General features: G+C 41.5%; 17 protein-coding genes and 2 long non-coding RNA genes across 25 annotated transcripts; 7 read left to right on the forward strand and 12 right to left on the reverse strand.

The window, feature by feature from the left end:
• Nucleotides 1-10425: 10425 nt before the first annotated feature.
• LOC143102368 (complement C1q tumor necrosis factor-related protein 6-like) lies at nt 10426-16279 on the reverse strand. Its single transcript, XM_076265906.1, has 3 exons — nt 16182-16279; nt 13168-13341; nt 10426-12221 (listed from the first exon to the last, which is right to left on the reverse strand). Exons 1-3 carry the CDS (start codon nt 16201-16203, stop codon nt 11674-11676), a joined length of 744 nt encoding a protein of 247 aa, XP_076122021.1. The 5' UTR covers nt 16204-16279; the 3' UTR covers nt 10426-11673.
• Nucleotides 16280-33396: 17117 nt separating this feature from the next.
• On the reverse strand, nt 33397-43566 carry il2rb (interleukin 2 receptor, beta). 4 transcript variants are annotated; one of them, XM_076265909.1, is made up of 11 exons: nt 41364-42517; nt 41029-41149; nt 40301-40434; nt 39850-39970; nt 39262-39337; nt 38984-39071; nt 38741-38874; nt 37783-37987; nt 37450-37552; nt 37243-37333; nt 33397-36625 (listed from the first exon to the last, which is right to left on the reverse strand). In XM_076265909.1, the coding sequence occupies exons 3-11, from the start codon at nt 40410-40412 to the stop codon at nt 35876-35878; spliced, it is 1680 nt and encodes a 559-aa protein (XP_076122024.1). In that variant the 5' UTR covers nt 40413-40434; nt 41029-41149; nt 41364-42517; the 3' UTR covers nt 33397-35875. The 4 variants fall into 4 exon arrangements, with proteins under 4 accessions (XP_076122024.1, XP_076122022.1, XP_076122026.1 ...); XM_076265907.1 differs by lacking the exons at nt 41029-41149; nt 41364-42517 and adding an exon at nt 43120-43566; XM_076265911.1 differs by lacking the exon at nt 41029-41149.
• An 8502-nt stretch (nt 43567-52068) lies between these two features.
• Nucleotides 52069-53838, reverse strand: LOC143102542 (uncharacterized). Its single transcript, XR_012982604.1, has 3 exons — nt 53720-53838; nt 52785-52895; nt 52069-52331 (listed from the first exon to the last, which is right to left on the reverse strand). It is a non-coding gene; the product is annotated as an uncharacterized LOC143102542 (long non-coding RNA).
• Nucleotides 53839-55133: 1295 nt separating this feature from the next.
• LOC143102371 (SUMO-conjugating enzyme UBC9-like) lies at nt 55134-57663 on the reverse strand. Its single transcript, XM_076265914.1, has 7 exons — nt 57410-57663; nt 57147-57232; nt 56842-56925; nt 56558-56630; nt 55984-56093; nt 55688-55767; nt 55134-55541 (listed from the first exon to the last, which is right to left on the reverse strand). The coding sequence occupies exons 2-7, from the start codon at nt 57210-57212 to the stop codon at nt 55478-55480; spliced, it is 477 nt and encodes a 158-aa protein (XP_076122029.1). The 5' UTR covers nt 57213-57232; nt 57410-57663; the 3' UTR covers nt 55134-55477.
• A 950-nt stretch (nt 57664-58613) lies between these two features.
• On the reverse strand, nt 58614-60883 carry mpst (mercaptopyruvate sulfurtransferase). The gene is made up of 2 exons (XM_076265912.1): nt 60260-60883; nt 58614-59738 (listed from the first exon to the last, which is right to left on the reverse strand). Exons 1-2 carry the CDS (start codon nt 60849-60851, stop codon nt 59440-59442), a joined length of 891 nt encoding a protein of 296 aa, XP_076122027.1. The 5' UTR covers nt 60852-60883; the 3' UTR covers nt 58614-59439.
• Nucleotides 60884-62386: 1503 nt separating this feature from the next.
• On the reverse strand, nt 62387-66339 carry LOC143103191 (uncharacterized). The gene has a single exon (XM_076267008.1). It carries the CDS (start codon nt 66291-66293, stop codon nt 62463-62465), a length of 3831 nt encoding a protein of 1276 aa, XP_076123123.1. The 5' UTR covers nt 66294-66339; the 3' UTR covers nt 62387-62462.
• A 1448-nt stretch (nt 66340-67787) lies between these two features.
• Nucleotides 67788-69651, reverse strand: LOC143102906 (peroxisomal carnitine O-octanoyltransferase-like). The gene is made up of 2 exons (XM_076266700.1): nt 69205-69651; nt 67788-68264 (listed from the first exon to the last, which is right to left on the reverse strand). Exons 1-2 carry the CDS (start codon nt 69649-69651, stop codon nt 67788-67790), a joined length of 924 nt encoding a protein of 307 aa, XP_076122815.1.
• Nucleotides 69652-73750: 4099 nt separating this feature from the next.
• LOC143102373 (mitochondrial ribosome and complex I assembly factor AltMIEF1-like) lies at nt 73751-78411 on the forward strand. Its single transcript, XM_076265916.1, has 3 exons — nt 73751-73842; nt 75198-75486; nt 78273-78411. The coding sequence occupies exon 2, from the start codon at nt 75245-75247 to the stop codon at nt 75455-75457; it is 213 nt and encodes a 70-aa protein (XP_076122031.1). The 5' UTR covers nt 73751-73842; nt 75198-75244; the 3' UTR covers nt 75458-75486; nt 78273-78411.
• Nucleotides 78290-84758, forward strand: mief1 (mitochondrial elongation factor 1). The gene is made up of 4 exons (XM_076265915.1): nt 78290-78436; nt 78971-79151; nt 80100-80356; nt 80962-84758. Exons 1-4 carry the CDS (start codon nt 78290-78292, stop codon nt 81799-81801), a joined length of 1425 nt encoding a protein of 474 aa, XP_076122030.1. The 3' UTR covers nt 81802-84758.
• Nucleotides 84759-85793: 1035 nt separating this feature from the next.
• Nucleotides 85794-93467, reverse strand: LOC143102374 (cathepsin D-like). The gene is made up of 9 exons (XM_076265917.1): nt 93285-93467; nt 92698-92872; nt 92355-92478; nt 91907-92025; nt 91127-91326; nt 89612-89734; nt 89223-89367; nt 88759-88857; nt 85794-86515 (listed from the first exon to the last, which is right to left on the reverse strand). Exons 1-9 carry the CDS (start codon nt 93350-93352, stop codon nt 86354-86356), a joined length of 1215 nt encoding a protein of 404 aa, XP_076122032.1. The 5' UTR covers nt 93353-93467; the 3' UTR covers nt 85794-86353.
• A 1696-nt stretch (nt 93468-95163) lies between these two features.
• On the reverse strand, nt 95164-96612 carry LOC143101734 (cathepsin D-like). Its single transcript, XM_076264905.1, has 3 exons — nt 96508-96612; nt 96102-96200; nt 95164-95479 (listed from the first exon to the last, which is right to left on the reverse strand). Exons 2-3 carry the CDS (start codon nt 96177-96179, stop codon nt 95228-95230), a joined length of 330 nt encoding a protein of 109 aa, XP_076121020.1. The 5' UTR covers nt 96180-96200; nt 96508-96612; the 3' UTR covers nt 95164-95227.
• Nucleotides 96613-102012: 5400 nt separating this feature from the next.
• On the forward strand, nt 102013-110935 carry LOC143102376 (uncharacterized). 4 transcript variants are annotated; one of them, XM_076265918.1, is made up of 11 exons: nt 102013-102149; nt 103189-103314; nt 103487-103585; nt 103871-104134; nt 104384-104566; nt 104944-105081; nt 106795-106962; nt 107640-107735; nt 107834-107873; nt 108818-108875; nt 109258-110935. In XM_076265918.1, the coding sequence occupies exons 1-11, from the start codon at nt 102120-102122 to the stop codon at nt 109988-109990; spliced, it is 1935 nt and encodes a 644-aa protein (XP_076122033.1). In that variant the 5' UTR covers nt 102013-102119; the 3' UTR covers nt 109991-110935. The 4 variants fall into 4 exon arrangements, with proteins under 4 accessions (XP_076122033.1, XP_076122036.1, XP_076122035.1 ...); XM_076265921.1 differs by lacking the exon at nt 106795-106962; XM_076265920.1 differs by lacking the exon at nt 104944-105081.
• Nucleotides 110936-111723: 788 nt separating this feature from the next.
• Nucleotides 111724-114521, forward strand: atf4b (activating transcription factor 4b). The gene is made up of 3 exons (XM_076265924.1): nt 111724-111900; nt 112740-113153; nt 113254-114521. Exons 2-3 carry the CDS (start codon nt 112844-112846, stop codon nt 114126-114128), a joined length of 1185 nt encoding a protein of 394 aa, XP_076122039.1. The 5' UTR covers nt 111724-111900; nt 112740-112843; the 3' UTR covers nt 114129-114521.
• A 73-nt stretch (nt 114522-114594) lies between these two features.
• Nucleotides 114595-123571, reverse strand: LOC143102377 (GTPase IMAP family member 8). The gene is made up of 6 exons (XM_076265923.1): nt 122668-123571; nt 122097-122468; nt 121808-121934; nt 121481-121722; nt 120573-121160; nt 114595-116495 (listed from the first exon to the last, which is right to left on the reverse strand). The coding sequence occupies exons 1-6, from the start codon at nt 122696-122698 to the stop codon at nt 116428-116430; spliced, it is 1428 nt and encodes a 475-aa protein (XP_076122038.1). The 5' UTR covers nt 122699-123571; the 3' UTR covers nt 114595-116427.
• Nucleotides 117860-118888, reverse strand: LOC143102379 (uncharacterized). The gene is made up of 3 exons (XR_012982581.1): nt 118828-118888; nt 118467-118641; nt 117860-118086 (listed from the first exon to the last, which is right to left on the reverse strand). It is a non-coding gene; the product is annotated as an uncharacterized LOC143102379 (long non-coding RNA).
• A 6035-nt stretch (nt 123572-129606) lies between the features above and the next one.
• On the forward strand, nt 129607-136905 carry adsl (adenylosuccinate lyase). The gene is made up of 13 exons (XM_076267009.1): nt 129607-129881; nt 132328-132531; nt 132733-132777; nt 132872-132951; nt 133220-133391; nt 133533-133579; nt 134419-134509; nt 134837-134906; nt 135055-135202; nt 135366-135456; nt 135574-135663; nt 136443-136619; nt 136742-136905. The coding sequence occupies exons 1-13, from the start codon at nt 129735-129737 to the stop codon at nt 136826-136828; spliced, it is 1449 nt and encodes a 482-aa protein (XP_076123124.1). The 5' UTR covers nt 129607-129734; the 3' UTR covers nt 136829-136905.
• A 2269-nt stretch (nt 136906-139174) lies between these two features.
• Nucleotides 139175-162264, forward strand: tmem150b (transmembrane protein 150B). The gene is made up of 6 exons (XM_076265925.1): nt 139175-139276; nt 141449-141508; nt 144402-144469; nt 153305-153432; nt 155629-155806; nt 156649-162264. Exons 1-6 carry the CDS (start codon nt 139212-139214, stop codon nt 156843-156845), a joined length of 696 nt encoding a protein of 231 aa, XP_076122040.1. The 5' UTR covers nt 139175-139211; the 3' UTR covers nt 156846-162264.
• Nucleotides 162265-185464: 23200 nt separating this feature from the next.
• LOC143103194 (modulator of macroautophagy TMEM150B-like) lies at nt 185465-188445 on the forward strand. The gene is made up of 4 exons (XM_076267010.1): nt 185465-185718; nt 186049-186108; nt 186736-186803; nt 187602-188445. Exons 1-4 carry the CDS (start codon nt 185654-185656, stop codon nt 187823-187825), a joined length of 417 nt encoding a protein of 138 aa, XP_076123125.1. The 5' UTR covers nt 185465-185653; the 3' UTR covers nt 187826-188445.
• Nucleotides 188446-198693: 10248 nt separating this feature from the next.
• Nucleotides 198694-268923, reverse strand: LOC143102381 (thyroid hormone receptor alpha-like). The gene is made up of 9 exons (XM_076265926.1): nt 268667-268923; nt 234790-235036; nt 225219-225280; nt 224901-225022; nt 223797-223944; nt 222380-222585; nt 221101-221247; nt 205104-205362; nt 198694-198983 (listed from the first exon to the last, which is right to left on the reverse strand). Exons 2-9 carry the CDS (start codon nt 234843-234845, stop codon nt 198733-198735), a joined length of 1251 nt encoding a protein of 416 aa, XP_076122041.1. The 5' UTR covers nt 234846-235036; nt 268667-268923; the 3' UTR covers nt 198694-198732.
• Nucleotides 268924-288358: the final 19435 nt, after the last annotated feature.

The raw sequence follows: 288358 nt of genomic DNA on the forward strand, positions 1-288358 counted from the left end.
ACATAAGAAAGGGGTGTGGCATGTTTTTTTTTATATTTTACCTGAGGCAGTTCAGTTGCAGGGCAGTCTATTTGAGTGAGCAGTATATTGGCCAGTATACTGTATGTCAACACTGCCTCTCTCAAACACATTTTTTAAAACCCACACCTTTTCATAATTGTGGGCTGTATAGTTTATACAGTGTGTGTTTTATGAAAAGACACTGTCTTCCTGGTTTTGTCATTTAGATGTCTTATTTAGAAGAATATGCCACCATTTTGAGAAAATAGAGTTAAGAGAATACATACCCATCTCTTCTCTGTGCATGCAATAAGTCTGAAACACAATGGTTAGAACTCTTGAGTAAATGGCAAATAAGCTAATTTTCCAAAAAGTTTCAGTGTTGAAGGAACATGCTATTTCATACACTTGCAGTTATTTACTGGATGCATAATGAATGTTTACTGTGAAAAGATTCAAAGAGCAGTAATTGAAACATGGATGCCTTGCACTATAGGACTATAAGCCATGGTAACACAATGTAATGAAAGAAACACTATAACAGGGATTCTTCTTGAATTTTCTAAACAAAACATATATTATTAATGTATGTGGTTGTGTGAAAGAATACCTCTAATAATTGGGGGCTTATCGTAAAATCTCTAAAATGTTAAAGATTTCAAAATGTTCTGATGCTACTGTTTATACTTATGTTGGTATTGTGAATGCGAGACCATTTGTGGGATTGTATGAGGGTGTGTATGTGTGTGAGTGTATGTTTTGACAGACAATAAAATGTTGTGTTAAAAAGTTTCACTCTATAGTGACTATATCTTTTTGTGAGTATTATGATAGTGATAGTGGCATTACGCCAATGGCATGGTTTTAAAGACTTTTAAATGAGTGAATTGAAATCATAGGCTACCATAAACATAAGAATAGCTTGTCGCTGGTCACCACATTGAATGTAGTTTTCTGTGACATAATAAGGTAATTTTTAACAAACTGCAGTTAATACTTTTACAGTACAATACACACAATAGTAAAATAGTCTGTACAATTCTGTTAGATTATTTGTCATATAATAAAATGGGCACTTGAGAATAGGAAAACTAGTAAAATTTCAAAAACATGACTTGAATTGTTAAGGATAAAGCGTTACCATGTAAAAACACTATAATTATGCCTGCATAGCCCAAAAGGTGAGAAGAAGATCAGAAAAACTACTTGAAAGTATAGCCTAATATAAGGCTTCCCAGCAACATCAGTCTGCTACATCCCACAGAAGGTTGGCCTGGATTCAAAACTTCTGAAGAAAGCCACCACGGAGATATGGCAGCCGAGACCAGTTCAAGATGGAAGTGGCTAAAGAGAGCCCGCAGTTAGACCCTTCTGCAGGCGAAGGCTAACTGCTCTTTGCTGCCCCACTCAGGCGAAGTGTACAGGTTAAGGGGCAAAATGCAGATTGCACATTGCAGACATTGCAGAATGGTCCTCAACAATTTGGCCGCTCCGACCATCCACTCACAATGGAATACCACCACAAGGATAATCTTGCAACATCATATCTTAGTAGCTCCTGCAGTTTTTGCTCGTAGTAAAGCATCTTTGATGTTTATCTCAACCTTAGCCCAGATGGTGAAAGGAAGCAGATTCAGAAAAACTACTTGAAGGTTTAGCCTATGGTCACTTGTTGGTCAACAGTAGTAGTAGCCTACAGCACCAACTTGATAACAGGCTAATTAAGCTGGAGAGAACAGTAATATTCTAACAAATAAATTAGATTTTTATTTGATTTGATTCGATTTGACTTTGGCTTTGTTTTGAATTGTCTTTTTGACTAGCATGTAAACTTTAGGGAAATCACACATGCATGTATTGGAGCAAAAGTTTATTTGTTTATATTTCTGTAAGATACAACAGACAATGCCTATCAAAATGAACATAGTCTTAACACGCCCATGACTAAGGAAAGTTGAACCGCGGTGTACTACTTACACTTGGTGGTTGACGTGTTAAGTTCACTGGTTGTTGTTACCTATAGCACAAGGAATTGTGGCCGTCACTATCACCTTTCCTTTCAAACAATGCTTCAGTGTACCCTATGCTAAAGGACTTTTGAAAGGAAGCAGCACCTTTCCTAAACATGTAGAGAGTCCAAACAGTTATAGAAACAGCGATAGAAACCTTCCTAAACAAATAGGCTGGAGTTCCCAACAGTGCCCTCCATGGTCATTAGCTACGAAAAAGGGCCTAGAAGAAACATTGGCAGCTGTGAGAGTTGACAAAGAATAGAACTCTTCATGTGTGATTGCATCAATGTTTGATGAGGGAAAGAAAGCCCCATCTTCACAGTTTTTTCTGATTGCTTAAGCACATTTTTTGTAACTATGGCTTTTTTTGCAAAACTCTACACACAAATGGCAAAACCTCTCACCCAATCAGCAAAACATTGTAGTTCTCTTGCAAAAGCTAACACACCTTGCTTAAGTCTTCACACCTTCGTAAAAATGGTGTTTTCGTATCTAACAGTAAACACAAGCCATCACAATAGTAAGCACACAATGTGCCAACTACACACTGATGGTATGAATAAAAAACACATCTGGCTTTTGCTTTCTCTGTGCACAAGGTAGACTATGTCAGTTTGAGGTCATACTTTTGTCATAGTTCTGTAAACATACAGGGATCCAAACTTCAAGTATTAGTGTTTATTTACACACATCAAAACAAACACAAGTGTGTTTTTCCAAGTCAAAACACAAAATAGCATTTCACTGAGACAAAACAAATCAGTCTACATCGGGTCGTCTCTCTCAAAATTCTGTCTACATCACATGCAATGTCCTAGTCCAAGGCACCGGGAAAAATATATTCTGGAATGACGTATCCAGACCTGACATGACAATATCCCCACATGTAGACTGTTTTTTTGTCTGTAAAAGGCCTATTTCTTTCTCTTCTCACTCTTCCTGCTCACTCCATTGTACCCATTGTACATTACCTGTGGCTTATTTATAGTGCTTAGGCTGATTGCAAAGTGAACTAATTATCTAAAACAGTTTTCACATGAGAAAGTGTGCCAGAGAGTTGGCAAAATAGTGTAAACTAGATGTACCGCGTAGCGGTACAAAATATGACCGCCGCTCAGTCCTGCACATCCATTCCGCGAAAATAAATCATATTAATGAATTTGTCTCCATCTTCTACTCCATCCCCCACTCTTGAAACTTTTGTGTATGCTTGTTTGGAATGTGTGTTTGCACACATTCCGCACACAAAGTAGCCTACTGGCGCTGCAAAGGTGAATAGATTTGTTTCTGGGCCAAAAAATCTGTAACATTGTTATAAAACCTTTAAAATCTCTAAACAATCACAAGTAGGGCAGTTCATCATAGTCCATCCATTGCAACTGGACTGATGAAAGGTACACCTGTAGGCTACATTGTATTTGGGAAAAGCAGAAGGTAGCAGCATAATGTATTTATTTATTTATTATTAAACTAAAACAATCCCTGTCAGTTCCATGCAGTTTTCAACAGCTATCAAGAAGAGAGGTCATGTCATGGATTTTTGTGAATGTTTCTTCTTCTACATATGCATAGGTTTAGTCATCTAGTTCAAATTATATTCAGCTTTATTGTCAATGCACAAATTAAATACCAGTAGTCTAAAACAAAATGCCGTTTTACCCAGTGGTGCAAATAACTGACATGTCCAAAAGGGCCTTCATGAAATGCGTTGCGAGACTGTTCATACACATTTTAACGGGCAAAGTTGAAGAGCTACTCTCCGTTATTGTTTGTGCAAATAATATGCTGATTCATGTTCCCTTGCATTTTGCAACCATGAGGTCCATGGTTAAGCTCAATCTTTTGACGCAATCTTTTGATTTTCACCCAGCCTAGTCCATGGTAGGCGCCCGATAGAAATATTGTTTAATTTTGCGATTGAGATATCCACGCACTGGCGCCCCCCCTGCGACGTGTTCGCCCCCCGGTTTTAGAGCTATTCTAAATGCAAAAATGCATAGACATTGCATGACAAAACCGTGACTGTTAACAAACTATAAGCTATATAAGGTAGGCCCTATGCTAGGCCTATTACACAACACAAATTGTCACCAGGCTATGCTGGCGACCCAAATAAAATCTCCGTTGGAACCAATGGCTTACACCTTACAGTATCAAGCTGCCACCTCTTGGCGAAAAGTTAATAGTTTTGCATATCAGTAGTAATACATTTCACGTAGCTGTGAATCACGGAAAGGGCGAATGAAGTGGACACTTCTAAATGGAACCCAACCCACTGTACAGTAACTCAAGGTCTGTGGCTAAAGCAGCCATAATGAAAGCGTTATCATTGTTTGGATACTTCACACACACGTGTTTTTTAATCGCATAGACTACAACTACCAAGCTGGAATCAAAGCACATCGACTCCCCTCTCACACCCTAAACACGCACTTCGAACAAACAAAAAGCGCCTCAGTCTCACGGAATAGCCATAGGCAAAACTGTATCTGACCGGTGTAACGTTGGTACTAAATCATCCATCGCAAAGAATGATTTTTGTAGCACGTGCAACAAATATGTGTAGGTACAGCCCTGCCCTGAATACATCTCAACGTGCGCTCTAAAACATCTGGTTTAAATGGAGATGTAGATCATCACGGGATCATAGACAGGTTATCTTTCAGGTAGCCTAGGCCTATATATTTTCCATTAAAAAACCATCACGTAGCGAACGTGTTGTGGCTAACTCACTTAGCTCCTGTTAGTAGCCTAGGTTATGGTCATAAGCAAATGAGATGACAGTCGAAAGATACAATTAGTGTTGTTATCGATTTGCTTGGTAGCCTATAAACGCATTTATGGTTTTCTACAAATACATCAATAATCAAATTGGCCTCCATCACTCAACCATGCTAACGGTAACATTATTTTACCTACGTTCTGCTATTGATAGGATTAACGTAGCCTACCTGCAGTAAAAAACAAGCATGTCCGATAAACATTCTCAGATTTATTTCGGCTTCAAGAGGAAATGGGAATTACATTTCATGCAGAAATCATCCTACCCTTAGACGTTCTCTGCGGTAAACTACTGTAGCCTACAGTCTTGTCCTTGTAGGAAGCATAGTGTCTTTCTAACCCACTTTAGATTAACTTCCAACAAAATTACGTCTCACTGCAACGATGCGCCATCTAGTGGACAAACGACTACTTATCGCCAATACTGGAAATGCAGCCATGATGATGATGATGAATATTTATTTTGGCTTTCTTTTAATCCTACTGAATTTGTAATTATGTATCAGCCGTTCTAATACCGATAGTATGTGGGTGCCTGTGTGTGTGTGTGCATGTGTATATGTGTGCACCACCATCTACAGGCCAATGAGTGTAGAGTCACTAAATGTACACATAACTTAATTTTTTAGACCCCCCCCATGGATGAAATTCTACGAAACTTGGCATACCCCCAGAGAATGTCAGGTTAATCATACACATAAAATTTGGTGCAGTTCTGAACGTCTTTACTGAAGAGAGGGGCGATTAAAGCAGAATGATATTGCATTTTCATTTTTTACCGGGGGGGTGCAAATCACAAATGAGTGATTATGGGCTAAGTTGATGTGGGCCCTTGAGACTAACATACCATAAAAATTTCTTCATCCTCGGTGCCACGGTTCAGGTAGTTATTTAGGAAAAACTGCATTTTTTGGGTTTCGGGGGGCCCAGCGCGGAGGGGGAGTGGCCCCCGGGACCAAACGAAATTTTTCCGTAAAAGTCTAGTGGGGCTACATACCCACCAAATTTCATGTGCCCCGGTGTTTCGGTGCCCCGGGTATCGTTGACCAAAATTTCAGGAAGTAGATGACGGGAAAAAAAAAAAAAAAAAAAAAAACTTTGACAATCCCTATATGACCGCTTCGCTAGCTTCGCTAGCGGCGGTCATAATAATAGCCATTGTGCCTACAGTTGTGCAAAGTGTGTGTTACAAAATTGCAAACTGAGTGCAAAGCAGTGTTTGTGCTTTTAGTTTTGCGAACTCAGTGAGTGGTTTTGCCATTTGTGTGTAGAGTTTTGCAAAAAAAGCCATAGTTACAAAAAATGTGTTTAAGCATTCAGAAAAAACTGTAATAGACACTCTACATTATTGCTATTGGTTTATTTATCTGGATCTGCAATTTATCTGGATCTTTAACAACAATTCCTATAAATTTAGTTTGAAAGATGATCAAGAACACACAGTGCTTCTTCAAAAGATAACACTACTTTGAGTTGGTGAGTTTTCATTATCTAAATGTTTTGATTTTCTGAATGTCTGTTTAGGCTAATGGTAAAGACCAAAGGAATGACCTTTAATGACATTCCACAATTCCAATCACTCCTCAGAATATATGTTTATTGCTAAGCCATCAAGGTCATGGTCATAAAAAGGCTACACTACAGTGTTCCACTCCACGAGCACCACTATGCTGTTTAAAATCAGATCAGTCACTTCAGAAACTACAGATTGTTCCTTTACAGAATTCTGTATGCCACTGTAAGTCCTGGATGAATAATGAGATGCTATATCCCACTGAAACACCCTGATGTTTAAGATCAAATGCCAAACACTAAAACAAGTTATTAGTCTTGTAGTACTACTGTGATACAGATTAAAGTAACACTTGTCATATTGTCTGTTAACTAAATATCGCCCTCTGCTGGAATTGCAACACTTTTGTAAATGAGCACTCACACTGACCTGTAGGCATTCGTTGGCAATTAAGCATAACATGTTTTTGTAAGTCCTGACAAAACTATAAACATAGGCCTGCGAAGTTAAGGCTGCAAAAGATGAACTGTTCTCAACCACATTAAGTCAAGTCAATAGGACAACAGACTTCTTTTTTGGTTCTGTAGCAAGAGAGACAGATAGAGACAACAATGTAAACAGAACAGACTAACTAAACTGTACAAAGACAGCTAAAAAAAACTACATATACAGGTGCTGGTCATATAATTAGAATATCATGAAAAAGTTGAAAATTCATTCCACACAGACTGGGGGGTATTCCAAGTACGTAGTTTAGTGACAAACCTGAGTAAGTTAACTCAGTGTAAGGGGTAAACCTCCTAATAGAAGAGCTGCATGGCTTCATTCTCCTTACAAAACAATCCCATAGGGCTCTTGTTGTAGGAGGTTTACCACTTACTCTGAGTTAACTTACCCAGGTTTTTTACTAAACCACGTACTTGGAATACCCCTCTGATATATTTCAAGTGTTTATTTCTTTTAATTTTGATGAGTATAACTGACAAGTAATGAAAACCCCAAATTCAGTATCTCAGAAAATTAGAATATTGTGAAAAGGTTCATTATTGAAGACACCTGGTGCCACACTCTAATTCACTAATTAACTCAAAACACCTTCAAAGGCCTTTAAATGGTCTCTCAGTCTAGTTCTGTAGGCTACACAATCATGGGGAAGACTGCTGACTTGACAGTTGTCCAAAAGACGACCACTGACACCTTGCACAAGGAGGGCAAGACACAAAAGGTCATTGCTAAAGAGACTGGCTGTTCACAGAGCTCTGTGTCCAAGCACATTAATAGAGAGGCGAAGGGAAGGAAAATATGTGGTAGAAAAAAGTGTACAAGCAATAGGGATAACCGTACCCTGGAGAGGATTGTGAAACAAAACCCATTCCTTTGGAAATCAAGGTCCCAGAGTCTGGAGGAAGAGAGGAGAGGCACAGAATCCACGTTGCTTGAAGTCTAGTGTAAAGTTTCCACAGTCAGTGATAGTTTGGGGTGCCATGTCATCTGCTGGTGTTGGCCCACTGTGTTTTCTGAGGTCCAGGGTCAACGCAGCCATCTACCAGGAAGTTTTAGAGGACTTCAAGCTTCCTGCTGCTGACCAACTTTATGGAGATGCAGATTTCATTTTCCAACATGACTTGGCACCTGCACACAGTGCCAAAGCTACCAGTACCTTAAGGACCATGGTATCCCTGTTCTTAATTGGCCAGCAAACTCGCCTGACCTTAACCTATGGGGTATTGTGAAGAGGAAGATGCGATACGCCAGACCCAACAATGCAGAAGAGCTGAAGGCCACTATCAGCAACCTGGGCTCTCATAACACCTGAGCAGTGCCACAGACTGATCGACTCCATGCCACAACGCATTGCTGCAGTAATTCAGGCAAAAGGAGCCCCCAAGTATTGAGTGCTGTACATGCTCATACTTTTCATGTTCATACTTAGCCGGTTAGCCGACATTTCTAAAAAACCTTTTTTTGTATTGGTCTTAAGTAATATTCTAATTTTCTGAGATACTGAATTTGGGATTTTCATTAGTTGTCAGTTATAATCATCAAAATGAAAAGAAATAAACATTTGAAATATATCAGTCTGTGTGTAGTGAATGAATATAATATCCTCCTGAGAACCAAGAAAAAAAAGTGTCCAACAATTTCTTTTTTGTTTTGATTTTCTTTCTATTTAGGATTAAAAAAACATCTTACAATTTTTATTTTTTAAAATGTATTTTTATTTAAAATTTTATAGCATGTCCAGTCCCCTGTGGTGGACAAAAGGACCGTTTTAGTATGAAAAGGTAGCCATGAAAATAGACAAAAATGGACAAATTATGCTTTTAGTGGTATTAAATTAAGGGTAACCTTAACCAAATATAAGGGAAAAGGTTATTTATCCTTCTAGACTACTTTATTTGCCTTTTTGGACAGTTGTATTTCTTTTTTCTGGATTGTTCATTTCATTTTCATGTTTTTCTTTCATCTGCGATAATTAATTTTTTAGTCTTACTCTTCCTCGCTATCTTCTTGAGGCACAGGATCATAGTCCTCATCTCTGTTTCACTCACTCATCACCTGAGCGCTCCAAATCTGACCCCCCCCCCCCCCCCCCCCCCATTCATCCTTTACAAATTATCTCCTAAATTTCCCAAAAAATCAAAATATTTTGGTCCTGGTGTCCATTATAATGGACATTCATAAAGTCCACATTATTTCAAAATGTAAATAACTTAACTTCTTTCAAAATGAATCATATGATTCCTGACATTTTCATTAACAAGACCATATATTGCCATCATAATGAATGCTTAATAAGAAGACACTATTTAACTTATCTCTCCTCCTTCCATAAAATGTGTTTGTTTTGATGTCAACCATTTTTGAGAACCAGGAAGAGGAGGTTCCCAGCAACCCAACCAATCACATGATATATCATTAGAAAGCCCAGGATGTCCTCTTTAAAAGACCACAGTCTTTTAGAATAGCTCAAAGGGGTAAAGGGGTATGCATCTAGAACTTATGTCCACTACAGAGCACATAGGTCTGTGGATTGGGTCTTTTGAATGGAATTACTGACATAAATCAACCTTTTGATGATATTCTAATTATATGACCAGAACCTGTATATAAAGTTTTACAACATGGAGTAACAGGCATGATAAGCTTATAAACAGTTATCTATTAACTAGTTACTAAGCTTTTTCTGTGTTTTTGCTCTTTGTTCTTCATTCTTTGCTCTGTGTCTGGGTGTGAAGTGATGTGGCCGGGGCTTGTTGCAACTATAAGAGGAAATCCACAAGTTTCTCTCACTTCCTGGTTTGCATATGTGCAAAGACGTTAGGGCCCAGACTCTTTCATACTGCGCAGAGGTCTAGGGCCTGTGGTAGACAGCTTTTTTTCTACACCAGCTCTCTACCTGTGTGAAAATCCCCCACAAGCTTTCACATGTTCACCCATGTGTATACACACGCACATAGAACCATACACTCACTTCTCACACACTCATAGACATGCACAGATATAGACACATTTAAACATAGCCAAAGACACATAGAACAAGCTTAGTAAGTCACGGCAGGTAGCGAAGTTGTTGGTCACTTGGTATCTTTAGCGTTGCCATATAGAATGTTTTTTTTTATCTTTTGCTTGTGTGTCCAGGGAGATCATCATGCAAAGTTACAGCGCTATAATCAATATGTCGGTAATGTAGCACACTCAGATAGCCCTGTGGCAGCTAACTTTAAATGCAAACGTGCATACTGAACTCTATGAGGGTTACACCTTGTACGTGATAACAAACTCTTGACACTTGGCCAAATTAGACTGAACAATTTATGGCTGTATGAATCAATCATGGCTGTATGAAATGTATTTGTATCAGAAAAAAAGAGTGAACCTGTCTTGTTTTATGCTGAATACCTATGTGAATGTCTATGTGATATCCTAGATGAAGGGTTAAAACATTTGCATTAAAATAAACATTAAATTCCACTTTCAAGTTGAAGCTGCAGGCCATCTAATCATTTTCCATAGAGCATGAATGGTATAATTTTACAAATTTCAAAATACAAAGTAAATATCAAGTAAACTTGTGTATTTATCCTGTTATATGCAAAAACTTTGAGAAACCCTGAGTGACTTAAAGTGAGTTTTAATTGGAATCACCCTATTCATTGCATGCTATACATTACAAGTGCCCAAATAATAACAGAAGAAGATCTTTAAAACAATATGTGACTCTGTGTGTGTCTACTGTACGTGTATGGGTGCATGTATACTGTATGCACAAGTGCATGTATTTATGTACAACATGTTACCTGGTTTCTGCTTTTGCTGAGCAGTCTGCAGAACTGCGATCACAGTGGTTTTGATGCTATCTTGTTTTTGCATAAGCATGAAGTTGTGACATGTACTGTAGGTGTCGGGGTTAATCCCTGTGATAATCAGCCGTGTTTGAACGGGGCTCTGTGGTTCGACTGATGTGGCCGATTTCTTCTCTTGACCAAGATATGAATCAAAAGGGTAGCAAACCAGACGGGAAGTGACTGAGCCAGTTCTGCTGGCCCAGAGCTGGCTAGGATCTGGCACAATGGTTCAGAGCAAGTGTAAAAATCAGAAATTGAAAAGATTAGTTGTGGTTGCGGAAGTTGATTGTAAGAGATCTGTGGGACAGGTGCAGCTGTATAGTTGCTTAATGAATGCAGATTACAGGGAGATGAAAATACCTCTTGGATCATGCTTTGAAAAAGAGGGAAATTGCGATCAAAAAGCTAGACCTACAGCTTGCAATAGCACCAAAGATTTGGTTCTGAGCAGACATGCTGTGCACACTGCTTTTGATGACCCACTATAGCACCAACTCATCTTTTTAAAAACAAATATAATCTAAACATCTGACGTAAGATGGAACTGTTATATAAAATTATTCTTTTTTAAAAACGCAAAAACATCCTGTCACTGACACACATTCAGTTTTGATGGAGTCAGTCTCACACACACACACACACACACACACACACACACACACACACACACACACACAAATTCAGGTTTAACGACACTATGAGGATATACAGAGACAAGGGTTTAGTTGCATCTTGATAAGTGCTTGTACACTTGTACACGTCTCCACAGCTCTGGTACGTTCTCACAGAGTCTGTACGTAAACAGGTCAAATGTCCTCACAGGGGGGACAAACCAATGCACACATACACCCACATATACACACACCCACACACACATACACACACACACACACATATATATCCTTCCTGACTCCTGGCTTTATGAGACATCACACATCACACACACACACACACACACACACACACACACACACACACACACACACATACACACACACACACACACACAGAAGCCCGCTTACTCCTCATCAGATTTGATGAGGTGGCCGTTGAAGGTGACGTAGATGTCGGTGTCATCACTGTAGATGGCGTTCTCCCTCTCCCGTTTGAAGAGCCGCAGCCACACCTGGTCCCCGCGCCCCATCGGCAGCATGAGGCTCTGACTCTGCATGATGGAGCGCTCGCTGGGCTGCGCGTACACGATGGCGCGCTCCGTGTCGTTCTGCATCACGTGCAGGTACGTCTCCTTGAAGTTCCACGTGTGCACGTTCACGTTGAAGAAGTAGATGCCGGGCACGCGGCAGCGGAAGCGGCCCGAGAACATGTCGAAGTCGTCGTCCAGGTTGACGAAGGTGACGTCGAAGAGCAGCGTCTGGTAGTGCTCCTCGCTGTGCAGGGCCTTGCGGCGGCCCACGGAGAAAGCCGCATGCTGCCGCTGGCAGGGGGCTCCTGGGGGCCCAGACCCACCTTTGGAGCCCTTGGGGCCCTCGGGGCCTGCTCTGCCTGGCTGGCCCTCCACTCCCTGTATGCCTGGAGTCCCTCTCTCTCCACGATCACCCTTATCACCTGGGAAGAGAGAGATGGTGAGTGAGAAACAGAGAGAGAGAGAGAGAGAGAGAGAGAGAGAGAGAGAGAGAGAGAGGAAGATGAAAGAATGTCTCCATGTGCATAAGGGTAAAACAAAGTGTGATGTAAAGAACACATATGATGCAATGATGTAAAGAACACATACACACATTCATACACCATGCATTCACTGCCACATTACAGCGTTTGATGTCAATGGAGCTGCATGGGAAAGTATGGAGATCCAATCAGTGTGTTCTCCAAATACCTCTCCAACCATTTCTCCAAACACAACTCCAGCACATTCTCCAAATACCTATCTGACAGTCTGTCCAAAGTACGCAGATAAATTCACACCGCCGCCTCCACTGGCCTGAAGGATGCCAGGAATCACACTGTTTTGATGATTCACTGCTTCGACTGCCCTTTGATTATCCAACACAGAGGCCTAATGAACAAATTGCCTCACACAAGAAGCCAGAGAGGAGATTTGCATCCTATTACCCATCCTATGACACAGTCCAATTCAGACTCTAAATCTGTTAAGCAGGTGTTAAGCTATATATTGCAATGGGATTCTGCATGCCTCTAGATTCTTCTTCTGCAGGTTCCATATTATACTGCCAGTTGCTGTATTTGGAACACAGTGCTGAAAGAGAACAAGGTCTAACTAAAACTGATTTACTATTTATGCAAAATATCTGGACAGTCTGTACAGTCAGGTTTTGTTTGTCTCCTGTTATGAGCTGTAGTTGGGAGCTTTTCCTTAATCCCAAAAATATGTAATAATAAAAAAAACAAAGAAATAAGACAACCCAGCTATTCTTCTAATAGCTAATAAGACAACCCAGCTAATCTCGGATTTCCTACATAAATGGCGAGAGGCTCTAAGCAAACCATGGCCATGGTCAGTATGGTGGTGGATCCCAAAAACCAAGAAGCCAACCTTTCAGGATTGTCATGTCAATGTGTGTGCGAATCTCTGGCATGTGTGCCACGTCGCCCTCTGGTGGCTCCAGATGGTCACAGCAGCGCTGGCAGGGTGTGGGGGTAGGGGGGACAGGGGTCACCCACGGCAAGAAGAGCAGAGTTGACAGAAGAGCCTCAAACATGACTGCGCCTGATGGATGAACATAACAAAGTGTAGATGTCAGTGGTCAAAGTTTTACGCTATCACATAACCCGAGCCATCCAAGCTTTTGAATGTTGTGTGTTGATCTGGAAACTCTCTGATGCGTACACTCTGATTGACTCTCCTTATTTGACTCATCCTTCCTTGAAATATGTAATCTAAAACATTTATGTATCTTCTAGGTAACCAAAGCCACACTTTCATCTTTATTGTTATAGACTGCCCTCATAAATAAGTCTGCTCATGGTTATAATGTTTTTAAGATATTCTAACATAGTCTTAAAGGCCCCCTAAAGAGTTTTTAACCTTAAAATAACGTTTCCAAAATCATGTCCATAGCACATAAACTCTTAATAGGGCGAACGGCACTTCTGCCGAACTCTAAGCAGGTCTTATCACTTGTAAAACAGCCATAGGAAGTTTGGTGTTAGGGTAGGAACATTGACCCCCCATTCCACCCCCCCAACCCGAAATCGAAAGGGAAAAGATCTGCTTTACTACAGGCATTCGGAGATCTCTTTCTACAGACTGCTGTTGGTTCCCTCCCTCTATATTGTATCAGAGTTATGTTCATACTTTGTTACCAAAGACGCATATTTAGTTTGTTTATTATAGACCCTTTCAAGAGAGTTCCATTATCAGCATCATTGGGCCCACAAGACTTCCTTTTTAACATTCCATATGTTATCTTAATGCAGAGGAAGTAGATTGGGAATCAAATAGAATGCTCAAGCATTGTTTTTGTTTTTATTGTTGAAAGGGTCTATAGTACTTCTCAACTGTAGGGGGACCCCGAGAGAAAATCTTCTTTAGTGTTGCTTTAAGTCGTTCACTCGTGGGGTTTTTTCTTGAATAAACAATTTTAGGGCTTGATGGCAAAATGGCATAGCAAATAGAGAGAATACGAATAAAGGTTTGTCTTCGAATATGTGTGCCTGACCGCATTTATCTTGTATGCATATGAGTTTTTGTGCGTGCGTGCATGCGTGCGTGCGTGCGTGCGTGTGTGGGTGGGCCGGAGAGAATAACTCATTGGCAAGTGAAACTGACCTACTCTCCCCATGCTCTGGTGGACGACTGCTTTTCTTGGCTCTGTGCCTGTCTGGCCATTAGGTCAGCTCTGAACTTGGACAAAGCGACTTCCTCTGCATCTGTGCCCCCTTATAACTCAAAGCAGTTCAAGCACTCTCTCTGTATTTGGCTAACTTGAGGTTTGATTCACATAACCCATACCCACATTGACCCATTATTGAGAAATAAATCTGGAAGATACAAGTACAAGAAAAGACAGAACCACATTTTATTCCACCTGTCCACCAACTGAGTGTCTCTGAGATAAACTCCATCCACACCGTGGATACTGTGACATCAGCAGACCTGAGGGAGATACTAAACAGGGGTGATGACTGGGGTTAGATACAGGTTGAATTAAAAGTGACTCACAACCAAGAGAGACTACCCATTGAATTTGTGATTCGGACAAGGTATATTTTCCTAGCCAGTCCAGAACTATTGCAGCGTGTGAGGCTTTTGCGTGATTGGAGTTTATTGGTTGAAGGTTGATTGTTTCCAGGCAAGTGAAGTCACTTACAACACAGGCCAGAGTTTGAAAGAAAGCAGACAGGTTTAAGCTATTTGTCTGCCCAACTTTAGTTTGCTGTTGCACTAAAAGCCTGGCAGTGTATTCAGTGTGTGTAAATGTAGTCCTGGAGTCTTTTGGGAGTCTCTCCCAAATATAAGTTCTTCCTCTTGGCGATGGTCTAATTGAACTTTATTTGAAGAAATTAATCAATAGTTCTTTTGTTTTGTAGCCACAATACCTTAAGCCGAAGAGCTGAAAGCCACAAACTGCCAGTGGCCTTTTGTAAAGCACTGGATTTCATTGTATTACTAAGGCTTTGTTGTTTTTGGATACATGTTCTCATGAAACAAATGTAGAACATCTGTAATATGCCAGTAGTTCACATACAGTACAAGAGAACTGCGGGCAAAGCATTACAGAAAGTCTTTCCTTTATATTTTCATACGGGATCCCAGAGTTCAGAAGGTAATTCCCTCCATAGGGAGTTTTCCTAGAAATTTTCTTAGAGGAAATTCCGATGGCATTTAAACCATTAACACATGTAAGTGCACTGGTGATACTGTTTCTTTTGTGTGCGGAATTCCATTGCAATTTATAAGGCGCTTATTTTTGCAAATATTGGCTATTTTCACAAAACCCTACACTCTAACCACAATGAATTAATGTCTTGTAAAATCATACAATTCTTAACTCTTTTTAAAAATAGTGTTTTTGTATCAAAACAGTTCACAGTTTTGCTAGAAGTGTAATATTGAATTGCAAACTAATTATAAGGCAGTGAGTTGCTTTAACAGTTTTGCAAAAGGTTTTGTGCTACAAAATTACAAACTGTGAGTAAAGCAGTGGATATGTGTTTGTTTGGTAAAAGGATTGCCCACAACTGTTAATAGTTTCGGAAATTGCACTTGAAGAGTCATTTTGTTTAAGAAATTAGAGAAAAACTTTAAATATAATGAACATAAAATGTAAAAGATGAACTAGAACTTGTGGGGTATATAAAGCTGTAATCATAATGCAAACACTGGAATAAATGCTGGAGGTCACATACAGAAAAGTTCAAAGCAATATCCTGTGAAGGAGTTTGTGTTGGTGTGTGTGTGTGTTTGTGTGTGTGTGTGTGTGTGTGTGTGTCTCTGTCCTGTATTAAACCTGCTTGCACTTCTGCTGCTTAAACAGAATACTGAGTCATACATTCACAGACATTCACACGGTTTTGGGCAGAGAGGCTTGGTGGCGGCACACTAACCTCTGTCCCTGCTGCGTGCCATCCGCTTGCTGTCGTCTGGACCGTCAGAAGAGGAGAGAGAAGAGGAGCTAACTCTTCTAAAGTCTCCCTCCCCTCCATCTCTCTCTCTCCCTCTCTCTCTCTCTCCCCCCCTCCCTCCTTCTGTACTCCCTTCTCTCTTCTCAGTTCCCTGCCCCCTCTTGACTTTCCCACAAACACAATATCCGCCCCATCTTCTCCCTAATTTCTCAGTCACTTCCCTCTCTCTCTCTCTCACTGGTATGGTATACTATTTCTCTCTTTCATTCCCAACATCCCACAACCCTTTCATCTCTCTCTCTCTCTCTCTCTGTGTGTGTGTGTGTGTGTGTGTTAGTGGTTCCCTCATAATTAGAGGAGTTATTGCATCAGCTGTGGACTAATTTTGGCAACACTTTACTTGACAGTATCGACATAAGAGTGACATGACACTGTCGTGAACACATGACACTGTCATGACACATAAAACCTAACCCTAACCCTAACCCTAACTCTAACCCTAACCCTAAACCTAACCCTAATCGTAACTTGTTATGACAAAAACCGAATGTCACTTAATAACAGAAGTGTTACGTCATAAACGTTTATGACTTGTTTATGACACGTTCATAAGAGTGTCATGTCACTTTTATGTCGACACTGTCGAGTAAAGTGTAACCCTAATTTTTGAATAGTGATAGCTTGAATAGTTGTGAAGACAGTAGGATATTCTGTCATTCATCTTCATTAACCCCACCCCCACACATTTTTCATGGCACAATTTCATGGCCCCCAAACTCCTGTCTGCAATGTTATTGCATTTGCAATATTATGCTCTTCCCCATGGGTCTGAATAAACTCGGTGGGAGGTGATGCCAGACATCCTCAGTGACTTCACTGTACAAGACATTAATCAGACGCCAGACTGTTCTCCCTAACCCATCCAAGCGTGCATGATGTGTCTACTGTTTTAGGAAGTCCGTCCAAGGCTCTGGCATTTTGTGTATTTTGGATCACGCCTTTACACATGAATCAGTCTCAGACTTTGTTGTAGCCTATTTCATAAATAAGACATGACAGTTATGGCTTGAAAAAACAAGCTATGAAACTAAATCATTTGTAAATAGGTCTCTTCCTGGAGTGGAGTGAAAAAAAATATTTTGTTATTTTTTCTGTGGCTGCAATTGAATTATGCAATTTTATTTATGCAAAGGAATGCCACTGTGTGTATTATAGCAACCAGCTGGTTTATGAATAAAATAAATAATACCTACTTCCTTAGCCTGTGTCTGAATGTCACTTTTCAATCCCTGAGTCCCAGACACAAAGCTGAGTTGGTAATTTGAGGTCATTTTCAGATCTTGGTCATAAGGACTTTTTCTGCTCTTGGCATCTGGAGTGCATGTGAGTGCGGCTGACATTCCTGACCACGTCCTCTGAAGGCTGTTCGCCGACAGAGGAATGTCCTCTGGCTCTCTGCTATCTAGGCCAGGTCACTGAGTTGGAGTAAGCACTTGCTGGTCACATAATCATGACTTTTTAACACATTCTCTCTCTCTCTGTCTCTCTCGCTCTCTCTCTGTCTTTGTCTCTCGTTTACAGACACACACAGAAACACATTTCCTTTTTATATCCCTTGACACTGGACCACAAATGAAAGTTGTCTTTACTTTTCCTCTCAGGGAGTTTACCACCACCGATAGCACTTCCTGTTTTATCAGAAACTACTTTCCTTGATCTAAGCCCTTAGAGAACCTGCAGAACATGACCTGGTTCTCAAAACTCACTCAGAGAACACACAGAACATGTCTTGGCTTCTTAAAGAAACAAAAATAAACACTGACACACTGACATTGTTAGAAAGTTGAGTGTGACAGACCTTTCTGGCTCGCATTCCAGAAAAGCCATCTTCAGAGCATTCTACATGGTATCTTTGAAAGTTCCTCTTTAAAGAAGAGTGGAGATGGATGTGAGCATATCCTTTTATTCACCTTGCTCCCTGTAATTATAAACTGAAAGGAATATGCTGAAAAACATTTGCCTTGCATCCCGCTGCTGCAAGAGCATTATAAAAATATGACAAATATCAACAGCATTGTGAGTTGGAATGCACAGAAATGCAGTAAAACATTTATTTGTATAGTCAAAATTAGTTATGACCATGTGGTGATATGCAATGCCATTATTGACATTATTGAAAAATCATGTGTGTCCTGAAATCTTCAGTTTATACTCATTCTAGTCCACCATATCCACTCAAAACGCTTCAGAGCAAAAGCCTTATCACTTCCCTTCCCTGATGTGTTATCCATACAGTACATCTCTGAGATGAAGCTTCATCTTGTGAAGTTCCTTGACTGCAGAGAGAGCATGCATCTGAAGGCGCCATGCAAGGAAGTGAAGTGACCATGACAATATGCATATTCAAAGGATCAGGAGGTTTGAGTTTGCATGCAGCCCTTAGACACATCTGGTAGACATTACTCCTAATGTGTTTCTGGTTAATACACCATAGGGTTTTATGCAACCATGGCAATGTTTTCTCTCTTTAAATGTGGACTCTCTGGGACTGGTCTGGACTTTTTCACATTTGACACAAACATGCCCCTTATTGAACTGTATATTTTGTCGTTGCAAGAAGGCTTTAAGGAGTTCCTGTCTAAAACTAGTATAGCCCTTGTCTTGATATCACTACAAGACCTTTACCTGAGTTCTGTATTGCTTTGCCACCTGAATATGTTTAATGAAGCTACCAGTTAGTGGAGACCATAAACAATTAGAATTATTTACTTGAATTATTGGTAACACTTTATAATAACTACACACAATTCATCATTTGTTAAGCCTTTGTTATTTATTAGTTAATGGTTTGTTCATCATTAATAATTTCTTGTTCATACATTACATTAATACACAGGATTAGATGTTAAAATCCCTTGTGCCAAAATCCAAGGTAAAAACACATTCAGAAGCCCCTGCTCAAGTTTAACTTTAAAAAGCACACTACCCACAAATCCGCCAACAAATGGTCACAAGCACAATGCAAATGGCCTATCCAACAGCAGTAGCCTATATAGTATGCGGCATGTCATTGGGGTTATCAAGTGGGCACCCTCATTCACCGATGTTTCGTTAAGTTAGGCCCACGACACCTCATGAAGGCTTAACAGTGAAACCAGCATCCTGGAGACACTCCCCTCCATGCTACCACCATATTACCACATTGAAATATCCAATACTCAAAATACTCTTAACCAGCCCAGGCATGGTCTAAGTTGGCTAGGTCGGTCCGTCCCGTTGATGTGGACTGAACCATAAACCATAAAGAACCTTAGCCAAGTACCATCACCCTAGGCACAGCCCATCACAAACACAAAACAAATTAGCCAGTTAGCTTAGCCCATTATCTTAGGCCCCATCCCAAACACAAAACAAATTAGCCAGCAGTTAGCAGTTAGCTTACGCCCCATGCTGCCCCATATTACCACAACAAGCATCCAAATACCTTTAACCAACCTAGGCATGGTTTAAGTTGGCTAGGTCGGTCCGTCCCGTTGATGTGGACTAGGGTTCGACCGATATGGATTTTTTAGTGCCGATACCGATACCGATTTTTTTCCCTCAGCCTTAGCCGATGACCGATACAGGCTGCCGATTTTCTTGAGCCGATATTTGGAGCCGATACTGCTTTTATTTTGCTCCCTCAATTTACATCATAAAAACGAAACATAATTACACAAATTATGATAACAAATGTTATAAGTCTCAATTTAAAAAAGGAACATTTATTGAACTTATGGATGGGTGCACTGGATATGGTTAACTGTGCAAAATGCTTTCATCAACATCTTACAGCCTTAATGATGCATTTCTTGCTGACTATAAGACATAATTCAGGTCATCACAAACACATTTGTCAACACATTTAAATACTTTAAGAAAACAATAAGCCTGAAAAGCTATTGAAATAAAGTGCTTGATTTGTAATTTAAGACTGCATGGTTTCATTTTTTCTATGTCTATATTTTTTTTTAAAAAGCTGCAAGATTTGTCAATCACAGAACATAAATCAGCCGAAGAAAATAACGTGGTGTCAGATGTTTCTGTTCTAAACGGCATCAACGTCAAAAGGTATAAAACATATCTCTCAAAGTTTTAAAATATCTTCTTCCGGTAGCGCAGCACTCTCATATCGCTGTGATGCGTGTGTCTCACAGATGCACACACAAACGTCTGTTTGGTAGCTGACGAACAACTATTGAACTGGATTGATAATGATAACGTTAGCAAACGGCTCTAAACAAGTAAGGCATACACGGTATGTCTGGTACATGGTAAACGTTAACACGAATTAATAGTTAACTAACACGTCTCTCATTATTAAAGCTTTTATCACTGTGATGGCAACTCCGCCCAGCTCGAACGGAGAAGTCCAAAACTCAGCCAGGTGGTCGCTGAATAAAACTACCACAAATATCACGGAACAACGTCGGCATTACTTAATCATATGATTGACCAGTGTTCGTAACAGCTACCGCTACCATACGGATAGCCTACAACTTAGCTATTTACAGCTCCCTAAATACAATGGCAAGCAGTTTTATAGAAGAGGCATTCAGGGAGGGAGACACACACACACCACACGCGTCCAAAACTCAGCCAGGTGGTCGCTGAATAAAACTCCCACAAATACCACGGAACAACGTTGGCATTACTTAATGACCAGTGTTTGAAACAGCTACCGCTAGCCTAGCCTACAACTTAGCTATTTGCAGCTCCCTAAATACAATGGCAAGCAGTTCTATAAACGAGGCATTAAGCATTAAATAAAGTACCTATCTATCTATCATTCGTGTTTTCCATTTGGACCCACAAACTTGCTTCCACCTTCAAAGTGTATGGCAATATTTAGCTAAGTCAAACAGTTAAAAGATGCTTTGAAAGTTAAAATTTTACTGTTGTCTTGAAGAGCAGGCTTTCAGCACTTGTGGGGGAGGGGCAGTCTGCATGTAAATTGCAGCTTCTCCAGCAACACACAGCTGCCTGTGGACGCCTGTATGTAAATAATGTGGGGGAAAAACTATCGGCGAACACAGCCGCTTATCGGCCGATGCCGATACACGTAAAAAACGTAAATATCGGCCCGATATATCGGCCGGCCGATATATCGGTCGATCCCTAATGTGGACTGAACCATAAACCATAAAGAACCTTAGCCAAGTACCATCAACCTAGGCACAGTCCATCACAAACACAAAACAAATGAGCCAGTTAGCTTACCTTAGCTTGCGCCCCAGGCCCCATAGCTTGCGCCCCAGGAAGGGTAACTTCTCCTTACCCACCACCAAAACAAATGAGCCAGTTAGCTTACCTTAGCTTGCGCCCCAGGAAGGGTAACTTCTCCTTACCCACGACCAAAACAAATGAGCCAGTTAGCTTACCTTAGCTTGCGCCCCAGGAAGGGTAACTTCTCCTTACCCACAACCATTCGCTTGCCCGTTCTGCTGCTAAGGACATGTTACTAACCACCTGCCTTAGACTTCGACCACAAATGCCCAATTCAGACAGCAAGCCAATAGCAGATCTGGCCACAAACCCACGTGCACCGATTTCAATAGGCCTTAATCGTGCACTCCAACCTCGCTTAGCTGCCTCCTCTGCTATTTCAGTATATTTAGCTCTCTTCAGCTCATTGGCCACTTCCACTCTGTCTTCCCAAGGAACAGTGAGTTCAATGAAGTAAACTATCTTCTCTGAATCCGACCATAGAATTACGTCAGGACGTAGCTTAGTACTCACTATATGTGGAGGTACCGCCATCTGCTGGCCAAGATCAACCTTCATTTCCCAGCCCGCCCCATTTTTCAACTGGCCGGTTTTGCACCTGGCCTTCGCGGAACAAGGTTTATCCCCCTGACGTACAAAGTTAATTTGCCTTACCCCTTTACTAGCTGCTAATGAATTGACTTCTCTTCTTTTATCCTCTATTGCCGCTGCCACACATTTCAATACCTGGTTATGACGCCACGTATACCGCCCCTGGGTGAGACTTACCTTGCATCCTGATAGGATATGGTGGAGACTGCCCACACACGGGCAAAGTATGCATTTATCATCCTCACCAAACCATTGACTTAAATTCTTGGGAGATGGGAGCACATCATATGTAGCACCTAACATAAATCTGATCGATCTTTCCATTTAATCTGTCTTTTTTCCACCCCTTCCCAGTTCACCCACTGCCCTTGTTTTGCCTGCGACACTGCCTTAGTACATCTTACAGCCTCCTCCTGTCTATGCATTTCCTCCACTACCATTTTCCTCTTTTCTCCTGCAGAAGCCTTACTCCACAAGGGTTTACTTGCACCCACCCCTAGACCCCCCCGCCCGTGCTGCACATGGCCCATTATATCTCTATGCTTCAATGCTGATTGAGCTTGCTTAACTGCCTGCTCTGGGTTCCACTTCCTCCCTGCATTAACTGAGGGTGCAACTTTCCTCACCACTGGGTCCTTGGACTGAGTAAGAGTCAATTCCAATCTAGCCTTAGCACACTTAAATTCCTCTGTCAGACTAGATATTGGCAACTCTACAATACCCTTCCCATACAAGGCTACACTGCTTAAGCAGCGTGGGACTCCGAGCCATTTTCTGACAAAGGAGTTGATCATTTTTTCCAACCTCTCTACCTTTGACAGAGGAACTTCATAAACTGTCAATGGCCACATTAGCCGAGGCAACAAACCAAACTGCAAACACCACAGCTTGAGCTTACCTGGCAGCCCCGACTTGTCAATTTTTGCAATACCTTGCCTAGTGACCTGTCTCAAGTCTTCAACCTGTGATTTATCACTAAGGCTTGCATCATACCACCTTCCCAGGCTCTTCACTGGTTTCTCCAGAACTGTGGGAATCACCTCCTTATTTATAGCAAACTTCTTATCTGTTACCTTCCCTTTAATAATTGAGAGACTCCTAGACTTACTTGGTTTCACCTTCATTCTGGCCCATTGCAGATTACTATTTAACTTACCCAGCAACCTGTTGGTGCATGGAACGGTTGTCGTCAAGGTTGTCATGTCGTCCATGAAAGCCCGAATCGGGGGGAGGCGTGGCCCTCCCTGCAACTTCTCCCCGCCCACTACCCATTTTGAGGCCCTAATAATGACCTCCATTGCCATTGTAAAAGCAAGTGGGGAGATGGTACATCCGGCCATGATTCCTATCTCAAGTTGTTGCCAACCTGTGGTGTAATCAGCTGTAGTAAAACATAATTGAATATCCAGAAAGTATGCTTTTACTAGGCTTTTAATGCTACCTGGGATTCTGAAATAATCAAAGGCCTCCCACAACAGACTATGCGGCACAGACCCAAAAGCATTAGCCAAATCCAAGAACACAACGTGCAGGTCTCTCTTCTCACGCTTTGCTAATTGAATTTGGTGCCAAATCATGCTGGTATGCTCTAAGCACCCGGAGAAGCCAGGAATTCCAGCTTTTTGCACCGTGGTATCAATTAGTTTATTCCTTTCAAGGTAATTTGTCAGTCTCCGTGCCACCACACTAAAGAAAACCTTCCCTTCAACATTCAGTAGACTAATTGGCCTAAATTGATTAATCTCCACTGCGTCCTTTTCTTTGGGAATAAATATTCCCCCAGCCCTCCGCCAAGCCTTGGGAATACTCTGCTTTTTCCAAACTATCTTCATTAATTGCCATAAAAATCTTAAAACATCTGGTGCACTCTTATACAACCGGTAGGGCACTCCATTAGGTCCCGGGGCTGAAGAGGCCCTTGCACGTTTTATTACTTCTTGCACCTCTTTCCACCTTGGTGGACTATCGTCGCATTGGCTACTTAATTCACCAATAGGTGGGATATCAGCAGGAAGTACCATCTCCCTGAACCTCTCCCTATCTTTGTGCACTCCCTCTAAATACTCCTCAAGCTTCTGCTTAGGTTCCAAAAGACTACCACTCTTCTGCATTACGAATAAAGACTTAACAAACTTAAATGGGTCTTTATAGAATGCTAGTCGGGCTCGTGATTTCTTCTTCCTATTTTTCCTAATATTTTCAGCTCTTCTTAGCACTACTAACCGCTCCCTCACATCTGCCTGTAGACAGTCAATACCTTCCTTCTCATCATCTGTAGCTTTTCTCCACTGCTTCTTAAGCTGCCTCCTCTCCTTGATAAGTTTATCTATCTCCTGCTGGCGCCTAGATTTAACTACCTCATGTAGCCGTTTTGTCCTTCTCTCAATAGTCCCAAATCTTTCCTTACCATAGCTATAAATAATGTCTCCCATTTTCTCTAATTTGCTTTCAGCCGTCCCCTTGAGCTGACCCAGGATACTGACCAAATCACTATTAACATCTTCCCACATTCTACATTCTGCTGCGCCTGGCCATCTAACCCCAGGCCTATGACCATTAATCTTCTCCCTCCTTGGCTGACTGGCCTCTCTCTCTGCCTCAGTGCTAGAACTTACCTCAACAACAGGGGTACTGATGTCCTGCGAACTGTGGGTTTCTTCCTGTCGCTGGACTTCAACCGACTGACTTGATGCACTTCTTAAGAAATAGCTATCAATGCGGGGACCCTGTGTTCCCTCTACCTTTAATTTATCATCAGTAAAGCATTGGTTCACACAGCTATAAATGGTTTGTTCATAGTAAATAAGCCTATCCAAAAAATATGTTTGTAAGTACATGATTTATACTTAATAAATAATGAAACAACCGCTTATAAATGAAATCATTTTCCCATTAAAAACCAGTTGCAAACTATTACAAAATGCTTTGTTCATCATTTGTAAAGCATTGCTTCTATGTTAATTCTCAAAGATAAAGTATTTGTACACACAGTTATAAATGGTTTGTAAATGTGTTGCAAGGCATAAAACATCCTCACTTTAGATGATCTCACAAAATATAATTAACTAACCACTTGTAACTCCTGAGTTAATCATGAATTATAGTATTAGGAAGTGATTTATAAAATATGTATCCTCACCCTAACTAATCATTAGTGCATGTGTATGTAACAACTGTTAAATAATGGAAATATTACTTCATCAAAAACATATCATTGCATCATTTATTAAGCATCAACAATAATGTATAAACATATTTTAGATATAGGCTTATTTACTATGAACAAACCATTTATAACTGTGTGAACAAATGCTTTACTGATGATAAATTATGTATGAACAACAAATTACTAGGCTTAATAAATGATGAATTGTGTGTAGGTATTATAAAGTGTTACCGAATTATTTATTAATGTATTTGATTCATAGGTTATATTCACTATACAGTGATAAATGAATGTAATGAAAAGTGTAGAAGATGAGATAAGATACGACAAGTATGTTGCAGTAATGCTACTGTGTAAGATGAGTACTGTACTGTATGTATGTTACAGCAAGGGCTTCAATTAGGCCTACTAACTTCCAGAGGTCAACATACTTTCTTTGCAAATATCACCAATACAGTTGACAATGATAAAAGCTAATTATCTCACTAGTTGATGTACTTTGGCACTATTTGGGATGTGAACAATTTAAAAGCTATTTCTTCATTTGTGCAGGTTTCCTGATCCAGAGCACAAGAACAGTCAGAATGATAACAGCATCTGTTCTTTACATGATAGTTTGCCATCAAAATGGATGATATAAAACTAGATCACAAAAAAACGGCCTTACATTTTTTTTTTTTTAAATGTGATGAGTTTTTATTTTACTATTACCGCCACCATATAGTACAAATAGAAGTACACAGAACAGGTATGACAACTCATTCAAGTAACTTCACATGGTTATGTTTGTGTCCAGCTTTTACCACACTTGGTTTCTGTTTCTACTTTTGTTTGTGTCCTATTCAGTATGGATGTTATAGTGACAGTGAGAGACACACACATGCACTTACTGTACATTATGTGCATGCAAGCACACAATGTAAATGAACATAATATGCATGCACTCAGTAACAGAAACACTATGTTTTTATACCACATCTGTACCTTTTTTCAGTAGTCAGTGTTGCAAGATGTTGCCTTATCTCTCTTTTGCACTCTCTCTCTCTACCGCCCACCCCCCTTCTCTCACACACACACACACACACACACACACACACACACACACAAACACACATACACATACACATACACATGCACACACACTCACACACACACTCACACACAAAGAGAGACTTCATCTACATGTGAGCCCCAAGAGTATACATCAAACCACCAGATATGCTGACGAGGCACTCTTAAGTATCGGCACATTTGAGCATTGAGACATGCTTTGAACAAAGTATTTTGTGTTGTGTTTTTTTGAAAGTGCAGTTGTCTTGCGTATCGGTAACGGCTGAAACAGCAACACAGTGTTTTGGGTTCAGTAACAATAGGTAACAGACCTTGGGAAATAGTTTTCTGAAGGAAAAGTCGTTAAGTTTCATTGCCAAGATGCTAATGCAATTGTCTGAGAAGTTGTTGGTATACAACCAAGCAAACATTAGATTGTGGTCCTCTTTGTGGTGTAAGCCACAAACCCCAGCCTTCCCAAAACCCAAGCACACACAGAAGAAAGAAAGAAAAAGAAAGAAAGAAAGAAAGAACGAAAGAAAGAAAGAAAGAAAGAAAGAAAGTGTTATATTTCATCTCAGGTGCAGTTCACCTCATTGAATATCGGGATCCATGTTGAGTGGTGCTGACACAATACATTTAAATGAAACACACAGTCAAAGTAGATGGAAATATTCTTCTGAAGTAGAATGCACCTGAACATCTGGAAACTTGATTGCTCTGCTTTGTGACGTCAAGAAGAGTAGAATTCAGTCATGTTGCTGGCATAGGCAGAAAAGGCGCTGTTTGTGGGGTTTTTTCTCCACAGCTGTTCTTAACCCATGCATCTCTGTCATTTTTCCAGTGAAGTTTCCAGTCAGTGTTGCAATATGTTGTCACACACACAAAGATACCTCATCTACTCCTCTTGTCAGCCTAACCAGCAGAAATGCAAAGGAGGCACTCTTGTGCATGTGGGCTTTGTGACATATAATGTATGCAAGCTTTGAGCAAAACATTTTATCTGTAATGACTAAAAAAAACTCTTCATAGTGTTCTGTACCAACCATATTTGTCCATAATTAATCATTAACATTTCAAACACAGGGGTAATTCAGTGTGATTTATGGTCTTAATGTTAATGTAAATGTTTTTGTGTCTTTATGCTTCTTCTTTTCTTTTATTTTTGCTTTCTTTCTATCTTGGCATGACATCTCTTAACAAAGAAAACCAACGGAAGCTGGTTGGCAGTAGGACTCTCACATATAAATGTCAGACCACACATTAATACACGTAACATACTCACTGAGGTCCAGGCTTTCTCATCCCCCCCGCCCCCCCCGCCCACAAACAAACACACACACGCACACACACCTCCACCAACCACACACACACACACACACACACACACAACAACAACAACACCCGCGACAAAAGCCCACACAGATACACACACAAGGACACAACACACACACTCCCAAACACACACACACACACACACACATCCACGGTGACACACACACACACACCGACAGAAGCACACACAAATACACCCACAAGAACACATAGCATACACACATTCCCAAACACACACACACACAATAACACCCACTGACAAAAGCACACATATATTCACCCATAAGACGCGTGTAACACGCGCGCACACACACACACACACGCATGCACACACACACACACACACACACACAGAGCAAATAAAAGAGGTGGGGGGATAGCCACAATTTTCAAGAACTCTTTTCACTGCAATCAGTCGTCATTCGGTGACTTTACTTCATTTGAATATCTCTCTTCTCCTCAGATTTTATTACTGACAATTTACAGTCCTCCAAAACATTCAGCTAAAGTTTTTCTTGAAGAGCGAAAAAAGGTGAACTGCTATCAGTCATTTGCATAGAGTTTGACTGTCTTATTATATCAGGCGATCTAAACTTGCATGTGGATAATCCTGAAAACAATTATGCCAAGGAATTCATTGCACTAATCGATACTTTCTCCCTAACACAGCAAGTACAAGGGCCAATACACTCTCTCGGCCATACCCTCGACCTTGTTATCACAAAGGGTCTCGATGTCTCTACAGCTGTTAAAGACCTGGCCTTATCTGATCATTTCTGCGTGTTCTTTGATGTGTCTATGTCCCCACACACTCAAAACACAGCTATGATGGTAAAAAGGAGAATCATAAATGATCAGACAAGTGTTCTCTTTGAGCAAGCACTTTCACAAGTCAAGTCAACTGTCAGACTCTGTAGAAGACTTATTTGATCACTTTAATGCAAAAATGGCAAACATTATGGATGACATTGCTCCATTACAATTCAAGAAAGTTAAGGACAGACAGAAAGCACCATGGAGGCAAAATCCAGCAGTTAAATTTCTAAAAAGAGAGTGTAGGAAGACTGAAAGAAAATGGCGTAAATACAAACTTCAGATCCACTATGAAATCCATAAAGAGATGCTCCGCACATATAACTGAAATATGCAAAGCAAGACAGTCTTTCTTTTCTAACATTATCAATAGAAGTTCAAATAACACTCGTACTCTATTTTCAACTGTTGATAAGTTAACAAATCCCCCCTCACAATTAGCGCCTGAACTTCTCTCAACTAATAAATACAATGAGTTTTCATCTTTTTTTAAAGGTAAAATTGACAAAATCAGACTCAACATATCTGCTCAATTACTAATTCAACAACCTGAACTTCAAGCAACAAACAGAGGGAAACTTAACTTGATGTCAGAGTTCAGCTTGATAGACTACAAAACACTTGAAAAAACGGTACAGAATCTCAGCTCTTCCACATGTGTATTAGACACTCTGCCTACCAATTTCTTTAAAACTGTTTTTAGGCAGATATCCTTCAAATTGTAAATGTATCACTGCTGTCTGGCACTTTTCCTAAGTCACTGAAAACAGCTGTTGTAAAGCCACTTCTCAAGAAGAATAACCTGGATGCCTCCATGCTAAACAATTACAGGCCCATATCCAATCTACTTTTTATTGGCAAAATTATTGAAAAAGTAGTCTTTAATCAATTAACCACCTTCCTAACTTTAAATGGGTATTTTGATTACTTTCAGTCTGGTTTTCGGGCAAATCACAGCACTGAAACAGCTTTCATTTAAGTTTCCAATGAAATACGCCTCAACACAGATTCAGGTAAAACATCAGTCCTAGTGCTACTGGACCTTAGTGCAGCATTTGACACTGTTGATCACAATATTTTACTACACAGACTAGAACACTGGGTTGGATTTACAGGCATAGTTATCAGCTGGCTAAAATCATATCTACAAGAAAGGAGCTTCTTTGTTGCCATCGGAAACTGTACCTCAACACTAACGTCCTTGACCTGTGGTGTTCCCCAGGGGTCGATCTTGGGGCCACTATTATTCAACCTCTATATGCTTCCACTTGGACAAATCATCCAAAATAATTTGATTTCATATCATAGCTATGCAGATGACACACAAATTTACTTAGCTCTGTCACCAAACGACTATGGTCCTCTTGAATCTATGTGTCAGTGTATAGAACAAATCAACACCTGAATGTCTCAAAATTTTCTTCAGCTAAACAAAGACTGAAGTAATTATATTTGGTAAAAAGGAGGAAAGACTTAGGGTTGCCACTCTCCTTGACTCTCCTACACACCTTCTCGTCCTCTCAGGTCCCAGGTGAAAAACCTGTTAGTAAAACCTACTGTTAGAACTAAACATGGTGAAGCAGCTTTTAACTGCTATGCGGCTCAGCTCTGGAACCAACTTTCGGATTACATCAAAAAGGCCCCAACTGTAGCCAGTTTTAAATCTAGTCTTAATACCAAACTGTTCTCAGATGCTTTCTGCTAACTGCGCCGAATTACAAATTCTGAATCTGCCTTGATAATTATTCTACCTTGTCTTTTATTACTTGTTTACTACTTTTGCCTTTGTTTTTGCTTATTAATTATTATTTATTTTTACATTATTTTACCTTGTGTTTTATGTTTTCTTTTTTTATGATCTTTACCTTTTAACTATTCTTTGACCATATTGCCCTTTATGCTTTTATTTGTTATTATTGTTTGGTTTTGTTTAAAGCACATTGAATGAGATCTGTGTATAAAATGCGCTATATAAATAAACTTGACTTGACTTGACTTGACTTGACACACACGCACACACAAAATGTCAAATCCCTTCCTGTCTTTCTAAGGGGTCTGGGAACTACACATTCATTTTCTCGTATTTGAAACGTGGTTTACGAATGCCCAGAGCCTTTTATTGGGCTTTATTGTAGCGAATGTCTATCAAATGCGTCTGTACGTAGCTCATAACTGCTTCGGTGTGTCGTCATCGTCTTGCTGTCCCCCCTCCGTTCTGTGATTGGTTCCTTCGTTGAGGTGAAAACGAAGTCCATGGAATCCAGGCTGCCTAGAAAACCCAGGCTAGCTGAAATTAGCATTTCATTTAAGTTAATATTATGGCTGTGGGCGTGCGTGCGCGTGTGTGCAACTGAAAATGTAACTGATAAGTTAAATCATCATTAATGGTAAGGTAGGGTAGAAGTTATTTTGCATGTGTAGATCTCAATGAGATGAAGTTTGGCGTTAGCCAGGCTAAATTTCAGCTGAAATGCTAGCTCTTAAGTAGTAGTTTATATGTTATTTTAAAAGCGCATTGACAACAGTCATATTGGCGGGTGCACAACGCACCATCCTTCTATTATCCATGAACGCACACCAGCACCATCCTTCTATCATCCATGAATGCACACCAGCGCACGTCCATGCAAAACATTACAAATTGCACAATTACAATGGGAAACATAATTACAATAAAGATATTACGAAATACTGTACATCTCTATTTACCATCATTTGCAAATTGGTAATGACGGTTAAAAGTGATTAGGGTATTGGCCCCAGCTGTGGCGCAACTGGCTGGGGCACCTGCACCGTACGCCGGCGACCCGGGTTCGATTCCCGCCCCGTGGTCCTTTCCGGATCCCACCCTGCTCTCTCTCCCATTCGCTTCCTGTCACTCTCCACTGTCCTATAATTAAAGGCATAAAAAGCCCAAAAAATATACTAAAAAAAAAAAAAAAAAGTGATTAGGGTATGGAGCACAGCTGAAGACGCACTGTCAGGAGATATAAGTAACTCCTCTGCAGGATAAATGTTGTTTTATTCAGTCATTTGAACAATATTAGGGTAAGTGTTGCTTTTTCCAGCCTATGTTTTCGATGGTAACCCATTGTCAGACATTGGTAGTATTTTAATTATGTATTTAATTACTTTAACATATTTTGTAATTTGTTTTTTGCAGGATTGGAGCACATTTAATGTAAATACTTTGAGGGATTGTATGTAAAGTATTTCAAATACTTAAATACTTCTGTAATTTTTGTAATTTTTGTCTAATAAGCCACAATTGCATCACTCAGTTAAATATACCTATAACCATGACAGCTATGCTTATCATAGTCTAGGAGCAAAAGGCGAGAATCTTGGTGAACCTGTTTTTGTCGGTTAAAGTTTTTTTTTCTTTGCTGTTTCTTGTTGCCTAGGGGTTTCTCCACAAGAATAGGGTGGGTGCCCAATGATATCCCTTGGGTAATTCCCTATATTCAGCTGAAAGGAAAGTCAAATGAGGGAGCCAAAATGGTCAACATGGGTTGTAAACCCAATTTTTTTATTTGTGCCACCAATTTTATGTCACCCTGTAGACAACATAAAAGCATTAATATCTGTCTTTTCTGTTTCATCATCTCCTTAGAACATTGAAAGTTGAAAAAAACTTCAGGAGCTTGAATTGTCAGGTGTGTCAAATGCTACAAGACTAAAATGTAATTTTGTATATTGGGACACCTTGTCCGCCATGTTGCGTGTCATGTATGTAGGCAATATAGGCATGCATTCATAGCACAAAAAGGGAAATGCAGTTCAGTTTAAAAACAGGCCAACCTGTTAAATTTGTCGTACATTCATTGGTTAAGGAAATGATGGTGGGTAGTTTGGTATGTTACAGTTGATTCCACTGTTTCAAAGTCTGCTTCTTGTCAGTTCAATCATTGTTTACATTGATATGGGACGCTGATTATATTTTTTAACAGATCTACTTCATACCTGACTCTCGCCAGATGAATTTCGTTCCGCCTAGCTCCACTCATCCATCTGGGATCAATCCATTGGAGAGGTGTTTCAGAAGGCTGGGCCTTATCAAAAATCCTTGCATATGTTTGGATAAGCCACTTGTCCGTCATCTATTGACGTGCTACTTCAACCACTCACATTTAAGCCAACCCGTGGCGCTGAGAACAGTCTCACAGTCGCTTCTACGCTACATCACATCTATGAAACTCCCGCCCTGCGTCCTGATTGGCTCTACCATAAAATCTGGTGCCGAAATCACTCTCAACGGAAGCGATCCCAGATGGATTTTTCACATCAGTATTTTGTATTTTATGTTGTTACATTTTATGAGCCAGCATTTGTAGTTTGTAACAAAATAGTTTTTGATATATTTGTGCCCACCTCTGCCCATTGTCAGTCAATAGTGAAAGTAACTTACTGCGAATAACTGTCATGTTGTTGACTGACACCATGGTGAAGTTAGTTTCACTTTGCCAATGAGTTCAAATAAAATACGAGTGCAAATGTGTGAAGGCTATGCTAGGTTTTAGTAAAGCACGGTTTAGGGGTCTCGCAAGCAGCCTCCTTAAAATGCACCGTTGACTGTCAAAATACCGATGCATTCTTTGACGACACGCTTCGCACCGTTAAAGGGAATGACATATGTCATTCTCATTGGATTAAATGATGTTACGCCCCAAACACACCCATGACTGATTAAGAAACCTAGGAACGCCTTGTTGCGCCATCCGCTCGATGTTTGATCACGGAAACACTCCCAATGTTGACTGAAATTTGAATAAGCTTTTGACTAGTGACCATGTGCTTTAGAGTGTCATGATAGGGCCCTGTAAGGCTCTAGAATGAGGGTCAGAGTGCTTTACTGTTCATTCTTCGATTATAAATGCAATGTTACATTAATTTCCCCTTGGGGAAGTATCTATCTATCTATCTATCTACATACATTTTATTTGACCATCCCAATGACACATTGACCACACATGAAGGTATTATCACTTTAAAGCTTTACTCAGCATAAAAATATATGTCAATGACAAAAGGATTACTACAGTCATACTGAAGTTATACAATTTAAAGGAACCATATGTAAGATTGTGGCCAAAACTGGTACGGCAATCACTTTCAAATTACTGTAGAGCGGTGTATCCCCCCCGACTCGAGGTTGCCAACACGGATGCCGAAACACTACTGACTTTGTGATTACTGGATAGGTGGAGGGTGGCACATCAGGCCAAAACACAACATTAAATGACAAAACACAACATCAACATCAGTTGAGGGCTGCAACTTCACTTTTTAAATGACAATATCCTGGCCGGACTACTGTTGTCAGTGATATAAGTATTTGAAATGAACATGATTCCTTAATGTCTAGTGACATATTAGGGCCATTTTATGATTAATTGAAATACATTTCTTACATATGGTTCCTTTAACTTTCATGAATAGTATACAGACTGAGTTATCACAAATAATGTTCAATATGGAAAAAAGGGTACATTTCACCAAGATAACAAAGGAAGTAAGAGATAATTTTTCATTGAGCAATAAATCTTCTGTTCTACTACATTTCTTGTTTCTCTAAACATACTGTACACAAACATAAACACTTGTCTTCTGTAGCATTGGATTAAAGCGCAGTGTTATCAGTCTTTGAGCAGAGCTTATTTAGAGCCTGTGCAGTGACTGATACTTAAATTCAGCAGCTATTTAAAGTATTTAAAACTTTCACAATTGCTTAACAGTTTAGTAGCCTTTATTAATATTGTATTTGTACAAGTCAGCTCATGGCATAATACTATGACATTACATTATGAATCATAGTCAGTATTTACAAGAAATTGTGACATTATTAAAAAAAAAAAAAAAATCAACATAATACTGATTATTGCTGTGTGTTTTTTGATGTTTTTTGAAAATACAAAACCCTCTTTTAAAAGCAAACATCAAACCCCATATTATTTGTTTTTTTAATGTATTTGTTAGTTTTCTTTTAAATAATTATTTTTATGCATTCTTAACACAGCAGGCAATGTACGCTGAAGCCTGAAGGTGCATGACGGTTAAGGCTCAAGTTGATTTAATTAGTAAGCAAAATCATTTTGCTAATTTAATACCTTGTGCACAACCACACAACCACACAAACTGCAGCTATATAAACACCCATAAATCTGAGGAGAGGCTGGAAAACCAGTTGTCACTAAATCATAGAATTCACTATAGGTGCATATTTACATTACAGAGCCTACTTGAGTGTCTTACTGTAATGGAGCATAAAACCTATGGGAACTTCCCTATCTTTTAGGAGACTTGGCCATGTGGCTGTCACAGCCACAGCTTGTCTATGAACAAGCAAGGTAAAAGTCGAGGTGAAAAGGGCATCAAATGCATTCCACTACAGAATACAGAATATCCTTGTGTCAAAGAACCTACAAAAGAGATGCTTGTCTGCACAAAGGCTACCAAATCTCAAACAAAGTATACACATATTTTGTTTAAATGAATTTTAACAGCACAAGGGGAGTTACATGCCTTTTTGCAGAACACTATCAAGAAATCACTGCAAAAAATCCTAGAATTCAAAATCTAAGTGAGATAAATAAGCTTAAATCAAGTGAATATGTACTTATTTTTCTAATATTAGCTTATTACAATACATTTTTGCACTTGATTTAAGTTTTCTTTGCCTTGTACTAAGTGAAAATCTTCTTGTTCTATTGTTCTTGTACTACCTTATTTTAAGGTAGTACAAGAAACTTTCACATTGCAAGATTTGCCAACAGAACAAGAAGATTTTCACTTATAACAAGGTCGGTAAGGTATAATAACAGTGTAAAAAAAGTGAAAAAATGTGTTGTTATAAGCAAATATTAGAAAGATAAGTATATATTCCCTAACCTGACTCTCGCCAGATGAATTTCGTTCCACCTAGCTCCACTCACATCCATCTGGGATCGGTTCCGTTGAGAGTGATTTCAGCACAATATTGTATGGTAGAGCCAATCAGGACGCAGGGCGGGAGTTTCATAGATGTGACATAGCGTAGAAGCGACTGTGAGACTGTTCTCAGCGTCACGGGTTGGCTTCGATGTGAGTGGTTGAAGTAGCACGTCAATAGATGACGGACAAGTGGCTTATCCAATCTTATGCAAGGATTTTTTTAATAAGGCCCAGCCTTCTGAAGCACCACTCCAATGGATCGATCCCAGATGGATGAGTGGAGCTAGGCGGAACGAAATTCATCTGGCGAGAGTCAGGTTATATATTCCCTTGATTTAAGCTTATTTATCTCACTTAGATTTTGAATTCTAGGATTTTTTGTAGTGAACGAGAACTTATAATAGCTTAAAACATGCTGGCTCAATGTAGGCATTCCTTCAATGTAGCATTCCTTGACACTAACTAGCTAAAGATAATGTTCCGACGCCTGTAATGCCATTGCTTCAATGCCTGTGATGTAATGCTCCTAGATGGACTTGTTACTATAGGTATTTTGCATTTCTTTTACTGTCAGATACCCACTGCCACAAGGCTGAATTACCATGGAGGCAGATCTGGCCAGGCTGGCCTCTGGTGGTGAAGGGGTGTAATTGCTTGTTGTTACAGGAGCAGTATCTTCACACTCCATGATGGTTGACATCAACTCAGGGGGTCTCAAAGGGGAGCTTAAAGGGGCCTGAATGGGGATGGGAATTCCTAAGCTTTGGAGACGCGCAGTGAAGCTGTGCTCCTCTTTCTGCCTCCTCCACTCCTCCTCCTCCTCCTCATTCATCCCCCCTCCCTCACTCACCTCCACCCCAAATCCCGAATCTGGACTCAATGGTTCCCCCTGGGGATTGTGGAGGTCTGGAGCTTCTGTGAAATGGAACTGCTGAATCTGCTCCAGTCGCTCGTACGATGTACCGGAGGTTCCGGACGTGTCGGCTTTGGGTATGTTCCCGCCAGCCTCAGGCGGGTACGTGAAGTAGATGGGGCAGGACTCGATGTGCAGTAGGCCGGGCTGGGACTCGGAGTAGAAGTAACCCATGTTGGAGTAGCAGGAGGACTGACCACTGCCTATATAGTCCTCGCCGCTCTTGCCCCCCAGAGGCATGAAAGTGCCTAGGGCCAAGTAGGGCTCTGTAAACAGCATCGGGGTCACCTCCACTGGAGAAATGCTGTCTGGGGGCTGGGTAGCAGCAAATGACTCGGGGCCAATCATGGGGTTCAGCCACTTCTGTGGAATAAGAGATGATAAAAAAAATGTATAAAAATAAAAACTACTCGATAATACATGAGGAAAGGAGGGAAATGAGACACAATCATATGGAGAGACAGTGAGAGAGCAGGATGGGTGGTGGTTTTCAATGATGAACAGATGAAAAAGAAAAAAAGAACAGATGAGAGAAAAAAAGGAAGAAGAAAAAAAGATGAGAGGTTTCGAAAATGGACTCGAAAATTAGGTGTGAAGTGTAAGTGTGTCTCGCCAAACACCTGACCCACCTAAACAGCCAACCGCAAGAGTTTCTTGGAATGGAATATATGTTTTAGTGGGTGCTTGTCTGCAGGTGAATGTGTGTGTGTGTGTGTGTGTGCATCCGTTACTGGGTAAAGTTGGAAGGTACAGACAAACCACATAGCTTTCATTTCTTAGCAAGACAAGAATTCTATCTGTGGTAAAATACACGCACGCACGCACACACACACACACACACACACTCAAATGACACACACCATTAATTCTTCTTGGATTGATATTAACACATTGCATTGTACACTGTGACTCATGCAAATTAGAGCCCCAGGTGTTTTTTCTGAGAGCCGAGCGACTTGCTGCAGATGGCGTCAGCCTACCTGAAAGTCCCCTCCGTGAACAGTGTGGAGTGGCTGGAAGTATCTGGACGGGTCTGGGATGTGTTGGCTCTTCATCTTGAATCTGTTACAGCTGTAGAATTTTTTTATTTAAGGCACTGTCTTCAGCTCGAGGTCGACTTTATTAAGTTTGATGGATTTGTTGGGGCAAGGGCAGGGGAGGGGGAAATCAGAGGGAGAGGGACTCACCAGCTTAATGTGCGGACTTTTTTGTTGCAACACAATGTCATCGCTACAACCAAGCAAAGTCCTCCACACACTAGACTAATTTTCTTGACCGGGAGAGGCAGACCTAAGATGGGCAAACACACCAAATAGTGTCACTAAGTTTTACTATTAGCATTTGTAAAGCTCCAGCACATCTTGTTATACACACTAATACCAAATAAATTATTATTATTAATAATAATAATATTATTATTAATAATAATAATAATAATAATAATAATAATTGTAGCAGTAGTAGTATTAGTACTAAGTAAAGTGCTGGTAATAATGTTAGTGCAGTAGTGGCTGTTTTACGTTGGAGAGGTGGGGTTGGAGGTGGAACTCCCACATCAGATGTCCAGGTGAGTACAGGACCCCAGTCACTCCATGTGCCCCTGTAGGAGCTCCTTTCCGCAGTGATGAAGGGCATCACCCTTACCCTGGCCTGGTACCTCACCCCCAGGTGCAGCAGCGGCCCCAGCTGTTCCGTTGTCTCCGTATGGTTCCGGACCCGGGCAGCCTGGAAGAGGGAAGAGACGAAGAGGAGGAGGAAAAAGAGAAGGGGGAGGAAGAGCTTAGCAACACAGCAGGTTGATGTCTGGGGAGAAAGGATGATGATGATGGAAATGATGAAGATCATTAGATAGAAATAGAGAGCAACATACATATGTATTCTGCATTGTGTTGACTGTGTAGTTCAGCTCCACACTAGCCTGTGTTTGAACCCATAAACCTGAGTGGCAGCTGCGCCAGCAAGGAGGCTAAATCCAATGGCTGTTAGTGTCTAACACTGACAAGCCCCTTTAAAGCAACCCAATGCAGAACTTTTACCTTAAAATAATTCATTAATGCTAAACTGACTTATAATATGGAGAATGAATGAAGTCTCTGACATAGCCAATGTGCACCCAGAATTCTTGCACTGTGTAAGGTTGTTGATCGGGTAGGATCATGACCCTTTTAGTTGGTTTTTGACTAAATGGGTACCTTCTCATCACTTAAATTGTGTTGAATATGTACGCCTCCAAACCCCACTCCCATCTGGGTCACAGTACCAGTGTAACCTGCGTTGGTGTTGACTGTGCGGTTCAGCCTGCACCAGCCTGGACTCAAACCCATTAACCTGCTGCACCATGGATTGGGAGGTTAAAACGCATGCTTGCTAGTGTCTTGCTAAATTTTTAAGCTGGAGAGACATATTCACTGCGTAGTACCTGCTGACTACCGTCTCTCTCTCTCTATCACACACACACACACACACACACACACACACCTCCCATGGCTCATCTGCCTTTTTGAACTGTCGCTCAAAGATGAATTTTTCCATTGTCCTGGGCTTTTTGGGTCCAGGGCTCCACGATAAGTTACCCCGGGCAACACTCGGGATGTCAGGAGGCCGCAGCTTGACTGTAACACAGCAAGATAAGACGACTTTTTGTTATTATTGAATAGATATGTGTGTGTGAGAGAGAGAGAGGAAGAGAGAGAGAGAGGGAGAGAGAGAGAGAGTACTTACTATTCTTTGAAAAAGTGTAGTTGGAAGATTTCTCAACTTTGCCTTTACACTTAACTTCAAGGGCTGCTATGTGTGTAACACTGTAATCCTGTTTCAAAATTATACACATGAAACAACAATTTACAGAATTATTCTCAAACAAACAATGTTTTTGCACAGTGACTCAACCAAAGTATTCTACTAAAGCTAGTTTTATTGGAAGACACCACAAAAAGTATATAGTATATATACTCTTTTGATCCCGTGAGGGAAAAAGTGTCAATAGAAGACCCGCTTGCCTTGTTGTTAAACTGAAGATGGCAGCCTTTGTAGCAATGATCTTGACCCAGAGACATCAATTCACATGAAACACTTCTGATATAAATAAATAAAAAGAAAACATTTGAGACAAACCCTGAAGTCACTCAAGTGTCTTGCATTTTCACACATCATTGTGGTGGTGAGGTAAGAAATAGCATCCGTTGATGTGTCGCCATATTGTTTGACAAAATAACTTCACAACACGAAGCGGAGCTACTCACTATTGTAGATTCATACACATTGTTATGTTTACTATTTACAGTTTCTTGATAGCATATTGATAAAGACTAGTCACTATGTCTATTGGGACAGAAATATTAACCTTAACGCCAATCAGAAAAGAGTGTATTTTCAATTGAGAAACCAGTCTCAGATATCCTTTTCATCTCAGGCACACATTTTTTATATTTGGCTAAACATCACACTATACAGTACCTATGTCTCTGTTGACATCACTTGCTAAAACACCCAGTGCTATCATTGTTTTGGGATCAAAAGCACATTGTTTGAATCCAGTTAATTTGATTGCATAAACATTTGGAGTCTGAAGTGAAAGTCAGTCTTACTCTTTGCCTCGTTTGGTCGTTTTGGCCCAGAGGATGCATTGATCTTTGACTTTCTCTGATTTGTTTAAACAGTTCCACACACAGCTGACATTTCCCAAGTAGTCGTTCAGACAAGAGAGATCTGCGCAATGATAGAGAGAAAGAGAGAGAGAACAATAATGGAGGGGCTCATTTTCCATTTCAAGGACTACACCCTTGTGATGACAAGTGTCATGATTCAAATGGACAGAAATTAGACTAAGCATGAGATTAGTCTGGACGTACGGTACCATGCTGAAGTGTTAGGCACTTGTAAAAAATTTTTTTGTGAGAATGCTTGATAATGATGCTTGGCAATACACGTTCACATACAAGTTATCAAGGCAAAGCAACAAAATGACATGTTTGATTGGTTTTGCTAGTTCTGCCTGATAGACTATGTTTTTTCTCTGGGTTACTTCACTTCACTCACCCTCCTGTTGATGTTGTGCCTGATGAGTCATCCTTGCCAAGAGAAGAAGCTGCAGGAGGAGGAAGAGGAGATGAAGAGGAGGAGAGAGGGAGGGCTGCCAGGTGCCTCCCATCAAGACGCTTTCTGGATGTTTACTGTGAGAAATGGAGAGAATCATCTGGTTTTAAACACACTCACAGAAGCCTTTAATCAGCAAAGAGACTTGGAGATTTGTTGTCGTAACAGTGGATGCAAGGAATGCTCCTGTTGCCATTATCAGATTTATGATTTCAGTGGTTTTGCTATATTTTGCAGGACTTAAACTTGTAAATAAATAATGGTGTGATTCATTGCAGAATTTAATGCAGTCCGTGTGAATGTGCGCCCACCGCAAAAAACATTTCACACCATGACAAGTACACCAGTGTTACTTAATTTTAAAGCCTTGTTAATATGATAAACTTCAGAGATCCCTATCACTATCACAACCGCTGCTGCTGCGGTTAGAATTAGACATTCTCAGAATTAGCTCGGACAGATAGTGCATGGGTTTGGGTAGGATTTTTTGGGCCTGATCTCAGCTAGTTAGAACACATGTCATATTCTCCTGATAGAAACAGAGGACAGATTAACATCGACATGACATCAGATAAGGCTGTGGAGAAGGATATGCATAACCACTTCCCCAGCCGGCCTTCTGATCAGAATTTATTTGTTAAATTGTTTGTTTATGTCCTATGCGTATGCACAAATCCAGCTAGTAATCCAGTCTCCAAGTGATGCTGGTTTAGGTCTCCAGGTGTAATTGCCGGTGCGTCAGGATACTGAAGTTGGAGGTCATGAACACATTCAGCTATATACTCCTCCAAGCTGCAACGCATCACAGGCAGCACACACAAAGGGTAAAATACACCCACATTCTCTCGGCAAATAAAAAGGTCTACTCTAACAGATATCAATTAAGGAAATGCTCATTGAGAGTTAAAATTAATACACATAAAAAGATAAACCTAGGATCTAAAAGACAACACATGTTGAACATCAACAAATAGACTGGTTGCTCAAGACAAGCTAAACGTTCTACCTGTGTGTTGAAGGAATCGTTTTGTTTCTCTATCCAATCATGAGCAGTGCTACCTTGATGTGTGATGTGGAGCGAAATGCTAAGAGACAACTCATTGTTCCTGTCAAAAGTCACACCTCACTCCCCTCTGGCATGCGCAGGGTCAGCCCCAGTCGTCATGGAGATAAAAAGAACTGATGATGACCTCAAACACCGCTGGCTTACCTGTGGTTTAGTGGGGCGACTCACTCTCATGCACAGAAAAAGACTACAACCTGCAGCAACAGACACATGAGGGGCCCTGTATTGGGAAGCAGCTAACTAACACTCTCCCCTCAAATGAACAGATCTTGGAGCTGTCTGTCCGAACAGAGTCCATGTGTGTTGTGAAGGTTCACTAAACAGTAGCGCTAGTGTGGAGTCAGCTGGACCCTGTGAAACTGAGCTCTAGCCTATCAGGTGTACAGCGATGTGCTGAGTTCAAGTCATGGGTTTGACAACGAGGATGTCTGTACAGCACTATGAGATGTTTTGGAGAGGGGGTCAGCTTGATGATTTAGGCTATTTATTTTGTATAGTATCCTCAGGAGCAGTGGACATCCCGGTTCCAGAAAGTAAATTCCTGCCATAAAGTCTTTCTACCTGTGCACTTAACACAGGTGATATCACTAATTATCTGATCTATGGCTGCTAATTAGGATGAGCTGGTTTACTAAATAATTGGATCAAATACTTGGCAACTTGGAATTTTACTTTCTGAACCCGGGACGTCCGCCAGGAACAATACTGTCAAATCTCCCAGGACAAAAATCTTTGAACTGTCAGATAGGCGTTAAAAAGGAATTCTGTCAACCAGCCCAAACCTTGGTGTCCGAAATCAAGTAGTAAAACCAGAGAGGGTTAAAGCGGAGCAGTAATCAATATCTTTATATAACTGAGTGAGAAGCCATTTTCCTTACTCTTGACTAATCTTACACATCTAAATTCTAAATGAACACAAAATCAGGCAAAATGGAGGGGAGATGTGGAAAAACAACTAAGTAACTACGTTTCTATTTTAAACTGTTGAGACATCTACATGTCTATATGTGACATCAGGAGTACACAACATACATACATTTTCTTTGCGTAAACTTTGAGGCCTCTACCCTCTGGTCTACAGAAAGCGTGCTTAAGTCAGCTGTGAACACTCCCTCACACTGTGCATAGAGTTCATTATAACATGTTGTGAGACAGTTTTCACGGTGTATTATCGACAGCACTAATTTAGCAATGACTGCTGGCTTACACACACAGATGGTCATGTGTGGGCGGGTGAAACTCTCAAGAGTTTCGAAAGGGTGGCAGTGGTGGGGCGGGGGGCAACAGGGGGGCACATCTGAGCAATTATTTCACCTAACTTCTTACACACATCTGTGGATCATGATGGTGCAACCTTGATGATAGATCAATCGACACAAAGACACACACACACACACACACATATACACTCACAGACACACAGACACAGAGTGACAGCAAGCGCTCATCTTCTTTATGCTAAGAGACTAATGCCGTACGTCACTGGCGATTAACCTGAGTAAACATAAGCAAAACAGAACACACTTGACGCAAACCACCTAATTGAGAAGCCTGTGTTGCCAGTAGGTTTTTTCCAATTAGTCAGACGTGTCTTACAGCATCACCATCTGAAGTCATGTCTTCTCTTGTTAAAGACGTCGGAGATGTATTATGTCTGACCTGAGTCAGCTATGCTGTACAGGGTATAAACACTCACCCTTCATGCGCAGGTTAGATCAAGCACTGCCCATCGCAACCGTCCAGGACACTGTTGTTCAGGTGGTCGCTGTTCGTCTCTCTCCCTCCCTCTTTCTTTGTTCTCTCTTTCACTCACTCTATCTTTCTTTCTCCCTCTCTCTGTCTCACTGTCCCCTTTCTCTCACTGACACTCTTCCTCTCTCTCTCTCTCTCTCTCACTCTTTCTCTCTCTGCAGTGAGGCTCTTCCTTTTCTGTTTCAGTCTCCCCGTTTAAGCATCACTTCTACACTATGTGGCAACACAGCTGCCTGTCAGTCTGAGCCCCTTAGTCCAGGTCTGCACTCCCCTCGGTCTCAGGAGTGTGTGTGCTTCTTTGACCAGTACTGTGGTGATATTTCTGTGACTTGGTCACACCACATGCTTTCACAGGGGGGACAGTTGCAGGCAGGAAGAAGAAAAAAGCATGAAACAAACAAACAAAAGTCACACTCACAAAAAACACACAAATACACACACACACACACACACACACACACACACACACACACACACACACACGCACACGCACAGCTGAGAGTGAAGAACCATTAGATGCCTGGCCCCACGCAGTGTAGAAGACCTGACAACTAGTAGCATGATTAAAAAAAGAGATACGATGAAGACCACATCCTGTTTCAGTCAAGCCCAAAACATCAGCTTATTCTATCACATTAAGAGGCCCGCCCACCATACCTAGTGACTCCAGAAATACTGCTTTCACAATGAGCAATATTGGTTGAAATATTATAAGATGTCATAAGATGTGGTTGGCGACAACAATGCCAAAGAAATCCACATGCAAAGCCATCACTCAGTGCTGCAAAGGTGGCAAATACATTTTATTAGTGGCTTTCTGTCAGACAGATCATATCTATTTATACTTAGAACATAAAAAAATGCTTTTAGACGTGATAATTGTTGTCTTTCTGTGAAATGGCACAGCTAGAATCTATTTCTTGACTAAAGGTGACTGGGTGCTTAGAGATAGGTGAGTGTAGTTGAGACTATAAATACATGTAGTTCAGATTATATTTCTCTATCTACACCCTTGTACAAATTAATTGAAACAAATGAATTACCAATCATTTCATAAGATAAAAGGCCCCTTGAAAGGAAACATTTCCCATTCTTTTCTTTACAGGAAAGTGATAAATCAATTTATTTAAAGTAAATTTGAGTGGTCTGGTCTCAAGCCTGGTTCATTTCAGGTGCAATTTCAACAATTATTGCATCAGCCAGAGCCAGTCTTACGGAGCCCCAGAGATGTCATTGCAAGATATTTTTGCATCGTGAGAATGTGCACACGTTTTACTAAATCGTGCACATGTTTTACTAAACAGTGGTCTCATTTTACTAGATTGTGTGCACAATTTAGTATACTGTATTGTGTGCTCATATCTTGCAATGACGCCTCCAGGGTTATGTACTGTCTGACTTTCAGATGATCACATGATTAGCTTTCACACAGCCATCATCTGTGATGGACATGACTCTTAGGAATACAGTATATAATGCTACAGACTGTGAAGAACACACAAAAAAAGACCTATAGAGACATTGCAGTATTGCAACTGTCAGCCATGTGGCCAATCTGAAGGAAACAAAATCCATTTTTCCAAACTGCAAAGAAGATTATGGTTGAATCAGGAAGACAGCACCATCCTGATTTTACTCCAGAAAAGCAAAAAATGACCCTTCCAAAACAAGTTGCATAACAAGTTAATTGGAATTTAAATGGGACAGGAATTGATATTTGTTTATGCAACACTTGCAGATCTTAGAAGCAGGCAGAAAAGCATGAAAAAGCAAATCCCAACAAAGCCAATGACAGAAAGATGACATAACCACAAGAAAAGGAGAAAAGTGATATTCAGTAAATTAATTTTTTTGCCCAGGATGAGGGAAGAGCAGGGATGGATTACTGCACGGGCCTACCGGGCCCAGGCCCAGGGGCCCAAGGGGTCAGGGGGCCCTGAAGCCCAAGCCTTTGCATGGAATCATTGCCTCAATATCAACAAATCAGGATGTAGGCTATGAATCTGATTGAATTTAGTATTGGCCATCCCCAAAATGCACCAGAATACAGGAAATCACATCAAACAAATTAAAAAAATTCTGGGGGAGGACCCCCAACCCCCCCCTCCCACATATACGACAATAAGTGGGGGGCCCTTAATACATCTGGGCCCAGGGGCCCAAAAGTTCATAATCCCCCCATGGGGAAGAGAGAAATCTCCCACGCACACACAAGAAGATGCTTTGATGATGTTTCCGTTACAGCATCAGAACCTTAGTCAGTTAGTGAGTATCACAACAGAAACCTAAAGTCTGGTCCTAGCCAAGCGTCAAAGATGGTAAACAACGTCATGATCCAAAATAACATAATTCTCCAGATCTCAACATTATTTGGAATCTTTGGTCAATTAGCAAATGTCACCTTAGTTGAATGGACTGTACGCTTAAGAATAAGCTTATTTAGACACTGCTTCAAGTCTGGTACAAAAATCATCAGTGATACCATATTATACCGTCCAGTTTATATAATATACGAATTGATCGTCATAATGTATGATTGATCGTCATTCATGGAGAGATTTACCCTGGAAATCCAGAGTTCTCGCGAGAGCACAATGGAATTGCCTTCTGCGAGACACTGAGCAATGATGCATGTTACTTTTACCCCTTGCATCCCGGGGAACCAATCAAATCGGCGTATCTGATATATGCGGGCCAGAGGCAAGTTTAACTGATGACAACAGCGCTGCAACGTTGGAGGTCAGTAAACATTGGTCGTAGTGTTATCCAATTGTGTTGAAGTCTGAAATCATTCAGAGTAAACATTGGTCTAGTGTTATCCAATTGCGTGCAGTGAGTTTTTCAAATGCATGCTTGGTGCCGCCCCTCGAGTTGGGCCATTACATTGTTCGTGGCCAGACCCTTAATCTTTCTAGATTAACAGGGTATGAATTTTCCAGGCTAGGAGAGATTTGCATTCAAAGACATATTGTTGTAGCCTGGCGGGCCATCCGATATCATTGAAATGTATAGTCTGGAATCGAACAATTTACCTCGCTTAATCCAAGGGGCGGGCAGAGAATTGTCTTTCAAACTGCCTAGGCATGCAATAGGCCAGCGCTACGACCATATCCGTATCCGGTTGGCAAAACGGCAAATACATCCTTCTTCGAAAGGAATGACTTAAGTGCATTGTGTTGCTCAACTTTCAAAGAAAAGCACAAGTCCAACTCCTCCAAAGTTGACGCCAACGCCGATTTAAACAACGGCTCTTCGTTCGCCATAGCCACCTTCCTTGTTGTTCACAGTCGCAGGACTGTCGTTATCCTGTTAAGCCCGCCTTAAGACTCTCTAACAAAATAGAGCGCTGTGATTGGATGACGTCCACGGCGTCAGCCAATAGAAATCCCTATGGTTTGATACTAGACGTACAGGCTGAGCAAATTAATTTGCCGCCGCTAGGGTGCATCTAGATTTCTAGGCTAATATTGTTGATAAATAGGGATATCCATCCTGTGGCCACCATCAACCACCTCTTTGACTGTTTTTGCAATGACGGTTGGCATGTGTTTCAGTGGGGGTGCTTGCATAGGCATCATTTTGAAGGTGTTTTGTGTGTGTGTGTGTGGGTGTGTGTAAGGTGAAGGGGATGTGTCTATGTTGTGACACAGTATTTCAAAGGTCAGAGGCACTGAGGGGGCGAAAGAAAGCATGTTGTGCAGCTCTGGAAAGCCAGTCAAGAGACCCAGAGCTTCAACTACTACCATCAGGGTTGTTAAAAGGGCGAATATGTGTATACGTGTGCATGTGTGAGTGTGTGTGTGTGTGTGTGTGTGGGGGGGGGGGGGGGGGCTTTTCCACACCTCCAGGTTATCTTGGGTCTACCTCTCCTGTGCCTCCCCTCGGCTGTCCAAAAGAGGCTGGTTTTGGTGATATCATCAGGGTCCTTACAAAGAACCTAATAGGTCCTAATTATAAATAATGTACTTTGTGGCCAGAATACTTATTATCCTCCTCACACTTTAAGGGTAGAAGGAAGAAGGAAGTTTTCCGCATTTTGTTATGTCTCAGACTCATCTTAAAATGGATTCAATTAATTTTTTTCCTCATCAATCTACACACAATACTCCAACACTCCATAAAAAAGCAGGTGTTTGGAGTGTTTTGTAAATTTATAAAAAAAATAAAAGACTGAAATATCTATTTACATAAGTATTCAGACCCTTTGTTATGACACGCTCTGGTGCATCTTACTTCTATCATTGGTCCTTGAGATGCTTCTACAACTTGATTGGAGTCCACCTGTGCCTAAATGAATTCACTGGACATTATTAGGAAAGGCACACATTTCTTTAAATAAAGTCTCAGTTGATGGTGTATGTCTGAGTGAAAACCAAGCCATGAGGTCGAGAGAATTGTCCGTAGACCTGCGAGATAGGGTTCTGTGAAAACACAGAACTGGGGAAGGATACAAGAAAATTTCTGCAGCATTGAAAGTGCCCAAGAGCATGGTAGCCTCCATCATTCTCAAATGGAAAAGTTTGGATCAACCAACAGTCTTCCTAGATCTGGCCGCTCAGCCAAACTGAGTAATCCGGGATGAAGGGCCTTGGTCAGATATGTAACCATGGACCCAATGGTCACTATGAATGACATCCAGAATTCCTTTGAAAGGATGAGAGAAGCGTAAAGAAGGACTAACATCAGTGCAGCTCAGTGCCTGGTTTCTTCCACATATGCCATTGGGAGTTGTGGCCAAATAGTTTAGTCTTCGTTTCATCAGACCAGATGATTTTACTTTTACATCTGCCGTTTTATCAGACCAGATGATTACTTTTACATCTGCCTAGGGTCAGATACAGGACAGTAAGGTCTGTATACATGACAAATGCATATGATAGTCAGGTGTAGAGAATAGGACATGGTGTTTAAAGCCACCTGAGGTGAAAGAGGTGGGATGATTACATATCCGGTATGATAATGCATTAATCCTAATTTAGTCTCAGAAAGTTCAAATAGTCCAGCGTTGGAATTGTCCAGGCCAAGAGGGAATAAGAGTTGTCAAAGGGCATGTGGTGGTTCGGCAGTACGGGCCAGGAATCCGGGCAGAGTTGTCATAGGGAGGTGATGGGTCGCTAGGCTGTACGGGCCAGGTATCCAGGTAGGGGGACAGTAATAGGCGATGATAGGGCAGTCATGGGACTTCAGGTTGAGATGGGTGAGAAGAGGGCCAAGCACCCGGATGGCCAGTCACACAAGGACTCAGCAGGGTAGTCCATTCCAAAAATCCCTTAAGTGGGTGAAGTTCCACACCGCACCATACCTATGGGAGGCAGTAAAGAGGTATGTTTTAAGTCTAGACTTAAAAATAGGGAGGGTGTCTGCTAGTCGAATTGAGGAAGGGAGATTATTCAAGAGGAGGGGTGCGCGATAGCTGAAAGCTCTGCCTCCTACTGTAGTTTTTGAGATTTTTGGAATTACAAGAATGGAATTGTCAGTCAATAATGAAAGTAATTTACTGTGTAGAACTGTTTTGCCGTGGACTATGACAACATGGTTAAGTTAGTTTCCCTTTGCCAATGAGTTCAAATAATAAATGAGTGCAGATGCGTGTAGGCTATACTCTGTTAGGTTTTAGTAAAGCATGGTTCAGTGGAATACCTGTTCCATACGGTCTCACGTGCAAGCAGATTCCTTCAACTGTGCCTCTGACTATCAAAACACAGATGCACTGTTTTGTTACACTGCTTGCTGTTAAAGGCAGGGCTTTACACAAACATTTTTTTCCAGGAGCACTTGTGCACCTTGTTTGTTGGTGCAAACAAGCATGCATGGAAGTCTGGAGTTGCAGCGTTCTACCCTTGAAAAAAAGAGGAGTATTACGGGAGGTTTTGTCCCTGTTAGCTACAGCAATATTTTGCATATTGCAGCCAATCTGTCAACTGGGCTAAAAGGCATGTTACCTTTCCTTCTCTAAGTGCATTCTCAGAATCTCATCCTTTTCCTCCTATATCTGTTGAATTTGGTGGATTGAAGAAATTACTTTGCATCTTGGCTGGCTAGTTTAACTTTCCGCTTTTTCTGTGCGCCCTTGAATTTGATAGAAGTCACTAGCGGGAGGTGATGGGAGGTCGATGTTGCTGTGTATTTGGTAGACAAACATTGACGGTCTTTCGCACAAGTGCGCCAGATATTTTTTTGCACTTGCACGCCATCATTTTTACTCGCATGTGCCAGTGAAATGGCGCACTGTGGAGCCCTGGTTAAAAGGAATGACAGATGTCATTTTCATTGGTTTAAAGGATGTTACGCCCAAAACACACCCATGACTGATTAAGAACAAGACCAACCTTTTTGCGCCAGTTTGATAACAAAACCACCCCCATGTGGACGGGACAAACCCCGAAATTTGTTTAAGCTATTCGCCAGTGACCATGTGTTTTAGATCACCAAAATATAGCCCTCTGTTTTTATTTACAATTTACACACCTGCAACATTATATATATATATATATATATACATATATATAAATAAAACTCACCCTATACATAAACTACCCGCTGCCTCAAGCCACTTGTACAGATACAATGACTTTAAGTTGAAGGGATGAATAAGACAGAAAAACAGAGAGAAAGAGAAAGAGAAAGAGTTTCAAGTAGACAAAGCATAAGAGTAGGCCTATTTGTGTGTACGTACGTGTGTAGCAGATAAAAAGAGGCCTGCTTGTGGCTTTGATCTCTGAAGTTATTTCTGGCCAAGGTTAAGTTCATGACAATATCAGCCCTGGTGATGGTTTACACTGTGGTGTGTGGTTATGGAATGAGCTGTCATTGCACGTCAAGATCACTAAGCATCACAGTACACCCTATAGACACTCATCTCAGTAACACTGTGTAAAAACTTAAGAAACACTGGTTTTAATACAAGCCAAATTGAAATGTTGAGTATATTTTTGTGAGGTAAGCTTGGCACTAAGTGGTAGTAACAAAGAAATAACACAACACAACATGCTGTGAAATGAACAAATTCTCCATACATAGTTATTCATCATACATTTCATTATTTTTGACAACAAGGATCCAGACAATAGTGTGCAGTCATTATTATGACCGCCGCGCAGCGAAGCGGCGGTCATATAGGTTTAGTCAGATTTTAATTTTTTTTATTTTTCGCATGTCCAAATTTCCGTCAAGGATTCCCGGGACACTGAAAGACCGGGGTAGACGAAACTTGGTGGGCATGTAACCCCATATGGATAGCATGGAACCATCGTTTTTCGTTTTGATCTGTAGCCCCCCCGCTGTACTGGACCCCCCGAAAGGAGGATAGGGCAGACACAGTTTTCTGTGAATATCTTGAGAACCGTATGGCCTAGGATGACCAATTTTTTCTGTATGTTTGCCTCCAGGGGTCATGTTAACCCATTCCATGTGCACACATGTGCATAAACAGATACACACGCACACACATACATTCACAGTAATCATACGTATGACACATACTCACACAGTAGACATATGTACGCATGCATGCACATGCACAAACACACATACGCAAGCAAACACACAAGCACACACACACACACACACATAAACATAAACGTGTACACGCACACATGCTCACAATTCAAGAATTTCTCAGAATTATGAACAGGCAAGATGGGGGTGGGGTTGTATAACATGAATTTTACATGTGAAATCTATGAACTAATCATGTTTTGGTACTTGTTGTCTAGCAGATACCAGTGAGAATTTAGTGTGGATAATGCAATTTAGTGAGACAGTTAAAATCATAAAGGCCTTTCAGCGTGATTTATTTTTGTGGAAAAAATGTGCTGGACTGGGCGGCGGTCATATTTTGTACCGCTCTGCGGTACATCTAGTTCTAAAGAGTTTTCATAGCTCTGAAATAAGAAAAAATAGCCATGTGAGATACTGTATATGAATGTTTAGTACCAGCTCAAGAATCATCTGATTGCTATCATAACTCATGTTGATATTCATAACAGGCCAAACATTGTCAACTGGACTGAGATCACAGACCTTTGGCAAGAAAACGGGAGAAGGGTGAGCTGGAACATTTCTCTCCATTCTAAACTGTCAGTTGCACTTTCATAACCACATCTTAAAGAGTTTCCGGATAGGCCACCACAAAGAGTCAAGGGCTAAAAACCCCCATTGCCCTTCATCTATGTTAGCAGTAAGAGGTGACATTTTGACTCATCGCATTTCTAAAGAAACGTTGCAATGAGTTCTGTCAGCTCATGCCTCTGATGCTAGATTAGGCTGAGGGTTATTTCACATCCCCTCTCTGGTTAGTGCAAAACTCAGCTCAACAGTTAACTGATTGTACATTTTCCATTCTTTTGTAAATGCATCAGGGTTGTGAAATATTACTTAAAGGGCATACATGCATTGTTATGTGCTGCTAAACATTTTAAAGATATTTTAAGTAAAATAGTGTAATCAGAAATATTGTAAACAGTGACAATTCATTTCTAAATACATTCAAAATTATTTCTAAATATTTTGGAAAATATTTTACTTTTGACAGTATGTTTAAACGTATGAAATTGATATATTAATGCTCGCCTGTCATATCCTGAATATAATGTCATTATTTAAGATGGTATTTTCACTCTCTCACCCCAATCACTGAAATCATCAAATAATGTAGCTTGTTTGAATTTTCTGTTATTTCCAAATGAGATTGGTTTTATGTTACCTTTTGATGTCTGGGCATGAGGTGCCAACACAATGTATTAAATATGGCAAGCTGTTTAATACAGCAGTAATTCACGCAAGTGACACTGTCCTAAGCTAGAATTGACATTTATTTTGGTCTAGGTTGTGAAAGGAGTGAGGTGTTGTGAGATCACTTGTTTGAGAGTAGAATGTTTGCATATGTGTGTGTACATGGGTGGATGGCTAGGTGTGTAGGTGAAGTGTTGTATATATGTGGGTATGTGTATTTATATAGGTGTGTAGGTGGAGTTTTGTATATATATGCGGTGGGACCAGAAGGAAATGCTTGCATGCAGAAAGTGTAAAACATAACTTCTGCGGTGAGCAAGGCGTGAAAAGCACAAGCAGCTTAGGTGCCTCCACCCTTCTTGTCCATTGCCATCAGAGCCTTCTTTAGTCGCTGGTTCACAATGTTTCTCTCTGTCCACCTCACTGATAGGGGTGGGGGGCAAGGATAGCCAAAGAGGGGGCAAGACAAAGAGAGAGAGAAAGAAAACAGACACAGATAAAAGTAAATTGTAGTAAGAAATCATCAGCATAAACAAAAAGCATAGTCTATTTATAGATTTATAGTGGTGGAGGTAGCGTAGTGGTTAAGGAACTGAGCTAGCATGAAGTAGCCTGAAAAAGTTGTGGGTTAAATACCCTGATTCCACCATTGCACCCTTGAGCAAGGCACTTAACCCCAAGTTGCTCCCGGGACAGTGGCCCTTGTAATATAATTGACGTATGCAAGTCGTTACGTTTGGATGAAAAGCATCTGTTACATAAATGTAATATCCCTAAAATATTGGTCCAGAACAAGACTGAAATCCCTACCATAAATAGCTCACATCAGTGAGAAGTGGCATGTATGGAAGGAAGGGTGGAGGAGAATCATCATACCCATGTCGTCAGTCTTTCGGCCATACCACTTCTGGGGGTCAATGGGGGCGGGGGGCAAAGGGTGACTCATGTAGGAGTCCTTCACAAGGGATGACCACTCCGACGGTGCCCCTGCAAAAATCAAGTTCACAAGAACAGCCAAAAATGACAACAAAAACCCACACATGGATGATAGCCCAAGCTCGCTTCACAAAATGTTGTTTTTGTTTTAAAAATTGTGTTGACATTTTAATCTTCATAAATTCCAGGAAGCAACTGTATAAACTGTAGGCCTACTGATAGTTATCAGAATATGTTATCAGTTGCTACAAGTTATCAGTTGCTAGTTTTTAGCAATGCTGCTGCTGATGGTGTCAGCCAACACAACTGGCTGACAATATTTTGAAAGTATCCTAAGATCAAACTAATTGCATGTGCCTGCAGAGTTTTTGAAGACTTGTCAATGGGTTTACTACCACCAAGAGTAATTTAAAAAAATAATCTCTTTCTAAATGCACACATATGGTTTCAAAATGCATCTATTTGAGGCCATTGTAAGGAATAGATACTTCTATTGATAAATAGATACTTTAATGATCCCGAAGGAAAATTCAGGCATTCCAAAGGAGCAGAGCTCCTGGATAGGCCGTCACTCACATCCAGGCATGGAGCTACATCAGGGCTAGGGGAGATTATAGCCCCAGAAATCGGCATAGCCCCGCCTCAGCCCCCTTGTCTGTGGCGGAGGCACATTTATGCATTATCATGAAAATTGGTTATTTTCTGAGCACCCCAGCACATATAAGTCAAGCCCCCCAACCCCCTTAGCCTCGGTATAGAAAAAAATCCTGGTGCTGTGCCTGCTCACACCAATGCCAAAATGAATGAATGAATCAATGAATGGATGGATGGATGGATGGATGGATGGATGAATGAATGATATTTGCTGGTGATACCTGGGAAGATGTTGGTGCGCATGCAGTGGCTCAGGCTGTGGTAGGAGTTGTGGGAGTCTGCAAATACAGCACTAGTGCCTGCGTAGTGAGGAGCCTTCAGAGGAGGCACCTGTGGAGCAACCAACTTTCTCATCTAGTGCACACATGCGCACGCACACACACAGGCACAAACACACATGGGTTGCACTCTGTGCATACAAAAAATGTGCTATATAAATAAAAGTGACTTGACACACAAAAATGCATCCCCAAAAACGAATTACAGAAATGTGTACACATAGACATACCATGTACCCTATATCATGACTGAAAACCAAAGAAAGCTATAGTTCATTGACTATGTTGCCTAAAAAAGTATCTTTATTTTTTGTATTCTGTCTTGACCTTCACCACAACCAGTTTGAGCTCACCTTTGATTTTCCTTCGTCCATTTCACCCGAGTTACTACTTATTCCCGTAGGCTACACCACTTAAAAACAACAGGGCATAATAGAATGACGAATAGTTAAATTACGAGACATGGGTTAGGCTTCAGTGACTACACAAAAGGCACAAACACACTAGGCTAATAGCCCACCGACCAAGACAGAGAGAGATGGATGTGCAGAGTGAACAGTCTTTGCTGACTGCAGAGCTGATATTGTTTGCTTGGACTCAAGCCAAGGTAGGCTACACCACATAATTGTTTTATTAGGCTATTCTCGTAGACCTACCTGGGCGAGGTGCGAATTAATCGAACCAAAACATATCTGGATAGCAAACTAGTACCGCCTACAATGGCATGTGAATAACATGTAGGCTAGCATGTATAGAATGTCATACATTTAACGCTTACCTTCGTGAGACCACATCAATTAGCTTATCAAGAAAATTAACAAGAAAAGACACGCCCTCTTTAGTTATTTGAACTATGTCCGTATACAGTTCAATGTGGGCATTCAGTACCACCCGATTAACAATACTGAATACTTTATGGCAAATGATCCTCAAAAGCACAAAATGAACGTCCTTGTTATACTTACATTGATAACTTCTCACGCCGTGTAGACTCTTTGCTGACACCTAAGCTATCTTGTGTGTAGTTTATAAATGAATGATTTACCTCAGCCGACCCCCTGCTTGGATTTCCATGCGGATAGGGTTGCTGTGATGTCATAATTGAGGATTGCATGGCCTTTCAGATGTTACGTCTGCTATCTGATCCCCTGCAAATTCTTCGGCGCAGTAACAACACTTACGCAAAACACCATTAAACTTTTATTTCGGAATGTACTCGACTATTAATTACTTTCTGGTAGATGTTGAACGCACGTGTACACGTGTGCTTCCGTGACTATGCTTACCTTTTCAGATTCGGCCATGCATTTTTTCACCCAACATCATCACTACACAAATATTTGGAATACTTTAATTTTATTTATTTTACATTCAGTTAACAAAAACATCAAGTTGTGAACAAAAGCAAAAAGTTCAAATTTCCTCCACTGTTCATTTTGTTGGTTTGTTTATTTTTTTCTGTTGTTGGTTGATTTGATTTGATTTGGTTACACCACACATTGTCAAAACATGGCTACCATGACAACACACAACATCAACTAATAATAATAATAATAATAATAATAATAATAATAATAATAATAATACAAAAGTTGTCATATTTATATATTTACACACCCTCCCACCCTTAGAAATGGGTTGGTGTTTAGTGCCTCCTCCCTTCTCAGGGCAGAAACTCCTCAGTGGCTGTTCAGTGTCATCTTAAGTGGGAGCAAACTTCTTGGCTTGTGCCCTCACACGCTTTTCATAGTCCATTCTGTTCTGACTGAAAAGTAAGAAGAACACCCACATTCATAAAATGTTTGACAGATGGGTGCAGGGGGGGTCATTAGGTACACACACATGCACACACACACACATACCTATATTAAACTGTAAACTCAAAAATTCAACTTCAATGGGCCCTCATACCAGTATATTGTGTAGGCCTCTGCCTGTGCTGGATCTTGGATGTTGGGTTCATTCAGCAGCTCCTGAATGCCTAGCAAGATCTGCAAAGGTCGACAAATACTTGTTCAGTCTTGACCTTAAGAATTGTATGTGGGTGGAGAGTCAGATAATAAATAAAACTGAAATGGGGGAACAGGGGCAGTTTAAGAGAATGTTTGCATGTGTGTTTGGGGGCATGCATGCTCAGGTGTGTGTGTGTGTGTGTTTGCTCAGGCTACGTGTGTCTGTGTTGATGCATTAGTGCTCTTAGCTCTTGCCTGTTTAATTGTAATGGCTGGCCTCCAGTCCTTTTCCTCCTCCAGGATGGACAGACACACAGTGCCTGAGGGGTACACGTTGGGATGGAAGATCGGTGGCTCAAACTTACCTGCCAGTAGGAACACACATAAGAAATCATCATCTAATAAATTACACAAGATTACAAAAATAGACTATGGGCCCTAATTTAAATATCAGGCAGAGTGCAAAGTTGAGAAACGAGTATGTGTGCCGTGCATGAACTAAAGCTGTCATGTGATGAGTGGGAATGGAGCTGACCCACTGACCTTTGTGCTTAGGATCTTGCTACATTTTTACAAAAGGATTTTGCCAAGTTACTAAATTAGCCTTTGTTAGCCTTCAGATTTAGCACTTTGCCTGACATTTATATTAGGGCTCTATGAATTACTTTGTGGTAAGGTTTGCTGCGCACAAGTGTTGGCCTTAGTTCCCTGTTTTATAGTATTTTTATAGTATTTAAAGCATCATGATACTAAAATACTAACTCTTGAGTCCTCTGGCCAGTGATGCCACTACAGGGCAGGAGTAACCAATGGCTTGTTATGTACTCACATTTGGGTGGTGAAGAAGGGTAATCATCCTTAAAGAGCATGCGAAGCTTATACAGACCTCCCTCCCACAACGTCTGCAGAAGAACACACACAGAACAACACACTGTCTGATCTGGAGTAATTCAATGAGTTCACAAAAAATACATCAGTCAATGACAGAGTGAGAGGAAAGCTGTTATATGTGCTACTTAATTCCTCAAAAACATACTCTGGTTCTGCTCATTCTACTCAAAATATGACCCAAGACCAAGTTTCAGATCACCTCGCATCCAGACGTCTACTTACCCCTTTCTTCCCAGGGATGGCACATTCCCAGTTCATCAGATTCATGGTGCCATCAGGGTTCTTGGTTGGCACAGCAACAAATCCCTGATTGTGTTAAAGAGGTACAGAAATTCTTTCATATGTAGTCTATGAAAGTAGTCAAGATAAATACGCCCACTTATACATGCATTACAAGGGTCAGTGCTAGTAGGGCATAATCGTTATGTAAAATCTATCTGCAGCCAAAATATTCAAGGACACATAATATGACATAACATATATAGGACAGTCAAATCGCAATAAAAGAACGATGGATTGTTGCTTACAAATGGATGGTCTTTTCTCCAAGCTTTGCGCTCCTGCGACAATCTACTGAGGGCTATGCCAGACATGGCGTGGCATTAACACCGTCCTATGGACAGAAGCGGGATTGCATGTGATTACAGATAGCGATCTAACAGTTATTTCATCAGTCTAGCTGCTACCTGAGTTCCCGCGTCAAACTTTTATTTCTTCGGTTTGGAAAAAAGGATGTGTTAAACCAAACAAGGCCAGAAAATGACATTTACCAAATGTAGTCAAGGCTTACCCTAGATTTCTGCTGTTTCTAGTCAACGATGCCGTTTACTTAGTTATTCTAGCTAGCTAGCGATAGTAAGCTAGCTAGCTCCAAACACCCTACAGGAGCGAGTAGCTATCTAGTTTATTTGAAAAGACAAACAAGTTGCCTTTGCAGTGTTAAGCAGTAAGTACGTCTTCATGAGATACTACAAAGAACGTTAAACTTCGTTTGTTAAGCCTGAACCGACTTACAGTCGCTTTTAATGTAAACAACTGGTTAGAGGGAAAACACGAATCTGCTGTCAACTACAGGACCCCAATTTGTTTTTACTTTCAGGACCCTCAGGCATTATCACGGATGACCTCCTTCGTACTCCATGATCCGCCATGGTTAGTGTGTCGTCATGAGCGAAAACCTCGAAATCCACAATACATATGACATTTAAGAAAGGAAACAATTGCACGAGTAGCAGCTAGTATTTCTTGACTAGAGCTGTTATCAAATGGTAAATTGGTAAAATGATTGTACCCAGAGTATGTCTATATTTTGAAATATTGGCTAAGCCAATTAAATAGCCCAGTTAAGATGATTCATTAGGCCTACATATTGGGTCACCCTGGTAGTATCCAGGGCACCCATACTGATTTAAGACGAAAGTATCAGTTAGTGGATGTTGGTATTACATTTAAAACATGTTATTGGTCATGAACATGCCCCGCTCATCATGGCCGTCATGGTGGCTACACATCGTCGACTTCTCTTTAAATAGCCTACACGCCCCTTTTCGCGCTTCTTTCAAAATGTAGTAAAGTAATTTGTGTTAATACCTGGAAAAGTGTTATCGGCTTTGTTAAATAACTTACAACTACGTTGCTATTAAGTAAAATAAAAAGCTCAGTCAACTGTGACCGATGACTATAAATCTGTCAGGCTTATTAAGGGACTCCTAAAATATCATTGAAACCGGATTGTACCGGCTTTTCATTGCGCCCTGCTATGTCAGTAACTTTGATTCATCAGCCTCTTGGTAGCCTATGCTCTTGTTGGCCTTTACTTAACTTAAGGAATAGAATGGGACATCACTGAACGTCTAAACACACTTGAAAGTTAGCTATCAACTGTGAGAAAGTCTGATTAATATGTTTTTTTGGAGGTTATATCGTCATGCTCTAACAAGTCAGTTCATTTCAGGGTCATAACATTTTAATAATAATAATAATAAAAAAACATATTTGAAAATAGAGTTTGTTTATTATTATATTTCAATTACATTGGCGGAAATATTTGATACACTATGCCTTTTTTGTACTGTACAGTGATAATTAATAGACTTCTTATAAACAAGGTTAAATCAGTAGGCCTATTCAAAAGTGCACGTTATTTTCACATATACCTACCTACCTTACCCCAAGCCTAAAACAGGGCTTAGGCTATTCTTTATTGTTAAACTTGCCATATCCATCAACACAACATAATTTCTGAACATTCATAGTCTATTCACATAGGCCTACCAGGATTAGTGACTGGCAAACAAATACAAGGCAAATACAATACAAAAACAAGGTATTGCCCAATTCCTCTTTAAAACATTGCCATTATAACAAAGTAACTTAACTCTGAAAAAGGATTTATGAGCATCAGATTAGGGCCAATCAAAGGGTCTGCATCTGATTAAAGCAGAGACCTTACTCAGGGGTCCCTCATCAACAGTTTCTGCTGAGAGGCAATAGACAGACTCACCAGTCTTACACAGCACCTTTAAAGTATACAGGCACTAAATCTTCTTAATGCCACACCTTTAATTTAATGTTAATATCCTGAAGTTTGTGTATGCACAATGTAAGAGTAAATTCTGAGGGTCAGACAGCTGGAGTACAGTGCATCATCATAGGTTGTGGGAACACTTTGTAGCCTTGGCCATGTAATTTGAACTTTGCACTGGAGTGTATCGCACTGATGTTGCAAACCTCTCTGATGCACTGTATTCTACCAAACACTAAACATTTCAAAACCTACAGTTATCATAGGTATGTGCTCTTCAGACCACACTGGTGGCCTCACGCCTGTTTTCCTTTTCCCTCTGAGACGACGTGCTCCGGTGCCGCCCTGGCAAACCACTCTGACCAAGAACCATCGTACAGGCATACACCTGGATGCCCACACAGGTGCGCTGCCAGAGCAATGTGGCACGCTGTCACACCCGAGCCACAAGTGACCCAAAAGGGCTTCTTCAGGTCCACTCCAGCCTCGTGGAACATCTGGGCCAGCTCCTCAGGGTCCTTCTCCAACCCCGCGGAATCCATGAAGTTAGGGAACGGCATGTTGATGGTACCTGGGATGTGCCCTGGCTCAGTGGCTATTTGATGGGGAGGGGAGTAAAGTGTGTGTGACAGAGAGATGTAATGTGTGTGTGTGTGCAGAAGAGAGTGAAAGAGATATAGAGAGAGAAACCAAGAGAACAAATATCAGTAAGAGAAAGAGAGAGTGTGAGTGTTGTCACTTAGGCCAAAATGTTTTTGTTTGTTTTTGTCTGATTATTCATTTTTAACTAGGGGCTGTGTTTATTTTATGTTATTTTTATAGCCCAACTCAGCTTGGCAGCACCAACATGCAGGCTATGTAGTCAGATTGCGCAACCTGTTGTAAATTAACTACTGTTTTTTCCAACAACTGATAACCTATTAACCTGCAGCTACTGTACAGATAGGCCTAATGCAACTATATAGCATGCCCTGACCCTGAGTAGATGGCAGAAAATGTCAGCCTGTAGGCCTATTCAAATTGTCAATCAAAATGCATTTTGTGTCATGCCCAACTGTGTCATTTGAATTAAGCGTAGCCTACAGCTAGAACTGAACAGAACCGAATGCAGCTTACTTGGTCTTGGCTCTGGTTCAATGCCACGAAATCTTCCACTAGCCCTTGCGTCAACGACTTGGAACTGTTTAGTTGTTAAATTTTCTAGTACGTCTTCGTAGGTCTTCACCCAAGAGCTGTTGGTAGTAGTTGAATGAAACTCTGCTCGTTCCGGTTCGGAGTACTCTGAAGAAACGGGGTGACCCTCATTCAGCCAGTTTTTCATTCCCCCGCTTAGCACAGATACCGATTCGTGGCCGAAGAACCTGAACATCCACCAAACCCGTGGTGCTGCGAATCCCCCGAAGTCGCTGGTATCATAAACGACTACATGTGTGTCATTACTGATTCCTAAATTTCCCACGTATGCAGCAAACTCGGTGTCGGTAGGTAGCATGTGATCGAAGGTGGAAGTTTTATCGCAGCATTCGTCGATGTCGAAGAAGGAGGCACCGGGTATATGTCTCTGGTTGAATTCTTCTAGAACATTACGATTAAATTTAGGGAGATACCAAGAGGAGTCGAGAATTCGGAGCTTAGGTCCCACTTTGTTGTTTTTAATTGCTTCGGCAAGCCACTTTGCAGCGACTAGCGCACGAACCTGGCCTGCCATTATACTTGCTTCACCCCCTATGTTGGTTTGTTATTAACAGTCCCCTCTTGTGGTGGATGCACAAACCGCAAGTGCTTTAAGCGGCATGGCGCCATCATAACTTCCCCAAAAAAATCAACATTCCTTGATGTTGGTAAGCCATGTGTAGCCTATATTTTAATGCCAGGAGGATCAATGTAGAAATGTAAAATCCATTATTAGGGCATCTGTCATTTTCTGGTGTTTTTGTTTGTCCAAATCCTCTGATTCATGTGTGCATATAACAAAATTGGAGGCGTATATTGACTGAATAAGTCTGCCATCTTATAATTATGATTAATAACAGACGACTCATGCTGACACTACCACTTCAGGTTCACCAAAGTAGATTAACATTTAGTGAGAAGTAAGCCTAGCCTACTGTAAATCATCTGATCTCTCTATATGCCATCATCACCCATACCAAATTTTCAGTGAGCCATTAGCTGGAATTCTCCTAAAACTGTTTGGCTCTTATGTGTTTACGATTGAGTATGAGTTTTTGTGGATGAAAGAAGCCTCTTTTCTTTGTCTATTGTGTCGTGCCACACTTACCTCAGAGACCCAGCTGTGGTTTGGCCTTGTGGTGTCCTGCTGGAACGAGCACCATATCACGCGGCCTAGGGAGCGGTAGCATGGCGTCCATCCTAATGTGTGTGTGTGTGTCATGGGGATACACTTATCCTGTCAATGCATGTCTTGTGTATCAGGTTGTTTGGGGCTGTCGGTGTGGAGACCTGTGATAATTGGCATCTGGGGCTAACTTGACGCCTGCTTCTGTTTGAGCAGGACATAACTGATTTCCTGAGGTAATTTACCTGTTGTGATAGAATCCTGACATGGAAAGAAGGCTGAGTGAGTGAGATGTTTTTTAAGCAGTACATGCTGACTTTAATTCCAGCTATCAAACTGTGTGTGTGTGTTTCTTATGTACATATTATATAAACTGTATTTCTAATATTCAATTGTAGTAATTATTCAATAACTAAATAAATCTAAAACCAACACTTGCTAAAAGGTAAAAAGAACAATAAATGTTTTGTTAATAATCTTTATTCATTGATATGTTGAAAAGCAATAATAGTGTAAGGTTTAGAAACTGAGTAGCCTATCAGCTGGTTCTGGAAATAATTCATTTTTCAGACTAATAATTGAAGTATTACATCAAGTCTCAATCACTTCATAGGTACATGATAATCCGCAAATTAGAAATAAATGAATCAGATACAATGAAATGAAAAACTGTGAAAAAACATGAGTGGCAATACAGATAAAAAATAGTTAGATGGAAAAATCAAAAGCATAAAATGACATTAAAATGTATTTTTAAAAGGATATTTTGTGCTAAGATCATAGCATGCTCTAAAATAATAAAATCGTATAAAATCACTATTAGCAGATCCACTTAAAATGCCTCCTAAACATCCTTTATGACAAACAATCAAATATCAAAAGGCTGAAACATCACAATGCCTAAAAATCGGATTCTTTGATTAAAAAATATTTGTGTAAGTAGTGTAATTGACATTTGAAATAACTATCATATCACTCATGTTGTCCACAAACTCTGAATTTTCTGAATGGGAACAATGTTTAAGGCATGTATTTCTTGGCTTTCATTCGTGGTATGATGTGCATGTCTCTGACATCATTATGCTGAAGAAGCCAACATAAGTAGCGCTCAGTGCCCATGCCCCACCCACTGGTGCGTAAAGGGATGACCTGTCTCATGTTAATGTACCATTTGTATGATTCTTCGGGAACAGCATGGTGCCTCAAGGCCTCTTGCACTGTCTCTGGGTTAGGGTGGCGCTCTCCCAGGCCTACAGTCTCACCCAGTCCCAGCAGGAGATCGGCGGCCTTGGCTTTAGATCGGCCCGAGCCTTCTACATATGCCTGATAGAATGGCACTCCAAGGTGATCCATTTCTGTCAGCCAAACGACACCACCGTACTTCTCGATCATGACCCGCTCACCTTTCCGAGTGAGCTTTCTGCCAAACTGAGGCTGGCCCTCTTGAACCCACTCCAGACAGTCAGGGGATGGCATCATAGGGATGGCTTGTTCCAAGGTGACCCTTGGGAGGGGTTTCCCCCCTTCAAGCTTTTTCAGCAGGTCCTGTGCATGGGACAGAGTACCAGCTGTCCTCAGGATGATCTGAGAGTGTTTCTTTAGCATTTGTTGCGTTATGTGGGCCACAAAGCTCTCGGCCACAGATATGGCGGCATCCATATTGCCCAGAAGTTCACATTCAATGTGGTAGAACTGGTTCAGATGTGTGGCATCAGGATCTTCTCCCCGAAAACTGGGTGAGACGTAGTAGGCTCCGGGTAGACCTTCCTGGAACCGCAGGAAATATTCAAGGACAAACTGCATGGAGTCAGCCAAGTAGACATCTTGTCCCAGCATGTTGACAAACACAGGCTCTGAGTCAGACCCAAGACCCATTGGGGATGAGATAGTGTCAGTGGTGATGGGGGTCAAAGCATAAGCATAATGACAGATGTTATGGAAATACTCTACAGTGCTGTGGAAGAGGGTGCTCTGGATCTGGAAGAGATTTTTGTACCATTGGTTGGTTATCGCTAATGTGGCATGGCTTTGAGGATTCTCCCATGACCTTGGGGCTTTGTTCTGTGTGATCTGAGTGTGGACCTTTTTGAGTTCTTCTGGTGATGCGGGTGGGCCATTGGCCGAGGTGACAAACCCTGGGTAGGTTTGAGAAAACTGTGGTGGCACAGCAGTGACCTCTGGACAGGATAAAGCCACTAAGGGAATCAACTTTGCATGGGCATAATCGATTTCAAAGCCCTCGAAAATGAGAGCCACTCCCTGGGCCCTCATACCTTCCTGCAAGAGCTGTGCAACTTTTCGGGCAGCTAGGATGAGGGCTGTGTAGTCTGCTTCTTCTAGACGGAAGATGTCACTGGAGAATGGTTTGCGGGGCACCAGAACTGTGAGTCCAGGTGTGTTGGGGAAGGGAGTTAGAAAGGCTACATGACTGTTGTCCTCCCACACTCGCCACTGTTTCTCTTCGCCACGTACAATTCGTGAGAAAAGATTGTTATGTGATGGGTCTCCCAGGAAGTCATAGCAGGATGGAGCATTAGGTGTTGGAAGCTTAGCTCGTATCTTGGCTTGGATGCTATCAAGGTAAGCATCTTCACAACGTGGGCCACTCTTAGAGCAGCAGTAGCCTGGATCATTGGGGTTAAACTCTTCTTCCCCAGCAAGGTGTGGTCTCCAGCTAGGTTCCAGGCCATGCAGAGGCAGTACTTTGATCTGGACAGGCTGGTCTTCCTGGGGATGGACTACAAGGGCACAACGGTGAACCCCAAGTCGTTCACAAAGCAGATTTGCAACTCTTCGGGCCCCCAGTAGCATCGTTATGAAGTCATGAACAGTAAGCTGGAAAATGCTACAAGGACCATTGAAAGATTTGCGGGTTAGTACAGTGGCTCCGGGAGTCCATGGGTCAGGTTGTAAGTAAGCAACCAGTTCATTAGTCTCCCAGATTGTGTTGGAGAAGGTGATTGCTGGTTTGAAGACTTCTGCACGAATTGTGTTGTTGACCATTGATGCGACAAACATGACAGCTGCATTTGTCTCGATCACAGCTTGGCCTTTGTGATCCACTGCAATGATTCCAGCCTGGCAGCCTTTCAGGTTCTCAGAGATCACCTCCCGACAGGCCTGTTGGAGTGTGTAGCCTTTGTGACTGTACAGACTAGCAACTCTTTGAGCAACGGTTTGCCTGAGGAAAACATCACCGTCACCGGAACATGTCACTGCCACTTTCTCGTCAGCGTATACTCCTGCACCCACCACAGCAGTGTCGCCCACTCTGCCTTTCCATTTGCCCACAAGCCCACCAGTTGAGGTTGCAGCTGCCAGTTTACCCCATCTATCCAGGGCAACTGCGCCAACAGTTTGTGGGTGATTGTTTTTGGTGGACTGGATACTGTTGAGTTTGGCATCCAACTCTCTATGGCGCACATCGGTGTCAAAATACTCAGCTCCCACTGGCTTGTCTTTTTCTGGTAATCCCTGTAGAAACTCTTCAGCCCCATCCCCAACCAGCAGAGAGTGCACACTTTTCTCCATGACTTGTCTGGCTGCCTTCACTGGATTTTTCACAGTACGCAAGCAGGCCACTGATCCTGAGTTACTGCCATTACCATCCACTATGGAAGCCTCTAGCTCATGTTGGCCATCTTTGTTGTAGACAGCACCTTTGCCAGCATTGAAGAGAAAGCAGTCCTCCAGGGCTACCACACTCCTCTCCACTGCGTCTAAGCTGCTCCCTCCATTTCTCAGTACTTGTGCTCCAAGGCTTAGGGCAGTTTCCAGGGCAAACTCAAGGACCTCCACCACCTTTTGGTTTAATGACACATCTTCACCAGCTCCACCATGAATCACCAATGTGAAATCCGGTTTCATTTCCGATGACTGTGGTAGTTTGCTGCACACATTAGGACCTTTGTGAATTCGAGCTTCAGTGTTTACATTCATTCTGAACTCATCTCCCCCCTGCAGAATACACTCAAGTGCCCCCATCTGCCCAGCAACGGCATATCTAAGTGCCAGGAGCATAATTAGCTTCAGTGTCACTTGCAGGTTTGTGTGAAGTTTGTCCAATATACTTGCAAAGCTACCTTTTCCATTCAGGACAATACGAACCCGGTCTTTTCTTCCAAGGTAGGTGACTGCTAGCTGGTCACGCGCATACACATTTCCAACTGCACATTCCACACCTTCCATCAGGTCTTTTCCTGTGAGGTACACAGACGGACATCCAAAAGGATCCAGAAACTTTTTCAAGGGATTGTTTGAGGACATGGAATGACGCAAGACTGCCAAGTGAGGCCCTACACCTTGTCCACTCTTTGTGGCTTTAATTAGATTTTTGTGCTCAAAAAGTGCTAAATGGAACAAGCCTATGAGTTCCTTGGTGTACCGAGGATTCCCATCTGGACCAATGCAAGTAGCAAGTGTGCTAATTAACTGCCGAGATCTGGACGTAAGGGAGTATGTGGGATCACAGCGACCATGTTTGAAATGGCGCATGTGTGTAGGAGTGACAAGGATGTATTTTGCAGCTGATTCCCCAAGTGTTTGTCTCAAGGCTAGCTGCAGGGAAAAGTTGACCCAAGCATCATAAACCCCTCGTTGGCTCCTCAGGATGGTGAAAACATCAGGATAAGACGACATTTCAAAAGTGAGAATAGGGTGGGTTTCTGGGGTAGATATTTCAGCAGGTTGACTTGGCATGGCTATACCTTCCAATTGAAATGTTAAGGGTTTGGGTTTTGTCAAGCTAGTGTCAAGAGCTACAGATTTATTCTCTGTCTGGGCATGGATGAAGTTTCTATTCTGTGACTCTGACAGATAAAAGACACTTTCAGCCACAAGCCCAGCCACCATTCCATCCACAGCACTATGTTCAAACAGCAAGCCTGCTGCACTGTCTTTGAACACCACCATGTTAACCACCTGTAAAGAATAAAAGAGTTTTTTACCCTAAAATCATTTTCTTCAGTCCACTTGATTAAAGGAATGTTCCGGAGCAAAAACAACTTAGGATCTATTTCCACAAGCTAACAGGTTCTAACCTCAGTTGTTTGAGAGTATAATTATGTTAATCGGTGCAGTTTTGAGCAAGACAGTCGTTTGCATAACACCAAATTGTCTTACAATGCAAGCAAAGGGCATAGACACACGTCAAAAACAAACTCTATTTTTCACCACTGACAAGGTTCAAAATACAGTAGAATGACACTTCTGTGGTAGTGTGGTGAGGTTCTCCACACACAAATTTAAGTATTGTAAACGTTGTAAGTGTTTCAAAAGGTTATAAAAAAAATTATTTTCTGAATATTTTAGCCTACCTTAGCTGTCTTCTTGTCGCTGCCATCTTGGATGAAAGGCCTAACAAGTCGATTAACAAATGCAGCGCAGACGACAGTCAATGAACGCTATAGGAGAGTAGCTGTCTGCGTTCAAACAAATGCATGAATACTTAGCTGTTTGTGACAATATAGGCTAGTATCGATATTAACATTGAAAAGGAGTGTCGTGGAAAAGTCCACTTCCAAATCCTGTTAGTCAATTAGCAATTTTCAGCTAACACTTAGCTATTAGCACTCTAGATCAAGCATCCAAACGAGACAATGTAGACGGAAGACTCTGAAGATTGTTGATCATTATTCACCGTATTGCAGTGAGAATTGAGCCCAAACAATGTCCAGACCGAACTGTCAAGCAATAGGGTGAAGGTGATGTTACCAGCTGGTACCCTTGATGAGATCTGATCTACGGATGGCTGTGGCCTGCCTTTTATGCTCCTCAGCCCTCGAGAAGCGCCTCCTTCTCGAGCCATCCCCAAAAACGCTTTTTAGCCAATCATCGTCGAACAGGATCAGTTATATTGGTTACAACGTTTACAATACTTCGATGTGTCTGTAGAGAACCTCACCACACTACCACAAAAGTGTCATTCTATTTTGAACATTGTCAGTGGTGATAAATGGAGTTTGTTTTTGATGTGTGTTTATGCCCTTTGCACTTGCATTGTAGGACAATTTGGTGTTAATGCTGTCTTGCTCAAAACTGCACCAATTAACATAATTATGCTCTCAAACAACTGTTTGAACCTGTTAGCTTCTGGAAATAGACCCTAAGTTGATTTTGCTCCGGAACATTCCTTTAAGTCAGACATTAATTTCACTTTTAAATCTGATTATTATAATGTGTGCCTATATGACACAATCTACAATCTGATTTAATATCACAGTATTACTGAAGGAATATGCTGTGATTACTCATCTAAACAGAATCCAAACTTGAGGATTCTAATAAATTAGCAAATCAACAAGGCATCCTCCATGTAACAAGATAATAGCTTTATTTTAAGCCACACTAAAGTGGCTCTGATTTTTCCTCACTGTCTCTCTGTCTCTTTCTGTTAGGGTTCTTAAAAGGGAATCGTTTACCAACCTTGTCATAAAACCTCAAGCAGTTCCAACCTCTGCCCCCAAGTCGGATAGCATTGAGGGTGCTTGCCACGTCAGGTGGTGCTGGCCCATCCTCCAGAGAGACAGCCAGGATGGCACTTTCCATAAGGTCCAGGGATGCCGCGGTGGGCCCTCCTTTCTTCAGGATCCTTTCCCTCACGCTATGCCAGTCTCTACGAGGCTGCGAGGAGAGGGCACAGATGGCTGAGGCATCCTGCTCTGTGCCAGCAGCAGGCAGGTTACTGATGTGTTCTATTTGATCATATATGTCCCCCAGAGACAAGGCGGTGAAAGGACCCTCTGCACTGGGCCTGTGCAGGATCTGTATGGGAAATGCTCCGGCTCGGCTGGTGAGGATGGCATGAACACTGTCTGGGTAGAGCTGGAATGGAAAAGACACACTCAGTTCTGAATTATTGTATATCCCCTTAATGCTAAAAGTAGCTACCTGTATAACCTGTATCACGACGGGGAAAACATCCCTTAAATCTGCTGTAAGCAGTATTTGAGCCCAACAGCCAATCAAATTATACCCCACCCTCTGAGCTCCTGAAGTAATGTGTTGATTAACTGGAATAGTGCATGGATTGATCCAAGCCACTTTGTTTCACATTTACAGAGCCAGGACTGTGTACACATCACAACAGTTCTTTTGAGCGCGCGCGCACACACACACACACACACACAGTTCAGACAGAGGATCATAAGGAGCAACAGAAATTGTTTGATTGTTGTTGATATATTGTTGACTGCTCCTTCAAGTAAACACATCTTATCAGAAGGCATGTGTTTGTGTGTATCAGTGTATTACAAAATAATAACTGAACTGCAGAAATTATTGTTGTGTTGAAGATTAATGCTAATATAGATTAAATGCTGTTAATAATCTTTAAAACAATGAAAGGAGGCTGAACATCATTACTAGTTGTGTTATACAACCTCTTGTAATTTGGTGCACATTATATCTACTTCCAGTCTTTGTCTCTGTCTCTGACTGTCACCCTGTCTATCTCCCCCTCCACTCCAACCCATGACCACAGTTTTGTTGTCCTCCTTGTGGTATTTCACATGAAGACAACACATCTTATAAACAATATCATGCAGTGAACATATGTTGCAGTCTCCCCACCCTCTTTTAGCCCTTATGCTAATCAAAATAGTCGTTTATATGGTTGTTTGGGATTCTTATAGTTAATTAAAATGACACTTCAATCACAATCAAATCGAATCTCACCTTAAACCCGACATGAATATGAAATATGCTATATTTCCCCCTCATGCTATGTAAATCAGTATGCATATGCCCTATCACCAAAGTTCACCTTAATTTCATCCTGTTTCTTTCCAGGAAGTCGGCTGGCAGCAAACACTTCTGACTGCTGCGTACGTTCCATTGGCACATCTCCCTCGACCAGCCAGGGTTCACTGTAGAGCTTGGCCATGGCCCACACCAGTGCTGCTGCCCTCCCCAGTTGAGTGTCATTCTTCCAGGCCTTCGACTGCGGCAGGACTGTGGGGATGGCAGTGGAGGTGGGCAGCGCATCGCCACAGGACAGCAGGCGGCTTTTGAACTGCTCCGTCACCCAGTTCTCTCGACCCGAACCCGCTTCAGACAGCTTCCTCTGGGCCTCCTGGAGGATCTCTCTCTGCTGGGAGAGGGCATTTTTGTACTGCATGTACAGGTCAGGGCTCAGGGTGAGTTGGAGGACCCGGCCTGCTTCCTGCAAGGTTATGTCAAGGTCTGGTATGGGGTAGTCATGTAGCGCCATCCTGTGGAGGGGAGGACCCGAGACACCAACCAAACAAAGTTACCTGGCAAGAGAAGCATAGTGTGTCAATAACAGGATGTCCAGGATTATAACATTGTACTGTGTGCCTGCAACTTCGAAAATCGTATTGATTTATGTAGACTATTGGTTCTACTGTAAGTTTATGTTATGTTTAAATGTCTCAACATAACTCACATGGTAGTGCAGCCTGTGGCTTATTTAGTTTAAAAAGCAACTTACATAATGTGTGTCTTCCTACAGTATGTGCATATACTGAACTCATGGCCAATTTAATTGAACCACAAACAAGTTATGTAACATCAAAGTTGTCCAGAAAAACAAATCTACAGCTCTACTCTTTACCAGCATGAGTATACAGTACCTTGAATACCAAACCAATAAGTCATTTTAATGTCATAAGGCCATCAGAAAAGTATCCATAGGAGAAAACATTAGAACTAGAACTAGAAATGGGACACACAAGCAACATGGGGAACATATTATTCAATCATCAACTGGACCATAATAATGCCATTAAGAGTGTTCTCTCGTGCTGCACGAGTTTCTCTACTTTATTGTTGTGGCTTAAATTCAATCACTTCATTACTGTCCCCTAGAAGAAAAGTCTGTCAGGGCTAACAACAGATCCATTGTGCCACAACGGGAGCTGCGCTGGTGAAATGCCCTCAAGTTCTATCTCAGGAATTTTCTATAGTGAAATATCTCAAAGGTTAATTACTGTTACGATAAACTATTATGTGCCCTGACACACGTGACTTCTGAGGTTGCCGTCAATCCTGATTGTTTTCCCCCTCCCTACCAAAGACTGTAAAAAATACATCCTATGATGACTATAGAATGGTTGTTTGCATTCTGTTGTCATGGGAACTTGTCTCATGGTGCGTGACTGAGTGGTAATTTGATTTGAGCTGATTGGTTGAGGCCTCAGTTTTTCATAATACTTGCTCTTAGACTTTTCTTTTCTTTCTCAAGCACTCTCACCACCAGACCAGGTTAAGGTTCAAGCTGACCACTGACCAGGCAATAGACTATACCCTATAGTTACACTGCACATTTTCAACACTTCACACGCCTACAAAAGTTATCAGCAAACTTAGTTCACACACAATCACATCATAGTTCAGGCAAAATGATACATTCAGTATTTAGTCTTGCCAGATTCTGCCTTCAGACATAAATGAATATTTGTACAGAAATATACAAAATCATAAAATGCACAAATTTTGAACAAAATGCAGAAAACGTGTAATATCAGTGAATGCCAATTTCAATACAGCCATAATCTTAACATGTATTGTTAAGTTATGTATTGACTCTGACCAAACCAATATGACTTAATAAAATACAAAGGTCTCCAGTACGAAATTTAACAAATATAATTCAGGGATTTGAAGAGAAGAAGTCTCATGAATTATGGTGTCTAATCTATGATATTCAACCACCCATGAACAAAAAAAAGTTTCAAATGACGAGGTGAGGAGCAACGGCCAAATAGCACAAGCATCCACTGAATCGTCAAGGTCCATCCACATCAGTTACGCTAACAATGCGCTGAAGTATTTTCAGTCTGACTAGAGCACATAAAGACTGTGTCTAGAGGTACAGGAATTTTGCTCAATAATGAATTCACAAAACCCGCACAAAATCCATGCCCTGCACATAAAATTGGAAAGTAATCTACAAACTAAAACAAATTCACCTGGCTTGTAGATGTATTTTAGATATCATCCTTCTGAATAAAAGAGAAGAATATAACCCAGCATTGTCTTACCTCAGTCTTTTGCTTGCTCAAAAATAAATGGCAGCACAACGCGGAGCTGGTCGCTGCACAACAAGTTTTGTTGCATTCAACACAAGGGATAGTAGTAATAGGTACCTAGTGACTTCAATTAAGGAATTCAATTTCCTGTCTTGGGGCAGTTGGGTGTGCTCTAAAAATTCTCTCTTCAGTGGAACTGGAGGAAAGTATTTTTGAAGTGACCTTGTAATATAGAGAGGGGGGGAACGTGCCTGATTATACTTAAACGATGACTGGTTGAAGCATGCTGGTGACACGTCACACTTAACCAAGAGTTTGGCTTCTGTGGAAGAAGGACACTGTATATTGGATTATGGCCTATAGTGAACAGTGGTTATAGTGAGTATACTGTAGTTACTAACAAGAGGGAGCTCATCATGTACACAGAAAGAGGGCTTTAGTCTCAAAGATAATGAAGGATCAGGAAACAGGTGTACGGGACACCCATTACAAGATGGTGAGAGACAGATGAGGGGGCAAATATGCAAATTCAGGAGTTTTTTTTTTTTTTTTTTGCCTGGATACTTGAGATTGAGATTTGGAAGACCATGGCTAAAAGGTTTCAGCTCGGGCTTTTTTTGTCCAATTGATGAAAGGTGCTGTCATTTGCAGTTTAAAAAGGTTACTCAAAGTAAAAGTCTGGTCAGATATCCAAGTTTATTCACACAGAATTTTAATTTTGTTAAGGATGTTTTCTTTGGCATGTTGAATTGAGGCAGATTATGAAGGTTAATACTCCATAACAGCAATAGCAGAACAGCAAATTCTGTGGTTAAAAACCTTTTTTCCTGCTTTTATGATTGATTTTGGATAATTATAGGCCTACTGACACTATAGTGTAGGGTAATCTAAAAATACTGAGGCTATGAAAACTGTGGCTTAATGGACTCGTGTGGCATCAAAACTAGCCTACTGTTGTTTCTTTACTGTTCCTATTTTTTTTCTTCCTAGAGAAAAGCCTGTACTACCTATGTAGGCCTACCCCTGTACAATGTGAGTGTATTGTATTACATTATAGCAGAGCCCGTTTACGGAGAGCCGGATCACTCCCTATTAACTCCATTGTACCTGCAATCTGCTGCAGTTCCGCTAGGGGCGATCACGAATAAGTGCAAAAACAATGGGGGTCTATGGAGCTAGACGGCTAAATGCGTCTCTTTCACCTGGTTGTCGTTGAAAAATCGAAGATTGGATTGTGGTTTCTGCAAGATCAATATGGATTATAGGTCAAAAGTTGAATGAACGAGTACTTACGTCCTTTTGATTTCTTACAGGTTGGGTCGTTGTTGCCCACAACACACTAGCTTTCTGCTAATGAATGACGTCATTGACGCATTTGAAAGGCTTTTTAGAACAAATAAGTGACTCAAAAATATAATACTCAGCGGTGTGTATTTTCTCTGCCCCCTCTTTTGCATGCAACATTCAAATTTCTGGGCAAAAAATTATATCACGAGAAAGGTGGATTTGAGGGGTAAAGCTCCATAGACCTCAATTCATTCTGCACTTATTCATGAGCGCCCTCATGTGGAACCAGAACAGTAACTGCAACCAGTTCAGAAACCGGAAGTTTCCCGAGAGTGGTGGTTCTCCCCTTATTAGACATTCTCTGATTATAGGCACAAATCTGGCTAAACGTAATGCATGCTGGACCTTTGCACAATGTAAACAAGCATTGTGTTAATGGCTCCCACACACAGCTGCATTCCGTCAATGCATGCCAGTGGGTGTTCCCGACGGTAGCTATGCAAATGACTTGAAGTAAAACCGTAATGTGATTGGTTGGTGCCGTCCGTAGATTGGCTTGATTGGCCGGTGCCGTCTGTCGGTGCAGCAACAGCTGAACTCCTCAACGCGAGCGGCGGGAGAAACGCGACGCGACGGACCCACAATTCAGTTCGGCAACGGATCACGTGAGCCCATGTAAAGTGAACTGGATGCGTCTCCAGCAACGCGAAGCACGCAACTGTGTGTGGGAGCCGTAAGTACAGCATGCATCATGTTCAGCCAGCAGCCCAGTCTCATTCGACAGACGAGCAGGTTGCACGTAGTACCAGCTAGGTTCCTCAGAAGGTGCGACCATAGACACTAGTAAAGCGTGCAACAGGCAAATCGCTATCGGCTATTACCAGAACATGTCTAAACGGGCTCTGCTATTACCATAGGGCAGGCCATTGCCAGCCAGATCTGCGCAGCGCTCCATGTACTCGAATGAGCCCAATAAAAACACCGGATGTGATCTGTGCTCTGCGAAAATCAGGCCGCCATCATCTTCCGGTCTGAGTCTTCTTATGACCCCGGTGTGAGGGAGAGCCTTATTTTTGTGGAACAGTAACAGTGCAAGGACATTTTCTTTAAGGTGTTTCTTAAACGTACGTATCAGTATGTATAGCATTGCATCTGCGGAACTGTAATTCCTTAAATCTGGTGGTTGATGTATGTATATTCATTTAAACTTGAGGTCACTGATGATGCTACGAATGTAGCTTTCAGCTAATGTTAGCTGGCCAACGTCAACGCTGTCTTCCTATCCAACATCGCCAGCCTTGACTAACCAACTGTAGCTGTCTTTTCTACCAGTGTTCGTGGGTCACCCCACGTAAGCTTGCAGTAGTTGTTATTTACCATCTATAGCTACACGGCATGATAATCAGAAAACACCGCAAGCTAATTCGCATAGCTACGTATGGTTTGTCAGACACAGGAGTCAGAGAATTCTGATTAGCCAGACGCTCACACCACTATTTTCAAGCTTGCGTGCTAGCTCTGTAATTTCTGAATACCATTAACTTGTTTGTTGCGGTCATCCTCGGTCTCCTCTGGTAACATTAGTTAGTGTCTGGCACTGGCACGCCTTGACGTTACTCAACCAGTCGCTGGGCCTAAAATCTTGGAGTCCAAGATTGATTATTAGTTTGCTTTTTGAGCTGAGTTAGATAACGACAGCTTCATATTGATACTTATATCAATATTTGATATTTACGACATGGTGAAAGTGAAAGCGTTTTAAAGTTCTAGTTATTTTGGACTGGCACCAGAGGTCCCTCATACAGACTAACTAATGGCTTTAGCAATGCTAGGCAAAATTGGGAAGTCACCTATTTCTCAGCATTGACAAGCTCAGCTATTCGAGTTGTTGCAAAACTGTGGCTACTGATAGCTGGGTTATGTCATCTGTCAATCCACCTCAGTCTTTCTTTCATCATGGTAGTTTGCTGTTGCCATAGGCTAAACCATTTGCTCTCTATGGTTTTCTGTTCTGGTGCAGTTTGGTGGGGCTGTGTTGTTAAAAGTTATTCTATCACTGAGGAAACCACAAAAATATCAGCAGAGTCCATCACTTTATGGCATTCATGTATTCATGTTTTTGACATAAAGAATAATTATGCCTGTAATCTGCCAGCAGTCAGCCTTATATTAAATCTTAATTTCACATGTTGTCATGCACTTTTCATTACGTATGTACATTGAATTTGAGTCTAAATGGATTGGATGAGTTATTCTGGAGCTTATTTGTATGTGTCCAGTATGGCTTAATGATATGACCTATGACTTCCTTTAGTGAGTTGTAGTCCTTCATTATGATGTATTCTCATATTTATCAAAAATCTGAGATTTCTCTTTGTCAGATAGTATGCTTCAACTAAACTTTCTCCAATCATCATTTCTCACTCCCATATGTCGTCTCACCCCCTCCTCTCCCTGTCTCCCTCCATCTGTGCATCAGGGGCCTGCGTGTGTGTGTCTGTGGGCCGTGCCGTAGCGTTGTCCCTGATGGGCGGCTGGTCTCGCAGTGCCGTGCTGGAGCTGTACAGAGCGCTGCTGCGCGCAGGGCGCCACTTGCAGTACACTGACCGCAACTACTACCGCCGCGCCGTGGCCCGTGAGTTCCGCCGTTGCCAAGCGCTGTCCGCCCCACAGGAGAAGGAGGACGCGCTGAAGAGGGGCCAGTTCTTCCTCAACAGCCGTCTGGGGGGGCTGGTGTAAAGAGAGAGGGGGGGCCAGTGCGTGACCAGGTAGGCATGGTCAATTATTATTCACCCTTTGTTCCTTTTATCACTTCACCTATTTAGGGAACAGTTTGTCCAAAGGAACGTAAAGTATAAAACAGATCTTTTTGTACATACTGTGTGTGTTTGTGTGTGTGTGTGTTTGTGTGTGTGTTTGTGTGTGTGTTTGTGTGTGTGTTTGTGTGTGTGTGTGTGTGTGTGTGCTCTTTGATTAATGAAGCCATTACTGTTGTGTCGGCACCATGCTTTCCAAGTTGGACTTGGAGTTGATAGCACTCTGATCTACTGGTGGAGCTATACGTTTTTCATTTTGTCAGTGTCTAAGTTCTCTGTGCGGTTCATTAGTTTGGGCTTGGGATCGTTGATTTGTGGATCATATGCATTTGTGGACTTCATAAAACAGTAGATGGAATGGTCACATCATGCTCTACCAATTTGAGTTACAGTTTGAGTTGTGAATCTTTGTAGTGCATAAAAGGACTGTATGTAAAATGGACTAGCAGTCAGTTAGTGTGCTAAATTACTTCAGACTCCCCACCCCAAGAAGATTGGTAGCAGTGTTTTATGTTTTATGTTTACCTTAGGTCTGCTTATGGCAAAAATCATAATCGATTATTTGGTCAATATGGAGATAACGATTATTTAACACATTTTGTAAAGGTAAATATACAACAGTTACCACTGTAAAGCTAAGGGTGTGCTCGACAAAATGTTGTTACAAAACAGAATACTGCAGAAATGATCATTCTACCTCAATTTTGTTGTTTTCATAATCGTTGGAAATCATAAATGAAATTGACATTTCATTTTTATGATGGAAAGATATTATAAGTTACCATTAGTGTCTCCATGAACATCAGTTGAGGAATAACATATTACTGGCTGATAGTCTAACTAACCAATGAGCACGTTTTCATGCCAGGAATAAACCGGTTTGAATCAGTTTATTGTATATTATTCCTATTATTATAGATGTCAATATTCCGTTTAAAATAGGCATATGCCAGGGTGTTCAAACAGTGTTAGTAAGCCGAATATGGCCTTTTTCGGTTTATTTCAATCAGAATAAGGTGTTTACAAGACAAACGCATATTCGGTTTATTCCCAATAAACTGATTTGAAACTGTTTATTGGCTGCATGGAACCACACTCAGTGTTTATCGATGGATTTGCTACTGAGCTACTTATTGGTACAAGATAGCCATACATACTCAGGCCAATACAACACACTGAACAACTTAAAAACTTCACTTGAGCTTTGGCATTTAGAACCTATAGAATGACAACAGTGGTTAATGACCCCACCCTGTTGAGTAAGCACTGCAAGGTGTGGGGTTTTGTTGTTATATTATTCTTGTCTGAAGGAACTTATCTGTCACCCTTCCATGTGAAAGGCTTATTTTTCAAGTTTGTAAGAATGGGGCTCTTGCTCAACTTCACTCATAAGGTTCCTGGGTAAAGTGGGTATTAAGAAAGATTGTAAATTCAGCAACACTTGTAAAAATACACTATGACAGATGTTTTATCCAGTACAATGACATTCATCAGGACTACCGATCAGCTTTTTTTCTGGAGATTCCTATACATTTTTTCTCACAGCAACACCTCTGTTGATGGTCTTATTTGTCTTATCATGTAAACAGTAATACAGTAAACAGTAAAATGCAGTGCTCCTTTCCCAAGCGCTCAGAAAACCTAAGTAAAAAGTTAAACTCTAATTTCAGTCTAAGAAGCTTAAAGCAGTGTGTTGCCCAGAGCTTGGTAGAGATGACGACATTAGCGAAATATAGACTTAGGGCCCGTCCCAATACCTCCCCTACCCCTAGATTTTTGCCCTAACCCTCGTTTTTGCGCGTGCACGTGTAGGGCTAGGGTGTCCCATTACTATAGGGAGCAAGGGGAAGTGCTATTTTGCCCTTAAAATCAACCCTCAAAACATAGCCAGGACCGATGCAGGCTTAAAACGAAGTGGGAGATGAAATTACCCTGGATACCGTGCGAGCTCAGAGAGCCGGCCAAATTTATCATATATTTTCGCAAATAAGCATATTAAAATTTCGGAATATGTTGGAATATGTTAGCTGGATGCACATCTGATGGACTGTTGAGTTTTGAACACTAATGTTAGAAAATATCTCACGAAGCTATCTGACGATGTTCATGATATCTGCTGAGTGCTTTGAGAGAGTCTGCCCATTAAATAACGTTATATATCTGATCTGGGTAGTTTCGTCAATATTTAAGGTGGGTGTTCTGGCGTTCACATGAACACGAATATCTTTGTTGATTAACTAGACGTAGATAAACCAGCACAGCCCACACAACAACGACCGCTGGAATGGGCATGTTCCTGAATGAAAATAGTAGCAGGCTACTACCGGTAGACACGTCGGCGCTGCGCGTGACGTAGGTGAGCACGTTCGCTACGCTAATTTGCATTTAGCGGTGTCCCAATTTATAGGGAAAGATCTTCACCTCCACTTCCCTTGTCAAGGGGGCTTTAATGTTGAGGGCAATCAAAACCAAGTGGAAGTTTTAAGGGGGGAGAAATGGGACGGGCCCTTAGTGTTAATTAACTTTCTTCTTTAAACTACTCTTGGTTTTATCTGGTTGACCGCCTTAACTATATGTCGTCATCCATTGATGACTGATATCTATCACTGGCTTAATCTTTCCCTTAATCTTTTCCCTTTTGCTCTGCCTCATTCTCTCTCATACTTCTCCCCCTCGCTCTCTCTTACCACTTTCTTTTATTTTCTTTCTATCAATCTATCTTTCTATTTTTCACGTAGAGAGGGGTGAGTAAGGTATGGCAGGAGTGAACGGGGATCGGAAAGGCAAGAAAGATGACAATGGCCTGGGCACTGCCATCGACTTTGTCCTCTCCAATGCTAAGCTGGTGCTCGGAGTGGGCGGGGCAGCCATGTTGGGCATTGCAACGCTGGCAGTCAAACGAGTGAGTGCCCCCTCCCCACACCAGTGCACACAACATTACATGGCACAACACAACATTCTTAAACTGCCATGCCCGGTTATCTGGATTATTTAATTCAATTTAATCTTTATTTCAGACTCACAGGAGGGTCCCCAGCTTATAAGACAATTACATAAATAGAGTAAAATAAAATAATAATTTCATAGCACTAGTAAAAGTGAAACATACATGATCAATGTATCAAACAATCAATCAATCAATGTTCAGTATAGCTTCTCCTGCCAGTGTTTCATTATCCAAGTCATTTTACGCAACAGGGTTGACCCAAAGTTCTTTACAAATGATTACCTATGAATAATAGCAAAATACCAAATAATAATACAACAGAGTACAAAATGCCTACATAAGAAATAAAATACATAGTACATAAAATAATAATAAAGCAGTGGTAATAATAATAAAAACACCAAACACATGTATGTATACCCCTCCTCCATCTTCTTGTTCCTGTTGTAAAACCCGTCCCCCCACCCTTGGCTTCTGCTCCCTCTGCAGATGTATGACCGGGCCATCAGTGCCCCATCCAGCCCCACGAAGCTGGAGCCGTCGGGGAAACGCAGCTGGGAGGAGCCCAGCTGGCTGGGGTCCTCTCCACGCACCCTCAACCGCGACATGAAGTCCACGGTCAGCCGCTCGCTGCAGACGCTGCCCACCTCTGCCAACTCCTTTGAGCCAGGTGAGCTTCTAGGCGAACCAGGGGAAGGTCATAGGTGAGCTGCCAGGCAGGTGAACCAGGTGGATGACCGCTGCATAATCATATCAGCTTGATATTGTTTTTGACATCTGAATGGGTGGTGTAATGGGTGATTGTCTTGTCACTGACAGGGGGATGGCTGTACTACCTCTATGGTGGGTGATCCTTTGACTATTTTCTGGTTGCTATAGAAATAGCCCTTTTTTTTGTAGTATCCTCACCATTGTAAGCATCTGAAGTAGCCTCAATCCCACAGACTTTGGTTTGAGCACTTATGGTAGTATGTTTATTATAGCTTATCTTTAATAGTGTCCTCATGTGATAGTTTGTAGTTTGTTCATGTATTTAAATTGAACAGCAGAAGCTGATGTAGTGGTCTTCCTTTAATAGTATTGAACAAGCTTAGAAAGTACCCTTTGGCTTCATTCCAGTAGACAAGTATTAGTTGTATTAATGAGACTTAGACAAGTTTTTGGCCTCGCCTTACTAATTGTGAAACATGTTTACTACGGCCGTTGTCCTGTGGTTTTTAACTTCATTTGACATTTGATGTGGCTGTGTGACTGACTAATGTCATCCCAAGAGCAGGTGTGTGTGTGTGTGTGTGTGTGTGAGAGAGAGAAAGTGAGTTCACTGCAGTTTACTGGTTAATGCAACAGTCTGTTATCATGACCTAGAATAGGTGATGGCCTAGCTGATCTCAGAATGGCCTCCAAGGTTTGATCATAATTAGCTACTAAATAAAGGCCAGTAACATCAACTGTTTCTTCTCTCTGAATTCTACTCCAAGATTAACATGCTGGTGTAGCGAAGGTGTTGATCATTCCTCAATGTCTCAGTTACCAATGTACTTTGTACATAATATGACTTCCTGTCCTCTGTTCCCCTCCCACACCTGCATGGTTCCTCTCACCATCCCGCGGTGTCCAGACCTGATGCGTCGTGCTGCGGGTCGCAATGCCCATGAGCAGGTGGGCCTGGCGCGGGCACGGATGCGACTCTCGCTGCAGGAGCACCTGTGGGCGTTCTTCCGCGAGCGCGTGGCCATCCCCGCCGAGGAGCAGGCCGTGGCTCGCCGCGCCGCACTGGACATCTGCTCCGAGCTCCGCGTCTTCCTGCACGCCAAGCTGCCCGACATGCCGCTCCGCGAGATGTACCTGAGCGGCAGCCTCTACGACGACCTCCAGGTGAGTCTGTGGAGATTGGGGCACGCCAGGAGAGGGCTGGTGACCACACGCTGAAGAGGAAGTGTTGAATTCACTCACTACGTCTGTTTTGTTCACAGGAAACTCCAATATGATCAAAAATGTAATTACAATACACTGGAATTGCGATTTTGCATTGTAGCCAGCCACTCCCATGTAGAATTGTAGAAACAAAATATTGTTCTCACTTTTGTGTCCGTCCACTTCTGTGTCCCACTGCTATTGCTACTATGCTGTTTTGAACTTTATGCTTCTCTTTTACGCTGCGGACTGCGGTTACATTTGGAGATTTCTGTAAATGGAGCCGTTTATTTCCATTACATTGTTTGGTAGATATGTAGCCATAACCTGTCAGTACTGTAGAGCACCTGTCAAACTCTTACCTGTCTTACCTATCTTCAGTAGCAATGCTTGTATTACTACTATGCTTTTATGAACTCTATGCTTCTCTTTTATGTCATGGTTACATTTGGAGATTTCTGGAGAGTTTAATTTCATTACATTGACTGTTAAGTTCACATTATACCCTTTTTATATGCAGCCCAAACCAGTCCATAGAGCACTTGTCTAATTTTTATCTGTCTCAGGTGGTGACCGCTGACCACGCCCAGCTGATGGTGCCCATGATCCTGGAGAAGAACCTGTGGTCGTCGGTGCCAGGCGAGGACACCATCATGAACGTCCCCGGCTTCTGGCTGGTGCGGCGGGAGAACCTGGAGTACTTCCCCAGGGGCAGCAGCTACTGGGACCGCTGCATGGTGGGCGGCTACCTCTCCCCCAAGAGCGTCCTGGAGGTGTTTGAGAAGCTGGTGGCCGGCACCATCAACTGGCCGGCCATCGGCAGCGTGCTGGACTACGTGATCCGGCCCGTGGTGCCGTCGGAGACGCTGACGCTGGAGGTCCAGTACGAGACGGACCGGCGCCTCTACGTGGACTTCCTGCCGCTGCTGGTGATGGACGACGGCGCGTCGCTCATCGCCAAGCCCCACCGGCTGGCGGCCGAGCGGCACGAGAACCTGTGGCGGCAGAGCTTCCGCGTGGCCGAGACGGCCCGGCTGCGCGCGCTGGACCAGGAGGACGGCGGCTGCCGCTGCGCCTGCCTGAAGGTGGCCAAGGCCGTGTGCAAGCTCAACCCGGCGCTGGGCAGGCTCAACGCCAGCCAGCTGACCAACGCGCTGCTGCTGCTGAGCGAGCACGAGGGCGACTGGACGCAGGAGGCGCTGGCCGACCGCTTCATCAGCCTGCTGCGCTCGCTGGTGGGACACCTGGAGGCCGGCCGGCTGCCCTGCGCTCTCTACCCCCGGGTCAACCTCTTCTGCGAGCTCACGCCCCTGGAAGTGGACGAGCTGGGCTACACGCTCTACTGTGCCCTCTCCGACCCCGAGAGCCTGCTTAGGACTGGCCTACAGGAGACTGACCAACCATAGCATGGCGTCTGAGGTGCTGCTGGTGCGTACGTCTGTTGCCATGGAAACGGGCCGTGAAGGTGCCAGCCTTAAAGCTTAAAAACATCGGACTCATTTACTCTGTGGTTGGCTTGCGCCCTGGTACAGCTCACTCTAAAAGCAGCCATCTGCAGTAAGAGAGAGGCAGCATCTGTGTAAAGCCCATGTAAATGTCTATGGGAGTCATCACAGTGCCCTCTTGTGTATTCTAAAGGTAATGCAATAGAATCATACTCTCTTGTAAGAACCATATAAAAGAATAAAATGCCCCTCAGCCAACTGAGAAAGTAGCAGAGGCCCCTTTGTGTCCACAGAAAACACCGTTCTGAGGCTAATCAGAATCTCATGGACCACTTTTTCTTTTCTACATGTGTCACCATCTATATTTTGTACTGATGTTTTAAAGATCTGCAGTAGAAGCAATCACAGCTAAACCATGCAATGAGAGACTATGGGGGACACGCTGCCTAATTTGTATGACCTCTTGACTTCCTTGCGCCCTCATATCAGTTACACACACACACACACACACACACGGCAGACACACACTGTGATGAGTGAGTGTTTTGTGCACTGTTTCTGTCAGAGCTACTGGAGATGTTAAGCACTATGTGAGATCAAATATTTAATCTATGGCAAATTCCTAATTGATTGGTGGGTGTGAGTTTGCTGCACGGCAGATGGGGCTCTCGTATTCTAGCAGTGGTCTACAGTGGGTCGAACAAGCTCATGTTTTGGTATGTCTTTCTGGTCCTGCATGGGCTTAGAAGAGATGCTATTTTAAACTGTTCCATGTTTTGTCCGTGTCTTTCAAAGCGCGTCAGCGCCTATATGAGATGACAGTGGAAGCTGCATGGATATGAACGATGTTGTCACCGTTCTCACGTGACAGGCTGCCTTCTCTCTTACCCACAGGCGTTTGATTAGTCAAATTCCTTTCGGTGACCCGGGAGGCTCAAGAAGTCAGGAGGAGAGGACTTGCTTGTTTACAAGCTCTGAGACGGGTCCTTGTTTCCCAGAAAGGGAACTAGTGTTGAGTGTCAGTGGGCTTTTGGGTCGGACTCAGGCTCTTTAGCCTGGTCTTTCTGTTGGCCTGAACCACCACAGCTGTCTAATGACTTGATTTTTTTTTTCTGTTTCTTTGCTTTTTTTTGTCCAATTTTTTTCCTCCCTTTTTTTTCTGAAGTCATCGTTTTAGAGCTCGTCTCTTAAAATGAATAAACTGATGTTGATTACACCAGTCTCTTGACATTCTTGAGGGCAGAGGCATCACCTCACACTCTCTCATTACTCAGTGTTCTACATTATGTAGCACTTTGTAGCTTGTATTCATCTTTACTTTTTCCTTTCTTTTTTATATACTAGTGTGCAGAATTGCCCTGTTTTACTTTTTTTAATATCAAATGTTTCTCAAAGATTATAACACCCAACAGAATGCAAGTTGCTTTCCTTTTACCTGCAACGGGACAAAAGATTTGCAGTAGCAAACAGCCTTTTCTCCTTTATTGCATCAAAACTGAATAAGAAAATTGAGTGAGTGATCGGTCCCAAGCTCCCCCTAATCTCTAAACAGCAAGTCATTTTTTACGACCCTCCGTCTAATCAGATTTGTGGAGAATGTGAGATGACAATGTGACACTGGCGCCCTTTCCCTGGTCGGGTGATAAGAACGCCTTGTGAGTTGGATGTGAATCATTAGGATCATGTGAGTTTACAGGGCATGGGGGAAGAAGCTGCCTCTAGCTTTTCTGCTGGATTGTGTAGAGGTCACTGAAGAGTAACATTGCAAACAAACGTAGATCTCTTCCGTGCGTAAAAACAAGCAGACAACTTTTCATTTGTCCGCTGATGTCCGTTTCTTTTCTTTCTTCGAATAACTTACTTGTGGTTCAGCGTATGTAAAATGTTTTGTCTTGCATATGTCAGGGGTTACGGGAAGGCTAGGGTCTGAACTTAGGGACTTTGTTGTGCATCTGTAAACATGCCAAGAAAGAACTGAAGTGCATACTACAAAACAAGATAGTATGTCGATCCTAAAGCCTAAGTTGTGTTAATTGACAAGCCAAGACAAAAGTTTGTGGCTATTGCCTTGTTGCTGGCCATTTTCTTTACAGATTATAGCAAACAATTGACAATTTTTACACAAAAAAAAACAGGAATGTCTGTCTGTGAAATGAACACATTTCAGGCTTTATGCTGAACATACTATCTCACATATCTCACTTCCTAGTATACCTCCCTGGGTACTGATATTATCATCCCTGCTCTGTCACACATTGACACTAAAAAAGACAGTTTATATATTTGTCTTCCTTCTCTGGTTATGCATGGGAAATAATCATTACAGACGTGACTGGGTCTGATTTGTTTCAGCTGGAATCCTCATGCTCAGAATTGTCACAAGACTAACTGCTTTGTCCACTTTTTGTATTTAGCCTTTGTTCAGTAGCAGAATGTTTGCATTCAGTGTAGAACCTGTGTGGTAGAACCACTCTGTTACTCCTCCTTTATGCTTTAGAACAAAAAGAACTCAGTTGCCTTCCATTCGTGACCTCATTTGCCCACAAGCATTGTGTTGAACACCTGAAAAGGAATACAGCTTTTTTTTTCTTTTATTATGAAAACAAAAGCCACTTCTCACAGTGGCCCTTCAGGACCAGGTTTCTGTTATGGAGATGTTGCACATCAGGGGTGGTAGATAGATTTTTGGATGAACTAAATGGTTTATGAGCCACCTAAGACAAGGGTTGCCTTAGTGCAGGGTGCTGGGACATTTCTCTCGATATACTCCAGTAGTCAGCCATTTCAGATAAGGTGTGTGGGATCTGCTTTTTGCCATAGAAAAAAAAAAACACAATAAAACAGTAATACAGATGTACATGATGTGTGTGAGGAGTTTTAGTATTTTTGTATTTATTGTATACTTGTAACCAAAAACATGACTCACTGAGTAAGAACAGTCCTGTGAGAAACTACTATGTCTTTATGTGCTAACGAGTTAAAGCCTCATGTGCATGTACATAGTGCACACTGGGACACATAGTCAGCAGGGGGGTTGTCTGTTAATAGAAGAAGAGTGCCCATAATGTGTATGTGTGTGAGTTACAGGAAGCCTTTTGTCTCTTGTGAGCTACAGTGTGTGGCAGTATTGTGTACAGGTTACTCTACGTTTTAAAGGTGCAGGAAGTCGTTTTTGTTGGCCAAAAATGAAAATGCTTCTAGACTCTTGATGTAACTTTGACAGCATGATGAAGTGTTCCCTAATATTATTGTGCACTTTAAACATTTTGTTTCGATTCCAGCCCTATTCTGTTCTTTTAATTTCCAGACCATTAAAAAAATCGTACAAAAGAATAATGTACTTCAGAGATTAAGAGATTAGTCATTACTGTGGGTGTAGAAGCTTTTTCAACAATACAAAAGCCACTGACTGCACCTTTGACCAACGTTCATTTCTCTTGCATTTATCTGGCCCAAAGCAAGGCATCTACCTCTGCCTGGTGCATCTTAGCGTGGCCAAGGACATGCATGCAATGTGTCTGTTGTCTTACTTTCTGATGTTTTTGGGGGTTTTATTTGTACATCTTTTTTTTGTTGTTTTTGAATTTCTAATTTCTGAATTGAATGAAACACCAAGCACTTTGTATATCCAAATAAATGGGATGGCAGATAGCAAAAAAAACCTGAGAAGAATGTGACTTTCTTCTAGACCTGTCTGCTTGGACAAGACTGACATTTACAATTATGTCTCAGGGACTTGTTTAACCTGGGATGCTATGAATGCACAATAGCTATCAATTATATATCTAATCTAATACATCTAATCCAATATTAGAAATCACGTTTTTAAAGCAATCGATTACACAAAGCTTTTGTTAACTGTACGAGTAGTCCGTTGTCATGTTCCTACCATAGGTCAATCTTTCAGTTATAAGTTTTCACTCAGACTCAGCAACAACAAAAAACGCCTCATAGATGTGTAGGGATTTTGTTTATTAAAGCCTGAAGCAGATTATTGCAACAATCACCCATCTGACAGAATGGGAATAAGAGAAGTAGTCGGTGTTCATTCATTCACATTTGTTCAGTGCTCTTTGGTTGATTCATTACTTCACAAAAAGACCCAGCAAGCAGAGCAAGAAGTTAAGCTTCATTAACAAAAATCTCATGGTTTAATCCACCCCAGTGACAGCCCATTCATATATACACACACACACAACAAAATTAGACACAAAGTACTTTACTGAAATAAACTTATTTAAAACTTATCCAGTACCCCTCATTCAGTATTTCATTATTGTAAATCTATGCAACGCTATACTGGTTTTAAAAAACAAGAATAAACCTTTTCCAAACAGCTGGTGACTTTAAAAGTGGATCCATCCCTGATTTGAAGTGAAATGGCTAGATCGCTTCCTAGGTCTGTTTCTCCTTTGGTTGGGAGAGAATCCAAGAGACCAGTTCTAGACTTAAGGCCTCTCGTTTTGGTCTGTGCTATGTGGCCCTTCAAAACGTGGAGTTATTTCCCCGCCGGTCACTTGGCAGGAGCGAAGCCCACACGGTCGTGGTCGCGGTCAAACACGCTGTAGTAACGGCCGATGAACACGTCTCCGAGAATCCACAGAGGGCCAGCAGGGGGCGGTATGTCCATGGCCATGAAGCCAGACAGGCAGATCTTAGCCCCCATCTGAGACTCCTGGGGAGGGGACAGACAGACCAAGGAGAACATGTGAAAATCATTTGCAGTACTGTCGATTCAGCTGAAACTGAACAGACAGTTGTGCTGGTAAAAAAATTAAATAAATAATAATAATAATAATAATAATAAATATAGCTGCAAGCAGCAATGTGGGGGCCAAGCAGTGCGCTATAGCAGGAATGGCGTTGCCATGGCATGAGCAAGCACTCACAGCAAGAAGCCAAATTACACCAATGTCCTTGTGCATTCTCACAATCAGCTACCATGTCCCTCTACCAAGTTTGGACTTAATACACCAAAGTGTTGCTGAGATGTGAGCTCACTTTCTTTATTACAGCACCCCTAGAGGCCAAATGAGACCACTTTCCTTCATGTCCTCACAATCAGCTAATATGTCCCTGTACCAAGTTTGGACTTCATACACCGAAGTGTTGCTGAGATACAAGCTCACTTCCTGTATTACAGCGCCCCCTATGGAGGCCAAATGATGCCAATTTCTTCCCGTGTCCTCACAATCAGATACAAAGTCCCTGTACCAAGTTTGGACTTCATACATGAAAGCGTCTCCGAGATGTTAGCCCACTTCCTGTTTTGCGGCTTTATCGCCATATTTGATTGGCTGTCATGGGCCAATAAAGTGGAATTTGAAAAATCTGACAAGTATGGTTTGTGCGGCTCGGTCTGAAGATCATCTCCGCCAAGTTCCGTGAAAATCAGATGAAATTTGTAACCGCTGAAACTTTTCGTAGAGTTTGGACTAAATCCAATATGGCGGAGGTCCAATATGATGGAAAGTGACGGGATAGGGGTCGATGAACTCGGGATCGTCCAAGGATTCAGACGCTACCTCAATTGTGAAAATCAGACAAAAGAGTCAAGAATCACGCGCATGAACGCATGTCCAACATTGAACTGCAGGTGGCGCTAGAGCGTTCAATGTATATGCATAAGAATTGCTGTGAGTGATTGGGACAGTGTCCTGACTAATAGTATCGAGTTTTGTTATATTAACTCAAAGCGTCTTCGATATGTTAGTCCACTTCCTGTTTGGCGGCTTCGTCACCATATTTGATTGGCTGTCACGGGCAAACAAACTTGAAATTGAAAAATCTGGCAAGTATCGTTTGTGTGGCTCGGTCAGAAAATCATCTCCGCCAAGTTCCTTGAAAATCGGATGAAATTTGTAACCGCTGAATATTTTCATAGAGTTTGTATTAAATCCAATATGGCGGAGGTCCAATATGGCGGAAAGTGATGGGATAGGGGTCGATGAACTCGGGATGGTCCAAGGATTCAGATGCTACCTCAATTGTGAAAATCAGACAAAAGAGTCAAGGATCACACGCATGATTGCATGTCCAACATTGAACTGGTGGTGGGGCTATAGCGTTCAATGTATATACATAAAAATTTCTGTGAGTGATTGAGAAAGTGTCCTGACTAATGTTATCGAGTTTTGCTGTGTTAACTCAAAGTGTCACCTAGATGTTTGTCCACTTCCTGTTTGGCGGCTTCATCACCATATTTGATTGGCTGTCGGGCAAACAAAAATGAAATTGAAAAATCTGACAAGTATCGTTTGTGCGGCTCGGGCAGAAGATCATCTCCGCCAAGTTCCGTGAAAATCGGATAAAATTTGTGAACGCTGAAACTTTTCGTAGAGTTTGGACTAAATCCAATATGGCAGTGGTCCAATATGGCAGAAAGTGACGTAATAGGAGTCATTGAACTCAGGTCGGTCCAGGGATTACAGCAGTGCCTGATTTGTGAAAATCGGACCCACCGTTCAATGGTCACATGCGTGAATGCAATCCAGGTTCGACCCATTGGTGGCGCTAGAGTGTTGGGCATAGAGTTCTGTAAATTGGTGAGAGTGATCATGGGACGGTTCTGAATCAGTGTGCCGAATTTCATAACTTTAGACCCAGCGGTTCTATTTTTGGCCAAATTTTGACCCGTTGGTGGCGCAAGACGGCTGGGTTTAGATATCCGTAAATGAGCGTGAGTGGTCAGTGGAGTGTCCCGAAACTTTCTGCCAAAAAATCTGCACTTTTTAGCCAGGCGTTCTATGGGCTGCCATAGACTCCAATGGCAGATGTGTAATAATAATAATAGGAAAAGCTAGTAACTCAATGGGTGCCTTCGCAGCTTCGCTGCTTGGCCCCCAATAATGAAATGGCAAGATGGGTTGACGTGCCTATTAGTCACAAAAGATTACATTAAAACCTAGTCCTTGTTACCTGTAGGATGTAATCTTCTCCAGTGAGATTGAAAAGTTTTCCTCCCAGGTTAAATGAGATGACTGGCAGAGTTGGGATCTTGCTGCACTCGATCCAGTACTGCAACAAAGAGAACCTTCATAAGTAAAACCCACCAGTAAAGTTTCTTTCTTTGGTAAGACATTTTGTTCATGCCTCATGCCTTCATGCAAGTGTAACATGACCCATGTTATTGATAATTTTAAAACTGGAATGGGGGGGGGGGTAGCTATACTATTCTGGAAGTGGATTAAGTGATTGAATGATTGCCAGTGCCTATGATGGGCAATCTAAATTACACATGTGAACATGAAAAAAAGATCTGAATATTTACATGAAGATTAATTACGGGTGAAGGTTTACATTAGGTTATAATCTGCATTTAAACGTATTATTTTGGGGAATACCGTTAACCCCACAACAAGACCCCTCCCTCTCCCTCCTACCTCGCCCATCAGCAGGGGCAGAGCCCCAATGGCTCTGTGCAGAGCCCGGACTTCCCGAGTGGGCCCAACCATCAGGGACGTTCCCGTGTCAACAATAGCTTGGCAACTATCCTTACAGAGAGTCAGCTGATTGCCGACATCAACCCTGGAGGACATCACAAAAACATATGACTCATCAGGTAGAGAGGTTTGGCTCTTGGGCCATAGAACTGTACTTATGCATTATAGCCTTGCATCTAAACAATTCGTTTTACACCCCAGACCAGAGGGAGAAAAACTCAGATTGGGTTTTAATCAAAGTTATATTTCGTCTGTCCACATTTTTTCATGGCAATTAGAAAAACGCAACACATACAAAGCCAAAGGTTATCATTTGCTGTACTACTCACGCATCCATCTTAATCTGCCAGTAGGCCTTGCGTGTGACGTTGACGTAGTGCAGCTCACCATCATAGTACTGCTTGTCTGTGCCTCCAAGCATCAGCTCTCCCCCAACTGGGGCCTTGGGGTTTCTACAGGGTGAGAGGGAGAGGGAGAGAACAGGCAGGCCATTACTTCCTTATAACAGGAGGGTCAAGACGACTACCACTGAAAAAAATTACTTGTATTCAGGTCAGATCATAGTCATGTGAAAACACCCAAGTCATCATGGTCATCAACAGTGTTCAACGACACAACACAGCCCAAGCTTAAACAGGAACTCCTCGATAAACCACATGCTACTTCCTTTTTCACGCAGTCAAAGTTGGGCCATTTTAAACTTCCTGTAAAGGAGGCTAGGAGCATGCAACCTCTGAGATGGAGATCAGTAATCTTAAATTGTTGGCACATGGACATTGTTTTGAAATCAAGGCAAATGAATCACAACTGTCTGTTAGGTCTCTAAGAGTAAATAAGCAAGTGTGCTTTTGAACTGTGATAGTCATGTGAATGGTTTGCTTTTCCCGGACAAATGTTAAAGTTAGTTCACCAAACAGGGTATTGATTGTTTTTAAGTTATATTTCATGTAGTCTTCAAGGTAAACAGCCAAACACCCTCAGCCTAACAAGTAATTGTGTGAAGTCAGTTGAGGTGTCCAGATAATATGCACACATTAGCCCAAAAATATCAGCGCAACATGAGTTTAAAGTAAAAGATCTAAGGATTCTTCCATAAGGGTTATTTCAGTCATATCTTAGTCAGAAATTTGGTAAAATCCAAAACTGCATTCCTGCAGTCAGCATGCAAAATTGCAGTCCCCCAAACTTGTGCCATTAGTGGCAAAGAAATAATTTTTTTTTTTAAAAAGCACATCTTACATTGTATCCTAACTGCACGCGAGCCAGTGTCATTTAGCACTGAATGCCCTCTGTCTACATTAAATCCGATAAACATGCAGTTCTATAGAGTCATATTTCTTGTTTATAATAGTAGACAATGTGAGTGACAAAGAAAATAGAAAGGGGGCATCTGACAAAATCTTGACTAATGAAAACATAATTAAACTTATTTTAACAGCATTGCATGTACCGGTAGTTAAGAGAGGCCCTCTATTGTGACCAAAGTCTGTGCAATAATCATACTTTATAATCAGCATCTTCAGATAAGCCACACCGGTCACGTGCTGTATTACCTTGGCAAAAGCTGAAGAGCCCACTAACACGGATTTTAACAAATTTGTGTATGAAATTTGAGATGAGCCTTTTGTGTGCATAGAACAAATCGTACCCATCCCGCTACAATTTATGAGAAATTAGAGCAAAAACATAGCTCCTGCATTTATATTTTTGTTCAGTATAAATTGGCAAGCATTTTAGATCAAATTAAATACCTGTATAGCAAACCATGTTTGTCGACGCATCAGTCATGCAAATATTTACATGTAAATGAAGTGACACACACACACACACGTGACAACACTCACCTGTTCAGGTAGAAGGAGAAGACGTTTTGAGGAATCAGCTTTTTGGCCATGATCTGGTCAAATACAGGGGTGACCTTCTCCACAGAGATGGTGGGATAACCCATACCAAAAACGCCATCGAAACGAGCCACTGCAAATGTAATGCCAGGCTGCTGCACTGCCTCTCCGAACTGCTGCCCTGGCACATCCACACCTGCCAACTGGGACACACAGAAAATACAATCATAGACATGAAAAACACCTGTTACTGGGGAGTGTGCATCTATACACTCACACTCACTATATTGGCCAAAGAGACTTAATTATGTCGAATGAGAAATGTGTGCATGCAACTGGACACATTATTAGTTATAGTTACTAACCCACTCCTCAAAGATTCCAAAAAAATAATTTAATGCTTCGGGAAGCTGGTCACATACCGAATGTTTGAGGATATGTTTTAGCCTAAGTGTACGCCTCCTTTAAATGTGCCACATATGGGTTGGCTCAACTTAGGGGTCAAATAAGATTAAGGAAATGGAGAGAAGTGACAAGACATGCCCTCAGTCTGCTGCTAACCAGGAGGTCCTCCTCTGAAGAAGCATTGACACTTCTAGAGTCTCTTTCAGAGCTGGAAAAATGTCACCACCCCAAGTACTACCCATCTGCAACTTAACAATGGTGTGTTCTTTATTCTCCTTGGAGTCCACCATTATTGGCAGCAGTCATATCCAGAGAAGGCCCCCCATCTTGTACTCTCCATTTGTGTGCATGCTTACAGCCCCCTGTGAAGTCACTCACATTGACCACATCCTCACTGATGAAACCGGACAGGCTGCCTCTGCCGTACTTGATGGCAAACTTGGTGCCGTTCTTCGCATACGTGCTGGACTTCTTGGAGTTGTAGCGGTGGTGCATCCCTAGAGGAAGTTGGATCATTTTAACTTATGGATATGTTGCCGGTGTGTGTTCACATGTTTGGGTCACAAGACTGCTCGTCATTAGTCATATATTCATGCAGTCACAGGGAGCTAATGTCATCTGCAAAGGATCAATGTGACTATAGGTTCTCAGTTGAACTGCCTAAACATAGATCCTCCTGAGTCCACTCATTTTAATCAACTAATGTCACTCTCAAAGTGATTGATTGAACTGATTTCTATCAGGTGTACTGCTGGGCTCCTGAAACTAAAAACAAAACAGCCACACAGAGGCTGAGAAGGAAACTGCTGTTGGAGTTTCTACTTACAGCAGGCGATATCCAGGAAGGAGCAGTGGATAGAGGGCACCCAAAGGTTTGAGGAGCCTGTGTCAAAGAGCACTTTGAAATCTTGAGGTGGGGTTCCAATGCTTATCTCTCCAAAGTATTGAGCCTGAAGGAGGAAGAGAAAGATAATGACCACAGCATTCATTTCGTATCAGTATCATCAGAGATTGGTCAGGTCTCCATTTTGAGCAAATAACTGAAAAATAAAAACGCATACCAGGCAAACCTCGCTGTAGCCTTCAGTTCCTGTACACGAACACCTAGCTAGGACTCACCCCACACTCATTCCACCATACCATACAGAGTACAAACGCAGATTACTTACATCCATAAAGTTCGTGAGCTTCTCTGCGGGCGTGGGGGCGGAGGTAGGTGCGACTGTCGCTGGGGCTGACTGTTTCGCTAGATCGCTGTTGGCCTTGCCCAATGCCAAAAGTTGCTCGACCGTCATTCGATCACTCATAGTGCGCCTTGCCGTGCGCATCTTGTGTAAAGGAACCCTGAAATAAGTGATCAGGCACCATGGTTTCATTGCTTGGACATGCTTAGCCTGGATAACCACGCACGCTTTTTAAATCATTTAGGTCATAACATAGTCCGTTATCGGGCAAGCAAAAGGGATGACATCTTCGTTTGTCGTAAGCCTTATAAGCATTTTGCAAAAATGAAATTGATATGCCTTTAAAAAGATGACCAGTCAAGTCAACGACATAATGTTAATATTGGAACAAACAACGCATGTAACATTAATGACGCATCAGAAAATACCAAATTAAAAGTGTCATATAGAACTATTCACGCACATTTTAAGCAGTCGCTACACAAACAGCCACCCATGTTTAAAATGTTTCCACGAACGTTAGTAGACCTGACATTTTCTAACGTGACATAATATATTCAACATTAGCCTACCTGATAATGCCATGACTTTGAATTACTAACACCGACACAACGATGAAAAGTTCTTTCGAACAAAACATTTCTGCGTTTAGTTTCGGACAGGGTTTGTGTAACTTCCACTTCTCGACTTCGCGTGTCCAACTCAGTGTTCAAAACCTATCAACACCCCCTGCCTCGCATTCAGCAGTTTATGCCCCAAATTGCATTCGTGCACTTTCGGGATATCTCGCTTTTCTTCGCTCTCCCCTATCTCGATTGGTCAGAGCTCTCCATTTTGACACTCTGATTTGCCAAGTGAAATGTCAATCACTCTGAAATTAGCATAGGGCCTACAGTTTTAGTCACGAGTTGGCATGGTCCACTGAAACCCAAGTGTATTTCAGTGTAGCCTATGTGTAAGTGGTCAGAATGTAGGCTAAGCCTGCTTTCTGTCTGAAATTTTATGTCAGAGAGCCAGGGAATTGATGATGACCGAATGCGGGAAAAGGAAGGCTACGTTCCAACCCAAACCAAATGTAGGCCTAACCGACCAAATGTCAACTCATACCACCATGCTCGCATACTTAATCTTTGTTTACTGCCTTTACATAGGGCATCAATCTTGATGTCTCTGTTTATAAATGTTATGTTTATATGTTAATCCACTCTCTTGCAATGTGGTCCTGCCATTGTTAATTGATAACTGAAGACACTGAGTTTTCCATTGTATTATTTTATTTTATATATATTTTTTAAATATGTTAATGTTGTGTGAGTAGGCTATTACAGTGAGGTCTAGTGTCATGTGATGACTTGCCTCAAGTAGACAGATGTAAATTGGCTTTGCTTGCCTGCATCTGACAGAAAACCCTCATCAACTTTGGTAAGAAATCCATATTGTGTTGCTAATGCTGGTGTCATGATTATATAATAATAATAATATAATAATACATTTAAATTAAAAAGTTCATTTCATGTCACCCAAGGTCACTTGTAAACTCTTAGATCAGTTCCAGAATCTCTTAGAAACAGGTCATGGTCATCCCAATGGCCCTATGATTTACAACTGTTTATTGCAGCCAGAGAACTAGAAAAATAGAAAAATGTATGACAAGGACTTATAGTATACAAAAGTGGAAGCCCGTTTGCTTTCGCATGTGGTTTAGCTTTTGAAATGGCTGTTGCACATATGCCACACACATCAGACAAAAAATGGCCAAAAAAGTGCATGATGGGCCACACACACACACACTATGAATGTACTTTCCCACTTCTGCATTTGTTACTGCCCTTACTGTTACTGTTTTTTAATTTGACCTTTGTTGCCCTTGTTGGTTATATGTGTATCACGTTGACATTTCTGTAGGATTTCCTGGTAGGTTTGTAGTCCAAGTTAATTAAAACCCTTTTCTCTTTGTAGCCTGCATAAAATGGCTGAATTGACGAATGAATATGTTTTGCAGAGGCTTTTACAGCTGGGGCTTTTACAAGCCTGTATTGCCCTATATTGTAAAGTACAGGACAATACACACACACACACACACACACACACGTCTATTTATTCCCCCTTGAATTAGATAATGAAGAATCATTTCACCTTTCTGTCACCAGATGGTGCTGTTTAACCAGAGTGTTATGCAAAGAAAAAGGGGGAGTCAAATTTTTACTCTGGATATACACGGGAACACAGTTCATTATAAAAGTGATGTATTTAGTGTACTGGGTGTATATTTTCACCCAGGTAAAAGTTTTTCAGCTACACATTTCTCCCTTGGAGTCAATAAAAAACAACCAGTATGCATTTAAACTAGTCTACTTTATTAGCTTTGAAGCATTATTAAGGAAACCAGAAACAGGTTTGCAAACAGCATTTGCTAACAGCAGCTCTGCACTTGGATCATAAAGCCTCTTACTGCCCAAAGCGACAGCCTGTCATCTCTGCCCTAGAGGCTTCTGGGGCAGATTTCCCCACAGCCTTAACCCACCAGCAGTGACTCCGGGAGACCATCAGCGGCACTGCCAGGGGGCAAGTGGGGCTTGGGTCCAGAGTTGTGCATCTTCAGAGGGGCGAAGCCCACGCGGTCCTGGTCGCGGTCGAACACGGTGTAGAGGTGGTGCAGGAAGGTCTCTCCCAGAACCCACTGCTCCCCATGCAGGCTGCGTCTGTGTGCATGGAAACGTGACACACACACGTGAAGCTGGCGCTGGTGTCTGGGGGTGACCTCTACCTGTGGAAGCAGGACGCTGAGGGTTAATGCCAACAATAAAACTGTGAGCAGATCACCCCACAGGACACACGAGATGGTTAACCTCTCATATAGTTAGAATTATGACATCCACCACAGACCAATAAGAAGAGCATATATGTACACATACACACACACACACACACATACACACATACACACACACACACACACAAATGCATGTTATATTGTATGAGTGGTCTCCTTTCATTTCCCTCTACAGGGGCACAGAGGAAATATGACTCCTCCAAGTCAAGCACGTATGTGAACAACGGCACTAAGGCCTCAGTCCACATGGGCAACTTAACAGTGAAAGCCATTGTCAGCCAGGACGTGGTTCATGTGAGTAACACTCACTCAAACACACACAGACATACATCCAGACACACACACACAAACACACACACACACCTAGCTACACACTTTAATTGCACACTGTTCTGGTCACTATAACAACATTTATGTTAGTGCTAAGTAATATTAAAATCTCATGACATTTGTACACATAACGGTATGGGTGTGTATGTGAGAGCATGTGTTACATACAGTACAGTACAAAGGCACAACATAATCATGAGTAAATGTGTGCGGGTGTATAGTTTACCCTTTTGATGTAGTCAAGGGGAGAGAGAATAAACACCTTTCCTCCAAGGTTGAAGGAGATTATAGGCAGGCGTAACATTCCATGACACTCCACCGTGTGCTGGGGGAAAAAAGAATCATTCTGCATGATACAACTTTTTAACATGGATATTATGAGTTAATGTTAATGCTGTGCTATTCCAGGTTGGCTTCTAAAGGTTGTAATATATTTCTGTAATTATAACATGCACAATATCTAATGTCACTTATATTAAATGATCCCCCCTTGATTAGCCTTCTATATCTGTTCAAGGGAGTTTATAATTGCACTGATTCTCAGCAGGAACAGGTAGATAGATCAAGGTGCAGGGAGGAGCAAGACTGTGCACCCATGTCCTAGTTCATGGGCAACCAGAGACACTTCTTACCGCGCCGTATCTCCCACTGGGCTTCGCCCCAATAGCTGTGTGAAGAGCATTAACGTTTGTAACGATGCCCGGCACCCCTCCTCACACAGGGTGAGGTTCCTCCCAACGGAAATTCTTTCAGAAACACACAGAGAAACAGACTGTCGTGTCGTTGTGTCTTTGAAATTATATAATGATGACATGACTGACGGTCACCCGACGGGCCCAAGCACCTATTTGGCTTGCTTGCCCTCTAGCACTACCTCAGATGTGAGCATGACCCTGAATAGTCCTGGACTCCTGGACTATCATGATGGCTGAGGTATGCTGCACTCACCTCTCCAGCGGTATCTGCCAGTTGGACTTGTCAGCCACAGGCACGTAGTGTAGCTCTCCCTCGCAGTGATCCGGATTCGTTCCTCCTAGCATCAGCTCACCCAGGCCAATGTGACTGTTTTAACACACACACAAACACACACATTTTAAGTCACACACACATATTTATTCATTCATTCAACCTTTATTTATTATCGGAGGTTCACTGAGGGTAGTCCTCATTTTCAGTGAAGCCGAGATTACAATATGAAACAACAAAAGAAATAGTAGACAATAATTGTAGTGAAAAGTATAGGCCTACAAATAAAACCAAAATAATTAAATACAATAAGATACATGAATATGAAAATACATACAAATAATAATAGTAATTAATTATGAATATAATAATAATAATAATAATAATAATATATACATTTAATTAAAATAGGTACAAATTGACGTAGGAAGGTTTGTGATTACAGATCATCCAGGAAGTAGGGGCATTACAGCAAAAGGCTGAACTCAGACCAACTCAGAATGGATATTGGATATGAGGAACCATGGAGACCAGAATTCCAAACAAGCATATTGGAAACATAACATGGTATTCCCAACAATATCTTTGTAGATAAATAAATACCAATGTGTATTTCCCCTTTCTGCTAAAGATGGCAATCCACTTTATAATAGAGGACACAAATTGTCATTGAATGATGAGTACTAAAGCCATCACCAGTAATAACTCTAAGGGCAGAGTGATAGACTTCGTCCAGGGCTTTGAGTGAAGAAGCAGCTGCATTTCCATTTATAAATCACATCTCAATAGTCTAACACTGACATAAAAATTGCTTCAACAATTTGTTTTCTACTATATATAGGGAGGCTGGTTTTGTTTCTGTAGAAGAAACCAATGTTCGTCATACAGTAGTTTCATTGCAAGGTTGGCTGTGTGGTGATTAAATGTAAGTTCCCCATCCAGCCAAATGGCAAGATATGTATATGCAGAGACTCACACTGTTGCATTTCTGTGTCTCAATTGGGAATCACTAGCTATACTACCTGTATTCCTGATTGTCATGACATGACTATTCCATGATAAATGGTGGAATGATTATTAATTATTGCTAAAGTTTAAGTTGACTGATATTTGCAGACACTTTTCCCCAAAGCGACACAAACTCGCAACGGCAGGAATTGAACCTGGATCAACCGGTTGTCAGTCAGTGATGCTGCCGATGCTATTGTACGTCAGCAATTTTTGCAGTCTGACCTGTTATAGTAATGAGAGATGATGTTCAATGGCAGCAGCTTCAGGGCCATGATGCGGTCGAACACTGGAAGGTCACCGAGGTGAGGGATGGAGGGGTAGGCCAGACCTAACACCCCATCAATATGGGACGCCACAACTGAAGGTTCATCCACAATTTCCGCAAACTGTTGGGCTGGCACTTGCACGCCTGCAAACTACAAATGATGGATAGATTCTAATATTGGATGGATGGATTCTAATATTGAGATTTTATTTATTACTTAGCACTAACATAAATGTTGTTGTAGTGACCAGAACAGTGTGCAAATAAAGTGTGTAGGTGTGTGTATGTGTGTGTGTGTGTGTGTGTTTGTGAGTGAGTGAGTTAGCTGTTATTAGATGTGTAAAAGTGTAGATGTACTGTATGTCTGTGTGTCTTTGATTATATGATATGTTAGTTAGTTAGTTAGTTTAGTTAGTTAGTTTATTTATCCTTACATAGGAAATTTGTTTTCACCTACCATACAATACAAGCCTCACAGACATGAAATACATAGATACACACAGTTACGGTTCTTCACCCACCACCCTGTTACCACATACCCCACCCACATAGATGTTAACAGCACATATACAGCACATATATGTGTGAGTGTTACTCACATGAACCACGTCCTGGCTGACGATGGCTTTCACTGTTAAGTTGCCCATGTGGACTGAGGCCTTAGTGCCGTTGTTCACATACGTGCTTGACTTGGAGGAGTCATATTTCCTCTGTGCCCCTGTAGAGGGAAATGAAAGGAGACCACTCGTACATTATAACGTGTGTGTGTGTGTGTGTGTGTGTGTGTGTGTGTGTGTGTGTGTGTGTGTGTGTGTGTGTGTGTGTCTGCGGATTTGCGTGGACTCACGGCAGGCATGCCCTTTGTGCGAGCAGTTGGCTGATGGGATGTGTAGGCCCGCGGAGGCTGTGCTGAACTCCACCTTGAACACCTGTGGGGGGGTTCCGATGCTGACCAGCCCATACAAGCTCTGGATGAGGGACAAGAAGAGGGATCACTACATAAAATAGGCCTACTGATAAAGTTTAGAAAATACCTTTCCCCTTGACTGCAGATTGATTGGAATGTTGAAATGGAGGCGGTGTAAGTCTAATTGCTCTGCGTCTTTCTGTCCACCATCGGAGTATGCTGAGGTATTCTTGGTTAATTTCTTCTCTTAAGAGTCTCAGTAGAGATAGGTGGAAGAATTCCAGGTGAATTCTGAGTTCTAATTTCCTCCTCAACTTATTCCTGTATAACTGGCTCATTGCTGTTTGAAGTACAGTAAGTATGCCGCTGTCAGGTTCCAGTGCATAGTAGTACAATTCTTTGCAGTATTCTGTCCATCTGATTAGGATGCTTCCTATTGGGGCAGCCGTGGCCTACTGGTTAGCACTTCGGACCTGTAACCGGAGGGTTGCCGGTTCGAACCCCGACCAATAGGCACGGCTGAAGTGCCCTAACCCCTCACTGCTCCCCGAGCACCGCTGTTGATGCAGGCAGCTCACTGCGCCGGGATTAGTGTGTGCTTCACCTCACTGTGTGTACACTGTGTGCTGTGTGTTTTTCACTAATTCACGGATTGGGATAAATGCAGAGACCAAATTTCCCTCATGGGATCAAAAGAGTATATATACTTATTGTGGAGTTTTTAACCTGGCTTCCTCTCATTAGTGTAGCAAATTTCCCTCATATTTTGTTGTCGCATTCTATATTATTCATGTTTCGAGGAATTCTTCGTCAGGGATTTCCCTGTTCGTCACACAGCGTCGACTTTCGAACACGGTGTCGAAGTCAAACACAAAGGCAAACTTTGTGGCTTTTATATCCAGTATTGGTATTGTTTCTCCCAAACCAGTCTATCTGGTTGGCCAGTCCAAGATGTCCAATATGTACAGTATTTAAACTTGTTAACTTTTTCCTGCTGACATAGCCTGACCCTGATTGCCCTGACTGGTGTTATCACCCCAGAGGAAGAGAGGGGTGTAAAAGATAAGGAACAGTGCAACAGGAGCAGTGGTATAAAAAAAATAAAACTGGAGGAAAACTAGATGCAAAAGTAATACAAGACATTACCTCTATGTGTAGCTGCACCTATAACTGAACTACAGTTCTGCCATCATGTTGTATAGTTCAAAATGTCTGCAAAAAAAAACAAAAACATCATTAACTGCTTACCTCCTTGTGGTGCAGGATGAGTGTTTTAAACGGTGATGCTGAGTTATCTGGATGCGTTTCTCCCAGCACCGTCGTTTTATAGATGTCAGCAACTGCCTCTTCGTCATCCTCCTCTTCCTCCTCTCCCTCCTCTTCCTCCAACTCCTTGAGTATCCACTCCTCATCCAGTCCCTGATCCTGTAAGTCCATGTCGGCCTCCACCTCTACGCTGAGTACCTCACGCTTCAGAGGGATCCTGCAACAGACAATGAGAGCGTGGAGGAAAATGGCCACATACACACTTTAATAATAATGAGTGTGGAGCTTATGTTTGTAAGCTGAAAAAGAGCAAAGAGTATGTAAGTTACACTTTATTTGTCCTAGAAAAATTAGTTCTCTGCATTTTACCCACCTGGGGGTAGTGTACACACACAGTGTTGGGAGTAATGCGTTACAAAGTAACGCGTTACTGTAATTCCACTACTTTTAGTGGTAACGAGCATGTAACGAAGTATTTTTGTAAATTCAGTAACGCAATTACAATTACTGAAATTTCAAAGAGTTCGTTACTTGCATTACTCTGTTGATCTTGAATGAACGACTGCAGACAAGATGCATATTTGCTGCTTGTCTCCCGACCTTAGCTGTGTTTCCAGCGATTGTGTTTCATGTTTAGATTGCAGATGCAATTTGAAAATAGGCCATTTAACATTGTTTCACATTACATCCCATTGAACTCATTCCATGTAGCCTACAGAAGGATTGCAATAATAATGATAAAAATAACTTATTACTATATTGCAGAATTCAGTGTCAGTGCACCACCATGCATACTACTACTACTACTACTACTACTAGTAGTAGTAGTAGTAGTAGAAGGCAAGCAGTAGGCAGTGTACTGTACATATCTATCAAAGCAACTAGATGGTGAGGGTGGCGCAAAACAAGGTCAGGGAGGCCTTAATGCATTGTAGAATGTTTTGGGGTCGGAAAAAGTTTGAGAACTCATGCACAAGGCTATTGATTTGAAGGCCCGTTGAAACTACAATAAATAGGTCCAAAAATTAGGTTTATTGTGTGTGTGACTGTTCAGTACTGTTCATATTGACATTTTAAAAGCAGACTTAAAAGTAACTCAAACTAATTACTTTTAATATACAGTAATTGGTAACGTAATTGAATTACTTTTGAAAGAAGTAACTAGTAACTGTAACTAATTACTAATTTTCAGTAACTTGCCCAACACTGTACACACACACATTCACACACATACTTGGAGCCCACACACACTAGTGCACATATACCCCAGGAGCTGTGGGCAGCCCTTAATTTGGCACCCAGGGGGCAGTTGGGGGTTAGGTGCCTTACACTTTGTTATACTGATGCCACCAGTTTGAGAAAGTAATATTGTCTTACAATTATAACACAATGAATAATCATAATAAAGTCACCATGACGCCAAGGGCCAAAGCCTCTAAAATGGTCATGGTTTTTTGACTGATGCAAAGCACTGGTGAAATCAAAACTATCCTATGTGTAGCCTACATTCTCAGAATTGCGCAATTGTTCTTTGACGTGTGTTAAACTCAGTAATTTTCCCATGTATGAAAATCCCCTATATTTGAGAGAGAGAGGCAACAGTAGGGCATTGAACCAGAGGAATGAGGAAGACATCCTGACTACTTGATTGGCTGTTTTGGTTAAGCACCACCTCTGGAACACCGTGGTACTTTTTACACTTGTAGTGTGGGAGACACTGTTCAGTGTCAGTGTCAGACAACATCCTCCTGACCAAAACACCAGGTTGTCAGTGACTGGCTCTATTTGCACTTGCGAGGATGTAATGTTGAGTGTTGAATGAATGTTTAATGAAAAGGTGGGATTCAAAAGAGAACATGGTAAGTCGGGCAATTCTCTTATTCTACATTTTACCTTTATTTGGGTTTTAACATCGTATTGACCCAACAGTGCAGAAGGTGTGAGTGGAAGTGGGTAAGCTAGGAAAACGATGCATCGGGCAGTGGGGTCAAGAGATGACTTTAGACAGGACTCAAACCTTGGCCTTTGTGGACTCATACTATCCTGGAGCTATAGCCCACCCAGGCTGAGTAATTACAGAGTTTCACAGAATGTGAAGCCACTGTCAAACGTGTGTGCAGGATTTTAAAGGATGTGGCATGGCAATACTGTACTTGCAGGTTGGCTTGTGATGCAGGGAGATGTTCAAAGTCCGAAGTTAAAACTTTTTAAAAAGAGTTTAAAAACGTATCAATGGATTTATCAGTGGATTTTCATTTCATTTTACAAGAGTAAAAGAGAGCAAAAAATAAGTATTGTGTTCTTGTGGATTAGGCCTATTGATGTGAATCCCTAGGGCAAAGCCAGTCTGAATAAGACCTAATTAAGTTCTTAAAATGTGAATGCAAACACTACCTGTAATACCGGCACCCATTTCTGTTTATTGTTTGGCTGCAGTGACTGTGGCTTGCTACCAAAACTCAGGGGCAAATTACATAACTCATACTGACAGATAAGAGAATACCTAACCCCTCACCGCCATGAAAGTCACTCGACAGGTTAAACCAGTGGATATCGCCAGCCACCAGATAACAATGCCGAACGTTCAGAAATAGTACCCTTCCTGCATCACATGAGACGTCACCTCCTTGATTGAAGTGATTTGAATCTTGATTATGTAAAAATAGCAACCATTTTACATGGATCTGCACAGTATAATCCTGGAATAACTTAAAACAACTCCTTCCTCAATGACTTTAAAAGAAATGTAAGACTCAGATGTGTTGGCTTTCAGGCTTGTGTGTAAGTCCTGAATTTGGAAAGGCAATATAACTTTAAGGATCAGTGACCTGTAATCCATTAAAAAACACTGAGATGACTGAAGAAGATGCTGATGCACACTTTCTTTGTTCCACACAGGGAGTGGACTTTTACCAAGAAGAGTCGAGACCCATTAAACCTCCTGCAGTCCCTCCTAAAAAAACGTCTCTGTACCAGACACCTAGAGGCCCTGAAACTCCCAGCAGGCCTCCAGTCAGTCCCAAGGTAAATCCAATGTGAATCATGACTTCTTTTTTCTTTGAAGAAGACATCAACAGTGTTCAAAAGTCATGATGGTCTCTGTGTGTTTGTTTGTTTAATGTGTGTGCGTGCATGCGTATGCATGTGTGTCTGTATGTGCGTGCGTGTGCGTGTGTGTGTGTTTTCTATTCAACAGCCCTTTCTACGATCACCAGCATCACTTACATCATCACCCACACCACAACATTTATTTCCGAATCAAAGTGCTACTCATGATTCACCCAACATTGATCATGTAAATGTCACGCTGAACTGATGGGTGTTCTTAATTGATTGAGCAATTATTTCTCAATCAGACTACATCTCCAAAATCACAGATATGTATTTGCTATGCTTAAAGCACAATGCCTTAATTTACACGCCTAGCCACTCAACTGTGAGTGATTCAAAGCTAATTATAAATTAGGATGCATAAACCGTACACGCTGAGTTTGGATTGCATACATTGGCAGCAGTGGACTAAGCCTATTTACTGAACTTTTCTTTACTCATCTTGATTCACTGCATGCAACTCTTTCAGGGTTCTGCGGATTTGGAACACCCTGTCTCCCCTCGTCCTGGCTGCCCCACTGTCGTGCCCCCCAAGAGCAACATCTACCGGCACCCCAATGTTCTGACCTCGAGCGACACCAGCCATGGCGGACAGACTCCATCTCCTGTTTCATTCTCCACCACTGAGAGGGAGCTAGAACCCTCGCCCCGGACTGCCCTGAGGCCTCCACATTCACCATCCGTGCCCAGCAGATCACCGGGGCCACACAAGACCCAGTCACAGGACTCTGAGGTGAGAGGAGGAGAACCCACATGGGCAGCATGACACCACTCCATGGAAGCAAATATGGAAAAACCTTTACAGCATGCAACTCTATCACCAAACACTATTTAGCATATGTACAAGCTGTTCTCGGTGTAAACGATGCTCCTATTGGAGTTTGCAAAGTTTCTGCATGACTTTTAGGTAGTACGCACACTCTAGTTTTAGACCAAAATTCTTTAATGTGGCTTTAACATTGGCACCAATGTTCACTTTCAGGGCGTTGTTGCCGTGGAGAGCACCCTGACCTCCCCATCTCCGAAGCCTATTCCTACCCCGAGAACCAGAGGCATCTACAGTGCAGGAACACAGAACCCTACCTCAGCGACACCCAACACCTCAACTGAGGAAATACCTCTACTATCAGAACAGGTGTCAAGAGTACACGTGACATCCCAACAGGTATGTCCACCTGTGCAAGAGGATGTCCACCTTACAGCCGACTACCGTGCTTTTAGATAACTTAGTTTTTAAAAAATCAAATAAATAACCATAAATAATCTAATAAACAACATTTTTTTGTTAGCAAAACCCTTCCATTCAACAAAACAAAATTACATGTCAACTGCAAAAACAGCAGAATGCATAGGTGCTCGGCCAGTCATGGATTTTTTCTTTTGTTGAATCAGGTCAAAAAATAAATCGAGTACTTGCTGAAAGATTGGGGTGAATTAGGCCTGTGTCTGTGTTTTGGTCAGAATGTGAATATGTGAGAGTGGCCAAACTGGCCCCATCTGTCTGATAACCTTTATGAGGACGTGTCCTATTTGCCCTGACAGCCTGTTGAATACAACACACTGCGGTCAGAGAATCAGACAGTCCCCACCCCACCTCCGATCCCCCCAAAACTCAAGACCTTGGACAGACTGCAACCCCCCATGACCCAGGGAAATTATGATAGACTCTCACGTCCAGAGGTAACTGGAAATTGCAGTATTTTCATTGTGAAAAGTTACAGCTACTGTATCATATTATATTTTCATTACATTATTTTACAATTATTTAGAGGTTCCACGGAAGACTGTAGAATCTTACAGGATAGTTTTATATATGTGCTGTATTTTATTACATAATCAGCACACTAATGTTCTGTTGCATCTATATGTTCTGTTTAAAGTCCCTGTAAACCAAAATAAATATGTGCTCTGAGTTTGTCACACCAAGGCTTGTAGTAGTACTCGAGCTCAACTCAAGCCCTAATTTTAAGGATTTGTGACTTGATTTGAAGTTGAGCACTGATGATTCAGACAATTGTGAAAAATTGAGTAGTATGGGGGATATTGTGGCCACTTCCGGTTTGGGACAACAAATTTATGGACAACTGATGTGAATTGAAAAATGAATGACACTGAATATTTGGCTATTTACTTGGGTCATTTTTTCAGCTGGTAGTTTGTACGTGCACACACTCAATCCAGCTGTCGTCAAACTTCAGACTGAAACGCTTATGCCATTTTATCTAAATCATAAGAGTGAACAAATACAACCACTTGGTTTTGTTTTCACCGTGTGTAGGCCATAGGCTGTCATTTGCACCACTGGGTAAAACGGCATTTTGTTTTAGACTACTGGTATTTAATTTGTGCATTGACAATAAAGCTGAATATCATTTGAACTAGATGACTAAACTTATGCATATGTAGAAGAAGAAACATTCACAAAAATCCATGACATGACCTCTCTTCTTGATAGCTGTTGAAAACTGCATGGAACTGACAGGGATTGTTTTGTTTAATAATAAATAAATAAATACATTATGCTGCTACTTTCTGCTTTTCCCAAATACAATGTAGCCTACAGGTGTACCTTTCATCAGTCCAGTTGCAATGGATGGACTGTGATGAACTGCCCTACTTGTGATTGTTTACAGATTTTAAAGGTTTTATAACAATGTTACAGATTTTTTGGCCCAGAAACAAATATATTCACCTTTGCAGCGCCAGTAGGCTACTTTGTGTGCGGAATGTGTGCAAACACACATCCCAAACAAGCATACACAAAAGTTTCAAGAGTGGGGGATGGAGTAGAAGATGGAGACAAATTCATTAATATGATTTATTTTCGCGGAATGGATGTGCAGGACTGAGCGGCGGTCATATTTTGTACCGCTACGCGGTACATCTAGTTGCTTGTTAGCCTGCCCTACTTGAATATGGAGATCATAGCCTATGCTCCATGCCTACCTCTGATCAGTCAGAGAGATAACCAATGAGGCCTACATCACTTTCCATGACAGTTGAAAATATATGCATATTTATTAATCTTATTATTATAAGATTTTGAATTTAATTAGGTGTGCCCGACCGATTTGAGGGCCGCTTGGGCCAAATATGCCAGGGCCGATTTTTGGTCCCAGTCCGCCCCTGTTAAGCATTTTAACATTTAAACGTTTAAACTACAGAGTTATAGCTACATGACATTTGGTACAAGGCCTGTGAAATGCAGTTAACAGTATTATACATATTACTGTATATTAAATATGTTCTGCATAGAGGTAAAGTGAGAGTTGTAAAGGGAAGACAAATAGACAAAGTAGGCCTATGTATAGTCTACAGCTGGTTGTACAGTATAAGAGAGGTTAAGCCTGATTTGACAACATGGTGGTCATCTCTTCTCTTTTATCTTACTAGCCATCAGCAACCAGTAGAGGTAATGCCCCCGCCCGGCCGCCACCACCCACCTTCTCACCTCCACCACCTCCAACACCCTCGACGATCTCTCCCCTCTCCTCTCATGGAAGGAAATCAGAGTACAGCAGGCCCTATCTTCAGGTGCTTCCCGGGGACTCTGGCTATGAGGTAGAATAAACATGTACAGCAACAACACAGTGAGCCCTTTAGACACTCTTCTTGTACATTTACATTTAGGCTTTAATTCAGTTAGCTACACTCTTGAAACAAATGTGTTGAAAACAACACACCTTGTTTTTAACACATCTCTGTGTCCAGATAGGGAAGACACAGTTTGTGTTGTTTCCAACACATTCATTTTAAGAGTGTAATGAGCCACAAGAGTAAAACACCATTGCATCACTGCTCATGCAAATATACTCCCTTCCCAAAGATTTTTTTTATTATATAGCTTCTACCATTTTTTTGGTATCATGTCCACCATTATGTCAATTTCAACTGAAGATTGAACTGAACTGAACTGAAACTGATGGGGTTATGTGGGGCAAAGATGAATATGTTCAACACACCTAAACATGTTCAATCACCAATAATACATGTCATGTGGTAAGATGAAAGCCACACTTTTTTCTTTAGGGCCATGATATGAATGAGTTGCTGACTGATCTGATGTGAGCTGGCTGCTAATAAAGTATGATAGAATGAAAGGTGACATGAGGTTCATGACATGTATAACGGAGAGAAGGGTTCAGACTGCTGCAATCTTGAATCATTTTTTGTTGGAAAAACAGACCAAGCTGTTAGATGTCGTTCTCACACATGTCCGTGCTTGGATGTTAACACAGGGAACTATATATGAGCCAGCACCTCGACTTGGGACATTGCCAAGGACACTGCCAAGATCCTCATCAGAGCCACTTCTTGATAAGAGGGAGGGGGAGGTAAGTGTCTAAACATGATTGGTGTCAACAGTACATACATATCACCTATTCTTCATTGAAAGTGGCACTCATCATATGTGTTCCCGTTTTATTCACAGCAGGAACAACATCTGTCAAAATGGACAAAGACAATGGAAAGTGAGTTGCATTATGAATTAAAATATACAACAATATTTTACTTAAATCTCAGTACCTTTTATTGAGGAGAAAACTTACTCAAGTAGACACTACTCAGTCTTAAAACAAATGTGTTGAAAACAACACAACTTGCGTTGTTAGGGACAACAGTTTGTGTTGTTTCCTTTTTTTATTTGTTTAACACAACTTCTGTTGAAAACAACACAATTTGCTTTTTTTTTAACACACCTCTGTGTCCAGATAGGGACAACACATTTTAAACATTGTTTTAAGAGTACCTGATTAATTTAACTTGGTGCCTTTTAATAACCATCACATAGTAAACAGGGTTACAGTCACACAGCAATATTTGTTGCCGGGGTATCACTTCCAGGGGTAAATCATGGTGGACCGAACGCTTACACTTTCCTCGCTGTTAATAGATTTACGTTCTAAGTTGCAACTTACTTGTGAAGACTGTGTGTGCATTCATTATAGATGACAATTGTGGAGGGGTGAATCGATGGAAACAAGCAAGGAGAAATCTTCTGAAAAAGATACTATCAATATTGTCTGTTATATTCCTTTTGTTTACTGCCATTATATGTAACTGGCTACTGTCTGAAATGGGGAAAATTCATTTCATTCTCAGACATGGGAATTATACAAATGTATTTGTTTTGGGGCCTCTATCCTATGTCCACTATTATTATGTGTTAGTCTTTCAGTGTTTTGAAGCAAGAAATGTGTGTAGGTGCAAGGAACAAGGTAGCCTACCTGGAAAGGCAGAACCCCATGTGTGTACAGGGATAACAATTTGCTTTTTTTTTTTTTTTTTTTAACACACTTCTGTGTCCAGATAGGGACAACACATTTTAAACATTGTTTTGCCTGATTAATTTAACATACATAATAATTTGTGATGAATATTTAATCTATGACATGTTGTGATAATTGTGTTTCAGTGCACCCCGCACCTTTCACACGCTACAGCAGACCTATGACTGTAGAGGAAAAAACCCGGTAAGAAACATCCCCACGGATCAAATGAGTCAGTCACTGTGTGAATAGATCTAACTAAAAACTGCAACTGTTTGTATGTCTATATCATGAAACTCCATCATTGTGTTGACTGAGGCAAATTCAACAGTGAAATCTGAGTTTAATTTTCCATGTCAAATTGACATAGTGGAAAGAAGATGGATTGATAACCATTTGTTGATAATCCACTGTGTGCATGTGTGTGTGTGTGTGTGTGTGTGTATGTACATACATCTGAATGTGAGGATGTAGGTTTGAGTGAAAATGCTCTCCTGTGCCAGAATGCATGAGCTCATAGGCTACCTACAAATGTGTCTGAGTGTGTTCTAAGCATGCTTTTGTGTTGCTGTGCGCATTCCTGCAGGTGGTTAAACCAGACAGCGCAACGGGTATGCAAGAGTTTAACGTATTTCCAGTTCATGCTGCCCGGACGCAGGGACACGCTTCGTTGGCACATCTCAGAGCTCAGGGAAATTGCGGACAAAGTAGAAAAGTCTAGCCAGAAGCACCGGATGATGGGCATCGGCGGAGGCACGGGAAGCGCCATCGGAGGGGTGACGGCCGTGGTGGGCATTGCCTTGGCACCTGTCACCATGGGGGTCTCACTGATTGCCACGGCGGTCGGGGCAGGAGTGGCAGTTGCCGGTGGCATGGGCGCAAGTTCGGCAGTGAAGAAGAAGAAGTATAAGGGCGCAGACCGAAAAAGAGGCGAGGATATCATGAAGGCGTACAGAGACCAGGTGACCGATTTGGAAGAGAGTCTGACGATAGTGCGAACTGGCATGGAAGAGCTCATGCGACATGATCTGACTGGTGCCAGTGAAGAGGCGGCGTGGATGGCACAAGTAGCAGAAGCGGCGAGCCGCTATGGAAAGCCTGGCAGTGCCAAGCCAACAGTCTTGAGCACGGACAACATCCTGAAGGAGTTCAATGTTTTCCCAGAGGTGTATTCTACCAGTGATGGTGAAAAGCAGAAGAAGACCACAGACAAGAAGTTTGCCTCAAAGGTCCGCACAGCAGCCGAGCAACTGCAGGAGGGACTGAATGACATGAACTGTGCTTGTGAAACATTCTCATTGGCCACAGCCAGGGTCTGAGATGGGGAATCTCTTCTGTTGGCGACAGCATGCAGGGGCGTCGAACAGGGGGTAAAAGTGGGACTGATTAACAGGGCCCCAAGGGGGGAGAGGGCCCTTGAAAATTCTGGAATATATGCATGGGGGGGGGGGGGCATGGGGGCCCATCAGGACTGCCTATGCATAGGGCCCAGGATATTGTGCTACGCCCCTGACAGCATGTGTGAGATTTGGGGAAACATGCTCATTGGCCATTGAAAGTTTTTAACAAATTAGAGGCAGATTCCTATTGGCCACAGCCAAGACTACCAAAACTGACCATTCTCACTTAGAGACCAATCTGTGGACAAGTAGGTGCTGATGCCGAAACAGCTCTGCCTTGGTGCCTTTTAAGAACCGTCACATAGTAAACAGGGTTACAGTCACAAAGCAATATTTGTTGCCGAGGTATCACTTCCAGGGGGAAATCATGGTGGACCGAACTCTCACACTTTCCTCGCTGTTAATAGATTTACGTTCTAAGTTGCTGCTTGAAGACTGTGTGTGCATTCATTATAGATGCCAATTGTGGAGGAGTGAATCAATGGAAACAAGCAAGGATAAATCTTCTGAAAAAGATACTATCAATATTGTCTGTTATATTCCTTTTGTTTACTGCCATTATATGTAACTGGCTACTGTCTGAAATGGGGAAAATTCATTTCATTCTCAGACATGGGAATTATACAAATGTATTTGTTTTGGGGCCTCTATCCTATGTCCACTATTATTATGTGTTAGCCTTTCAGTGTTTTGAAGCAAGAAATGTGTGTAGGTGCAAGGAACAAGGTAGCCTATCTGGAAAGGCAGAACCCCATGTGTGTGTGTGTGTGTGTGTGTGTGTGTGTGTGTGTGTGTGTGTGTGTGTGTGTGTGTGTGTGTTGCATGTATGTTTGCCTAATAAACTGTCTTAAAATATGTTAATAATAGCACTTTGAATTGTGTTGTTGCTGGGTACCATTGAGAACAAATTTGACACAAAATCACAAAATAAAATAACTCATATTTCTCATAATTTTTAGCACTCATAGACAGCATAGCCTATACCAACAGTAAGGACCGAAAACTCACACGTGTTAAGAATAAAACTTGCCATTAAGGGCTGATCTTGGATGATAAAACTCGATGGCTAAGCGGGTGAATATAATGCTTTATGCATGCCCACATGAAATTATGACATGATCAGTCGGCAAGTCGAGTTATTGACATGTAGGCCTACAGTGAATGATTAACCCTACAATTCATGTGCACCAATTAACTAATTTAACCAAATGAGATTTTGTTTTTACAAGATCAAGCTATCCTAATCAACAAACATTATTGTCTCCTGCTATTTTCTACCCTATGCTAGGCTGAAGTGTGGCAGGGCCAAGTTGCCCTTGAATTCAACCGAGGATCAATTATTTCGTTGATTCCACTAGAGGGCGAAATTGGTCGCAAAGCGTCAGAGCCATGTCAAGAGCTGTTGTTTGGGAAGCATCAGATCAGTGTTTTAAATTCAGTTCCATTGTCAAGTTTACCTAACCGTGACAAGATTTTGGAGTTTGAATATTATAAACCACAAGTACATGTAATAGAATGAAATAGTTTTTGTTTTATATGCATAGACTGTAAAAAATAGTTTATATGAGGAACTATGTGATGGACTTAGGCGGAGGTGTACAAAAAAAGGTCCGGGTGTAAGGCGGTCATATAAATCCAGAGCATTGACATGCGCCCTTCGTTTTCCACTCTCTCTTCTCCAACATTTCAGGTCTATTTTCTGGAAGCCCGAGCGACAACGCTCTGAAGCCACGATGGCCGCGTAATTGTTTGCAGCAGACAGACAGCAGCAAACACCGCAGTGCATAACGCAGTGCACTGATTTACAACAATATTTCTAGAAAAATGGCGTAAGTACAATCAAATGTTGTGTGGCAGTAGTTGTATTTCTGATATTCGCTGTATCCAATGCAACATTTATTTTATATTCAAGTATATACTGTATTATATATATTCCATTCAATTGTTATATTGTAGCCTATTTTGTATTCAATTGAAATTAATGGAAGTCTCAACAAGACGTTTTGAGGACACTGTTAGGCTATGGGATGGCATAAGTGAATTACCTCAAATATAATCACATCCGCTTGACATTTGAGTTCGTTATGTATTTTGTTTTGTTTTATAGTATAATCTGAGGGCTATTATGATGAACATGAGCCTTTGACCTCTTCAAATACATACCAGACGAGTGTCGAAGTGTACCGTCTGGCTTCATTAAAATGGCGACCTCACTCTCTTAACAAAGAATCTGGCTTGAGCTGGTCAACAAAATGGCGACAACCTTCGTTGTCTTTTCAAAACTATGACGATTTTGAATATAATGCAGGGTTTGCTTTTTTTTTTAAATGTTAGGCAGAGTAGTTATTAAACACTGTCTTTGGCTGCCATGTTTATTCGTTTAAACGACAATCTCATTAGAGATTTTTCTTTGATTCCACATGATCTGGAAAACATCCTGCCATTTCATCCTGCCATGTCGTGTTAGTGGGTGGAGTTACTGCTTGACATTATGTTCTTATATGGAGTGGGCGGTAGTTTTTGTGTTAAATATCAGTAACACGACTGCAATGCAACTCCATATTTATTATACTTTAAATCTTCATGTATAATACTAATGTTGGATAATATTCTTCTGTTGTTTTGTGGCAATATGAAATACTTACCAATTCTCCACCTTCTGTTGCAGGTCCTTTGTGACTTTCCCCAGCACTGCTGTAGTAGACAGCATAGAGAAAACATTCGACTTCCACCAGATCCGAGATCTCCTGATCCTGCGCGTGACCCACAGCCATGTCACTAATGAGCTCACAGTTTGGCCCAGACGATATGGAGGCCCTATTTTGGGGGCCTTCGATTCTGACGGCTGACCCTTTTCGGTCTCTACTGGACCCTGATGAAATGATGGCCTCCCAACCAGAGGAACCATCTTCGCCCCTCTCTTCTCTTTCTTCACCTTCCTCTCAGTTCTCTTCCCTCTCTCCTCCATCCTCCCCTTCTCCTCCATTGCCAGACGATAAAGTGGGCAGGGGCTTGTTGCCCCTCCCCTGGGTGGCTGCAAACCAGTTGAACCACACCCACTTGGGTTCAGGTGAAGCGAAAGGTAAATTGTTATGCTTCTGCACCAGTGAGAGCCTTTTTTTTTAAACCCTATGTTTTAATTTTTAAATATTAATAATAAATGTTTTATTCTGTATCTACAGAGGACGCCTTCTCCGGAATGGACTGGATGGCCGAGACAATGGATTTGAATGATTTTGATCTGGACTCCTTCATCAGCTCCTGTGACCCTGAAAATTCTCCCAGCTCTCCCGAGGAGCTTGTCTCCTCCCTAGACTCCCTCGAAACCCTCCCAGACCCCATCCTTGATGCTGCTGTTCCAACTCTTGATGCCAGCACACTGCCTGCCCTGGTCCCAGAGGTTCAGACAGAGCTAGAAATCAAAACGGAGCCCCCTTCTCCAGTTCCATCCCCATCTCCGCTCCCCCTGCCGTCCCCAGTCTTCACCCTGGAGCTGGGCAGTGAGGTGGACGTCTCAGAAGTGGTGAAGCCCGTCCCAGTGGAGACCCCTCAGGTTTCTAGGATCGTGTTGTCCCTCTCCCCGACTCGTATCGTTTTGCTGCTCACCCCCCCAAAACAGGAGGTGGGCATCACCCCAGCTCCTTCCTGCGCTGTGGACCGCCCCAACAGTGGCACAGACACGTCTTTGTCCCCAAAAGCCTGCCAGACCAACTCCAGCCGAACCCGTCCCTACCCCACTAGGCCCAAATCCAGCCCAGAGATGGTGGCAGTTCCGGCAGCCCCCGGAGGGTCCAAACCCCGATCCAGGGTCCTGGAGAAGAGGCAGCGGAAGATGGAGCAGAACAAGACAGCGGCAACGCGGTACCGCCTGAAGAAGCGTGCCGAACAGGAGGTGCTGCAGACAGAGTGTGACCAGCTTGAAGAGAGGAACCAGGAACTGACTGAAAAATGTAATTCTATCACCAAGGAGATCCAGTATCTGAAGGAGCTTATGGAAGAGGTGCGGCTTGCCAAGCAACGGAAGACCCTTGTCGAAGGAAATGGCAGCAAGTTGTAGTGTGGTGTGAAATGTAGGAGTAGGATGGCAGACTGTTGGTAGAAACTAAAGACTGGTAACAGAAAGGTTTCAAAGTGTTGACTGATGAGAAAGATGGGCAGTTGAGTAAGGTGTCCTAACGTCATGATGCATATTATTATTTTTATAGGCTTTGTGAAGATGTGCATCCCATACCCTAATGCATGTCAGTCTCAGCAGTGATCAGTATGCTCTTAGTAGTACCGTCTATAATCAGTATGAATTTATCCAAGTATCTTGAGTCCCTACTTATTGTCTTGACAAGTATTATTGCGTATTGTATTGCATTTACTTACCTTCATGTATCCTGAAACTACTTTTGTCTTATCTTGTACTGTTGAAATTAATCCTAAATAAACTTATTTTAGTCTACTGTTTCAGTATCCAGGTTCTTGTGTGACTAGTCAACTGTAAACTATTCTCTTATACCTACTACATACATACACACACACAGGTTGTTTCCGCAATAATACATGGCACAACTTTACAGCTTTATTATGACATTATAAATAATGCTCAGTAATTCAGGGATCCATAGCCAAGCACATTCAGTACATGGCAAATGCCCTCCAGTGTCTAATCTCAATTGGTGTAGATTATTAATTTGCTAACAACTTGAAAATAGAAGATGGACTGGGTTTTCTGACTACCATGCAGAAAAAAGCAATAAATGAACGCAATCATTTGTACGTTTTCCTTTTTTTTTTAAAATAGCTGCTTTTGTTTCATTGAATGACTCCCTTCATTACAAAAAGACTGAGTGGTATTTTTTTGTATTGGATGATTAATGTGTATAATGCCATATATTTCCTCATGTAAGTCTATATTTGTCCAATTCTAAAAAAATATGAAACAGGAACACAACCATAATGTAAGTGCCTAAAGATACCAACAAATATACAATATGACTGCCACTGAAGCACAAAACTGCACTGATACCCCAGTAGTCATTAACAGATGCATATTTATATTGACACATTCTATTTTCTATAACAGATGTGGGCTATATGTAGCCAAAGTCCTGTTTCACAAGACACTTAAACAGCTTTACAAATGTTTTTTTTCTATGACAAAGCATGTACCATCACCTGCTGTTTTACTTTAAAGGCATAGTTTATAGATAGTTTGTTAACAATACATTTATCATGACAGTAATCACAAACCAGATAAAAGATTGTGAGAGTGGCATACCATTTCATTTGCTAGTTTTAATTGACGAGAAGGACTCCACGTCCCAATTATACAGGACAAAGTAAACAGTAATACGAATGTGCAAATTTTGCATCTACCATGCATGGCTAGCCTACTCCAGAATAGAGCACGAATAATCAGGGACATAATCCCAAATCCATACGGTTTCTGGGCCTGGGAATAGCCAAGGATTGTTACCTATCCTGGATGGATAGGAGGAATCCTTTTGTAACCGTGTTGGTCTAGGGAAGTGTGATCCCCTTACACAGTTACAATACTGACAAAACTGACAATATCAGCAGCATATGGATAAATGTTTAAATCTTGACTATGTCCACATCTGTGCAGAGCCCCCTGGCACTTTTAACTGTACCAGTGGACACAATTACTAAATGTATGGTCATGTGTGAACCTGACAGAAATTAGTTAATGAGTTCTTGAACATGAAGAAAATCGGTGTGAATAAGTAATAATAATAAGTGTTATAGCTACCATATATAGGCTTGCATAAAATATCCATTGTTGAGGACTTTGTCAAAACAATTTTCAACAGTAACTTATAAACAGCTTTAAATGCAGCTAAATAGCGCGTACAATTATCTCAATCAGGCAAGGCATAATAAGTTCCAATTCATATCTTTCAAAAGTGCAAGGGAGGCATAAAAGAGCTAGTATCAATAATAGCTCTCTATATACCAAAAAAATGCAAGAGAAGCCAGTTAAATAAATGAATACAGTAGGGGGTTTGTGGAAGACAAGGGAAAAGTGAGGGTGAACAGGGGAGAAATATGTGGTTCTTCAGAGTTATTTCTGTAAACGTATAAGGGTAATCACCGAGTGCAAGAGTAAGGTGTGGTGCATTACAAGTGAAGGAATGGCAATGATAGTACATTGGAAACCTAAACTAGATTTGGACAGAAACACAATCATATACATCAGAAAGAAGAAATCAGAGGAACATGTTTCTCCAAAGGTGTACAAATAAACCTGAATGATTATATGACTTCTGTCAAAACTGCGTTTAAACAAACTGCCATGCACAACAGTTTGGTTGAAAAGTCCAAGCTTAACATTGTGTGCATCCTGTTCTTCACTGGAGATTACATGTTGCACATCCTGGAGACTCTGTCATTCCCACGGAATCTTCATTATGATCCCCTGTGATCAAAAAGATATACATTATGAGAGTGGTATCACCTGATATGTGTGAACTCCTGGTTATAGTTAACTACATATAAACAACCAAAAAGATGCAATGTTATCCAATCACTGAAACCCCATACTAATGTGGCATGGGACACATTTGACTAACTACTTTTCGTAATCTAAACTGACTGGGAGTACATTTCCAAGTAGGGGGTTAAGTGACAGACATGGATAAATTAACCCAAAGGAAGTGGTTAACCTAGAGGTTTGCCTTTTGCTAAGTTTGGAGATTGAAGCCCCCCGAGCAGTACTATTTTCAGGTTGTCAACTTCCTCTGGGTTATCTTAACTAGGTTTGTTAGGAAGTAACAAATCTAAAAACAAGTAGCAACTGTACACTGTAAGAAATTTTCCCGTAAAAAAACAGGAATCAACTGGCAGCAGAGTTTCCAGGAGATTCCTGTTATTTAACGGTGCCCTGGTTTAACATTAAGTTAATGTAAAATAACAACATTAATTTCCTGTAAATTAACAGGAAACAACTGGCAGGATTTCCAGGAGCTTCCCGTTGTTTAACGGCAGACTACCATAACATTAAATTCCTGTATAACATAATTTTCATGTTGGGTAACAAGAAAAAAATGTGATCTTCGCGTTAGTTACACAACAGGTCTTTATTTTTTTACAATTACAGGAAACAAGTGCCATATATTGAGTTCATCCACTCTCAAATCAACATTTTAAAGATAAAAATCCATGTTTTCACATCAGTTACTTATTTGTAATTTAACAGATATTTTATTTCACAGCACTTACTTGACAGTCTAACAGTAAAGTAATCTTTTTGAAAGATGAAGGGACATGAAGCAAGATAGTAATTTTGGAAAATGTAGACTGACTATAATCATATTTCAGGATCAGGGAATAAGACACAGAAGAATGATCATGGAAAATAAAAACATCGCATTAGGCTCGTGTATCATGTATGAATGTAAAATGTAGATACATAGTAGTATTTTGAAAATCGGATTTCAAAGAACAGGCAATAAGACACAGAGGAATTACAATGGAAAACAAAAACATTTCATTAGGCCCGTTTAAAATGTAGACACGCTATCTAGTTGTATTTTGAAAATCGTATTTCAAAAAACAAGGAATAAGGTACAAAAGAATTATCATGAAAAACAAAAACATCGCATTAGGCTCGTGTATCACGTATGAATGTAAACACGTGATCTAGTTGAATTTCAAAAATCGGGAATAAGGTACAAAAGAATTATCATGGAAAATAAAAACATCGCATTAGGCTTGTGAATCACATATGTATGTAAAATGTAGACATGTTATCTACAGTAGTACTATTTCAAAATGAAATAAGATACAGAATAATTATCACAGATAATTATCAATATCATTGCATCGCATTGGGCTTGTGTACATGTGAGAATGAATAAACTGACAGATTATGTCCAGAAGAATTTAAAGTACAGAGATGAGTATAAATGATAATCAGGGAGGAAATCAAGTAACATTCATGAGAAATCAAGTATAACATTCACTTTACTTATTAGTGATTGTTCTTAGGCTTCTTCTGGGCCTTTTTTCTGTGAGAGAGAGAAAGAGAGAGAGAGAAAGAGAGAGTGTTACAAAAACTGATAGGGTACACTAGGATTCATGTAGAGGAAAATTGTGCCAAAGTGAATGAATCGGATGTGAATTTGTAACGTTAACACACTTTCTCACAATGAAATTAACTGACATTTATTACTTACTGTAACTGCATTTATATTTGATTTAATCAGTTGTATGAAGTAGAAGTAGTGTTCTGTGGTTATTACAGCAGTACTATGCATGATTGCTCTCTACAGAGGGTGTAATCCTGCATAGTAGTGCTTATAACTACATAGTAGACTACTACACAACCCCCCCCAATACATACCACACATAAAACAAATTCTGGTTTGAAAGTGTGACATGAACTTACCTCTGGATGAATTCAAGGGTGCACGCTGCCTCCTCCTGATACTGCAGATTCAGAATGTAGAAGGTGGAGAAACATGTCGCAAGGCCTGTTAGAAATGTGGCGAGGTTGGACCCTTCACAAACGATTAAGGATTCAATGCTGACCATCCACTTTTGATGATTACCTTGTAGTTCACCTGAAAAAAATAATTTATCATATTCAATTTAAGATATAGATCCACATGTCAACTATGATTAGATTCATTTTAGGATTTTGTCCAAACAAAATTCAATACAGAAAAAAAAACATTTAGTGTTCAAAAGTTCATTTAAATATGTAATATGTTGATCATTATTACTCTAGTGAATGAAAACAAACATACCTAGTAATATCAGGCGAGGCGTCACAGGTAGGCTTGGAAGACTCAACATCAGCTACAGTTGCACATCCCTTAGCAAAAGAAAAGAAAGGCACTCAACAACTCTTCGTGATGTGTGTGTGTGTGTGTGAGTGAGAAAGTGAATGTAATCTCTGAGTGTGTGTGTGTGTGTATGTATGTAAGGAGTGAGTGAATGTGAGTTGTCTGCAAGGTGAGTATGAAAGGTGTGTGTGTGTGTGTGTGTCTGCCGTTGAATGATTAAAAGTGATGAGGCGGGTGTGATAAGATGTTTGTGTGAGGAATGTGTGTGCAAAGTAAGGGGGCTTGCTTTTGAAATAGTGTCCGTCTTATCAAAACCACATTGTTTATGGTTTCTATACATGTGCGTCTAAAGACCTAGATAGATAAATAGATAGATAGATAGATACTTTATTGATCCCCAGGGGAAATCCAAGACCTGCATGTCTCTTAAATTTTATTTGGCAATCTGGAACACAGGATGGAAGGTCTATATTGGGTATATTGTCATGAATTTAGGTATGGCTCACATAAATAGACGCAGTGGACTGATGCCCACATATCTGACATGTAAACATCTTCCTGTTGCATGCCGCTAGCTCAAATGAACTCGGGAGGAATACCATACGCGTGTCATGCAACCACCTCTGCTATGGAGAGCTAGCTAGGCTACTATCATTAGCTTTATAAACTGAAGGACTTAACACAACTTTAAGTAATTACCAGCACGGGCGAAATCCATGCATACAAGTAAACACTGAAAGCAGCAGTCAACACTGATCAGTTTGTGTCATATTGTTTATTTGGCCACTGGTTTAATAAACTGATGATGCTAAGCAGACTTAGCTAGCAAGCACGTGTTATAGCAGGTAAATCCCGCGAGTTAAACTTTCAAAAACTACGCATACCCTACACATACCAATACATTTAGATGGCTCCAGATTGCAATGAAGAAACGTAAAATTTGATCGACAAGTGTAGTGATAACGATAACGCATGGCTTAAGAAGGGCGAAAGCGCGGTCTTGGCTAGCTGAATAGCACTGCTACTAACTTCGTTTCAGCAGGTTAACATTCAGAGATGTTGTATTATACAACTTAATATAAACATGACCAGTGTGCTTTCAAACGTTGTATTTCTGGTCAAAGGTGACAGATAAACTCACCTTATTGTGTTGATAGCTTTCGATGGGTTTGGGTATGATTCCAACGTATCGTCTTCTCTCAGCAGACAGCTTCCCATCACCAGAACGAAGGTAACGTTAATAGATAACAGGAAGTACGTGTGTTCCAGAATAAACATTACGGGCGTGGTAAATAACAGTGTTGGAGCCTGATTTTACATATTTGTCTTACTAATGACCGGAAAGTCCTGTTTATTAAAGAAAACCGGTGAATAATGTTGGAATCTGGGTGTAAATTTACAGAAACTTTTTACAGTGTAAAAATAAGTGTGTGTGTGTGTGTGTGTGTGTGTGCATGTCTCAATGTCTCAGCTGTCCTCTTCTGATCCGTTAGCCCAAGACGCATAAACCAGGTGTAAACAGTTGAGTCTATATCTACAATGGCGAATATGACCAAGAGTAAGAAGGCCTATTCATGGGTTTCATCAGGTCCCTTTCCACAGGTGTATACAATCATGCAACTTGATTATGAATGCAGACTGCATGGTGCTTGATTAATACACCTGTGTAAAGGGACCTGATGAAACCCATGAATATCAATACTTACTGTCTATGTATAGGTAAGGCTCTGTTGTATTATGTGCAATGATCTCTTCTACTTTGTTGAGCAGTTCAGGGATTTGTCTGTGGCCTTCAGGGCTCTTGTTGTCCAGGACGTGGTAGTAATTCCCACAGGTCTCCAGCAGCCTGACCAACTCCTTCCCGCCTCTCTGGATGTGCTCCTCGATGGAGTAGCCAAGGCCTCGGAGCCAGTCCCCGCAGGTAAACAGCACCAGAGTGTACTGGGGCCACTCCTGGCCAAATATCTTCTCCATGTGGTCCTCCAGAACGAATCTCTTCCGGGATGTGAGGGTGGACACAATGGGAATGACCAGGAGCAGGGCATGCGGCCCCGGGCGGAGGAGCTCGCCGGCCCTCTGTGCCTCACGCTTCGCCTGTTTGGGTGTTTGCTTCACGGACCACCAGCCCCACCCCGGGGTGTCCACCAAGGTGACCCGACGCCCTGACACCTGAGATTGTCTCCTGAGGCTGACCTCTGTCTGCTTGCCCACCTCGAAGCCCTGGAAACCCAGGATGGTGTTCCCTGCCATGCTCTTCCCCGCACCCTTCCAACCCAGCAGGATAATCCTGAGCTCTGAGACGTACGGAAGCGAGAGAGGAGAGGAGAGGAGAGGAGGGAAAGGACATCAGATGATACAAGTTCTAAGGAAATATAAACTACTTCCAAAAGAGGCTTCCTTTGCATAGGCCCAATAAACTGTGAATTGCTCTATAAGACATCATATTTTGGCTTACCACTAGATGGTACCAAAGCTGCACTCCCAACAGAGCAGTTAGACTGACAACAATTATGCCTATTGCCTAAGCGACTACAATTGAGACCAATCATAATACTTTTGATATTTCAGTGAAATATTTATTTTGATGGAAATACATAAGAGTAACCCTCCCAACCTCTCGGGGGTGATACATCCATCCCCTCCTGGAGGTTCCATGACTCCGTCGCTCTCCTTTCTGCCTGTACCACCACATTCCACATCAGGTTGTTCTTGGCTCTGTAGTCTCGCAGGAGGTCCCAGGAACCATCCACCTCTAGGAACCATCCTTGGTTCTGCTCAACCACCTCTTCCATCTTCAGTAATAGTTCCTGAACCTGAGTCCTCTCATTTAGCTGAGTGTTGTCCAAGCTGTGGTACCTGTAGGAGATATATTTGTTAAAATAAAAAAACTTGAGTGAATGTCATGATTCAACACTAAATAGCTATAGTTGCCCAACAGTACCTGTTACCACACCTCTCCACAAGGCGCTGGAGAGGCTTTCCTCCCTCGATGATGTGGCTTTCCAAGCATTCATCTGCACCAAGTCTATCAATACCTGTGAATAACACAATGGTGTACCTCCAGACACCTGTGAAGAGTATCCAGTCACAACTTAGTTTCATGACCACTGATACTGCACATAAATTGCAAGAGAGACAGGAAGAGAGGGAGGGACAGAAGGTGGCATACTGTGACCCCCATGTGATGTAAGTATCAGAAATATGAAATGTTTACATTTTTTATCACGCACCTCTTCCCATTCCCTCCAGGTGAGTTTCCAGTGTTTTCCTGTGGTTCTCAGTTAGGGGTTGGGAAACGGACAGCACCAAGAGAATGACATGAGGCCCCGGAGAGCAGAGCAGTACACCCGAGCTCAGGTTCCAGGTGTCAGCTGACTCCAGCGGCTGACCACCATCCATTACTCCATCCTCACTCCAGCCTAACCCAGGCGTGTCCACCACAGTGACCATCTGCCCAAACACTTCCACTCGGAATGCGCCACTCTCTGATGTCACTTTCTCTGTTGGGAACACCTGCTTCCCCAGGATGGTGTTGCCTGCAGAGCTTTTCCCAGTCTGCAGCCCACCTATGAGCAAAATACGTCGCGCAGGCAAGGCAGGCTCTTCATAAAACCAGAGATAGAGAGAAAGATATTATCACAGCAGCTGACCTGGCTCCATGTAGCCTATTTGTGTATTATGATGCGTTTGACACAGACTAAACAGACATGACAATTTAATGGCAGGGTGTAGGGTTGGCAAGCAGTGGGTTTGACTGGAATGAAGAATTCAAGCAAGGTGGTCTGCAACACAGTGACTTACCAGCGCATCTGCCGGTGAAGTGGCCGGCCATCTTGTCTCATCGGCCGGTTTAATATCTCACCCCTTCGTTCTTTCTTTTCTCTGCTGTAGGCTATCCTTGCGACCGATCTGAAAGCTTATGCACGCGCACAGTGCCAAACGCTTGCTGCGTCTTTCACGTTCTCTTCCAAATGAGTGCTATCCTCTTTTTCATTTCTTCTCACCCTTCGCAAGCATTTTATAATTATCATTCTCAGTTGCTCGACTCCGATATATTCTTTATTTAGACTGACCGTGACCAATTCATAGCCTACATTATGATCAAAATTCACAGCATGAGGCTATTTGCTGGGTCGTTATTGCGCAGCCACCGTCGGAGAGAGGAATGCTTTCGTTTTAACCCAAATACGCTTCAGGAAATTCTCAAATTTCTATCAACAGTTCACACTGCCTGCATTTTCCGAGAAGCTGGACCAAAAAAAAAAAGCTTGTACAGGAAACGGATTGTTTATGTTCAGTGTGGGTCTGCTTGTAGTTTACGCCTACTGCAAAAGTTAATAGGCTAGTCTACATTGAATGCAAATGTAGCCTATTAGGATCACGCGTTTTTTGTCACATAGCAAACAGCTCCTCATTCCGCTAGCTGCCTGTCCCCTGAACAACACCCTGTGAAAAATGCGGTCTCTAGACAGCCCAGGCTCCGCAAACAGCAACACAAACTCGTGCAACCAGGGGCCTGTACTACGAAGCGGGGTTTCTGGCTTATCTGGGTAACTTCGAGAGTAACTTGATCACGTGTGGCGTAACTTCCCGATTAACCCGTACTACGAAAGGTGGATAGGTTTTAACCGAGGTATGCTGCCATGGCAATTTACGCTGCATCTCAAACCTGCTCCGACCAGGTTATGTTCTTGGTTAACCCGAGGTTTCCGTTAACCACACCCTTTATAAGTACCACCCCTCCACTAACAATTTCTCCCGAGACATGTCGGCGTACCTGGATGATCCATACGACATTGGAGCGCAAATCGTGAGGGACTCTCTTCGCAGGGCGAGGGGTTTTAGAGACCGCCAGAAAATATATAGCCTACCCGGACGATATTCTCTATGAAGATAGATTGTCAGCCGAGGGAATTCGTTATCTTTGTCAGATGATCTAGGAAGACGTCTCATAGCAATGCCCGTACGTGGACATTCATGTATTCAATCGGTGATGCAAGAATACTGTATGTCCTAAAATAAATCGGACATAGGCCTACAGTATGCTGAACATCTGAGCAAGAATAGCCTAAAATAAATCGGACATAGCCTACAGTAGGCCTAATAAATAAAAATCACCATTTTAACAAACTTGTTGAATTGAATGTCATATTACTGTACCCTGCACATAAAGGCTACACATTTCCACAGCACCAGAATCCGACCGAATGCCTCCCTCAACCCCCTCCATAATCGGCCTTCCACTATTATTTGCGATGGCCAACTCCTCTGCTACTGTAAAACACTCTGGTGCCTTACAGTAGTGTTCAAAGACACCTTTTTCTTGTTAGTTGTAAAACAGAGGCCAAGTGAAGGCTATAAGCATAGGCCTACATGTTTTCATAATTAAGAAATATTAATGCAAGCTATGACTATATAAACCACTATTCTGAATAATGTGTTTGTGTTTCATTTTCACCTGCTGCCATGTGCGCTTGGCAATGGTGTTTCATCTGAAATGTTCACAGGATTAGGCATACACTAAATCAGTCAATGGGGCTACTTAAACATTCAATTATCCTTAGTTCTGTAATCTATATGCCCACTTCTAAATTGTGTTGCATCTGTAGGCATTTCTATGAACTCAAAATAAGTCATTTAATTATTTCAACTCATTACATTCCGCAAGCTATTAGCCTACTCCTCCGTATTTGAAGAACATGTGGAAATAAAACTTTACTTTTAGGCATTTAGGATCTGCAATACGTTGCCAACAGCCTTGCCAGCATGCTTTGTTCACTGCCGACGTATTTGTCATAATAATTGGCATTCCTCATCCGTAAAATAAGGTGAACGCGTCATCACTGAAAGTGGTGATTTGCGCTGCAACCCGCCCCTTTTATGTGAACGCGCACAAACTCCAATGAGGTTAACCCCAGCTCAACAAATCAACTTCATAATCAGCGTCGTAGTACCGATTAACACCACTAAAGATAACCAGGTTTTGTCAACCCCGGTTTAACAAAGTAATCTTGGGTTACATCTGGTTAAGCTCCCTTAGTACAGGCCCCTGCACCACGAAACATAACAAACATGCGGCTATAGGAACCACAAAGTCGCAATAAATTGTCTGATCACGCTCCAGATAGCGTATGGGGTAGGGTGAATTTAGATATGTTGGGACAGGTACAGTAGGCAAATGTGGGACAGGATACGATGGCATGCATAGATACATGGATAATGTAGGCTAAGTGTACAAAAATGTATAGCTAGGCTACTGTTTTGAAAGCATGTTTCCATTTTTAGAATCATTGGACATTTTCTTGTTGTTTCAGATTAGGCTATAGTACTAAATTGGGACAACATTTCCAGTATTTTGACATGTTTTTTTACATAATTCCAATCCTTGAGCCATATGGTTTATGCTACCATCTGAGGGAATTTCATGATGTTTTATTTTTGGCAAGGTAGGCCTCCCACCAGAGTTAGAAAATAGGCCTAAGACATCCATTGGTTGTAGACAGGTCATCTGCTGGAAACATTAGGCCTATTTTTTGGTCAAAGTTTTCTCCATGGATTCCTGGTCAGAACCCCTTTTGGAACAGATTATAACTTGGGGCATGTTGAATTTTGTCCAAAAATCCAATATGGCCGCCGTATTCCAAAATGGCACATTTTTACACACTTTTTCCTATGCTATGGGGACATTTCCAGTAAAATGTTTTTTTAACAAAAAACTCCTTTTCTATCAAATACATATTTACAGAGGTTAACTGATGATTTTAAAACCCTAAGTATTTTTCTAACAAATTTAAATCATTAAAAAAATCAGAATTTTGACAGATATTTGTTAAATATCAGAAATCATCAAATTCCCTTCAAACATAAACCTCTCACAGGTTAAATAGTTCAAATAAATTGGGTACCTTAAACAGATTAAAACATATGGCATTTAGACATTTTCCCAAAAACTCAATATAAATTCAATAATATCCCCAAAATGGTGAATTTTTGGGTCTACACTTTTGGCTAAGCTAGAGGGGTTTTTTTTTCTATTAAAAACATTTTGACAAATGTTAATTGATATAAGAAACAAATAGTTCCATAAAGGTGATGGAATTACAAAAAATACTATTTTATCACTCGGTTAGATATATTGTTCAATTGAATTTCCTCTTCCTTGAATTTCCCCTCGGGGATCAATAAAGTATCTATCTATCTATCTATCTATCTATCTATCTATCAATTACTATATTAATAGTAATACTTAGAGCTGCTGAGAGAAAATTACGTAAATCCAGAGATGGAAATGATCTTAACTACCAGTCTTTGCTATCATCTTTTTCATTCACTGTTACACTTGCAAAAAATACATTCTATCAGAGCAAGATTGAGAGCACAACTGACAGTAGAAAACTTTTTTCAACTTTCAAGCCTCTTCTCAATCCTCCACCACTGCCATCAGCTACTTCACTGTCAGCAGATGACCTTGCAACATTTTCACAGAAAGTTGCATTCGTTTTATGTTTACTAGTTTTGTGCCGCAAACACAACAGGATAAGTGCTCAGTTTGATGAGCCCATTAGGAGAGCTTTGCCCTGTGACTTGTTGGGCTCTTTCTCTCCTCTTGAAGAGGTTTCTCTACTGCTTCAGCAAAGTCATCCAACAACATGCCCTTTGGATCCCGTCCCGTCTATTCTTCTGCAGTCTACTACACTCAGTTCTGGAATAGTTCCTTCTTCTTTTAAACAGGCAAGGGTTATGTCTTTGCTAAAATAAAATGTACACTTCATACAATTGATGAAAAACTGCAGACCTGTCTCCCTTCTTCCTTTCTTGTTGGCTTTGGACGAAGTGTTTTTCAAGCAAGTTTATGACTTCCTGTATCAGAACAAACTGCTAGACCGTATGCAGTCTGGTTCCAAGAGTGGTCATTCTACTGAAATTGCTCTGTCTGTGACTGAAGCATTGAGAGTAGCTAATAATGTAAACCTATTTACATTTACTGTTACTGTTTAACCTGCGTGGTTCAGCCCTGCACACACCCGGACTCAAACCCGTAAACAGCAGCACCTCAGGAGTCTGCTCAGTCATCAGTATTAATTCTATACCTGCAGCCTTTGATACTGTAAACCAGGGGTGTCCAAACTTTTTGACTCAAGGCCCACATCATGGGTTTTGAAAATTGGCCTGCGGGCCACACAACAAAAAATAATGTGTGTAATATACTGTATATAGTTTTACATCATTTAAATGACAAAATAATTTTGTTGTAGAAAATTAATTTCTTAAGAAATACTGTTCATTTGATGTTGTTTAATTCATTTGTAAATGGTGCACTGTCACTTTAAGATTCTTGCCAGCTCCACTGAAATATAGCCTACGGGTATGCTGTGCCTATGGCTTGTGCCCTCTCACAGTTTATAAGTGGTCAGTAGTGGGATTTCCTTTTAAAAGTTTCTTATTTAAATAGGTAGGCCTATCAATTATCAACAATGACAAGCCAGCTGGAACCTGCCGCGCTCTCTCCCTCTCGTGCATACATGCATTCCCATAGCATAATGTAGTTAGATCTGCTGCAAAAGAGATACAAGCTAATTTTGACATTGACATTGTAATCGCTCTCTAAGAAGAGTGTAAAGCAGTTTGCAGTCAGAGGTGGGCACAAACCTACATCAAAAACTATTTTGTTACAAATTAAAAATACTGGATCATAAAATGTAACAAAATAAAATACAAAATACTGATGTGAAAAATGTCAGAATACAGAATTACAGAATAACTTCCTGTAAGGTGTCCCGATATACAGAATTAATTAACTTGGTGGAGAAAACTCTTTTCACATCGGGGAGGTCTTTGCGTCCGTCTCCTTCATTATTTTGGCATACCTCGACGGAAGTTATCCCTGGCATAAATCCTCATGTCAAAACTATTAAGTGGTTTTAATACTGTCTTGTAGTGAGAGGGAACATCAGCTATTAGGTACAGTACTCAAGGTCATGGGGTCAGAGGTCATCTAGTCCATGTCCTAATGTTCTCCCTCGGTATCTTATCTGTATCGTTTTGACACACCTGACAATTCAAGCTCCTGAAGTTTTTTTCAACTTTCAATGTTCTAAGGCAGTGGTCCCCAAACTACGGCCCGCCACCTTATTTTGGGTGGCCCCCCAAAACATGTCCGTGGTATAGCAACCGGCCCGCACGGGAGTACGACATCGTCAAACTATAACCTCCGCAATTTCCCCCATTCATTCTCTATGGCGAGTCTTAACAGTACACATGTAATACTCTTTTTGTCCACTGGTGGTTGTTTTGGCGCTGTTTCGCGTTTGCCATCAAAAACGGAATGAAATGTAGGCCTATCTGCAAACAATGTAAGAGGCCTATGCTGACTGCATCAGTGCTCAAAGTATTCTAAAAGTTTATCAATGAATTGTTAATAACTAACTAACTTATATTCAAGTCATTTTTCTGGGACTTTCTGGGATAATTATTTTTATTTGTTCAAATGTTGAATGGTGGCCATTTCAGATCACTTCAGCACTTCATAAAATTCTCATAGTTTGAGAACTTTACATTTTCAGAGTTCAGAGTTCACACATTTTTAATGAAATATACTTTTGGAACTACCTGCTAATACTTTTGGGAATGCAAAAGTCCTTTTATTAGTATTATTTAATTTGAGTTACATTTTACACTGATATGGCATGATGGCAATATAAACACAGCTAACAATGGCATTAAATTGCAAATTGCAAAAGCCTATAGATTAAATGTAATGGAATATTCAACTAAGGTAGACTGCTGTTGTTCACAGCACTAAGCTATTTATGGTTACTGATATACTCCGAGTCTCTGGCCCTCTCTTACAGCCAGGCATAGTAAGCTGGCCCTCGGAAGAAAAAGTTTGGGGACCACTGTTCTAAGGAGATGATGAAACAGAAAAGACAGACATAATGCTTTTAAGTTGTCTACAGGGTGACATAAAATTTGCGGCACAAACAAAAAATTGGGTTTACAACCCATGTTGACCATTTTGGCTCCCTCATTTGACTTTCCTTTGAGCTGAATATAGGGAATTGCTTAAGGGATATCATTGGGCACCCACCCTATTCTTATGGAGTAACCCCTAGGCAACAAAAAAAAACTTTAACCGACAAAACCAGGTTCACCAAGATTCTGGCCTTTGACTCCCAGACTATGATAAGCATATTGTCATGGTTATAGGTATATCTGACTGAGTGGTGAAATTTTGGCTTATTAGACAAAAAATAACAAAAATTACAGAAGTATTTAAGTATTTGAAATAAATATTTTGTTACAAACTACATTAAATTTGCTCCAATCCTGCAAAATACAAATGACAAAATACGTTAAAGTAATTAAAATACATATAATTAAAATTCTGCCCATGTTCAATAGCCTAAAGTTCAACGTCGTCTATCGCTGGAAAAAAATAGCGAGCGGCCTATGATAACCTAATTAAATGCTCGGCAGGCCGGATTAAAGTGCGTGGCGGGCCGGATCTATGATAAACTAAATGCTCGGCGGGCCAGATTAAAGTGCTCCGCTTCGCGTCGGGGCCGTTTTACAACGTCGACCGTGCATGTGCATTAATTTCTGTGAACAGACCACATCCCCACTGATCTGTGATTATCCCAGAGCCCGTCTACGGACATTCTCTGCTTACATATTGACCTTCTGCCGTTGAGTGATATTTTTGACGCAAAAACGACCTTATGTCGTAGTAGGCTACACTTGAACTGCCGTAATCACATATCCATGTGAGGACTGGAGGCTCAAACTGTCTGATGAGAGCAGCAGGCTTGGGCTGGAGTGCGTGTTGTGTCCACAATTTTTGACGGTTTATATTGTTTAACTTCGCAGTCATGGATGCATCTTCAGACGAGTTTATGAAATACCGGTCGCCTCTGGTGTCACGATATGCTAGTAAAGAGATGGCTTATAACTTCAGTGACAGGAAGAAATTCACTACCTGGAGGAAGCTCTGGATCTACCTCGCCAAAGCTGAAAAGGTTTGATAACCTACTTTGGTCCTATGCTTGCATGCTTAATGCTTTTATGATTGTGAAGTCGTCGAAACGTTTTCTAGTCTACTGCGACTATCATCAGCTTATTTGCGCTATAGGTAGAGCTATATTTTGTCTTATTGGGAGTCATGCAGTCTGCGATCATTGGGAAAAGTGTCCAAAGTTTTCGACCTTGAACAAATCATCTCAAGTTCCAATCTTCTAAAAATAGTTTAAAGGAGGTCCTTTTTGCACGAGTAGCATTATCGTTGTCCTATGAAGCGACACAGTACGAATACAGCAGGCTAATATGCTGCAGTTTCATCATAATCACGGGCATTTGCACATTTGGATAGAGTACAATGTTACGTTTCACAGCCGTATCCACCAACAATAACAAATCATGTTAGGGTAGGCGTTGCGTCGATCTGCTCAGATACGTCTTGTGTCAGGCTGGCTTTTCGTTTTTATGTGCAATTTCAAAGAACCCAAAGGTGGCATTTTGGTCATCACCACCGTCATTGACTGGGTGAGCAGGTCCTGCGTAAATGCAGATACAATTTACAAAGTTCAGCAACGTGAAAGTTGTTTCACGTTGTACTGTTAATTTATCTTATCAGGAATACACATGACTGTCATTGATTAAAAGATTGAACAAACCTAAGTAAAGCCACGTGTTTTGCCATTCATCAACACACTCACGAGGAAAATAATTGGTGTGGGTTCACCAGTCACATGCCCATCCTCCTCACCCTGTCTTTTAGTAGAGGGGGATGTATAATAAGCTACATAGTGTCCTGCACAGATCTGAGCTGAGGGACACTGGTTCATGTCATCAAAGGTCACTCCTGTCAGGGTAATTGGAGAGTGACCCTAGAGAGGTGACCTTTACCCTTTGGAAATATACGTCTCTTGGCATGATTAAACTAACCCTTGTTAGAACTAAATAAATGGCCTACTGATGAAACCCAGACAATCAAGTGTATAAGGCCTAGGCCTAGAGCAGAGGTTCTCAACCTTTTTGGGGCTAAGGCTAACCAAAGGTCAACCTAAAATGCCAAGGCACACAGACGTATGCATACTGATTATGATGAAAGTCATACACATTATTATAGGCTATAACAGCTGGGTGTTCATTCTCACATGGCCATATTTCCCCCATACATACAAGTACACTATTGTGGTGACGTTGAGATGTTATCAGCTTCATGAAATCAAACAAAAACAACTTTGTTCGCAACTCTCTCTCTCTTGATTATCAGCAATGTCTCAAATAAAAGTAAAAAAAAAAAAACACCCATGAGAAATATTCTCACCTTATGTCCTTACTCTCTCTGTCAGTGTCTTTCACTTAAAGTGGAAAAATCCTAGTAGAATTTCAGAATGTGATTATTAAGAATTGAATGAAAAAAAATAGATTAATTAAAGATCCGAAAGAGAGGCTTGGAGAGTTTGGTGATCTCTTAAACTGCCCTCTCTCTGCTCTTTGATGAGTGAACAACATTATGTTCTTATTATGTTATCATGCACTCATATCACTCCCACCTACCTCAGACGTCATATCACAGCTTTTTGTTTTGATCCTGTTTCCGCCTTCAAGTAGTGTACATTCACATATTCTCATATTCAGAATCACTTAATTTGCTAGGCTGAATGTAAGCCTAAGTATTCTTGTTACTTATCCCTGTAACATTACCTAGAATTGTACACTGAAATACACATTTTTGTTATGTAGATAACAGTCAGTATGTAACATCATGGGGCAGCCGTGGCCTACTGGTTAGCGATTCGGACTTGTAACCGTCGGGTTGCCGGTTCGAACCCCGACCAGTAAGCACGGCTGAAGTGCCCTTGAGCAAGGCACATAACCTCTCACTGCTCCCCAAGCGCCGCTGTTGTTGCAGGCAGCTCACTGCGCCGGGATTAGTGTGTGCTTCACCTCACTGTGTGTACACTGTGCTGAGTGTGTTTCACTAATTCACGGATTGGGATAAATGCAGAGACCAAATTTCCCTCACGGTATCAAAAGAGATATATATTACTACTTAAGTGTAGGCCAGAAAGTGTATGCCAGATGCAAGGTGTTACGAGGCAGGAAAGCCCCAAGCTCTAAATGTCTAGGGGTTAACTAAACTAATGCCTTCCGCAACGTACAACACAAAAACACAAGCCTAGACAGCCCTACGTGTGGTGCAGAACTTGGTAGTAGGTCCTAACCTTGTGTGAATGCATGTGTGGGTGTCAGCTTGGTCATCAGAGCGGTCATCATCATCATCATCCCCATCCCCATCCCCTGCCCTCCTCACCCCACTCCCCATTTAAATATTCCAATACCCCTGCATCCTTAACGTTTTTTCTCTTCTATCTTTACATTCCCTTTCTTATCCTCCTCCCCTCATTCTCTCTCTCTCTCTCTCTCTCTCTCTCTCTCTCTGTCCCTCTTTTCGTGCAGGCTCTGGGCCTGCCTATCACAGATGCCCAGGTGGCAGAGATGGAGAGCCACGCAAACGACATTGACTTCGCCATGGCTGCGGAGGAGGAGAAGAAGCTCCGTCACGACGTCATGGCTCACGTGCACACCTTCGCCCACTGCTGCCCAGCCGCTGCTCCCATCATCCACCTGGGCGCCACCTCCTGCTACGTCGGAGACAACACGGTCAGTAACAGAATCACACTGGAGTTTGAACTCCATGAATAGAACTATCGGATAGCTCGGGAATAAAACTATTGGAGAACTCAGGAATAATACAGAGACTGGATTAGATCTGTCTGTAATTCTTTAAATGACAAAGCAAGCCAGGAAACATGAATGAATGAACATGATTTTTTTTCTGTTTTGTTTACATTTTTCTCTTAGGACCTAATTATGCTTAGGGATGGCTTTGACATCCTCCTCCCCAAGGTAAGCACATCTGTTATTAGCCGTCAGCTGTTTGCTGAGTGCAGTACAGTTGTTTGTTGTTTACCTAACATTATCTCTCATCTCCATGTGTCAGCTGGCTCGTGTTATTGATCGACTTGCCAACTTTTCAGAGAAGTATGCCAATCTACCCACCCTGGGCTTCACCCATTACCAGTAAGTATGTTTATAAAGGGCTGCTATAGGGATATGTATATTTTTCCTGTGCTATTTTGTCACGTCTCTCTCTCTCTCTCTCTCTCTCTCTCTCTTTTTTTTTTCTATTCACTTTCTTACTTCTCTCTCTCTCTCTCATTATGCTATTCTGCATGCTCAGTACTGTTTCCTTACTCTTGTGAGACGTCTTGTGATCGTGTGTGATCGTGTGTGTCTTTATGGGTCTACTTCTCATGTCATCCCTGTCTTTCTTCTCTTTCTCCTCCAGGCCTGCCCAGCTGACCACTGTGGGTAAGCGAGCGTGCCTCTGGCTGCAGGATCTCACCATGGACATGCGGAACCTTCAGCGCGCTCGCGATGACATTCGTTTCCGGGGGGTCAAAGGCACTACAGGCACCCAGGCCAGCTTCCTCCAGCTCTTTCAGGGGGACCATGACAAGGTGAGGACTTTTGTTGATTGTGTTTGTTCTGTGACTATGAATGGTACTCTTGCACATACGTATATCTAGCAATGTAAATGTTTAACTTTAGATTTGCCTGTATATAAAGCAAATACATTTTATCTAAAATTCCGTTTTTAGGTAGAGGATCTGGACAGAATGGTTACAGAAATGGCTGGCTTTCAAAAGTAAGTACTTGTAAAACAATAAGAAAAGTTACATCTAGCTGAGTATAATTGTAGCTTTTTTTATATATTCATCAGCAATCTCACAATTATTTTTATATTAGACCTACACAATGCTGTCTTTTACATATTTTTAACGTGGCTTATATAGCAAGCTGTTTTGTATATTTGTAGATATCTATTGATAGTAAATTTGATACCAAAGATGAAGACCCAGTCAGGCCAATGGTACGAAAAATCAGGAAATCAGGTTTTATTTAAAATGATGCGCATCAAAGGAGAGACAGCATGACTTTGCATAAAGATCCACCAACTGCTCTAACTAAGGAAATAGTTAGGGTTTAAGTATCCTTCCAGGCTGATGGGAGATATAGTTGGTCATCGCATCTTACATGGACCACACTGAATCAGACTCTTGACTAGTGCCAACCTGCCAATCCTGAGCAGATAGCTACTGACGCAGGGGATGCACCCATGCAGAACAGCAAAACACTGCAAAACCATAATATTCCCCGTTATTTCTAAATACATAATCACACACAGATATACTGTACACAGGGATAGTACAACACCAGAATGAAATAAAAACAGTCATCTCATATGTGGAAGAAGAACACATAACAGAAACATCAGGACATAAACTAATAATGAATATAAGTTCTGAATCCAATACTCTCAGTATTCTATTATGGAAACCACACCATAAGCAAATGAGCCATAATTATAAAGATATAATTCACCTACATCAAGCATCACCTACATCAAAGAGAATATTAGGTATACACTTTCTCCTGATAACATGAAATGATGTCATCTAACCAAATGTGTGTGTCTTGGTGCAGGGCCTACCTGGTGACTGGGCAGACCTATAGCCGCAAGGTGGACATAGACTCTGTTGTTGTGCTGGCCAGTATGGGGGCTTCCATTCACAAGGTAAGCTGGACATACTTATTGTGGCTTCTCGGGGGTCTTGCAGTTCATCTGTGAATCACAGGATGGTAGTAGAGGGCTTCTCATTTTGTCAAGACAGTCATTCACAGTGAGGAAACCAGGCAGTTCCGTAGAGTGTACAGACACACTGATTTAAGAAGGCTTAATTTGTTTTTCTTTAAATCCCATCTTAGAAATAAAAACAAAACTCTGAATGTGGCTTTGGAACTACAGTGAGAATTTTCATCACAACTACACAGGGATTGTTGTAATGCCTGTGTTATAATGCAAAACTTTCAAGTAGAATGTTATGCTTTTTGGGCTCTATAGATCTGCACTGACATTCGTCTGCTGGCTAACCTGAAAGAGATCGAGGAGCCTTTTGAGAAGGAGCAGATCGGTGAGTTTCATTGTTGTGATGTCAAGTCATGGCTTTTTAAAATCAACTCCACTTCTGCTTAATGCATTTCTTACCAACCTCTCTTTTCTCTGTTTCTGTCTGTCTGTCTGTCTGTCTGTCACTCACTCACTCATTCGGTCTCTGTCAGGCTCCAGTGCAATGCCATATAAGAGGAACCCAATGCGTGCTGAGCGTTGCTGTAGTTTGGCCCGCCACCTGATGGCGCTAGTGTCTGACCCTCTGCAGACCTGTGCTGTTCAGTGGCTGGAGAGAACGCTGGATGACAGTGCCAACAGGTACATAAACGCACACGCACACACACACACACACACACACACAAACATGAACTGGCACACACACATAAATGCATACATACACTTGCACTCACTCAAACAAACATGCACAAATATCCTTCTTTTTAGGAGTACTTTGACACTCTGACATTCTCCTCTGTCACAGGCGAATCTCACTGCCTGAGTCCTTCCTCACGGCAGACATCATCCTCAGCACCCTTCAGAACATTACTGAAGGACTGGTGGTCTATCCTAAGGTACAGCAATAACCAAGAGTTGTGAGTTTATTCAAAAGTGGTGTGTATATATATATTAAGATTGTTGAGCATTGTTTAAATGGTCTTTCTTCATTCCCGTCTCCCTTTCTTTGTTAGGTGATCGAGAGACACATTCGTCATGAGCTGCCCTTTATGGCCACAGAGAACATCATCATGGCCATCGTGAAGGCCGGCGGAAACAGACAGGTATGGAGGAGCTGAGCCGATGTCACATCTTGAAACACACAGACACACACACACACACACACACACACACACACACACAGACACACACGCACGCAAACAGACACACACACACTGCTTCGTGCACACATATACATACACCACATACGGTAAAATATATCCTTAGCGTCTCTCTGTGTGTTCTACACGTTTTGAGGTGTTAGTTATTTACTTCACTTCATGTATGGCTTGTAGCCAGAATTTAATAAAGGCTTTTTAACTTTAGTAAGGAGTGCCTCAAAAGTTGTCTTTATCTTTTCATGGTGTTAGTTATTTACTTGTCATACCAAGCTACATGTTTTGAGGTGTTAGTTATTTACTTGTCATACCAAGCTACATGTTTTGAGGTGTTTGTTATTTACTTGTCATACCAAGCTACACGTTTTGAGGTGTTAGTTATTTACTTGTCATACCAAGCTACATGTTTTGAGGTGTTAGTTATTTACTTGTCATACCAAGCTACATGTTTTGAGGTGTTAGTTATTTACTTGTCATACCAAGCTACATGTTTTGAGGTGTTAGTTATTTACTTGTCATACCAAGCTACATGTTTTGAGGTGTCAGTTATTTACTTGTCATACCAAGCTACATGTTTTGAGGTTTTATTTACTTGTTTTTAGTGTTCATCATTAACAATAACTGATTCTAATGTAAGTCTTGTCTTGATTCTCTCTCTCTCTTCCTCTCTCTTTCTCACACACACACACACACACACACACACACACACTCACACTCACATACAGGATTGCCATGAGAAGATCCGTGTGCTGTCGCAGCAGGCTGCAGCAGTGGTAAAACAGGAAGGGGGTGACAATGACCTGTTGGCTCGGGTCAAAGCTGACCCCTACTTCGCCCCAATTCTTGGCCAGCTGGACGCCCTGCTGGACCCCAAGACCTTCATTGGCCGTGCACCCCAACAGGTGTGGACAGACACACAGAGACACGCACAAATGCACACAAAGACACGTGGCTACATGCTCATACAGTCAAACGTACCTACAACGCGTGGATGCAAACATTTCTCTCTGTCCCTCTCTTCTAGGTTACCAGATTCCTGGCAGAGGAAGTGCACCCCATTCTTGAACCATACAAGAGCAAGATGGATGTAAAGATCGAGTTGGAGCTTTGAAGACAGTCACATACACACAAATCATAAACAAACATATGATCAAACCTCAACCAATAAATACTAAAACAAACCTCCCATGATTTGTCTTTGAGTTATTGTCATGAACTGCTGTGTAAGGCTTCACTAATTAATTCCTTACTAATTAATTGTTACTGAATGGCATAGCACCTTCATATATCTCTGAGTTTTTAATATCTTATCAACCACAAAGGATCTTCTAATGCTAATTTTTTTAATTGTAGGCTACCCAAAGTGCTCCACAAGCAAAGTGGAGCTTGAATTTCCCCTTGGGGATCAATAAAGTATCTATCTATCTATCAATCTAAGTGGAGAAGCTGCTTTTATCCATTATGCCCCAAAGCTATGGAACACCCTGCCTCTGTACATCAAACAGGCGAGTTCAGTGAATATCTTAAAAAAAAGACCTGAAAACACTGTATGAGAGCCTTTAGTTAACATCCTTTCTTGCAGACTACTTTTTCAGATTATTCTACAGTTATACGGAATTAATGGACTCCGCTGTGCGTCGGGGAGTTCTTTGCCCCTTGCCCTCGTCCATTAATTCCGTATACAGGACACCTCGGCTGCCGTTATCCCTTACATACTGCATACTGCAAAGTAGTTCTGATATGTTGCTGATTGGATCATAAACGGCCACAGCAATGAAGAGGAATGACTGATAATAACTGACTCTTATTAATTATTGTTTTACATGTTCCAAATGTAAATCACTTTGAGCAGCATGTGTATGAAAGGCGCATTACAAATAAAGATTATTATTATTATTATTATTATTATTATTACCGGTACTAGCTTTGGTCAGCGGCCACATAACTAGGCATGTGTTTTATGGTACCATTGCTGGTCAGCCTAGAAATCTAGACGCGCCCCTGGCTGTATTGAAGATGATAAAGAGAGGATGAATCATTAAACCATAATCACAATTTACTCCTACCTATTTTTATAGCACAGCTAATATCCATAGCTGATTAGTCAACAGTCAGATTTTAGATGTGTTCAAAGAAGGTGAGTTCCCCTTTTATATCCTAGATCATTGCAGCTAAAGACTACCATCTACTTTCTGTGTCATATGTAGGCCTACATCTGTGTCTGTGCATGGGTGGTTATGTGTTGGGGGTGGTTGTCTTCTCAATGTTAATGCCAAGCACAAAGTTCACTCAAAATGAAGGGGAAGTTGTGAAAAAATAACTTTGAGTAGATGATCCAAAGAAATGTTTTTCATTAGTTTGTCTCGAGTTTTTGTGACAATCCAACATATTTTAGATTTCTATGTTTATCTTCTAAGTTCTTATTTTGCAAACTGTACTCATTTTTCACAACTTAATGTTGTGATATCACTACTGCTGATTATCAGTGCTTCATGTATGTATCTTAGAACATTTTAGATGTATGATTAGTTAATTGCTTGGATAGGTAGGCATTCTCTCTTGTCCATTATGTGATTCTGATGAATAGGCATTAGTCTAATATTAGTCAGTTTAGTTTAGTAAGTTCAAAGCACATCCCCTTTACGTCCTGTTGTTTTATTTCTGATTTCAGCAACCCAGTGCAGAGTGTTGTGCATTAGATCAGGTTTGATTTCATTACAAATTTGTACTGATTCAGTTCATATCAGGACTAATAATGCTTAAGCTTTAGAATTAGAATGAACTTATGTAATTAAGACATTTCATGTATTCTGAACTGAAAAAAATAATACGAAGGAATATATTCATGGCATAAATCACACCTAACACAGTAATTAACAGGTCATGTTATGAAGGTTAGTTTCCTACCAGAAACAAATGAAAGACAGAGATCAAAGTACACTCAGATAAGGAGTTGGTCTAATCTAGACAATATTGTAACATTACTTTCTTTGAGCAAGGAGGGGCTTGGGTTTAGACAAAAGTTGGGACTGCTGTGGTTTGTACTTACACTAGGCATTTCAAGGTTGTCTCTCATGGATAGGTGTTGACCAATTGCATTGGTATGTAATGTTCTTTTATTTGTTATCAACTTAGATGTTGCTCTCAGTATGCTTTAAAAGAATGTTTTTATTTAAACCCCAATAGCTTACAGTTACTAAGAGTTACTGTTGTCATACTAGCCTATTACTCATTCATGTGGATTCTGGGATTCAAAGTTTTAACTTTTAATGTTTTCACGACTCAAGGCAAATAGGAGATATCCCTCATTATGTTATGATAGCTTTGTTTATTAATAGAAAATACATTTATATTCTATATTTGCCTCTGAAACAAAAGGTAAACATTTGGTGTCATACAGTATATAAAATATTTTGCTTTTGAGGACTGACTGTGATGCTTGAGTTGATGATCCCTGTCATGTGAACTACGTACAGATAATCTGATGGTCTATAATGTGGGCCTGGGCATTACTTCCTGTTATCCTGGCAGTAGGAGGCACAGCTGGTATCTGGGCAGTGTGAGTATACATATTTCTTTACCTTGTTTTACACCTGACGTGGTCCTTTGTCTATCCCTGTTCTATCCTGTTCTAAACCATTGAACACGTATCTTTTCATCCCCTTAGTATTTTTCTTTAGTAACTTGATGTGTCTTGGAAATTGGAAAGAGAATAATACCATTTTTCTAAGTCACTTTGCATTTTGAATCATAATGAAGGCCACGCTTCCCTCGGATTAGGGCTTTATGGACGACATGACCAACCGTTCCATGCACCAACAGGTTGCTGGATAAGTTAAATAGCAATTTGCAATGGGCCAGAATAAAGGTGAAGTCAAATAAGTCTAGGAGTCTCTCAATTGTTAAAGGGAAGGTAATAGATAAGAAGTTTGCTATAAATAAAGAAGTGATTCCCACAGTTCTGGAGAAACCAGTGAAGAGTCTGGGAAGGTGGTATGATGCAAGCCTTAGTGATAAATCACAGGTTGAAGACTTGAGACAGGTCACTAAGCAAGGTATTGCAAAAATTGACAAGTCAGGGCTGCCAGGTAAGCTCAAGCTGTGGTGTTTGCAGTTTGGTTTATTGCCTCGGCTAATGTGGCCATTGACAGTTTATGAAGTTCCTTTGTCAAAGGTAGAGGGACAGACCAACCTAGCCAACCTAGACCATGCCTAGGTTGGTTAAGGGTATTTGGATGTGTATTGTGGTAATATGGTGGCAACATGGGGCGTAAGCTAACTGACTAATTTGTTTTGTGCTTGTGATGGGCTGTGCCTAGGTTGATGGTGGTTGGCTACAGTTTTTATGGTTATGGTTCAGTCCACGTCAACGGGACGGACCAACCTAGCCAACCTAGACCATGCCTAGGCTGGTTAAGAGTATGTTGGGTATTGGATATTTTAATGTGGTAATATGGTGGCAGCATGGAGGGGAGTGTCTCCAGGACGCTGGTTTCACTGTTAAGCCTTCATGAGGTGTCATGGGCCTAACTTAACGAAACATCAGTGAATGAGGGTGCCCACTTGGTAACCCCAATGATATGCCGCATACTATATACTGCTGTTGGATGGGCCATTTGTCTTGTGTTTGTGACCATTTGTTGGCGGATTTGTGGGTAGCGTGCTTTTTAAAGTTAATTTGAGTAGGGGCTTCTGAATGTGTTTTTACCTTGGATTTTGGCACAAGGGATTTTAACATCTAATCCTGTGTATTAATGTAATTGCACAACATGCATTTCTCAAAACAATTAGTGCAAACTGCACCACATAGTGGATAACCTCCAAAAGTGTGTATCTTGCTCAAAATGCTTAGTTTATGCCTCAAAACAAAATATGCCAATGAAACGGTAAGTGCACTTAATATGACAGGTCATGATGTCATTGTTTATGTCAAGATAGTCAAACAGTTTTGTCTTGTTGTCCATATGACAGTTTACTCTGTAAGTATTTTCTAATGAACAATGCGCAAGGCAGCATTATTTTCTATTTAAAAACTAAAAAGTTACACATTATTGTGTGTGGCAGGGGTTGATTGCAAGACAGCGAATATGTTTCAAAGTGTTTTTCTGTTGACAGACATTGTGACATTATAATGAAAACAAAGCTTTTACAGCATTATGCAAATAGCAATGACCAATATACAGTAAAACAACACCCCTTGGTCAGAGCTGTGCACCACTGTACATCTTTCTATACATCCTGACAGGTCTGTCAGATCATATATATATATATATATATATATATATGAAGGGTTCAGATGCAAAAGCCTCTAAATGCCACCTATGTCAAAAATGAGATAAAGATGGTGAGGGGATATATATACATGCTAGACAGACTACGACAACGTCAACACATTTGTATGTAATGACACAAGCAATGAAATAAGGTCAATTTGTTTGATGGGCTAGGACTATTCAGCAAGGAACCAGTATAGTGCATTTTGACCAACATGACATAAGCCATTGAAAAAAAAAAAGTAGACATTTGTATAAAATCAGTTGCATGGATGTACAAAAACATTGCTATTTGTTCAAAGTGGGGAAAAATGCTTCAATGATGTGCACAACTGATAAGATGATATGGAGTTTGAACAAAGTTTTGAGAATCTGATCTGAGAAATGCGCCAAAGCAACTGAGAAAAACTGTAATATAACTCCCAAGAAACACCATCACATATTCTTATATTTCCCAGGTATGGAGTTGCAGTATCCAATGAATCTGTTAATCTGACTGCAGGATTCCCATACATCAGGTAAACACCGCACTGCAAGTGCATGTAATTATGTTCACACCTAAAAGTGAAGCAGAACTACAACCCCAAGTCAGAAAAAGTTGGGACATTGTGTAAAATGAAAATAAAAACAGAATGTGATTTACAAATCTTGTCAACACATATTTAGCTGCAAAAATGAGATAGACTAGTCAACATATCAAATGCTGAAAATGACAAATTTGACTATTTCATGGAAATATGTTTGTTTTGAATTTGATGCCAACAACACATTTCAAAAAAGTTATGATAGGGACCACTGTTCTGCTCCACCTCTTCATTTAACAACTTTCTGTAAATGTTTAAGAAACTGAGGAGACCAGTTGCTAGTTTTGAGAATAAATGTTGTCCCATTCCTGCACTATATATAGGATTTCAGCTGCTCAACAGTATGGGGTCTTCTTTACCATCTTTTTTATTCCGTGATGCACCCAATTTGACAGGTCGGGACTGCAGACAGGCCATTTTAGCACCTGGACTCTTCTTCTGTGAAGAAATACTGTTTAAATATGTGCAGAATTAATTTTGCATTGTTTTCCTGAAATATTCAAGGATGTGCAAGATGCCCTAATGTGCAAGAGGCACTAATGTACTTCCACACTGTCATAAATGCTGGGTTTTGAACTGAGCACTATGACAACTTGGATATGTTGGATAGTTGGATAATCCCTCTCCTCTTTAGCCCAGAGGACTCCATGATGGCATCCAGTCCATTGTAAATAAGATCAGGCCCAGATAAGATGATGGCATTTAATCATGTCTAAATACAATTTATTCTTTTGCATGTAAAGTTATTGGAAGTTTTCCCTGAGCCCATACAATGATTTTCTTTACAGAAACAGGTCTGGTGTTAATGCAGTGCCATCTGAGGTCCAAAAGACCATGGCAAATATTGTTTTTCAGCTCTGTCCCGACTCCCTTGTTTGCAAAGATTTCTCTGGATTCTCTCAATATTTTAATGATATACTATACTGTAGATGAAATCCCTAAATATTTAGCAATTTCGTGTTAAGAAGCATTAACTAATTGTTTCATCATTTGCCCACACATTTACACAGAGTGATGAATACCTCCACTTCTAAGAGACTCTGCCTCTCTGTGATGTTCTTTTTATATCCAGTCATGGCAGTTACCCTAATTCAGTGGTCCCCAAACTTTTTCTTCCGAGGGCCAACTCACTATGCCTGGCTCCAAGAGAGGGCCAGAGACTCGGAGTAGTTCTATATCAGTAACCATAAATTGAATATTCTATTACATTTAATCATAGGCTATTGCAATTTAATACCATTGTTAGCTGTGTTTATATTGTCATCATGCCATATCAGTGTAAAATTAAATAATACTAATAAAAAACGTTTGCATTCCCAAAAGTATTAGCAGGGAGTCCCAAAAGTATATTTTGTTAAAAAATGTGTGAACTCTGAATTCTGTGTCTTTGCATACACAGCTAAAGTTGTGAATATCCTACAAATAATTTAAAGTTCTCAAACTATGAGAATTTTATGAAGTGCTGAAGTGGTCTGAAATGACCACCATTCTAACTTTCAGTCACCTGATGAGAACTTTGTGAACTCTTTGTATGAACATTTGAACGAGTGAATAAAAAATAGAAATAATTATTCCAGAAAGTCCCAGAAATATGACTTGAATAGAAGTTAGTTAGTTATTAACAATTAATTGATAAACTTTTAAAATACTTTGAGCAATGATGCAGTTAGCATAGACATCTTGCATTGCAGGTAGGCCTACATTTCATTTAGTTTTCGATGGCAAACACAAAACAGCGCAAAAACAACCACCGGTGGACAAAAAGAGTATTAGAATGAATGAGGGAAATTGCGGAGGTTTTAGTTTGATGATGTTGTACTCCCGTGCGGGCCGGATGCTATACTACGGACATGTTTTGGGGGGCCACCCAAAATGAGGTGGCGGGCCGTAGTTTGGGGACCACTGCCCTAATTACTTGTGAAATATTCCTCCTTTTGTTTTCTTTATCATTACAAACATTTTGTTGCCCCCATCCCAACTTTTTTCTAAATGTGTTGCTGGTTTAAATTCAAAACTAACATATATGTTCCATGAAATAGTCAAATTTGTCATTTTTAACATTTGATATGTTGTCTATGTCCTTTTTGAAGCTATAAATATGGGTTTACGAGATTTGCAGATTATCAAATTCTGTTTTTATTTGCATTTGACACAACGTCTCAACTTTTTCTGATTTGGGGTTGTATACTGTATGACTGAAGAAAACCCTTCAATGCGTGTGTGTGTGTGTGTGTGTGTGTGTGTGTTTGTGTGTGTGTGTCCATGTTCATATGTGTGTGTGTGTGTGTGTGTGTGTGTCCATGTTCATATGTGTGTGTGTGTGTGTGTGTGTCCATGTTCATATGGGTGTGTGTGCAATAAAAGGAAGGAAACCGAAGGGTCAATTCTGAAGCTGATAAAAAACATTTCACAAACACTACATCCTTGACACCCAGAACCTCAATATTTCCTGAGTCTTTATATGTAGTTTTCTTCTGAGAATACATAATTTTACCAAAGTACAGAACATCATCACGACTGCAATTCCGCATCAGGTGTCTTAGGGTCACTTTTATGCAATGCATGAAGCCTGTCTGATGACCGCACTCCTGTATTTCTCCGGTAAAACTTTACTTGACAGTATCGACATAAGAGTGACACTGTCATGACACATGAAACCTAACCCTAACCCTTGCCTAACCCTAGTGCCTTCCATGCAGCGCTGCGTTGGGGGCTTAAAACACCATCGTGCTAAAATACCTCTAGACAAATGAGAGACGTGCTCCTCCTTCAAATATAGCTCGTTGACTGTGAGTGCTAACCATAAAATTCTTCTTTTTTTTAATAGCGCATGTGGTGCCTACAACCCCCAGAGCTGCTGGTTCTCACAGATCTGCAATGTGAGCAGTTTTCTGAGTGAGTGATATTTTCAAATTCAAAAGAAAAAGTCTTCTGTGGTCTCAGTAATAGAATACTCCCTTCATTTTTTCTTATTACGGCTCTGTTTTTGTCTGACTGTATAAAAGCTTATCTTTGCTGATATAGACCAGCGGTTTTAACATTCAAGCCTTTCGTCACTTTGTGTCCTGCTCAGTCTGTGGTGTCTCTTTCTCCAGTCATATGGATTGTGGTGATCCGCTATCAGCAGGTGCGTGACCTGGGTTACCAGTGTCGCCGTACCAACCTGGCAGCCCTGGTTCTCGGCTTCATATCCTCTATAGCAGGGGTCTCCAACCTTTTTGGGAATGAGGGCTACCTGAAGACCCGAAATCATATGGAGGGCTACTCATTTAAAACAAACATACCCTCACCCCTTTTTTGCGAGGGTAGTCCTCCTAAATAATAGGCCTATGTGATTTTTACTTTTAAATGATCATTATTTGTGCAGGCCTATACGTCTTTATATATTAAGCAACTGTATTTTCAAATTTAATATCAATAACCTATGCAACACTACCAACATTTTTGTTCAGTTTGTTCATTTCAAAGTTTGCATGGGGAATCTAATCTATTTTTTTTTTTTTTTTTTTACAAAAAAACTTTCTTTTTGTGCAATTAATAATTTGGGTTACAATTTGTACCCAATTTATACCAACCCACCATTATGAATTCAGGGGATGTTTAAGTTCTGATTTCAGTGGACAATTCGGTTTTAACATTTCAATAGTAATCGCCCACACCACCCTAACATATGAAAACTCCTTTTAAAGTTATTGCACACCTGAAATGATCCATGATCTGACAAAAAAGGGTAATGCACAGTCCTGCTCAGTCATGCATGCTATAACATTTTTAGCGCTATTATACGGCAGTTGCCTACGGAGGAGAAAAGGCCTGTGAGCTAAAGCAATTGTTTTTCAGTCCTTGAACAATCATGCAAGAACCGTATTTGACGAACATGGAATGGCCACAGAACTTTTGCAAAGATATGCTTTCATTGGCTACACCAGACAAGCAAGTTTTTTCCCCCTTTACTGTCTATGCGTGCGAGCAGCGTGTGCGCTCCGCTTCCGTTGTTGTTTAAAGATTGAATGGGAAACGGATTTGAAGCCAAAGGCTAAATTTTAACGCAGCTACAATTTATAAGGTATCACCAATATCAATTTATTGTTACAGATGTATGGCTACATACATTCTTAAAATGGTTCTGGTCTAGACTTAAATATCTATTGAAAACTTCACAATGGAGCGTGTTTTTAGAGCGTGATCTGCAGGTGATCTGTTGGCTATTTTTTAGAAAGTGCGCTGGGGGCGCCTCATAGCCGTCCCGCGGGCTACCTGGTGCCCGCGGGCACCGTGTTGGAGACCACTGCTCTATAGGGATATCTATCCTTGGCAACTTCCAGGTATTACTTATCCCTCTACTCTGATATTTCTCTTTTCATGGTCTCTCTCTCTCTCTCATTACTAGGCTTGCACCGATAGCGCTTTTTTAAGGCTGAGTACAAGTACGAATACTTACATAACATAGCAAAACCTTATGCGCTCTCAGGGACGGACTGGGACTAAAAAAAGGCCATGGACTTTTTTACAATTAGGCCCACCACCATTTGCACGCACACAAACATTAGCTGTCTAACATGTATTATGCCAGTGAAAGTATCACATTCAAAATAGTCAGTTAGATTTGACAAAATTATCGTTATTGATTATTATTTTGCCTTGTACCTTCATTCATATAAGTAGCCTAAACCAACAGGGACATCATATACCATTATGGTAAATGGGGGTCTATCAATAAATTGTCTTGATCTGTTCATCTTTTCAGGTCAGGTTGGTGCACATCATGAAGATGTGTATGGACCTAGGGTTAGACCTATTCCTTGCAAATATGGTGGTTGTGGTAGCACACGTCTAGACAAGTAATGCGACTTATTCTTCGTCATTAAATAATGAAGCAACAACCTGTGTGCTTTGCGCAAGGACAAAAAATAAAACAGAAGCGCCATTACCAACAAACATGCAAATGTGTAGTCTGTGAGAGGCATGGACGTTGGAACCAATTTCTGGTCATCCGTTGAAACAGATTATGTGTACATGGCATCTATCGTGCATGAGCGCACCCAGGCCTGAACCCTTTAAATGATCAGGTCGGACGTTCATCTCCCCCGAGAAAATGTTTGAAATTCTGTTTTCTTAACTTTGTTTGAGATGGAGAGAAATACTAAAGCCTGGGCCCGTCTTCTGTCTGACTCACATCAACATCATCCCACGCATTATAAGCCTACTGGTTAGCACTCTGGACTTGTAACCGGAGGGTTGCCGGCAAGGGCGTAGGTTTGGTCTCAGCTTTGGTGGGGACACATCCCCAACTCCTGTTGTCACGATACCAAGATTATTGTTTCAATAGGCTACCAATAGTAAGTGAAGAATCTCAATTTCGATACTTTTGGGATTTTTTAACATTTGATTTGGTTTGTGTGATTTGTGAGATCATTCACATCAGTGGCAATCATAGAATTTGACTGACCCTCCACACACACACACACACACACATATAGAAAGTGATGGTTGTCATATGTTTCTATTTCTAATTCATATAAACGTTATATTGTTAATTATTTATAGTATTTTATGATCTGCATAATTATTAATAAAACATATTTAGTAATTTGAATACATCACATTGATATTTCAATTATTAGGCTACACTTGTCTTAAAGTTTAATATCATCATTTGTGGTATGTACCTAGGCTAAATCTAACTGAGTGCCTGTAGAACGTGAATGCAATTAGCTTTCAGTCTTTAGGCTAGTGAAAAATAGTTTTCGCAAGGATATGTGGATTCAACATCATGTTTGCTATGTCATAAAATAAATAAATAAAATAAATGTTCAAAAAACTAACAAGTCAAAGAAAATATGTCTGGGATGAGATCATAGAAGAGATATCTGGTGTCTCGCAATGTTCACTTCTATGAGTATGGAAATGCACCATAGTTTATCTTTAATTTCTTTGCATTGTGCAGGCTACATTCACAAATACATTAGCCTACATAAACAGAATAGGAACAGGAAAATGTCTTGGATCGATTGTTTATTGCGACTGCAAGATTGGTAGCCCCATAAACAGTCAGTGATGGTGAGTTATATTCTGTGATATGCGACTATCCGTGCGGCACACCCTTATTCAACATGACTCCTAACTTTGGTTGAAAGATTACAGAAGCTAGATTTAGCTGTGACAATATCCTGGGTAATATCCTAACAGCTAATGCTATTTTACACAGTAAAATGAAAGCCTGGTCATCAGTTGCCAGTTTATGGCTAGTTAATTTGCCTACTTAGACTCTGCATAATGAAAAAGCGTATTATGTCCCCTTTCTTCTTTTTGGGTGGCATAGCTGATCTAGATAGATAGATAGATACTTTATTGATCCCCATGGGGAAATTCAAGCTACAAATCTACAAACCACAAAAAGGGGCAAACATGTAGGCGACATTATGAAGGGCAAAGCCAATATCAAAATGTTTTACTCTGGCCTTTTATGGGGTATGCGTTAACAGTAACTTACCGTTTTCGTTGACACACCCGCTCGCTTGGCTGCCAGTGCAAAGTAGCCTGTGCTTTGACACTCTCCGTGCAAGCGTGCGTGTCAGATAACCTTTCCCCCTCCCCTCGGTTTTTCATTCAATCAAATGACGTTTCTTGTAGGCCTACTGTTGTGCTGGCCAGGCGCGCCTGCAGGTGTACGTCCGTACGCACTGTGCGTAGGCCTACTAGGGGTGTAACGGTTCATGTATTCGTATTGAACCGAAACGGTACGGGCGTCACGGTTCGGTGCATGAATTTACACAGAGAATACACGGTATAAAAATACATAAAACTCGTGTGCGGATTAATTAATGTCATGCGCAATTACTGTTAAAGGCCCAGTATGTAGTGTTTTGATTTTGGCCTACAGAACGTTCGTAAACAATCCTACAAATCGCACCTTTAAGTAGCGAGAGTTACGGGAGTTCTTTAGCGACACCTAACGCTAATCTGTAGCCTCGCCTTAGCTCTGAAGCTCTGATTGGCGCCTATGTTCTTTTTTTGTCAGGTCGTCGGTCAAGTCAGTCAGTCAGACAGTAGGAGTTAAGTCTTATAGAGACGAATGACCCATTAGACCAGCCTCAGACGAGTCCAGGAAGTGACGTCAATTCCAGAAATAAGTACATAATTTACTTTACTCTTTATGGAGAATACAGTGGGGAAAAACGTGTTTTCTTTTACAGTTCATGGAAAAAATAGTCACATTAGGTAGAATCTTTTTATTATTATTCGTAATTCACATGTATTTATTAAATAATCGATCGCGACTGACTGTCCACGTGATCTGCCAGTCAGCTGGGAGGAGCTCGTGACTCACGCATAGGGACTCACGGCAGATATTGCGCGAAATGTTGGTTTATTTAAATGTTGGTATCGTTTAGATGTCCTTCCTATTCATTAACATGAACATGATGACTGACTAAATAAATGACTACGATGTTTAATAAACCATTGTAGGCATACAAGTTATCATTATATCACATCAATTAGTTTTCTGTAGGCTAGTCTAGTGTGACATGCTTTACACTAGGCTACAGCATAAAAATAGGCTCAACAATAGGCTATCAACACGTTTGCAGTATCACTGTTGCAGAAATCACATACAAGAAAGCATCCTCTTGATTGTTTGTACATTTTTGCATATTCCAACATAAGGAAGCAGCATGAGGAAACTTGACGTTTTTCTGCCTTATTTTCTAACTACTTTTACGAGTCTGCAGTATCACCCATAGACAGTAAAAGAAATGGACGAACAGACTCCGTCGTTTTCAATGGGAGGGCACTGAGTCAAATAGAACGATTTTTCAGTTGGTCCCCCCAGTACTGCGCAGACTCACACTTAACTTCGTGACGTTAGCCATCAAACTGAATCTTGTAACTCATATGATAGATACACAGAAATTCTTCTCACACTTCCTTCGCCTTCAAAGTCATCAAAGTTAAACATTTATTTATGTATTATTATTAATATCATCCTCACCAAGTCGTGTTAATGTTGAAGCTACCATACATGATCATCTTCAAAAACAGTCATGCTAAAACAAAACAAAAAAGTTATAGCCTTATTGAAGCTAATCTTCTTTCCACTTTTCCGACCTACGGTCAATCCATCGAAAACCTCTGAAATGATTAGTGCCGTTTTAAAAAAAATTAGGTTTACTTTTTTATTATTATAAGGTTGCCTCTGTGTAATGCTTTACCTTAACATACGGTCGTGTATGCTAGGTTTTGCTTATGAGTTAGAAGCTACCGTCAGACAGTAAGGTGGACTGAGCTTCTTATCCAAACAATACGGTTATCTCCCTACGGCGCGAAAGAGAGATTACGTCAAAGCTAGCTTCCCTCCAACCGAACAAGCTAACCATTCTTCTTACGGGTAACCAACGTTACGGACGAGGTAATGGAGTCTGTTTTGCCTTTGTAGTGTTTATGTAGATTACACAGAAGCTACAATATCGGCACAGGATATATGTTATATTAAGTTATGGTATTTCAAAAAAAATCCTACAATGAATAGACTTCTATGGGAGTTAGCAGAGAGGTGGTCCCTCCAGCCTACGTCGATTCTTCTACTTCCGGGAATTCGCCTGCCCCTGTCAGTACACGATCCGTACCGCCTGCCAGATCCGTTCTGCGCATGTGCATAATCTTGCGCATGCGCAGAAGTTCAACGTCTTTTACGATGGTTTACGACACTACATGATCGGTTCTACGCTTGCGCGATTGTCAGTATTATCTATCCAGAGAACGAGAATGTATAATAAGTCAAGTTAACATTGTTTGTAGCAGTAATAAAGTTCTAATAGTTAAATGTACATGTTTTAAGGAACCAACGGAAATGTATGGAGGCTACCCAGATAGCAAAGAAGGTCGAATCAACGTTGATTGGTCAGGGTTGCGTTTCCTAGCTGCTAACTAAGTTAGCTGCTAGCAACTTAGCTGGTTGCAATGCAATTTCCGCATTGCCAACCAACTAACAGGTTAGCAACTATTAGGGAAACGGTTTGTCAGACGACCGAAATTCAACGATGAATCAACGGCATGAAAACGTGAAGAACGTAAAAAAAAATATTTGTAACTTCTACAGACCAAAACCCTGGATGAGATGTATGAAACAGCTTTCTAGTTTACACTTAAGCTAGGTTACACAATTGACAGCTCTCATTAGCCTACATGCCATCTCCTCACGCTAACTGTTACGTCTTTGTTTTCACATATAACATTGTTATACTTTAATAATGAAATATGAACTGATCTGGGAACTGGATACTTTCATTTAGTGGCCCATAACGTTTGCATGCATGCACGCACGACACCTGCGTAAGCGTTTCAGGAGGCAACACTGCATCAAAACGAGAGCACACATTAAAATTCACACATGGAATGATCATCAAATCAGTCATTCCTTTACTGTGAACTTGCTAGCCTACGTATTTGCCTGTGTAAATAACTCGACTGAATCAAAGACAGAATTGCAAAGATGAGTATGGTCACCTACATTTAGATGTATGCTATTACAACCATGAATAAATGCATTGAGAGAATGAGCCCTATAGGAGGAGGGGGGGGGGGAGGGCAACAAGTAAACTAACTTGCTGTGTTGAGACAAGAACATGGACTCAATGACCGTTTATCAATATCATTTTATTGCATGCATAAATAACAAATCCTTCAAGGCCATAGAGCATATGAGTGTTCATCCTTTTGAAGATGCTCTGCAACTTCTGACTTAACACACTAATAGGCTACAAGAGACTATTCACCTTTCAATATTTTTTTTTAACTACATAAGTACGATCTTATATAAATAACACTTCATTTTAATTCATGTAACATGAAAAAATACATCAGGTATTGTATGCAATTTCAAGCCCATAACATTTTCTAATGTTTTCACAACTATAACATTAAGCATTGCTGCCCATTGCATGAGTACACTGTACAAAGAAATAGTCTATAAAAGGTGTTTGCTGTAATATGTCCTCACTGGACATTTTTTGAAATAGTGTTAAAATACCGTCACACCCCTACCTGACAGTCATGAGTACTTTGGTGGTTTGGTGCAAGGCTATTAAGACTAATGGCCTCCTTACACCAAACAACTTTGACAAGATTTGGGAAAGATTCTTCAAAGATTGGAGTCTTTTGAGTAAAGCTTGAATGGGGGCATTAGTTAAAATACTACAATCTTTTAAGAATCTTTCCCAAATCTTGTCAAACTTGTTTGGTGTAAGGTGGCCATTAGACGTTTCCCCTCCCACTCAAGCAATTAGGACGCCTTTCACACTGCTCCTGCTTGACCTATCCCTTCTGGCAATTTCCAATCAGAGCCATGCAAACATTTTCATCTCACAGAATAGAGTGTGCATGCCTCTCTCTACAAACCATGTGCAGTGGCAGAGTCATAAGCCTCAAAAACATGGCCAAACTTAGATGTCTAATGTCAAAACATGATTTAGATAACTTATTGATGCATTCATCTCCAGTAGGGTTGACTACTGCGATGGGCTTTTCCATTTGGTGTAACTGGGCCGAGTCATCATCTACTTCTTTGGCTTCATGTTCCGAGTCCTTGGGCTTTTCTGTGAAAGAGAATCACCTGGAGTTGACCATTTTTAATGCACTTTATTTACACCAATGTATTATAAGTTTTTATGCAGTGGTGTACAGTATAGAGTGATCACAGGTCATACATTGTGCATGGGTTAAATATCGTTCGCCCCCCTGCACTCTCCTACTGGTTGTTATGAGTAGAGCTTGCCCTGTGTACGCGTTATCTTGCAGCTTCAAGGCCGACTTTGTTTTCTTCAAAAGGCCTAGGCTAAGGCAGCATGAGACACAGTGCAACAAAATGAGACACAGGGCAGCAAACAGAGACATAGGGGGAGTTATGACAGGGGCCTGGGCATTACTTCCTGTTATCCTGGCAGTAGGAGGTACAGCTGGTATTTGGGCAGTGTGAGTATATATTTCTTTACCTTGTCTTACACCTGACGTGGTCCTTTGTCTATCCCTGTTCTATTTACCCTTCAGGAAACCATTGGATCTTTTCTTGTCCTTACTCTTTTTTTTTGTTTAGTTGCTTGATGTGTCATGTCAAAACCTGGAAAGAAATGTATAACTCCCAAAAAACACCATCACTATTCTCTGGATTTTTTTTATTATCCCAGGTATGGAGTTGCAGTTTCCAATGAATCTGTTAATCTGACTGCAGGATTCCCATACTTCAGGTAAACACAGCACTGCAAGTGCATGTACTGTAATACTCTTAGCAACTTATGTTGACACCTAAAAGTCAAGCAGTGACTGAAACTATATGACTGAAGAAAACCCCTCAAACCATGATCAGTTGACCACCTATTGGAGTTTGTTACAAAGTAAATCCAGAGGGGCCCTTTGACTGTGAATGCTAACCATAAAATTCTTCTTTTAATAGCACATGTGGTTCCTACTACCCCCAGAGCTGCTGGTTCTCACAGATATGCAATGTGAGCAGTTTTCTGAGTGAGTGATATTTTCAAATTCAAAAAGAAAAAGTCTTCTGTGGTCTCAGTAATAGAATACTCCCTCCATTTTGTCTTGTTGCTACTCTGTTTACTCTGCAGTTTTTGTCTGACTGTAGAGAAGCTTTTCTTTGCTGATATAGACCAGCGATTTTAACATTCAAGCCTTTCGTCACTTTGTGTCCTGCTCAGTCTGTGGTGTCTCTTTCTCCAGTCATATGGATTGTGGTGATCCGCTATCAGCAGGTGGATGACCTAAGTTACCACCCAGGCATCAACCTGGCAGCCCTGGTTCTCGGCTTCATATCCTCTATAGGGATATCTATCCTTGGCAACTTCCAGGTATTACTTCTCTACTCTGATATCTCTCTTTTCATGGTCTCTCTCTCTCTCTCTATCTTTCTCTCTCTCTCTCTCTCATAACTAGGCTTGCACCAATTTCCCTTTTTTTTAGGCCGTGTACAAGTAGGAGTACTTACATTTGTGTACATGCTTATACCGAGTAGGCTATTCATTTGGCTTACAATCCAGAGCAGGGGATGCACCCCATGCAGAACAGGGAAACACTGCAAAACCAAAATATCCCCCCTTATCTCTAAAAACACATCGCACGTCAGTGTCACACACAAGCCTAGAACCAGGGCTGCCAGGTTGGAACGGCGACACTGGTAACCCCGATTTCTCCACTGATTATTTAAAAAGGGTATAAATAACTGTGGACATGTTGGACAAAATGTTAAAAAAGATGAAAACGCTTCATTTGTTCTGATTCTACTACCCTGGAAATCCAGAGTTCTTGCGAGAGCACAATTTTTTTGGGATGCAGCTGTGGCCCACTGGTTAGCACTCTGGACTTGTAACCGGAGGGTTGCCGGTTCGAGCCCCGACCAGTGGGCCGCGGCTGAAGTGCCCTTGAGCAAGGCACCTAACCCCTCACTGCTCCCCGAGCGCTGCCGTTGTAGCAGGCAGCTCACTGCGCCGGGATTAGTGTGTGCTTCACCTCACTGTGTGTTCACTGTGTGCTGTTTGTGTTTCACTAATTCACCGATTGGGTTAAATGCAGAGAGCAAATTTCCCTCACGGGATCAAAAAAGTATATATACTTATACTTATTTGAACTTGCTCAGCGAGTCACTATGGCAATCAGTAATGATGGCAGCTCATTACCCATGCCCTTGGAGCCGAGCTGCATCAAGCACATCGGTGTATAGGTGGGCCAGAGACGAGTTAAATAGATGACGATAGCGCTGCAACGTCGAAGTCAAGAATCAGTCAGTAAACATTGGTCATAGTATTATTCAATTACATGCAGTGATATTTTCAAATGCGTGCTGTGCCCCCCCCCCCCCCCCCCCCCTCGAGTTAAAGGTAGGTGAGACATTTCTCAATTGCTGGAGTTGGCAACCTTGGTGACACTGTAGCCCAGTGGTCCCCAAACTTTTTCTTCCGAGGGCCAGCTCACTATGCCTGGCTCTAAGAGAGGGCCAGAGACTCGGAATATATCAGTAACCATAAATAGCTTAGCGCTGTGAACAAAGGCAGTCTACCTTAGTTGAATATTCCATTACATTTAATCTATAGGCTATTGCAATTTAATACCATTGTTATCTGTGTTTATATTGCCATCTTGCCATATCAGTGTAAAATGTAGCTTAAATGAAATAATACTAATAATACCATTCTCAAAACTATAAGCAGGGAGTCCCAAAAGTATATTACACAGCTAATTCTGAAGTTCTCAAACTATGAGTTTTATGAAGTGGTGGCAGAAACATCTGAAATGACCACCATTCTAACTTTCACTCACCTGATGATAACTTTGTGAACTCTGTATGAATATTTGAACGAGTGAATAAAAAATATAAATAATTATACCAGAAAGTTCCAGAATTATGACTTGAATAGAAGTTAGTTAGTTATTAACAATTAATTGATAAACTTTTAGAATACTTTGAGCACTGATGCAGTCAGCAGAGGCCTCTTACATTGTTTGCAGGTACAGTAGGCCTACTATACATTTCATTCCGTTTTCGATGGCAAACGCGAAACAGCGCCAAAACAACCACCAGTGGACAAAAAGAGTATTACACGTTTACTGTTATGACCCGCCATAGAGAATGAATGGGGGGAATTACGGAGGTTATAGTTTGACGATGTCATACTCCCGTGCGGGCCGGGTCCTATATACCACGGACATGTTTTGGGGGGCCACCTAAAATGAGGTGGCGGGCCGTAGTTTGGGGACCACTGCTGTAGCCTTTTCATTGTCCCTATCCTGCTATTGAAAACGCGATGGCGGTTGCTAGTTTTTTAATGACAATGACAACTGATAGCATAGACACGTAAACGTAAGGGCACAAAAAACATAAATAAGTCTTATGAATATACAAGTCATACGTTTCAATTAGTTCCAATGTTCTCAGTATGGATACATGTAGGCCTACTCAATAAGGCCGTATCTACCTTGATAATATCAGTGTATCGCTAACATGAAGGATTTGCTCTGTGAATCTTTTGTCTCTCTTTCTCTTCCCTCAGCAGACTGTGTCTTTGGGGATACACCTGTTTGGCGCTTTCCTGGCCTTTATTGTGGGTCTGGTGTACTTCTGGGTGCAGCTGTGGCTCACTTATAAGGCTGAACCGTCTCAGGACCGCTGCTGGCTGGGACCACTACGCTCCGTCCTCTGCAGCCTCTGCACTGTGTTCCTTATTGCCAGTATCCTTAAACCCCACACATGGGTCAGGAGGTCAAAGGTCAAGGATAAAAGGGTCATCATCTTAGCATCTGGGGACGTGATTCCCAGTTACAAGTTAAAGGGACACCAGGCAACGTTTTCGTGTTAATTAATCATCTTCGTAAGTCGGTATATGGTTAAATGACTCATTACAGGGCGAATGAAGACTCTCTCGCCCGCCCCTACTGCCTGTAGGAAGAATATCCCACTTGCAAGTTCAGTGTATCGTACCCGCCGACCTTCAGTCTCACAAAGTCTTAGACATCGCGACAAGCAGGATCAGTTTACATCCTGCATCCACAGCACAGAGGCAGGCTAACGAAACGCTAGAGATTGTTGCAAACGTGTGTATAATGGCAGAGCCGGCGAAGAAGCAGCGAAAACCCTTGATGGAAGATGCAAAGAAAAGGAAAAGAGCTTCAGACCGAGGGAGGGCTCGCACACGTATCGACGTGTACAGATGCTAGGGGGAGTTTCGTAGAGAAAAAGCATCAGGCTTGCCTGGTGTCCCTTTAAATCAGAGATGGATTATCTTTGGTTAACTGCAATTACCAAGAACATGAAAATCCACACGCTCTAGTTGCACAACCATTTCCTGGCCATTTTGCAGAGGTCTAATAATAATAATATATATATCTTTAACTTTAACTAAGGGAGATCTGTTCACACTGCTGCTCAGGCTATTTCATGGTTACCCAGGTCACAACAGTTAATATTGCATCTCTGTGGTTCTTAATCCTGTTGTAATTTCATTGGCCAAATGTAATTTGATGTTGCAACAGCTGCCAGCATATTACACCTTAACTGCTAACCCTCCCCCCAGTGGTTGTGCTGCACAACACGGGCTCCAAGTCTCCTGCAGCCATGTGCGAGTGGGCTCTGGTCATGACCTTTTTCCTCCTCTTTGCCTCCTTTGCCGCTGAGTTCCGGCTCATCGAATGCCACCAGCTCACTGTGCACAAGCAGATGCGGGAAAAGATCACCAGAAGCTGGCTGATGGCCATGAACCCTGAGGGATAGCCTGCATTGTTTGAGCCATCTCCTGGTAGCTCTGGAGTCAGGGGCATTGAACTGAGGGTAAACCCAGTACTGATTATAGGGCCACCAGGGAGTGGGAGGGAGGGCCCTTGAAAAGTCTGGAATATTTATGTTATTATATTTATTATATTATAGGACTGCCTATGCATAGGGCCCAGGATCTTGTGCTACGCCCCTGTCTGGAGTGATCGCTAAAGCACTACAGGATTATGAGTGCTGTTTTCAGAGTGAATTAGCCTATAGACAAGTGCTATTTCAAGAAAAAGTCCTTGTATATGGGTCTAGAGGCATTTCTTAGTAAAAGTTGGGAACAGGACTTTTTATCATAATAATTAACATGTGCTGAATCCAAATAGCCCTGTTCCCAAGCAGAATTTTGAGTTTTTGACCATCTAATTAGCATAAACAAAATGGTGATTTTGGGCACTTTCTTCGGACGGGCATCAAACCATGTAAACAAATTGATATTGTTCACATCTGTGCATCTCAGAAATCTCCCATGGGCAATAAATAAAAAGTAAAGGCTATGAAAACTATAAAAATGCAAAAAAAAACCTATTATTATGCTAATTAACCGTATTATCACCTTATTATACTCTTGACTTTGTTTACGGTCCTCTTTGGCAAAGAGTGTGGCCTGACTTCATTGGTAAACATCTTCTTCGTGGTGGGGAGACACATGTTTGGAGTTTAAAATCATTGGAGTTCCTTTGAACTAATCACTAACAACCAACTAACAAGCTAGCATCATATCCTTGATTCCAAATGGGAAAGATGGCCAGCAGTCACATGTTTCATTTGATTAGATTATTTTAGATTCAACTTCATTGTCATTGTGCAGAGTACTGAAAATATATAAGTGTATGTGCAGTATGAACAGTATAAATATCAGTAGAATATCGCTATGTTTAAGTGTAAGTGTGTACATTTATAAATATAAATAGAATACGGGGGGGCGTTGATGGAAGGGTGTGAGGAACCAGTGATGCGTTGAGCAGTTTTCACCATCCTCTGCCGTGCTTTCCAGTCGGAGGCAGAGCAGTTGCCACCATACTGTGACACAGTTGGTGAGGATGCTCTCAATGGTGCAGCGGTAGAGGTTTAGAAGTTCACCAGGATCTGAGGAGAGAGGTTGTGTTCTTTAGTCTCTTCAGTAGAAAAAAAGCAGAGGCGCACTCAAGGGCTTGATTCTAATACAAATTTGTATTTGAGAGCCGAGGTTTTTTCAACAAGTCTACAGACAAAAAACTGGGAAACATGTTTTTAATGTTAATTGCACATATGGTTGTTTTTTGGTTTTGGGTGTAGTTTATACGATTTGTCTTTTGTGTTGACATTAAGTATTACGGTAATTAACACGTCACGGCTATAAAAAAAAACCTGAACGCTCTGTGACGCATTTCATAATGGAGACATTGATAAAGGGCTAAGCCCGAAACGTTTGTTTCCCAGTTTTTTGTCTGTAGACTTGTTGAAAAAACCTCGGCTCTCAAATACAAATTTGTATTAGAATCAAGCAGGGGCGATTCTAGACCTAGAGCTTTGCTGGGGCACAGGCCCCCAACTCCCAATACATAAAAAAAAAATAATAATAACTGTGCGCGCAATATGAATAAATGGCTAGCCTGATTTGGACCATCACATATCTCCCCTAGGTCACAGACATCCTCCTCCATACTCTGAATAGTTTTACGCCTAGCCCCCATCATGTCCTCATCCGTTTCTTGCCTGTCTCTCCTCCTCCTCCTGCCTGGTATTGGACTGCCCAGCCTGTGCTCTTTCTCCCCTCTCTTCGACCTTCTCCTCCTCCTCCTCCTCCAGCACTCTCTCCCTCAATTGTTGTAGCAGCCTCTATCCAGTAACATCCAAATACATAGTAGGCCTACTCACATGCATTAATTTAATAGGCTTTCCTACTAACACAAGGGAAGCTTATTTTTAGTCAAAAGTGAGATATACTTCCCTCCCAGGCAAGGGTCCTATATACATCCTGGCAATACTGCAGTTCTTTGTAGCTTAAATAGCCTACTAAAGCCTTAATACTGACTTTTGGTGATAATTTGCAAATGTAGCCTATAATAATCTACACAGATGGCTATTCTGATTCTGTGTATTATTATAGGCTACATTTGCAAATGCAGCAAACTTATTTAAGTTTGCCATCAAACCATTGATCAAATCACAGCACTGGCTATTACCAGCATAAATGTTAATGTTACCGTTAATGTGGGCAAAATTATCATACCTCCCTCATCCTGCTCACTGTTCCTCTCCCTCTGTTCAGGAATAATTTTCTGATGTCCATCTCTGAATAGTCAGAAGGCTGTGTTTAGTTTTACAGTAGGACAGCTTCACAAACAGTATAGGCTACTTTTACAGGAGTCTCTACAGTATACGTATACATCCTTATTAATTGTCCGCATGTGTGCATGCAGCCTACGCATGGTGTGAGTGTGTGTGTGAGGGAGAGAGCACAAGCTGGTAAACTGTTGCTAAATTTAGGCTACAATGACGCTAAGCATTGAAAAACAGATGCTAGTTATGTTATGTTACCCTAACACTCTCTAACAGCGATCAACTTGTAATTTTTTCTGTCAAACAAGTTGTGAATTTGTTGTAACATTAAACAGGGGACGACTTACTCTATGCTCAAAGTGATTCCACAATCCACAGTGTATGTGTGTGCAGTACAACGAAACACTCGGAAGAATCATGTGAACGATTTTCATGGTTGTTGCGTTCAATCTTAGCCAGCTACAGAGGTGCTATTTCCTGATTGGCTATTATGGCCCCTTTCTTTATTCCTTGTTTTTTTTATTATTGGCTGGTAAGTGACAGACTCGAGCCATGATTAAAGCAGGCACGGAGATGCGCTCATGAATGCCGTTTCCAGCTAGAGCCGTGCTAGAATTTTACTGGGGCACTGGAGACTTTTACTAAGGCACGTGCCCCAGTGAATAAGGTCTAGTGACGCCCCTGGAATCAAGCCCTTGAGTGCGCCTCTGCTTTTTTTCTACTGTACTCAACCTTTGGATTTCACGCACCAGGCAAAACATCACAAAGTTAAGGCGCCGATTCGCCATTGTTCCCCAAGTTTCTCTTGGCGTCTCTGCAGCCACCACGATGTTTAAAGTGGTTGATCATGTCGAATTTTGCCGAGATTAGAAGTCTTACGGACGCGCAAGCGCGCACGTTATCTACAGACACTGAAATTGAGAATATACTCTTCCCTGACTCAGGCTTATCACTAATAAATCCGTCCATGGAGGACTATACTAAAAAACTTAAGCATCTTGGTGAAAAAGAAGTCAGGCTACAACTTCATGGAGTCACTCTTAGTGAGTATGTGAGAGCAAAAAGAATTCCTAGAGGCCTACGCATCCAGAAGGCACCTACTTTGGGCCGCATGAATGATATGTTCTGCGCTAAATGGTGCGAAATCATGAATAAAGCCTCTCTTGACCTGATGGTGCTTATCATTGAACACACACAGAAATAATTGTTGAAAATTAAGGAGGAAATAACAGAAACTAAAGAGAAGATCCTAGCTTCCATTGAACCACCAGCACATAGAGGACAACTTAAAAGCCACCATGGAGAGATTCGAGGAGACGCAAAAGAAGAAACTCAGCAAACTGCGCAGAGACGATTGATTATAGGGATGGAAAAGTGTATCCTTGGCGTCTCCAACTCTCCGCATCCCCCACAAGACCGAAAAAACAGGTTCGCTTTAGGAACGCAACCCCGTACACCTCTGGCTCCAGCTCGGAATATCTCACTGACTCCGATGGCGATTTTTTATTAGAGGGAGATCACGATCCGCACCAGCGACTGGGAGTACCAACACAGACCCAACGCACCCGCTACACCAAATTCGGAGAAGAACGAGGAGGGGGCAACGTGGAAAGGGGAAGAGGACTGAACAAGAGGGCAGGAAGGAGAAAGGGAGCGACAAATCGATGTACTGAGGCAGATGCCGACCGCCAGGAACTCGTCTTCAACCTTTCCAAGACGCAGTTGAACACACATGAACAACAGATACTCAACAAAGGTTTGTCCTAATCCTAAAAAGGATGGCCCACAGACAGACAGCCCCCAACATGACCAGATACGAGCCCTAAGACCTAAGAGTCAGTTTTGCCCTCCCGTCAACAATGCAGCAATCACTACATTTTGCAATTTAGTTGACAGAGATATTGACGAGATTATATCTGACACCGACTACAAAAGTTACGGGAACCAGGAACGCAAGATCCTCACTCAGTTAGGCAAAAAACAGGACGTGGTCTGGAAACCAGCCGATAAAGGTGGCGGCATTGTACTTATGGACAGAGACGATTACAGAACTGAAATAGCATCTCAACTGTCTAATGCCAGATGCTACATTAAACTAGGGAAGAACCCAACACTTGACTTTAAGAAGGAGATTGACGATTTTCTACACGTTTCTATGGATAAAGGCTACATCACCCAAACAGAACTGAGATTCCTGACCGCTAACCACCCTGTCACTCCAGTCATATACATACCAAAGGTCCGTAAGACTTTGGTGAAGCCTCCAGGGCGCCCTATCGTCGCTTGCAACGACAGCCTGATGGAACCTCTATCCCTTTATGTGGATCGTATCCTGAGGCCACTTGTAGTAAACTTACCTTCATATTTACGTCATAATAATGACTTCATTGAACAGCTCTCCAACGTCCACATTGACTGTGATTCTCACATCATCATCCTGACCACGTTGGATGTGGTATCTCTCTATACTAACATCCCCCACGAGAAAGGTGTCGTGGCCATGGAACATTTCTTAAACCTTCGAACAGACACACATCCCCCGACTCAGTTTTTGATTGACATGATCTCTATGTTGTTATATAAGAATTTTTTTCTGTTTGAAAACCAATACCTGCAGACACAAGGGGCGGCCATGGGATCTAGGTTCTCACCAGATTATGCCTGTCTATTTATGGGATATTTGGAAGAGAGATATGTTTGGAACAACAATCCTTTTGAACAAAATATTTTACTATGAAGATAGGTTGATGGTGTGTTTTGTCTATTCAAAGGCTCGAATGAACCAATTTAATGATTTTGTGACGCATCTCAACAATATGATACATTCAATCAAGTTTGAGGTTGTGATTGATCCGAAATCTGTTTCTTTCTTGGATACTGTTGTACACCTAGAAGGGGGGAATTTACTGACGACACTCTACACGAAACCTACTGACAAGAACAGCATTTTACATGCAACTAGTGCCCATCCTTCCACTCTGAAACGTGGTCTACCATACACGCAGTTCCTTAGGGCGAAATGTATCTGCACCAACACCAGGCACGGCGCTACGGGTGGGCCTGGATGGGCCTAGGCCCACCCACTTTTCAACAGGCCCACCCAAAACTTTTCTTAAAAAAAAAAAAAACTTTTAATAGTTGTTGTTTAGGTACCTTAAACGTGCACAAACGGTCTCGTTGTATCGCTGCAACCAGGAGATGAAGGATAGCTGAGATCCATAACACCTAGCACATCTCTATGGCTTAATAATGGCTTCTGAAATGTTTTTTTTTTTTGCAATGCAGCTTGTTGATATTGTGATCGTTGATCCGATTTGCATTAAAGGGCCTAATGGGTGTGGGTCTTTATGAGCTCTCTTGGAGCATGTTTTACATGACAGATGACGTTGTCAATGAACAAGTTCTGTGCCCGAGGGGTAGGCCTAGTAGCCAGCTGATTTTGCCAGGGCTTCAGCCCCGAATGTATTTTGTACAGTTGACTAACAAATATTTAACCATTATTCCGATCGCGCATTGAAACTTTGAGGTGAGATGGACGTATTTAACATACAAGCGGACACGGGTGAACTCACTCTTCTTCATGCAGCAGATTTAACATGAACGTTATAACACATAATTTGGAACGTAGGCTACGTGCGCGCGCGAGGTTGGGCATGTCATTGTTTGCATTTAATATTTGGTATAGGCCTACGTTACAAGGAAATCATAAGGTCATCAATAACAAGGTGGTGGTGGAGTTATCCTGTTCTCGTCATTTAGACTAGCCTACAAGTTCAGGTTTGTTATCAGCCTCTAGCCTACAGTCTCGAGCTGGCCAAACAGTGGTGGCCTGCTTTGCCTAGTTCGAATTAGTGAGTCTTCAATGTTCCCTTCTCCCTAAGCTAAGCATAACAGACCATATAATGCATATTGCTATTTAAAAGCCACTCTGCTATGTGGCTATATAGTTCGTTTCTAGCAAACAGAAAATGTCAAGATAGCTAAATGTCATTACATCCTCTAATTGTCAAAATGTTATTGTCCATAACATTTAATAAATGTGGTGCAAATGAGGCTTGAGTCAGTGGATTCATTTATGAAAAGCGAGCAGCAAGTCAGGCAAAATGGGAATTATGAAAACCGTTTAGACTCTATGGGCTAAGCCCCGAATGTTTTCAACTGCCCTGCATATTGATTGAAACTATCGGGCAGTGTGATTGATCTGTATTGTTGAAAACCTAAAACAAATGAAATATTCGACTTCATGTTATACAAGCAGAACTAAACTATGTTTGGGGGAAATATTAGATTCCCACTTTTACAGCCTATAGGCCTTAGGTCTATTCGAGAGATGCGCTAAAGCACAGCCAGCAGGTATGGTGCGTAATGGAGATTCCAAAGCGCTCTTATTTGGTCAAAACCAAGGACAGTGATCGAGGATAGGTACGTCCGTCCTTTTTACAATGCAACAAACTATTTAAAGAGCATCAAGCTATTCAAATCTCTATTATGTAAGCACAAATAATATAACAGTATATTAGTCAGTCATTTTTATTAGGTTAAACAGTGATTTGATAAAGTTTTTTTTAAGGCCCACCCACAATTGGTCTGGCTCATCCAAAACTGGAATCCTGGCGCCGTGCCTGACCAACACTTCTGATTTTAATACTGAGGTATAAACCAGTCTAAGAGGCTATGACCACACTTGTTTGAATGAGGCTCTAGAGAGAGTGCGCAACACACAGACCCACCATAAGAAGGAAAAGCGCTCCTCGGTAGTATGCACCACGATCCATAGCAAACATAGCGCACAGATCAAGGGAGCCATAAAAAAGCATTGGCATGTCTTAAGCAGTGATCCTGTATGTCGTGCCCTCTTTCCTAACTCACCTTTATTCGCTCATTACAGGGCCAGAAATATGAGGGATTTTTTGGTCAGAGCAGACAATTACAGCGGTAGTCATATGGAGCGCTTGAGCAGAAGCACAGGCTTCCATCCTTGCCGTAGTCCTACGTGCGCTGCTTGCCAGAACAGGTCCGGTAAGACCACTACATTTGTGTGTTCTACTACAGGAAAAAGTTATACAATCAAACAGTTCACTACTTGCTCTACTAGTAATGTAGTCTATTTAATCACATGTCCATGTAACAAACAATACGTAGGAAAAACTAATAGAAAAATAAAAACACGCATCATTGAACACAATAGCGCTATTAGACGGCGCTTTAGTCTCTTCAGGAAGAAGAGATGCTGGTGAGCCTTCTTGGTACACTGTATTCCCCAACAGTGTTCTAAACTCAATACAATTGCAGAGCTGTACTCAAAGCTGCCATATTGTTCAAGCACCACAAAAGTTTTAAGTCAAACTAAACTTGTTTCCCAGTTATTGATTATTTTGACAAGATTAGCTCTTATATGAGTAGGCTAGAACTGACCCCCAAACTAATTTCTTTCAAGAGTGGATTGAAATTACGTCTGACGTAATAAAGACGTGCAACTTCATTGGTTAGGTTCATATCAGCATGGCAAATAACCTAACCAATAGCCTGGCGGGCCATTCTATATCATTGACATGCATGGAGGTATTATATATAACTGGAGAGAGTGACTAAGTCCCGCCCTCCATACAAATGAATGGTGGAGGCTAGGCTAGTAAATCCGGCCAATTCATAGTCAACGCCATCTTGAACACTGGGGTTCGGATCCAGCGCCAGTCGACTCTGACCATGCGCCAGTTACAAAGCTGGAAATGACGCATGGACCAACGTCGATTTTTATTGGATATTCTGTAAAAAGAGTGTCATCCTCCAGTAAGAGGGTGGCGATAATGCACATAAAGTCCTTGCCTCATAACAAGAAGAAGAAAAAGTTGCTCGGGAACGCGCATGGAGTCCGAGTGGAGTCGCCCTGAAGCGCAACTTAATTTCATTGGATAACACAGCGGCTCTAACTAGGAGCGGTCTGCTTGCTGTCCTGCTGCAAATATGCATTCGAACTTGACGTGAAATATCCGTAGTCGAACTATAAATAAACTATTCTGTTTTTAGTGCCAAGTGTAGCGCATTTTTACAGTCTATGATTAGTTTGTTTTTTATTTTATTGTTTGCCATCTCATAGCGGGTGCTCTAAACGTATTCTAGCGTTGGCCCATGACCAAATCAAGCCTATAATAGCCAGTAGCCACAATAATGACTGGAGCCAGAGCCCTCAATAGCCACCCTGTTTTGAAAATAATATTGAAGATAGTATTGAAGATAACGCACAAAACGGTCAGCCTGAGCGGACAATTACGTCCCCAACTCATCTAAAATGTGGAGTCTTTACTTTGAGTTGTACACCGCACAACCGTAAAGTAACGGTTAAAGAGAATATTGTCTGCGGACTCAGCAAAAAACAGTTTACTTACGCATCCACGACGTCCAATCTTTGCGCTCACCTGTGGAGTTACCATCCAAATGAAGCAGCGGTGTCAGAGGCACAGTAGACGGCCAGAGCATCGCCAGGCGTCCAACATCGTATGATTGCATTTCCGTAAATCCTAAATTATGTCCAGGGTCTGCTATTTACTTAGGCTGCAAAGCACAAGTATTTATTTGAGGTATGCTTATTCGAGGCAGACCTTTATTTCTTACATTGTACGTTATTGTGAGACATGCGTTTTGTTTGGAGCGGCATACCAGGCTATCAAACGCAGACGATTTTCGGCTTTGGTATGGGATTTAATTTACTTTTTGACTTTTATTATATAGTTAAATGTTGAGGCTGATGGGCATTTAAATATAGAGGGTATTTGATGATCACTGTAAAGTTTCGTGTAGTTGAAAAAGTGTTGGAATTTCCAGCTGTTTGCGAGACAAGGCCATTTTCATTCATTGAACGTGCGCTGTGCTCTAATGGAATCCTTATTGCATAGAGAAGTAGCCTAAATTGAGTTTTTTTTTTTTTTTTAATTATGCATGGTTTACTTTTTATTAAATTCGTAGGCTGGAATGCCTCGCGGCAATAATTGTGTTTAAATGTAGTAGCCTAGTGCTTCAGCCTCTGGCAAGCTCCAAAGGGGGCGGCTAGGTTGAGAGCAACGTGTTGGATGGTGTAACGAGACAAGGTCTTTATGCCGCTGTTCATATGTTTAGGCTACGTTTGTTCGGGACAAACAACAACGAAACAAGATCAATACAATTTTCTTTATTTGTTTATTTGTCATATGATGGATAAACAACCATAATATGCACGTCTTCTCATAGGATCCTCAAGAAATACGCACTGAATAACGTTTGGCTGTAGCCGCCGGATAGGTACCCGCCCACCAACATGTACGCGCATGAGAGCTCGTGCCCAACACGGATTTTCGTGCATGGCGCTGGTTCCAAATGCTCCATGCAGCGCCATATTTGAAAATGGCGTATGCTAACATGCCGAAGCTAATCTGCACGCTCTTGACCCCCTGGTTGACATGTATAGTCTGGCATCGAATCATTCACCTCGCTTAATCCAAGGGGCGGGCAGAGAATTGTCTTTCAAACTGCCTAGGCATGCAATAGGCCAGCGCTACGACCATATCCGTATCCGGTCGGCAAAACGGCAAATACATCCTTCTTCGAAAGGAATGACTTAAGTGCATTGTGTTGATCTACTTTCAAAGAAAAGCACAAGTCCAACTCCAAAGTTGACGCCAACGCCGATTCAAACAACCGCTCTTCGTTTGCCATAGCCACCTTCCTTGTTGTTCACCATCGCAGGATGTCGTTATCCTGTTAAGCCCGCCTTAAGACTCTCTAACGAAATAGAGCGCTGTGATTGGCCGTCATCCACGGTGTTAAGCCAATAGAAATTCCTATGGTTCGATACTAGACGTACAAGCTGAGCAAATTAATTTGCCGCCGCTAGGGTGCGTCTAGATATCTAGGCTACCTAACCAACACAAACCAACATAAACCAATAAAAAAAAATCGTAAATCCCAATGAATGGTGAATGAACTAGTCTAAAATCGGTTGTGGCAGTTGTAAGTTGATACACTTTGACATCGTAGGCCTAAGACTAATTGTTTGCAAGGACTGCTGCCCGGATAGGCAGGCAAGCTGCAAGCAATCAGTGAGATGATCCATCAATCATCATCAGGCTGCAAAGTACACTCCACTCCACTCCACCTCGGGTGTACTTTGGAGTGGGTAAGACTGTCTTTAGTGGCAGGCTAGCACATACCGTTGACTTGCGCTAGCCTAGCACCTGCGAACTCTGCAATTACAAGGACTGGATGAAACGTGTTGAAAACGGTCTCCACTGATGAATATCACACTTGCTTACTTGGAAATGAGGTCTTATGTCCAAAATCCTGAACCACCCCTTTAATGTGTACTTTGTTTATTTATTTGTGTACCGTCTTCCAGCGGGCAGACCTAAAGTGTAGGTTATGTAAGAGAGACCTTTTGCGGGCTAGCTGCATGTTTTAGCGAGTTAACTAAAGTTTGTTGTCTGAGCTGTCAGCCAGCCAGCCTGTTGTTGCACTACTTTAGTGACAAACAGTATGGTTTAGCATTACCAAAGATCCTTTATCATCCGTTTCTGGTGTGGCCTACTTTGGCCGCGCATGTTAGACACCAAAGCAACGTTTCAAGTTGGAAATCAAACACATGACACGCACAAACAGGCAGCACTTTTAAACATTTTTGCCTACCATAAGCTGCCATAAGCTATGGTTCGCATTAGCTGATAGATGTAATGCAAACACTGCAGGGTATTTCTTCAACTATGATACTTTTCTTGTCCTTGGAAGAAATAAGAAAGACTAAAAAATATTTACTACTTTTTTGTTTTTGGTGGTGGAAATAACGTGGTGGAAATGGCATTGCCCTAAAAACACAGTTTATTTGCTTCATAGTAGGCCTACTAAAGAATCTAGTAGAAAAAAACATCAGAATTACATAACTTAAGGCAGAGACGCATTTTTTGGTTTTAAATCTTTCAGTAATGCTTTTAAATTTGTCTATGTATGTCATTGTCATCTCCACCACAGTTTGTCATTTCCATCACAACACATATTTTAAGTTAACTCATTGAGTGCCTTTCTTTCCCATGCGTTGAGTGCCAAAAACGTAATATTACGTTTTTAGCTTTTTTTTAAATTACGAAACTAGACACTCTAACACACCTTATATGTGATTTTGGGAACTCTGTGATTAATGGAAATGAAATATATGACGATCGAAAACTCATGAAAACGCACAATCTGGACATTTTATCTGGACATTTTATCGGTTGCCGCTTTGGGTCGAATCAGTGACGCATGCACGTCAGGTCAAAACCAGGCAATTTTCGTGGGTCTAGGTGGCAGTCTCGCCCATAGACAGTAAAAGAAATGGACGAACAGACTCCGTCGTTTTCAATGGGAGGGCACTGAGTCAAATAGAACGATTTTTCAGTTGGTCCCCCCAGTACTGCGCAGACTCACACTTAACTTCGTGACGTTAGCCATCGAACTGAATCTTGTAACTCATATGATAGATACACAGAAATTCTTCTTACACTTCCTTCGCCTTCAAAGTCATCAAAGTTAAACATTTATTTATGTATTATTATTTATATCATCCTCACCAAGTCGAGTTAATGTTGAAGCTACCATAGCCTACATGATCATCTTCAAAAACAGTCATGCTAAAACAAAACAAAGTTTTAGCCTTGAAGCTAATCTTTTTTCCACTTTTCCGACCTACGGTCAATCCATCGAAAACCTCTGAAATGATTAGTGCCCTTTTTAAAAAAATTAGGTTTACTTTTTTATTATTATTAGGTTCCCTCTGTGTAATGCTTTACCTTAACATACGGTCGTGTATGCTAGGTTTTGCTTATGAGTTACCGTCATAGGCAAGGTGGACTGAGCTTCTTATCCAAACAATACGGTTATCTCCCTACGGCGCGAAAGAGAGATTACGTCAAAGCTAGCTTCCCTCCAACCGAACAAGCTAACCGTTCTTCTTACGGGTAACCAACGTTACGGACGAGCTAGTGGAGTCTGTTTAGCCTTTGTAGTGTTTATGTGGATTACACAGAAGCTACAATATCGGCACAGGATATATGTTATATGAAGTTATGGTATTTCAAAAAAATCTTACAATGAATGGACTTCTACGGGAGTTAGCAGAGAGGTGGTCCCTCCAGCCTACGTCGATTCTTCTACTTCCGGGAATTCGCCTGCCCCCTTGGTCTCGCCAGGTCTCGCTCAGAGATATACGGCTCTGGTCTCGCTGATCACTTCCCGGAAAGTTTACACAAGTAATGGCGGCCTTACATTGTACGATTTTGGTCTGTTTTCACAGTCGGACAGAAATCATGGGAGTTGTACTGGAATCGCGGCGCGCTCCCGTCAACTAGATCGTTTAGTGTAAGGTGCCAATCTTAGCGGTTTTAAGTCAGTCGGAGTCAGTCCTTTTCTAGTTTTGCCGTTACGACAATATTAAACATGTTTGATATTATCACAAGTCTTTCTAGTCGTGGCTCATGCAAATACTGACGTGAACTATAAAAAACAATAGTGACCTCTCTTCAACACCAAACAGGAAGGGGCAAAGTAGGCGACAGCTGTAGCCTATATGATTATTTGTTATTCTTATAATATTTGTCATTTCTTATACATATTTAGTCGGCTCTTCCACGTGTAGGAACAACTCTATATCGGTTAGGGATGTCATGCATGAAACAATGCTGCAGAAACACGAAAATATGGCTTTGAATTTAGTAGGATATCATTTCAGTTCCTGTTGATATCTATTGCTAACCTGGCCCTAGCCAGATGAATGTCGTTCCGCTAGCTCCACTCATCCATCTGGAACCGATCCATTGAAATGTCGTTTCAGAAGGCTGGACCTAATCAAAAAATGCTTGCATATTATTGAATAAGCCACTTGTCCGTCATCTATTGACGTGCTACTTCAACCACTCTCATCGAAGCCAACCCGTGACGCTGATAACAGTCTCACAGTCGCTTCTACGCTATGTCACATCTATGAAACTCCCGCCCTGCGTCCTGATTGGCTAAACCATAAAGTTGGTTGGAGAAATCACTCTCAATGGAAGAGGTTCCAGATGGATGTGAGTGAAGCTAGGCGGAGCTAGCGGAACGACATTCATCTGGCTAGGGCCAGGTTAATCTATTGCACGATGGGTAATAATTTAAAGGAATCTAGTTGCAGTCTTGTAAATAGTGACCTTGCAAGATCCCCAGTCATTGCAAAATCATAGTCTGTGACTTAAAACTCTTTTACTTGTCTTTAGATGTGAGAGGGTCTGAGACTGTAGTCTTTCAAAAATCTTTTCCAAATCTTTGCAAATCTTTCCAAAGTCTGTCAGTGTAAGGAGGGCTTAAGTAACAGCAGAGCCCGTCTACGGAGAGCCTGGCCACTCCGCATTAAGTCCCATTGTACCGAATTTTGGTTGCAGTTCCATCAGAGTTCCACTGGGGGCGATTGCCATGAGTGCAGAATGAATGGGAGTCAATGGAGCTAGACGGCTAAATTTGTCTCTTTCACCTGATTGTCGTTGACAAATCTCAGATTTGATTGTAGTTTGTATAACTTCAACATGGGTTATAGGTCAAAAGTTGAACGAACGAGTACTTATGTCCTTTTGATTTCTTACAGGTTGGGTCGTTGTTGCCCATAACACGCTAGCATTGTGCTAATGAGTGACGTGATTGACACATTTTTAGAACAATTAAGTGACTTTAAAAAATATAATACTCAACCAAGTGTATTTTCTTTGCCTCCCCTTTCGAGTACAATATTCAAATTACTTGAAAACAAATTATATCCCGAGAAAAGTGGATTTTGAGGGGTACAGCTCCATAGACCTCCATGCATTCTGCACTCGTGGACGAGCGCCCTCATGTGGAACCACAGAAGGAACTGCAACCAGTTCAGAAACCGGAAGTTTTCCGAGAGTGGCAGTTCTCCCCTTATTAGACATTCTCTGGTAACAGACAACACTTCATATTTCATGAAAGACGTTATATCTCCATTTCTAGAAAAAAAAACAGCGATTTTGATGAAAACTAGCCAGCTTGGGATTTCTCAGGAACAGAGGCGTGTAGAAATACACGGTTTGCACCCAAAAGAGCTTAAATGAACACGCCACCCAAAATCAGTAATATATGTTCTTACCTTAACTTTCACGAGTTGAGTCATACCAGAGACCGTCTACGGAGAGCCCTTGCCGCTCCGTATTAAGTCCCATTGTACCGAATTTTGGATGCAGTTCCACCAGAGTTCCACTGGGGGCGATCGCCATGAGTGCAGAATGAATGGGAGTCAATGGAGCTAGACGGCTAAATTTGTCTCTTTCACCTGATTGTCGTTGACAAATCTCAGATTTCTCCCTGTTGTTTCCTATGGAGTTGTCCGAGCTGATGTCCGAGTCCCGTTGAGGCTGGACTGTCATTGGCTCATCAGCGTTCTAAGGGTGGCCCCTTCCGTTTGCCTCCATGGGACCTATCTTTCAAAAAAATTTGAACGGCAGTCTATGGCGAAAAAGAAATTATTTTCTGGTCCCGGTTGACTTGTGCCTTGAATTACCCATATGATGTTTGTCAATTTTAAAGACAATTTTTCATGTAAAGACATTTGCAGTTTGTTTCGTAACTATTGAATTACAACATTGTGAAAGATCGTAATTCCAACGACTACAAACCCATAAGTCGTGTTAGTGACGTTAGCTCATTCACAGCCACACTAGATTGTACAAGCATACCAGCAACAGGTCTTAATTGGGCTTTCCTTGCCGATGAAAATACCATGAGTCAGAGGATTAAACACATCAGGTAAGTTGTATTCGTCCATAGACTACATTACATACTGTTAAATGACATAGCAGGCAGCAAGATGCAACCGTTAACTAGCATAACGGCTCCCACACACAGCTGCGTTCCGTCAACGCATGCCAGTGGGTGTTCCCGACGGTAGCTATGCAAATGACTTGAAGTAAAACCGTAATGTGATTGGTTGGTGCCGTCCGTAGATTGGCTTGATTGGCCGGTGCCGTCTGTCGGTGCAGCAACAGCTGAACTCCTCAACGCGAGCGGCGGGAGAAACACGACGCGACGGACCCACAATTCAGTTCGGCAACGGATCACGTGAGCCCATTTAAAGTGAATGGGATGCGTCTCCAGCAACGCGATGCATGCAGTTGTGTGTGGGAGCCGTAACAGCTCTTATCGTTTCATTACGTTGGTGACGTACATCGTTCGAGACGAGAGATGTAGTCCACTGAGTGGATTCGCACAAAACCAACATAACTTTTGAAGTCTATCGAACAACAGTACTTTCTTGACGTGAAAAATTATCTTTTAAATTCACACACATCATATGTGAAATTTGTGGCACAATTCAAACTGGACCAAAAAATAATTGTTATCTCTCCATTAACTCCCGTTCATAATGTTTTGAAAGATAGGTCCCATGGACCGGAAGTAGAAGGGGCGGGACTTCACCACTCTATAGAGTGTCCCAGTGACTTCCGTTTTACTTCCGCTTCAAGCTTCCGCTATCTCTCCATTAACTCCCGTTCATATTTTTTTGAAAGATAGGTCCCTTGTAGCGGAAGTAAAACGGAAGTCACTGGGACACTCTATAGAGTGGTGAAGACCCGCCCCTTCTACTTCCCGGTCCATGGGACCTATCTTTCAAAAAAATATGAACGGGAGTTACGTCCCGTCAAGTCACGTCAAGAAAGTACTGTTGTTCGATAGACTTCAAAAGATATGTTGGTTTTGTGCGAATCCGCTCAGTGGACTACATCTCTCGTCTCGAACGATGTACGTCACCAACGTAATGAAACGATAAGATTAGCTGTTATGCTAGTTAACGGTTGCATCTTGCTGCCTGCTATGTCACTTAACAGTATCTAATGTACAGTCTATGGACGAATACAACTTACCTGATGTGTTAAATCCTCTGACTCATGGTATTTTCATCGGCAAGGAAAGCCCAATTAAGACCTGTTGCTGGTATGCTTGTACAATCTAGTGTGGCTGTGAATGAGCTAACGTCACTAACGTTAGCGCGACTGATGGGTTTGTAGTCGTTGGAATTACGATTTTTCACAATGTTGTAATTCAATAGTTACGAAACAAACTGCAAATGTCTTTACATGAATTATTGTCTTTAAAATTGACAAACATCATATGGGTAAATCAATGCACAAGTCAACCGGGACCAGAAAATAATTTATTTTTCGCCATAGACTGGCGTTCAAAATTTTTTGAAAGATAGGTCCCATGGAGGCAAACGGAAGTGGCGTCACTGGGACACTCTATCCACCACAGAGTTTAGAATCCATGCTTGATCGACCCCTCAGCCTCCCCCTCCCCTCTGAGCGAGAGAGAGGCACACACAGATGCGCTGATGGGCTATTATTTCAACCATAACTGCATAGCAAAACTTAATCCATCCATCAGCAAAGTTTTTTGACCAATTTTCAAAACCGCACCCGCCCGCCATCTGCTGTGTTTATAATGTATATGGGATGTTTTTAATGTATATGGGATGTTTTTAATGTATATGGGATGCGGCGCTGCTGACGTGAGGCTAGAAAGCTCTTGCCTGTTCTTTCTAGAAAGACTGATCCAATGCAGCAAATATATTAAAAGGCTATATTAAGTCCTACATTGGCTATGTTGTAGCCTATATCCCCAGAATATCAGCAGCAAACTCAGTCTCTGTCTCGCAAAACAGTCTCCAAATAAAACGCACATCGGCCTGTTGCCTAGCCTATTCTGTGTGCCAATATAGGCTATCGTCCAAAATGCTTGATTGCATTCTCCACATTTTTAGCTAAATTTTCATGTACCACATCAACATTTTTGTTCCGTGAATCTTTTGTAAATTGCTTTATAATAGCGTCAGGCCCTTGTCAGCAGCCTTCGGCTTGCCTCTTGCCACTATTCACTCCTTCGTCTTCAACATTCCCTGTAGAATTCTCAATATTTTTGGCCTCAATCTGTCCAGTTACATAGTCTGTCTGTTCTTAGTCTTGGATTTTGTGAAATAAATGTCTAAATAGCCTATCACCTGTTTGCTACAGCTTTGGTCTGCACGTCCTTTTAACCCTTAACCGTTCTAATTTCGTTAAAATTTTAACGATGACCAATCATCTAATATCTCAGCTGTCCAATGACTGATTTTATTTCTGAAATCTTCCCCGTAATGCTGACAACATAAGCTTCAATTTGATATGATTGGTTAAGGGGTTTATGGCGCGAAATGTTTTGGATACTTGAAGATGAGTCGTGAAAAAAACTTTTCACTTCAGTCAGTACATTTTGACATTGACTGCCAGATGCCACCTGCACTTCGTTGGAGTTTACCTCGACTGGAAACCACACAGCTGGATAAACTGAGGTAATATATGTTTTACATAGTTTCTAGTTATGGTTCATCTTAATTTGTAGTCATAAAATCATGTCATTTGACAGTAATATGCTTTCTCATCAGCGTCAACATTATGGCATAGAGGGGGCTAAGTGCATCGTCATGTAACTAGCTAGCTGCATTACTCTGAACTGCTTGCAGTATTCTCGTTTGCTTTTGATATCAGTTATTTTCATTTGACAATTTCATTTAAAAACCTGTTAGTATATAACCTGTAAGTAAGTTTGTTTTCTAGTACCAATTTGCTTGTTAGGTAAGCATTATATTGGCAAGTCAGTATAGCATACCATACCAAAGCTGAATAAATCAATGGGCGCCGCGTTTCTAAGTTGCGTTCTCTTACATGAAATAAGTTGAGCGATATTTTTACTCCTCTCAATGTAGTTGTAAAAAACAAGATGTGAAATCACGGATTCTGTCAGAAATGTAGTGCTAATTAACTTATTGCCTCTCCTCGGGTTGTTACCTCGCCAGGCAGTTTGTAGTGAACTGTTTTACCTTGCTAACTTCTAAATGACAAACATCAGACGTGCTTGTCTCAACATTTTCTAAGATGGCATGACTTGATATTCTACTCTTCTCAATATGTAGTTATAGAAAACATGATGTGAAATCACATATTATGTCAGAAATGTCATTATTGCATTTCAGCAGTTAGTTACTAGGTGAAATGTAATCTGTCTTTATCTTAATGCCAGCCAGGCAATCAGATTTAGGGTAGCTAAACCCATGTGTAATAAAATGACTTTTCATACTTCTAAATATTTTTGAGTTCTTGAATGCTTCAATAGTTTAGGCTACCTCTTCTTGTGTATGTATGTGCACACACGCACGCATCTGTAGTTTTGTGATTTTATTTTTTAAATTAATAAAGGTATTGCATTTGTATGATTTTACTGTTGTTTCAGATGGAGGATGACAAGACCTACACAGACCTCCTTGCAGGCCTGAAGAGGTAGCTGACTGCTGATGAGCTTGCGCTCACAATGTTGAAGACCATGTGAGGATGGAGGAAGAAGGTATAGATTTAGGTGGCGTGCTTAGGTTGGTGTAGACTGCCACTAAAACACTGTGAAATAGACTTGTTATGTTGTTTTTTATATGTTGTTGTCCCAGGCATATGTGGTTTTACCAACCGGAACGGGTGGGAGGTTGTGCTTAGTAGGCCGTCGTATGCAAACACACAGTGCAGGGGCATGGGACGAAGAGACCCCAGAAGAGTTTCACAGTTTTCTGGGATTGATCATTGACATGGGACTTCACTTCCCTCCCTAATATCCATTGCTACTAGGGAACCAAGTCTCTGAAGGGATCAGGGAGCGTTGACCAAATGAGAAATACATATTGTGTACACTTTTTCTCCATTGACATTGCCGTTGTCAGTAGTTTCTTATTATTTCAAGTTTGGCAATGCAGAATCTGGTGTTGAACCTAGGTTTGGTAGCTACAGCCAGAAAGACTTTGGAGAAAATCTATCACAACAGCTTTCAGCCTCGCCTTCAGCTGCTCCAACTACTACTTTGTCGTCTTTTCATCAAGTACATATTCCTGTACAGCAGGAGCCAAAGAAAAATTGTTGGCTTTGTTATAAAAACAATACATAATAACACTAAAGTAGCTTGTATGGCCTGGAGTTTAGCGGTAGGTGACTTTGTTTTTTTGGTAAACAAAATTGCTGTCAGATTTGGCATTCTACAGAAGGGGATGCGTTTCGTTATGAGTCATAGGTCTTCTGTGTTTAACCTTCAGGTTCCCCACCCCACCTTTCCCTATCCTCCTCTGTGTGTGTGTGTGTGTGTGTGTGTGTGTGTGTGTGAGTTTGTGTGTATATGTGGCAGGCTTGTTCTATGTAATCCACTTTCAAATGTTTAGAACACATTGATTTTTGAGTGTTGTTGAAGTTGATTGCATTCCTAGCTTTTCATAAATAATACATTTTATAGATGTATATCATTTTCATATTACACTAATTTATATAAGGAAGTTGTATCTGTTGAATCAAATGTATTTTATGTCTCTATTCAGAATTGATCTTCAATAAATATACAGTATACTTACTTCCTGTATTACTGGTAAGGTACATGTTTTTCTTTTATATATCATTATTATTGACTGTAGCATTTGCTTATATACAAATAAATGGTTTATTCTTATGGACCAAATAAATCTAAACCATTGTGTCTGACTTCATTATTAGTTTGTATGCATACTTTTATGTTTTTGGTGAGAAAGAGAATGTGAATTCTGTCAACATTCTAAATCCCGTTTCCTGCATTTTTTTACACTGATCACTAAATTTATCATAACTTTTGAAAGGTTAATGATATTCCAATTCAGTCTTTTTTGTTAAATAGCCCACAACTTGCTGAACATGTCATACACTCTATATTTTTCTCTATGATGAAAATTAATTTTTATGTGAATGAAATTAAATTTTAACAAATTTCGGTATACATTTGGAGAGGATTTTCAAAGACTGTTCATTACTGTATCAACATTACCATATGTATTTTACATCATTTGATAGAACTGATCATTCTGATTACAATGGTATGTATATCCCATTGATGGTATGTATTATACTCAAGTAATAAGGTTTTTTGTGTAAGGAGGTCATCCAGCACCAAAAATGGAATGTTCGGCACGGGCACGAAAGGGTTAAAACAGCATCTTTTTTTCTCTCGAGCATTTAATCTGCTGCCGGCTTGTCTCTCCACGTCGTCCAAAATGCTTGATTGCATTGCATTCTCCAATTTTTAGCTAAATTTTCATGTACCAAATTTTCATGTACCACAACTTGTCAGCAGCCTTCGGCTTGCCTCTTGCCACTATTCACTCCTTCTTCCGATGTAATTTCTGAGTCATCTACAAGATGTTTACACACACACATTCACCTCAGTAAATAGAACCAACTTGACGTTGACTTCAACCTGTGCTATATCCTAGATGAGACTGCCTGGGTTATTTTGTTTCGATATCAAACACATAGTAATTGTAGCCTTCAGGGAATAGGCATTTAAAAGAGAGACAGAGAGTGATATGACTCGTATGACTTCTACAAGCTCAATAACATCCACAGCAGAAAAAGGTAAGAAAAAAAGTCGGAAAACTTAGAAGGCAAGCAAACAAGTTTGGCGGTTATAATGTGAACATGCACGTTGCACTGTTGTGCGGTGGACTTTCGGAATGAATGGAGTCGGTGTTTCTTTAATATCGAGGCGCTAGTTTGTCCGATCATGAATTGCGCTGTCTGTCTGAAAAAGACGCGCTCTCTTCCCATGCAGTCAAAATGAATGAGTCTTCAGAACAGGCTTATCATAGTGTCACCCTGACATGCCAGTGCGTAAAGTAATGTGAATGACTTGTTATTTTAAGGATTTCTTTCTTTTTGCAAAAAATTAAGTACAATAGGCATTAATTAGTAGGCCAGCAGCATGTTGAAATTATGTGCCAAATTGCGTTTTTTATTACAATGATAAAATTGTAAAAGGACGTGACTGAAGCTGAGGCAAGCCTGGCAATAGGCCTATAGGCCCGACGGTAATTGTAAAGCAATTTACAAAAGATTCACTGAACAAAAATGCTGATGTGGTACATGAAAATTTAGCTAAAAATGTGGAGAATGCAATGCAATCAAGCATTTTGGACGATAGGCTATATTGGCACACAGAATAGGCTAGGCAACAGGCCGATGTGCGTTTTATTTGGAGACTGTTTTGCGAGACAGAGACTGAGTTTGCTGCCGATATTCTGGGGATAGGCTACAACATAGCCAATGTAGGACTTTAGCCTTTTAATATATTTGCTGCATTGGATCAGTCTTTCTAGAAAGAACAGGCAAGAGGTTTCTAGCCTCACGTCAGCAGCGCCGCATCCCATATAGGCCTACATTAAAACACAGCGGATGGCGGGCGGGTGCTGTTTTGAAAATTGGTCAAAAAACTTTGCTGATGGATGGATTAAGTTTTGTTATGCAGTTATGGTTGAAATAATAGCCCATCAGCGCATCTCTAGTGTGTGTGCCTCTCTCTCACTCAGAGGGGAGGGGGAGGCTGAGGGGTCGATCAAGCATGGATTCTAAACTCTGTGGTGGATAGGATATCCATTAGGTGTTAATTAATATTACCTAGTAGCCTACTCCCAAGTGCTATTGCGCCAGACATTGTAGTTCTGTTTATTCGCTTGGAAAATCGTCACGTTTCATGTTGTGTGACCAAACATTTTTAATCAACTACTTGTGCAACTGTATTTAAGTAGGGAAAACGTGGATGTGTTTGATTAATGCCATCTTACTCTCTCTACGGCTACGGCAGAGCCCGCTAGCATAGCAACATGCTAACACATTCGCGCTGCGTGCCAGAGCGTTTGAGTGCACATACCTACGCGGGAGAGGTATGACTCAACTCGTGAAAGTTAAGGTAAGAACATATATTACTACTGATTTTGGGTGGCGTGTTCCTTTAAAGTCTCACCTTTTAAACGAGCCAAACGAGTGTTCATAGCTATAACACAGAATATGCTGTGGCTGTACAAAAATAATCAACAATGGTCTAGATTGCTGGCACTCTAGGACAAAGCTCCCGAAAACAGCTTGGCATTCAATGAGTTAAACATGTAAAAATAATACAACATACAACATTTCTGGAAAATTAATACATTTAATATTTTGGCTGATATGTGTAATATTTAATAAAATACATTTGGAACAGTAGATGTTATTTTTGCTTGAAAACACGTTTTGTTGTGTTTTGGAAACCTGTGATTGGGCAGTCGGGGCCTACTGGTTAGGGCTTCGGACTTGTAACCGGAGGGTTGCTGGTTCGAACCCCGACCAGTAGGAACGGCTGAAGTGCCCTTGAGCAAGGCACCTAACCCCTCACTGCTCCCCGAGCGTGGCTGTAGCAGACAGCTCACTGCATCAGGATTAGTGTGTGCTTCACCTCACTGTGTGTTCACTGTGTACTGAGTGTGTATTAGGGCAAGTTTCTAGAAAGAGTAGATAATTAACATGCAAAAAGATTTTTACTGAAAGATGTTAAATTTTCTAAAAATTACCAGGTCAAAGAGTACCATAGTTGAAGAATAACCCTGCAGCAATAGCATATGTCTTATATTAACGTCAATTCCAGTTTTGTTAACACGGATAGGAAGCCAAGTTGTAGCTCTGAACTTACTGACAATAGCCTAAGCATGATCAATGGCAACATCCGACTCTGATAGGCCTGCCTATACAGAGAAATGAAGAGACTGTCTGACTGACTTTTGTTCAAAAACGTGAAATAATACTGTTCATAATTTTTTTCCCCTCAGGACCAGATGGCTGTGTGACATGTTTTCAGTTCTGTGCAAGGAACCACCATCACACCATGGTAAGTGATAACTTACTTGTCCTCCATTTACTAGTGTCACAATGTAGCCAACGTGTAGCCTATATTATTATAAGTTCTAGTGATATTTTGTAAGCATTTATTTACCAATGAGAATAGCCTAGCCAGATGTTATCCCTTTGCATCTCTCCACAGGGATACACAAAGGCTAGGGTTGAGTGATGTTTTTGTATCAAAGAAGGGATGACACCTTAGACTTATTTTATGTGGCATTTTCAAAATGTGTTGGCTATGCAGGTCATGTCAAGTCAAGTCAAGTCAAGTTTATTTATATAGCGCATTTCATACACAGAGGTCATTCAATGTGCTTTTCATAATTGTGTGACACCTCTTCCGAGACACAGGCTCAGTTACTTTGCCATTATTATGACCGCCGCGCAGCGCATGTCCAAATTTCCGTCAATGATTCCCGGGACACTGAAAGACCGGGGTAGACGAAACTTGGTGGGCATGTAACCCCATATGGATAGCATGGAACCATCGTTTTTCGTTTTGATCTGTAGCCCCCCCGCTGGACTGCACCCCCCAAAAGGAGGGTAGGGCAGACACAGTTTTCTGTGAATATCTCGAGAACCGTAGGGCCTAGGAGGTCCACCTTTTTTTTGTATGTTGGTCTTAAGGGGGCATGTCAACCCATCCCATTACCACTTATTTCATGTATAGCGCCACCTAGTTAAAAATTAAAAAGCAAAAAATTAGGTGTTTTCATCACAATATCTCTGGCTGACATGGTCAAAACTGCACGAAATTGAAAGTGTAGGATCATTATGACACCCTCCGAATGCATGCCAAGTTTTGTGAACTTTCGTTCATGGGGGGCCTTACAATAAAATAATTTATGTGTACATTTAGTGACCATACACCAACAAGGATTCCCGGGACACTGAAAGACCGGGGTACACGAAACTTGGTGGGCATGTAACCCCACATGGATAGCATGGAACCGTCGTTTTTCGTTTTGATCTGTAGCCCCCCCGCTGTACTGGACCCCCCGAAAGGAGGGTAGGGCAGACACAGTTTTCTGTGAATATCTTGAGAACCGTAGGGCCTAGGATGACCAATTTTTTCCGTATGTTTGCCTCCGGGGGTCATGTTAACCCATTCCATGTGCACACATGTGCATAAACAGATACACACGCACACACATACATTCACAGTAATCATACGTATGACACATACTCACACAGTAGACATATGTACGCATGCATGCACATGCACAAACACACATACACAGGCAAACACACAAGCACGCACGCACGCACACACACACACACACATACACACACACACCCACACACATAAACATAAACGTGTACACGCACACATGCACACAATTCTTTTTCAAGAATTATGAACAGGCAAGATGGGGGTGGGGTTGTATAAAATGAATTTTACATGTGAAATCTATGAACTAATCATGATTTGGTACTTGTTGTCTAGCAGATACCAGTGAGAATTGAGTGTGGCTAATGCAATTTAGTGAGACAGTTAGAATCATATAGGTCTTTCAGCGTGATTTATTTTTGTGGAAAAAATGTGCTGGACTGGGCGGCGGTCCTATTTTGTACCGCTCTGCGGTACATCTAGTTAGTTAAATCACAGTCAGTTTTCAAGGGTCAGCCCATTACCATGCATACACCACTCACGCATTTGCTCATTCCAGACTATTAATGCACGGAACATTCATCTCACGATTTCATAGAAAGACAGAGCAGGAGGTTGCATATCAGGAGTGTGAAGGAGTTAATCCTGTATTTATGTCACCTGTACTATAGTCTTGTTTAATATATGCATAGGATTAATATTCTGCTGATTTGTCTTCCCATTACCCCACAATCCCTCTGTCTTTCTAGGAAGACGTCAATGTCAACAGCAGAAGGAAAATTACTCTGCAGGCCCTTCCCATCTTCCTGTGGGAAGATGGATTTTTTAAGACCTGGAATGTAAGTTTTTGATTAAATTGTGTGTCCTCTTTCACTCTTTCTTCTTTTTTTACTTTGTCTTCTCTATATATCTCTATTATATTCAGCCCTCTCTGATACTACCTTGCAGCCAAAAGACAACAACCACAATGATCTTCCGAGCCACCAGAATAGCAATTAAATCATACTACAGTAATTCACCAAGAATGTCATATTTGGGAATTTTCCCTGAACTTTTCATTCACTGGTATTTCATATTATATTAAATACACATGTAGTGTTTTTCATTGACTACTCTACTCATTAACTAATTACTGTCATGTTCTTCAGGCAGAAGAAATTGACCTGCCAGACTCGATGACTCCGATGCAGCTGTAGCTATTCTCACTGTCTCGGGTGATACAGACTCCCTTGTCAGGGTCCCCGCGGATCCTTAAAAAGTCTTAAATACAACTTTCGGTTTTTAAGACCTAAAAAAGTCTTAAATTGTCTGAAATGTCTTGAATTTTCAAAAGGGAGGTATTACATTTTCGTATGGGACCGCCGAGCGACTGAAATGTCTCCATCCGGTTTCGTGTATTTTTTTATCCGCAATTACATTTTGGGGGAAGCATTTGTTCTGTGCGGGTGTCATCTGCATTCTGTAGATCAAGAAGTAGAAGGCTTCTGGAGGAAGTGTAGTGGTTGCAAAGTGAAGATGTTTTTAACGTGTGCATCACTAAAGGTGTGAAAAGGGCAAGAAAAAATATGCCTGTCTCTTATCCAAATTTCAGAGGTGGACAAACTGAGTTTATTTGCGTTTAGCCTCCACTATATCCCTGAACCTAAGGGATTGACATTTTCATTAAAGCCGTTATTTTAGAGTGCATTACACCTGGTCGGCAAGATTGGGCTTGAGGAAGCTTTGGTGTTGAAGATGTTGATTGGAAGTTGTTTATTATTTTTGCCCCTGCAGAGGGGGAAAAGAATTGGCTTATTGGTTGATATGGGGGTGTGTGATTGTGATAGTAATAAGCAGAGAGTGGCATTGACTATTTCTTTTAATCTCCTGTTGCTATGTCACTTTTCAAGTACAGGCCTTTCAGCAGAAATCAGATTTCACCCGCTCAATGTGAGGCACTCAGCGGCAGCTCAACCTAAGCAGAGTGTAGGCCTAGTGGTAATTCTGTGATCACGGTAAGATGGACTGCAGTAGTGGGTTTTTTAAAAAGGCATTCAGAACATGTTTGATTCATGTCAACAGCCACAAGCGTACATGGAAGCTCTTGATCGCGCATGCCAATAACGTCTATAAAAACAATATATTTATGGAATAAAACTAGACAGGTACCTCAGATTAGCATTACTGTTTATTGTTAATCTGCAATTATCTGCAGCCAGCGGAGGGCATTTATAGCCTACAATGCACCTGGACAATATTGTGCGTCTGCCCTCCACCTTCATCAAACATGTTCTGAATGCCTTTTTTAAAAACCCACTACTGCATGGCGCAGTCCACCTTACCGTGATCACAGAACTGATAGTGTACCCACCTCTTATTTTACCACTACACCCCCTGTTTAGGTTGAGCTGCCGCTGAGTGCCTCTAATTGAGCGGGCGAAATATAATTTCTCCAGACAGGCCTGGACTTGAAAAGTGACATAGCAACAGGAGATAGAGAAAATGGTCAATGTCATTCTCTGCTTATTATTGTCACAATCACACAAACCCATATCAACCAATTAGCCAATTGTTTTTTTCCCCACGAAACAACTTCCAGTCAACATCTTCAACACCAAAGCATCTTCAACACCAAAGCATCCTCAAGCCCAAACTTGCCGACCAAAGGCGTAATGCACTCTAAAATGAATGAAAATGATGTCAATCCCTTAGCATCATAGCGTTTCATAAACCATGGAAGTGGAGACTGCTGGTCAAATTATGCCCGGTGCTTCTTTCACTTGTCTGATAATTTGCTGCGCAATTTATGAAGGAACCACGGACTGACAGAAAAAGAAAGTTTTCGCAATCAGGAGGTAATACACGTAAAGTTCATCTGTTTACATCTCTCCAGCGTGTGTTGCTGGCCTAGCCTACCCAACAGGGAAGTGAATAGCCTTGCTTGTCAGCCTTTCCCAGTACTTTGCAAACCGCATAGCAGTTTTTTCAGCAGAAATAATATTTAATAAAAATAATATGCGAGGAGGACCTGTCTCTTAATTAATAGCGGATTTCACTTTTCCCATACATTTTTGTTTAAAACAAGTCAATGGTTTTACAATGTTTCAGTCAAGCTTTGGTTGGTTTAGATACAACAGAATGTATGCAAAATGTAAAGTAGCCTAATGGATTAACTTTGATCTGCTGTGCTGCATACGGCACAATAGATGCACATAGTAAATAATATATAGTAGGCCTATTAAAATATTTAAATGGCTTTAGTCTACATTTGAAAAAAATATTGAAGATAATCCAGTCCAGTACACATGTCTTTGGCAAGTAACCTAGGCTACTACAGGCACAGGTGAGGAACAGTCAGCCTCAGCCAGTAGCACAACCAGATATGTCAGCTTCAAAAGCAACGAGTCCAGACCCTAAAATTGGCCATTTATAGCTGTGAAGGTGATTCACACACAATTAATTTTCTTTCCCCAAAAATCTATATTTGGTAACTTCTGTAGACATCCAAAATGGGATGGGTGTTAAAGTTAGTAAAAAAACATTGCATAAAACAGTGTTGTCATGTTTATCTTTTTTGGCGTGGTATAGTCTTATTTTTTCCATTTAGATGTCTTGAAAAGGTCTTAAAAGTCTTTAAATTTGCACTTAAAAATGTGCAGATACTCTGCTTGTGAAGTTTGGTCCTGCTATCCATTCTATAGTTCTTGACGGAGATATTGTTGTGTGTGATATAGCAGAGTTGACAGAGACGTTAATTTTGCTATTTGGCTTAATTTATGCACTTCATCTCGATTATCCAAAGCAATTGTCCTACACATTTAATTTCATTCAAAAAATGATAATGGGTTTGGAAGACCTGAAGCGGTTACCTCCTAGACTGCTGCTTAGCCTTGAAAATAAATTGCTGATGATGGATGAGTAAGCAGTCTGTTTTCCAAATCTCATGGTTGATACTGCCAGCATGTTAATACTCAAGCAAGCAATGGAGCTTTTCGCTTTTATTTATGTTGGCCTATTATTTTGTTATTTGAGTATTATTACCTTTGTTGAAGTGGTAAAAGGTTGTTATTTCTTTGATTTTCTGTATTAACCGCATTGTTTCAGTTCATCAACTTCCTAAAAAAATGAGTGTGAATAACTTCTAGTTTAGAGTAGTAATTACTTAAAATGTTTGTTGAAATTATTTGTTTTAATGTTGTTCATTTTCTCAAAGATTTGGAGTCTTAAGAGCTTGTCTGACTAATGTAACAATAACTTAAAACATCTATTTCTCACATTCTTTTTAATTTTATCCTTGTCCTTAAAGATTTTGAGCATTAAAAAAAGTCTAATTTTAAGTAGAAATTACTTAAAATATTTTTTAACATAGCTAAATATTTTGAGGTAATCAGTTTCATCAAATATTTTGAGTTCATTGAACCTGTTGGGGTTTACAGTGTATGGGATCACTGCATTCTTGCAGAGGTCGTAGGCAAGAACAGGCTAGTCACCGGTAGGCACTGAGGGATGACGGGCAGTAGTATCACAAGTCTTAGGATATCAAGAGCATGATGGTCATGCATGCATCTTCATGCAAATGATGCGATGTGCGCTCGCGTTGTAAATAAACTGTGTAACATGTGTTTAGAATGTGGACATGGGCACTGCTTCCTGTTGTCTTGGCAGTAGGAGGCATCGTGGGATCATGGGCAGTGTGAGTAGGCCTATTTCTTTCTATCTCTTGGCTATTCATTCTCGCAGGCTATCTCAAGTCGTAGAAAACACTTGTCTGCATATGCTTTCTGTTTCACCCAGCAAGGAAAATGGAGTAATGTTTAATTTGTTTATTTTACTCTTCCCCTTTGTTATTTAGTTAAAAGTCGTGATTATAATATTTGCTTATATTGGTTTGCTCTCTCTCTTTCTCTCCCTCTCTCTCTTTCTGTACACGTGTGAGCATGCATTGATGCATCTTTTCTAACACATTCACACTGTTAGCATATGTGATCACAACTTATGACTATCTGCAATTTTCTTATTCCAGATATGCCATTTCAGTGTCAAACAACACTGTAAATGTGACTGCCAAATTCCCTTTCATCAGGTGAGAACAGCACTGGAAATTGAAACTGGTCTTTTTGAGTTTGAGCACACCAGTGGTTCAGTATGCTAGTTGTCACATAAAAGGGAGGTGACCTGGCATAAGTTTGATATGAAACATTTTCTCACCATGCCATAGAAACATCCATGCTTGGAGTTGACAATAGCAGTTTTTAGTGGTATTGTGTAAACTTCAAATATGAGCCAGCTGAGTCACATTTTCTGCATATGTCACTTATTCTTGGCTCATTTGTACAATTATAGTGTCTTGTGGCAGTTGAGCACATAAACTCACTGAGGTCATATATCACACACTTGTAAATGATAGTCAGCTTGACTCAGGATAATTTCTGAATATGAATCCAATTCAATCATCCTACTTTTTTACATTCGTATTTAAGTATTTAAGACATGTTTTGATGTCTTTAACCTGTAGCTGTTCATATCCTGTAACTAACTTTTTAACTGTAAATTTGAAATTACAACTGGTAGCCTATCATATGTCTCTTGTGGCTAGTAAAGAGAAAGTTCAGTGTTAATTAATTTAGAAGTAAATTGTCAGACTTGGTTGATGTTAACTTCAGTATATGAGATCAGTCGTATAAACTCGTATAAATCGTTTTGCCAACAGTGAGTGTGACATCTATCAGCCTGAGAGTGCTTTGTTCTGTCTCTTCTGCATTGTGTGGACTTTACTCAGTGAGTAACTTCAGTGTGCACATTCAAAATCTGTTGCTGCCCCTGTTTTCTCTTCTCTGTATAATATGTATTTTTTACACCATAACTTGACGGATAAATTACAGGAAGAATGTTGAGTTGTAAAAGCAAATAGGTGATAGTCTGTGATACTTAGTTTTTTACTCTGTCTTATTATACGGCTCTTCACAATGCTAGTAGAACGCTCCATTGACTTGAATAGGATTTCCCAAAGTTCTAGCGGTAAGATATATCATGCAAACATATAATTACCGCTGTCAATGGCAACGGGTTTTGTGCTTCTGATACGTCTTTCATATCACTACGCAAGGACTGGAACTTCATTCAAACGTGAAAGCAGATGGTTGATCAGCTGTGTTCTAAAGAATGTTTGATTCAAGTTCAGCAGCGTGTGTTGTTGCGAACTATTTGTTTCTCAGCAAATGCCACGATGAACGGTAACAAATAGGCTAGGTTATGTAGGCTAAAGTCATATCGTGGGGAGTTTATTATTTCGTTTTGGCAAGTGGCCGTATAATAAGCGGCTGTGAAAATAAGTCCCTTCAGGGCGGAACAAGACCCTTCCGCTGCGCGTCGGGGTCCGGTTCGCCCTGTCGGGACTTATTTTCCCAGTAATGACAGGCGTTCTATACATTATCCCTTACATAATGTACTCTGGTGTTGTTTCCGTGATGAATCTGTGAAGAAGCACTGATAATAATTCTGTTGTGTTATGGTGTTAATTCTGTCATTACTCTTCAATAACTACGGTGTGGATTTTCTGATGTCTCTTTCTCTTAGTAATCTGGGTGGTGGTGATCCGGTATCAGCAGATACGTGAGCAGGGTAACCTGTGTCGCCGTGCCAACCTGGCGGCCTTGGTGCTCGGCTTCATTGCTGCCTCCGGGGTCTCCATCCTCGGCAGCTTCCCAGTACGCTCTCTCTCTCTCTCTCCCTCTCTCTCCTGTCAGGACTTTTACGGGCTTTTCCCAAATCACGGAAGAAACGTCGAGGTAGCGGAATAGTAGTAAATAATCAGGCAAGTCTTATTTAAATAAACTCCTGGTGCACTTACAAACTTTCTAATGCCTCGTTATTGGACTAAAGGTCATAGTTGTACTACTGCAGAAGTTTTGTACCATTCAGGGCATTATTCGTGGGGTAATTTACGAGATAAAAGTTGGTTCCATCACGACTGCAGAACGTAGTTTCTGACAGCGCTACATGGGAGTTAAAGGACAAAAGGGAATTTGACATGAGTATAATCATTTTGGCCTGTCTGAAAAGAGTTTAGCAGCTAATAACTAGTTGCTGGTTTGGGTATAATTGTTTAGGGAAAAAAAGTTCTGTTCTGTTGTGAGTTTGTGCAATTACCTTTTGAGAATTCCATTTTAATGAACATTGATGTTACACAAGTATTTGCTGCATTTTTAAATGTCACATATTATAAAAGTATATGTTTTATAAAAAAATATCTTTTGGATCCCCTTTGTGCATCTGCGTTTATTTTTTCCTGTTTAATCTTTATTCATTTTATATTAACACAGTTCAGATCTGCCTAAAACCTTGGCCTTTGTCTAAAATGAACGAGCTAACTACAAAATCGTCAACAAAGTTTCCTTGTGAACATCAACAAAGCAAACCTGCACTGATGTCATGTTTTGGTTAGCTAAACTACATAATGAATTGCCTTGGACAAACGGGGTATCATGACTGAGTGTCTGAAGCTCTCCATCATGGGACCAAATAACGTACATTTATAACAATTAGCTGTTATACCAATCGGTAAATGAAAGCTAATGAAGTAATGTTGCTACTTATTTTTCATGTGATTACATCATCTTGCCACTAGATGTCAGCTAGCAGTCACTTCAGCTGTTGCTGTTAACAAAATAGCAAAACTACAAATATCCATGTTATCATCACTTTGTGGGTACTACATCATGGGTTCCCTATATTATTAAGTATACCCAGGTGCTATCACTATTGGTGCATTTGCTGTTTAATAATGTATCACGGATACCTGTTGAATCAGTAGTTTAAATTCAGCTTGGCCCAGTGTCCTCATTACTCTCTGTTACTGAAGAATTGCAAAATGCCATATTGGAATATTGAGCAAATGTTATGGATGCCTTTTTCACCCTCTGTTATAAAATAATAAAATTAATAACAGAATATGTTACAGGATACTTACACCTGTCATTTTATAAGTGGCTTATTAAGGGGTGCCCAGTTATATGCCCACTAACGCATTCTTCATTGACCGTATTATTGAAATGAGCAATAAGGCGAAGTAAAGTAAAAGATGAGATAGATAGTTTATACCAAAGACAGGCTTCCTGTTGTGATAGAGACTGTTAGAGTGTGTGATATACAGATTACAAGAAATTAAAACAAGCTCACCCTGCAATTGCAATCCACTCTGCCATCAATCATGTTTTAATGACCTCGTTTTGGGTCAGCAATGGTATAGTTACTGAGTTTATGTGACACAACATAGACTGTCTTTCAAGATTGCTTTCTCTCTCACACACACACGCACTGACGTCTGTCTGACTGTCTTTCTCTTTCTCCAGGACTGTTAAAATACAAGTTCTCTTGCTGTGACAGAGGATGTTATATTAAGAGACTTATGGAGCGAAAGACGAAAAATATCCCCTCTTTTGCAGTTCGCTGTGCCATTAATCATGTCCATAACGTTTCTGTTTTGGGTCCAATATGAGACTGTGTTTATGTGACAGGTCACATCTCTCACACTCTGTCTCTATATCTTTTAGATCTCCAAATGTTTTTTCCAGCTCTTTTGTCCTCTTCCTGTAAAGCCCTCAACCTTCGCCCTGCCATATCCACAAATCCTTCCCCCTTCCTTTCCCTCCTCTGTTTTATAAGCCTTTTGATGCGGGTAAAGCTCCGGGCAGCTCTGCGCTCAATCTGCAGTTTCCAGAGACAGACGGTGGGCGGCGCGGCCCCTCACACTCTGAGAGCCCAGTTTGCGTCCCTCTCTCTCTCAGCCTCTGTCTCCCCTGTAGCTCCTGTGTCCTCGTATGGCTTCTCCCTCCACTCACAGGTTGAGCCGAGGATACTTCCAACTGCAGTGGTGTGTGAAAGATGGAGAGGGGGTGGGATAAAGAGGGGCGGCGGGCACTTATATAACACTGATGTGTCCATTCATATGGCGTTCTCTAGAGGGTGCCCTCACATTTTTTTGTGTGTGTGTGTGTTTGTGTGATTCATCTGTATATGGTGCAAGAATGGTGAGAGTCAGATGTTACGTTGCTGATTAACCCGTAGTGGAAATATGGTACCTAGAAATTGTCCCATCTGTGCTCAGATGCGTAAGTGTACGTGTCCATCTGTCTCTCTCTCTCTCTCTGTGTATGTGTGTAAGAGAGAGGAAGGGAGGATAGGACTGAGTATATGTACACAGTAGTGAGGGTACAGACTGTGTGTGCCATTGGGCTGTGTGCTTGAGTAAGCAGGAAGCCATAATGTTCACATCGTGTACCTTTTCTGACTGAACAAACTCAGCTGTAAACATTTCAGTGAGGGGCTAGGCGGAGTTACACCAGGAGAGACTCGCTTGGATAGGTGGACAGGAAAGCTGCCTTTATGACATCATCCTCTCCACAACAGAGGAACTAGAAGTGGGCGTGCTTAGCTTGCCAAACAGGGGAACGACCCTAGAACCGACAATACATTGTAAAACCCTGTAACTATAGCAACTCCAGGAGCTCTGCAAGCTTCTGACTTCAAAAGGAAGGGAAAACATCATTGAGGTTGCATGGAGGTTAAGAGGATTTAACTTTTACATTTTTTTTTCTTTTGAGGTGTAGGGTGCTAAGGCAATGTTTTCTCGGAGATGGAGGTGGCTGGCTTTGAAAGTCATTAGGTAAAATCTTAAAATTTAAATAGAATCAGTGCAGAAGCAGAAGTACTCTAATACATGTTCCAGAATGTACACTGCAGCCTTAGTCTTCTTGATGACTTAGCGTACAGAGTAGACTTTGTTGCTCATTAAAGATCACAAAGCAAATAGAACACTCTTGATATGTCTGTCCATGGGAAAAAGAAATGGCATTACATAGATAGATGTATGCACTTCTGCACTATATAACAAATGCAAGTACAGTGCAGGAAGAAAGTAAACTTTGTTCATTTAACTTGGGGATCAACAGAAATGACCACAGTTTAAGTACCATTATAGCTTCATATTTATTACATAAATGTAATAATAAAATAGACCAGGCAACAATACGACAAAAATATCTTCCTTTGAAAATAAGAATGAGATACTTCAATTGTTGTACTTTGTGACGACAGTTCTACTGTACCAAACTAAATATTGCCCTGTGGTTTTTGTGTGAAAGATCACAGTATATCCCAAAATATTTCTCAGTTTCTCAGTGTGTGTGTCTTCACATTCCATCCATGACATCGATGCAATATTACTGGTTCAACACTAAGTCCTAGGTTCAGCATAAGGGTGAGTAGATCATTATAGGAAACAATTTCTGTCAAGGCAGTTGTGAAAGGATGAAAAAAGAATGTATGTCAAATGAAGATCAGTTCACACATTTAACAATTCCTAGTAGCAACATTTGGTCAGCTTTTCCCAGTCCATAATCTGATGGCATCCCTGCAGGACCAGATTGGCTAATGTCGGCCTTAGGGCTAGTTCTGTCTCTCAGTGCACTCGACTGGATATTGCATTTAACTCGATTGGCTTACTAAATAAGTCTGTCAGTACTGGAGATCAACTTTTTAAAAGTGTTGTGACCCAAATGTTCTCCTGTGCACAGTTGTTTCACATCTCAACAGTGTTTCCTATAGCATTACATTGACTGAGCGCTTTTAACCCACCTCATCTGAAGAATGCTCTGATGAGCTCCCACCCACACTGGGGCAAATTACTCTGCCCCAAGCTTCACAAGCTCTGGTTGGGTTGGCATCAAACCACGTTTCTATCTGTATCTTTCTCTACACATACTTAGGTTTAGACACCTGTTTGACAGGAGGTGTGGGGAGAGGGGATGACTAAAAATGAGTGAATTTGACCGAATGATGGCAAAGACCTGAGAATGGCAAAGTGTCTGCATTCATTGTCAGATGTTTTAAACACTGTATGGTGTAAGGAGACATGAAGAATTTGGTTCCAAAATGCTATATCTCCATTTTTTTAAAAATATAAAGATAAGATAAGAATAAATCAATAAAATTAAATCAATACATTTAATTGTGCATTTTAGGTAATATCAATACAATTGCAATTGTGTTGTTTTGATTGAGGAAATCATAAATCAAACAACAATAACCTAATTACAGTTCCACTGAAATTTCCTGGAAAACAAAATTATATTAAAAAATTATTTATGAAAATTCATTAAAATGGATATAGCGTTTTGGAACCAAACTCTTCACATGTAGACATAGACACTGTAACACAAATCGACAAGATATTATGTTAGCTGTCCTGAATGTGGCGTGAAAATGTGTAACAGAAAACAAAAGAAACAGGAACACAGAGTCAAAGAAGAATGAGTGAACACCTGTCGTCTAGACAATAACCATTTATTAAAATGAAAAGTCATGGTCTTATATACCTGAGTCATCCTTCGGATTAAAACCCCCTAAGCCTTTCGCGTCTCTTCTCAATGGGTTAAAAACATGGATGCATCTATAAGTGTCTCTACTCAAGCTCCATAATAGCTCTTGATTCAGCTCTATGATCACCATCAATGGTGACGTCTGACGCTATCGCTCACTGCCACCCCCACACTCGCTGCTGCTGATGCTGGGCCAGAAGAGGCCTGGACCGAGGGCCAGGTTCTGCAAGCCTAACTTGGCAGGACCTCTATTTGTCGTTTATACCTTTGGCTGAGGAAAAAAGTGCTATGCATAGTTTCTCCATGTACATAGACTGGGATGAAAGATGGCACCCAATTCAGGTGCTGCTGCCCGCTAAAAGGTTTACTAATAGGGAGGGCATTTAATCTGTTTTAAAGTCACTCTGTGACTATCTGACTTCTTGGAGCGGGAGCATGAAACACTTACAGGTGCAAACAAGCATACACACTGAATAAAGAACATAACAAAAAAAAATGCATGTTTAGATGTGGACAGGTACTTCAGTGGCGAACTGTCAAAAGAACTGTTATGTACACCTTACCCTATCCTCCTCATATTCCTCTACAGGGCAAGTCTGAGCAGTGCAATGAGCTGTCTTCTTATTCATTTTCAAATGGAATACTTATGTATATCGCAATCATTTCTCACACGTCCTGAACAGAATCAGTATAATCTCTCAGACGGGCCACCACAATCATTCCAATCATTTCCTCATTATGATTCTCTCATGTGCACTGAAGGCCTTTTGCAGAGATTTTCCAATGATTTGCTCATTGACGTTATCACAAATATAGCTGGAAATTGCATAGATGTTTTCCAGTGAGGCATTTGTTGCCAACATTTGGCACCAGACCACAAGATAAAGAGGAAGGCTAAACACAAGAGCCAATTTATCACATGTTAGTTATCATCTGAAATTATTCTTAAAATAAAACAAAAACCCCAGGACAATCTCGTTATGCTTTTAGACAGGTGGTTGTACAAATCTGAGCAACTCCATTTTTTTTTCTTACCAGAAGTGAAGAACTTCCAACCATGTGTTCATGAATGCAGCTCTGTAATTGTTTGCTTGTTTGTTTACTGTAATTAATTGCATTGTCCCACTCCAGTGTGGATTTGCAAGCTGCATCTACCAATATTTCTTTTCCTTGTCCAGGTCAGGCATGGGTCAGGGATACAGAAGGATTCAGAAATGTTCCAAAATTGCTGAAAATATTCTAGTGATGTCACTAATAAAAAGTAAACTTGTGAATGTTCACTTCTTTCATCTCTCAATATTATTTCATTTAGTTGTGTAGATGTTTTTTAACGTTAGTAATGTTACCATGGAGGGGATAAATCAAGAAAGAACTCCAAATGGGAAATTTGCTGGCCTTTCCACACACATGCCCTGAAGGGTCCAACATCCAAATTGACATACTCTATTCATCACATTAAATATCATCTTATATCTCCAATATCATGTTAAGTGGTATCACATCCGAACAGTAGGACTGTGAATGTTTATAAATGCACACAAGCATGATAGCCTTACAGAAAATGTGTATGTTTAGAACTTTAAGAACATAATGCAGACAGAAGGTCCGGTCAAGTGTGCTCACGTTAAGCTGTGAGTGTGCAAGCTTTATATTGTCATTCAAATTGATTAATTCAGTAAAAATGTGTGTATGTGTCCATGATATATCAAACATCAAGATGCATTATATATAAAATAAAAAAGATCCAGGATATAATATATTTACATTCTGTGAATTGTGTTTAAAAAAAAAAAAAAAAAAAAAGGGAAACAATTCAGTGAGACTGACTTTTTTTCATCATTGTGAGTTTTTTTTCTTTGTTTTTAAATGAAAAATTTTGAGACCGTAAAACTAATTCTTGTTGGACAAATATCTGTGATGTCTTACTTTAGTCCATAATGTACTATAAAAAGGTTACCATAAAAAACAGATCCAAAATTCAATCAAACACAGTAATCAGACATTAAGTCATTCACAATGTGACCGACAATGTGAACAGAAGAAAAACTATTTGATTCTCTCGCTTTAGAGAAGAGCCTGATAGAAACGGAGTTTATGGTGCGAAGGTTTTTCTCTCTGAAGACTGCTATCCATAAATGACACATGGCCGATCCTAGATATCCAATCCATCCCAAACTGTGTCTTTGAAAGGAAACTTCTCTGTGACCAACCTCTATAGACTAAGACATTTGTCTAAGCAGGTTGTCTTTGCCATGCATACATTTATCAACCTATTAATGTAAGGTATGATAGGGCTCTTGTTCAGCTATGGTTTAGATTCCCAAGGGCATAGTGTATACCTTCACTGAAATGATCAGTCTTGAATGTTTTGTGAATTAGTTACACTCACTTTGGGGGCTTGTATAGATGAACAAAAAACTAACGAATACACCCAAACACTGTACTGCACCACACAATAGGACACTCACAAACAATGGGGAGAAATGCTTAGTGTTGTTAACATTGCAGGAAAAAAAAGAGTAGCTTTCTGGTTTCTGGGGGGGAAAAAGAGGTTGTCAGAACATTCTTTCAGAGTATAAATTAGCATTATGATTGAGGTATGAGTAGGTTTCTCAATGATCATTTTTTCCTGTTTTTTCAAATCAAACACAAACATGTTCTGCTTACACTGACAATGATAGGCTTATACTATATTGGACAGACATAGTCATGGAAAGATAACCAGTACATACAAAGCAAAAGGAGGTCATGTCCATTGCTGACCTGGTAAGCATCGGTTACAGTTGCCACAGAGCACTTTATCACAGCCAAAGATACAATTAAATGAAATATAAAACAAAGACAAACGACAATGAAGTGTACAAAACTGATGTCCACGCCGCATGAACTTAATTCCAACATTTTATGCGCTTTCATTAAATGTTCAGTTTTCTCTGCTTGCCGCAAAGAAGCAACTGCTTTACAGCTGAGCAACTGTAAAGGTCATTTTAAATGACCTCTGTCTGTCCATGACATAATACCATATGGGGCCGAAGTTTTCCCCACACTAAAGTCTCCACTACAGTACATTCCTCTCGTGTGTGGACGTGGTGGCCGCATCCACAGCCAATACGTTGCTGTTCACGTTGGAACTGAATTAAGCCCCACACCACTATATTGGAAATGAACCCTATTTGGCGAAGACTTTGCAATGAGTGCCTGTGAGCTGCAAAGGTGGATTGTGGGTGATTGTTTTCAGCACTTGATTGTTTGTCAGTACGTTTTGGGTGACACTGAGATCACTAGGGAGAATATGGGGCAGGGTAAGGGAAAATGACATTCAGAGTGCTCTGTTCATTCATTTAAGTCCCTTCGGGATGATGGGAGACAGGCAAAGCAAGGTAGGAGGGTGGTTATGGAACAGGCACCAGCTTATACGTCGTGTGAATTCATTCATCGTGTCCTGAAATGCTCCCAGAGAACAAAATGGCTGTTTCCTGTAATTCTGAGTGTGGTCAGTGGTCAGTGGAGTGCGCCAAGCTTGGCACTGCTGGCACTGGACCAGGTTGGGGTCTTATGGCAGCTGCGGAGCTTGACTGTGCTGGTGCGATTGATCTTGCCTGAGGGGCCAGTGTCAGTACGGCTGAGCACTGCTGTGGTTGACCATGCTGGTGGACACTGGTGGTGACGCGTTTGACTATGCCTGAGTCGTGATGCTCCTGACCTGTAGACTCGTACTGAAAGTGCATATGGGTAGTATTGGTCAGTATTGGAGGGTGGGCAAGGTAGGGTGGGGGGGTGGGGTTGCTAGTGGTTGCAGAAGGAGCTCGACCCACCGTCTGCACATGCTCAATGCTGCTGCAGTCCTGAGGCCCAGGCCATCCTAAGGTTCAAGGCCCAGAGGTCAACAGACTTCTTCTACTTCATTTTTATTTCCCTCTTTTTGTTTTTGGATGACCAGAGCATCTGAAAATCATCATGCACAAAAAAAAAACATTGGAGCTGAATGTATCACCACCTGACGGAAGAGGCTTTTGTTGGTGTTATTTGTTGTCGTTGTTGTTGCTGCTGTAAACGGTTGCAGGAATTCCTGATGACAGCTGTATTGGATCACAGTCTTTGAGAAGCGGGATCAAAAATTATGTTGGTCCCAAGTGAAAAATCAAATACATTCGCACGCACACACACATATATTTCCAAAAACGTATCATTTCCCTTGTGGGGCATTGGCAATTAAAGTGTGAAAACAGTGTGTTAAATGCATGTCATTTGTTGTGTGTGCAGTTATACAGGCAGGTCATTTGCAACTTGGCAAGGATTGTGAGGGGGAGTGTTGCTTGTATGTCTGTGTGTGTTTGTGTTTGTGTATGTATGTGTTTGTGTGTGTGTGTGTTTGTGTAACAATGGCAGCCACGCAGACACTACAGCTGAGGTAGAATGTGTTGGCTGAGGGCCCACAGTGAGGTAGGTAGGTCAACACCATCCTACTATTCTCAGGCAACCCAAAGGAGCGAGGTTTCTGTGTGTGTGTGTGTGTGTGTGTGTGTGTGTGTGTGTGTGTGTGTGTGTGTGTGTGTTTGTCTGTCTATGTATGTGTGGCGTGTGTTGTCTGAGTGTGTGTTGAGTGTTTGTGTGCGTGCCTGTTTGTGGGTGTGTATGTGAATGTGTACGTGTGTATGTGTGTGTGTGTGTGTGTGTGTGTGTGTGTGTGTGTGTGTGTGTGTGAAAACGACACATGCTGTGCATCTTCAGGCATACACCGCTGTCGTTCCTTTCTATTTGGGCGCGTCTACACATCACTCTATCCACTGTCACCCAGCTCAAACGCACGCAAATGTAATGACCGAAAACTCATAACAAAGATTTTTTTCCACCAACCCAGTCAAAACTCTATGTGCTGAAATTTCCCATCTCAATTTTCCAATCAAATCTCAGTTGCATTAATTTACGTAGCCCCATTCGCAGTGCCAACACTATGTTACCAGTGCATCCACTACTAGTACATCCTTAGCTGGTGCACTGAGGCTGTCTGTCAGTATCCCTACACTGAGGCGCCCATTGGCACATAATGAGCATTAGGCTGCATAGGCTCAGAGGTGCCACAGGAGGTGGTGACTGAGGTGTCTGGGTTGTGTGGTGCATCCAACAGCACATAATTGCCTCTCGTTGGAGAGACTTTTAGGGTGAACTACGAAGCGAGGTTACATGGCTTAACCAGGTAACTTTGGGAGTTCACGCAAATCTCAAATAAACTTCAGAAGGAACAGATGCAGTTCTTTTGGAGATCAGCAGTTACTCCTGAAGTTACAGGGGGTAAGCCAGCAATCTCGTTAATTAGGAGATGAGGTCACGGACACAGCAAACGCAACTGGTGAGAGTCAATGGCATACTGCGTACATGTCTGCAGGTAGAAGGGTGTGGATACAGGTAGTTACGAGTAGTTATACAGCTGGAGAGGTATGAGGGGAGGGGTCACACATTGACATGGGGACACATGATAACTACAGGTACACTGTGTGTGTCTAAGTTAGTGTGTGTCTGTCTGTCTGTCTGTCTGTCTCTGTGTGTGTGTAAGTATACAGATGTAAGGACATTAATGCACCCGCTTTCAGGTACGCTGATGAGGTAATATGGAAGTGATGAGCTGTCTGCATTTGTGATATGTCTGTACGGAGACAGAGTGGATAACTTGCGTACATAGAGGAGCACGGCCCATTGAAAGAGTGCAAAAAAGAGGTTGACTTGATCAGACGCTAGACTCAAAGAGAAATGAGGGCTCACATAAGGCCTTATACTGCTGCATGTATTGTATATTGTACATTCCTATAGAAACAGTTAGCTTCCTGTACACATGGGCTTGAAATTGAAAAAAAAAAGTAGCTTTCACAGATTGACCCATGTGTTGAGGTGTATGTGTGGTTTTTTTTTTGCACCTTTTAAATCACCAAAGAGTAAGGTAATGGTGGGAGGTAAGTAGGTAAATTGGGAGGTAGGTTCGCGGATGCTAGCTTCTCTGTGTAATGGAAATCTGGGCTTTCCCAGCAGGGCCTATGAGAAAGAGAGAGAGAGAGAGAGAGAGAGAGAGAGGGAGCTCTGGGAGGTGACACTTCAGAGCTGTCCAAGTTACAGCAAGCACAGGGTGGCCAAACGCTTCAGTGGCATCGACACCACGTCTGGCGTTACCAGTCTCGTTTGGCTACATGGAGAGAGCAAAAATGAGTGAGTGTAAAAAAGTACCCAAACTCCTTCACCGTTCCTCCATCGAACTTTGACCCCCATCCCCCAACCCCACCCACCCCATCCATGTGTCCTCTTCATCCTTCTTCTTCTTCCCCCTCCTCCTCTCTGGGTCACACCTCCTGGTCCTCGAAGACCTCGAGGAAGAGCGGGGGGAAGAGTTCGTTGGGGCACTCCACCTTCATGTGGAGGAAGCGGCTGGCGTGGCAGGCCCCGATCATGCGCAAGTCCGTCACCTTCATCAGCAGCTTGGGCCAGAAGTGGGCCATGTGATGCTTGCGGTGGTTGATGTAGTGCTCGAACGCCAGTAGGTACTTCTCTTGACACGACTCGATCTTCTCCACACACGTCACGCCTGTGCGGTCTGGAGAAAAAAAAAAGGGGGGGGGGGGGGGTGTTGTGTGGAAAAGGAGGAGAGTGAAAGAGGGAGGGGAGGAAAGAAGACGAGGAAAATGAAAAAGTGAGAAAGAGCGAGGGAAAAGAAACACGTAAGTGGTGTGTTGATGTATGAATGTTGTATAAGCACACAGAAAAGGAGGAGAGAGAGAGAGAACTGGGTAGTTGTATTTTATATATTTACATTGTAATTTAATAGGAGTTAAGAGTGATAATTGTCTATAAAATCTACCGGGGGCATGAAACTGGACATAACAGAGCCTCACAGAAGCTTATAAACAGGCTAAGACGTGGTGAATGAATCATCAAAATAGTCCTGTAAATTTGTCAGACAGGCTTGTAAATGTTCCAGACGGATTAATAGGGGCATGTCAGTAAGGGATGCCAAAGCTCTCAGTCCCCCTGTCCCCAACTACAACAGGAAAGCTAACAGCTACGTCAGATTACATAGCGGCCAGCTGAGGGACAAATCTGTCTCTGGATCTGGTAGTCATCCAGCGTCCCCGTGCCCAGTCAGGGTCAGACCTGAGCCTGAGCAGGCTGAGGTGATGTTATGACACTCTGGACTGGGAAAATGCAAAAGCTTTTCTCGGGAACTTCCAAAAATCATGGACGATAAACTATTTTTTAAAGTCAACTTCCATTATATTTTTTTAGATCGGTGTTTCCCAAACTGTGTGCTGTGAAGGCTACGCAGGTGTGTTGCAGGAAATGTTTTTTTCCTTGCCCTTAATCATCATTAACAATTCATCAACATAGTAGGTTATTGAAATCACAAAATTGCTTCTAAACCTAACTATATTCAACAACATAACTGCATTCAGAAGTAGAAAAAAGTTGTTCATTACGTTATGTTGTGGTGTAGTGGGGATTTTTAAAGTGGGGGGACGCTATTTTAATGACATCATTGCAAAAACTGTCACACTCGCACCTCCACATACATCGGTGCGTAAGGCCAAAGCCAAATTGTTACCAGCTTTCGTGAACATGAAACCGAATTCAAAAAAACAATTAAATGACATGGATTAACTTCAAAATGTAGCCTAATGTCTTCACCCAAACTACACGTTTCCACCAAAGTCTATGGTCAGTAGCTTTTCATTTTGTTATAATAATAAACAGACAAACCATAATGTAGAGTAGCCTATTTAATCTAGCGTAGTCTAATCTCCTTGACGCATAACATGCTGCGGCATGGCTTCATTCATTACCACACGTAAACCATGGCAATAACAATAGCACAAGCAGGATTCACACGCATTCAACACGCAAATGATTAAAATGCAGAGGTGCACAGTCAAAAGAACATTGGGCAGGCAAGTGCCAGTCATTTGAAAAGTTTTTGTTTGGATGAAAGTAGCTGCACCAATCGTAAGTTTTTCCTAAAGTTGATCAGGTTCACTGTTGGGTCATTACTTATGGTTAAATAGCATCACTTATATTGGAGCCTCCTCGATAAAAATCACTCTTATTACTCTCATGCTTATCGTGTCATTTTGACTGGATTAGCCTACCTGCTTTCTGCAAAACACAAACGAAGGAATTGCAACAGTGGGCCATGAAGATGCTTGCTAGATTCGGATACAGGCAGTTCTATGTCTATGGTTTTCTAGCCACTTTCTATCTACTTTCGGGTAACGCGGAACGACGAGCTGCGTAGTTTTTAATGTCTTTACGCATGGTGGAGTGCTACAGCATGACGGTCATTCTTGTAACGAATTTTATGACAAAGAGGCCTAATTGGAGATGTTTGTGTGATGCGTTGTTATCACTGGTAACAACACTTGTTATATTAATAAATGTTTATTAAAATGCTCAAAACAATGCTCCAAGAAGTGGGGGGACGGCATTCCTCCGCGTCCCACGCCCACTGCACCCCTGGTTATATATAGCTGAGGCACAAACTATACTTAAAAAGGATGCATGACCATGAACCTGATCCATCCACTTTTGAACTGAAAAAAGAAAATTAAAATGGGATCAGACAGACGGGAAGGCTACAATAATGTTTGAGCTTTGGGTTCGCGCATAGCTTCCCGACATGCATCAAACTACGCATGCTGGGCGGTTAACAAACAGCAACAAACTTGTTCTGCCCTCTACAACTCCCTTGTCCTCTCCCCTTCCCTTTAGCCCGTTTACTGCCAACGGTGCATATATGCACCCACAATGAGTGTGTTCTAGAATGCCAAGGGTGCATATGTGCGCCCAAGGAGCATCATCATTGCCGCGGTAACATGTAGCCAATTAAAACATTGTTACTGTGCTGTTGCTATGTTAATATGATAGTAAACATGTTCTAGACAGATCACGATTGGTTAATATTTCACAAATATGCTAATTACATCCTTCACAAACTTCAAGAAACAAATTAGCTGAAGCTAAATATCAAGCTATCTATCTAGCTAGCACCCAGAGCGAGTTTGCGATTGCGGTACCGTGAATTTCCGACCATGGAGGAGAGTTTTAATTTTAACTGGGACAGTGACAGTGATGAGTTCTTCGGATTTGGAGAGGAGGAGTTGGAGGGGGTCGTGTGTGGTCCAGGGGAGGACGAGGAGGGAGACGAAGAAGGAGGAGCGGCCGGCGACTTCACCGAGGCCGGCGACTTCACTGGCTGTGGTGAGGGAGACGCCCCGCGGGAGTGGCTAGATGTGACAGGCAAGACGGTGGCCACTGAGGGGGAGAGGAAGCGATCTGATGGGAGGATCCCTTTTGTACACAACAACCCACAACCTGGTCCGCAGAGAGTTTGAGAGTCATGGTGGCTGAGACAAACCGCTATGCTGAGGCGTTAGCTTCCACCGAGCTAGCGAGTCACTCTCGTTTACGTGACTATAAACCCACTGATCGTTCTGAGATGGAGGCGTTTTTGGCCATTCAGATCAGCATGGGTCTGACTAGAAAGCCTCAAATCTCTGATTACTGGAGCACCCAAAGTTCACTGGGCTTGACACCAAATTTCGCTCGTGTAATGACAACTCACTGAGGTTGGAGAGAGGTCAGCCAGGTTATGATCCACTTTTTAAAATCCCCCCACTCATGGATCTAGTCCTGAAGAGTTTTCAGAGCGAGTACTACCCCCACGAACACTTCTCCATTGACGAATCCATGGTTTCATTTCGTGGAAGGGGTTTTTTTCGTCAGTACGTGCCAAATAAAAGACACCGGTTTGGTCTGAAGAATTTTGTCCTGTAAGACTCGACAAGTAATTACACGTACCTGTGGCACGTATACACTGGAGGGTCCTTCAACTACGATCGCTGGGTATTGGCCATAGTTCAGTTGTTGGCTTGCTAAGGGAAGCCAAGCTTTTGGGGAAGGGACACACTCTATATACTGACAGCTACTACACCTCAACCGCTCTTTTCCAAGAGCTCCAGCGGCAAAACACCGGCGCGTGTGGAACTGTTCGTGTGAACAGGAAAGGTGCCCCCTCAACTCCATGGTCTGAAACTGCGGCCTTCAGATCCCCCTGTGTTTTTTGAAAAACGTCCACTATTACTGCGTCTTTTCGTGATGCTGGTACAGTCACTGTCCTCTCCACAGTGCACGATAATCTCGTTATCACCAAACGAGTGCGTAGCAAAGGGCCTGATGGCTACAGAACTTTGCGCAAGCGTGGAGGACTACAACCGCTTCATGGGAGGGGTAGATCGCGGAGACCATCTATGCTCCTATTACAGCTACCAACACCGTGCAATGAAGTGGTACCATCGGTTGTTCCATCATATCCGAGAGGTCGCACTTGTGAATGCCTACATCTTGCACAAAGAAAGTGGCAATGCAATGCAGTCTGCTGGATTCCGCGAGCTTGTGGTGAAGGGGCTACTGAGACGGAGGCAAATTGAGCTCACTCCACCTCCCAGGCCAATCAGCACACCGTTAGTGCCCGTGCGTCTCACTGGTCGACACTTTCTCGGACAACACGAGAAATCGCGTCCGGACTGCAAAGTCTGTTCCACGCAGAAGCGCAGTCCAGATGACGCACGAAGAGGGAGGAAGCAGACACCTTTCTTCTGCAAAACCTGTCCAGACCACCCTGCACTGTGCCCCACTGACTGCTTTGAGATGTACCATACAAAGCTTGTGTACAAACACTGGTGAGATGTTGTTTGCTTATTATAGTAGGGTATCTAGTATGCGTATAGTATCTGGTATATTACATTAATTTTAATATGCACATGTTGATATGCATTTCCCCTGTTTCATACAACGTAATAATTACTACTATTGATTATATAAAAGTTATTTATGCACGTTAAATTACACTGCTAATAACTATAAATGTAGACATTTTGCCAAAATGGCAATTTTCTTCTCTAAATATAGTTTTTTTGTTCTTTTACAGAATGCTGTCCTCCATCTCAGGCATCCACCACTACCAGCCTAGGTCGTCTGAGCACTTTCAATCAGTTAAATCAGCCATTCTTTCAATCAGTTCAAAGGATCAGTTCTTTTATCATATGATCAGTTCTTTCAATCAGTTTAAATGATCAGTTATTTCAATCAGTTCAAATGATCAGTTATTTCAATCAGTTCAAATGATCAGTTATTTCAATCAGTTCAAATGATCAGTTCTTCCAATCAGTTACTGTTCATTTTTAGAAATCTATACAAAACTTGAACTGATATTTATTGTTTGTTTGTTCAAATCTCTACCAGTGTGGAGGTTTTACTGTTCATTTTTAGAAATTCATACAAAACTTGAACTGATATTTATTGTTTGTTCAAATCTCTACCAGTGTAGAGGTTTTACTGTTCATTTTTAGAAATCTATACAAAACTACAGAACTGGCTAGTAGCTGGCTAGCAAGTAGTTGGCTAGTAGTACACTAGTTTCCAAAAAATGTTCAGTTCTTTTTTGTTCTCTTCAACAGTTATTACATGTATAGCTGTATACTCAAATAAAACATGGATCTAAGTCAATGTGTTTTCAAAGGCAAAATAGGAATAATCAGAGAACATGAGTATTGTGGCCACATATAGGTTGCTCCCCGGGCACAACACTGGTCTCTGCTGTTAGTGTGCTCACAAGAGCTTAACCTATGTCAGTCCTTTACGGTTTGCAGATGTTAAAAAAACACCCCAGCAGGTGGACATTTTTTCTTTTATGATCTGCAAATGTGCAAAGTATCTTGGTTCGTCACCAATACCATATAAGTATATACTCTTTTGATCCCGTGAGGGAAATTTGGTCTCTGCATTTATCCCAATCCGTGAATTAGTGAAACACACTCAGCACACAGTGAACACACAGTGAGGTGAAGAACACACTAATCCCGACACAGTGAGCTGCCTGCTACAGTGGCGCTCGGGCAGCAGTGAGAGGTTAGGTGCCTTGCTCAAGGGCACTTCAGCCGTTCCTACTGGTCGGGGTTTGAACCGGCAACCCTCCGGTTAGTTCGAAGCGCTAACCAGTAGGCCACGGCTGCCCCTCAATTAGCAAAAAGAACTTATCATTCATATTGTTCAATTTTACTACAGGGGTGTTTATGTTTAGTCATTCTAAACCTTTCTGCACCTGAATTTAATTGCAAAGTAACAGCATAAATAATGACATGCATGGTACTACATGATTAACATGTCACTGTTTGTTAGACTACCTGATTTATCTGAATTGAAACCGCCTACCGTTTGTCACGTTCTATGTTATAAGTTTGCTACTCATGCATTTTGTAATGATGTAATGAAATGTGTGCATATTTAGAGTATGTAATAATATATTATTAATTTATTAAATTACATATCTTCCTATGAATATTATCTATTGTGTGTGTTTTTTGAGGTGATAATTCATTAGTACATATTACAAATTGTATTGTGCAACTGCTGTTTCTAATGACCACAATGACATACACAATGTTTTTTGGAGCCCTAAATAGAGGCAGTGGTGTAACATCCTTTGTTATTTGACTGTAGCTAATGTGTGTAAAACCAGAAAACAGGTACTTTATACACAGTTTGACAATATCCAGCAGCTTTTGGGGGATTTAGAATGTTGTTCTGGCTGTGAGTGGGTACAGTGTTCTAGAATTCCGTGGCAGTTAAAGCACCTCTGACCTCTACAGCTCCCCTACCCTCTCACCTGAGCTCATGAGCAGGACAGCCTGCAGTAGCGCCACTTCCGAGTCGTCCAAGTTGAACTGCGCCAGGCTCTTGCCCAGGTCGAAGATGGCGTCCGAAACTACGCCCAGGCCGCCGTTCTTGAGCTGCTCGCGCTTGACGGCCATCTCGCCGCTCAGTGTCAGCGTCTCGCTCTCGGGGTCGTAGCGAACGGCCGCCCGTAACGACATGATCTCCATACAGCAGCCTTTCAGCAGGATTATTTGGTCCTCGCATGACAGCTGGGGACACAGAGCAACCGTTACTGCCACATACACACGGACACACACAAACACATACACATTTTCAACGATAATGATTTAGTCCTCACAAATGGAGTTGGACACACACACACACATACACATATTCCTCGTGTTATAGGTAGGGGATTTCACACATCGGCCAATCTCCAACCAAGCCTATTTACCGTCAAAATCCAAATCACTAACAAATCACAAATCACTAACAAAAACATCACCAACAGAACAGCCTTCAAGAGCATTTCACTGGGGTTATCAAGCGAAGGAATTATAAAAATAAGACACACGCATATCACATCTGTATCATCTATGTATATTTTTGTATATATCATCTACGTATATTTAAAAAAAAAAGATGAACACACACAGCAGACGTTCAGGGGGTTCTGACAAGGCAGCTGGTAGAGGGAATAAGGATTAACACACAACTCTCCCTCTCTCTCACACACACACACATAAACAAGTGGCACTGTGATGTGGTCTAGGTGTATCAAACACAAACACACACGCTCCAAAACATTTGAGTGAACGCAAATGCACACAGTCTTTCTGATTATGCTGCGGTGCAGAAGCCGTCTTTAGTAGTCTGGATATCTAACTAAAACCACTCCATAAGCCATTAGACCAGGGGTGGGCAAACTGTGGCCCGCGGGCCGGATCTGGCCCGCCAAGCACTTTCATCCGGCCCGCCGAGCATTTCATTTGGTTATCAGGCTGCTCGCTATTTTTTTCCTGCGATAGAGACGACGTTGGTTAGCTTTACTGCAAACAGCTTTTCACTCTCCTTAGAGAACGTTTACAATGTCAATGTCAAAACATCATGTTAAATAGAGATGATAGATAGGCCTACTCTTAGTTATCTCCTTTGCAGCAGATCTAACGTAAACGTTATGCAATCCAATTAATTGGGAACGCATCTGCAGTCACGAGAGGGAGAGAGAGCCAGGCGCGTAGCAAGCGTGGGGGATGTGGGTGTTATAACGTACACACTTTTGCTGGAACACAATTCTATCCCCCACACTTTTTGTCAGATTAAAATGAAAGTAAAATATGGAAATAAACACTCCCGTAAAGAGTTGGAACCATTATAACGTCTGCAGTGAGCAGATTTCAGGTAGAATTGAAATGATAATTGCATTATGCTAATTTAGTAAACCAAAATTCACTGTCTGACTGACAGTTTTTGTCACAATGTAGAAATGCAGGGAGTCAAAGTGAAAGCGGGGGTGCGCGCACCAAGGCACTTGTTTCTGCAGAAAGATCTTTGGCTACTGTTCTCAGAGTCAGAGCATTATGCTTTCTCTGTCTATGATCTGCAGCTTTTCTCAAACTATGGGCCTCCTCAACAATTAACCTACTGGTCCACGTCGCCGCAAAATTAAGTTATGCCAGGTGCTTCACACCTCAGATCATCTGATCATTTGCAGCAAGATTGAATGAATGGAACCGCAGACTGAAAAAAGAAATAAACTAGGCTAAAAGTTTCCCGAATCAGAAATACTTTTTAATTTGGTGTCATCAACATAGACATAGCCCAGTCAGCACACATACGTCTCCAAGACGCTTGGAAACGATCTGAACAGCTTAATTACACCGTGTTCCATTTAGAACGTCTTATTTGATGTGATCAAACTCCACTGTCAATGCGTGTCGTAGTGCTACATCTACTGGAGATCTTAATGTCTTAAATACGATCGCGTTCCATTTAAAACATCTTATTTTGATCTTACAAACGGCGGCGTCAAGACACCTTTGAGTTCTACATCTGGGAACTAATATTTCCAGCATGTAGAACTCAAACAGAACGCTTATGAGCGCTCATGCAATGTGTGCGTCCCTGCAGCAAGTGAAACTGGAGGTAACGTGGACTAGAAGCAACAATAGTTTAAACAACAACGTAGCTACCTGTAACTATCAATGGAAAAAGCATAGAAACTGCTTATTATAATCTTTACATTTACATTAATTAAGCTGGCTATATGCAACACTATTTATTTATATTCCCTTTGCATATGTTTGGGTATACAGTTCTGTCACTATTCTGTGTCCTTTACATTTATTTAATAGGTATTAGTGATACCTCGAAATTAGGCTGCTGTCTGTTAGGCAATTTATTGTAGCCTGCTAACCCATATGCACAAAACATAATTTCTGATATGATTTCTTGATTTATAACATGAGATATGTCTCTGTAGGGTAGTGTCAAATAGTGAAGTGATAGCAGGTAGATCATGTAGGCCTACATGTCACATGAGCCACACATATGAGGGGCGCTGTCCCTCCCAAACTGCATTAAAATGTGTGTTTAGCAATCAGAATTTCAAAATTTTTTGGGGGGAGAAACTCCCGGACACCAATATAGTCCGCACCCCTCTCAGAAAATACTTACAACGTCCCTGTAGGGAGTTATTTATAATTTGGCCAGATTGTTTCATTTTCCTATCCCACAACCGCCACACTTTTAAAAAGCTTGATACGCCGCCTCTGGAGAGAGCAGCAGGTTCCAGCTGGCTTGTCATTGTTGATAATTGATATCTCCTTCTTATAAGAAACTTTAAAAAGGAAATCATGAAGGCAACAGTAGTTCCCACTACTGGCCATTTAAAAACTGTGAGAGGGCACAGCCATAGGTACAGCACTAGTCATAGCGAAGCAGGCAGAAGATCATTGAGAAATAAACGTGAATTAAATGTCTGTCTTAAAGTGACAGTGCACAATTTATACATTTGTTAAACAGCATCAAATTAGCAGTATTTTTGAAGCAATTAATATTTTAAAACAAATACTTTTGATACTAAATTATAGGCTATAAAAAAATTATTTTTTTATGTGTGTGTCGTGGGGAGGGGGTTGTTGTGCGGCCCGCCGGCCAATTTTTAAAACCCAATGTGGCCCTTGAGCCAAAAAGTTTGCCCACCCCTGCATTAGACCTTCACACTGCCGTGATGTGTGAGATGAGCATGCTCTTGGCCTCCACACACACACACACACACATGCGCAGCCGCGCACGCGCAAACGCACACACACACAAATATATGCTGTAACACTGCATTATTCAAAAGCTAACAGGAGAATCACCCAGAGTGACACTACTCACTCATGCAACATGCACCACCAACATCCTCTAACCCCCTTCACAAATATGGGTGCACACGCGCACGTGCACGCACACGCACAGACACTATACAACCATTCACAGCCATGCTTATGATAACTGTAGGGATTAATCAGATATGTTTACAAACAGAAGAGAAACTGTGATGAATGAAAAACAAACACACACAAACACAGACACATATACACATATGAACAGACACACATATTATACGTGCTACAAAGATTTTTACGACCAGTGGTTCCAAACAAAAAAGGGGCGACAAATCAATTGGAGGGATTTCAGTCATTCCTCAACTATTCAACTAATTACTCCAGAATATCATGTGTCTGAACATTGCTCTTCTCTTCTCTGATTGATTTCTTCACAGAACTGTTACTGCAATAATAATTTCATTGTAGAATGGGCATAGGGGTAGGCCATTGAAAAGCATCACAGGTAAGGAGGGGGAGAGTGATAAACTTAATTATCATACAGATTAATAGGTTGGCAGACCTGATGCATTAGAAAACTAATCCATTTACATTAACAGTAAGTTATAGGAGGTACTTTGAAACATATTATGGCTAGTGTTTAAAAAGCGTGTAGTCAGTCCAAAACTGTTGAACCTGTGTTCCATGTGCTTTGTTACTACCTTTTTACTGGAATAAAGACTGAATGCTGCATCAACAACCAAAAACAAAACAAGACTTTTTTCTTTCAATTACATAATTGGTCACATAGAGCTTTCTCTTGCAATTACTGAAACTACCCACCACTGTGTTCTTGTTTGCTAGATGAAAATTAGTCCATTTATTCTGAATGAGTCTGAAAACAGCAAATAATGATTCTGACTCAGTTGTACTAGACACACAAATTCAAACGCATTTTCTTCACCACAAACACACACAGAGAAAAAAATGACGTCTGGAGAAATGGGAAATAATTGCCCATCTGAAGACACCGCGTTGTCGTAGTTTTCTTGTGTGCCCCTGCAGAGGACTGTTGTTCCTCCCCATTACGACCCCCCCCCCCCCCCCTCCTGCCTCACACACAGACACAGGGAGCCAGACCGAGCTAGACTGCATGATTGCTTTACGTGTGGAGAGAGCTATCACTAGCTGGGGCTCCATTCAGACAAAACACCATTCTTCAGCAAATGGCCTCATCTCTAAGACCACTCTTAAAGCTAATGAAAAAGAGGGAGCCCAATCCTGCATCCATCTTTAGGTGCACATCAGTAATGACATCCATACAATAGCCTTAGTGCATATCTGCCTCTAGTTGCTTTGATTTCCACTTAAATTATAATGGCATAAAAAGTGACAAAAGGACTAGACTTTTTTGATCTGGTTTTCGGTGACTACAATTATATTTTTCTGTCACATCTGAACCCAGCAGCTGTGGGCTAAGGACACAAGCTGTTAGGAAAAGTAATCAAGCAAACAACCACAGGGCGCCTTCATAGACATGTCAGAGATAGTATATCAGCAGGGTATCTGCACATTTTTCAAGTGCAAATTTAAAGACTTTAAAGACCTTTTCAAGACATCTAAATGGAAAAAAAACTAGATGTACCGCAGAGCGGTACAAAATATGACCGCCGCCCAGTCCAGCACATTTTTTCCACAAAAATAAATCACGCTGAAAGGCCTATATGATTCTAACTGTCTCACTAAATTGCATTATCCACACATACTCAATTCTCACTGATATCTGCTAGACAACAAGTACCAAAACATGATTAGTTCATAGATTTCACATGTAAAATTCATTTTATACAACCCCACCTCCATCTTGCCTGTTCATAATTCTGAGAAATTCTTGAATTGTGTGCATGTGTGCATGTTCATGTTTATGTTGTGTGTGTGTGTGTGTGTGTGTGTGTGTGTGCGCGCGTGTGCGTGCGCTTGTGTGTGTGCCTGCGTATGTGCCTGTGCAAGCGTACATATGTCTACTGTGAGTATGTGTCATACGTATGATTACTGTGAATGTATGTGTGTGTGTGTGTGTATCTGTTTGTGCACATGTGTGTACATGACCCCTGGAGGCAAACATACGGAAAAAATGGTCATCCTAGTCCCTGCAGTTCTCAAGATATTCACAGAGAACTGTGTCTGCCGTACCCTCCTTTCGGGGGTCCATGTGGGGTTACATGCCCACCAAGTTTCGTGTACCCCGGTCTTTCAGTGTCCCGGGAATCATTGTTGGTGTACGTCACTAAATGTACACATAAATTATTTTATTGTAAGGCCCCCCATGAACGAAAGTACACAAAACTTGGCATGCATTCGGAGGGTGTCATAATGATCCTACACTTTTAATTTCGTGCAGTTTTGACCTTGTCAGCCAGAGATATTGTGATGAAAACACCTAATTTTTTGCTTTTTAATTTTTAACTAGGTGGCGCTATACATGAAATAAGTGGTAATGGGATGGGTTGACATGCCCCGTTAAGACCAACATACATAAAAAAGGTGGACCTCCTAGGCCCTACGGTTCTCGAGATATTCACAGAAAACTGTCTCCGGCCACCTACAGGCCAGTTGGTGTATAGTAACATAAATTAATTTATTGTGTGGCCCCCCATGAACGGAATTCCACAAAATTTGGCGTGCATACAGAGGGTGTCATAATGATCATACACTTCCAATTTCGTGCAGTTTTGACTATGTTAGGTCACAGATACCTTCAATTACAACACCTCATTTTTACTTTTTTGTGTTTAACTAGGTGGCGCTATACATGAAATGAGAAATGAAATGGAATGGGTTGACATGGCCCCTTGAGATCAACATACAAAAAAAAAATGGTCCTCCTAAACCCTACGGTTCTCGAGATATTCACAGAAAACTGTGTCTGCCCTACCCTCCTTTCGGGGGTCCAGTCCAGCGGGGGGGCTACAGATCAAAACGAAAAACGATGGTTCCATGCTATCCATGTGGGGTTACATGCCCACCAAGTTTCGTGTACCCCGGTCTTTCAGTGTCCCGGGACTCATTGACGGAAATTTGGGCATGCGAAAAAAAAAAAAAAAAAAAAAAAAAAAAATCTGACTAAACCTATATGACCGCCGCTTCGCTGCGCGGCGGTCATAATAAGACTATACCATGCCAAAAAAGATAAATATGACAACTTAAAACTGTTATATGCAATGTTTTTTTTTTTTACTAACTTTAACACCCATCCCATTTTGGATGTCTACAGAAGTTACCAAATATAGTTTTCTAGGGAAAGAAAAATAATTGTGTGTGAATCACCTTCACAGCTATAAATTCAAGCAGCAATTTTAGGGTCTGGGCTGCTTGCTTTTGAAGCTGGCTGTACATATCTGGTTGTGCTACTGGCTGAGACTGACTGTTCTTCACCGGTGTCTGTAGTAGCCTAGGTTACTTGCCAAAGACATGTGTACTAGACTGGATTCTCTTCAATAGTTTTTTTCAAAGGTAGACTAAAGCCATTTAAATATTTTAATAGGCCTACTTTATGTAATTTACTATGTGCATCTATTGTGCCATATGCAGCACAGCAGATCAAAGTTAATCCATTAGGCTATTTTACATTTTGCATACATTCCGTTGTATCTAAACCAACCAAAGCTTGACTGAAACATTGTAAAACCATTAGTGTTGGGAACGTTACTTTAAAAAAGTAATTAGTTATAGTTACTCACTACTTGTTCCAAAAAGTTATTAACTGATTTACTCTATGATAAGAGTAACTCGTTACCAGGGAAAGTAACTATTTGCGTTACTGTTAAAAAAAAGTTGCTATATGTCAAAGAATTTTGATTTTTTGAGCAGTTTTGAAAAGCCAGTTGAAACTAGATGTACCGCATAGCGGTACAAAATATGACCGCCGCTCAGTCCTGCACATCCATTCCGCGAAAACAAATCATATTAATGAATTTGTCTCCATCTTCTACTCCATCCCCCACTCTTGAAACTTTTGTGTATGCTTGTTTGGAATGTGTGTTTGCACACATTCCGCACACAAAGTAGCCTACTGGCGCTGCAAAGGTGAATAGATTTGTTTCTGGGCCAAAAAATCTGTAGCATTGTTATAAAACCTTTAAAATCTCTAAACAATCACAAGTAGGGCAGTTCATCACAGTCCATCCATTGCAACTGGACTGATGAAAGGTACACCTGTAGGCTACATTGTATTTGGGAAAAGCAGAAGGTAGCAGCATCAGGGGCGGAGCCAGACATTGTAAACATTCGGGGCTTAGCCCATTTAATTATTTTTTTAAATAACCCCCTAAATAATGACTTCTAGTGAATTTTGTGTAAACTAATGGACACATTGAGACTTAAAAAATGTGAAACTAACATTCAACAGATTCAAGGTATCTGACTGGCACCGCACAACACTGTGTAAAATTATAGTTTTGGGTCTTTCAAGAGGCAATATCTGTTCATATCTGTTTAGCATGTACTTAGTTAATTAAGCGTTTCTTATGGTTTGTATATTATAGTATTTGTTTATTTTCATTAGGCTATTGTTTGATATGACATTATTGTTTATTATTGCTATTCTCCTTCTTCCTCTTTCCTGATCTCATCTGTGTGACAAATATATAGAATATCTTATACTATAATATACATAAAATTATGATATAATTACAGTATGGCCAGTCATCATGATACAAGGGTATTTTAGAAGGAATGCATTATCATCTTGACATAGGCGTTTCTAAATTATATTAATTTTGTAATTTAGCAAGATTATTCATAGGTTTCATCAGGCCCCTTTACACAGGTGCATAAAATCAAGCACCTAGATTATGAATGCAGACTGCATGGTGCTTGATTAACACACTTATGGAAAGGGCCCTTTCCTCTCAATCTATCATTGTAATGTTTTTTTTTTTAGTTAATAATTAGTTAGGCAGCCAAAACAACATAACATGACTTTTATATTTATGTGGACTCTTGGATTATAAGATCTGTGGTGGTGGATAGGATATCAACAAGGTTTTAAGGTAGGCTAACAGTTAACATTATTTTGTGCAACATATGACACTGAAAAGTTGACATGGGCAGATAGCAGCTAACTGTTAATGGGTTTTTCTGACATTTCAAAACAGTGTAGCCTAATTTATTACAAGACGAGGATCACTTTGTTTTGGGAGCTGGAATTTCTTATTCTGCAGTAGGCTTAGCTAGCCTATGAGAGTATTGAATTTGCCTTTTCCGCCGACGAACGAGGACATTTAACGTTAACGTTAAAAGCAGTGTTAGGGAGCTAGCCAAGTAGCCTAACGTTAGCCTGCCTGACTGAAAGCTCTTAACGTGAAATCACCAACCTGAAACAACACCATCCGTCAGTTCACTGGGCGATGCTGTTGCTTGAACGGAGCTGGGTGGTCTTTTGAAAAACTTTCTAATATCCATAAAGTTTCAACAACATGTACACAAAGTGTTTTATCACAGACTGTTAAAGTGACAGACTTCTGACAGAGGCTTTTTGGAACACCGAGTAGCGTTGTCAAGGCAGCATTTTCACTGGATCTAAACAAATCAATCTAAACATTGAAATCACCATAGCGGATAGCCCAGAGACGTGGCATAGATCGTGTAGCAAGTCAAATAATTTTTCAATATTGGGCTTTGAAAATAAGGGATATATTTCCTTAGTAATAGAGCATTTGGTGACATTTATAGAGAAACCGAGGGGGAGTTATATTGGAAATAAGAGTTGCCGGGAATTTAAAACACTAAAAAAAGATTCGGGGCTTTTGAAAAAAGATTCGGGGCTTAAGCCCCGTAAGCCATCCCCTAGCTCCGCCACTGAGCAGCATAATGTATTTATTTATTTATTATTAAACAAAACAATCCCTGTCAGTTCCATGCAGTTTTCAACAGCTATCAAGAAGAGAGGTCATGTCATGGATTTTTGTGAATGTTTCTTCTTCTACATATGCATAAGTTTAGTCATCTAGTTCAAATGATATTCAGCTTTATTGTCAATGCACAAATTAAATACCAGTAGTCTAAAACAAAATGCCATTTTACCCAGTGGTGCAAATAACTGACATGTCCAAAAGGGCCTTCATGAAATGCGTTGCGAGACTGTTCATACACATTTTAACGGGCAAAGTTGAAGAGCTACTGTCCGTTATTGTTTGTGCAAATAATATGCTGATTCATGTTCCCTTGCATTTTGTAACTATGAGGTCCATGGTTAAGCTCAATCTTTTGACGCAATCTTTTGATTTTCACCCAGCCTAGTCCATGGTAAGCGCCCGATAGAAATATAGTTTAATTTTGCGATTGAGATATCCACGCACTGGCGCCCCCCCTGCGACGTGTTCGCCCCCCGGTTTTAGAGCTATTCTAAATGCAAAAATGCGTTATGACAAAACCGTGACTGTTAACAAACTATAAGCTATATAAGGTAGGCCCTATGCTAGGCCTATTACACAACACTTGTCACGTAGGCGACCCAAATAAAATCTCCTTTCGAACCAATGGCTTACACTTTACAGTATCAAGCTGCCACCTCTTGGCGAAAAGTTAATAGTTTTGCATATCAGTAATTCATTTCACGTAGCTGTGTGAATCACGGAAAGGGCGAATGAAGTGGACACAAATGGAACCCAACCCACTGTACAGTAGCTCAAGGTCTGTGGCTAAAGCAGCCATAATGAAAGCGTTATCATTGTTTGGATACTTCACACACACGTGTTTTTAATCGCATAGACTATACTACCAAACTGGAATCAAAGCACATCGACTCCCCTCTCACACCCCTAACACGCACTTCGAACAAACAAAAAGCGCCTCAGTCTCACGGAATAGCCATAGGCAAACTGTATCTGACTGGTGTAACGTTGGTACTAAATCATCATCCATCGCCATAGATATATACACTAGATGTCGCCTTCTGCTTCTCAGCATGCGTCAACACCGCCGCCATCTTTGTACAGGGATCTGAATCGCTAAACTAGTTCTCCTGTATTGTCAGCGTTACCTATTTAGCGACGTTTGGCCATCCCCAGCGATAGAAAACCTTTTTAGCGATTAGCGACACATTTGGGAACTTCTCACAATGATGGCAGATCGGCTTCTTTGTTGTTGAAACGTAAGAAAATCACCTTTCTCATGGCTTTGTCATTTATGAATTCAGCTACATCTCGTTTGCCCATGGCACTGACCCATGATTATAAAAGTAACGACTGGCGTAGCCTATGTAGTAGCAGAGGTAAATGTTCTACATATCTACAGCAACTTCTGGTGAGATTACAATTTACATGAGTAAACGAGACGAGGGGTATGTGGCCTCAACCAGAGCCACGAAGAGCCTGTTTACTTTCATTGTATCGAACCTGGTTGCAGTTTACTCATTGTTCCTCTAGGGGCCGCCGCTAGCTAGTGCAGAATGAATGGGAGTCTATGGGGCTAGACGGGTAAAATGTATCTTTATTATCGTCTTAAGCTTAGTTTTCTGTAGACTCAACCATAAATACATGCCTGTCAGTTGGAACAACCCAAAAAATTAGATAATTGCTTGAGATTTTGACGATTTATAGTGATTTTATTTTCGCTAGATCTTTGCCCAGATTGACGCTAATGCATTATAGAGGAGTGGATCACTGAAGCAAGATGGCGTCTCGATTGACGCATTCGTTCCAATGAACAGCAGTAGTCAAGGCGACATCTAGTGTATATATCTATGATCCATCGCAAAGAATGATTTTTGTAGCACGTGCAACAAATATGTGTAGGTACAGCCCTGCCCTGAATACATCTCAACGTGCGCTCTAAAACATCTGGTTTAAATGGAGATGTAGATCATCACGGGTGCATTAATAAATCTACATTGCGGCGAGTTGACACAAATTATTCACTTTGACGAATTTATGTAGTTTCAGTTACTTTACTTTGAGCCATGCTCTTCCTTACTTGAATCACCTTTGAAAATATAGGATTGAAGTAGCCTATATGGGTGTTTGGGAATGAACGTTGACTCAGATGCTTTTTGAGACCTTTCGAGCAGAAATGTCCCAGCCCGGTGTTTAGGATGCATCATAGACAGGTTATCTTTCAGGTAGCCTATATATTTTCCATTAAAAAACCATCACGTAGCGAACGTGTTGTGGCTAACTCACTTAGCTCCTGTTAGTAGCCTAGGTTATGGTCATAAGCAAATGAGATGACAGTCGAAAGATACAATTAGTGCTGTTATCGATTTGCTTGGTAGCCTATAAACGCATTTATGGTTTTCTACAAATACATCAATAATCAAATTGGCCAAACGGTACATTATTTTACCTACGTTCTGCTATTGATAGGATTAACATGGCCTACCTGCAGTAAAAACAAGCATGTCCGATGAACATTCTCAGATTTATTTCGGCTTCAAGAGGAAATGGGAATTACATGTCATGCAGAAATCATCCTAACCTTAGACGTTCTCTGCGGTAAACTACTGTAGCCTACAGTCTTGTCCTTGTAGGAAGCTTAGTGTCTTTCCAACCCACTTTAGATTAACTTCCAACAAAATTACGTCTCACTGCAACGATGCGCCATCTAGTGGACAAACGACTACTTATCGCCAATACTGGAAATGCAGCCATGATGATGAATATTTATTTTGGCTTTCTTTTAATCCTACTGAATTTGTAATTATGTATCGGCCGTTCTAATACCGATAGTATGTGGGTGCCTGTGTGTGTGTGCATGTGTATATGTGTGCACCACCATCTACAGGCCAATGAGTGTACAGTCACTAAATGTACACATAACTTAATTTTTTAGACCCCCCCCATGGATGAAATTCTACGAAACTTGGCATACCCCCAGAGAATGTCAGGTTGATCATACACATACAATTTGGTGCAGTTCTAAACATCTTTACTGAAGAGAGGGGCGATTAAAACAGAATGATATTGCATTTTCATTTTTTACCGGGGGGGTGCAAATCACAAATGAGTGATTATGGGCTAGGTTGATGTGGGCCCTTGAGACCAACATGCTGTAACGATTTGATAGCGACACACACAGTTGTCCAATCAAAAGGTTTATTCACTGGGAACGAGAGCCGGGATACAGACCAAGACCAAGACACGGAACACAATACACAAAGGGCAGGTCAAGCAGACACACACACTACACATACAGGGGAGGACGCAGCCTCCGCGAGGTAGCCGCATGCTAACGTCGGTGCGCGTCGCCCGCCACTCAGTTCAGTGCGACAGTACCGCCAAATCACGTGGGGTGCACACGCCGCAGGAGCTCACTCAACGGGGCGCCACGCTGCTAGCAATCCAGTTCGGGCGTGCTAGCAGCCACGTGGCCGACTCCGCTCGTCACCAGCTCCCTCTCAGCAGCCGCCCTCAGGCTGCACTTTCCGCGGCGTGTCACCACGGCACTCCTCCTCTCCTGGCAGGGCCCTAGGTGGCCTTTTCAACCGTCGACACTGTACCAAGCACCGGGGTTCGAGGGGGGCCAGATGAAGCTGCGCCAACGCCAATCCGCTCCGTCGAGTCGCCGACCAGGACAGACAGGCACCGACTCCACAGCAACCGGACCGCGCTGAGCTCTCCCGCTGCAGCTACCGTCTTCGGCGTCCCTCCTCGTGTTGCCATCTCGCAGAGCCGTACTGCTCTGTTCCCGGCCCGTTCCACTCCTTCACGGCCTCGGCGAAGGCACGACCCCCGAGATGGCCGTGCTATCGAACTCCACACACAAACTTTTTTCAAAAAGGCGTCGGCCAACAGGCCAACTAGAACGGGCGCCCACACAGCACGGTGCCTCTCACACGCACCCAAAAGTTTTAAAGTTCAGAGGGCCTTTCCAACGAAGCTGCCCCACCGTCGTGAGTTCGCTGCCCTCAGCGGCTCCGCCAACCGTCCATCGTCTAGGAACCTCTTCCTCGCCGCACTCCCTCGGCTCTGCTCACGCGTCGCGGCTCGCAGCGGAGTCAGCGCCCAGGCCAGCGTCGTCTTCTCCGCGACCGCTTCTTCCGGCCAGATCTCCTCCCATGGCAGCAGGCAGGTCCCGGCGACAGCTCCTCTCCTCCGTCGGCTGTAGCGATAGAAGGCCCCGGGCTTTTTAGTAGCCCTTACAAGGGCTCTCCCTGAATCCTCTTGCGTGGGCCTCCACCCAGTGGTATGGTCTTCCGCTCCCCGCTCCTCTCGCTGGGCGGAGGCCATGTTCGAAAGTCGCTTCTGACACCAATGTAACGATTTGATAGCGACACACACAGTTGTCCAATCAAAAGGTTTATTCACTGGGAACGAGAGCCGGGATACAGACCAAGACACGGAACACAATACACACGGGGCAGGTCAAGCAGACACACACACACTACACATACAGGGGAGGACGCAGCCTCCCACACAAAAAGGATCACACACGAGGGAGAACAAAAAGGGAAACATGTTACAATAAAAACGCTAACATTACACACAAAACTAAGGAGAATTAACGACATAAACCCCCCAAATGTTCACTCTCGTATCCCAGGATGCCCTGCGCGGGAGAACGCTAACACTGTCTTTTGCGCCGACGTTACAATACCATAAAAAATTCTTCATCCTCGGTGCCACGGTTCAGGTAGTTATTTAGGAAAAACTGCATTTTTTGGGTTTCGGGGGGCCCAGCGCGGAGGGGGAGTGGCCCCCGGGGACCAAACGAAATGTTTCCGTAAAAGTCTAGTGGGGCTACATACCCACCAAATGTCATGTGCCAAGGTGTTTCGGTGCCCCGGGTATCATTGACCAAAATTTCAGGAAGTAGATGACGGGGGGGGGGAAAAAAAAAAAAAAAAAAAAAAAAAAAAAAAAACTTTGACAATCCCTATATGACCGCTTCGCTAGCGGCGGTCATAATTAGTAGAACAGACAGGTGTTTGTAGGCTACATAACTTTCGATATTTATTAGATAGATAGATAGATAGATAGATAGATAGATAGATACTTTATTGATCCCCAAGGGGAAATTGTACATCGACAGACCTAGGGTTGACTTCAGCCTGTGTCATAGGTTTTTGTTGTGAGGCAGAAAGATCTAGCTTTTGCTGCTTGGAGGACATTGCTCCGAGTCCTTCTTTGCTAGTGGATGGCGAGCTATCATCTCTGGTGGAGGGGGGCTATCGGTGTTTTTGGCCACTAGCGTGTGTGAGATGCCTCATTAAATTAGAGTTGCTTACAACGGATGTCGACAAAGTCTTCGCTCCTGGACATAATGTATACATTACATGCACGTTCTTGCCTTTGACCACAATGAATTTGAAGTAGTGCTTATATCTCCACCTTGAAAATGCCAACTTTTCATCGGATTGCTCCTGACCTCTGCCGTTTCATCGAATCTCTACTTTAGCTGTTGCGTGTGTGTGGCGCGTGTGCTGGCAAGTGTGTAAAAACACTGGCTCTGATTGGCTATCATGAAACATGACTCTGCCTTAGCCAATCCTAATCGCTTACGTCGTTATTAACCCACCTCCTCACTAGCTGTGAGCCAGGGGTGCGTTCGGATTACACAGTTTATTCAATCAATGCAAAGTATAACGCACCGCATTTAACGTCCAGTAACGTTAACGGCGTTGTAACGTTGTAAAAAGTAATTAATTAGATTACTCCGTTATTGACAAATTAACGCCGTTAGTAACGCCGTTATACTTAAACGCCGTTACTCCCAACACTGAAAACCATTGACTTGTTTAAAAAAAAAAATGTATGGGAAGAGTGAAATCCCCTATTAATTAAGAGACAGGTCCTCCTCGCATATGATTTTTATTAGAATATTATTTCTGCTGAAAAAACTGCTGGTTTCATCTCAAGCATGCACGTATTATGAACGCATTTACAGATTCTTTTTTCTATGTAGCCAGTCACCGACATAAACGGAATATGCGGTTTGCAAAGTACTGGGAAAGGCTGGCAAGCAAGCCTATTCACTTCCCTGTTGGGTAGGCTAGGCCAGCAATACACGCTGGAGAGATTACTGTGTATTTCCTCCTGATTGCCAAAACGTTTGTTTCCCTCTTTCTGTCAGTCAGTCTGTCAGTCAATTGCGCAGCAAATTATCAGACGAGTGAAAGAAGCACCGGTCATAATTTGACCAGCAGTCTCCACTTCCATGGTTTATGATTAATATGGTTCATTGTGACAATAATAAGCAGAGGATGACATTGACCATTTACTTTATCTCCTGTTGCTATGTCACTTTTCAAGTCCAGGCCTGTCTGGAGAAATTATATTTCGCCTGCTAAATTAGAGGCACTCAGAGGCAACTCAACCTAAGCAGGGGGTGTAGTGGTAAAATAAGTGGGTACACTATCAGTTCTGTGATCACGGTAAGGTGGACTGCTCCATGCGGTAGCGGGTTTTAAAAAAAATCCAGTGAGAATCTGACCAATTACAGACAAACAATAGCACATCCAGTGGGAATCTGACCAATCAGAGATCAGAGAATCTGCACTTCCCTAACACCTCTGAATAAGTGATGTTTATAAATTTGTACAGTACTGGGTACCTCTAGTGGCAACCACACTCCAGAGTGACCAGTGTTTATCTCACCCTAGTGGTCATGGTAAAAATCAGTTAATACCCCTTCTAAAACCATCTAACAGTGAACAATACCCCACACGGTGGCCTGGCAGCAAATGCTTAGAATTACCTCTGAGAACATGGGCAGCTTTTTAGCAAAATCGACAACTCGAGTGATGGCGGGGGTGATGATCTTGGTAAACTCGCTGAAGGCTTCCAGGTCCACTTTGTCCCCTTCTGATGTGGTGGTCATTGGAGACTGCCCAATGTCATCAGGCTGTGGGGGGAGAGACAGAGAGAGAGAGGAGATCTCTCTGTGAGATTAATATCTACAGTAAGCTCTGCATTTTATAACATTTCAGTTTGCTGCTTTATCCTTCTGACAGTTTAGCTTAGTGGTTTAACATACTGATAGCAGATAACAGATGCTTAAGGACAGTTGAAACGTTGAAAGAACTTTAAAGATAACTGTAACTATAACGATATGAGGGTCTACACTGACCAACAATAAGGAAAGTCCCTCCTCGTATTGATGAATGTGATGTCTAAAATTTGATGGGTTCTGATTGGCTGTCAGCTTTTTATCATTCTCAAAATCACTCAGAAAGTACCCAACGATATCATATCATATCATTCTTCATGTTGTTATTGTTAAGTAGTATAAGTGTGGACATCGTCATTCATGTTAGCCAAAGCGATACTTGCCGTTAACATTATAGTTATTGTTCTTGGTGTGAACGGCTCTTTATAAATGCAAGACATCAACAGCTTTAGATCCCCGTCATACAGTCTGGGCTGGGTCATGCAGTTTACTTTGCTTTGACTTAATTGTTTTAGTCCGGCAGCGCCCCCGCTAGCTTAGCTTAGCATAGTGAATGGAATCTCTTGTCTTGTCTCTCTGGAGCTAACAACAACAAAAACAAAAAAAATCCCTAATTACTTCTTGTGGCCTGCATACACTGGGGTGAAGCACAGGCGAAGCACTGCTACTTGGGTGCAGAGACATCACGCAACACATGAGTACCTTGTCTCATTCGACACAACACAGACAATCTCTTCGCCCAAGTAGCAGTGCTTTGCCTGTGCTTCGCCCCAATATAGTTCCAAGTCAATATCTGCCAAGGAAATTGCCTCCTCTTAATCTACATTGCCATTACTCGTTGTGAATATGCAGTGCCGCACTAAGACTATGCATGCACAGAGACCAAAATGCTTTTGCTCACTTATCTAACTCTAGGGGAGATGATGAATAACCTAATTTCATAAAATGGCGGTGTGTTCCTTTAACAGCAATACAAGCACAAATACAGTTTTTGTTGCTTGCACTGGACTGGAAGCTGACCAATATAGGGTCACAAACGCGTGGCCTGCCTCGTGCAACCTCCTCTCCCTGCTCTGCTCTTCCTCACCAAGAATTTCCTCTTCTGCTTCCAGTGGGAGCCCTGGGCGTTGGTGTGCCGGTGGGCCTCGGTCACCAGGCGGATGAGCTCCCACTCCGCGTCCGTGGGCTCTGGCCGGTTCTGCAGCGTCCGCACCAACTCCTCCTTCTTGCGCTTCTCGCGGTTCTCCTCGATCAGCCGCCGCTTGGCCACCCGCTTGCTGTCGTCCAGCACCACTGATGGTAGAGGGGTGACGTTGGGAGACGGGAGCGATGGGAGAAAGGGGGGAAGAAGAGGAAATATAGAGGAGGGAGAGAGAGAGAGAGAGAGAAGGAGGGAGAGAGTAAGAAAAGGACAAAGAGAGAGTAATGGACAAAGTGAGACAAGGAGAGACAAAGACAGAGCTTGTTAGGTTAGCCGCAATTATTTGTACTTACTACAAAACTAATTGTGTTTGGATTGTGCCTATTATGTATCAATAAAGACAGAGTTAGACAATGGAAGTCAGGACAAAGGTAGCACTTTTTCCCCAATGATGTCCCATATTAATTGGTTTCCTTTATTGCATCAGCTTTGCTTGGGCCCCACTACATGGATGAGGGCGCTTGGATCAGCCTTTTTGTTTTATTTTCACTGGAGATGCAGAGTGTGACTCATTTCTAAACAAGCCTTCTGCTGCAGGGTATAAACATGTCCAGATGATTCATGTGCAGAAAAAAAATATTCTAGTTGTGTTTGACTGTAATGGTATTTCTCTGCCACATCTGCACCTAGCTTCTACAGGCTCGGCAGGGACTCTCTCTGCTCTTAAGACTAATCAAGCAACCAATAATGTAAACAAAAAAGGAGAAACATATAATCAAACTAAGCCAAACTAATCAAGGCCACTGCTGTACAAAATCATTAATGTTCAAAGTCATTACAGTGTTTATTATTAAAATGTCTACTATGTCTGGCACACTCTCTACTACTGCTACTAATGGTGGTAGAATAGTCTTATTAAAATTGCTATCTTTCATTACTCATATTCAATTTGAATATTCATATTCAATAACAATAAAAAACAAGGACAATACTGTTTGTGTGTATGTACTGTTTGTAAGTATGGTATGAATCACATCTGTTAGTGTGCATGTGTGTGTGTGTGTGCGTGCATTCGGGGGGGGGGGGGTTGATTCTGATACCGATTTCGATACTTCTTCGATACTTTCTTAAAAATGTACTTGATTCGGGGGCCCCCACCACCTTGACGTCAATGATTAGATTAACGTCATCAGACAGGCTGTAAAAGTGTATGCGGGAATTTCGCGCATTATGATGGCTAGAGTCATAACTCTTAACTCATAACTTAAACAAATTATGCGCAATACCCGCAATCCCGCAGTGAAATATAGGCCCTGGTGTGTGTGTGTGTGTGTGTGTGTGTGTGTGTGTGTTTTGCACTCACAGTCCATAGCCATGCCCTCCGAGATGCATTTCTTGAAGCGGCACAGCTGGCACTGGTTGCGGGTGATCTTGTCGATGATGCAGCAGCTGTCATACTTGCAGGAGTATGCCGGGTGTAGGTTCTTCTGGATGGTGCGCCGGAAAAAACCCTGGAGCAGGAGATAAAGGTAACAAAGACTAAGTGTCTGTGTGTGTGTTTGTATAAGTATAAGTATACTCTTTTGATCCCGTGAGGGAAATTTGGTCTCTGCATTTATCCCTAACCGTGAATTAGTGAAACACACTCAGCACACACTAATCCCGGCGCAGTGAGCTGCCTGCTACAACAGCAGCGCTCGGGGAGCAGTGAGAGGTTAGGTGCCTTGCTCAAGGGCACTTCAGCCGTTCCTACTGGTCGGGGTTTGAACCGGCAACCCTCCAGTTACAAGTCCGAAGCGCTAACCAGTAGGCCACGGCTGTGTGTATGTGTGAATGGGCAGCCTCATATATTGGTACATGAAAACCATTATTTATTATTTTTGTAGATGAGCTGTAAATAGGCAGAACCACGGCAAAGTTAATAAGTGAAAGGTGTGCTTTAAGGAATATGCCAACATTTTGGGAAATCAGCTTATAAGCTATCTCCCTCAGATAGATACAGTAAGATGATATATACCCTTCTCGTCTTTGTTTGTGAAGTTACTCAGTCTGAAGTTTTTCAGGTGCTGTGTGCAAATCACTCCACCCAAGAAGCAGTGCTTTGCCTGAATAAGAATATAGTTCCTAGTATGTTAGAAATTTGCTGTCTCATTCTCAGTTTTGCAGACGGATTCCTTTCTCATTAACACATCCATTCTGGAGAATTTATATAGGCCTGGCATGTAAAATGTATAACATTTGTAGCATGTGTTACATATTTGATTCAATTATCTTAATGTGTGTGTGTGTGTATGTGTGTGTATGTGTGTGTGTGTGTGTGTGTGTGTGTGTGTGTGTGTGTGTGTGTGTGTTTATGTGTGAGAGAGAGATTGGTATGTGTGACAGTGTGTCTGTGTGAATAAGTGAAATTCTCTGTTCATGTTTGTGTGTGGTGTGTGTGTATGTGTGTGTTTGTTTGTGTGCACACCTTGCAGCCCTCGCAGGTGATGCAGCGGTAATGGTAGCCGGTGGCTTTATCCCCACACACCACGCACGGCTCATCTTTCTCCAGGTAGCTGGGAATATACCCTGGAATAGAGACGCTCAGCGCTAGAGAAGGAGGAGGAGGGGGCAGAGTTATCTCAGAAACGCACGCACACACACACACAGAAGCACACACATACTGTATTCACACACACACACACTTCCTCCGCTTCTTTCACAGTTTCTCTTTCACTGCCCCCCCCCATACACACACACTAACTCTATCTTTATCACACACACACACACACAGTTGTGTTCTTACCAGACATGCTCTTGACAGAACATTGGCTGTTCTTTCTTTTCCTCTTCACACCATTAGAACGTCTTCGGAGGAGAGAACGGAGAGAAAAAAATAAAATAAAATATGTTTGAAAATAACATGTTTCTTAATACTTTCACATACATCTCTGTTTCACACCAAGTACTGTCAGTATGTCAAAAAAAAAAAAACAAGCTAGCTAGCTTGAGTTGCTGAACCCAACAGCTAAAGCAGTGAGGCAGCTGCCGTACTACACTCCGGGGGCATGATTTTAAAGATGCCAGATAGCTTCACCAAATACTAACCGCACTGGAGTTCAGGTGAACTGTACCCCAGACGCCAGTTTTCTACACCATAGTCTGCTTTCATATCAATTGAACAAACCAAACAAACGGCTGAAAGGGTTCCTGGTCCAACCAAAATGCTCTGGTGCGAAAGCACTCTCAACATCGCTCATGTTACCTGACTAATACACTTGTGCGCACAACCCTTCACCTCTCCTCTTTTCTTGCCCACGGGCCAACACAGTCCATGAATGACAAGACTAATAGCAAAAAACACCACTAAAAGCTGATATAACACCTATACCACAGATGCAAGGGATTCTTGTCCGCATGTGAAACACACACACACACAAACAGAAATAACACTGTCGCCGTCTCACATTAAGGTTTTTGTGAAACTGAGAGAGCTGATGGGTACATGGCTATGAAACCACCATCAACAACCCCAGCCAAAGTTCCAAACTTATTTTCATGGAAGCTAGATAGGATGATGACAGACTGAGTTAGAGAAGACAGAGAGGAGATATTCCAAACTTAGATCATCAAGGAAAAAGACAGGACACAGCATGATGCATGAATATGCCCTCTACTGCTGTTTACAATTACGATAAACAACAACAAGTTAGTAATGAACATTTTTCAATAACAATTTTTTAAATAAAGTCTCCAACCTAATACCAAAACACACACATTATCTTGCCTGCACAAACCAAAGTAAAATTGCACACACACATACACACACACACACACACACACACACACACACACACACACACACACGCATGCACAAAAAGACACCCAATGTGAAGAAGTAATACGAAGAGGTAATCTACAGAAACCTGACCTGTTGAGGCATTGAGGAAGTGGAATGTGCATTGTAAATATTTCTGTCACTCACTGCAGGAGTGAACTGATGAGGTTTGCACACTCAATGTGAAGTGACAGTCTAAAACCGGTGCTTCTCTCCTCCTCCACCATCTCAGGGGTAGGCCTACATCACATGTGCACCCCCCCCCCCCCTCCACACAGGCACACAAATGCACGTTCACACCCAAACACACACTCCAGAAGCCTTGTGCTTCCTCTTTTCACCCAACCCCCTCCTCCTCCATCATTCAGTCTCCCCCTCTCCATCTCTTCTTTTATCTTTCAGCATGTTACTGGCCTGACCTTCCCGTCTTTCTATGGAGAGAGAGTCGGGGGGAGGGAGCGCATTATTAGTGCTGTTCAGTCAGTTGAAGACAATGTCACAAATGAGATTTCAATCACAGGTTTAAATGTTCTATATTCTATATCCTTATTGTATGCGTAGCCTGCACTGTGTCAGGGAACAATGTTAACTCACTGCACATTGCAACCTGTTTGGCCACTATTACTTACGCAGGTAAAAAAAGACAGAAATTGATAAATGACTGTTGAAATTGATCAAGTAGAAAAAAGGATCTTGTATGAACCTTTTATATTTACTGCAGTCTACAGGTAAAGTGTAACATGTGTAACATCTGTAACATGTCAGTCACCCTCCCCCTCCCTTGCTGCATTGACAGGTTAAGGTCCACAAATACATGCAAAAGCTCTAAGAACAAATAAAGCCAATTACTGTAAGATTCTTAAAAGCTGTGCGGAAAGGTCCCAGATGGTCGAGTCTCTTGAAAAGAAGCTAAAAAGGGTCTGCACAAATGACATTGTCAGTTGGTAATGTTATTTTGACAGCTTTTCCCAGATTTTTGCTGAGGTCAATGACATATGCAAAGGGTTCAGCTCTTAATTAACTAGTGTGAGCAGCACATCAACAACTCAAAACTGCACATATCAAAAATAATTATATGATTAATTACCGTACTAGGTTATTCATTATTGTCATATCTTATCTTTTTGTCTGTTTGTTTCAAGGCATGTTTATTGTGTTTTGTTGGTGTTTTGTTGTTGTTATTTACCTTGTCATCAAAGCCTTATCTGAAGCGAGTTTGCTCTTACATTGTCTTATATTATGCTAGCACTTTGCCATTCTTTATGTCTTTCAATAAGCTGTATAAATAAATTAGTCATCACCCATTATTTTATCCCATTAAAATACCTAAATTATCTTAACTGAATAGGCCTACACGGACACATTCTACAGAAGCCACCAAACATCTGACTGAAATCCTCAGAAAGAGAAGATCTGTTTTGTTAATGCACTTTGTGCTTAGAGTACAACATAGGCCTACAATCCTGATTTAGTATACATGTATCCACATTGCGTATGTCTTTTTTTTTTTTTTTTTTTTTTTTTAACCAAAACTAGCTACTGCACTACACAAATGTAAGAATGCCACTGCAGCCTGGGGCCAAATGAGAGGCATATCTAAGTGTGTGTCAATTACTATGTGTAACTTTAAACAGTGAACATCCAATGACAAAGAGAATGTCTCTTCGATGCCCTATTTGTAGTTATTTACAGGTGTGATTTAGCCTAAAGCTTGCACTAAATGGTAAGGAAAGCTGGCTCTGTAGTGGGAGCTGAACTGGAGTGCATCACTTCACTATCTGACAAAAGGACCCTGAACAAACTGATCAACATCTTGGACAATGAGTGTCACCCACTCCACAGCACTTTTGTTAAGCAGAAGAGCCTGATCAGCTGGAGACTTCGCTCACTGCCTTGCACAACTGACAGACTGAGAAAGTAATTTGTCCCCAGGGCCATTGAACTGTTCAATGCCTCACTTAAGGGAAGAGGAGAGATAGACTTCTCTGCATAGTCTGTCTGCCTCTTCACCCCCTCCATGTTTGGTACTATCTGTCCACTAGCCACTTTTACCACTGTCTTTATGCCTCACTGTTTGCGTGCTATATTAGCACATTAGCACATATGCATAACCCCCCCCCCATGCCACAGCCGAACTGTGGCCACACTTATACATTTTCTTAAATAGTTAAATATATAGATATATAGACTTTACTTTACTTTATTTCTGCATTGTTGCACTGTTGGACTTACTCATTTGCACTATCACCATGACCACTATCACCATTGCACTACCACCATGACACTCATTCACACAGAGCACCTTACCATACCTTACTATGCACAGAGAATCACAGGCTCAGTCCCTGCCTCAGTCATTGCAAGTGCCTCTGATTGATTAATCAACACTATGTGGATACTGTTTTTAGAATTGATTTAGATTAAGTGTTAGTTAGTATAATTTGTATTTTTATAATTTGTATTTTAGTATATTTTTATATATTGTATTTAAGTGTTAGTTAGTATAATTTGTATTTTAGTATTTGTTTAGCATTTTCTTTATCTTCTACTGTCCTTATTGCTTAGTTGTGTTTTTATATTATATACTTTAATTACTCTTTCTGCTGTTAAAGAATGTGTTTGTGCTGTCTGTATGCTGCTGAGACCTTGAATTTCCCCTGGGGATCAATAAAGTATCTATCTATCTATCTATCTATCTATCTATCTAAATGCCATGGCTAGTATTTATTTATGTTACATATTCCCTCATTGCTTAGCCATCCTGTAATATTACAGCAACATTCAGACAAACAGTCTAACTTCTCTGTTTGCCAATGTCTGCAGTAAACAGTTAAGTTTACATGGCAACAATGTGATCTTACATGGCAACAATGTGATCTTCCAAAATAAAGTCTATCACAGGTGGAAGTTTTGTGTCTTGGGGAAAACCTATGTGCCCGACAAAAAAAAACAAACAAAAGAAAGAACATGTTGCCATGTTCTGGCAAACCGGCTGCAGACATGTTCATGGATGACACAAGAGGACACAGATGAAGAGATAAAAATGTGAAAACAACATAATCCTCCATTTGTCCACATTTCCAGGGGTCTGCTTTCACTGAACCACTGTGTATTCAAATATGTTCACTTTGCTAATTACAGCTGTACTTGAATATTGTAATAGCCAGATGGACGTTGAGATTCTCACAGATAAGGACGAGCTAGCCACAATCCTAATCACCTTCAATCTCATCATCATCAACCTTTCTTTATAATTTGTGATTGTATTAACCGACCTAAATGGAAAGTATTCACAGCGCTTCACTTTTTCCACATTTTGTTGTTTCAGACTCATCTTAAAATGGATTCAATTAATCAATCTACTGTTTGGAGTGTTTAGTACATTTCTAAAAAATACGACTGATATATTCCATTTACATAAGTATTCAGACCCTTTGTTATGACGCTTGTAATTAAGCTCTTGTGCAGCCTACTTCAATCAAGTTGTAGAAGCATCTCCATTGATAGGAGTCCACCTGTGCGTAGGAAAGGCAGACATCTTTGAAAACCAAGCCACGAGGTCAAGAGAATTGTCCTTAGACCTGCGAGACTGAGTAATCTGGGACTGGATGGGTGGTAGAAAGACTACCTTGAAATGGGTAGAAAGACTACCTTGAAATGGGTCATTGAAAAAGCCCAAAAAGTCATTGATAAGGCCCTGTCGGGACTTATTTTCCCAGTAATGACCGGCGTTCTATACATTATTCCTTACATACAACACAATAAAGAGCCTGGCTGTAAACTAACAATCAAAATGAAAAATGTTAAATATTTCAATCCAGGTTTTCCACTGGTGACATTTAAACGTGGCAGGCTGGAAGCTAACCATGGCAAAATCTTTGCCGCATTGTTAAACAAACAAAAAAAAATCAATTCAACCAATATTCTTATCCAATGCCTTGATTATCCACCCCACTCCCTCCACACACATGACAGAATTAATTTGCTTATCAATATTGTTCATTATACTGTCAGTCAGTACTGTCATTTACACAGTGAGAAAACCCCCTTAATGCTTTAATTAAGAGAGCTCATGCCTAGATGACCTAATGAGGTAGGTAAACAGAGCAGGAGGGCTCAGACGACGAAACTACAGACGACGAAACGACACATCTCACTAATAGTGAAATCACATAGTGATTTAATCTTGCCTCCACATGACACACACACACACACATACACACACACACACACACACACACACTCCCACATACACACAGCATTGCCTGATATGACATATCCCTTTCTGGTTTGCCCCATCATCAGACACCCACCCCCACCCCCTCCCTTACCCCAGCCAGCTTCTCCTCCTGCTCCCCTCCCTCACTAATCCGCACTCTCTGCCGCCATAATCCCTCTCCAGCAGCCCAGCTTCATGCTTATGTAAACTCGGAGCCCTGGATCAACGCTAACAATGATGTGCACCAAGGCAACCCACTCAATGCCTTGAAGGCCATGAAATCAATGCATACAAATAGAACAGTTGAACTATTACTGGAGTCAAAGTAGCACTCTTAAAGTTAATGAATGGAACCAATCAATACATGATTGTTCTAACCCAGGGATTCCCAAACTGTGGTACGCGTACCCCCGGTGGTACGCGAGCTGCTTCTAGGGGGTACGCGAGATGCAAAGGGCTATGGCGGACAGGTGTAAAATGAAAATGTAAATCTTTTGTAATTAATTCATGAATAAATACATAATTTCGAATCAGGTCATAATGATATGGAAACATGAAATTAAAGGATATAATTTATAAACTCGTGCGTTACTTTTGAATGCGTTGGGTGGTCCGTTGTCCGTGGGGGGAAAGTTTCGCGGATAAAACAGGTTTTTGAAAACAACAAAAACAGAAAGGAGGGAAGGAGCAAAGCTAGGAGTTATTTCAGATGGGCAAGAAAGGTAACATTAAGCTAGGCTTTACATTTAACAAACTAAAGGTAGCCTAAGTTTAGCCTTTCTAGGCTGTATAGCCTAATGTTGTCCAAACGAATACATCCTTGTCAGGCGTTGTTGTAGGCCTATTATAAGATATTGTATGTGGATGTAGTTAGGCTACTATGCAGGCTACTTTTCATAACTTTTTAACTGACCAAATGTACGCACCTAAAACCGGGAAACGGACAAATATTGTTAACGCGGGGGGGGGGGGGGGGTACGCGAGCCGAGTCGGAATGTAGGCGGTGGTACGCGGGGGGAAAAGTTTGGGAACCACTGTTCTAATCAAGAGTATCCATTTTAAAGGGGCCATATCATGCAAAACTCACTTTTTCTGTGCTTTTGTACTTCCATTTGGGTCTCTGATGCTTCTACAAACATTCCAGGTGCGAGACCAAACCGTTGAGTTTTTGTGGGTTAGTTGAGAGAGGTTGATGTCAAAAACTATGAGCTTCTGTGAGCTAGTCAGAAATCTCCCTTATTGAGATGTCACAATAAGGGAAATTTGAATGTTACTACCCCCAGAGCCATATAGGGCGCTGAATACCCACCCCCATCTGAAAATTCCCACCCACTAGGTTAGGAACTTCCTGTCGGAGGTCCTCCATTTTGGTCATGGCCTATCGTTTCCAGCAGTAGGCTAGGCTTCACAAAATATCCAAACGTCTTTTATGCACCTGCTATCATCCATATTTCAAGTACACAGAAACTCCCCAGGACACATCTCGTTCTTTTTGGCATATTTAAGCAATAGAGTACCGAAGCCATGACATAGCGTTATCAAGGCATTGATTCACTAGATCTAAACAAACGAATCTAACCATAGAGGTAACCGTAGTGGTGGCTTTCTTAATCTATTTAAATATTTTTACTATGTTTCTAAGACATTAGTATATTGTTTTTACGCTGTAGGTATGTACTGGGTTATGCTTTGATGAGTCCAAGACAAATTTCCCCATGGGAATCACATACTAACACATTCATACCAACACGATCAAATTAGTGACTAGAGTGTTTTGTTTTAGCATGGGTTTCCTCCGTAAAAGAGACCAGCATTTAACTTCTCAGCCTGCTGTTAAAAACGTTAAATTCACAAACGTGTCTTGGCTTTATTTTTTAGGCAAAAAAAGTCACTCAACAGGCATTTTGATAAGGCGTGAAATATCCACTGGGATTTTGTTTCTTTCTATTACACCTGCCAGGGAATCCGTGTTGTGTGGCTAAGCTGCCTAGCAGGTAAAACACATTTAAATGGCTATAGGCTGAAATTCGTGGCTGTAATTCGTCCGTAGGTATGAGGCCGAAGGCCATATAGCGTAGCCTAGCCTATTCTGGAAGTGACCCAGGCCATCCGGTAATAGGTAGCCAATTTCACAAATGCCTTTACACTTTGTAGCGGTATAGTGGTCTTTAGGAGGAAAAAGTATTTTTGGGTGTTGGGCGCCAGACACTTACAAGAAGTGTCACAGAAAGAAATAGCATAAAAAGACCATTACCTCTACCAGATTTAACACAGCAGCTAGAAGGGACTAGGCTAATGCTAAACCTGTACGGCTAGCTCAGGTAAATCTCAGGAAAAGCAATAGAGACAGTCAATATACTAAGCGTATTAACAATGGGGTTCAATCATCAGCAGGATAATAATGACAAGACCCATATGAAAAGAAATTAGGTAATTGTGAAGCAGAAGTCAATCACTGGGATAACTCATGAAAAGTCAGCAATCAATACCATTCCCACAAAACCCCAGGCTCATGTTCATAAGCAGTTCATAGCAAAACTCACATTCATCACATAATACATTTCAAAGTAAGATAACTTCAGTTCAGCTATTAATTCACTCCAACACAACCAGACAAAATCACACCCGACACCTTTAACCAATGAATGAGTTCAGTGACTGATTTGTCAGTTACCGGGGAACTTAATTGCAGTCGGAATGTAGCATCAGACTCCCCGAGAAAACGTTCCAGTGTAAGAAACCTATGTATAGTATCTGAATCCCCGAGAAAACGTTACAGTTTAAAAGTATCTATCTATAGTCTCTAAATCCCCGAGAAAACGTTCCAGTGTAGAAGAGCCTATTCATAGCATCAGAATCCCTGAGAAAACGTTACGGTGTTGAAGAATCTGTTTAGTATCTAAATCCCCGAGAAAACGTTACGGTCTGTATCTTCAGTCACGGACAACGACCAGCATGTAGAAACGTCGGCCACAAAAACAGCTAGACCCATTGAACAGCGTGTGTGCAGCAATTAGTCACCTGAGAGAGAGAGAGACAGTTCGCAGAGCAACACCCCGTAGTCCACTAGTGCTTCGGTAGCCAAGTTTCATGTTATAATCCGTTTGGACACCAGTCATCCCAAGTTTACGAGCCTCCGTATACATTGAGCCGCTACTAGGGTAGAGTCGTCCTAGTCTTCTCCGCAAGCAAATTGGCCGCCAACAAAAAAGACTCTCGCTACAGGAAGTAATCGTGGCTATATTCCATGGAAGCCGACTAGGTCAACCACAGCCAGCCAATGACGTTTACTCAATCAGACTAATAATCAATGGAGACAAGAAAAGTTTAACATTCAAGTAGGAAAAATAGCACGTTTATAAAAGAGAGAATATGAGAGATATCAGTTTAAGTTTAAAAAATAGTTTAAGCCTACTCTTGCATAGTAAAGGATAAATATAGCTTACTATTAAAGAGAAATGGGTAAAGGCTGTTTAAGAAAATGGGCGGGCATGGTGAAGGCTCCATGACATACGACACAACTTTTGAATAGGCTACATCAACTCTATTGCGCTTATATACTGACCCAAATAAAGTTTTACCCATTATCATTTAACATTGTTAGGCAACATCATACATGCAGGTGTCTGAATTGATTCTGCTATGGTTATTGTATTTAGCAGACGTTTCAGCTCCAATAACTTGACTATTAGGCTACTTTACTAAGTTTGAAAATTCAAACAGAACCATCAATGACGTTTGTCACACATTCTTTATTATTCCTGTATAACAAATTTCATTTTACCACTGGCAGTCGGAGGCTTTCTAGTGGAGAACCCTCTATCACTGTGTCACCGACTTCCCGGATGACCATGCTGCCCGTTGATATAAACATGGAATCAGTTCCGGGGTGCAGTGTGGCCAACAACAGCTAATTTGCATTTTAGGCAACATGCCCCGGACACAGCCTATTCTGAAAGGGACTGAAACTGGCAAGAATGGAGCTGCTGATAATGTGTAATCTGAGGGGATTTTTTTGCAAACAGCTTCAGGGACATGTTTTGTGCAACACATAGGTCTATTTTGACTTGTTGAAAAAGAAGTATAATATGGGATCTTTAAAATGGCTACAAAAAAGAACACATACAAAATGTAGGCATGGGTTATATTTGCAGCATCAATGGAGTCCCACAGGGCTCTACATTCAGACCTTTCCTGAAACACTTTGTACTTCACCAGACTGTGAAACTAAATCCACACACACACACACACACACACACCAACAACAACAACAACAACAACAAGCAACAACAACAAATAACAATAGACCAAACAACTCACCCTTTCTCATCTCCCTCAGATAGGTTAGAGTCCTGCTCTTTGGGCACGTGTTCCATTCACCTCAATTCCATTCAGCAACCAGTCACGTGAGACTAAGGTGGTCCCCACCCTTCTCCTCTTGTCCAGCATTCGCCACAAAGTTAGTCAAAAGCCATTGGAGGACTCCTGTTGGCACATCTGTGGGAGATGTCCTCAACTTCACTGTGCAGTCAGACTGCAGAGGGTTGGGACGCTTGCCTTGAGGAACCTGTGAGAGAAAATAAGCAGTTTGTTATGATCTTAAAGGTGCAGTCAGCAATCGTACACAATTTCAAGCATGGTGATCCTACCTAACATGGAATTGAGAGCATAGTTATGATGTTTACTCAGATCTTTCAACTATATGTTATGCATTTCTTAAACTGCCCATCACTGTTTTTTGGTATATCATGTACATTGATTAATTTCCACAAGAAACTGCTTCCTGTAAAGTTACTGAGAGAGAGCAGGGACCTGACCTGTAGCTTGTCTTTTTGAACACTAGGTGGCACAAATGAGTAGCAGTTCCCAAAATCAACCTCACTCTTGACCTGATCCCTGCTGTTCTATGCTAATAGGGGAACACCTCCCTCCATCTGCATGCCCTGGATGACACTTTGAAGAACCACTGCACTGCTTCTGTGAAAACCCACGCACCCAGTGCAAACCAGTGTACATTGCACACAACACTAGTTATGAGTGAGCAGAAGGCTATTTGAGCTTTGAATAACAGCTCCTATGATATGATTACATCTAGCGACATCTATCGAGCAATTTTGTTTTGTATTTGGGATCGCATACATCACTTGACCTTGTCATGACATACCAGTTTTGTTTGCTGGTGTTGTCCTCAATTCAATCTCAACTCAATCTTGTCTAGAGTACAAACCTTCTATTAAAGGGACACCAGGCAAGCCTGAGTGCTTTTTCTCTACGAAGCTCCCCCTAGCGTCTGTACGTGTCGATACGTGTGCAAGCCCTCGCTCGGTCTGAAGCTCTTTTCCTTTTCTTTGCATCTTCAGTCAAGGGTTTTTGCTGCTTCTTCGCCGGCTTTGCCATTATACACACGTTTGCAACAATCGCTAGCCAGGTTTCGTTAGCCTGCCTCTGTGCTGGGGATGCAGGATGTAAACTGATCCTGCTTCTCGCGATGTCTGAGACTTTGTGAGACTGAAGGTCGTGGGTAGGATACACCGAACTTGCAAGCGGGATATTCTTTCTACAGGCAGTAGGGGCGGGCGAGAGAGTCTTCTTATGAATACCGACTTACGAAGATGATTAATTAACACGAAAACGTTGCCTGGTGTCCCTTTAATCTCCATGCGAATGCTGGCTTTGACACACACACACACACACACACACACACACACACACACACCAGTGTTGACAGCAGTGTTGATGTCATTATTGTCCATCACTGATAAGACTTCTGATGCAATTACTTCCTCCTGCAGACATTCTCTCTTTTGTTCTCTGATCTGAATATTAGGTTCTTGTCAATGTTTTGCTACAAGGCAGGATGCCCTTTTTCTGGTCCATCAAAACAACATACCATAATGTTCAAGAAAATGGATTTGGATTTGTTCCTGGGAAAGTCTGAACTAGCTGCATGGCAAAAGTCACATACATCTCTCATGCACAAGGAATTACAGAAATTGATTTGAACTTGTGAAGGAAGGAAAAACATACAGGTCAGAGTAGTTATGTGCAATACATTTCTCTAGCTTTTCTTGCACATAAAGCTACAAACACACACACACACACACACACACACAGAGAAAGAGAGAGACTCTCATGCATGAGATTTCAAAAATGGATCTGAACATTTGAGTGAAAGAAAACATATACATCAGGAAAACTACAGTATTTGAAAACATTTTCCTCTCTCTCGAACACACACACACACACACACACACACACTAGTCTCTCTCAGACAACCTTTGGCAGCGTTGTTCTCAATAGCTGCCAAGAATGTGACTGAGTTTGAAAAACAAAACTGACCTCCTCTATTCGCCCACCCCCCTTTCCCCTTTCGCTCTCCTTCCTCTGAAGCTGTTCAAGGTGGGACTGCTCTTCCACACTACCCCACACTACCCCACACTACCGCGCACTCACACACACACTTCGCTCCCCTATCGCCAGGGAAAACTAACTCGTGCTGCAGCAGAGAAAGACGCGGGCGACGACGTCGCTTGTGCGCCTGAGGCACTCTGAGCAAGAACGTCCACAAGGACACCGTGTTCCTGACACTTTTTTCCTGTGCGTGAACCGCGTCTGGGCTTCCTCGCGTAATTACCAGAGGCTCCCAGAGCTTGAAGCAGGCGGGAGGTCCTTATGTGCACCGTATGGGTCCTATCTGTCCAGGGCCCTGATTCCAGCCGAACAGAACACACATGAAAGCCTCTGCTCCTTCACTCGGAAAAAACGGAAGAATAAAACACAGAAAAGAAAAAACGAATAAACCTGGAGTCAGCAGGGGCTACACTGGGCGGGTTGCAGGCACTCCTCATCATAACTCATCAACACTCCATAAAAGAGTAGCTGCCGTACTTTCATCTCCGGCTCTTACCAGAGGCAGACACTCTCCATATGTCGCAGAGAGAGCGCCAGCAGGATATAGCATAATATAGCATTATGTGGTCGGGACAAAATACAAAGCCGACGAACAAAGACCTATCTTTAGATAGCGCCTGTGTGTATGTGTGTGTGTGTTAATGAGCTATATGTTTGTAAAGCAAATGAGAAAGAGAGACAAAGGGAGAGAGTGAGTGAGAGAGAGCGAAATAAATGGCAAAGCAAACCAAAGGTTAAAAGTCCTCACCAACCATTTACTGCAGACATGGTCAGTTTAGGACTCTTATCATACAGTATGCCATTGACAGACATACACTTTTATAAGGGAATTTCCTGGGTTGACTATTTTTTTGTGAAAACAAACAAGTGTTTTCCCCTCCAAATAAAGCAAGTATCTAAGATAAGTCTCTAGGTATCTTAGAGACACCACATAACCTGACTCGACTAAGGAAAAGGGGACAATGTATTTAAAACAGACACAGAAATTCCATCAATGAAGAGAGATTTTGAGCTGTGGACTGAAGAATTCTGAAGAAGTCTGTCCTGGTTGGCATGTGCCGGTAAGTGAGGCTCCCCCTAGAATCAGGATTCTAGCTCACCCTCCTCGCAGGACCGGAGACACTAGAACAGTGCGTGTGTGTCTCACTAGGGGCAGAAATAATAGCCTTGATCCAATTCCAGGACTCCTTCATAACAGAGTAAATTATCTGTAATCCCCGCACTGGTGATACACAAACAGATTTCTGACACTTGAAAAACATCACCAGTGCTCCAGTCCAAACATCCAGAAACTCAAACTCGAGCCTAAACGACCCTAAATCAGCCATCCACAACCCAATCAGGAAGTGAGACCCCCAAATCAAGCCGAATAACCCATCTGTCAACACCCCACCTACATACCGCATTGAAATGTCAGCAGGTCCTACTAAATGTAGTGAAGCCCAGAGTTTAAACGTCAGGTTTGGATGCGAGGTTTAGGGGTGGGTGGGCAGTTCAGGGGTAGGCGAAGATCTGGCCCACAATGTCCCCACTAGACAGCTGTCCAAATCTGGTTGCCTGTAGAGGTCATGAATTAGGCACCACGTCTCAGGGACGTGTGTGTGTGTGTGTGTGTGTGTGTGTGTGTGTGAATAAGTGCATGTGCATGTATTAATGTGTGTGTGTGTGTGTGAATAAGTGCATGTGCATGTATTAATGTGTGTGTGTGTGTGTGAATAAGTGCATGTGCATGTATTAATGTGTGTGTGTGTGTGTGTGGTGGGATTGGGGGTCTCTCTGGCGCCGGGCAGAGATTGTTTTGGCAGAGGTTCTGACTGAGACTTTTTCTCAGTGCCTGTGTGGTCCGGGTGGTGATTATAAGGCTCGGATCCGACTGGACCGTACTCAACCGGGCTCTGTGATAGCATGGGGGACGCAACAAGCCACGGACACTTTACCGCAAAACACAGGGATCAATGAATGGGCTTTCATGAAGTCTCAATGTAAGACTTTAGTGTAGGTTACATGTATAAATAGAGGGAACAGAACAACTAAACACATACTGACAGACATAGATACATGCAGAAACATATCTTCTTGTAGAGACAAATACACACATATCGACACTCACCCATGTGCGCACTCACACATACGGTCACAGACAGTCGCACATCACATAACAGGAGAGCGACTTGGATGAGAGTGAAAGAGCAAATAATTAAAAAGAAATCAAATAACTTAAGGAGGGAAAGAGGAAGTCGGGGAGTGCAGAGTCGGACCTCGGACCTGGCTGCATGCCCTGCGGCAGAAAACCAGTAGGCTTAACTCATTTATTTTCCCACTGTTTGTTTTCATTTCATATCCTCTCCCCACAGACCCCCATCTCTGCCGGCCTTCCCCAACCTGTCCCATCCTGTGCCGGGGACAAAGACACAGTCCAGACTGGGAGAAGGGCAGAGTTCCTGCCAAGTAAGGACAGTCTGTTTGTGTGTGTGTGTGTGTGTGTGTGTGTGTGTGTGTGTGTGTGTGTGTGTGTGTGTGTGTGAGAAAAAGGAAGGGGAAAATGAGAGAGGGAAGAGGACAGACTGAGGACTGGGGACTGAGGAGGGAGCTTAAATTAAGTGATTTTTGTGTCGGTGAAAATGCAACCGTTTCGGCCTTTTGTCCACACGACAACGCCGTTATAGGTGCCAATGTGTGTGCATGCGGGTGTGTCTGTCTAAAGAAAGAGAGAAGGGAGCCTATATGACCTCTCTTTTGTGTCTTCTAAGTGTGTTTTGGTGTTTGCTGTGTCTATGTGCCAGCGTGTGTCTATGTGTGTGCATACGTGTGCATGTGTGTGTGTGTGTGTGTGTTCTAGAAAAGGGGAACATTCTGTCTCCATGCTGGTTTCTAATTACATCTTGCAAAATGTTTATGCACCAAAGTGCAGCACATGGTCCCATGGGGCTTGTCTTCCTTTGCCACAGAAACACATGAAGGAAACAAGCACTTCAGTCTCACATTCGACACATTATTGCTGGGAAATGTAGTCTTTTGTCAATTACACCAGGAACTGTAGTAACAAAGAATCACTGCATGAATGTATGGACCGAATGCATGATATGTCGGCTATATGGACATCACACCATACGTATCAAACCAGACACTTGACACCATATCATGACAAAAAAGTATAAACTATCAAAGTATGACAAAAAAAAGGGAAAGGGCGGTTGCTTGTGCATGTGTGTGTGCATGTGTGTGTGTGTGTGTGTATGAAATATGAAGGCCAATATCATCATTTTTAATTCTTTTAAGTCTTGTGAAACCCTGATTGTGAAACTACCTCCAACAGTGAAGCATGGAATGTTAGAATATGATGATGCATGACTACAAAAGGTGACTGGGAAATGACATACAGATAGCACTATGAATGTCCAGCATGGTAACGATCCAAAGCTCACTGCCAAAATCACACAAGAGTTTCTAAAGAAGAAAAAAGTGAAAACTATGACCTGGCCAAGTATGCCACCTGACTCGAATCCAGCAGAGCACATTGGGGTATTTTAAAGACAAAGGTATAGCAACACATATCCACCAGCAAAGAGTGGCTGAAATTATTATTTAATTAATTTTTTTATTTAATTGTTCGTAATTTAAATACTAAACTGCTAATATTGCAAATATGTATGTTCTACAACATTACGGTAATTATCAGTCATTTTTTTAAATCACATATTCCAAAGGGGTGCTTAGAGTTAAATTTGAAGCTGACTGGTATTTAGCAGACACTTTTATTCAAATCTGGATCGACCACACCCACAAGATATCACTTTTACTGTATAATGTATCACAGATACACTACAAAAACACACATCTGTAATATCTGGTGTACAGCAAGGAAAATAACATGAGCACACATAGCGTGTTTAAGACCAGTCCTCTTGACATTCATTTGGCATGTCCGTGTGCTACAAGCATAGACTGTATCACAGTGTATATTGAATAATGGATCACAGCCTACAAAAACACACATCTGTAATATCTGGTGTACAGCAAGGAAAATAACATGAGCACACATAGCGTGTTTAAGACCAGTCCTCTTGACATTCATGTCCGTGTGCTACAAGCATAGACTGTATAAAAAGAGTCCACAAGTCACAGTTTGGGTTCAGTTACCAAAATGGAACAGCCTCTACTCAGAATAAAGCCCACTAACCCACATAGAGGAAACCTATTGGGTAAAAATGCCTTGATGAACTGCTGAATCTAATAAAGAAGCTTTAAGACTCTCCAACACATGACGGCTGGAGAAGCACAAGCTACTGTAAGCTTTTAAAGCAAAGCGCCAGTGAGCTGGCCTGGACGTTTTGGCAGAGTGAGGGTGGTTTCCATAAACACCCAGCTGCAGGAGTCTGGTCTCTTGAGCCGTGGGTGTGTGTGTGTGTGTGTGTGAGTGAGTGTTGCTCGATCCGTACCACACTGCACCACACATCATACATGCATGCTTCACACACATCTGATCTGTGCTTGGCTAGCCGTGGGGAGGCGTGGTCGGTTGTGCAACACACACACACACACACACACACACACACACACAGGCGTGAAGTGGGAAAATCTCAGTAAGTGCACAGGCACTGGAAAAACGGGGATGGTGTAACAGACAAGGGTAGTAGCTGTGTGTGGAGTCTGCAGCTCGCAAACACATGGCAACAGAGACGCTTGGTTACGAAATGTGGATCTGGAGAACTGTGAGTCAAGAATCATGGAGTGAGATGATGAAATGGGGAGAAGAGATGCAGGGGCAGAAAGAGAAAGAGAAAGAGGTGAGGGAAAGAGAGACATATTGAAAAGAGAGAGAGAGAGAGAGAGAGAGAGAGAGAGAGAGAGAGAGAGAGAGAGAGAGAGAGAGAGAGAGAAATCTAAGCATCAGAGTATCAGAGCAGCTGCCATGCCAACATGATGTGTTACCCTTACCACACACACACACACACACGGCACAATTTATGAAGTGTCAGGAATGTTTGCTGCCTGCGATCAGCATGCCAGCTCAGCTTAGCCCAGTCCAGCCCTCTCCCCTCCGCCTGTCTGTCTACCTGCCCGCCTGCCTTCTGTCTACAAGACGCCCACACACCCCCCCCCCCCCCCTTTACCACACGGATGAAAAGAACGAGGGCTGCTTGCCGGCGAGCTCCAGGCCTCGGACGTGCTGCGTCTGCAAGCCTGCTGTTACCTGGCTCTCGGCCACTGTGCCGATCCAAACACCTTTGCACGCTTCCCCTCCAATAAGATCCCAGCTGTCCGCCAGACGGGGGAGGGGGTGGGGAGAGAGGCCCAGCGGCATGCTGATTGGTACTTGAGTAGGGAGAGGGCTACGCCCCCTTTAATAAGTGGTTGGCACACTTTAATGATAGACTTATGAATTACTCATGATGATGTTGATTATTGAAGATAATACTATTACTGATGGCCACTTATTATTTACATTTCACCATTTAACATGCCACTGGTGGTGGGTGTACATGAATGAGTGTGTGTGTGTGTGTGTGTGTGCGCGCGCGTGTGTATGTGTGTATTTATGACATGATTATGTTGATCATAGTGTGTGTTGTGATATTAATGACATGTTGATCATAAAAGCATCCAAGTGAAATGTAGGGTTGGGTATCATTTGGGTTTTATCCGATACTGGTGCTAAATCGATACTTTTAAAACGGTGCCGGTGCAGTAACGGTGCCTGAACAGGAACTTTGTATTTAAATTAAAATGGTCTAAAGCATGAATTGCTTTTTTATTGATAAGACACATTTGAAGAGGAAATTGAACTGTTATATTCAATTTACAATCAATATCTCATTGTTCCTACGCATAATAGCCTACAAAGGTTAAAACAGCTTGCCATGGATGCACAAACAATGGTAAGCTCTGCTTTCAAGTTTACCCAGTGTAGGCGGTTTGCCATAAGGTATGTTTGCCATAAAACCACTTGCCATATAGAACTGCCAGGTCATGGACAACGGCATTTGCAAGCAAGCTAATCTAACAGGGACTCTTTCTGAATTACTTTCCAATTAATTTAGTGTGTTCCCAAATGCTTCAAGAAATGTCATGTCTTCCCCCATAACACGTAAAAGTTTTGAACATGTTAGGCTACATGTCGGTGTTGAAATGTTTAGATTCCCTGCGCTAGGCATTTTAACAGCAACTATGGCTATGCGCTATACCAGTCAGCTGAGTTTAATTAGCGATAAAGTACGGAGGGTTCCGTAGCCTCTTTGACAGCTCAGTGACATCAGGTATGTAACCTACATATTTATGTTTTTGCCAGCTAACTTTTAACATGATCTTCATATTCATTGTGATGCTATATGGACCTCATGCATATGAACGATTAATATCATGCCATTATGTTGTTTAGAACACACTGAAATAAAGTGTTCATCTTACAACTTTGCTGATAACATTTCAAATAAATGCCAGCTGGCGCATTAGCAAAGATATTGTGTAACGTATACTGTTGATATTGTTTCATAGCCTTTTGCTTGTGTGTAGTTAGGCCCACTGCTAGATTTTGACAGGAGCTTGTGATCGCTTTAAAGCTACTTTAAAAGCTCCTGCAAGCGGTCAAACACTGTCCACTCGCCTATAGTGGTGACCCCTCTGGTTTATACATCCAGTGTTTATGTTAGCTAACTGTATCTGGATGTGTTGCTCTCAGAGCAAGACGTTAGAGATGGCACATGAAATGCAGTGATGCCGTAAAAAAAAAAAAAAATGCGATTTAAGCACTGAAATGAGGCACCGAAATCCACGTTGTTATTCGATGCAGTTACTACCGTTTGCGTCGGCACCGGTGCCATATTAGAACCGTGTTTCGGTGACCAACCCTAGTGAAATGGCACCATATTCTCAAAGGGTCAGAATAGTAAGAGTGGGGTGTGCTTTTGAAGCTTTTTCACTGAAGCAGGACTTTAGAAAACACACTGGTCCCTATCGTGCACCTGGCGCAAGGTGGCACAAAGCTTATTCTTATTTTACACTCAATAAAGTGTTGATTTTTCACCATGCGCTCCTCTTTTCTTACACCTTGCACCCAGGGGTATGGTAATTAACGACATAAGGTGTAGTCTGGCGCATGATCCAAAAATCACTATCTTACACCCTCTAAAAATCATAATGCCACTGACCAAGAAAAACCTGGTCTATAGCGAAAGGCACATATGAGGCACAGCTGAAGATGCATTGTCACGAGATGTAAGCAGCAACTCCTCTGCAGGATAAATATCCTTAGGATTTTTATTCAGTCATTCGAACATTACTGGGGTAAGTTGTTTTTTTCAGGCTATGTTTTCGATGGTAACCCCTTGTACAAATAAAGCCATGGTGCTATTGAAGAAGAAACGTGTTTGCAGAAACCACAGTGAACATTATTTTAAATTATTCTGTCCTCCCGCACTACTCACACACTCTCTATCCCTTTCTTCTTTCTTTGTACTAAACATTCAAACAGCTTGATTAACTTTGTTGACGCTGACTGATGGAACATTGAGCTCTGGACAACAATTGTTTGTTTGTTAAGAAGTTTTCGCAAACACAGTTTGTTTATTTTCAACACATATTGTGTAACAAATAAAAAAGGAAACAACACAAACTGTGTCATCCTTATCTGGACACAGAGATGTGTTTAAAAACAACGCAAGTTGTGTTGCTTTCAACACATTCGTTTTAAGAGTGTAGGCTATACCTCAATTGCTAGGTTACGGGGACGCTGGTGAGACTGACGCCGCTCCGTCTGGCTTGTTTTTGTTTGAGTTTTTCCAATTTTTCGCAAATTTATTTAATTTATTTTTTCTGACAAAGTTTGTCACACGCTTAAACTACGTTTCGGCTATCTAATGTTATAATTTTCTTGAATTTTACCCCATCGTGGGTTTTGTTTTTTGGAGGACTAACACCTGACCTGGACTGTCTGGGCAATCGTTACGCTGGTTGCGCTGTGTTCCACTGTCTGCTGTTGAGCTTGAGGCTGTTTTTGGGACTTTGGCTACATGGTGTCTCTCCCTCTCCATCCCATCCTGTCGGCTGATTTGACGCTGAGTTTGTTGTCCAGCTGCTAGGTTAGTCGGTTGACTAGACCTTCCAGGGAGATTGAGGCTTTGTGCTGTGTTGCCTTAGCTGCTGCGCCTCCATATCCAACATGTGATGTGATCTTTTAATTCCTTACTGTCCTCCTAGACCTCTTCGATCATCTTCCCAGTGTCTTCTTTGTGTTCCTTCTGCCTCTGTTAAATACAAAGGTGACAGAGTTTTCTCTGTCTATGCTCCCCAGCTTTGGAATAGCCTTCCTGATGTTGTGAAATCCTGCCCCACTATTAGTAGTTTTAAATCCAACCTAGGTAGGTAGAAGACCTACCTCTTCTCCCTAGCTTTTAACACTCCCTGACTCCCTCACCTCTCCCTTTTTTTTATATGTTTATATGTATGTATATGTATTATTGTTATTATTATTATTATTTTTAGTATTATTATTATTTTTAGTATTATTATTATTTTATGTAAAGCACTTTGGTGCAATGCTATTGCTTTGAAATGTGCTATATAAATACATTTGACTTGACTCAATATTGGTGATCTATTTAGTCTTTTATGTTTTTTCGTTAAGATAAAATTCTTCTTGAAGACAAATGTTTTTTCCCCTATTTTTGCTGGCCTAGCCTATATATAGCAATATAATTAACAACCATAAATGAATCCCGTAGGCTACCTCAAGCCAAACGTTTGTGACTTGACTTTCTTAGGCTGCAAACTGAATGTTAGGCCTAGGCCTCTAACAAAAATTATGAAAGTCATTCAAAAGATCAAATGTGCTTGATCAAAACTTGCCCATGCGCCACGATTTTCACCAAATAAGATCATATTTGCTGCACTCTATCTTTACATCAGATCTCAACCAGACGATTTTGCCAAGACCCGCCCTGCTCTGCTTCTGTTTGGCCAGTAACATTAGGCTAGTTACAATGAGAGCTGCCTCTGACCATCCATTTCTGATCGCCAAAATAGAGCCCACTGTCTTAGTGCTCCCCTTGTAATCATGCTCAAGTAATCCTATACATAAACGTATATTGTTCGAGCAAGCATCAAAGAGATCAAAGTGATCTTGACCGACTGATTCTAGATCAGATCTGTAGCCACTTCCGCATCAGCTGGGACCTTTCGGGTCCATAAGGTCCATTTCAATTGGCTCCTAATTGAAAGATAGGCACAATTTGAGTTTTCCACTTCCATTTACAACAAACAGCAAACTAAGCACACAGGCATGTCCACACAGTCCCATTAGCTACAAGAGACAGCGACAACTCCAGCAACTCGCTGCTGAGTGGCCGTAATGAGCTGGTAAATGAGACTGCTTCGCAGGTACTTGCTTGCTAACCTGCTAACGCAAAGTAGGTGGCTGGCAGATAGAACGTACATGAGCTCAGATGTTTTTAGATTTAATAGTGCTTATTTCTCGCTAACTTGTACGAGATATAAGGAGCACATAGCTCCACCGTCTAACAGGATTATTTTTTCGAGATGAAAGGCAGCCCGTCGCTTTATCGCTGTGTCTTGTAGCTAGAGTGACTGTAGTGTTACCGTCAGCGCTCATTAAAATGTTCCTGGTGAGGGCAGAGATGGGATGCCTTGAGGGCATCAGAGACGAAACTTCTGTGTGTGTGTGTGTGTGTGTACACATGATGCTCACAGACTGACACACCTGACAGCAGTGGCCAATTCAAAGTACTGTCAGGAGCATTGCTCCCAGTGCTGTGAGATAGCAGTGGAGCTTAATGTGCTGAAGGCACATCAGGGCAAATGGTGGCAAAGACAGAGATGAGAGGCCGCCTCTGAGCATGTCAGAGGATGAGAGAAAGACGGGAGGAGGGGACAGGTAATTGACAGAAGAGAGAGAGAGAGAGAGAGAGAGAGAGAGAGAGAGAGAGAGAGAGAGAGAGAGAGAGAGAGAGAGAGAGAGAGAGAGAGAGAGAGAGAGAGAGAGAGAGAGAGAGAGAGAGAGAGAGAGAAAGAATGTGTGTGTGTGAGAGCGCCATGTATCTGTTATAAGCTGAATCACTCGATGCTAAAATATACTGGTAATGGCAGAGATCTAAAAAGACAGTTCTTTGCTTTAGTTTTTCTTTTGCAGAAGTTCAACACTGATGTTAAGTGTTGAACTTGCTAGGGGCCCAGTTGTGGTTGAACTTGAAGCCACAGACTATGTTAAGTCAGCAGTTCGTCAGAAAAACGTCAGAGGTGAACTTCTCCGTAATGGTGCTCTAATTTGAAGTACCACGCTAAGTTGGTGCTCCACTCCTGTTTTTGACACCCCCCCCCCCCCCCATCCCCCCATCCCAGCAGCACGAACAAAAAATGGTCAAGACCACAAACGAATGTCAGTCATACCGAGGGGCCAAATGCCGAGTGCCACTTGAGAGGAGCGTTCTGTAGTTGCTGCTCCACTCCTGTTTTTGACCCCCTCACACACACACACTTCCTTTCACCTGAGCAGCATCTGCCGATCGATCTATGACTCCCCATCTCCCGCCTCTGAGCCAAAAGTGAGGGGGGTGGGGCATAATCCTCCTCATCCTGACACACCACCACCATTGGCAAGCTGCTGCTGGGGCCTCATGGGCAGCGGTTGCCAGGCAACGCAGGAAGGACAGAAGAGGTCTCCAACAGGGCCATGGACAAGCATTCATCTCCTGATCTTGCACAGGCGTCCTTCTCGGCGCCTCGAGCAAGGGTGGTGGCCATTGCAAAAGCGCCGCCTCGCTGTCTGCCTGACCTTCGCCGTGGTACACAAGTTAGCTGCAGATCTGGCTGTCCACTGCTCACGTTTGAGGTTTTTATGTTCAGCACTGTGTGGCATGATGGCATGCTATCAACTGTTGCACTGTAATGCTGTAGGATGCAACTATGACTTGTAAGTTATTGTTCAACATCTAATTTGTACCAAGGGTTTATTATGTGAGTGTTTTGGTGATACCCAAGTCTCACTACAACTAAAACTGTAACTCTAAAGGGAATCCCAAAAGAATGGGTATTTCCCTGTCTTTTCTGGGTAATCTCCTAAATGTAAGAGACATGTCACATCTGGTTGTTCAGCATTTGAAAAAGAAACCTGTTCAGTGAGCTTAAGGTTGCAAAATTTTTGACTTTTGTTAGACAGGCCCACAGCCCAGGCCAGCAGCTTGCCATCAGGCCTATCAGCCATCAGCCTGTTTACTGACTGAGAAGGGGGAACCCATTACACCACAAAGTCACAGAGTATTTTACTCAACAGACCAAGATCTCGCTGATATGACGGGTTGAACTTGTCAGCATTTGTGAATCATCCTACTTTGAGTCTTCAAGTCTTTAAGCATTAACCGATACTGGCAATACTAGCTATACTGGCAATACCAATACAGCTGGCTTTGTTTTAGCTAGCTTGATAATGTCTATATGTTGTATGTAAGGGATAATGTATAGAACGCCGGTCATTATTGGGAAAATAAGTCCCGACAGGGCGAACCGGACCCCGCTTACCGTTCATCGTGGCATTTGCTGAAACAAATAGTTTGCAGCAACACACGCTGAACTTGAATCAAACATTCTTTAGAACACAGCTGATCAACCGTCTGCTTTCACTTTTGAATGAAGTTCCAGTCCTTGTGTAGTGATATGAAAGCACAAACTCTGTTGCCATTGACAGCGGTCATTATTTTTTTCAGAGGTCCTTTTTCTTTGGAAATAATGACCACTAGAACTTTGGGAAATCCCATTCAAGTCAATGGAGCGTTCTACTTGCCTTGTGAAGAGTCGTGTAATAATTTGTGTTAATGAAACTAAATGTGTTCCTTACACAAATACCTTAAAAAAAAAAAGGAAGACACATGTTACCATGAAACGACATAACTGCAGCACTTGCTATCTTGTTAAAATGTGCTCATTATACTACAAACCTCAGACAGTTTCCCTTCTCAATGTGTATGATGAGACTTTTGTGTGTGCATGTGTGCGTGGAGTGGGTGTTCTCAGGGTTGTGTTCACATAAGAATCGCACAGATGTCTTCTCTCCTCACTGCTGATTAGGCAGATTTTCCAACCACGGAGCTCATAGCTCCGACACAGCGCGGCAAACAATCATAGCAACATCCACAAAAGAGGAAATACTAGAGTGACAGGCATGAAACAGCACAAGGCCTCTGCCTGCACTCTGAAAGGGCAAGAAGGAGAGAGGGAGGGTGAGGGAAGGGACGAGAGAGGGGGATGAGAGAGTGCAGAAAGAATGGAAGAAAAAGAGAGACAGACAGATAAGTCAGTGTTTGCATGTTCCTTTCTCTGCTTTGGTAACATCTAATCTGCACTGTCATCATACTAATTTTGTATTGCAGCTGAGAGATTATAGCCACGTGGATTTCTAACACTGCCTGAAACTGCCTTACACTGCTAAGACAAACATGTACATGTACTGAGATGTACAGGCTACCCCCATCTGGGGCTACACTGCAGCACTTGAAAATATGTACTGAAATATGCAGTGGCTTAGAATCGATGATGAACGCACTACAGAAAATTCCAGAAGCTATTTAAAGTGCATATTAATTAGAAATGATATACCCATGCTGTTAGTGGTAGACCATTAGCTACTACAATTTTCAGTCTCCCCTATGGATCCAGTGTTGTATAAAGTACTAGAAAGCAATACTTGAGTAAAAGTACAAGTATCGTACTAGAAAAAGACTTTGGTAGAAGTGAAAGTTACCTTTTAGAATATTACTTAAGTAAAAGTCTTAAAGTATCTGATATATACTGTACTTAAGTATCAAAAGTTATGTTCTGATATTTAATGTACTTAAGTATTTGAAGTAAAAGTAAAAAGTAAAAAGCAAGTTTTATTGTGAACTTTATTTTGGCTTTCTTATAGTAACGCATAAGCATATTCAGGGTTCCCATATCTTCTTAATCTCACTCATCAAATCAAATTACATTCTTTTCAAGGACTTTTCAGGCACAATTCTCTTAAGTTCAAAGAACAAACAGCATATTTTTAGAGCTGACATCAAAGAAAAAAACAGAAACAGAAATGTCACTTTTGTATGAACTTTAAATAATAATAATAATAATAAATAACTTATTTCTTTCACAAAAAAATGACCTGCTTGTAGGGAGAACATTTTGGTAATGTGGCATGAGCATTTCTAGGGCTTACTCCCCAGGTCACCATCTCACTCACACACACACACACACACACACACACAGGCCACCTATGTCCAGCTACTAATATGCCAGTCATTAGTTGAAACTGAAAAGGTGTCTGTTCATCTTCAAAAGAAGCTGGTTTTCAAAGTTGCCAGAATTCAGTGCCCGGGAGTTTCAGGCCCAAGACCGACCATAGTGGTGGAAATTGGATAAATGAAGCAACATTTCAGCTCTTACTATCCTGTAGTTTTTATTAGTACCATGGTTCAACAAATGTGTAAAGGTTATATAATAATTCACTTCAACTGAGAAGTTAACAAAAAATATTCCACTAGTCCACAAGTTACCAAAACAGAAAGAAACAAAGAAAGAAAGAAAGAAAGAAAAGAAAGAAAGAAAGCCTTTGAAATGTAGCCTATGCCATGCTTCCACAAAGAGGCATACAGTATTGAACTATGTTTTTTGCATGGGTAGGCTATATTGTTGTTTGGTGATTTAGCCTACTCCTTTACTACACCCTTTTCTGAGCAAACAAGGCATATAGGTTTATCATGTAGGGTAATTGCTCTTTCTTACATTAAATAACTTTAATTTATCCTCTCTACTTGTCCCTGTAGTCATGGCCTCCTCATCACTAATTTCGGGCTCATCATTTTCAGTGGTCGACTGGTTGATCTGCTGCTCAGTCTCTCCTGGCCTCTTTCTACCATCTATCCTTCCTGAAGCTTGTGTCTACTGTAGGGCCGGCTCGGCTATCCGTATCTGAGAAAACTTTTTGGAAAAGACAGGCTATATGGACCCAACCAACTCTTTTTGGGAGGGGAGAACTCCCTCACGTAGGCTACAACTCATGCAAAGGCATTGCATTGGTGTCATGCACAGAATGCGGAACGTGTCCTACTTTAAGAAAAGATAGACTAACGTGACAAATGTCAATATTTGTTTCCTCGACCGGCCCAAAAGTGAAGCGGCCCACCGGGAATACTCCCGATACTCCCGATTACCCACCCCGGGCCTGATTCAGTCTTACTCTTCTTGGACTGAAGACAAGTCCTGCGATGCTATGGATAAATAGCCCTTCACAGGCCGCTGAGGCAGGTAGCGGAGTGATCAGCTTCACAGAAAGTTGCCAATGTACAGAAACATTTCTTGCAAATACGGCCACGGGTGTATGACGTTATATTCACCACTACCCTGTTCACCGAGTTCACCACTATCGTCGGGGTGGTCGTCTATGATAACGGGAGGTCCTCCAGTAGGTGCTCGTGCTTCATGGCGGTTTCAGTTGTGCGTCCTCCTCCTTTAGCAACAAACAAACGCTGAAATAGAGTGCGGAGCGTGCGTAATGCAATCTAGGAGCAGTGATTCGCCAAACCTCCCTTATTGCAGTCGCACACATTTCTTCTAATTTTATGTTTTAGTAACGAGTACAAAGATGCTTAGTGGAAATATAACGGAGTAAAAGTATACATTTTATCTAGGAAATGTAGTGGAGTAAAAGTGGAAGTTGACATAAATTTAAATAGCGAAGTAAAGTACAGATACATGAAATTTCAGTAACGTAGTATTTGTACTCGTTACATTACAACACTGTATGGATCTGCAAAAAAGTTTCTCAAGTCCCACTCCTTTCAACATAGCATAGAAATACATAATCAACTGAGGAAAAAAACAAACAAACAAATTTTGTTTGTGACGTCATGTCACCTAACAGTGCCTGGCCGGCAAACAGAGTTAAGCTTTAAGTACACCTAAACAGCACTAGCAAACCCGAAAATCACATGTATAAAAATATCACACTTAACAGACTGTCTCTGTCAGGTTATGCAGTGCTCTCTTTATTCTGATTACTCTGACGCAGTGTCCTGAAACGGGGGCCGATTTACAGTAGCTCTACTAGGTCAACTCCGGCCAGTTAAATAATCCTAAGCTTCAGGGGTGAAACGAGGCTAAAGACCCAGCACCCTGCATGAGTTACAGCTTTACTCCCACACCCACACGGCACTAGCCTTCTGCCCCCAGAGTTCAGGGAAGATCTGGAACAGGAGTGAAAACACTATATAGACACCCAAGCCCCCACCTCACCCCTCATTGGCAGGCACCAGAGAGTGAAAACGCTGATCTAGCTGCCATAGGAGGCAGGGACACTGGGGGCCTCTGAACCTTGGGCCACATGCCAACACACAAGTCCAACACTTCACATGCACACAGGGCCTGAGACTGAACACTATCTGAGAGGAGCTTCAGATAGGTGTCTCATACACAACTTCAGTTACCCGACAGACCAACCAATAGCATTTTCAGACGTTATATTTCACTAATAATGTTCGGTTAAGACTTTGCAGCAGCTTAAGCTACGTTTTGTGTTGTGATCAGAAATGTTGGATTAAATCATTAACGAGAGGGGATCAGCAACGAAAAGGGATGACGTTAGTTTGGAAATTGAAAGTGGCAGAGGTAAATGGTAGAGAGAATGCTGGCAAACATAAAAACATTCAGTCGAAATAATGTATACATTTATACAGCAAAGGTAAATACATTGTTTCTTGACTGCCTATGCGGTTTATTATCAGTTTGTAAAGGTTAGGCAAAGTAGGAAGTGACATAGGAATCCCTGATCAATGTGATTGAGTTAACTTTGAAATCATTGGTCCAACCTAACCAAAGTCTATGCTCATTACGATGCTAGGGTTGGAAACATTATCCCAATGTTAATACCCAGACTCTCTTCACAAAGTGAGTGAGTTTGGTGATGTCAGGCTAGGTTTAGCACCTTTAACCTGTGTCAACAGTAGGTCTCCCTGGGTGCACCCTTCTCACCTCTGGGACTTTGTGTTGGGTATGCAGGGGGGAAAAGAAACATAGCAACAGTATCTCTGCCTGAAGTGTTTCCTTTCAACACAGGAAGTGGGAAACAAGTGCATTGTCTTGACAACAAGCTTTGGTCGTATATTGCCCTGGATGGTGGTGTCATTAATTACACTTACATAAAGTTTTTTTCCCCTCAGTTTACATTGCAAGGTATTTTGTACTTACTCATGTTAAAGGGACTATTCAACAAAGCTCGTGTTCCTTAGGATTCAAACTCTAAACTAATTTAGTACGCAAAATATGCCTAATGTGATTTGTCTGGACCATGTGTTGACTACGTGCAGAAATAAACACACCTTTGTTTGACTTCCACACAAGGCAACAACTGATAAGACTAATTCTCTTAATCAATAGAGATTTCTACAGGCACTGCAAAAGAAATACTTGTGGCAAATCCATTAATGTTATTTACTGTACTATTCTGGGAGTGAAATGGGAGGGCGTGCAACTGATTTTGCTGGGGGAGAAGCTTCGGTTGTCGGAGCTCAAGGCTTCCTCTGTGTCTGTGTCTTAAATCACACAGCACCTGAGAACAAAATCTGCTTACTGAGAGATGAGGGGAGCGCAGCAGAGCAGGGTTAAACAGAGTTCGTCAACATAATGGAGCATGGTAGTTAAGAACGCTTTGCATAGGGTGACCAGATGTCCCGGTTTGACCGGATGGTCCCGGTTTTGAGTTGTGTGTCCCGAGTCCTGACAAATATCTGTTTGGACACTAAAATGTCCCGGTTGTCAACAACCACTATCAAACTGTCCCGATTTTCAGCTCTTACATAGATGTGGTTGAATTCCCGGCTTCCACCCTTGTGCCCTTGAGCAATAGCCTGGCTGTCACCAGACCAAGCTTAATCTTTTAAGATTGAACATTAGTCTGTATTTTCTACTGCACAAAAGGAGTGATCAACGGGAGTAGTTCAAATGACTCTGTACGCAATTGGATAGTCCTTCAACCAATCAGACCAACGATCCGGGTGCTCCAGGTAGTTAGGCCAGTTTGTGATTGGTCGCCACAGATTTGTAACGGAAGTAGTTTAGAAAAAATTGGAGGTTTCCAGCCTGAGCTGCAGGGCAAAATCAAATCGCCGGCAGATCGGGCTAGGTTTACCCAGTCTACTTGAGCAAGGCACTTAACCCCAAGTTGCTCCCGGGACAATGGCCCTTGTAATATCATTTTCATGTGTAAGTCGCTTTGCATAGAAGTGTCTGCTGAATGAATAAATGTAAATGTAAATGTGATCATGTTCTGTCTCACGTTAGGCCAACATAAACCCACATAATGTACCATTCATCTGAATTCAACACTGGTTCGTCTGTGTGTCAATCATCGGCTGAGGTGCATGCACAAGTGCATACATGTGTTCACATGCAAAGTGTCCTGGTTTCCACATTTTAAAAATCTGGTCACCCTAGTTTTGCAGAACTCCGGGTGTGTAAGAGAGTGTGGTTGAAATGGTTGGTGGACTTTCACTGTACCTTCTGTAATGCCACAGAGGCTTGGAGTGTGTGTATACTCTATATGAGTGTATGTTTGTGTGTGTGTGTGTGTGTGTGTGTGGTGTACATATGTAACAGCGGTGTGGCGGAACTGAATGTTCTCCCAAAGGGGCGGGAGCTGAGACACCCAACGCAAAGCTTCACTGCGGCTAGGTCAAAGGTCAGAGATAAAAAAAAAAAAAAAGTGTGTGCGTGAAGTGATCACAGCTAAATGAGAAAGATATAAGTGTGTGACTATATGTCTGAGTGTGTACGTGTGTGTGTGTTTGTGTATGTGTGTATGTGTATGCAGGTGACTACTCGGTGAAGTTCGCCATAATCACAGAATTAGTCCAGAGCACAGCAAGTTCTCGCTCAGACAGAGCCAATCAGTCAAGTCAGTCTGGACACGTTCCAATAGAGGACGCTGGCAGACGGCCAGGCAGACTGTTTCTGTCAACTTTTTTATGTCTTAGGTGCAAGAGTACACCCCAACCCACCCCTCCTCCATGCCCTCCTATAACCCCCTCCCCCCTCATGTTGCACAACACTGATAGCCACATCACTCAGCTCTTATAGCTGTTGACAGAGGCATGCTAGAGGGAGTGAGAGAAAGTGCAAAGAGAGAGAAACAGTGAGAAAGAGATAGAGAAACAGAGAGAAACAGAGAGGAAAGGGAAAGAGCAGGGGAGACTATGAGATGTAAAGGTGGCAACTCCTGCCTTCAACATTGGATTTCAACATCAACTGACCTCGTAAGTGCAGGGCACTTTCCCCTGCAGTGGGAGCCAGAGAGGGGGAAGGTTAGACTATGGGCCCGTCCCAATACCTCCACTTCCCCTAGACTTTTGCCCTAACCCCTTTTGCGCGTGCACGTGTAGGGTTAGGGTGTCCCATTACTTTAGGGAGCACACCGCTGGAAAGGAACAATTGCATTGCTCATATATTTTCGCAAATAAGCATATTAAAATCTCGAAATATGTTTGAATGTTAGTCTGATGCACATCCAAAGGACTGTCGAGTTTTGAACATTAATGTTAGAAAATATCTCACAAAGCTATCCGACGATGTTCATGATATCTGCTGAGTACTTTGAACGAGTCTGCCCATCAAATCATGTTATATATCTGATCTGGGTAGTTTCGTCAATATTTAGGATGCGTGTTCCGGCGTTCACATGAACATGAATATCTCTGTTGATTAACCAGACGTAGATAAACCTACATAGCCCACACAACAGTCACCACGACCGCTGGAACCTGCATTTTCCTGAATAAAAATAGTAGTAGGTTACTACCTGTAGGCACGTCGACGCTGCACGTGACGTAGGTGAGCATGTTCGCTACGCTAATTTGCATATAGTGGTGTCCCATTTCATAGGGAAAGATCTTAACCCCCCCCTTCCCTCGTCGAGGGGGCTGTATGCTGTGCTGGGTTTTGAGTGGGTGTCTTCATACGTCCAAATAATTATCAGCCCATGGACACCACAGGGAGGGGAGCTACAATACCAATATCACCTCGCTGGAAAATGTCCCCTGGCTTAGCAGAGACACAACTACCACACACACACACACACACACACACACTCACACTCGCCTGATGTTTTAAATCAGCCCAACCGCAACTCAAACCGCGAACATTAAGAAAGACAAAATGATACCCGACCTGCTTACAGTATTTCCAAAAGGTGCGCTTTTGGTTAATGTAGCCTAACATGCAGTGTATTCTTATTGAGCTATGTAAAACTTTCACATAAACAGGAACAGAGTCAGACAAAAATATACCTGTACACATGACAGTCCTTAGTCAAATGTCCATTGTGTACTGGACCATACTGTGTATTGGACGCACTTGACTAAGGGATGTCATGTGTACAGGTATATTTTTGTCTGACTCCTAACCGCAAGTTAACGTGTGCACCCGGTCAATTCAACCCATGCATCACTGACACACACACAGAGACATCTACATCTTGGTGAATTTGTTTGCTTTCTAGTATCCATAACAAACAAATGTCATCTGGGTCCACAGCAAAGAAGCTATAGAGCAGTGCATATGCTCATTCTAGAGTAAAAGAGAGAGATTTCTCCCCATCTAATATAAAAGGAAATGCAATGCCCTAAACAGAACACACCATTGTGAAATCACTTTTCTGGGTTATGCATGGCACATGTCTGTTTTATGAAACATCCAGCCGAAGAGGCCGGCGTCCACACGGTCTGCATCAGCCATTCCCGCTTCAAACTGAAACAATGCGTGGCTTAGCATCCGCAGAAAAGACATAAATATAAATCCTGCACAATGACTCCCACCAGACATGCCACATGAGGTCTGACAATGTGGTCACACAGCCGGGCTCCATAGCGTGGTGCCACTGTCACTTTACTGAGTTAAAGGCACAGCACATGTGGGGGATGCCTGAACGCTGGCATGTGGCATAGAAACAGAGAAAAATGTATCCAAAAGTCTCCACCCATGCGCAAAACCATGGGCTGCTCATAACCGCTAATAGGGAAAGTGTCCATGTATGACCTGATGGCCATGCATTGTGGACTTTGGCCTGACCAGGGTGCAACAAGCGAAGGAGAAGGTTCCAAATAATATCTATTTTTACTGCTTATTTTTTGTTATGCAATGCTTAATTATAAAGGCTTTGTAGGACATATCTATAGACCGGTATCAATGGTATGTCATAACAGATTAGATACCAATATATTACATTACATGCAAGGACTAGATTAAGTCTAATTCTATGCATGTTCAGGTCAACACATACTTATCAAAGAGGACAAGGCTTTTGCCTAGATGTGACCTTTTCCTATGTGTCATTTTCTGAAAGCACACTTCACTGATAAAATGTGTGGAAAACACACTGTGGAAAACAGCGTCTGCTAAATAAACATGTCCTAAAGGAGCAACATGTTCATGCACTACATTGCCCGCCTGGAATTATCCATTTTATCTTGTGTGCATTGATGTGATTGTTCCACTAGCCTTTCTTGCACTGAATTACCAGCATAACCTTGGAGTGCCTCCCTTTTGTTTGTGTGTGAGTCTGTGTGTGTGCAGTGTGTCTGTATAAGTGAAGCTGCCACCTGGCAGTGTTCAGAGTGCGGATCCAAGTGCTATAAGGGCAAGGGGTTCAAAAAGGCTGTGCCAAGAACTGGCACTATATGGCCTATATATTTCATACCTCATGGGCTCATGCAGTTGCTAGTATTAGATGATAAAGGAGTCACGGGGTCCCATGCCATACTGCTGGAAGCCAAGGGGATGAACAACACTGCATAATCTGGCAAAGCTTTCAGATCAAACACACACACGACTACTGGTACACTAACATAGCTATGGTTGGGAGAGATGGCCTGACAGCATGGGCTGAAAGAGGACATTTATTTTGCTTCCCCCAGTTCCCAGAACAGGAACAGGAAATATTTGGATATTTCGAAGAACATTCCTGCTTAGCTACATTTAGAGGTAATACACCTACTACACAAGGATGATTGATTGCTGCATTTCATTTTCATATGCTACCATCTTTGCCCCAATCAACCTATAGCAGGAGCCACAGGGTTACTGCACTCTATATGTTGAAAGACCATATAGCTAACACAGCTTCATTCTCTCACATGCTAATCAACGGTTTGCAGTAACGAGTACAAAGCATCCTCATATTAACCAACCAAATGTTGCTACTTTCTTCCTCCTTTTGATGGGGTTCCTGCTTTGACTTGCAACATCACATACACACATCCTTGTCTACATGACTAGACACTGACTGTAAACCATGTGTGTGCACATCCCCTTTCTCCTGGTGACCCATGCAGGTGCTCTTTTGAACCATCCTTTTATTCAGACCTCTCTTTCATCAGTTACCGCCATCACTAACTTTCTGTTGTTCTGTTGTTAATATATTCAATCATAAGACCAAAACAAACAGTAACCCAGTAAGGAACAGTATGCTGAACTGCTTGGGGTTGTGTGGAAATGACACACACACACACACACACACACACACACACACACACACACACACACACACACACACACACACACACACACACACAGCTGGCTCATTAAATACTGTGGACCAGATCTTGGTGTCATGATGATTTACATAGCTGCTACATCTAAATGAGTTATTCATTCTTTTTTTTAAATGTATTTCTTTTTTAATTTTAATTCATCTGTTAATTGATTTTGAAGAATTTTGTTCTCACTTCATTCACACTTCTGCTCTCTCTCTGAAGGACATTATCTTAAAATGTCACTGCTGAGCTACCCTACCATGGTGGAAAATAAGAGAGACTGTTCAAAATGATACACTCTTAAATATGGGGGAGGTTCAACAACATTTTTGGGAAACAAACCAACTACACATGCTTATGTTTCAGTTTTCATTTTACCTCTTTTTCTTTAATTGGATTCAATTCTCAGTGACTTCAGAGTTATTTGAGAGGAAACAAATCACTATGGTGATCTGAGGGGTACATCAAGCTCTACACCGTGCTGCTTGTAGCTCTACAATAAAATATGTTTTATCCACTTTAAATTCTAAAAATAGAAGATCAATATGCGGTGGTCAATGTTGACACATTGGCAGGTCACCACAAATAAGTCAATGTATAGAAATACTGTTCTTTACTGTTTTCATTGATCACTCATATCCACTGATTTCTGACGAGGCATGCGTTTATTTATTTATCTATTAATTTATTTGTAGTATTAATGTGGTGTTGCATCACTGCAATATTTGCTATTTTGATGTCTAGGCATGGAAATCTACTGATCTTTGTGTCAAACATTCATGAAGCATAATGCCATGTTAAGGCTGCATTTCTTGTTATTATATGACAAAATAATATAAGTATAAACCTCATAGTTAATAATATTAATCAAGCGTATAATAAGATTAACAGAGCATAGGATTTCATGTTGTGTTTCCTTTGCATTAAAATATGAAAGTCCATATTGTAAGTAGGCTTTTGTCATAACATGTCTTAAAGTCCACGTCCTAAAGCCTCAGGTTCACACATACATCTATAAAAGATTTCTGAGTGTCTGTGTGAATGTATCAATGCCTCTGTATGTAGTGTGTAGGCTGTATTTCAAACTCTCTATACACCACAATGTACACTGCATGTGTACTTTGTGCAATGTGCATGTGGAACACGTGTATTGACAATAGCACATTGATCTCTATACCATTTGACCTTGTTTGTTCTGTGTTACCTCGGCTGACTTTCACATTGTCTTTTGCATGTCATTGTCTAATGTAAACATTAGAAACAAAAAAGCAAACTTTGATGGCAATTATAGGCTATCGTGCTAAGGAGCAGTGCTCACCTGGGCTTGCTGGCTAACATAACTTAAAAAGCAGTTCTGTCTCAGCCAAAGGGCTAAGGCAATTATGGAGCAATAATAAGCAATGTCTCCACAACAACATGCACCATTTAGACTAAAACAATATCTGTAGACAGGAAATTCACTCCTCTTTAAAAAACAAACACCAATACAAGAATAGGAGTTGGGCATGAAACAGCATGGGAAAAGGCACTTCAAATCCCCACATTACATCACCAAATGTGTGGAGTAGTCTATAGCATGATGATACGGTGTTGTATAAGATACAAATATATATTGTAGTATAATAACACTGAATTTGTGCAGAGATAGATACAGTGAATAATACTTTATTCTATATATTAAGTGACTGTATCCACAGTCCGATGTCTTGTAAGAACAGGGAAACTTGCAGCTATATGTTCTGCAGATGTAAGAGGCACAGTCATTCTAAAAGCAGGTCAAATCTAAATCAAATTTTCCTCAGCTTGTGTACTTTCCAGTGGCATTATCAATGGAACATGCCATGAGCAGCAAGTTCAGAGATATATCCAAACCTAAGTAATCACAACCCAGACTAGACACAAACAAGTTTAAAACTTTTAAAAGAAAGAAAAACATCCAGTGATTGTGACTGGTGAAGCAGCCCCCAGCTTCAGAGAGCCTCACAGCATGGACAGCATCTTGAACAGAGGCCAAGACCAGCCAGGACCTTGGACATACTTGACCCTGCAGTGTGGATATTTAAAGCTCTGCTATTCGTATAGCTCAGTGAATATTTACACAATGTTCCCATACGACACAGTGGATAAATGCTCCCTGCACTGAAATCCAAACACTGTGGCAAATGTATAACTTAAGAGTCTGATATGAAACAGGTAATATTTAATCTCCAGTCTTTAAACAACTGTTTCATATGGCATCTGGACGGTTCTCCCTGGCTTTAGATAAGTGTTAAAATCCTGGATCCTTGGCCGCTATAACAAATATTTGAACATACAACTTTTGAATGGGGAGTGATAGGCTGCATGTGACCTTACTTTCCACTTATTTTCTTTTTTAATTCATAACAGCATAACAGTCAGCTACTTATATAGTGTCATGTTTAATTTCCTCTTTTCTTTCACCCCATGTAATGCTTATGCTAGCAACTGGAGGTTTTGAAGAGACAAACAGCATGCTATAAAAGATTAAATATAAACACATATGTAAATGTAAAATGAATAAAACAATTTAAACATAAAACAAGAGAGCTACGCACAATAACAACCAAATCCTAACACACAGGGAAGCAACCAGCTTGACCAATACAGATTCCTGGGCCCAACAGGGTAAACTGGGTTAACTGGTGAAATCGCTGGGGCTGAATTAAAAGGTCAGCGACCCTGCAGTGCTAGACCAGTGATCCTATTGGAGCTTGCAAACCTGATTTGCCAAGCTGTGGTAGTCTGACAAAGACCTGTAGTGTGTTTACCTTCTTACATTTAAACAGTCTAATAGTATGCTATACATGACATGTTGTGCAGTTTTCTTTTTTCTAAAAAAAAAAAACAAAATAAAAAGTGAGCCAATGTCCGAGGACAGTCTGACTGACTATATGCAGTCATGCATCATGTTACTAAGAATGACAAACATACCCTCACCTCCCTTCCCTGTGTTTTACCACAGAGGCATGGGTGTTACCATACAGTATACTGACATAAAACACTAATGTGTGTGCATGCACACATCACCGTCATTGACATTATCATAATAATACATTAAATAAATGACTATTATATAGGCTACCAGCTATCTAAATCCCTTAACATGTGCAATTCTGCCTGATGGTAGACTGGTGTAAATACTAGGTCACTGGCTTTTATTTTATAACTGTTTTATTCAGTTGTTAACTGAGATGTTCTGGCAACACATTTAAAACAGTATGCCATTAAACAAATTGCAACTTGACAACACATTTTGCAATCAGGCCACTTGCAAACAGACACAATTGTGTCAAGACAAGACTCTTCAGTTAAAAAAATCTAATTTTGAGGACAGACATGTGCCTGACAGACATGTGCCTGACTCATTAGAGCCATTTAAACCTCAATACAAAACTGAAAAGAAATCTCTAATGCTAAAATCTTGCCAGGTAAAAAAAAAAAAAAACATTTAATAACATGTTTTTTTTTTGTGTGATGTTTAATGTAATGTGTGATACAACTTCAAAATACAAAGTCTCAAAATTATCTTTGCTCTGACAACAGAAGATTTTTTTTCCTTCCATGCATCTACTGCCTGTGAGATTATTAATGAAAACATATCTGTGTTCTAGACTCCCTGTGCTTTCCAGTTTAATTTGGCCTATTTGCTAAAAGCAATGTTTGCTGACTTTACTTTTTCCCCCATTCTCTTTAATCAAAAGCTTGCTTTCGTTCCCACAGGTCTTGGCTATATGATCAGAGCTACAGTACCAGACTGAACTGTTGTGGCCATTCCCATGAATGTCAGGGTGAACGTGTACCATAACGCAGATGCCTATGGCTGCTGGATCAGATCTGTCTTTGATCTGGCGCAGATCCAGTGGCTATCTGACGTAGCTGCTGGTTTTGGAACAGTCTCTTATCAGTCGGTATCTGGCAATGATCTCAGCTGTCCTCGGCTGCCATGAAAAGACTTCATAAGCATACTGTATATCACCTAATCGCTTGAGCATTACACTTAATCTTCACATGACATTACTCTCATTTGTCCTCATTCCCCTTCAAACTCAGCTGAGTCCATCCAAATTAGAACCACTACTTGTGATGATACTAAGACAATAAAGGTGCACTCTGCAATTCCAAACCAGCACACACTTGTGCAATTCAGCAAACGACTCATATCAGTTCCCTAGCCGTTTGTTCTGTGTGTGCACACAAAAAACTAAGTGACGAGTTCGTACACAGTCTTGTCTCTGTAAATAAGAAACAAAAATATTGGTTCGGATCGAGCCATGAACAAATATCAACAACCCTTTAGCAGAACTGCAGACTCTAGCCTACCTTAAATCTGCTGGCTACTGTCCTCACAGCTCCTGGGCCAGGCTTACTAAGTCCTATGTGAACTGAGCTCTATAGAGGCAGACTAGCAGGAGAGGCCAAACAACACATTTCCCCTTCCTGAGTCAGAAGCCAATCCATTAACCTGGCCATTAGCGAGTCTCACCCCTATACGAGTGGACATGGGCTGTTACCACACCCACTTATTCAACAAACGAACAAACCAAGGAAAATGAAATAAATCCTAGTCCAGCACTGATAGATGGGTTACGTCACGCCAAAGATTCTGGAGTATAATATTTGCTTCAGACTAAACAGGGTTAAAGGAGCTCTCAACCACATTTGAAAACTCAAACAACCTACATGTATACTTTTTCTTTCATATTGACACACATATCAGATCCCAAACTGCATCCCAGTAAAAATGCATTAATTTCATTTAGGCATTGGTCTAATGTACATCACCAACTCATTTGCACATTAACAGATGTCACAACTATTCATGCAGAGCCAAGCATGACGTAAAAAAAATATAGGCTAACTCATCTCTTCCAATGAATTCAACATGCAAGGAAGAAACCGTCCATTAAGTTCACTTCATTGTTAAATTATAGGCTCTACACTAAATAACACAGAAACCAATTACTCCAGCTCAGCAGATATCCATTTTAGTAGCCTAAGTATCATAGTGCAAGATATTGACAAAATTAACTTCCAACTCGTGCTTCAACTAAAACAAAAATGAACAGTACGATTCATGTCAATGGATGCATTCTGTTTAACTTTATTGAGAGAATGTAGCCTAATACTTTTGGTGAAACAGGCTGAAAAAAAGAAACATTATCAGCATGTACTACTTGTTAACAATACAACTCTATTTAATCAAGCTGAAAAAAGGGGGCCCAACTCCTGACAAAAAAATCAAAAGGATGCTGTAAATATAATTACATCCCTAGGTAATACTGTAATGTTATGTTGAGAGAGAGCGTAGCACATTAGTAATGCACAAAGCCAGGTACGGAGTGAGTTTTACAGAGCCATTAACCCTACACTTTAGCTTGTAAGTTTTGCTCCACTGACTTTATGGATGGGTGACTAGAGGCAGAGTACTGCTCACTTTCATAGGAATAAATGTAATACTACACACATTAAACGTTGATAAATGTTGTCAACTAGAAGCCTACAAAAACACTTCTCATGTTGCAGTGTTTTACTGAACAACATTACATTAAAAAATAAACTGTTGTTGTTTTTAAACCACATACATTGCCTTGTGAGTTTTTATGTCAAACATGGCAAAAACACAGGGCAATTATTTAAATGTATCTGATTTTGTATATATCCTATTAAATAAATGTAAAAAATAGCCTGTGCTTGTAACATATACTCACCTAAAGGATTATTTTAGAAATGTTGGCCCATATTGATAGGATAGCATCTTGCAGTAGATATAGAGCTATGTGGGATGCACATCCAGGGCACGAAGCTCCCGTTCCACCACATCCCAAAGATGTTCTATTAGGTTGAGATCTGGTGACTGTGGGAGCCCATTTTAGTACAGTGAACTCATTGTCATGTTCAAGAAACCAATTTGAAATTATTTGAGCTTTGTGACATGGAGGATGGGTACATGGTGGTCATAAAGGGATGGACATGGTCAGAAACAATGCTCAGGTAGGCTGTGCCATTTAACCCATTTACTCCTAAATTGCCTGCTAAAAACACCTATAGAATCCTATGGCATTCTAGACTAAATAACCTTATTTCCTGAGGGTTTTCTGAAAACATACTAAAAATTGTCAACGTATACCAAAATGTAATATCTAAGCCTCTGTAGCACCTAGAAACATGAAATAAAAAGCATGCTGCGCTACGCAGCATCCAGCGGGAGGGTCAATGTTGCGCTACGCAGCATCCAGCGGGAGGGTCAATGTTGCGTCATGCAGCATCCAGCGCGAATGGGTTAAACGATGCCCAATTGGTACTAAGGGGCCTAAAGTGTGCCAAGAACACATCCCCCACACCATTACACCACCACCACCACCAGCCTGCACAGTGGTAACAAGTCATGACGGATCCATAGTCTCATTCTGTTTACGCCCAATTCTGACTCTACCATCTGAATGTCTCAGCATAAATCGAGACGAATCAGACCAGGCAACATTTTTCCAGTCTTCAACTGTCCAATTTTGGTGAGCTTGTGCAAAATGTAGCCTTATTTTCCTACTTTTAGTGGAGATGAGTGGTACCCGGTAGGGTCTCCTGCTGGTGTAGTCCATCTGCCTCAAGGTTGTGCGTGTTGTGGCTTCACAAATACTTTGCTGCATACCTCGGTTGTAACGAGTGGTTATTTCAGTCAAAGTTGATCTTCTATCAGATTCAATCAGTCGGCCCATGCTCCTCTGACCTCTAGCATCAACAAGGCATTTTCGCCCACTGGACTGCTGCATACTGGATGTTTTCCCTTTTTCAGGCCATTCTTTGTAAACCCTAGAAATGGTTGTGCGTGAAAATCCCAGTAACTGAGCAGATTGTGAAATACTCAGACCAGCCTGTCTGGCACCAACAACCATGCCACACTCAAAATTGCTTAGATCTTTCCCATTCTGACATTCAGCTTGGAATTCAGGAGATTGTCTTGACCAGGACCACACCCCTAAATACATTGAAGCATTGGTTGATTAGATTAGACCACACCCCTAAATGCATTGATTTCGCATTGGTTGATTAGATAATTGCATTAACAAGAAATTTACACCCTTGGGTAAATTTTCACTGGAATTACACTTTAACAGGTGTTCCTAATAATCCTTTAGGTGAGTGTAGTATGACATGTTCTCATAAACAAATTGAAACCACCTGGGTCTCTAGGCATGGCACTAGACATAACACCTAGCAGCAAGTAGATAACTACCAAGGGAGTTGAGGTACATCCGGGTGGATCTCTGATCCAATCAGTCAACAGGTGTTGTTTCTATCCTTGATGAGCCCTCTCATTGGATCAATGCATGTTAGGAACAGCTCCAGTGGCAGCCAAGAGGCCACGCAGCTACCTGTGACTGTGACGTGGGCTCTGTTCCAAAAGGCACCAGGGGCCGTATTCACAAAGCCTTTATCTTACCACTAGGAGTACTCCTAAATCTCCTAAAACATTTTAGCTAACATTTTAGAGTTTTCTCTTAAAAGTTATTCACAAAGCCTTTCAGACCTACTCTTATTAAGGAAAAATGACAACTCCTAAACTAAGAGTGAGTCTTCGTTGTTATGGATGACGTCATTACTCATGCACAAGCTTGACTGAAGTGACCACCTTGATTGGCTGATGATTGTAACGCGGGAATGATTCCAAACACCTCCCTTACGATGATAGGTGACAGGTGACAGGTCTGAGAATGCGTGCGCTACACATAGTGCGAAGGACGGAAGATGATGAATAACTGAATAAAAAGGCCTAGCCTAAATGAATAAAGAGTAAGGCAAAACAAATAGCCTAGTAGCCTAATGAAACATAGGCCTACGGATTGATGCAGTATCTTTGCAACATTATTAAATTAATCTGTCACCATATGCCTACGTTTGCAGAGGAGAACATTTTAATTTGATTCACAATGAAACGTTACATTTAATTTACATGTTGACAATGAGTCGTTTTGGTTGTTATTGGTGGTGTTATTGCATCCCTTTTATGGCGACAATGCAAAATTGTTCCCTCACGATTGGAAGCTCCTGTTGCCGCACAGCCTACGCATTTCAAAACATCGCGACGTGAAATGCCGCAAAAAGCTGTTTGTGAATAGGTCTTAGTGAGTTAGGAGTCCTCTTGACTTCTTTTAAGCTGTCCCAGACTTAGGTGCTACTTTTAGGTCTAAAATGCTTCGTGAATTACTTTTAGTGAAAAAAAATTAGGAGTCCTAAAGTTAGGAGTGACACGCCCATTATTTTTAGGAGTTGCTCCTAAATTCGCCACTTAGGAGCTACTTTTAGCCTTAAAATTCTTTGTGAATACGGCCCCAGACCTCTTGACATAATAAGCTTACAAGGCTTCAGAGTAATCCCCATTCTTGTTTGTTTTTATGCAACAGAATTAAGATTCAGATCAATCTGACTTAATTGTTCATATAACAAATGGATAACACCAAGCAATAAAATGAGAGCAGGTGTGTGCAAACGTTTCCCCACACAAACAGCACCAGAATATCCTATCAGCCCCAGGATACCCACACTGTCTTACACTGACTTGCTTGGCTATGGAAAAGGGCAAAGAGAAATAAACATGTAGCTGGATGACCAGTCTAATGTAAAAGGACAGCTCTAGCCAACTGAACCAAAAAAGCGAGACAAAATTTAATTGTGGAGCACATTTGGTGCCCAAAGGCAACTGATGGTGTTCGAGAGCAGCATATCAAAGGGTTGCTTTTCTTTTCCTTTTCTTTTTGCTATCATGGTTAGCCCTGTTTACAGATTGGACCACATTGATGCCTGCTCTGCCCTATGTGAAACTGTTTGTCCTGAGGCCCTATATCCTATGCACACTTGGGAGGGAATTGCTGATCTTGGGATGTGAGATCGTAATCAGTTCATACAGCTGTCTCCAATATGAGGCAATGGGTGTTACTATATAGGGAAGGAAATCGGGGTGTTTTTAGAGATAAGCAGATGTCAGATCGTTAGATTACCAATACCATTTAATTTGGCTTTACTTTCATGAAATCCTGTTTTAGGCCTCCTGAAGTCAAATTCTGACAGACTCAGGGTTTTTTTTTACATGTCCAAAATGCAGGGTTAACTTTGGTGGGTCAGCCCCTGACGTCATTGTACAGTGGATTCAAATCAGGACATCAGCTACACAGCTGGGTTATGTAACTGCCCCCCACCCCCTCCCCAACACACACACATGCTCTCGTCGTGGTAACCACCCAACATCTATCACCTCTGAAGCCAGGCAGACGAGTCGCCGGCAAGCGCATGTCTCACTCACAAGCGTAAGAAGAGCACGTTATCTCACTGGTAGACTACCGGTAGCCTGCGTCGGAACGGTGGAAAAACTAGTGCAGAATTCCTATTATAAGATCAAGTGAGGACGGGAATTCCTGTTTGGCCCTTTTATCATGACGATGTAAACGAATGCGTTTAACAGCACGGCTTGTGCTTAGCCTATAGCCTGCAGGAAACATTGGTTTCACGAAGGCCCATGTTTAGCGGACATTATCAAATAAATGAACACAGCAAAAAGCTTTAATCACGGTCCAAGGTCATCATTACCATGCATGGTAGCAGCCATATTCAGAAAAAGATCTCTTTCAACATACGCGTGCTGTCATTCCAGCATTAAGTTCAATAACCGAACTGTCATTCAACGTATAGCCACCCCAAACCTGACCCCTTTAGAAATATTTCATCGGAGAGAGGGGTGGTCTTGTTGGTTAATTACGTTGCCTACATTAGCCTACCTCAACTGACTCGCGAGTTATAAGTTCGGATAAACAGCTCTACCGTTAATTACCGTGCCTAGCTCCACGTGTCCAGAAGGGCTGCAATTTTTTATCAGTGCTGTGTATTTAAGAGAAAACATAATGTAGTTTCAATTTCACACCTTTCGCCTTACAATCCAAGGCCTAATTCAACACCAATCAACAATGCTTAAACCGTTCGTTAACTGTTCGTGTAATTTGCATGTACATATTATGGAAGCCGCATAAAACGTTAATGTTGGACGAACCACGCCGTATTGATTTCACAAAGCTGTCGTTCGGATGTGGCGAAGCTCCTGTTGAGAGTTATCTAAGGCCGTTAACTTACAAGCTTCAAATAATTAGACTCTGACAGCAACTTTGTTGACATTCGTTGAAAAACAGGCATCAGTAAATCATCAACAAATTAATTTGACTTACCTTAGCCCAATAATAACTCAAGCGGGTGCATGGGAGTCCTGGCAAGTGATTCTCGCGGTTCCCTTTAGATTATGCTACAGTACAGAAGTAGGCTACAGCCTATGTTCTGCCACCGTTCACCAAAAGGCTTCGCGAAAAATGCCGCAGAAGTACGAGTCATGTATAGAATGCTATATTTTGCAGGATACGTCTTCAGAGTTTTTCGATTTAAAGTGTCTGAGAAAAAATGTGCTACACTTCATGTAGAACTGCCTGCCGCTCCGACAGGGAAATGCAACAACATTTCTATAGTTGCTCCTCCCCCTTACAGTATGGGCCTAGTGTGATCAGATTGTTGGCTAACATGTCCTACAGCAGTTCACGAGATTGCATGCTGGTGATTCCCTGACGAGCTTTTTGACTGTTTCGGTTGTAAAGTCTTATGCGCACTGATCATATTAAGACTTGGCTCTGAGGAATTTGATTTGATCAAAGGTATGTAGGCATAGGCTACCACCAAATGGGATAAGCCTATGTAACCCCTAATGTCTCAGAAGTTAGCCCCCAAATCAGAAAAAGTTGGGACGTTGTGTAAAATGCAAATAGCCTACAGAATGTGATAATATACGTCTTGTAAATCCAGTTATCCAGTTGAAAACATGTGCATCATATGTTTTTTTTTTAAAAGTTGGGAAAGGGAATGTTTACCACTGTGTTTGCTTCACCTCTTCATTTAACAAAATTCTGTAAATGTAGGAACTAAGACCACGGTTTTGAGAATTATCCTAAATGTTTTTTGCTTTTTGCATTATTTTCCTGAAACATTTAAGGCCTTGGAAAGGATGGAACCATATAACCATACAGTACATCATTCAGAATTGATTGTGCCTTGCCAGATGTGCAAGATGCCCATGCTGTAGGCACTAATGCACCTCCACACCATCATAGATGTTGGGTTTCGAACTGAGCACTAAAACAAGTTTTACATTCTGTTTTTATTTGCATTTAACATAACGTTCCAACTTTTTCTTACTCTGGAAATCCATAATTCTCGCGAGAGCACATTACTCATTCATTGTTGACTTCCAGAGAGGTCACACCCAACACCTGCCACTGTCCATCGACGGTGCTGATGTGGAGAGAGTGAGCAGCACCAAATTCCTGGGTGCACATCAGTGAAGACCTCTCCTGGACCACCAACACTACATCACTGGTGAAGAAAGCTCAGCGGCGTCTCTACTTCCTGCGCAGACTTAAGCGGGCAAGTGCTCCACCACCCATCATGAGCACTTTCTACAGAGGCACCATTGAGAGCATCCTTTCCAGCTGCATCACTGTGTGGGGCGGGAGCTGCACTGACTACAACAGAAAAGCTCTGCAGCGCATAGTAAACACTGCCGGAAAGATCATTGGTGCCCCACTCCCCTCCCTGAAAGACATAGGCTACACACCACCCGCCTCATCCGCAAAGCAACCACAATTGTGAGAGATACAAGTCATCCAGCTCACAATTTGTTCAGCCTGGGAAGAGGTACAGGAGCCTCCACTCCCGCACCAGACTCAGCAACAGCTTCATCCACCAGGCTGTTAGGATGATGTTGAACTCTCTCAGTGCAGTGATATCTATGTATTGATGATATTTCTAGATGTGGGTCTGGATTTTCAGGCTAAGTTTTGGGGTTGTAAATTAAATGATCTATTGAAGGGACTACACTTGGTTATTTCACTGTGGTTATTTACTGCTAATTCAAATCCTATAACCACCAATCGGAGCATCCTGACTAGCATCACAGCATGGTAAGGCAACAGCACTGCCCATGACCACAAAGCTTTGCAGAGGGTGGTCAGGTCAGCTCAGTGCATCCTAAAAACTGAGCTATACCAACCATCCAGACCTATACAACCAACTCTATAAGGAAGGCTAAAAGCGGACCTGTCCGATCCCAATTATCAAAGCCTTTTCACCCTCCTGCCATCTGGCTGGCGGTATAAGAGTATTAGGACCCATACCACCCAATTCAGAGACATTATCAGGATAATGAACTGTCATTAACACTTATTCTGACAACTTTCACTATGAAAGTGCACACATTCCATATGATCACCCTATATACACGTCTTAGCGTTTACAGTGGCTTTAATGTCGGCATTGTTTACCATTGCCACTCTATTTATTCTTATGTCTTTCTTTTTAATAACTCTTTTTATTTTATTTATCTAATTATTTTGATTCCTACTATGTAATAGAATATACAATTGTCTTGTAAACGTTGTAAAATTATTTAAATAGATTAAGAAAGCCACCCCTATGGTGAATACTATGATTAGATTGATTTGTTTAGATCCAGTGAAATTGCTGCCTTGACAACGCTACGTCATGGCTTTGGTACTCTATAGGTCTACTGGAAAAGCATTATGTTTATTTCTTGTGGCAAAATGAAAATGAGCTACTCCTGAAAAAAAATCTCTCTCTCTGTCTCTCTCTCACTCACACACACACACACACACTCACACACACACACACTCACATACCACATCATGCCAGGGTGCACTGTTTTAAAACTGTGACACTTCTAAACTATGGTTGTTTTTCAGCGCAGCTTAAAGTGAGCTGGCAGTCACAAGATAGTATCAGTCTGGTGTTTCAGCTCTCAGTAAAACATAAATATATCATGGTTAAAGGTCTTGTCCACAATTCTGGTCAAGATTGTTTACATTTAAGCATCAGGTTGTTTACATTAAAAGCCAATCAAGTTATAGGCCTATCTTACCCTCATATGCTCTTAGGGCAACGTGTTGATGGGCTGGAGTAACATATTGCACAGTCCGAGCCACTTTGTTTTGTTCCCCTGAGCCAAGATGTGTGAACCAAAACAGAATGGACAGATAGAAGCCTGTGAGGTGCTGATTGTGACAAGTGAAGATCATCAACGTTTGTTTTTTTCTTTTTAGTAATTAAAAAAAAAGATTTAGAAATAAAGTTTTGTTTTTTTTACGGATTGGCTCTGTCTTGTAAAAACAAGCTCCACTTAGTGTTCCACTACGCATCACATGACATTGGTCATGCTCCCACTGAATACACTGCATGACATTTATTGGGGCATGCAAGCATAAATGGTTATTCATGTCAGGTGGTCAAGATGTGCAACAGGGTGTAAAAACCATGACAAATTGATGAGTGAGTGGTGACATCCATTTCATTGACCTAACCATGGCTTGCTTGTTATGCTAATGAGAGTGCGATCTTCCATGGTTAATTCTGTGTTGTTTCAATCAATTGACTGAACTGAGAGTCTATAGTCAAACGACTGTAGAATGCAAACACACATGCACACACACACACACATGTGCGTGCACACACACACACACACACACACACAAAAGACAAAAACAATACCTCCCACGCTCAATGAGATCATGTGATTTAACTAGCCACACAAGCCTCTGTCCTGTGAGATTTCCAGAATTCCCTTAATCCTCTAAAGATATTATATGGCACAGCGTAATCTCTCACAAGCAGATATTACTTAAAAGCATTCCAAAATGGACATCATGGCCCTATACGAATTACAGGTCCATGTGTAATGAGTGTTTGTGCATTTCCAGCTTCCTCTTCAGTCATGGAGACTGATTTAAGAACTCGCATTCAGTTCTAACACACATGGCTACTAATGCAACCAGTGGTCTCTACAGAGTTACATGTCATCTACAGCACAAGTAGGCTAGAGGAAATCAGAGAGTAATGTGATAAACATGGTTGAATGAAATTGACTTTTGACCTAAGATTGCTGAAGCACAACAAGCCAGATTTAAAGAAGAAATGACACACCTTATGACCCAAACCCACCACGCCTTTCACATAATGTATTATATTTATACAGGAATATCAATATTTCTCTTTACACATCGTGCTTATGGATTTAGTGTATATTATAGTTGTATAGAAGTAGTGGAAGCATGTGGGAGTGAATTAATGTCTGTTAGTTAAATGAGAATGACTAGATGGTTGGTTGTGATTTCCACTTCAGGGGTCTGAGATTTAAATGGGTCACTTTTAGAGATGACATGAGTGGATTCACAGTGACCTCTGTAACACAACATGCTGAGGTTCAACTGAATCATAGTTGAACTATAGGCAAAAAGGTCAGATTACATTTATGAATGAAGCTTTTCAAAGAGGATACAGGTCTTACTACTTTCTTGATCTCTCTCTCTCTCTCTCTCTTCCTCTTGTACTTCTTTGCTCTATCTTACACATACTCATAGTGAACCATACCAGTAAACACACACAGCACCTGGCACTAAACATACTAGGATTGTGAATACAGGGAAGATTTTTTAATGATCTATGTTATTATTATTCCTAGTACATGACGTTTATTTACCGGTATTTCGTATAGGCTGACCTCGTAAATTAATGACTGTTTTGAATGAACTCTTATCCTATAGTTTGTTATCAACTCAGTGGCTCAGTGGGTGCCTGCTGTCTTTCCTCACTCCTTGTAGGTGGCATGGTAGTAGCCTGCCCAATGGGTTGGAATACAGCTTGAAAAAAAAGCTTTAGTCTGCAATATTTTCACCACTGTTAATCTATAAATCTATTTAATGTGCAGATTATTCCCATCACTTAACAAACGTTTCAGACTATGTTGAGACTAAGTTGCACAACCATAGTTTGAACTACGGGAAATGTACCTATTTTTGTTACTCATCAGTTGTAGGCATGTTAAGGGTCCCACTTGCACAATACACTTGGGATGCATGGGATGGTGACAGGATATGCCTCCCTTAGATTATTTTTGTATACATTTCTCTGTAATGTGTGAATGACTCTGACTCATAAATCACTCATAGTTCAAAAGATTTGTTTTTACAGAGTGGTTGTAACCCACACTAAAACACAAACAAACAAACAAACAAAAACACTAAATGAGGCGTACCAGTACAGTCTTGTAGGAGAGAGCTTCAAAATGCAAAGGTGTCACAATACTGCTGCTGTTCAACTATCAAAGACTAAAAACAATCCATTATTGGTCTGGAAACAACGTATAGAGCACCACAAAAAACAATGACAACGTATGTTTCCATTACAAGCAGCCTCCAACTCCTTACATCACAGCATAAAAAACAACACATGTCCCTTATGCCAAGCGTCTTCTTAGCCCAGTGACCCCTGCAGAGGCCGCAACATGACCCTTGACACTGCTTGATGGCGTCAGGTCACAGTGAACCACAGGGCTTAGAGGCCGGCCGCCCAGCTATTGGAAGCATGGGACACACACACACACACACATACACTCACACATGGCAGTAGCTGTAGGCCATCACATAGGCAGTCATGTTACTTCAGTCAGCCATAAACTGTGTGTAAGCTCAGATTGAAGTATAGTTATTGAAAGCTGGCTGTTACTGAAAGGGAAGAGAGCTGTGATAGCAGCTATGGTAAGCCATTTTTGGACCTAAGGAAAAGGAGGAGATAGATGTGTCTTCCTCCACCTAACTCAGTGCCTGCTCTGTTAGCATACTTCATCTGTTTATCTTTTCCTTGGAAAACATCTATGCATGAGGTCACTTAATTGGAGCGTAAAGGATGTCACGAAGCGTAATAAATGTTGTTCTGCATTATGCTGTGATGCTGTTTGGTCTGTGGATCTGGAGGTGTCATCTCTAATAAAAAAGAAAATAATCTTGAACCATAAAAGCCATAGAAACAACTAGGGTAAGTTAGAGCAAACAACATGGCTATTGCAGACATCACATTATCTGAAATGTACGACCAATGAACTAGCAGACGTATGAATTTAAGACCAAAGTAGGTCTGGGTTGGTGTTGTAATGGGGTTAATACAGAGTTGCATGGGGGGTGGCAAAAAAAACATCAGCACATCACTGGTGCCTTAATAGCCTAATATATTGTATGCTGGCATTGATCCCATATTGTATCTTTGGACAAATGAACAGTGGGGTGTGTGTGTGTGTGTGTGTGTACACACGGTTGGGGGAGGTGATATTAAACCTGAATGACCAGTTTCCTTCAGTTCCTGACATTGACTTGTAAATCATTTGATTCGTTCTGATTCATGCAGGCTAAGGAATACCAAAACGCGTGAATGAAACGCCAGAAGGGAGTGAGGAAGGGAGCGCTTCCTCCCATGCCTGAGGAGAGGAGAGATAGATAAAGTATCTATCTATCTATCTATCTATCTATCTATTCCCAGCAAACACGTCCATGTGGGGCCCACATGGGCCTTACTTGGGTTAGTTGGGCTTCAGCTGGGCATGGGCTTAGAGTGGGCTTTGATGGTGGGGCCCACATGGGCAACCCAGATAAAATACACCGTGCTAAAACTAAACATGGGCACTGGTCCCAACTGGGCCACAATAAAAACTAGAAAATGCAATTCCAGGGAATTACCATTGCATGTAAATGCAAAAAAGCTGTGTATAACATTATATTACTTACAGTATGATTATTCAGATTACACAGTCTTACAGTATTCTTGAAAAACACTTACTTGGTTAGATGTTAGCTTAGAGTATATGACAGTCAGTAAAAATAAATGGTCAATTCAATATTGATCAACATTCTTTGTTTTAATACAGTACTGCAGAAACAGCAGAGTGATACTCAGAACACACTAATGAACACTTAACAACCAATGCAAGCTTCAAGTCAAAAAAATCAAAGTTGTTGAAACCAATTTTAAAGTTCACCAATAATGATATGGGAGAAAACAGATGTCTACTGAATTTGCATTCTTACAGAACTTGAATGGTGATATACTGAAGAATAAAAGAGTCAGCCCTTCGGATGATCAGTTTTAGACAGAACTTAGTTAGGAACCGTATGTAAGAAATGTAATTCAATTAATCATAAATTGGCCCTGATTTGTCACTAGACATTAGGAAATCATGCTAATTTCAAATACTTATATCACTGACAACAGTAGTCCGGCCAGGAAATCGTCATTTGAAAAAGTGAAGTTGCAGCCCTCAACTGATGTTGATGTTTACATATTTGTGTTTTAGCCTGATCCGCCACCCTCCACCTATATAGTAATCACAAAGTCAGTAGTGTTTCGGCATCTGGGTTGCCAGCTCTGCTCTAGTTACCACATCTGCGGTGTACACCGCTCTACAGTATTTTGAAAGTGATTGTAGTACCAGTTTTGGCCAAAATCCTACATACGGTTCCTTTAATTTTCACACAGCACAGCTCAGGTCTAAAAACAGAGGTCTAACAGCATAACTAAGTTTCACAGATGTTACAGCACAGGTATGATTCAAAGGTATGAATGGTTGACAAATATGATTCACAGGTATACAAGTTCCAACAATAGTTCTCAGAATGTCTCAGTGTAGATCTCAGAAACGTCTCAGTATGGTTAAATGGTATGTGCACAGATATGTTGAGATGTGGTCACATGTTAGAATGTATGTTAGTAGGTATGTTGCTAGCAACATTGTCAGAGATGTATGGTTGACAGGTGTGCACAGACAGGCACACACACAATGTCAATGGTCATCACCACTGGTCTGGTCTGGAACCTAAAAGACAAAAGCAACAGCTATACCAAAACAATACAAGGAATGTCTGCAATTGTACAATTGTTCAATACAGCTATTAAGTGAAGTTACATTACATTAGGCTGACACATGTTTAACCTAACGAATACCATGGTAAACAGTTTGAGCTTTTTAAACAATTCTCTACAATTCTAGGACAATTAAAAAAGGTAGAGTACAATACAATTGTTGCACCATCAAGCTACTGGTAGTTAAATACTAGCCTATCTATCTATAAAGCAAGAAGCGTCTGTGTGTCTGTCTGTCTGTGTGTCTGTGGCATGCATATCTCGCTGACCGTTTGTCAGACTGATTTCAAACTTGGCAGGTGTCTTGCTATGGGCATGAATAAGTGCAGTGCCAATTTGACATTGTTTGAATAAGAAATGCAAAAGATATTGTTAAATATATCGGTAAAAGAAGCACATTGGCTTTCGCCGCTAGCCACTCCCCCTCCCACACACCACTGTACTGTACTGTAAGCTACCAGTGAGGATAGAAGCAGGGCTTTGGCAGAGATGGATCAATGTAGGTTACACGGGTAAAAACTTAGCATATCTTAAATTGAAACAAGCGATAATGGTCCCAAATTAAAGAACGTCTCAGAATGCAACACATGCAAAGCATAACCAGCGACAAATGTCAAATGTCATTTGCTTATTCAAAGTTTAAAGACAGTCCAAAGTAGTCTCACAAAGCAGAGTGTGATGTCACTTATATGAATAGCCCAGGCTGCTTTGGACTGTCTTTAGACTTTGAATAAGCAAACGACAATTCCAACTGCAAGGTCCTAAATTGAAACGAGCGATAATGGTCCCGAATTAAAGAACGTCTCAGAATGCCACACATGCAAAGCATAACCAGCAACAAGCAACGAGTGGCAGGCAGAGTGTGATGTCACTTAGGCCTATATGAATAGCCCAGGCTACTTTGGACTGTCTTTAGACTTTGAATAAGCAAACGACAATTCCAACTGCAAGGTCCTAATTGAAACGAGCGATAATGGTCCCAAATTAAAGAACGTCTCAGAATGCCACACATGCAAAGCATAACCAGCGACAAGCAACGAGTGGCAGGTAGATTGTGATGTCACTTAGGCCACCAGAGACACCGTTGCAAATTTCATATGATGCATCATTCCACAAAATGGTTTGTTTTCTCCAAAGATTCTAGAGCGGAGCGTAGCGCTCTAGAATCTTTGGTTTTCTCTATCATCAATTATTCAATAGGCTAAGCATATAGCCTTGACTCAAAACAGCTGTTAGGATTATGTCATTTTGATTTGTAAAAAATGTCACATGCAGCCATGCTTAAATTCTGCTCAATTATGTTTTTCCCTATCCTATTTTTAAAACAGGCCTACCTTCAGGCATGTAATTGGGCTACAGGAATAGCATGTTTGAACGGGCACTGCACTAGTAATATTAAATTACAAACAATTACGTTTTTACGTTTTTTTCAATATAAAACGTAAGCAGCTTAGAAAACTTTGTAGGCATGGGTTTGTTGTTGCTGTTGATAATCATATGAGTAAGGACTGATCATTCTGATACTAGGCCTAAGTATCTTGATAACCAACTGCTATAAAAACAGCTTGCTAGGTCTGTCAGACACATTTTTTCCTACAAATTACAATGTACAACTGGAAAGCTCGATTCACGTGCCAGGCTACACTTTAATTTATAGGCCAGAACAATGCAGAAATGTGTAGGCCAAGCAAACATACTATTGTAGCCTATGTAGACAACACAAACGTTATAGCGCAACTTCTGTACAATACTTCATATAGTCCATTTCCTAACAGTAGCCTATTCATGGCTTTCATAAGGTCCCTCTCCACAGTATTAATCAAGCACCATGCATTCATTATCTAGGTGCTTGATTGTATACAACTGTGGAAAGGACCTGATGAAACCCTTCAAAAAACGAACTATGATAGCATACCGTGATAGTATTTAGTTACTTAGGCTACATAAGAATCAACAGCATAGAATGAAAACGTAGCCTGGTCTATTTACACAAACAAGGGGTGTACAACGTTTGGTAAACTAGATGTACCGCATAGCGGTACAAAATATGACCGCCGCTCAGTCCTGTACATCCATTCCGCGAAAATAAATCATATTAATGAATTTGTCTCCATCTTCTACTCCATCCCCCACTCTTGAAACTTTTGTGTATGCTTGTTTGGAATGTGTGTTTGCACACATTCCGCACACAAAGTAGCCTACTGGCGCTGCAAAGGTGAATAGATTTGTTTCTGGGCCAAAAAATCTGTAACATTGTTATAAAAACCTTTAAAATCTCTAAACAATCACAAGTAGGGCAGTTCATCACAGTCCATCCATTGCAACTGGACTGATGAAAGGTACACCTGTAGGCTACATTGTATTTGGGAAAAGCAGAAGGTAGCAGCATAATGTATTTATTTATTTATCATTAAACAAAACAATCCCTGTCAGTTCCATGCAGTTTTCAACAGCTATCAAGAAGAGAGGTCATGTCATGGATTTTTGTGAATGTTTCTTCTTCTACATATGCATAAGTTTAGTCATCTAGTTCAAATCATATTCAGCTTTGTTGTCAATGCACAAATTAAATACCAGTAGTCTAAAACAAAATGCCGTTTTACCCAGTGGTGCAAATAACTGACATGTCCAAAAGGGCCTTCATGAAATGCGTTGCGAGACTGTTCATACACATTTTAACGGGCAAAGTTGAAGAGCTACTGTCCGTTATTGTTTGTGCAAATAATATGCTGATTCATGTTCCCTTGCATTTTGCAACCATGAGGTCCATGGTTAAGCTCAATCTTTTGACGCAATCTTTTGATTTTCACCCAGCCTAGTCCATGGTAGGCGCCCGATAGAAATATTGTTTAATTTTGCGATTGAGATATCCACGCACTGGCGCCTGCGACGTGTTCGCCCCACGGTTTTAGAGCTATTCTAAATGCAAAAATGCATAGAGGGAGTTATGACAAAACCGTGACTGTTAACAAACTATAAGCTATATAAGGTAGGCCCTATGCTAGGCCTATTACACAACACAAATTGTCACTAGGCTATGCTGGCGACCCAAATAAAATCTCCTTTGGAACCAATGGCTTACACCTTACAGCAGCGGTCCCCAACCACCGGGCCGCGGCCCGCAGGACATTCCTAACCGGGCCGTAGCCTACGACATGAGTTTTAAAAAAAAAAATGCATGCAAACTAAACTAAATTTAATATGCAATAATGTCACGTTTTTACATGGCATAGGCCTATATGCAGTTGTTTTATTGCACGCATGTTTGCATTATGCAAGGTCTATTTTCTTACGTCTGTCTGTCCCGCCTTCAACACTTTTACATACAGTAATTGCCTTCAGCGCTGCGCAGCCTCAGGTCAGCTCACTTCACTTGATCAGTTCTTGGCGAACGGTAGTGTCACACGAAGTTAGCTAAACTGCTAGAATGAACAAAAAACAAGCATCTTTAGCAGGTCACTGGCCAGAGTTGCGAGAGCCGCTGCAGAGATTTCTTACAGAAAAAAGTCACCGTTAGCTGCACATTTTAGTGATGAGGATTACCTGTGTGACATATTCGGGTTGCTTAATGACCTCAACCTGTCACTCCAGGGGAGAATGACGACTGTCTTTAAACTGGCAGATAAAGTCGCTGCATTTAAAGTTAAGCTTGTGGGGACGACGAGTGGACCGGGGTGTATTTGATATGTTCCAAACAGTAGTGGGGGTTTTGGCAAACCAATGAGTGGGTCCGCAACCAGGGTTGGGTAGTAACGGATTACATGTAATCTGGATTATGTAATCAGATTACAAAAAACAAGGGCCGTGGGAAGTGAGTTTTGGTTGGGGGTGCTGTAGTCGGGGGGGGGGGGCTTTAGTTTGCCAGGAAAAATAGGCTTTATTGAAATGGTAAAAAAGTTATTGTATTTTATTTAAACGCCTTTCTCTGTTAATGGACAACAGCATACTGGCATTGCATGACAGACAGCACAGGCATACATCACTGTCAAGAACATTATGGCTACACTACAGAAAAAATGCGACAAAATGTCGTAAACCACAGATTGAAATAATGCAAACAAAGTAACCGTCTGCTATCTGACGCTACACTAGTAAGGTAACAAAGTTGCTGTAGCCTTGCACCGAAAACGACGGTGAACACGTGAAATATAAAACTGTTGAACACCAACATTAATAAAACGTAATAATTATTGACGCTTCTGACATGGGTGTCAAAACAGGCTAAAGACCCTATTATTAGACAGAACACATTGACTCAAAACATATGCATAACATAGGCCTACACAACGCAATATTCATAGGCTAGCCTACATTAAATTGATCCACATATCACAAATATAGCCTACAACAGGGATTCTCAAACTGTGGTACGCGTACCCCCGGTGGTACGCGAGCTGCTTCTAGGGGGTACGCGAGATGAAAAGGGCTATGGCGGACAGGTATAAAATGAAAATTTTAAATCTTTTGTAATTAATTTATGAATAAATACATAATTTCGAATCAGGTCATAATGATATGGAAACATGAAATTAAAGGATATAATTTATAAACTCTGTATGTGTTCATCAAAAAAAGGGCAGCTTATTAAACATAACGCCTGGAATAGCTAGAATGCGTTACTTTTGAATGCGTTGGATGGTCCGTGGGGGGAAAGTTTCGCGGATATAACAGGTTTTTGAAAACAACAAAAACAGAAAGGAGGGAAGGAGCAAAGCTAGGAGTTACAGATGGGCAAGAAAGGTAACATTAAGCTAGGCTTTACATTTAACAAACTAAAGGTAGCCTTTCTAGGCTGTATAGCCTAATGTTGTCCAAACGAATACATCCTTGTCATGCGTTGTTGTAGGCCTATTATAAGATAAGATATTGTATGTGGATGTAGTTAGGCTACTATGCAGGCTAATTATACTGCTGTTATAATTTTCATTTTTAACTGACCAAATCACGCACCTAAAACCGGGAAACGGACAAATATTGTCATATGATGCTAACATCATATACGCACAGTGTAGCCTTTAACCTACACTTTAAAAAAGAAGAGAAAGAACGCTCTGAGGAGGCCACTGAAACAGTCACGCAGACACAGATGAATAAGTTCATCTACCTCGCTGAAGAGAGCTCTTGTGGATGGAGCTTACTCAATATCCATGCCACCTTTCACCGTGGTGCACCGAGACTCCCCGATAACACTATGCATCATTTTAAGATGAAGATTGAGGCGGCCCGTGTTCAGCTCCTTGGGAAACTCACGGTAATATTCAGCTACTTAATATGGCATATTGTCGTACCATAAAGCTAGCGTCGTAGGATATCTCCCTCCGGTTTGTTTTGTTAATTTGTTTAGTTTTTGTTTAGATCTCCCAGGTCTAATGTAAAAATTTTTTAGTGCATAATAGAATAATAGACAGGGGGACGGAGAGCTTCTTTTTTTTCTGATCGTGAGTGGTATGACACGTAAATACGCGTGCTTTCCTGCAGGGGGTGCTGCCGCACCCCCAGCACCCCCACTTCCCACGGCTATGTAACTATAATCAGCCCAGATTACAATAAAAAAAATTGTGTAATCAGATTACAGTTACATTGTTGGGGATTACCTGATTACATTTTATTATGCAAGCAATGCAACTTTTTAATGATAGCCTAGTTATCTTTTAATTCGACAAGCTTCGGGCTTGCCGGTTCGATCCCCGACCAGTAGAAAAAATGTGGGCGGGGGAAGTGGTTGAGCACTGCTCTCCCATGCCCACATCCACGGCTGAAGTGCCCTTGAGTAAGGCACCTAACCCCTCATTGATCCCCGAGCGCCGTTGTAGCAGACAGCTCACTGCTCCAGGTTGGTGTGTGCTTCACCTCACTGTGTGTTTACTGTGCTTCACTAATTTGCGGATTGGGAGACCAAATTTCCCTCACGGGATCAAAAGAGTATCTATACTTACTTACTAACTTATTTACTATTGGGGCAGGTCTCTCGGCACACTGCCTGATCTTTTCCTCCTAATCTTAATGTAGCCTCTTGTTTTAGTGTTACCGTTTACTTTGAGAAAGTCACCAGGTCCCCCTGGTTGAAAAACATCCCAAAGGAATAATTTTCTCACCCCCACAATTGAAATGGACATGGTGTCATTCAATCTCAGTCCATGTCCCTGGGTCAAAAAAATCCAGCAAAAGCTAAATTAATTGTCCAGGTGTGCCCTTATAAAGGTTAAGTTGAGTTGTGCATGTTTGGAGAATAGTGATCCATGATCACATCCATGATGACTAAGTGATCAATTTTGGGATGGGGAAAATTTCAACCACCAAAATACCACCCCCAAAGTGGAGAATAGCTATAGAAATGTATTAGTTTTGGGTGTTTTTCAGACAATGGGACCTGGTGACCTCAAAGTAAATGGTAACACTAAAACAAGGAGCTACATTAAGATTTTTGGAAGAAAAGATCAGTTAATTCACACAGGAATGCTTTACTCAGAGCAAAGAGATTTCTTAGATGTAATGAAATAATAAACAGAAAAATAGAATGAGAATTCTTTCATCAATTCAGTGGTGGTGTCTTTTACTTAGGGGCATATTTATTGAAGTAATCTAAAAGTAATCCTAAAGTAATCAGATTACATTACATGTTTTTGGTAATCCTGATTACGTTACTGATTACAAAAATTGCCATGTAATTTGTAGTCAGTAATGGATTACATTTGAAAGTAATCTGACCCAACCCTGTCCGCAACCCATGTCAATATCCCGAATAGTCCTAACTTGTCAGCGCAGGAGGAAGAGCAGTTGATCGAAATTGCAAATTACGGTGGTCTTACGAGTGTGTATAAGGAAACCTCTGGCGGGTATAAGGAAACCTCTGGCGGGTTTTTGGATCAAAACCAAAGCAGAATATCCCGAGATAGCCGTAAAAGCGCTGAAAATGTTTCCCACCACGTATCTATGCGAGGCCGGGTTTTCGGCAATGACTGCAACTAAGACCAAATTGCGCAATCGACTGGACATTTCAAACACACTGAGGGTGTCACTGTCTTCTATCACCCCAGATGGAAGCTTCTTGTTGCAGGGAAACAAGCACAGGGCTCCCACTGATTATATTCATAATGCACGTTTAGTCCCCATCTTTTTCCCCGCTGTTGTTGCAGGTAGTGTGTGCTTCACCTCACTATGTGCTGAGTGTGTTTCACTAATTCACGGATTGGGATAAATGCAGAGACCAAATTTCCCTCACGGGATCAAAAGAGCATATATACTTATACCTATACTTATTTTGCGAGAGAGACGCTCATGGCTTTCTCCAATGCTTCATAAGACGCATTCAAAGTTTTGACTTTCAATCCAAGGGCGACATATCGGATGCTTTCAGGACAATTTGCTTTTGTTTTAAATTATCCACCTTCATTTAAACGTGAATATGTGCTTGGTAGGCCTAATCAAAAAGACAATAATATGTGACATGCCCATGCCATCTATTGCCTGCTTAGAGGAGTTTATTGGCCGTTTTCAACACCTTTAACGTGCGAGAGGGACGCTCATGGCTTTCTCCAATGCGCCCACAGGCGTTTCACATGACGCATTTGGTACGTGTCCATAATCGCGGCAAAGCCCACCGCGGCGCACATGTTTTGTTCCCATATTTTGTTAAGCATGTTCACACTTATAGATGTAGCTTCAAGTTGTTCAATATTCATAGTTCATATTGTTCAATTTTCACTTCTTCAAGTTCACGTTTTTCACAAGAGATCGTTACCTTCACTGTTCCTACATAACTGGAGCTAGTTCTTTTCAAGTTATGCATACACAACACATATGGAACATGGAACCCCCGAACCCCCCCCCGTCCGTGAAAAAAAAATATGAATCAAACCGGTCCATGGTACATAAAAGGTTGGGGACCCCTGCCTTACAGTATCAAGCTGCCACCTCTTGGCGAAAAGTTAATAGTTCTGCATATCAGTAGTAATACATTTCACGTAGCTGTGAATCACGGAAAGGGCGAATGAAGTGGACACTTCTAAATGGAACCCAACCCACTGTACAGTAGCTCAAGGTCTGTGGCTAAAGCAGCCATAATGAAAGCGTTATCATTGTTTGGATACTTCACACACACGTGTTTTTTAATCGCATAGACTACAACTACCAAGCTGGAACCAAAGCACATCGACTCCCCTCTCACACCCTAAACACGCACTTCGAACAAACAAAAAGCGCCTCAGTCTCACGGAATAGCCATAGGCAAAACTGTATCTGACCGGTGTAACGTTGGTACTAAATCATCCATCGCAAAGAATGATTTTTGTAGCACGTGCAACAAATATGTGTAGGTACAGCCCTGCCCTGAATACATCTCAGCGTGCGCTCTAAAACATCTGGTTTAAATGGAGATGTAGATCATCACGGGTGCGTTAATAAATCTACATTGCGGCGAGTTGACACAAATTATTCACTTTGACGAATTTATGTAGTTTCAGTTACTTTACTTTGAGCCATGCTCTTCCTTACTTGAATCACCTTTGAAAATAGAGGATTGAAGTAGCCTATGGGTGTTTGGGAATGAACGTTGACTCAGATACTTTTTGAGACCTTGAGCAGAAATGTCCCAGCCCGGTGTTTAGGATGCATCATAGACAGGTTATCTTTCAGGTAGTCTATATATTTTCCATTAAAAAACCATCACGTAATGAACGTGTTGTGGCTCACTTAGCTCCTGTTAGTAGGCTAGGCCTAGCCTAGGTTATGGTCATAAGCAGCCTACTACAGTCGTGTCCTTGTAGGAAGCGTAGTGTCTTTCCAACCCACTTTAGATTAACTTCCAACAAAATTACGTCTCACTGCAACGATGCGCCATCTAGTGGACAAACGACTACTTATCGCCAATACTGGAAATGCAGCCATGATGATGATGATGAATATTTATTTTGGCTTTCTTTTAATCCTACTGAATTTGTAATTATGTATCGGCCGTTCTAATACCGGGTATGTAGCCCCACTAGACTTTTACGGAAAAATTTCGTTTGGTGTCCGGGGGCCACTCCCCCTGGGCCCCCCGAAACCCAAAAAGTGCTTTTTTTCCTAAATAACTACCTGAACCGTGGCACCGAGGATGAAGAAATGTTTATGGTATGTTGGTCTCAAGGGCCCACATCAACCTAGCCCATAATCACTCATTTGTATTGGTTCTAATACCCATAGTATGTGGGTGCCTGTGTGTGTGTGCATGTGTATATGTGTGCACCACCATCTACAGGCCAATGAGTGTACAGTCACTAAATGTACACATAACTTAATTTTTTAGACCCCCCCATGGATGAAACTTGGCATACCCCCAGAGAATGTCAGGTTAATCATACACATAAAATTTGGTGCAGTTCTGAACGTCTTTACTGAAGAGAGGGGCGATTAAAGCAGAATGATATTGCATTTTCATTTTTTTACCGGGGGGGGGGGGGGGGGGGGGGTGCAAATCACAAATGAGTGATTATGGGCTAGGTTGATGTGGGCCCTTGAGACCAACATACCATAAAAATGTCTTCATCCTCGGTGCCACGGTTCAGGTAGTTATTTAGGAAAAACTGCATTTTTTGGGTTTCGGGGGGCCCAGCGCGGAGGGGGAGTGGCCCCCGGGGACCAAACGAAATTTTTCCGTAAAAGTCTAGTGGGGCTACATACCCACCAAATTTCATGTGCCCCGGTGTTTCGGTGCCCCGGGTATCGTTGACCAAAATTTCAGGAAGTAGATGACGGGGAAAAAAAAAAAAAAAAAAAAAAACTTTGACAATCCCTATATGACCGCTTAGCTAGCTTCGCTAGCGGCGGTCATAATAAGTCAGAAAAGACCCAGAAACAAGACAGTGTGTGACAGAGATAGTCAGGGTGATTGAGTAACTAAGAACAGGGATGCAGGACTCAATCAACAGAAATCCAGGAAGTGCAGTAACAGGACACAACATGGCGTGGACAGAGGGGCCTAGCACACATGACCAACATGGCATGACAAGGAACAGGAAACACAGAAACTGGACCAGACTGTGACTCATACACTATATCCTAGGGGTAAACATTTTTACATAGGTGTAGGACATTGAGTAGCCTACATTAGGATGTAACTGGTTCAAACATTATCAGATCATATTATGGCTGGATGGATGGATGTGTTATGACAATGTGATATGTGATATGGTTTTAAAAGATCTGAGGTGTAGTGTTTTTTTTTTTTTTTTAAATAAAAAAATAAAAATTGAGGGAATTGCCAGCAATTGAATATGTTGCAACTATTGAGGTTTAAACTTGGAAAAGTACAGATTTCTGCAAAATGCTGCGACATTTAGAAATTCAATTAGAGGCCGTACACTTACCGGTAGTTACATTTCTAACCATCTGGTCCTGGATCTTATAAAGTCTCCTTTAGCCAAATCCCAATAAAAGTTCATCATCAACTTTGTAAGCTGATATTTCCAACTTTTCTTCTTCACTCATCTCTTTTGTCAGCTCATTTATTGTCTTTAGTAGTTTCATCTCTAACTGTTTGTTTCTTCTCATTAGGCTATTGGTCATGGATATTGCATTGACATTATTGTTTATTACTTTTTTCCTTTACATAGTCTTAACCACATTTTAAAGTCATTTTCATCTGTAAGTCGCTTTGGACACAATCCATAATTGTTTTTTTGGTGGCATTACAAGGGCAAAATATCTGAAAAAAAACAAACTTTTTTTTAAAAGTAAAATGCATCGTTCAGCGGTCAAAGTGTATGAGTAGATGCTTACTTTATTCTGAGGAGGAGTTCAAGTGTGGCTAAAGTATAAAAAAGAAAGGATCCCTCACCTTTTAATTAAAAAGGTCTGTTTCTAACTCCTCGTTCTCCTACTTTGCTCTGAAGAAATAAAATGCAGGAAAACCAATGTGATTCAGTAGGCCTACTGTGTAAATATGATACAGAAGTACTGTACTGTACTCATTTTTGGAGAAAAGTTGATCATTGTTCATCTTTAGTCATTAATGTTATACATCATAGATTTAGGGAGATATTAGACTCTCATCAGTCGAAATGGCTGATTTAGCGGGGGATTGTATGTCAGCAGAACTTGTACATAGAACATGGTGGGGTAATCAAGGATTCTTGTTATGCTTTTATGAAAAATGGATACAATTGGTAGCCTAATCTTTTCAAAACGTTGTGCGTTAAGCTCATAGGCTTAAATAACAATTATTATTAAAGTTTATTTAGGCAGGGACAGATACAGAATAATGATTTTGAAGATTTTTATCTTTACCCCCACAAACACATCAACACATGGTAAAGTATGTAGATAGTTTAAAAATTGAACGCATGTATCAAAGTCCCACTATACCTCTACAGGCAACATCTTTAGGTGGCAACTTCTTTAGTTGATTACTTATGTTGAGACAATTTTGTTTTGTATCACAAGTTTTCTGAAAATGTAAGTTCATACAAACACTATTCCAATAGCAATAAAACTATTTGTTTTGGGGCGTTTGGGGACTGTGTCTTACCTAGATGTGTAATTGTACCCGTTGTGTTTCATTGGACGATAACATTTTAGGGCGGGTGTGGTAACATAAGCATATACGTATACTAGGCATTTTTTTTTACTTAAACACCTGAATCTCAAATGGGATGAATGAAGATCTATCGCTAAGTTGTTTCTTATAAATGGAAAACTAATATAATATTATTAATAATAATGGATTTTATTTACGGGCACCTTTCTCAACACTCAAGGTCACCTTACAACAATAAAACACTCAATCCATTAACTACATAGTTCTCAGTAAAAATTTCAAGTTTTTGCCTGAAATTGCACTGTGCCTACTTACAAGGGCATTGTTCCCACCTCTTTTGGGGTCAACCATCAAGTGCTGGACCTCTATAGAAAGCTGAGAACCTGTAGCTTTCGTAGGAAGCAGTCAAGATAACTGTGTGATGTACTGACAAAGAGCTACAGAGACTAGAATATAGTTTTTTCTTTCTGCTGGATTACAAGCATCTCTGAACTGACCACATTTCAGCCCTCTAGGTCACTTGATATCCCTTAGAAACACAACTGAGCCCTAGCACCAGGTCTTGTGAAGCTGTGTGCAAAAGTTGATCAATATAGAATGAAAA

The sequence above is a fragment of the Alosa pseudoharengus genome, unplaced genomic scaffold, assembly GCF_046254945.1.
Source record: "Alosa pseudoharengus isolate Yale_2024_CS ecotype anadromous, Long Island Sound unplaced genomic scaffold, YU_APseudo_1.1 YU_APseudo_1.1_scf_4, whole genome shotgun sequence".
Lineage (NCBI taxonomy): Eukaryota > Metazoa > Chordata > Actinopteri > Clupeiformes > Clupeidae > Alosa > Alosa pseudoharengus.

Coding starts and splice junctions, on each gene's coding strand:
- atf4b (XM_076265924.1), top strand. CDS start 112,844: ATGTCACTAATGAGCTCACAGTTTGGCCCAGACGATATGGAGGCCCTA. Junction 113,154..113,253: donor GGGTTCAGGTGAAGCGAAAG/GTAAATTGTTAT, acceptor CTGTATCTACAG/AGGACGCCTTCTCCGGAATG.
- LOC143103194 (XM_076267010.1), top strand. CDS start 185,654: ATGTGGACATGGGCACTGCTTCCTGTTGTCTTGGCAGTAGGAGGCATC. Junction 185,719..186,048: donor ATCGTGGGATCATGGGCAGT/GTGAGTAGGCCT, acceptor TTCTTATTCCAG/ATATGCCATTTCAGTGTCAA. Junction 186,109..186,735: donor GCCAAATTCCCTTTCATCAG/GTGAGAACAGCA, acceptor TTTTGCCAACAG/TGAGTGTGACATCTATCAGC.
- LOC143102381 (XM_076265926.1), bottom strand. CDS start 234,845: ATGGAACACGTGCCCAAAGAGCAGGACTCTAACCTATCTGAGGGAGAT. Junction 225,281..234,789: donor TCTGAGGGAGATGAGAAAGG/GTGAGTTGTTTG, acceptor TCTCCTCCGAAG/ACGTTCTAATGGTGTGAAGA. Junction 222,586..223,796: donor GGAGGGCATGGCTATGGACT/GTGAGTGCAAAA, acceptor CTCTACCATCAG/TGGTGCTGGACGACAGCAAG.
- LOC143102371 (XM_076265914.1), bottom strand. CDS start 57,212: ATGTCTGGCATAGCCCTCAGTAGATTGTCGCAGGAGCGCAAAGCTTGG. Junction 56,926..57,146: donor GGAGAAAAGACCATCCATTT/GTAAGCAACAAT, acceptor TAACACAATCAG/GGATTTGTTGCTGTGCCAAC. Junction 56,631..56,841: donor CCATCCCTGGGAAGAAAGGG/GTAAGTAGACGT, acceptor GTTCTTCTGCAG/ACGTTGTGGGAGGGAGGTCT.
- LOC143103191 (XM_076267008.1), bottom strand. CDS start 66,293: ATGGTGGCTGGGCTTGTGGCTGAAAGTGTCTTTTATCTGTCAGAGTCA.
- LOC143102373 (XM_076265916.1), top strand. CDS start 75,245: ATGGGCGGCTGGTCTCGCAGTGCCGTGCTGGAGCTGTACAGAGCGCTG.
- tmem150b (XM_076265925.1), top strand. CDS start 139,212: ATGTGGGCCTGGGCATTACTTCCTGTTATCCTGGCAGTAGGAGGCACA. Junction 141,509..144,401: donor GCAGGATTCCCATACATCAG/GTAAACACCGCA, acceptor TTTTTTTAATAG/CGCATGTGGTGCCTACAACC. Junction 155,807..156,648: donor CACTGTGTTCCTTATTGCCA/GTATCCTTAAAC, acceptor CCCTCCCCCCAG/TGGTTGTGCTGCACAACACG.
- il2rb (XM_076265907.1), bottom strand. CDS start 40,412: ATGGGAGGCACCTGGCAGCCCTCCCTCTCTCCTCCTCTTCATCTCCTC. Junction 39,072..39,261: donor ATCTTCAGTTTAACAACAAG/GCAAGCGGGTCT, acceptor ATTTTGAAACAG/GATTACAGTGTTACACACAT. Junction 38,875..38,983: donor CTACACTTTTTCAAAGAATA/GTAAGTACTCTC, acceptor GCTGTGTTACAG/TCAAGCTGCGGCCTCCTGAC.
- mief1 (XM_076265915.1), top strand. CDS start 78,290: ATGGCAGGAGTGAACGGGGATCGGAAAGGCAAGAAAGATGACAATGGC. Junction 78,437..78,970: donor CAACGCTGGCAGTCAAACGA/GTGAGTGCCCCC, acceptor CTCCCTCTGCAG/ATGTATGACCGGGCCATCAG. Junction 79,152..80,099: donor TGCCAACTCCTTTGAGCCAG/GTGAGCTTCTAG, acceptor CGCGGTGTCCAG/ACCTGATGCGTCGTGCTGCG.
- LOC143102906 (XM_076266700.1), bottom strand. CDS start 69,651: ATGGCGCTACATGACTACCCCATACCAGACCTTGACATAACCTTGCAG. Junction 68,265..69,204: donor AGAAACAGGATGAAATTAAG/GTGAACTTTGGT, acceptor TTTCCATTCCAG/CTCTACCCAGACAGTGTTCA.
- mpst (XM_076265912.1), bottom strand. CDS start 60,851: ATGGCAGGCCAGGTTCGTGCGCTAGTCGCTGCAAAGTGGCTTGCCGAA. Junction 59,739..60,259: donor TGAACCAGAGCCAAGACCAA/GTAAGCTGCATT, acceptor CCCATCAAATAG/CCACTGAGCCAGGGCACATC.
- LOC143102368 (XM_076265906.1), bottom strand. CDS start 16,203: ATGGCACGCAGCAGGGACAGAG. Junction 13,342..16,181: donor GGCACGCAGCAGGGACAGAG/GTTAGTGTGCCG, acceptor TTCATCCATCAG/GCGCAGTCATGTTTGAGGCT. Junction 12,222..13,167: donor TGACATGACAATCCTGAAAG/GTTGGCTTCTTG, acceptor CTCTCTTCCCAG/GTGATAAGGGTGATCGTGGA.
- LOC143101734 (XM_076264905.1), bottom strand. CDS start 96,179: ATGTTACGCCTGCCTATAATCTCCTTCAACCTTGGAGGAAAGGTGTTT. Junction 95,480..96,101: donor CCCTTGACTACATCAAAAGG/GTAAACTATACA, acceptor CTGCTTCCACAG/GTAGAGGTCACCCCCAGACA.
- LOC143102377 (XM_076265923.1), bottom strand. CDS start 122,698: ATGGCCGGCCACTTCACCGGCAGATGCGCTG. Junction 121,935..122,096: donor CCTGGAGGGAATGGGAAGAG/GTGCGTGATAAA, acceptor TACTCTTCACAG/GTGTCTGGAGGTACACCATT. Junction 121,161..121,480: donor GGATGTATCACCCCCGAGAG/GTTGGGAGGGTT, acceptor CGTACGTCTCAG/AGCTCAGGATTATCCTGCTG.
- LOC143102376 (XM_076265918.1), top strand. CDS start 102,120: ATGAAAAGGTGGGATTCAAAAGAGAACATG. Junction 102,150..103,188: donor GGGATTCAAAAGAGAACATG/GTAAGTCGGGCA, acceptor TGTTCCACACAG/GGAGTGGACTTTTACCAAGA. Junction 104,567..104,943: donor TACACGTGACATCCCAACAG/GTATGTCCACCT, acceptor TTGCCCTGACAG/CCTGTTGAATACAACACACT.
- adsl (XM_076267009.1), top strand. CDS start 129,735: ATGGATGCATCTTCAGACGAGTTTATGAAATACCGGTCGCCTCTGGTG. Junction 133,392..133,532: donor TTCAGGGGGACCATGACAAG/GTGAGGACTTTT, acceptor TTCCGTTTTTAG/GTAGAGGATCTGGACAGAAT. Junction 135,203..135,365: donor CTGGATGACAGTGCCAACAG/GTACATAAACGC, acceptor CCTCTGTCACAG/GCGAATCTCACTGCCTGAGT.
- LOC143102374 (XM_076265917.1), bottom strand. CDS start 93,352: ATGTTTTGTTCGAAAGAACTTTTCATCGTTGTGTCGGTGTTAGTAATT. Junction 89,735..91,126: donor TTCTCCTTCTACCTGAACAG/GTGAGTGTTGTC, acceptor CTCACCCTGTAG/AAACCCCAAGGCCCCAGTTG. Junction 89,368..89,611: donor TGGCAGATTAAGATGGATGC/GTGAGTAGTACA, acceptor GATGTCCTCCAG/GGTTGATGTCGGCAATCAGC.